We start from the raw sequence: 288,358 nt of genomic DNA, 5'->3' as shown, positions 1-288,358 counted from the left end.
GGTTTTCAAATTTTTTTGCTGGCGACCCAGTTGAAGAAAATTGATGCCTGTGACCCAACGGAGCTGGAGGATGAGGGGTTTGGGAGGGGCTCAGGGCTGGGGCAGGAGTGCAGGCTGTGGGATGGGGCCAGGAACGAAGGGTTTGGGATGCAGGAGCGGGCTCTGGGTGTGTGGGAGGGCCTCAGGACTGGGGAAGGGGGTTGGGGTGTGGGAAGGGGTCAGGGCTCTGGGATGGGGGGTTTGGGTGGGGGCTCAGGGCTGGGGGCATGGGGTTGGAGCATGGGCTTACCTTGGGCAGCTCCCAGTCAGTGGCATGGTGGGAGGGAGGGGGTTAAGGCAGGCTGGTCCCTACCTGTCCTTGCACTGCGGACCATGCTGCACCCTGAAAGTGTTCAGCAGCAGGTCCAGCTCCTAGGTGGAGTCGTGCAAGCAGCTCCATGTGGCTCTCACCGTAGGCATCACCCCCCAAGCTCCCACCTGGTGGTTCCCGGCCAATGGGAGCGTGGAGCTGGTGCTCGGGGTAGGGGCTGGACCTGCTGCTGGCCACTTCCGGTGGTCAGAACAGGTAGGGACTAGCCTGCCTTAGTCGGGCAGCACCGCCAACAGGACTTTTAATGGCCCAGTCAGTGGTGCTGACCAGAGCCACCGTGACCCATTATTGGGTCGCGACCCGCAGTCTGAAAACTACTGCTCTCGAGAGTAGTGTCCTTACTCATGAGTTTCTGTATAATGTTATTTTAATTCAAGCTTAAGTTTCTAGCACTTGTGTCTGAAAAGATACCCTTCCAACGGGAACTGGCGAGTTTTGTTTTTCAATATCTATAGAAAGATGCAGCTTGGAACAAAGGCTGTTATTTGCCCAAGGCCTAGATCACAGCAACATCTTGGACTGGAAGGGAAGGAATCACTCACTAGCAACTTGCTTTGCATCTGGTAATACAGTCTTAGGGATGGGATATGCTCTCCATTGCCTGTGCCCTCACTAGGGGCTTGTCTCCAGTACAAAATTTGTCATTTACTGATAGGTGCCATCATACCAGTGAAGAACATGGATTAGCTGCAATGGTAACCATGGCCAAAACAGTCAGCACCACTGGATTTTAACCAAAGTTTCTGAACCCCCACTGCCAAATCCCTAGTACACAAGAATCTCCCTGCTGGGTTAGGTTCGGCGTGAATCCCCTTATGTGGGCTCCCAAATTCCTATCCAGACCCAGAGTAGGACTACACTGGATCTGCTACACAGAGTGTCTGTTGCAGAGAAGGGAGCAGGACTGATCACCAAAAAAGTTGTGAGCCAGTAGCTTTTTAAAACTGGCATTATCGTCTCCTCTTAGAACCTAGAATACACAAGTTTCCTGACTAGTTTTAGCATTTTCCTACATCAGCAATAGTGCTGCATTTCTAGCCCTGCAAGAGGCTGACTGACATGCTTCTGTTTGATGCTTGATACAGAAAGGTGACTCCTCAAGATTACACACACCTCAACAGGTGCCACATACAAAGCAAGCTCACCTCTTGAAGTTACCATCAAGTCACTGAGAATTTTAGTTAGAAACTGGAAGACTTCACACTAGACGATACCAATTTTAAACAGACAACTCCATTCAAGAATGGAGTTACATAGAGATGTGTAGTCTTAGTTCTTCTAAAGATAAGGAACAGAGATATAATGCCTACTTCCAGTTCAAAGATAGGAGGGTTTTGCTTTACCTTTGCTTCTTGTACATGTCTGGGTATGTTTTAAGCCACTTTATATCAGAGATACAGAAGTTAATACAGAACGTATTAAGCTGTAAGTCATGCCTCCTGTATATGCAAAACATTTACGTAGAATCCTTTACCAAAGAATCATTTAACCACAGATATATGAACAGATAATGGAATCTTATTAACTTTTCTGCTAATCGAATCACCTGTACAGAGAAACTGAATGACTATAAACATAATATACTGCAGGAAAGGGAACAGAAGGGCAACCAACAACTCAAGTTACAACAGGGCTAAACTCTAGCCTAGACATACCTTAAGTATCAACCAAAGTTATATTTCTGGAAGATTTGAGTAGAACCTGGATGTAGGGCCAGGTCCATCATCCACCCTAACACCACACTCCACTCATTTCACAAGGCCAGAAACATCAAAAAGTAACTGTATTAGATGAAGACTGGTGAATTAAGTGCAGGAACCCCAGTCTGGTCTCATTACACCTCTGACCACACACTTTTGCACACAAAAAGAAAAGGAGTACTTGTGGCACCTTAGAGACTAACCAATTTATTTGAGCAAGAGCTTTCGTGAGCTACAGCTCACTTCATCAGATGTATACCGTGGAAACTGCAGCAGACTTTATATATACACAGAGAATATGAAACAATACCTCCTCCCACCCCACTGTCCTGCTGATGAAGTGAGCTGTAGCTCACGAAAGCTCATGCTCAATTAATTGGTTAGTCTCTAAGGTGCCACAAGAACTCCTTTTCTTTTTGCGAATACAGACTAACACGGCTGTTCCTCTGAAACCTGTCATTTTGCACACAAGTAATTGTATCAGCATACTCTTCCTGCTCCGTCTGTGTTCGTAGCTGGCAATTTCTGGCACCCAATTCCCAAAGTCAACCACAGTTCCCAAAGTCAACCAATTTCTTCTGTTATGCCACATTCATCTAGCTTCAAAGTCTGCACACATTCTTCCAGGGCTGAGCTATTTAGTTGTTTTTTTTTGTTTTTTAATTTTAATATGGGCATCTATTTTGCAATGGATACTCATCACATAAATGTGTTTTCTAGATGAACAATGAAAAAAAGTATGTATATCGAGCCATTACTATGTTCTACCCCTACCCCCACCTCCTCCTCAAGAAATAATCCTATAATCCATACAAGCATTAACACAGACCTCAGATTAAGGCTTTTAATTCCACAAAAATGAAAACGGAGAAAGCCTCAAGTAACATATATTCTTAATATTTGCAACAGCCTACAAGGTTGCAGTCAAGGAGTACATCCTGAAAACCTTCATCTCCCAATATAAAATGCATTCTTGTTTTGAGGAGGGCTACATGCTTCACATCACTTTTACCCTATTTCTACAAAAATAAGACTTTCCCTACAAACTGTATAATAGACAAGCAAAACTTCTATAGTTCCTTCCAATATACACCACATCAAAGCTCTTTACCATACTACTTAATAGGGATTCTTAACTTTTATCCACTGATGACCCCCCAAACCAACCACTTCTCCTTCTGTAATGCCACATCCCAGAACCTTTTGTGCTGTTTCAGCAATGAAAAGAGCTAGCAGTTTGCTTTTGCAAGTTCTTTCACCTATGGTAGAGAGGGGAGGGCACCCAGAGCCACAGGGGCAGGGGAACACACTCAGAACCCCCAGTTTGAGGGTGGGTTGCAGAGACTAAAATAGAGGGGGATGTGAGGGTGGCATTCAGGGAACTTGTGGGGGAGAAAGAGGGATACAATCAGCTGCAGGTGCATGTTATGAGCTGGACATTCAGAAGCAACAAATTCTATGACCCTCTAGTTATGTTATGGATGACTGAAATCAGTTATTACAGTCAATGCATGTGAACTCAATCATTTAATATTTAAAAATACATCAAGCAAAAACTGTTCATAACATTTTCCATAAGAAAGTACAACCTTCCCCTACAAGATAGATTCAGTTCAGAAGGTTCTTCACAACCATAACAAATGTAAACAGTTTTTACATTAAGCCTTAGAGTCTGTAGAAAATGATAGCAGTTCCATGACCCTATGGTTGAGAATCCTTGCCATACCTGCACAGCATTGAACAGGCTGCCACCTTGGGGAAGAAAGGGAGCAATACAGTGGCCAGCTATCACAGTGCACAGTTGAGGATGGGTCTTGATAAGTGAGATTTTCTCCACTGATCAAGGTGAACCCCTTATATTTAGACACAAAAGTGTCAAGCAAAGCAGGAGTTACAAACCCAATTATACTATTAATTTGTCCAAATTGCACACATTGTATTGGAAGGTAACGTTCTGAACATTCCACATACAATTGAGTAGACCAGAATAAGGCAAATTTCATAGCTAGATTAATAGTCTTTTAGCAGTACAGTATTATTGAATCTGAGCTCTAAGGTTAGTATTTTCCCTGTCTCCCCCCACAACCTCTCTCATTTTATTTAATGCAAAACGTGTAACCCAGCACCCAAAGGCAGTTAATTGCAACCACACTGAGGAAGAAAAAAAATCTCAAACCTGTAGCAAAAAGCAGCAAAGCTGCAAATTCTGGGCTACCAGCCGAATACCTGAGACTCTCAAAGGACAACTTCAACTACCCTTTCCTTTGTTTCAACAGAGGGTAGGAAAAGCAGGGATTGATGCCCCCTCTCATATGCAGAATCCCACATGCCTTGTCACCCTAGCTGGGTATAAATCTCAATTTCTCTCTCCCGAGCTCATCAGATGCAGGGGGAAGGGAAGAATCTGTGCCAGCTTTATCCTGCTTATTCCCCCACCCTCCCCGAGCTCATCAGCCAGGGATATTGGTGCCAACTTCTTCTTCTTGCTTATTACATGCCCTCCAAAGCCCATGCAATGGTGTGAGGGAGAAAGGAGAGAAGATATCACCATCACCTTCTCCACCCTTATTATACCCCATTCCTTCAAGCAATGGTGAGTGTATGTGAGGAAGCAGTGTAAATTCCTTCCCTCATCCATCATTGCCAAGTGACAGTAAGGTAAGGGTATAATCAATTCCACCTTTACCCTCACAGTCTCCAAAACTAACAACTGACAGAATATTACCAGTGCAGGTTTTCCCCTCCCTCATTATTTATTACACACATACTCACACCAATGCAATGCTGCATACAAGGGGAAACAATGTCAGCTTCTACTCTAATTATACCCCCATCACCAGAGGCCCATTCAATGTTGCGTATGTATGCGTGTGTGTGTGTCAGTGCCAGACACACACCCACCCCAAACTCCATAACACACTGCGTGGTGGAGATAATGCGTGTATGGGGAGTATCAGGCCCCCTGTAATGCTGTGTGGTAGGGGGAGGGGATCAGTGCCCCACTAGGCCCCACGCTGTGCAATAGGGGGACAGGGTCAGAACCAACACCCCACCGGGCCCCGCACCAGCCCCCCACCAGGCCCCACACGGTGCCATGCGCCAGAGGGTCAGAGACAGTGCTGATCTCCGTGCTGTGCCATGCCATGCCATGCAGCAGGGGGTCAGGACCAGTGCTAGCCCTCCTCCCCCTTGGAGCCCGTGCTAACCCCCATACCATGCCATGCAGCGGGGGGGTCAGGGCCAGTGCCACCCGCATGCCATGCCGTGCAACAGGGGATCGGGATCAGGATCAGGGCCAGCCCCACCCCAAGGCCCCAGGCCATGTTTGCGGTAGGCTGTCAGGGTCCGCCAGCTCCAACCCCTTCAGGCCCCGTGCCATGCAGTAGGGGGTCCGGGTCAGTGGCGGCGGCCCCCCCTGCAGATCTAGGACAGCTCTGTGCTAGGGGGCCGGGGTCAGAACCGGCCGGGCCCCCGCAAACCCCATGCTCATGCGGCGGGTGGAAAGCGACGGTCAGGTCCCCACCCGCCGTCCCCCCAGCCCCACGGCGGAGGCGGTGCGCAATAAGGAGCGAGCTCCTGGGCCAGCCCTTCGCCCGCGTCCAGGCCCGCCCCGGGGCGCCGAGGGCACGGGGAGAGCTCGGAGCAAGGCCCGCAGGCAGGGACGGGGGAGGAGGGGCAGCGCAGAACCCCCCTCACAGACGGGGGCAGCCGGCCCCCTCCCCGAGAGCCCGGCCCCGGCAGCCTCTCACCTGAGTAGCTCATGACAGCAGCTCCACGTCCCACGCTCACCTCACACGCTCACCCCGGCCCGCGGCTGCCTCCTGCGACAGACGGTAACGGCAGCTGTCCAGCCCCGCCTCCCGACCGCATTGGACGCGCTGCTCCGCCCACCTGCAAGTCATTGGTGGCCGGGCCTGCCACGCACCGCCTCCCTCCCTGTCCACCAGAGAAGTTTCCCGCTGTGCTCTGTTGCCATTAGAATAAAAAAGCCGTCAATCAAAATCACTCTTACTTTCCATAGGGTGGACAAATGTCAATCAAGAACCTCTTCAAATACGAAAGGCGGACATTAACGTCAATCGAAATGATTTTAACAGCTCATTGGTCACGCTATTTGTCAGTCATTGCACGGCAAAGCAGAGCAGTGACGCCCGTCTGGGCTCCAGGCAGACGAGAAGGAGGGAGTGGTTGACACCCGGCGCTGTGGCACGCCCTAGAAACCAGATGAGTCCTGAAGAGAGAAGTCACAAAATCCCAGAAGCTACAGGATAAATACCACGAGCCGTATAGCAGGGCACACCGGAGAGATGGCAAACTGAATTAAATATAATGATAATCTGGCAACACAGGCAGAGGATGCAGCTGCTCCTGGTGAACAAGGAGCCATCTGCAAAATGACCCGGCTTAACAGCAGTAAACGACAGACACCAACAAACACTCTCATCAAAAACAAACAAGGACACCTCCTAACAACTGAAAAAGAACAAGAAATGCGCTGGACAGAGCATTTCAAAGAACTCCTGACCGGAGAGCCACCTAAAGAGGAAGCAAACATCAAGGAGGCAAAGAAGATCTAGATATCAACACAGACATCCCAACTAAGGAAGAGATCATTCAAGCCATCAAATCCTTAAAAAATGGGCAAGCTCCTGGCAAGGAAAACTTGAATGCAGAATTGTTCAAGGTAAATCCTAAATTAGCAACATCTATCCTGGCCCCTCAATTTACATCAGTCTGGGAAAGGGAAAAAGTGCCAGATGTGTGGACCAATGGGGTTACAGTGCAGATACCAAAGAAAGGAACTCTCAGTGATTGTAATAATATCACACTTTTATCTGTGCTAAGCAAAGTATTGCGTAAGATCATAGTCCAGCGTATATCAGAGGCAGTTGATAGCATTCTCAGAAAAGAGCAAACTGGTTTTTGGAAAGGACATGGATGTACAGACCAGATCTTCACTCTACAAAACATAATAGAAGAGTGCTTAGAATGGCAACGGCAACTCTACATAAAGTTCATAGAATTTGAGAAGGTTTTTGATAGCATTCACAGAACCAGCCTATGGCACATTCTGCAGGCATTTGGAATTCCTTTCCATATAATCAACGTCATCAAAAGCTTCTATTTCAACTTTACATGCAGTGTTGATCACAGTGTGCTCAGTGTTGAATTCAAAACAGGAGTACGTCAGGGTGTGTCATGTCTGCAATCCTCTTTAACATTGCCATCGACTGGGTAATGCGATGTACAACAGAAGACATGCCAAGAGGCATTAAATGGACACTCTTCTCATCCCTTGAAGACGTGGACTTCACAGATGATGTCACTCTCCTATCACATACCCAACACCATATACAAGAGAAAACAACTCAACTCAACATATTCAGCCAGAAAATCGGACTGAAAATCAACTGCAATAAGGCAATCATGATCTTTAATATTGCCTCACCATCACCCATACGGATAGAGGATTATGTTCTCACCAATATAGAAACATTCACATACTTGAGCAACACCATCAGCCAGGATGGTGGAACAAGCCAGGACATCCGGAACAAAATCAATCAACTCAGGAACACCTTCAGGAGCTTAAATACAGTCTGGAAATCATCAAAATACAACACCAAAACCAAACTCAAGATTTATCAGAGCTGCGTACTTTCAACACTACTTTATAGTGCAGAATGCTGGGGAATGAGAAAGTATGACATGTCCAAACTGTCTTCATTCCACACAACTTACCTCAGAAAAATCCTCTGCATCTTTTGGCCCAGAACAATCTCCAACCAAGATCTTCTGACACAGTGCAACCAAGAGGATCTGAGTATCATCGTTGCCTGGAGGCATTGGAGATGATCGGTCATGAGCTTCGGATGGAAATTGATTCCATCACCAGAGTAGCAATAAGATGGACACCTGAAGACAAGCGAAAACAAGTCCACCAAAAACAATATGGCAAAGAGCTGTGGAAGCTGCGCTGAAAAACCTGGGGCACAGCTGGGAAAGCATTGAAAGACTTTCCAGAAACAGACAGGAGTGGGGGAGCTTCGTCACTGCCCTAAACGTAGCAGGCGTAATAGGAACATGATGATGATTGATGATGATGAAATGCCAAAGCAAGGAGGGGGGATTGGCTGAGATAACTGTCAATCAGGAGGCAGGGTCACAGGCAGTATCCTGCTCTCTGGTTGGTCAGAAGGAGGCAGGCTAGGCTGGCCTTAGCTGTACACAGACCCGCTTCACCTTAGGTACAATGGCAGCTCAGTGAGGTTGTGATGCTGCGGGCCCGTGTTAGGGCGGGGACCCAACCCAGGCTGGCTAGGCTACGGTGCCTCTGCAGGGATATGGGGCAGTGCAGCTGTCAAAGCCTCCCTGCCGGGCAGCCCGAGGCCCGAGCCAGGCTTCCAAGCTGTGGCACGCAGCTGGCTGGCCGGCCCATGAGGGTGGTGGCACCTTGCCCCTTGGGCGGGACACAGCGGAGTTAGCGCAACCTGTAGCTGCTGCACACTGAGGCATCTGCCCTGGAGCGGGGGCGGGATCCCCAGCGTGGCAGCCGCATCTGCACGATCAGGGACTGGGGCTGTGCTTGGGAGGGCACCACAGCAGCCGGGGGAGGCTTGGTGCCGCTCGCTGCGCTCCCCACGCGGCTTCCAATATACTGAGGAGTGGCCTGCATCAAGAGCAGGCCTGTCCTCCCTTCCTCTGCAGAGAGCCCCCCATAACCGGGCCTGGCCCTGCGTTCCCTTGCTGAACCAGCCGTGGGCCCCCCAGTCCTGCAGAGCCAACCATGGGCGTCCCGGTCCCACCTTCGCTGCTAAGCCACTGCTGGGCCCTGCAGACCTGTCTAAGCCCCACTGTCCGCCATCGATGGGCCCTGTGGACCTGGTCCCAGTCCCATCTTCCCCAATTGAGCCAGCTGTGGGCTGAACATACCCAGGCTACGGCCCCATCTTCCCCCACTTAGCCGTCAATGGGCCTTGCAGAGTGGGGTCCAGCCACCTGTTTCCCCGCCAAGCCAGAGATGGGTCCTGCAGACCAGGCCCTGACCCCACTTTCATCCACGAAGCCATCAATGGGCCCCACATACCCAGACCCAGTCCTGCCTTCCCCCACCATACTATTGATGAGCCCCATGTACCCAGGCCCAGTCCTGCTTTTCCCCACCAAGCCATCAGTGGGCCCTGCAAACCTGGCCCTGGCCGAGCTTTCCCCTGCCGAACCATCCATGGGCCATGCAGACACAGACCTGGCCCTGCTTTCCCCTGCCAAGCGATCGATGGGCCCCAGATACTCACACCCAGTTCCGCCTTCCCCCACCAAGCAATCAATGGGGCCCACATACCCAAACCAAGTCCTACTTTCCCACATCAAGCCATTGATAGGAGTGGTCCTGCTTTGAGCAGGGGGTTGGACTAGATGACCTCCTGAGGTCCCTTCCAACCCTGAGATTCTATGATTCTATGCTCCCTCCCACACGCAGGGCAGAGACCAAACCAAGGGTGGCTCCTTGTTCAGAGGGGTAACCTGAAGGGAAAGACAGGCTGAGAGCTGGAAAAAGAGAGAGACAAAAGCCAGGACTTTCAATGTCTTGGGAAGACTTACAGATTTCCCAGGACAGCTACTTAAAAAAATGGACAGTCCTGGACAGATGGCAACCCTAGCTCTGATTGAGCTAGCATGTAAAAAGAGCAGTATAGCTGTGGCAGGTCAGGTTAGCTGCCCCACGTACATACCCAAGGTTTCGGACGGGATTGTACTTGAGGCGGCTAACCAGACCCCTGCCCATGCAGCTGCAGCTACACTGCTTGGCACACACCTTCCTCTGCAGCCTCCCAGGGATCTGCTATGACTAGCAGCTCTTCTACCTCCATATGAAGGGTCTCCCGCAAGACCTCTATGAACTGCCAGTCTTTTACCACGACCGGGAAGCTAGTCTTGGTGACCAGGTCTGCGGTGACCACCGAGGGGGAGGACCTCCTTACGGAGCCGTTGGTACACAACCCCCATCTCGGTATGCAGGTGGTGGAGTCCCCCTCGGTGCACTGGAGGTTGGTCCTGGCTGGTATCACCAGGATTGGAGATCCAGGAGACTACAACCGGAGGGACTGGGTGGACCTCCGGGTGCCCAGCCGGCACATGGGGCTCTCCACCCCTTGCATCCCCCAGTGTATACTCCAGGAGGTGAGGGCAGCCTTACTACCTGCCTCTCGTGCTTTTCTTGAGCGGGCCCTGCGGGAGGGTGCTCTCTGTCCACCCCTCACCTCTGGCCCTCCAGACCTCACCATCAGGCCCCTGTCCCACGAGGCCTCCCTGCTGCACCACCTGAGCAGGCTATGTGACCTGTGAACTGCGTCCAGGAAACAGCTGCTCCGCACCCATCACTTCCTCACCCTCATGTCTCATCCCCACACCCGGGACCTCCTACCATCCACGGAAGGTGAGGAACACCAGTGGGCCAGTTTGTATTCCATCTTGGTCCCGCTGCCCACCCGGGATATTAGTTGGCAGCTCATTCATAGAGCCCTGAGCACAGGTGTGGTTCACCACCTCCCCTGACACCTGCTCCTTCTGCGTTGAGTGGGAAATCCTGGCGAACATCTACCTTGAGTGTGCCAGATTGCAGCCCCTTTTCTGGCTCCTCCAGAACCTCTTCCTCACATTCTAGCCATACTTTCCCCCTCATTTCCTGATATATGCATGCCCCACCTGTGGCCAGGGCCGTCCTTAGGATTTATGAGGCCCCTATGCAGTATTATTAAACTGGTGCCCCTACGCTCCACTGAAGGCGGTCCCCAGCTGGTGACACTGACCCCAGTGTGTCGAGGGGGCACAGACACCCTGCCTGTGGGCCCCCAGAACCCTCCCCCCCATTGCTGACACACACCGAGCTTTGTACACAGCAGATGCTGTGGCAGTGACTCAAGACAGGCTTTGCGCTGTCACATGGAGGCTGCATCTTGCCAGAGCCCATGGCCTTCCTGCAGCCCCTAGCCACGCCTGGCTCACCACGAGCATTTTGACAGGAAGTACCAAGCAGTAATAACAACAACAATAATACAAGTGTGCACCTGACAGAGTGAGTGTGTGACAGAGAGAGAAACTGTGTGTGTGTGTGTTGGGGTGTGTGTCTCACACACACACAGAGTCTCAATCTGTATTGGGGAACTTGTGTCACTTTAAGTCCCCTCACTTCCTCCTTCCAACCCTGCACCCCCGTTGACTCACATGCAAGTTTCGCTCTGCCTGGCTGCCCCCAGAGACCAAGTGGTGCATGCCGGCAGGGTCCAGGGAGGAACTCCGCTCCGGGCAGCGCTGGGCTAGGGCTGTGATGCTCTGGGCTCCCTGTGGCGCTGGGTTGGATCCAGCCGGAGTCTGGAGCCCTCAGCCGGCCTGGCAGAGGAGTGAGGGCGGGAGGGAGGATTAGGGTCGGGAAGAAGCCCGCCGGCCCAGCGCGGGAGAGGGACCAGAGAAGAGAGGATTCCAGCAAGGGTGGTGCCCCAAATTTTTGGGTGCCCTCTGCTACCGCGTATGCTGCATATGCCTATGGACAGCCCTGCCTGTGGCCCCATGAAGTCGCTAGACCTCCTCACATCAACCTCCTCCTGGCGTTGGCCAAGGTGGCCGTCTGCCATACCAGGAGGAGGAAGCTAGACATGGGAGGTGCTCTGTGACTGTGGGACCTATTTCTGATTGTCCCTCTAGTCACGTGTCCAGGCAGAGTTCCTCTGGTTAGCTGCCCCACGTACATACCCAAGGTTTCGGACGGGATTGTGGGGCTGCATCCACTGGCTCCCTGGATGCCTTTGAGGAGCAGTGGGTGCTGTCCAGCGTTCTCTGCTTGGTGTCCCCCTTTGGACCGCTGCTTTTGACTCTGTGACCCTCACTCCTGTCCCTGTTTTTTCATTTGTTGTCCCCCACATTCGGTTGAGACCTGGGTCTGGTAGCTCCTCCCCTGAGGCTAGGAGGAGGGGCTGTTGATTGTGGGTGGGCTTCCCCCAGAGCCTCAATAGGTGCAGCTGCATTGCTATTTTTACCATGAACTAGGGTGGGTATGTCTACTTCAGCTGGAGATTACACCTCCAGCTCCCATATAGACCTACCCAATCACTCTGTGCAGTAATCCAATCACTCTGCAGCTCCAATTTTATTTCACACTGTAGCTGCTCTCACTCAAACTAGACTAACTCCAGAGGAGCTAGCTCGAGCGAAGGCATAGTTTCAGAGAGCTCAGGTATAAGCAGAGGAATGTTGAGTAGGAGGAGGAAGGTGGAAAGTGAGAGACTGAAGGAGCTCAGTTTATGTAACTTATCAAAGGTAAGGGTGACTGGATCACAGTCTATAAGCACATCCAGGGGGATATTTCTGACAGAGGAGGGCAGACTGAAATGCAATAGCTGGGAGCTAAAGCTATCCAAATTCATGCTAGAAATAAAATGCAAATGTCTAATAGGGAGGTGAATTAACCATTGGAATAACTAACCCCCGGATGGGGTGGATTCTCTATCACTTGGAGTCTTTTAACCAATGACTAGATGTCAAAGCTTAAACAGAAGTGATGGTAAATAACCGCATGGAGTTCACTGGCCTGTGCTAGGTAGGTCAGACTAGATAATCATTATGGTTGCTTTTGGCTTTAAAATTGATGGCTATGAATTGTCAGCCTCAGGGGTTCAAAAATCACAAGTCAGGGTCCCAAAAAACCATGAGATTAAAAAAAAAGAATGTTTGGGAGTTCTCGTGTTTTAGCTTTTTGCATTTTTCAGTTTTTCTCTGCAACCACGAGGGCTAGAAACTGACTTTAAAAAAAAGGCTATAATTTTCACAGAATAACGACTCCAGAAGCTGGTGCTTATAATGGATCACAAATTGATTATGGGTGAAGAATGTGATGCTGTTGCAAAAAAGACCAGTGTCATTCTGGGGTGTATTAGTAGGAGTGTTGGATATAAGACATGGGAGGTAATTGCTCCATTCTGCTTGACCCTTGTGAGGTCTAAGTTGGCGTACTCTGTCCAGTCTTTAAGAAAGAAGTGGACAAATTGAAGAATCCAGAGAGCAAAAAAAATGATCAGAGTGTTAGAAAATACACCGGCCCCTCACTAGAATGTGGGGTTCAGGATCCATGCGCAGCACCATGTTAACGCGAGGACCCCGTTGTAGTGGGGCCGCGTTATAATGGATCCCAATTTAAATATTTAAATTAGGGATCCATCACCGTGGCCGCGCTATACCGAATCCGCGCTATAGCGACGCACGCTCTGGTGAGGGTCCGCCGTATGACCTGTGAGGAAAGGTTGAAAGAATTGGGCATGTTTAGTCTAGAGAGGACTGAGGGGGGACATGACAACAGTCTTCAAATATGTAAAAGTTTATAAAGAGGATAGTGTCATCTGTTCTCCATGAGCTCCAAGGCTAGGACAAGAAGGAAGCGGGTTAATCTGCAGCAAGGGAGATTAAGATTAGCTAGAAGGGAAAACATTCTAGCTTTAATGCCTGTCACCACCCATCATTGCAAAAACTACTGTAATACCATGTTTAGTTCAGGTACTCATAAGTCAAGGATATTGATTAACTGGAAAGGGTTCAAAGAAGAACCACACGAATGATTAAAGGTTTAGAAAACATGCCTTATAGTGATAGACTCAAGGCATGAATTTTTAAGAGAGAGAAAATTAACAGTTTACCAAGGGTTGTGGTGGATTCTCCGTCACTGATGATTTTTAAATCAAGATTGGATGTTTTTATAAAAGCTCTGCTGGAGGAATTATTTCAGGGAAGTTGTATGGCTTGTGTTAAACAGGAGGTCAGACCAGATGATCATAATGGTCCCTTCTGGCCTTAGAATCTATGAAATGTAGGGAATTTTAAGAAAAATATTCTAGCCTTGACAAGGTAGGATGGAAAGAGCTGTAAAGCCAGTCTATGAGCAAATGCCTTCAGACCTTAGACTAAATACTGAAAAGAGCAGCTGCATCTTCAGTGATCACAGGAAAAACTTTTGTGGGAACACAGATGGAGAACCCATAATAAATCCCAGCTGGAGGCTAGACAGACACACAACTATTATAAGACACGGCATCTGAAATGGGACACTAGGATGGAAAATGGGTATGCTGGAGCAGGCTTTATTTCATATGGAGAGACACTGCAATATAACAGGAAATAGAGTATTAGAAGCAAATTTTAAAAAATGGGACTAAAATCTAGGTATCCAACAGGAACTAAAATCCTGGGATGGAGTCTGGCCAGAACAGACAAAAAGAGGGAACAAATGCTAGGGAGCTGCCCATGGGACTGAAATGGCCTGCATTCTGTCTCCCACTGTCTATGTAGACAGCCTGTCCATACGAGGTTGAAAGAATGCATAAGTTAGACCCCCTTAGACTTGCCTTATTACAGGTTCCTTAGCTCTTGTGGCAAGTGGGATCATCTCCTGGATATTGCAACAGGCGAGGCTGGGGCAGGCAGCCGCCGCTGGCAGTGTGAAGAAGTCTAACTCCTGGGGAGGGTTTCTAGTCTTTGGCATTGTACACTCAGTAATTTCTCCCCCTATTAAGTGTCTTGCTGGCCCCATGCTGTTTACTGCAGCGTTGGGCGCTTGCTCAGGAAACAGACACGTTGGCCCGGCCCATGTTCAGGGTTTCTGTGCTAGGTGGGTTCTCTGGTGCTCTATGAGGTTGGAGCTCTGGCTGAAGCTCTTCCCACAGTCACTGCATTGGTAGGGGCGCTCGCCCGTGTGGGTGCCCTGGTGCCGGATGAGGTGGGAGCTCCGGCTGAAGCCCTTGTTGCAGTCAGTGCAGTAGGAGCATTTCTCCTTGGATTGGAGCCCTCTCCCCCAGGGCGGGGATCTGCCCAGCGGCTGCTGCTCTCTGTCATTGCCCCCCAGCAACTCCGACCCGCCAGGACTCTCTGAGCCCACTTCCCGGGGGATGTTCCCTTTGGGTCTACTCCCTTCCTCAGGACATCCCTGCTCTCTGCCTCCTTCTCACTCATGATCATAGGCCGTGAGATAAATGGGCCCATGGTGCCCGGGCTCCAGCAATATTCAGAGGCCGGGGGCCCAGCTCCGCCAATGTTCAGGGCCAGGTCTCTCCCCCAGCCCCGCCTGCCACCCCCCAGCACCTCGCCGGAGTGTCCTTCGGCCTCCCCTTGATGCCCAGGCTCCCAGGGAGTGGTGCATCTCTGTCTCTCCCCTGCAGCTCCATCCTGCCTCCCTGCATCAACTGCCGCCACAGGGTCCTAGTGCCCCCAACTTCACTGCCAGGGCAGGCTGACCCTGAGCCTGCCCTTCCCCCTCAGACACTTTCATTTTCCAAGGGCACCCTCCACTAGCACAGGGGGGCCCCTATGCCCACAGTCACCGCTCCTGCCCCATGCTGGACAAGGGTAAGCCCCCACCCCCACCCCCAGTGAAGCTACAGTGAGGGGCAGCAGCAGGGGAGGAGGAGCACATGTGAGGGCAGCCCCCCCCCCCCACGGCACCCACCGCAGGGGAGGTGAGGGGGCTTCCAGTACCGGAAAGGGGCCCTAGGAGCACGTGCAATGGCAGTGATGCGAGGTGAGTGTGGTGCAAGGGGGAAGTAGGGGGGCCCTCCCCTGGAGCTCACTGCTGCCTGTAGGGAGAGGGCTGGGGGAATCCTCCTCTCTGGCCCTTGCCCCGGAGCAGCCTATCTGCACCCCAAACCCCACATCCCCAGCCCTGTCCCACCCCAGAGCCCTCACCCTCTGCACCCCTACCCTCAACCCTCTACCCCAGCCCTGAGCCCCTCCCACACCCCAAACCCCTCATCCCCAGCCTTCTGCCTGAGCCCCCCGCACACCTCAAACCCCTCATCACGAGCCCCACCCCAGAGCCCTCACATTTTTACATTATTTTAAAAAATATACATTAACTCCTTGCTTAATGTTGTGGTTATGTTCCTGAAAAATGCTAATTTAAGTGAAACGATGTTAAGTGAACCCAAGGAGAGACTCCCCCTCCTTTCCAGCCAGAGCTCAGGGGCTGCTGCAGTAGGGGAGAGAGGGAGAGACCCCCCTTCTTTCCAGTCCCAGCTTGGGGACTGCTGCGGCAGGGAAGAGGGAGAGACCCCCCCTTCCACTCATTCCCAGCCCCAGCTTGGGGGCTGCTGCGGTGGGGGGAGACGGTACATCCATTGCATTAGAAAGATTAAGACCACTGATATTAAAGTATGAGTTGTGTGCTTTTATGTGTAGAACAAAAAAAGTTCATTATTATTTAGGGGTTTTTTAATATAGCACTTTTATCCAAAGTGCTTTACAATAGTTAGCTAACAGTACAAACAACATTTGGAAAGATCATTAAGTGGTCCGCCAAGACCCTCAGCAATTTTCAAGTGGTCCGTGGAAAAAAAAATTTGAGAGCCACTGCTCTAATTAATCAGCAACGTAACAATAAAACAACGTTAATCGGGACGACTTTAAGTGAGGAGTTACTGTATATTGGCTTACAAGGTTGTGGGGAGGAGATTTGGACCTGTTCTGGGCACCACCAAAAATTATACAAACCTGTCGCCCCTGCTCACGATCCCATCTGCTGGAATAAAAGAGAATCCAGACATCACTCACTCACTTGCCCCCTGGGTTGGGAGGAAAGAAGAGCTGCAACACAAGAATTTTTGGGGGCAAAAATTGGAAAGGGGAATGTGCAAAAAAGGTTTGCTGTTGGACCTAACAGAGAGCACTGTCACTTTAAGGGCATGCTTATTACAGGGCCTCTGTCTCTTTAAAGCCAGGCATTCTGGCAATTGTTGGGTCTAGGGCTCAGTCATAGTTGGCTGAAAGCAAGGCCTGCTGGGATTAGACAGATAAAAAGCCAAGCTGCTGTAGTAGTAGAGAAAGGGCTCTTTTCTGGGGTGAGCAGCTATGGGTGTTAGGTCTTTTCTGGCCTGAGCTTGGAGAAGGAACCTGTCTGGAACTATGAGCGTAGGCTGATGAGAAAGCTAAGAATTCCCTGCAGCTCAGCAAAGTGAAAGGGCTGTCATCAGAGTCCAGTGGGAGGGCTAAGGGGAGCCTCTGTAGCTGCGAGGTGGAAGGCCACTGTGATCCAAAGGAGGCAGGACTGTCTGCAGACTGTAGTCTAGAAGCATAAGGATAAAGTGTGGCTGGAATTGGGGGAGGGTGTCCTGTGCCAAGTATTGGAATATTTTGGGCCATTAATAAAACCAAGACCTGTGAAGTCAGGCTACTTTGGAACTACAGCTGAGGGGGTGTGTGTGACACAATGTTGCCAACTCCAGTGAACTCTATTGTGTGATATTTGGTGTCTGCCTTAAAAGCCCTACTGGCTGGAATTAAGAGATTGCATGAGAATTTCTACTTTAATTCTTCAGAGAGGTTTCCTGCATTCCTGGCTGCAAAATACTGCTTGAAAATGTGAGTGCTTGTGTGCATCCTGAAGCTCAAAATCAAGAAGGCAGATAAACCTGGTTTTGTTTTCTTAAATCTCATGTTTTTTAAGTCATTAATGGTATTTTGGGGGAGGGAGAAGAGAGAAGCTGACAGTTTTTGAACACTTGTAGTTGGGGATAACAGTCACTGATGTGGGGGAAACTGAGGCACAACTGTCTTTCTGCCCCCCCCCCCCATGTTGGAGGAGTGAGCTGAACCTCCTACACAAACAGACCAAGCACTGTGTTGCCCAAACATGTCTAGAGGGGAAAGGCAAGGAAAACCGATGAGCAGCTGAAGTAAAACAGAGAGCATAGATGAAGCTAGGGACAACCACCAAAAATCCAGCTGGGATTGATAAAACTAGAGCGTCTCCCCTCCAGCTCGCCCCATAAAAGATCTCCTTCTCCCATTACTACAGTGGCTTGGCTTTTATAGCCTTCTCATCTCAGCAGGCCTTGCTCTCAGCCTGTCAACACATGAGCTATAGGTACTACAAGTCCCAGAACACCTGTAACATGAGTGCTCTTAAAGGCTGAAGAGCAAAACTTTCTTGCAAATTCCTCTCTCCCCCCTCCCCCCCGCCACAAACAGTCTGTTTTGCAGTTCCTCTTTCCTCCCAGTCATCAGTGGGTAGATTAAAAAAATCTAGCATTTCAACAAAGGCATCAAAGAAGAGTTTATGCTTGATCTTGTTTTAATATTACCTCTCCCTGTGCTGCCATGGAGTGAGCTGGCTGGCTTACAAGGCGGAATGTGGAGAGAGGCTGCTGGGCTGTGCATCCCCAGAACTAGTTTGGGATACCCTGCTGGGCTGTGCATGCTTCTCCCCATGTGGCCCTGGAGTTGGCTGGGTTGTGCATTTACTGCCCCCCCACTCCCAGCATTCTCCCATACAGCTAGCTGATTGATTGGGTTCAGGGGAGAACCCTGTTGGACTATGTATTTTCCCCACCCTTCCCCCATGCTGCCCTGGAGTTGGCTGAGTTGCAGGCGGAGGGACCAGCTAGGCTGTGCATCTCTGCATCACCCCTGGTGCTGCAGGGCAGTGCACCGCCCCCCACTCCCATGCTGCTGTGGAGCTGGCTGGGTTGGGGGTCTCTGTAGGGTGGTGTAACCCCCGTGCTGCCCTTTCAGCTGGCTGCGTTGCGGTCCCTGAATGGCAGTGCAATCCCCGTGCTGCCATGGGGCTAGCTGGGTTGGAGGGCGTGTCAAGGCTGATTCCCCACTCTGGCACTTTGATTGCAGAAGGTGAGGGCCCGCAAAGATTTGTATTAATCTCACAAAGTGACAGCTTTTTTCTGACCTTGGATTGGTAGATGCTGCCACCACCCAAGTGCAGAACCCCTTTAAGAATCCAGGAAGGTGCACTTGGGAATTCCTTCCTGTGGGGTACCCTCAAGCCCTTTCACCTCACCTTCGGGGAAGAGCTGAGGGGAAAAAAAGGGAAATCAGCTGTTGCCACCAGCTAATTAAACAACATGCACAAACCTCTTAATATACAAGCAACCAATTCTGTTCTTAAAAAAGGTAAATTTTATTTAAAATAAAAAAAAGAAGAAAATACATCTGGAAATTTAGGCTTTTGCTAGATTTAAAAACAACAACAACAAAGATTAAGCATCAGATTGGAGGATTTGATGCTCAAAGCAGGACCAATCCCCAACTAAATCATCCCAGCCAGGACTTTGTCAAGTCTGACCTTAAAAACCTCTAAGAAAGGAGATTCCACCACCTCCCTAGGTAATGCATTCCAGTGCTTCACCACCCTCCTAGTGAAAAAGCGTTTCCTAATATCCAACCTAAACCTCCCCCACTGCAACTTGAGACCATTACTCCTCGTTCTGTCATCTGCTACCACTGAGAACGGTCTAGATCCATCCTCTTTGGAACCCCCTTTCATGTTGTTGAAAGCAGCTATCAAATCCCCCCTCAGTCTTCTCTTCCGCAGACTAAACAATCCCAGTTCCCTCAGCCTCTCCTCATAAGTCATGTGTTCCAGACCCCTAATCATTTTTGTTGCCCTCTGCTGAACGTTTTCCAATTTTTCTACATCTTTTTTGTAGTGTGAGGCCCAAAACTGGATGCAGTACTCCAGATGAGGCCTCACCAATGTCAAATAGAGGGGAATGATCACGTCCCTCGATCTGCTGGCAAAGCTCCTACTAATTGGCCTTCTTGGCAACATGGGCACACTGTTGACTCATATCCAGCTTCTCACCCACTGTAATCCCCAGGTCCTTTTCTGCAGAACTGCTGCCTACTTGCTCAGTCCCTAGTCTGTAGCAGTGCATGGGACTCTTCTGTCCTAAGTGCAGGACTCTGCACTTGTCCTTGTTGAACCTCATCAAATTTCTTTTGGCCCAATCCTCTAATTCGTCTAAGTCCCCCTGTATCCTATCCCTACCCTCCAGCGTATCTACCACTCCTCCCAGTTTGGTGTCATCCGCAAACTTGCTGAGGGTGCAGTCCATGTCATCCTCCAGATCATTAATGAAGATATTGAACAAAACAGGCCCCAGGACCGACCCTTGGGGCACTCCGCTAGATACCGGCTGCCAACTAGACATGGAGCCTTTGATCACTACCCGTTGAGCCCGAAAATCTAGCCAACTTTCTACCCACCTTGTAGTGCATCCATCCAGCCCATACTTCTTTAACTTGCTGACAAGAATACTGTGGGAGACTGTGTCAAAAGCTTTGCTAAAGTCGAGGAATAACATGTCCACTGCTTTCCCTTCATCCACAGAACCAGTTATCTCATCATAGAAGGCAATTAGATTAGTCAGGCATGACTTTCCCTTGATAAATCCATGCTGACTGTTCCTGATCACTTTCCTCTCCTCTAAGTGCTTCAGAATAAATTCCTTGAGGACATGCTCCATGATTTTTCCGGGGACTGAGGTGAGGCTGACCAGCCTGTAGTTCCCAGGATCATCCTTCTTCCCTTTTTTAAAGATTGGCACTACATTAGCATTTTTCCAATCTTCCGGGACTTCCCCCGATCGCCATGAGTTTTCAAAGATAATGGCCAATGGCTCTGCAATCACATCCGCCAATTCCTTTAGCACTCTCGGATGCAACGCATCCGGCCCCATGGACTTGTGCACGTCCAGTTTTTCTAAATAGTCCCAAACCACTTCTTCCTTCACAGAGGGCTGGCCACCTCCTCCCCATGCTGTGCTGCCCAGTGCAGTAGTCTGGGAGCTGACCTTGTTCGTGAAGACAGAGGCAAAAAAAGCATTGAGTACATTAGCTTTTTCCACATCCTCTATCACTAGGTTGCCTCCCTCATTTAGCAAGGGGCCCATACTTCCCTTGGCTTTCTTCTTATTGCCAACATACCTGAAGAAACCCTTCTTGTTACTCTTAACATCCCTTGCTAGCTGCAACTCCAAGTGTGATTTGGCTTTCCCAGCCTCTGGCACACCTCACAAGACTGGACATAGGTAGAAAGATCCTTGCCCATTCCCTCCCAGTGGAATGACTTCCCCAAACGGTCTTTGGTCCTGTTCACCCCAGCATGGCCACTAGGGTGATCTTGGGCTAAGCACAAGAGCTTTTCCCTATACTTAGTGGGAACTAAGGTCCTTTCATGGATTGAGAACTGGTTAAAAGACAGGGAACAAAGGGTAGGAATAAATGGTAAATTTTCAGAATGGAGAGGGGTAAATAGTGGTGTTCCCCAAGGGTCAGTCCTAGGACCAATCCTATTCAAGTTAGTCATAAATGAGCTGGAGAAAGGGGTAAACAGTGAGGTGGCAAAGTTTGCAGATGATACTAAACTGCTCAAGATAGTTGAGACCAAAGCAGACTGTGAAGAACTTCAAAAAGATCTCACAAAACTAAGTGATTGGGCAACAAAATGGCAAATGAAATTTAATGTGGATAGATGTAAAGTAATGCACATTGGAAAAAATAACCCCAACCATACTTACAATATGATGGGGGCTAATTTAGCTACAACTAATCAGGAAAGAGACTTTGGAGTCATTGTGGATAGTTCTCTGAAGACGTCCACGCAGTGTGCAGCGGCAGTCAAAAAAGCAAACGGGATGTTAGGAATCATTAAAAAAGGGATAGAGAATAAGACGGAGAATATCTTACTGCCATTATATAAATCCATGGTATGGCCACATCTTGAATACTGTGTACAGATGTGGTCCCCTCATATCAAAAAAGATGGGTAAGGAATGGTGTCCCTAGCCTCTGTTTGTCAGAGGGTAGAGATGGATGGCAGGAGAGAGATAACCTAACAGGTAATGATCAAGTGTACTCCCTCTGGGGCACCTGGCATTGGCTCCTGTCAGTAGACAGGATACTGGGCTCGATGGACCTTTGGTCTGACCCAGTGTGGCTGTTCCTTATGTAACTGTCCCTGAGAATGCCAGTCCTCCTTGTCCCCACCAGAAAGAGTTTCCTTGTATAAGAGTTCTTCTTCTATAACAAACCTGGACCTATTAGAAGAGCTGAGAGGTGGTAGGTCATTCCGTGCCACTGTCCAAGCTCCCTTGAGGCTTTCATCTGCTTCCTGCTCTGCCTGGAACTGCTCCCTTGATGCTGGAGACATTAGTTCCTCACTGGGTTGTGGACTTGGGCTTGGTCCCACTAGAAGTGATGCAGGTGATGGGGGGTGTCTCCATCGATTGTGAACCACTCTCCGCTGGTGAACTAGTTTGTATTTCAGGCTCTGGTTGAACTTTTTGCACCGGTTTAGCTGCTGCTGCAGGTGCAGGCTCTCTGGCACCGTATGGTACTGGCTCCCCTGACTCTTGTGGGGTTGCAAGCACGGGCTCTGGTGCTGACTGCTCCACCAATTCTGATCCTTGGGTTGGTTCTGGCTGGGTCCCAGGAGCTGGATCTACAACTGCTGCCATAGACTTTTGTCTGGGATCTGGTTCCACCACTTCTGGCTGGGTCCCTGGGCCTGTGGTATCAGGGGACACAGACTGGGTCCTTGTAGGAGGCTCAGGAATGGAGTTAGGTGTGGAGGCCTGTTTAGCCTGGCTGCGGGTGATCATCCCCACCCTTTTTGTTAGCCTCCATGATTGGCTAAGTCTTCTCCCAGCAGCATGGGAATGGGAATGGGATTATTGTCATAGACTTCAGAAGTCCGTATTCCTGACTAGCCCTTGTACTGGACAGGCAACTTGGCCGTAGGCAAGTTAAAAGAGTTGGCCTTCCTAGACATTTCCTGATCTACTTACATATCTGGGGTTTTAGATGAGTAGTTTCTAGGCCTTAAAGGGTTGCACCGTCACTTGGGCCTCTGGGTTGATGAATTTTGGGTCCACCAGGGATTGGTGAATAGCTGACACCAGTGCTCCAGTGTCTTTCCACGCAGTAATCTTCCTCCCACCCACACTCACAGTTTCCCTTCGCTCTGGGGGTGTTTGTGAGGCATCTGGGCCTGAAGGCTCTCGGTGGGATGGCTGGAGAGTAGGGTGGTAGGACGAGAGGGCATCTGGGGTTTCCCTGGCTGTGTGGAGGGCTCCTCTTTGCGAGATGGGGCCTTGGGCTGACTCCAATGGAGGGGTGTTGTCTCGGGTTGCCCCTTCTGGTATCTGTTCCAACTGCTACAAGCTTTCTTCTTCTCTGCCACCTACACCCATTTACAGTTTTGGGCTTCCCATATAGGATGTACCTTTCTATTTCCTCAGGGACACCCTCTGAGAACGGCTCCATTTGCAGTAGGAGAGACCGATCTTCCCGAGACTCAACATGTGCTCCGGATAGCCAGGCGTCCCAATTTTTTACAGTGTGATGGGCGTGCTGGGAAAATGCCATGTCTGGTTTCCACCATCGGGCTCTGAGCCACTGATGGGCCTGCTTGGGGCTTAGTCCCATCCGAATTCTGGCCTTGTGCTTAAAACGTTTGTACTTGTTCATGTGTTCTTTAGGCATTTCAGCTGCCACCTCTGCTAAGGGTCCATTGAGTTGTGGCTTCAGCTCCACAATATACTGGTCTGGAGGGATGTTGTACCCATGGCAGGCCCTTTCAGAATTTTCTAAGAAGGCCTTTGTATCATCATCTACCCTGTATGTGAGGAATTTCTTGGAATGGGGAGTGGTACCTGGAGAAGGATTGTTAGGGCTACCTGGTTGACCCACCTTAGCCATTTCCAGCTCTAAGCACTTCAGCTCCATTTCTACCACCAAGTGCTTTGCCTCTCTCTTCTCTGCTTCCAAGCACTTCATCTCTCTCCTCTCCTCCGCCTCCAAGTGCTTTATCTCTAGGAAGAAATTCCTGTCTTCCGCAGTTAGAACACAGTCTGGGTTAAGGGCATCCCTCCATCCTGGCACCGGGATCTTGGGTTGGGGAGGGCTAACCCTTCCCTCCTGAGAAATCCCCAGTCCCCCATCCCCTCCCTGCATTTCTATCATGGAGCTGGATGTCTGGGCTTGATCTTGGTCTGTCTTCTCCGTGGCATGCTGATTTGGGAAGACTGGTTGCTCTAGGATTTCAGTGCCCGACTGCAACCTCATGCACAGGGCTGCCCTGCTCTAGCCTAGCTATTTCATTGCCATGAAGCTAGAAAAATATAAACTGCTTGTTGGACTCCCTGGCTTTGCAGGCCAAACCCTTTGCGGGCCTGTTCCCCCTCAGGCAGCAAAGAAAAGAAAAAAACCAAACTACCTGGCTTTGCAGGCTGCCAAAAGGAAAAAGGTGTCCTTTTAAAATCCTGAGGTCTGTGCCTCTGGTTCAAAGTGGTCCCACCTCTCTGCCACCAAGTCAAGGCTGATTCCCTACTCTGGCACTTCAAGTGCAGAAGGTGGGGGCCAACAAAAAATTAATATTTGCCACTCCAGGCTTGTATTAAACTCACAAGGTTACAGCTTTTTTTTTACCTTGGATGGGTAGATGCTGCCACCACCCAAGTGCAGAACCCCTTTGAGAACCCAGGAAGGCGCACTTGGGAATTCCTTCCTGTGGGGTGCCCTCAAGCCCTTTAACCCCCTCTCCGCCGGGGAAGAGCTGAGAAAGGGTGAGGGGGAATGGAAATCAGCTGTTGTCACCAACTAATTAAACAACATGTGCACAAACCTCTTAAGACACAAAAATCCAATCCTGTTCTTAAAAAAGGTAAATGTTATTAATTAAAAAAAAAGAAGAAAATACATCTGGGAATTTAGGTTTTTGCTAGATTAAAAAAAAAACATCTACAAGGATTGAGCATCAAGAATAGCTTTCTTGAGGTCCAGCTTAAAGGTTACAAGCAAAACAAAAGCACCTGGGGTTAGCACAGAGGAATCCACAGCCATAAAGAAATAAAAGGGATAAACCTAATTGCATCTTCCTAGACATTTCCTGATCTACTTACATATCTGTGGTTTTAGATGAGTAGTTTCTAGGTATGATACTGACGATTTTTCAAACCTGGCCCAAGCTTCTCACAGTATAACTGCTCCGTCTGCCTCTCCCCAAGAACAACCACAGACAGACAAAAGGGGAGCCTTGTTTTAATTTTAAAAAGTTCTAGCCTTCCCACTGGCCCTTTTGGCCAGATGCTTACTCACTTTCTTTTACCTATGCATAGCAGTAAGACTTTTTAACCCTCTACAGGTAGAGCAATTAGCGAACAGCTACTAAGGGGGATTTTATAGCTATTGGCTGGTTGGGTGTCCATAAGGGAGCTCCCCCCCTTCATTTATCACAGGGGGGTTCCCTGTAGGGTGGTGCACACCCCCTCCCCCAGCACTGCCCTGGAGCTGCCTGGGTTGGGGTCCCTGTGGGCAGTGCAGCCCCCCTCATTGCCCTGGGGCTGGTTGGGTTGGTTGCCCTGGGGCTGGCTGGTTTGGGGGTCCCTGCAGGGCTGTGCACCCCCCACGTTGTTCTGGGGCTGGCTGGGTTGGGGCAGGGATCTCTGCAGGGCTATGCACCCCCACACTGCCCAAGGACTGGCTGGGTTGGGGTTCCTGCAGAGCAGTGCACCCCGCTGTGTTGACCCGGGGCTGGCTGGGTTGGGGTCCCTGCAGGGCGGTGTACCCCCTGACTCACCCTGTGCAGGCAGTGTAGGGAGCCCCTCAGCCTGGCCCCAGTTCGGGGTAAGTCCCTCGATAACACGGTACCCCCTGTAGGGCACTTCTGAGCTTCTTTAGCTGCTGGAGGACTCAACATCTCTGTGGTTGTATCACTCCTGTTCCCAGCTGTGTGCAGGGCCGGACCGATCCACACACCCCATTCCTGCAGGACAACCTGGGGTGCTCACCCGTCATGGCGCTGGCCAGCAATCCTCCCCGCTTTATTACAGTAGCAATACTGGGGGTTTCCCTTGCTGCCTGAGCTTTTAGGGTGCACATGGAGCTGATTCTCTAGTGCTTCTCAGTGAACGCCAGGCCAGACACTGGCTGTGGTTAAAGTAAAAGCTGAGACTTCTCTATGTTCACTGGACTCCAGGAGCTGGGGCTTGAAGAAGAGCAACAGAAGTCACCAGTGTCAAAACATGACCCCCCCTAAAGGCTTAGGGAGGCAAATAAAAGAACCCCAGGATGATTAGTTTATTTTTAAAAACTCTTTATTCTTAATCTCTTGATTTTGGAATGTGTGGCTGACTTTTGAAAAAGATGGCTTTAGGTAGTATTTAGAGTTCAGGGCTGTTGTTGGGTGTCTGTCCGCCCCCCCACCCCCCCCAAAAAAACCAAAAACTGTTTAGTTATGGCTTCCCTGCTGCAGCATTTCTCAGTCCATAAAGGGGGAAGGGAATCCAGCTTTTGTCCCAACCACAAAGAGTAGAAATGTTTAAAAAAATAAAAGCTGATTGTGATGTTGTTTTATGGAAATATGCTTATGAGTGTGAATATGATGTAACTGGAATATGCTTTATGCAAAAGGTCTCTTGTAAGGTATCATTGCAAAGCTTGTGATCTATTGAGTGTGTTCATCCCATTTGTTTGCATGTATTATTTCTATGGCTGGAGTTAGGAGAATAAGATATAAACTTGTATTACTGATGTAAGCATATTAAGTGGAAGCCATTAAAGGTGCTTCAGAATCAATGACCTGTAAATGGCTCTGTTTACTTGCAAACCTTCCTGGGTATGTGCAGGCCAGCCCTGGAAGAATGGAGGCTGGGGTCTCACAGGACATGTGAACATGTCACCTGATACTGGAATCCATCTTAAACCTGGTGCTTTACCATTTAGAAGGAGGGGTGGGGACCCAGAGAGACAAAAGATTCCTACCTTGTGCCAAAGCTATAAAAGGGGGTGGAACAGAACAAAGGTGGCTGCCAGTCATGAGAAAACCGCTAGTTTCCACCTAAGATGTCTGCTGAAACTAACAAGAACTGTACCAGGGGAAAGGATTGAGCCCAGACTAGGAAGGCGTCTAGTCTGTGAAAGAAGCTTATTGGAACAGCTCTGAGGGTGAGATATTACCTGTAATCAGTTTCTTAATGTATTAGGCTTAGACTTGTGTGTTTTTTCTTTATTTTGCTTGGTCACTTACTTTGTTCTGTCTGTTATTACTTGAAACCACTTAAATCCTACATTTTATACTGAATAAAATCACTTTTGTTCATTATTAATGAACCCAAAGTAAGTGATTAATACCTGGGGAAGCAAACAGCTGTGCATATCTCTCTATCAGTGTTATAGAGGGTGGATAATTTATGAGTTTACCCTGTATAAGCTTTACAGAGAGTAAAACTGATTTATTTGGGGTTTTGATCGCATTGGAAACTGGGTGTCTGGGTGCTGGAGATTGGTAACCTGCTGAGCAGTTTTTGGTTAAAATCTGCAGCTTTGGGGGCTTGGAGCAGACCTGGGTCTGTGTTGTAGCAGGTTAGCATGTCTGGCTCAACAAGGCAGGGTTCTGGAGTCCCAAGCTTTGGCACGGAAAACGGGCTCAGAGGTATAATCTCAGCACATCAGGTGACAGTCCCAAGGGTGTCTCTGTAATCGAACCCATCACACTGATTTTGCTGTCAGGAAATTTGTGTCTTTTTTTAACTATGTATTTGTCATGTAAGATAGGACAAATACATAGTTAAAAATTGTAGGTATTTAGCATTAAGGTGGAATTTATGATTGCATGCAAAATAACCAGTGACATAACTTTTATAACATGTCACACATGGAGCGGTACCAAATTTGGCAGCTGTTGAGATAGTCTACAAGTGAAGACCCTGATCCTGCCAAAACTTCCCACACTGTGTAGGCCCAAAAATGAGCATGTTCATAAATCTTGGTAGAATCAGAGCCTAAACAATCAACAGAAAGCTCATTAAGGGAAGGGATGTTGCATAAAATCAGGGTGATAGCTTGCAAATGTCATGTTAGTACCATGATGTTTTGTGTCATGCTTAGAGACCCCAGACTGAGACTGGATCACCTAGCACAATGGTTCCCTAAATAGCTTGGAGAATAAATAGGGTTGGTTTGGTTATAATGCAGTATTGGGTATTTTTTGCTCTACTTTTATTTATCTACTTTAAATGTATGACAGGGTGGGGGTGGCTGGCTGTGGGAGGTGCTAAGGCAGGCAGGGGTGAACTAAGGGGGAAGGAGCATTGAGGGGAGCAGGTAGAGTGAGAGCATGAGGGAAGAGTCTAGAGCGAGCAGCCAATCAGCAGAGGGATGAGAATGTCTAGAACTGGACCAGCCCCTGTGATGACATAAGTTCTTGAAATTCCCTGCTGCTGCAGCTGCTCCTGCTGGCTGGAGGCTTGGAAGGAATTCTCCCTTATGCAGATCTATCTGGGTGCTGGATGCCTCACACCTGTCCCTGCCTGCAATGTCCTAGCCTCTGGGCAAGAGATGGGAACAAGTTGTGGTGTCTGGGCTACTTGCATGGTGGCTAGGGACAAAGGAGATGGGGGTGGGCTGTGCATTAACTGCCCCAATAACAGCTATGTGGGTGAAACCAGACAGACACTACACATTACACTCTCAAATGAACTTCCACAGACAAATGATAAAACACCCTCTCTCCCATGGGTGAGCACTTTTCACAAAGCGACCACTCTGTATCTGACCTCTCAGTCCTCATCCTCAAGGGAAACCTGCACGCACGTCTCTCAGGGGTGGATTTTTCACACCCTTGAGAGAGAGAGAGAGCGAGCTATGCCGACGTAAGTTTTCAGTGTAGACCAGCCCTGAGCACCTTTCCCAGATCTGAACAAGAGCTCTGTGAAAGCTCCAAAGCTCGTCTGTTTCATCTACAGAAGTTGGTCCAATAAAAGATATTACCTCATCCACCTTCTCTCGCTCTTGTTAGGATTGGGGAGAGAAAGACACAAGACTGAGTGTGGGAGCACTGATCTAGGGAGCAGGGGACACATGTAATGTATCCAGTGATTTGAGTTTGGGGAAGGGGAGATTGCGGTGTTGACAACCCCACATGTTCAAAAATTATGAGTCAGACCTCAAAAAAAACACATGCTTCTGGCTGAAAAATCATGATTAAGAAATACATTTTTGGCTTCATTTTCATAGAATCATAGAATATCAGGGTTGGAAGAGACCTCAGGAGGTTATCTAGTCCAACCCCCTGCTCAAAGCAGGACCAATCCCCAACTAAATCATCCCAGCCAGGGCTTTGTCAAGCCTGACCTTAAAAACTTCTAAGGAAGGAGATTCCACCACCTCCCTAGGTAACGCATTCCAGTGTTTCACCACTCTCCTAGTGAAAAAGTTTTTCCTAATATTCAGCCTAAACCTCCCCCACTGCAACTTGAGACCATTAGTCCTTGTTCTGTCATTTGCTACCACTGAGAACAGTCTAGATCCCTCCTCTTTGGAACCCCCTTTCAGGTAGCTGAAAGCAGCTATCAAATCCCCCCTCATTCTTCTCTTCCACAGACTAAACAATCCCAGTTCCCTCAGCCTCTCCTCATCCCCTAATCATTTTTGTTGCCCTCCGCTGGACATTTTCCAATTTTTCCACTCTTCTTGTAGTGTGGGGCCCAAAACTGGACACAGTTCTCCAGATGAGGCCTCACCAGTGTCGAATAGAGGGGAACGATCATGTCCCTTGATCTGCTGGCAATGCCCCGACTTATACATCCCAAAATGCCATTGGCCTTCTTGGCAACAAGGGCACACTGTTGACTCATATTCAGCTTCTCATCCACTGTAACCTCCGGGTCCTTTTCTGCCGAGCTGCTGCCTAGCCACTCGGTCCCTAGTCTGTAGCCATGCATGGGATTCTTCCGTCCTAAGTGCAGGACTCTGCACTTGTCCTTATTGAACCTCATCAGATTTCTTTTGGCCCAATCCTCTAATTTTCTCTCCTTTCTGCTTTCTGAGCCTTTAAGGTTACACTTGGGTCACATTTTTAAGCATTACTCCTCAACATGGGGAGCTGGAGACTTAGGGTGTGTCTATACTACAAGCACTGCGCCCCTGCTGCTGTAATGTCGACATTACAACAACGGAAGGTGTTTCTCCGTCACTGTAGTAAATCCACACCCTTAAGAGCCAGTAGCAAGGTCAGTGGCAGAATTCTTCCATCGACCTACCTGAGTACACAGTGGCGGTTAGGTTGATCTAACTATGTCGTACAGGGCGCAAAATTTTTCACAGCTCTGAGCGACGTAGCTAGGTTGACCTAAGTTCTAGGTGTAGACCAGGCCTCATTTTTTTTTTAAAGTAAAGGGTGCTGCTGTTCTCACTCAGTCTTGTGACTCCAGAAGCTGGGGCTTTGGGGGAAAAAACACCAAATATTGCAAGACTTGTGAGAACTGGTGTCACTGAGACAGCCCTATGGGAGGGGAAGACAGAACTGATCATGGAGATCATTGGCTATTGGGAAGGAGGGGCTATTCTGTTGCGGGGGTGGGAGTGTGGGAACTGATTTTTGGAGTCTATTGTGTGGTGGAAGGAATTGGTTTTCCAGAGGGAAAGAGAATTGGGGGAACTATTTTTGGGGTGGGTGGTTCTTTGAACAGGGAGAGAACAGATTGTGGGATGGGATGGGAGGGAAGAGCGTTGTGTAGTGAGGAGACTAGCCTGTGGGGTACCATTCACAAATCACCTCTTACCCTTTGACTCAGCCCCAGGGTTGTGGTGGGGGAAATAATCATAACTGGTTGCGGCTGGGGGCCCTGAGGAAGGCTGGGTGGTGGAGATGGGCTCATTAGCCCTCTGAGTTTTTCAGTGGGCCTGCAAGACCCATTGGTAGCAGGATTGATAGGGGGAGGGGTCATGCATGAACTTGAAGATGCTGGGAAGTTGCTTCAGTGGGAAGCTCCAGGGCATGATGCAGGCATGTTTATTTTGTTTGGGCTTCTGTTGCAGTGTAGGGAACAAAACAAGAACCATGCTGCAGGTGACACACTGCTGGGGACAGCAGCTGGCTTAGTGGAACTTCCCTGCTAACACTTCCACATAGCACTTGGTTTTATTGATAAAGGGTAGCCCCCTGGCTCCCAGCCCAGCCACAGCTCCACCGCCAGCCATGGCTCCGCTCGTGGCCCTGTGTCCAGCCCCAGCCCTGGCCCCACTCCCAGTCCCAGATTTTGGGGTGGGGGAGGAAAGGAGGATGTGGACGGGGTAAGAGGGGAGTATGAGGTAAAAAGTTTGGGGACCACTCATCTAGGTTGTATTTCCCTAGTTTGTTTATGAGATAGTCATGCGAGACAGTATCAGAAACCTTACTAAAGTCAAGATATACCACATCTACCACTTCCCCCCCATCCACAAGGCTTGTTACCCTGTCAAAGAAAACTCTTAGTTTGGCTTGACATGATTTGTTCTTGACAAAACCATGTTGACTGTTACTTATTAGCTTATTGTCTTCTAGGTGTTTGCAAATGATTGCTTATTTACTCCATTATCTTTCCAGGTACTGAAGTTAAGCTGACTGGTCTGTAATTCCCCAGGTTGTCCCTATTTCCCTTTTTATGGATTGGGACTAGATTTGCCCTTTTCCAGTCCTCTGGAATCTCATTCGTCTTCCATGACTTTTTGAAGATAATCATTAGTGGCTCCGATATCTCTGCAGTCAGCTCCTTGAGTATTCTAGGATGTATTTCATCAGGCCCTGGTGACTTGAAGACATCTAACTTGAGTAAGTAATTTTTAACTTGTTCTTTCCATAATTTAGCCTCTGCTCCTACCTCATTTTCACTGGCATTCACTATGTTAGATGTCCAATCACCACCAACCTTCTTGGTGAAAAGTGAAACAAAAAAGTCATTTAGTACTTCTGCCATTTCCACATTTTCAGTTATTGTTTCCCCCCATCCTCTCATTGAGAAACAGGCCTACCCTGTCCCTGATCTTCCTCTTGCTTTTAATGTATTTGTAGAATGTTTTCTTGTTACCCTTTGTTATTAGCTAGTTGAATCTCATTTTGTGCCTTGGCCTACATACTTGTGTTATTTGTTTATATTCATCCTTTGTAATTGGACCTAGTTTCCACTTTTTGTAGGACTCTCTTCTGAGTTTCAGGTCATTGAAGATCTCCTGGTTAAGCCAGCGTGGTCTCTTGCCATACTTCCTATCTTTCCTACACAGTGGGATAGTTTGCTCTTGTGCCCTTAATAAGGTCTCTTTGAAAATCTGCCAACTCTCTTGAACTGTTTTTTCCCCTTAGACTTGTGTCTCATGGGATCTTACCTATCAATTCCCTGAGTTTGCCAAAGTCTGCCTTCTTGAAATCCATTATCTTTATTCGCAAAAAGAAAAGGAGTACTTGTGGCACCTTAGAGACTAACCAATTTATAAGTACTCCTTTTCTTTTTGCGAATACAGACTAACACGGCTGTTCCTCTGAAACCTGTCATTATCTTTATTGTGCTGTTTTCTCTCCTACCATTCCTTAGAATCACGAACTCTGCCATTTCATGATCACTTTCACCCAAGCTGCCTTCCACTTACAAATTCTCAACCAGTTCCTCTCTATGTGTCAAAATCAAATCTAGAACAGCCTCTCCCCGGTAGGTCCCTCACCAAAGGCTCTTACGTAAATTAAGTTGTCATGTGGAAACGTAATGGGAACGGAGTATTCAAATCAGGCTGCTTTGAAAATCTCAGCCTTATTTTGCTGTTGTATAGGGTGACCTTCTGTCCCGTTGTTAAAGAGACAGTCCCATTTTTTGGGATTTTTTCTCATATAGGTGCCTATTACCCCCCACCCCCGTCCCGTTTTTTTCACAGTTGCTGTCTGGTAACCCTACTGTTGTACTAAACTAACTAAAGCTGACCCCTGGGCGGGGGGTCAGGGCGAGTATGGGCGCTACTTGTTGCCTGGGGGCATCTGCTGCTTGTGGCTCCTTTGCATGACACCTCCCGTAAAGTGACTCCTCCCCTGGGTGCATACAGGGCTTGGGCAGGCCGTACCTGCTGCAGGGAGCCTCACATCAGAGCAAAACCAGACTCAACAGCTTCCTGCCAGAGATATGAAGAATACGAGAAAGGAGTGAGAAACCACAGCCATCCCCCTATGACTTGTCCCCAGCACTGAACGGGCTGTGATTGCTCTTAAGAAAGCATTGTGCCTTGCCAGGAACCACCACCCCGGCTCAGTGGGTGCCCCCCAAGCAGTGCACTTGGGACTGACTAGCAGAAGCAGGACAGGAAACCTCTTTGGGACTGGCGCCCCTGCTCTTGCCACTGCCTGAATGGCAGGGGCTCTGGCGCGGGGAGGAAATGGACCACACAGCAGGGACAGACAAATTGGAGCCCGTTCCTCTTCTATCGATCCAGTTTCTTACATGAGCACCTGTTACCCGGGGGGCATCTGAGCGCCTCCCAGAGAGGAGAGTGCAAGGAAGAGACTGTGGGAGGGATAGCTCAGTGGTTTGAGCATTGGCCTGCTAAACCCAAAGTTGTGAGTTCAATCCTTGAGGGGGCCTTTTAGGGATTGGTCCTGCTTTGAGCAGGGGGTTGGACTAGATGATCTCCTGAGGTCCCTTCCAACCCTGATATTCTATGAGTCAAGAAGGAAGATCCTCTCATGGATTGAGAACTTGTTAAAAGACAGGGAACAAAAGGTAGGAATAAATGGTAAATTTTCAGAATGGAGGGGGTAACTAGTGGTGTTCCCCAAGGGTCAGTCCTAGGACCAATCCTATTCAAGTTAATCATAAATGAGCTGTAGAAAGGGGTAAACAGTGAGGTGGCAAAGTTTGCAAGATGATACCAAACTGCTCAAGATAGTTAAGACCAAAACAGACTGTGAAGAACTTCAAAAAGATCTCACAAAACTAAGTGATTGGGCAACAAAATGGCAAATGAAATTTAATGTGGATAGATGTAAAGTAATGCACATTGGAAAAAATAACCCCAACTATACATACAATATGATGGGGGCTAATTTATCTACAACTAATCAGGAAAAAGATCTTGGAGTCATCGTGGATAGTTCTCTGAAGACGTCCACGCAGTGTGCAGTGGCAGTCAAAAAAGCAAACTATGTTAGAAATCCTTAAAAAAGGGATAGAGAATAAGACGGAGAATATCTTATTGCCCTTATATGAATCCATGGTATGCCCACATCTTGAATACTGTGTAGAGATGTGGTCTCCTCATCTCAAAAAAGATATACTGGCATTGGAAAAGTTGTTGATATGACGAAATAACTCTGCCCTTCAGAGTCAGGTGAGCATTACTTAGTCTCCCCAAGCAAGGTTGAGCAATTCCCCAGGTGGGGCCTCATGCAGTTGAGTTATTGCATTGTAGCTCCTTTGCTGGACAATGGCTGTTGATGGGTCGTTTGACATCCCACTCGGGTGTTGATTACTTTCCTTGCTGTTGCCTCTGGGCAGCTAATATCTGGCTGATTCCCGCAACTTACAGCATGTTTTAATGACAACCATACAATACAATTCTCATAACTTCATGTGCATTAATGATAGACATATATGGATAGAGAAATGACTTTCAGCAGATCATAACCTTTCCCCTGATACCTTACAAGGCCTGCTTTATATGTAAGATCACGATTATATGAAAAAGAAGAATATGGGTGTTACAGCACACTCCCACAAGGTGTAGAATGTCACATCCTCCCTGAATGCACCTCACACTCTTTAATGTTCTTATCATCTCCTCACCCCTGGGAGGCAGGGTAGGGCTATGGACTATGGAAAAGTCCCCTTTGTACAGATGGGGAAACTGAGGCATAGACAGACATGACTTGTCTGAGGTCACACAGGAAACTCATAGCAGAGGCGGGAATTGAACCCAGGTCTCCCAAGTCCTTAGCTCATGCCTCAATCATTGGCCCATCTTGCCTCCTACCAGGGCCTTAGCTGGAGACACTTGGGCTTGTTACACCAGCTCCTGGAACTTGTCCTAGTTTTGAGTCAGTGCTGTTGGCTGACTCTTCTAGATGCCAGAAGAGCAGAAATAGACTTGCCTGGATATTCTTCAGTCCTTTGTCTCCTTCCAAATGCCAGACAGCTCAACTTTGCCTTTCTGGATTGTCCTAGTGAGCTGGTTCTTGCAATAATGGAACCTCTCTGTGAAGAAGGAAGACAGGAGGGCCTGATGCAGGGTTGATCAAGCCAGAGAAATCCTGTCTCCTTGGTCAATAAAGAGCACCCAGACTTACCCTTGCTCTCCCCTCCCTGATCTTCTGGAGGATCTGGGACAGCATAAACACTGGATGGAAGGGATACCAATAACTCTGGCTGTACCTGAGACAGAACAGGAGCAGTGGATGCTGTGAGATCTCACCTCCTGGAGATGAATATCTCATGGACGCAAATGGATACATTTAGCCAAAGCACTGGGCAAAGGAGCTCGAGCCCACTGACTGATTGCTCAAGCCAATCTGCTTTGGTACTCAGCTTCCCTTTTAGGGTGCAGAGAAGTATGGATGATGATCTCTGCCTGAACAGGGGGGAGAGGATATTTCGTTCCTCCTTGCTCACTGATCTGTGGCATGGCCAATGTGTTGTGCAGTAACGATGTGAGGACTCAGATGCCGTTCTGTATCACCCTTAGCTCCAGGTAGCCAACACTGAGTCTCCTCTCCTCCCTCATTCAGGTGCTTTGCACTGTTTGTTTCTGCCTGCAGAAGTTCTGCAGTTCTCCAGTTTTGTATATAACCCATGCTGCTGCAATCTTGTCAGAACCTCACAGATGTGGTGGTCCTGGCTTGCTTGGTCACTGGAGTAGATCAAGATATCATCTAGATTTGTGACCACATAGTAGTCTAGGATGTCTCAAAGTATGTTGTTAATTAGGAACTGAAAGGTGGCAGGGGCTGAAGCTCATTTCTAGATATTCAAAATACCCAGGCCTATTTCTAAAGGCTGTCTTCCACTCAGTATTCTTGTCAGCAAGTTAAGGAAGTATGGGCTGGATGAATGCACTATAAGGTGGGTAGAAAGCTGGCTAGATTGTCAGGCTCAACGGGTAGTGATCAATGGCTCCATGTCTAGTTGGCAGCCGGTATCAAGTGGAGTGCCCCAAGGGTCGGTCCTGGGGCCGGTTTTGTTCAATATCTTCATAAATGATCTGGAGGATGGTGTGGATTGCACTCTCAGCAAATTTGCGGATGATACTAAACTGGGAGGAGTGGTAGATACGCTGGAGGGGAGGGATAGGATACAGAAGGACCTAGACAAATTGGAGGATTGGGCCAAAAGAAATCTGATGAGGTTCAATAAGGATAAGTGCAGGGTCCTGCACTTAGGATGGAAGAATCCAATGCACCGCTACAGACTAGGGACCGAATGGCTAGGCAGCAGTTCTGCGGAAAAGGACCTAGGGGTGACAGTGGACGAGAAGCTGGATATGAGTCAGCAGTGTGCCCTTGTTGCCAAGAAGGCCAATGGCATTTTGAGATGTATAAGTAGGGGCATAGCGAGCAGATCGAGGGACGTGATCGTCCCCCTCTATTCGACATTGGTGAGGCCTCATCTGGAGAACTGTGTCCAGTTTTGGGCCCCACACTACAAGAAGGATGTGGATAAATTGGAGAGAGTCCAGCGAAGGGCAACAAAAATGATTAGGGGTCTAGAACACATGAGTTATGAGGAGAGGCTGAGGGAGCTGGGATTGTTTAGCCTGCAGAAGAGAAGAATGAGGGGGGATTTGATAGCTGCTTTCAACTACCTGAAAGGGGGTTCCAAAGAGGAGGGCTCTAGACTGTTCTCAATTGTAGCAGATGACAGAACGAGGAGTAATGGTCTCAAGTTGCAGTGGGGGAGGTTTAGATTGGATATTAGGAAAAACTTTTTCACTAAGAGGGTGGTGAAACACTGGAATGCGTTACCTAGGGAGGTGGTAGAATCTCCTTCCTTAGAGGTTTTTAAGGTCAGGCTTGACAAAGCCCTGGCTGGGATGATTTAACTGGGAATTGGTCCTGCTTCGAGCAGGGGGTTGGACTAGATGACCTTCTGGGGTCCCTTCCAACCCTGATATTCTATGATTCTGTGATTCTATGATTCATACCTCACCCAAGTGGAAACTAGGTTACATGGTCCCCTGCAATCCAATTGGGTGAATATCTTGGCCAACCATTCTCTATCCAAATGCTCTGGAATTAATAGCAATGGGTAACAATTGTATAGTTATTTAGTTAAGTGCCCTGTGATCCATACAAAGTCTCAGGGAACTGTCTTTCTTTTTAATGAAAAGTACCAGCACACCTGTGGTGGAAGTAGAGTGGCAGATAAAGTCTTTGTCTAGGTTCCCTGGATGTACTCTCTTAAGGCTGCTAACTCTAGCTCAGACATAGAATATATAGTTCTGAATGGAATTTTAGCTCCAGGTTGAAGGTCTATGGAACATTTGTAATCATGATGCAGGGGTAATGCGTCTGCATTTCATTTTTTGAAAACATCTGGTACTGTTGGTATTTTATGGGAAGGCATGGTTCATCATGGAGAATTGGCATTTCTGGATCCAATAAAGTGGCCACCGTGTGGGGGGGGCTCTGTGTTCTTAGATCAGGGTTCTCCAGCTTGGGTTCTAGGATACCAGATTCTTAAACTGGAAGATGGTTCTCCCTACAGAAGCTAGATGGGAAAGAGAACCTGGGCTATGAAAAAGGCCATGAAATTATCCCCTGCTCTTGAGTCAATCAAGGCTCTTTGCACTGCAAAGGTCTGCTTGTCCTGCAGGATCCACAATTGCAGGGCTGGCAGAGATTTTGACATGGCATATGGATGCTGGAAGTCCTGCTCTTCCACAGTAGAAACAGAGATTTCCTGTCTAGGGTGCTCCAGGAGGGGCTGCCCCTCGTTTATCTGCATGAGCTCTGACAAAGTGTGGAATGTAGATGGGGGCTTCATGCATTCCAGTTGTCGTTCATGAAATATGGTGTCTGACCTGATAAAGGCCTTGAACCTGGCAGGAGGGTCTGCCCATGCCAGCTTGTCCTTTCATTCATTGCAGAGACTGAGCCAAAACTGATGGAGGAGTGTGACATCATTCTGTGTGGCAAGCATCTAAATTGTGTGGCATAGGAAGGGGCTGACACCAGAGTTTGCTGAAGCTTACGTAAGTTGGTCTCTGCTGTGTGAGCTTTACACGGGTCATCAAAAATGGTGGCAAATGCATGCAGGAAAGAATCCCAATTGGTCAGCACTGAGTGGCTCTGCGCTAGAAGGGGAGAGGCCCGTTCTAGGGCTTCCCCCATAAACAAGCTAAGTACCTGCCCCATCTTGACCTGGTCCATGGCATATTCCTGGGGCCTAAACAGGAGTCTTCACTGGGTAATAAACCCATGAAACTTGCTGCAGGTGCCATCCTATCTCCCTGGTAATGAAGCTCTGGGGCTGGTCACCCAAGCTGGTGTTGTAATGGGAGATATGTGGGTACCCGCAGCTGTCCCAAGTGTTGCAACTTGGGAGCAATTTTCGGTTTGCAGATGCTGTACTTGATTCCTCTGCTTCTGGTTCTCAGCCTAGAGGACAGTGACCTGTTCCTGTGGATGTACAGGTCCTGGGGCATCAGTGAAGTGGGAGCCTCAGCAATGTCTGTACTCAGTCCAGGGGTTCAGCAAAAAGTCCCAGAAGAGTCCAAGAATGGTCTGAGCAAACTGTCAGGGCCTGTAACCTGGGTGGTCTGACCTAGTGGTCAGAGCCCGGAGTAGCATTGGGGTCGTGGTAAGAAGCCATGCCAAGGGTAAAACTGGAGTTGGAGGCAGGAGCCATGCCAAGGTCTAGCCAGAGTCAGCAACTGGAGTTAGGGTGAGGAAGCAGGAACCGGAAACAAGAACCAGGCGAGGGAACAAGAACAAGGAGCGGGAACCAGGCGAGGAGGCAGAAACGTGGTCTCAGGGATCTGGTCAGCAGCAGGCCCAGTAACTAGTGTGGCAGGAGCAAGAAGCTTTATGCTAAATGGTGTCCAATCAGTGGTCTGCTGCTAAACAGCTGATCCTGCTGAGTCACCACGCACAGCCTCTGTTTGTGGGTTATCAGCTGTAGTTTCCTTATCAGCTCTCAAGTGCAGCAGCACAGGGGGCAAGGTTCTCTCTCGGTGACCCCACGGGCCTGGTCTCGAAACCAGAGGTACCTGACATCCCATCCCCGTGCTGCTTAATGGCTACAAAAATCTCCTTGCCTCTCTCATTGGTGGTTCTGCCTGTGGGCTCCCCAAACATTAGCCTCCAGCACATTCTATGGCACCAGCAGCTGTTCTGGAATCACAAACCCATGTGCTGGATGGAGGAGGTGGTATATATCCCATTGCCCCAGCTGGGAACTAGAGGGGCTCTAATGTGATACCAGTGCTGCTGCCAGGGATGTTCTTCATGGGGATACACCCCAGCCATGCATTCCCTTTAACCTTCATTGGTGAGAGGGCTGGGAAGGGGTCACTCTGGGCTAACATCACCATGTGGGCACCAATGATACTGCCAAGAATGACCTTGAGCAGGTCACTGCAGATTATGTGGCTCAGGGAAGAAGGATAAAGGAGTTTGAGGTGCAAGTCGTGTTCTCGTCCATCCTCCCGGTTGAAGGAAAAGGCCCAGGTCGGGACCATCGAATTGTGGAAGTAAATGCATGATTACACTGGTGGTGTTGGAGAGAGGGCTTTGGATTCTTTGACCATGGGATGTTGTTCCAGGAAGAAGGATTGCTAGGAAGAGATGGAATCCACCTAACGAAGAGAGAGAAGAGCGTCTTCGCAGGCAGGCTTGTTAACCTAGTGAGGAGGGTTTTAAATTAGGTTCGCCGGGGGATGGAGACATAAACCCTGAGGTAAGTGGGATACTGGGAGGAAACACAAGGAGGAGGGTGCAACAGGGGAAGCCTCCTGATTCATACTGAGAAAGTAGGGCAATTTGTTAGTTATCTTAGGTGCCTGTACATGAACGCAAGAAGCCTGGGAAACAAGCAGGAAGAATTGGAAATCCTGGCACAGTCAAGGAACTATGGTGTGATTGGAATAACAGAGACTTGGTGGGGTAACTCACATGACTCAAGCACTGTTATGGAGGGATATAAACTGTGCAGGAAGGACAGGTGGGGGAGAAAAGGTGGAGGAGTTGCACTGTATGTAAAAGAGCAGTATGCTGGCTCAGAACACCAGTATGAAACTGGAGAAAAGCCTGTTGAGAGTCTTTGTGTTAAGTTTAGAGGTGAGAACAACAGGGGTAGTGTCGTGGTGGGCATCTGCTATAGACCACCAGACCAGGAGGATGAAGTGGATGAGGCTTTCTTTGGACAACTAACAGAAGTTTCCAGATCACAGACCCTGGTTCTAATGGGGGATTTCAATCACCCTGACATCTGCTGGGAGAGCAATACAGCAATGCACAAACAATCCAGGAAGTTTTTGGAGAGTGTTGGGGACAACTTCCTGGTGCAAGTGCTGGAGGAACCAACTAGAGGCTGTGCTCCTCTTGACCAGCTGCTCACAAACAAGGAAGAATTTGGTAGGGGAAGTAGAAGTGGGTGGCAACCTGGGCAGCAATGACCATGAGATGGTCGAGTTCAGGATCCTGACAAAAGGCAGAAAGGAGAGCAGCAGAATACAGATCCTGGACTTCAGAAAAGGAGACTTTGACTCCCTCAGGGAACTGATGGGCAGGATTCTCTGGGAGGCTAAAGGGGGAAAGGAGTCCAGGAGAGCTGGCTATATTTTAAAGAAGCCTTATTGAGTGCTCAGGAAAAAACCATCATGATGTGCAGAAAGAATAGCAAATATGGCAGGTGACCAGCTTGGCTTAACAGAGAAATATTCTGTGAGCTTAAACACAAAAAGGAATCTTACAAGAAGTGGAAACTTGGACAGATGACTAGGGAGGAGTATAAAAATATTGCTTGAGCATGCAGGGGTGCAATCGGGAAGGCCAAATCACAACTGGAGTTGCAGCTAGCAAGGGACGTTAAGAGTAACAAGAAGGGTTTCTACAGGTATGTTAGCAACAGGAAGAAGGTCAAGGAAAGTGTGGGACCCTTACTGAATGGGGGAAGCAACCTAGTGACAGATGATGTGGAAAAAGCTGAAGTACTCTGTGACATTGCACTCCATATGTTTTATGGAAATATGCTTATGAATGTGAATATGATGTAACTGGAATATGCTTTATGCAAAAGGTCTCTTATAAGGTATGTGATGGGGCAAGGTAAGATGGCTACAGGAAAGTAGTGAGGAACAGGTATGTTAGTCCCAGGCTAAATAAATCCCTGGTACCATGGTGTGACATTATTGACATAAGCTGGGACCGTATAGATCATTGTTGCAACCAAAGTCCTGTAGTGGCACCAAATCTTGTATAAAGGGGGTCAAATGAGGTGTCTAAGACAAGGTTATGGTTTGCTGGTTATGATTATGCTGTCTATATGTGTGTATCATTTTTATAGTTAAAGTTATGAATATTAGCGCTCTACTGTATGTATTTCAAACTTGTGCTATGCTTCTGGGGAACACTCCAGACAAGTTGGTGTCAGTTCTTCCTAGCCTACTGGATAGCCCATTAAGGACCATCAGCTATACAACTGACCCATTGAGAGAAGGCATACTCGCCTTATGACTCAGCAAGGTATGCAGGGACATGCCTATGGACAGAACTCTGAGGTTTTTCCATGCCATGTGATGGACAGCTTGTCTTTGGGACAAAGAAAGAAAGAGAACATGGCAAGAGACTATAAAAAGCTGCTGCAGCTCCTCCATCTTGTCTTCAAGTCTGCTTCTGACCTCTGGAGGAACTTTGCTACACTGAAGCTTTGAACGAAGGACTGAATGACCCATCCCAACTGTGGATGTACTCCAGAGACTTGATTTGAACCTGCAGTTTATTCTATCACTGCTGCAAGCCTGAACCAAAACTTTGCCATTACTGTATGTAATTAATTCCATTTAACCAATTCTAGCTCTCATCTATATTTCTTTCCTTTTATGAATAAACCTTTAGATTTTAGATTCTAAAGGATTGGCAACAGCGTGATTTGTGGGTAAGATCAGATTTGTATATTGACCTGGGTCTGGGGCTTGATCCTTTGAGATCGAGAGAACCTTTTTTCTTTTACTGGGGTATTGGTTTTCATAACCATTTATCCCCGTAACGAGTGGCACTGGTGGAGATACTGGGAAACTGGAGTGTCTAAGGGAATTGCTTGTGTGACTTGTGATTAGCCAGTGTGGTGAGACCAAAGTATGCTCTGTTTGGCTGGTTTGGTTTGCCTTAGAGGTGGAAAAACCCCAGCCTTGGGCTGTAACTGCCCTGCTTTAAGCAATTTGTCCTGAATTAGCACTCTCAGTTGGTTCCCACCATGGGGGAAGCAGCCTAGTGACAGATGATATGGAAAAAGCTGAAGTACTCTGGACGTTGTACTCTATGTGTTTTATGGAAATATGCTTATGAGTGTGAATATGATGTAACTGGAATATGCTTTTATGCAAAAGGTCTCTTGTAAGGTATGTGACGGGGCAAGGCCAGATGGTTACAGGAAAGTAGTGAGGAACAGGTATGTTAGCCCCAAGCTAAATAAATCCCTGGTACCATGGTAACCAAATGGCAGTTGCTCCAGGTTAATCAAGACACCTGGGGCCAATTAAGATCCTTCTAGAAAGCAGTGGAGATAGCTAGGTTGATTGAGACACCTGAAGCCAATCAAGGGCTGGCTGGAACTAGTTAATAGCCTCCAAGTTAGTCAGTGAGGCATGTGTGGCAGGAGCTGTAGGAGGAAGCTGCACTGCTGGAGAAACTGGGCAGTTCAAACCCTATCAGGCACAAGGAAGGAGGCCCTGAGGTAAGGGTGAAGTACATATTGAGGAAGTGGGGGCTGCTGTGGGGAAGTGACTCAGGGAATTGTACTCGTCCTGTTTCAAAAGGTCAGCTACCAATAGCTGCTACTATTAGGGTCCCTGCGCTGGATCCCGGAGTAGAGGGTGGGCCTGGGTTCTCTCCCCCACTCTCCACAATTAATCACAGAGACTGTGGGACAACAGAGACTGTGCGAGGGCGGGTTGCTTCTTCCCACCTCCCTTGCTGGCTTATGATGAAAATGGCTCAGTAAGCTGTGACCCTTGCCTTTAGAGAGAGAAGGGCTACATGGAGGGTCACAGTGAGACTCTGAGGCTAGTGTAAATCATCTTGGAAGTGCAGGACCCACTGAGACAAGGTCGGAGCTTTGTCACAGGTATCATAACAAAGGTTATAACCTACTGAATATATTTCTCCTATTTGTATGTCTGCATCATTCTTGTATCTGAAGCTAGAAATATGAAGTATAACTCTGAGGTCCTATTGTAATTATGCAAAGTGTGGGCTATTAATGCTGGTTTAGAATCTTGATGGCTCCCATTGACTAGGACAATTGGTTGTAAATGGCTCTATTTACTTGCAAACCTTTCTGTGTATGTGTGGGCCAGCCCAGGAAGAATGGAGGCTGGGGGTCTCACAGGACATGTGATCATGTCATATCACCTGATACTGGAATCCATCTTAAATCAAATAAATTAAATCAAATAAAAATTAAATCAAAATAAAATAAAAAAGGAGGGGGAGGGACCCAGAAAGACAAAAGATTCCCACCTTGTGCCAAAGCTATAAAAGGGGGTGGAACAGAACAAAGGTGGCTGCCAGTCATGAGAAAACCCCTAGTTTCCACCTAAGATGTCTGCTGAAACTAACAAGGACTGTACCAGGGGAAAGGATTGGGCCCAGACTAGGAAGGAGTCTAGTCTGTGAAAGAAGCTTATTGGAACAGCTCTGAGGGTGAGATATTACCTGTAATCAGTTTCTTAATGTGTTAGGCTTAGACTTGCATGTTTTTTCTTTATTTTGCTTGGTCACTTACTTTGTTCTGTCTGTTATTACTTGAAACCACTTAAATCCTACTTTTTATACTTAATAATATCACTTTTGTTCTTTATTAATGAACCCAGAGTAAGTGATTAATACCTGGGGGAGCAAACAGCTGTGCATATCTCGCTATTGGTGTTATAGAGGGTGGACAATTTATGAGTTTACCCTGTATAAGCTTTACAGAGAGTAAAACGGATTTATTTGGGGTTTTGATCCCATTGGGAGCTGGGTGTCTGGGTGCTGGAGATTGGAAACCTGCTGAGCAGTTTTTGATTAAAGTCTGCAGCTCTGGGGACTTGGCCCAGACCCTGGGTCTGTGTTGCAGCAGGCTAGTGTGTCTGGCTCAACAAGGCAGGATTCTGGAGTCCCAAGCTGGCAGGGAAAATGGGCTCAGAAGTAATTTCAGCACATCAGGTGACAGTCCCAAGGGGGTCTCTGTGACCGAACCCGTCACATAATCAATGCTTTTTTTGCCTTGGTTTTCACAGACAAGACCAGCTCCCAGACTGCTACACTGGGCAGCACAGTATGGGGAGGAAGTGAGCAGCCTCAGTGGTGAAAGAACAGGTTAAGGACTATTTAGAAAAGCTGGACATGCACAAGTCTATGGGTCCGGATGCAATGCATCCAAGGGTGCTGAGGGAGTTGGCTGATGTGATTGCAGAGCCATTGGCCATTATCTCTGAAAATGTGTGGCAATCGGGATAGCTCCTGGACGATTGGAAAAAGGCAAATATACTGTCTATCTTTAAAAAAGAGAAGAAGGAGAATCCAGGGACCGACAGACAGGTCAGTCTGCACCTCAGTCCCTGGAAAAATTATGGAGCGGGTCCTCAAGGAATCCATTTTGAAGCACCTGGAGGAGAGGAAGGGAATCAGGAACAGTCAACATGGATTCACCAAGGGCAAGTCATGCCTGACCAACCTGATTGCCTTCTATGATGAGATAACTGGCTCTGTGGATATGGGGAAAGCCGTGGATGTGATATACTTTGACTTTAGCAAAGCTTTTGATATGGTCTCCCACAGTATAATTGCCAGCAAATTGTAGAAGTATGGATTGGATGAATGGACCATAAGGTGGATACAAAGCTGGCTAGATTGTCAGGCTCAATGGGTAATGATCAACGGCTCGATGTCTAGCTGGCAGTCGGTATCAAGTGGAGTGTCCCAGGGGTGGGTCCTGGGGCTTGTTTTGTTTAACATCTTCATTAATGATCTGGATGATGGGATGGATTGCACCCGCAGGAAGTTTGCAGATGACACTAAGCTGTGGGGAGAGGTAGATACGCTGGAGTGTAGGGATAGGGTCCAGAGTGACCTAGACAAAATGGAGGATTGAGCCAAAAGAAATCTGATGAGGTTCAACAAGGACAAGTGCAGAGTCCTGCACTTAGGAAGGAAGAATCCCATCCAATGCTACAGATTAGGGACCGGCTGGCTAAGCAGCAGTTCTGCAGAAAAGGACTTTGGGATTATAGAGGACGAGAAGCTGGATATGAGTCAACAGTGTGCCCTTGTTGTCAAGAAGGCTAATGTCATATTGGGCTGTATTAGTAGGAGCACTGCCAGCAGATCGAGAGAAGTGATTATTACCTTCTATTCGGCACTGGTGAGGCCACATCTGGAGTATTGCGTCCAGTTTTGGGCCCTCCACTACAGAAAGGATGTGGACAAATTGGAGCAAGTCCAGCGGAGGGCAACGAAAATGATTAGGGGGCTGGGGAACATGACTTACAAGGAGCGGCTGAGGGAACTGGTCTTATTTAGTCTGCACAAAAGAAGAGTGAGGGGGGATTTGATAGCAGTCTTCAACTACCTGAAGAGGGTTTCCAAAGAGGATGGAGCTAGGCTGTTCTCAGTGGTGGCAGATGACAGAGCAAGAAGCAATGGTCTCAAATTGCAGTGGGGGAGGTCTAGGTTGGATATTAAGAAACACTATTTTACTAGGAGGGTGGTGAAGCATTGGAATGGGTTACCTAGGGAGGTGGTGGAATTTACATCCTTAGAGGTTTTTAAGGCCTGGCTTGACAAAGCCCTGGCTGGGATGGTTTAATTGGTGTTGGTCCTGCTTTGAGCAGGGGATTGGATTAGATAATCTCCTGAGGTCCCTTCCAACCCTAATCTTCTATGATTCTAAACTCTACAGTGGGAGCCCTGGTCATGCAAGTGTGCAGGGCCATTAATTGCCTTCTGCTATATAGGACTGTGACTACCAGCAATGTGCAGGATTATAGTAGATGGATCTGCAGCAATGGGGTTTCCGAACTGCAGGGGGTGTGATAGATGGCATGCATATCTCTCTTTTGGCACCCACCCACCTTGCCACAGAGTACATCAACAGAAATTGTCACTTTTCTCTGGTTATGCATGTGTTAGTGGATCAGTGGGGACACTTCCCTGGCATCAACGTTGGCTGGTCAGGGAAAGTGCATGACACTCACCTCTTTAAGAATGCAGGACTGATCAGAAAACTACAAGCAGGGACATTCCTACCCAACTGACAGCTTACCATTGGTGAGACTGAAATGCCAACAGCAATTGTGGGGGACCCAGCCTATTCCTTACTACCCTGGCCACCTGGACAGCATCAAGGAAAGATACAACTACCAGCTCAGCAGGTGCAGAATGACCGTTGAATGTGCGTTTGGTAGATTGAAGGAATGTTGGGGGTGTTTACTCACAAGGTTAGATCTCAGTGAGAAAAAATCCCAATGGTTATAGCTGCCTGTTGTGTCCTGCAAAGGGGGAAAAGTTGCCAACTGGGTGGAGGTGCAGGAACTGTCTGCTGAGTTTGAGCAGCCAGACACAAAGGCCGTTACAAGAGCTCAACGTGGAGCTGTGTGGTTGAGGGAGGCTTTGAAAGAGCGCTGTCAAGTCACAGTAGTGGTCTATGCTGGACTATTCTCTGGCGCTGGAGCTTTGGGTTCTGACAGGGCTTGTGTAGTGCTTGCTGTACATTTATAAATATTAGATGTGTTTTACTGAAGCTATGAATTATATGGTGCTTGCTTTACATTTATACATATGACTGGGTGTTTTCTTGAACCCATGAGTTCTGTAGTGCTACACATTTACAAGTACTGGGTGCATTGGGTATTGCTATGCATTCTGCAATATGTGTTGTGAACTAATAAAGAGAATCATATTTTTTAAAAATCGAAATTTAAGTGGCAAATACAGTCTAGAAAAACAATGTGCAAAAAAAAAAAAAAGAGCAGTTCAACTCCAACTTTCAACATAAATGAACAGAACTTTAAACCTGAAAGGGCAGTGATCAGTGCCAGTCTCTTTAGTGCATTACTGTAGTCTGGTCTGGCTACGCATACCCTGACCTGTGAGAACCACAGCTGGTGTATGTGAAGCTGTGGCTTTCCTTGCTGTCTCCTGGCATGGAGTGGTAGGGTAAGGATGTGGCCGATGATGTACGTGTAATGTTAAGGGGGTGGAGGGAGCTGCTATCATGGGGTTACCCAAAGAGTGGAGAGTCTGGGATTTTTAGACCTGTAAATCAACCAGGGTCTGCAACATTTGTGTTTGATTTCTGAGAAGCCCCATTGTGTCCTAGTGAATCTCCCTCTCCTTTTCCTGCTGGGACTCTGGGCCTTTCTCCTGTCTGCTCTGTCCTTCCCCATGTCGACTCTCTGGGCCCTGTATTCTCAGTCAGATGCAGCACTGGCTTGTAGGATCTCACTGAACATCTCCTCCTGAGTTCTCTTCTTTCTCCTCCTCCTCAAGGTCAGGCGTTCTGCGGGTGTGGAGAGGTCACCGCTCAAGGCCACCAAGGCAGCAACTGCTGATAAAAACAGATCGATATATCATGAATTTACAATCACAACAGAAAGGGAAAGATATGTTTCAAAACGCCCTTCCCTTATTGCCATAAAACTTTTAATAAGAGATGTTTATTGACATTTCAGCTTTGCAATGCCTCTGCCCAGCACACTCTTGAGCCTCAGTAAGACTGAGTGTGGCCCATGGGGATGGGGGGAATTTTCTGTTGCATGGAACAATAACATTTCGCTCCTTAGTCCATGGGTACAATCAGTGGCACTATCTTCCAGAGGTGATGGAGATTTTAAATGATATCATGAGGGTGAGAAAGGCAGAGCTGCTGTTGGTGTCCCAAAGCTGCTGGGGCATGTATGCTGCTAGCCTGTTTACCATAATGGTACCAGAGTGGTGTGGGAAAGCGACCTACTGCCGAGAAAGAACTAAGGCAGCCATCCCTAGAAACTTTGGGAGAAAATTGCAGAATATCTCTGTGAAAGTTTCACTGAGATCTCTCCGGAGGATAAAAGGAACAACTCTATGTGCGTAAACAAACTGCTCTGCCTGGAGCCCCCTCCACATCTAACCCAACAGGGTAATGAAAAGCAGGTAACTCTACCTCTGATTGTTGCCCCGCTGCCTCTTCTCGTACAACAATGAAAAGTCGATACCAGTGTCTTGTTAATTTGTGGCTGGGCTGGGCATCGGCTTTAAACATGGTAAGGAAAAATGCATGCATGTACTTATTTATAAATGTCAAGGCTAGAAGGGGCCATGGTGATCATCTAGTTTGACCTCCTGTATGACACAGGCCAGAGACCTGCCCCAAAATAATTCCTAGAGCAGATTTTTTAGAAAAACATCCAATCCTGATTTAAAAATTGTCAGTGAGGGAGAATCCACCACAACCCACAGTAAATGGTTCCAATGGTTAACTACCCTCACTGTCAAAAATGAAAGTGTAATTTCCACGTCTGAATTTGTCTAGCTTCAGCTTCCAGCCATTGGATGGTGTTAGACCTTCCTCGGCAAGACTGAACAGCCTATTATTAAATATTTATATTTATATCCATATCCCCTTCATCAGGCTCTTCTATGCTGGGTTGGCAGCACTGGCTAAGAGTCGCAAACTGGTCCTGGGTCGTGGAATAGCTGGATCCCCTGCTGCCTGTCCCCCCTCCTTCTTATCTGTCTCACTGTTAACAGCAGGGTCTTGGTTCTGGGCTCCTCTGAGGTATCCATGGCACTCTGCAAGGTGCTGGTGGGGTCTCTGGCTAAATTCCCTCTAAGCTGCATGGCCGCGCAGCTGCCTATTAAGCCCCGCGCAAGGGCTCAGGGCTGCGGCAGGGAGAGATGCCTCTCCCACAGTGCTGACCTGCCGCAGCAGGGAGAGGCACCCCTTCCTGCCAGTCATAGCACGGACCTGTGGCAGCGGGGAGAGGCACCCCTTCCCACAAGTCCCGCCATGGCGGGGAAAGGTGCCCCTTCCCGCCAGTCCCAGCACAGACCTGCCACAATGAGCAGAGGCGGCAGGTTTGGATAATTTTTGGTGGTGCCCAGAACCGGTCCAAGTCCCCCCGGCCTAAGGCTCTGGGAGGGAGTTGGGGTGTGGGAGGGGGGTTGGGCTCTGGGAGGGCGTTTGCGTGTGGGAGGGGTGAGGTGTCGGGCTCTGGGAGGGAGTTTGGGTGCAGGCTCTGGGCTGGGGCTGGCGCAAGGGGTGGGGACGCAGGAGGGGTGAGGTGTCGGGCTCTGGGAGGGAGTTTCGGTGTGGGGTGTGGGCTTTGGGATGGGGCAGGGGGTTGGAGTGCAGGAGGGGGTCAGGGGGTTGTTGCTTACCTCAGGTGGTGCCAGCCCCCCGAAAGCGACCCGCACACCCCTCTGGCAGTGGCTCGGTGCAGGGGCAGCGTGTGGAGACTGCCCCCGCGGGGCCGCAGGGATGTGCCAGCCGCTTCCCAGAATGGTGTGGAGTGGGCAGGCAGGAAGCTGCCTTAGGCTGAGTCTACACTACCACTTTCAGTGCTAAAACTTTAGTCATTCAGAGGTGTCAAAAAACACCCACCTGAGAGACAAAAGTTTTAGTGCTGAAAAAAGCCAGTATAGACGGAGCTTTATAGCCAAGAGTGTGGCTCCCGGCAATAAAGCTACCACCCGTCATTCGGGGTGGTTATTTTAAGTGTGGGTGGAGGGGTCCTTCTGTTCTCTGTGACCCTTGGGCGGTGGGCTCACAACACAACAGTCATTGTTGGACATTGGGGGACAGCTGCGGCAGGACCGTTAGGGCAACATTCGCCGTGCAGTGCCTACGTTTGCGCTGCATCAACCTCAGTGGGTTGTCCATGGCTCGGTGCCATTTGGGGAGCTTTTTTTTTTTTTTTCACTGAATCACCATCATGGGACGCTCACGTTAGCCAAAGAGAAATCTGAGTGTAGACACAAGTACAAATCAGTCAATGCACAGTGACTTACGTCAGCGTCACTTTGTAGCATGGACTAAGCTTCTCAGGCTCTCCTGGGCTCTGCTGAGGGCGTACAGCAGTTTCGTCTCCTGAGGGCTGCAACACTTCAGCCTAACCCAAGCTATGTAGCTAGGGGCTCAATGGGTGAAAATGAATGGCCTGTGCTAGGCAGGGGGTCAGAGACTAGATGGTCTGCGGGTTCCTTTGGGCCTGAAACTCTGTGGAACGATGGCAAACAGTTGACTCCAGTGCAAGGGAGAGAGAATGTTGGACTCCAAGCAAGTGTCCAAGCCGCTCTCTGCCAGCTGCACTGAGGTCGCACATCACAACCACCCTGTGTGCCTGCCTTGCCGGAGGTAGAGAAGACATGGAACAGGCCCAGGGATGAGCCTGACGACCTGCTTCTTGAGGACACCCAGAATGCTGCAGCCAGCATGACACTCACCTCCCCAGTCACTGGCAGCAGTTGCAGCAAACGCAGGCTCCAGCGGGCAGCTCCATCCCAGCAGCAGGTCTCCAGGGACAGAGAGTGAATCATCATGCGTTCGAGCCGACTCCTGGCTGTCTCTGCTGGGCCAGGCGTGTCAGTGGCTGCTGGGTGTTTGTATTACACTTTATTTAACGAGGAGGGTGTGACAACATCCCCTGCTGATGGGGTGGAGGTTGCCCTGCCATGGCACCGGATGAGTGAACAAATGCATTGGCAGCCTCTAAGTTGCTTCCTGGTGGTGCCACTACCCAGAGGCTGGTATGGGCAACTCTCACTGGCTGCAGTCTGGAGAGCCCCTCGTGTCCCTGGTTTTGCTGGGAAGGAAGCTGGTACCTGGCTCCTCAAGCACTAGCCATTGACCATTGCAGAATGGTGGGGCTGGCAGGGAGCCATCAAAGACTGTCCAGGACTCTTGGGGCCAGCAAAGAGTGTAGGCGAATGACCAGAAGGTGAAGGCGTTGACCCGAAGGGTGGCACACCAGGGGGTGAGAGGGATGACTCCACTGGCCAGGCCAGTGGTTAGATGGTAGCCTGGGTGTGGGGAGATCTGAGTTCAGTTCTGTCTACCAGACACCCTGTGCCCATCGTTAGGTCTCTCTGTGATACTAGCCCTGCCCCCCAGAGCATTGTGACTCTACAGTAACGGGGCTGTCTAAGCACCATCAATCGCTCCAGCCCCTTGTTACTATTGTGATGAAACAGGGCTTGGAGCTGGGGCCTGTGCTGTTAGGAGAGCAAAGGGTCAGCATCGCTGCAGTACCTGGGGAGAGCTGTGCACTGCTGCCTGGGGTACATCACTGGCCAGTGCTTGGCTTCACACTACAGAAGGGGAGAAGCTCTTGGCCCCTGGGCTGTAGCTGATGGCTCATCATGAAAGTCCCAAACCAACTGACTGCTACTAAGTAGGTTGTGTCCATGGGGCCAGAGGGTCTATCCTGCTCCAGAGCTGCGGCTCAACAGAGGGAGTGCAGCAATGTCTTGTATGCAGATGAGTAATGGGAAATTCCCCACCCTCTGCTACTGGGCCAGGATTCCCTGGCGACCAGATCAGGAACAGACCAGTCCCCTTTTGAGCTGCGCCCGGATCTCTCTCAGGAACTGAGGCAAACAGAGAAGGGAGGCAGGGTTTGGGGGGTGGGCAACTCAAAGGCTGCAGGGGCAGGGGGTTGTGGAATCTACCACTGACCATGGGGCCCCTCCACTCCACCGATTCCCTCCTGCCCACTCCTGGGAATGGTGAACAACACTGGGGGACCCACAGAGAGTGTAATAACTACCTGAGATGGACCCAAATGAAAGCTGAAGCTAGAGGAGGACTCGCTCTGTAGGGGGAGGGGGGACACAGAGGCACTAATTCCAAAGGGCTAAAGGGAAGGATCTGAGCACAGGCTCCATGCTCCTTGGGGGCAGCAGATAGTTCCCTCAGCCTCTCCTCGTAAGTCAGGTGCCCCAGACCCCTAATCATTTTTTTTTGCCCTCTGCTGGACTCTCCAATTTGTCCACATCCCTTCAGTAGTGGGGGGACCAAAACTGGACACAGTACTCCAGATGAGGCCTCACCAGTGCCGAATAGAGGGGAATAATCACGTCCCTCGATCTGCTGGCAATGCTCCTACTAATACAGCCCAATATGCCATTGGCCGTCTTGGAAACACTGTTGACTCATATCCAGGGCACACTGCCATATTCAAGGGCACACTGTTGACTCATATCTAGCGTCTCGTCCACTGTAATCCCCAGGTCCTTTTCTGCAGAACTGCTGCTTAGCTAGTCGGTCTCAAGCCTGTAGTGGTGCATAGGATTCTTCCTTACTCGAGGGCAGGGACTGTCACATACGGTGTAGGGCTTATGATGGAGCCTTGATCAAACTGCTGCTGCAATAGAAATGAATGAGTCCATTGGAGCGAAATCACTTTGAAAGTCACTGTAGTTGGAGAGGGAACAACTGTGCTTTTCTGCCGGCTTTTCTCTGTGAGAATAGCAGTACTGGAAGGTGTTAATGGCTGCCATCAGTCACTGTGCTGCGTTAAGTCAATGCGTGTACCAAGCACCCTTCATTCAGGCTAAATGAAGGAGCAATTAAATGCCCCTTTGTGTAGCGATAGCTGGAAACAGAAGCCATTGCCCAAGGCACTGGCCAGTCATGTGGGTCTGAGGACTTATTGCAAATGCAGGAGCTGGGCAGTGACTGGTCGCAACTGTGCATAAGGCAAAAAGGGTCGGGAAAGTGGGAGAAGCAGAGGTGAGGGCTGCCCTGAGAGGAAGCAGAGCCAGAGCTCTTTAGGCACAGGACTGGCTGGTGGAGCCAGCTAGGAAATCATGAGCAAGAAAACTGCCTGTTGCTGTTTGTTCCTGCTGCATCTATAGAGACAGGGTTTGTTGCAATCCTGTTTATTGCCAGACAAAGAAATATAGGACGTGGAGCAGCCATTTCTTCTCCTCATGGAAACAGTGTTGCAAGGCACTGAATACTGGGAAACTGCTTGGGCCAAAGAGATGGGTAGAAAAAGCCACCGGGTGCTTTGGGCCAGCCCATCTCCAGGGCAGGGGCACCCAAGCAAAGTGTAACTGATGGCTTACGTTTACAAGGTGATGCTCTGGTCATATCAGAGTTAAATTTCTTAAGCCTGTCACCCATTAACGCCTAGTCTGGGCTAACGATTCAGCTGGACTCTGAAACCCATGTCTTGAAAACGTAACCCATGGGAAACAAACAGCTTCCATCTCCATTCTTGCCTCAAACAAGGGGCCTCAACCCCACCCCCGGGGGGGGGAGGGGTCTTGCTGGTTGAACTTCTTTATGACCGCGTGGTCATGGTCGTGGTCGTGGTCGTGGTGGTGGGGGGGCGGGGCTTAGCTAGAAAGATGCCTGTAGTGGTGGAGGGATGTGCCTGTTACACACTGCAAGGGAGACACCAGTTGGCAGACAGGAGAGAACCGTCCCAGTAGCCGAGTGATATAGCATGGTGCACAGGCATGGGAGTTGATCCCAGAGCCACCTATGCTGCTGCCACCCAAAAGACAAGGCCCTAGTGAGGTCCTGAGGAGGGAACGGTGCCCAACAGGATTGTCCTGTGTGAACATGGTCAGAGCAGGGGGGGCCTGAGACAGAAGACCAGCCTGGTGCTGCATGAGGTTCCTGGGGCTGAGGCTGTGGCCCAGCCTGGCTCATGGAGGGAGGAGCAGCCTTACCCCAAAACATGCCCCTTTGGGATGGTGGAGGGCAGCCTTGTAGGTTTATTTCGTTGTTTTCAGGTAGGACTATGGCATGATTCATCATCCTGCTCAGCCTACCCTGATCCCTTGGTGAGCTACTCATTGACCCTGGGAAATGGACACAGCCTCTGGAGAGGCAGGACAGCTGTGATCTTGTGTGTGTGTGTATGTGTGCATAAGAGAACACCCTCCTGGGAAGACGAACAGCTGCTGTGAGCTTGTGTGTGTTTGTACACATGTAAACAACCTGCTAACTTGGCCCCCCCCCGAGGAGGACGGCATGATGCGATTCTGTGCAGATTTCTGAAAGCCTGATGTGCACCCAGGCGAGCCTCACAACGCCCAGCTAGGCCATGCCTACACTTCACATGTTGGGTGACACAATTTACGTTGGTGTACCGCTGCCAGAGTTTTCATATGGCTTGTGTGTGTACCTAGTGGGCTGCTTGTGCCCACACTGCATATTCTCACTGTGTGTGCTTGTGTGACTGCACAGCGTGGTGCACCACAGTGGGGTATCCCAGTGTGCCATGCGCCACCAGCCAGCGCAATGACGTTTGGGAAATTTTCATGTGTTGAGGGGTAGAAATGAGTGACACAGGAATCTAGGGGTCAAGTTCCCAGCATGCAACTTTTGCCATCCCATTAGGACATCCAGAGCCCATCATTTTTGCACATTTTTTAAAAAAGATCCCACAAACCCGCATAGCACTTTTTAGCCGCCGTCATCTCGGACAGAAGCTGGTAGCCTGAACGGCTCTACACTGTTCTCATGAGCATTGAAAATGCAGGCTGAGTGAGCCTGTGGCATTTACAGACCCGCAGGAAGAACTGCCACAACATGGGCCTTGACGATGTCGTCCAAGGCTGATTGCCAAGGGACATAGTGAAACCCGTTCAAGGCTGGTGGTGATAGAGCAGCTGCAGCCAATGGAACACTGCCTCTGCCCCTGTGAAATGAGCCCTGCCTGGTGGGAGCGCATCGTGATACGGGGTTGGGATGATGAAAACTGGCTGCAGAACGCTTGGCTGCGAAAGGCCACATCCCTAGAACTGTGGGCTGAGCTCACCCCAACCCACCAGAATGCGCTGCACTGACAGTGAGGAAGCGAGCCGTGATCACACTCTGGAAGCTTGCAATGCCGGATTGATAGCGGGCAGCGGGAAATAATTGTGAACTTGGAAAATCCACTGTGGAGCTGCTGTGATGCAAGTGTGGAGGGCCTTTAATTGTCTCCTGCTATGTAGGACAAAGTGCAGGGCAACGTGGATGGATTTGCAGCAGTGGGGTGCCCGGACTACAGTGGGGGTGATCGCTCATATATTCCTCATTTGGCCCCAACCCACCTTACCACAGAGTACATCAACACAGAGGGCTGGTTTTCTATAGTTATGCAATCAGTGGTGATGCTTCATCAACATCAGTGTGAGCTGGTCAGGGAAGGTGCATGATGCTCACGTCTTTAAGAACACAGGCCTGTTCAGAAAGCTGCAAGCAGGGGCATTCTCCCCCCACCGCCCCCAATGGGTTATCCTTGGAAATATTGAAATGCCAGGAGTGATCCTGAGGCCCGGCCTACCCCTGGCTCATGAAGCCACATACCAGCCATCTTGATAGCACCTAAGAAAAGATACAACTACCAGCTCAGTGGGGGCAGAATGGGATTTGAATGCACTTTCGGCAGATTGATCAGATACTGGTGGTGTTTACTCAGCAGACTGGATTGACATGAGAAAATCATCCCAATGGTTATGGCTGCCTGTTGTCTCCTGTGTAATATTGGTGAGGGAAGGCAGAAAAAGTCGCTGCGAGGTGGAGGGCGGAGGCGAAGGCAGCTGTCCGCTGAGTTTGAACAGCCAGACACAGGGGCCATTATCAGAGCACAGCATGAAGTTAGGTCGTTGAGTGAGGCTTTGAAAGAACACTTAAACAGCCAGCCCTATCAATGTGCTGTGCTAGACTGTTCTCTAGGCATGAAGCTTTGGGTGCTGGAAGGATTTGGGAGGTGTTTGCTGAAGATTTATAAACATTACATTGTTTTACTGAACTAGGCGGTTCTTACAGTACATTTACACATGTGCCTGGGTGTTTTCTTACTAATTTGTATTCTGAGGTGCTGTACACTTACCCGTATTGGGTGCTTTGAGTATCGCTATGCATTCTACAGTATGTAGTGTAGAAACTAATAAAGCAGATTTTACCACTCAAATTTCTATTATTTGAAAAAAAAACCCCATCAAAACAAACATCTACCATAAATTAGCAGAACTTCAAAATTGGAAAGGCACCAAACATTTCTGTCCATTTCAGTGCACAAACATAGTCCCTTTTGGCTACACATACACCAACCATGGTTCTCCCAGGTCATTGTACATGAAGCTGTACTGTCCCCTAGTATGGAGGGGTAGGGATAGGGATGGGGGATGTTGGATGGGGTAGGGAACTGCTAAACTGGAGTTCTCCAAGGACTGTAACGGGTGGCGAGTCTGTGAATGTTGGATCTGTAGGTCAAGCAGAGTCTGTAGCATGTGTGTTTGCTGCCTGAGAAGCTCCTTTATATCCTGGTGCGTCTCCCTCTCCTTTTCCTGCTGGGGCTTCTGGGTCTTTCTCCATTGTCTCCTGATCACTCTGTCCCACACCATGCCATTGCCATGTTGGCCCATCAGGCATTTTATTCGCAGTCCAATGCAACACTAGCTTGCAGGATCTTGCTGAATATGTCGCCCCAGTCCTTGTTTTTCTCCTCATCAGGATCAGGCATTCCAAGGCTGTGGAGGGGGCACCCCCAAGGCTGCAACGGATAAAACAAACAGATGTATCTTTGGATTCACACTCAATGGAAATTGGGAGTTTCAGAAGTCCCTTCCCTTATTCCCATTTAAAAAAAATAAGACATGCTTATTGACACTTTGCCTCTGCACAGCACAGGCTCCAGGCCCAGCCATGGTGAGTATGGCCCATGAAGGGTGGGGGGGGGGGGAAAGGAGAAAGGCACTAAGAGTTTTGATTGTATTAAACAATACAATGTTGGGTCCTCTTTCCATGGGTATGAGCATAGGACACTGGCACTGAATATTGGCACTGTTGTCCACAGGCGATGGTGATGTTAGCTGCTCTCTCACTCCCGAAGGTATCAGCGGCACAAGAAAGCAAGGCGGCTGCTGGCATCTTGAAGCTGCCGAGGCCCATATGTCACTAGCCTGTTTACTGCAACGGAGCCAGCTGAACTCATGTCTGAGTGGCATGGGACAGAATCCTACTAGGGAGGAGGAAATAAGGCTGCCATCCCATGAAACCTTCAGGAGAAGATTGCAAGAGCATTGCAGAGTACCTCCATGGCCATTTCATTGAGATCTCTCAGGAGGATGAGACGAACATCCCTAAGTATATAAACAAACTGCTCCGCCTCCCCGCCTAACCCTACAGAAGAATGAACTGCACATGCCAGCTACTCCGCAGTTTGTTGCACTGCCATCACTCTTGTACAAGTAAAACAATGAAAAGTCGATACCTATGTCTTGTTAACGTGGGGCTGGACTGGGGGCCACCTTTACATTTAAACGCTGCAAGAGAACATGCATGCACACACTTACCTGAGGTTCTTCCCCCCTCATAGGGATTGTCCATGCTCAGCTGGAGGGACAGGCTAGACTGCAGTGGAGTCTTGAACAGGTCCTGGCTCATGGCATAGCTGAACCCCCGGCTGCCATGTCTCCCTGCTCACAGGAATGGTTTCTGTCGTGGTGTCCTTGGAGGTGGCCACTGTGGTCTGTGGGGTGCTGGCAGGAGCTCTGCCAAGTATGGCATGCAGCTTTTTGTAAAGCTGGCAGCTCTGGGGCTCAGCGCCAGATGGATCGTTGGCCGCCCTGGCTCTGATATGCCTGCTGCTGTTCCTTTGCTTTCATGGGGCACTGCTGCTGATCCCTGTCATGTGCTGTCCCCTGCATTTCTGTGCACTCTGGTCAGAGATGGCCCCATTTCTACAGCTGTTCTGTAGCTGTGCTGGCACAGCCTCTGCTTCCTGGAAGCCCAGGTGATCCCGTCTCTCCGGGCTCCTGCAGGCAGGAAGGTCTAGTGCATGGAGCTGGCCTGGTCCGTTGGGCAGTTGCACACAAGGGAGTGGTGCTAGGCATGTACACCGTGCTGGGCCATCAAGAAAAGGCATTTCAAAAACATGCAGGAGGCATTAAAGGTGTGCGTGGGGCTGCCAGTCTCCATGACTTGAGGTCCTGAGGTCCCTTCCAACCCTGATATTCTATGATTTGTGACAAAGTTCCTCCTCTACCTTGGTGGGTCTTGCGCTTATTGGCGGATTTGCTCGCCTTGGAGCTTCACGGCAGCCCTCAGCTTGGCCGTTTTTCTGAACCCACAGTCCAGGTCGACTCCTCCTGTGTCTGACCAGGAGTTGGGAGGATTTGGGGGGAACCCGGGCCCGCCCTCTACTCTGGTTTCCAGCCCAGGGCCCTGTGGAGTGCAGCTGTCTAGAGTGCCTCCTGGAACAGCTGGGCGACAGTTACAACTCCCTGGGCTACGTCCCCATGGCCTCCTCCCAACACCTTCTTTAGCCTCACCATAGGACCTTCCTCCTGGTGTCTGATAATGCTGTACACCTCAGTCCTCCAGTAGCCGCTGCCGAACCACTTGCCACCGGGGTAACCTCCGCTGCTGCCACGTCCCTCCCCCGCTCAGATTCTGGGGGAGCCCCCCCCCAGCTGGCAGGAAGGGCCAGAGTAAGAAGAAGGGGAAGGCCCTGCTAAAAAGACCAGGCCCTCCATGGCAGGGGCTGCCCCCACTGCCGCGGCCCCACAACTGGCCGTGGCATCCCTCCCCACTGCTCCCTCCACCAGCTCTGCGGGTGTCCCTCCCCCAGCCCCCACGGCATACGCCCAGGTAGCGGCGGCCCCCCCACCTGCCGCTACATCATCTCTCCCGCCCACCGCCTCCGTTACCATCTATAGCGGCCAGAGCCCCTTTCCCACCATGACCAGGAAGCATGGCATCCGTTGCCTCCTGGTGCACGCCTCACCCCACGTGTGGGCGTTGGTGAGGGTGGTGGGGCCCACGGCTATTATGGCAGCCTCCAAAATGTACGGCAAGGTCGTCTTCTTCTTAACATCGGAGGCCGCCGCCCAGGAGGCGGTGGAGAAGGACCTGGCAGTGGGGGGGCATGTTCGTCCCCCTGGAGCCACTAGGGGACCTGGGCATCTACCTGGTCCTGACCTCCGTCCCTCCCTTCCTTCCTAATGCCGCCCTGTTACCCGCCCTCTCTACCCTGGGGAGCCCATCTCTGTCCTGAGCCCTCTCCCGTTGGGCTGCAAGGACCCCGCCCTCCGTCATGTCCTCTCGTTCCGCCAGCAAGTGCAGCTTCAACTGCTGCCGGCGGCGTGGGACAGAGAAGCGCTCGAGGGGTCCTTCCTGGTCCCCTACCAGGGAGCCCATTACCGGGTGCACTATTCCACAAGGGAGGCCTGGTGCTACCTCTGCCGGGAGATGGGGCACGTCCAGAGGGACCGCCCCCTGGCCCGGCAAGGGAGGGCATCCAGGACCCCTGAGCCCTGGCAGGGTGCCAGCCCTGTCATCGCCAGTGCTCCCTGGTTGCCCGGCACCCGGAGCCACCCCTCCTCCTCCTCAGTCCATCAGTGCTCCCGCTCAGGCCCAAGGGTACTTCCCCGCAGCAGGCCCAGACGAGCGGGAGAGCCCCACCTCTGCTGCCTGCAATCCGGTGGGGCCCGTAGAGGAGGGTGAGGCAGGGATACCGCCAGGCATGGGAGAGGGCCCACCCCAGGGGGAATCTTCCCTCCCTCATGCTGCCCCACCGCTGCCTCCCACGGTTCCTGAGCCATTGCCCCTTCCCCCGCGACCCGACCCGACCCCCGTTAGCTGGCCCCCATATGATGCCATGGAGGGCTGGGCCCTAGTTCAGGGGAAGCGGGGCAAGCGGAAGGCTCGAGTTCAGCTCCTTTCCACCAATGTGGAAGCCCCCCGGAAGACAAGAATGGGGGGCACTGATGCCGAGCCTTCTGCCTTGCCCGCTGGAGTGTGCCATCCCCTGGTACCGGCTGGGGAAAACGTGGCAGCACGGGAGGGCAGTACCGTCCCTCCATTGGAGTCATAGAATCATAGAATATCAGGGTTGGAAGGGACCCCAGAAGGTCATCTAGTCCAACTCCCTGCTCAAAGCAGGACCAATTCCCAGTTAAATCATCCCAGCCAGGGCTTTGTCAAGCCTGACCTTAAAAACCTCTAAGGAAGGAGATTCTACCACCTCCCTAGGTAACGCATTCCAGTGTTTCACCACCCTCCTAGTGAAAAAGTTTTTCCTAATATCCAATCTAAACCTCCCCCACTGCAACTTGAGACCATTACTCCTCGTTCTGTCATCTGCTACAATTGAGAACAGTCTAGAGCCCTCCTCTTTGGAACCCCCTTTCAGGTAGTTGAAAGCAGCTATCAAATCCCCCCTCATTCTTCTCTTCTGCAGGCTAAACAATCCCAGCTCCCTCAGCCTCTCCTCATAACTCATGTGTTCCAGTCCCCTAATAATTTTTGTTGCCCTTCGCTGGACTCTCTCCAATTTATCCACATCCTTCTTGAAGTGTGGGGCCCAAAACTGGACACAGTACTCCAGATGAGGCCTCACCAATGTCGAATAGAGGGGAATGATCACGCTTCCCTCCAAGGCCCCCGATGGAGCCTCTCCTGCCCCATTACCATCCGAAGCCCCTGTGAGCCCCGGGGGGAGCGTCGCTTCTGGCACTGGCGGGGAGACCTCCGGGGTGGTGGAAGGAGAGCTCCCCTCCATCTACGAGGAGATTGAGGCCCTGGGTCTGACCCCAGTCACCCAGGGGGAGGACGACCCTCTGCCAGTGGGCCTCGATCTGAGCGACCTCACCCCGGGCCCCCCTTCTCCATGCTCCCTCCCCCTAACCACTGTTTCCGCTCCCACCTCCGAGGGTTCCCTGGGCTCCTCCATCTGCCTGGCCGCGGGTGGCACCCTGCTGTGTGCCGCCGAGCCCATTGAGGCGACGGCCGGTGCCATGGGGCTGGGACCCGAGCCCCATGGGATGTCCCTCGTGGGTATGGGGCAACCAACCTCCTTCCTGGACAGGGACCCCACTGAAGGCTGTTTACCTTTCGATGCCGTGGCTGCCATGGAGCCAGAGTCTGGCATCATGGAGGGCGCTCCCTTCCCACCCCCCAGATTCCTGAGCTTGACCGAGAGGGGCCATTTCCCAGCAGCCTGGCTACTGGGGCCCAGGATCCTGCCTTTGCCCCTCTCCCTGATTCTGCTCCCAATCCCTGCCCTGCTCCTACTCTAGATCCCTGCCCTGCCCCTGATGCCAACCCCATCCCTGTCCCCTCCACTTCCTGTGATACCATTGCCGCCCCTGGGGCCGTCATCGCCTCACTCCCAGAGGACAGCCCCCAGGAAGCGGCCTCCATATTTCCCAGTCCCGACTCACCAGGGGCTGCTATCTTCCCTCCGCCGCCCCCAGTCGAGCCGGGGTTTGAGGCAGACTGCGTGGCGCCAGCCCATCGGGTGCCACGTCGGGGGTCCGCCCCTTGTCTGCCTGTCTCGGTGGGCCACGGGGCTGTGTTGGGGGTCCCTCCGGAGGAAAGCCGGGGGCTAGTGACCCCGGGCCCCCATACGCCGCAAGAGGAGCTGCGGGAGTTCCTTGAAGATGTCCATGGCTCCCGTAACAAGGTGCAGCTCGCTCTCCAGCAATGGGGGGATTTCCGTCAAATCCTCCGGGCCGCGAGGGCCCTCAGGGGGAGGGTAAAAGGACCGGGAAGCAGGCTGCCGCGGCCTACCAGCGGGTCCACCTCTTACGTGACTCCTTACTCGCCTACAGGGTAGGTCAAGGACTGTTGCGTGGCCCGTTGGGAGCCACGAGCGTCCCTGCCGGCAAGGATCCCCCCCCAGCCCTCCTCATGACACCTCTCACCATCACAACGTTGAACACCCGAGGCTGTAGGATGGGTCTCCACAGGTGCCAGGTACTCTCCTTCCTTCGGGAGGGGGGTACTCTCTGGTTTTCCTGCAGGAGACCCCTATGGATCCGGCCACCGAAGACAGATGGTGGCTGGACTGGGGGGACAGGGTCTACTTAGCCATCTCACAGTTTGTACGGCTGGAGTGGCGATCCTGTTCTCCCCCGACCTAGGGCCCGAGGTGCTGGGGGTTGCCGAGCCTGTGCCGGGCCATCTGCTACACCTCCAGGTCCGTATGGAGGGGCTCGTGGACAACCTCGTTAACGTCTATGCCCCGACATCGGGCCTGGAGCGGCTGCAATTCTATCACCTTGGATCCTCATGAGTGCCTGGTCCTGGGTGGGGACTTTAACACCACCCTCGAGGAGTGGGACCGCTCGGGGACCGAGCAGTGCCCGGCTGCCATGGACATCCTCCGGGAGATAGTCAAACACCATTCCCTTGTGGACGTCTGGTGTGACCACTACCCGGATGACATTTCCACGTTCACCTTTGTCCGGGTGGAGGCCCATCGGTCGTGTCACTCCCGGTTGGACCGCATTTATTTATCACGCTTCCACCTTTCACGAGCCCACTCCTCCAGCATCCGGCCGGCCCCATTTTCTGACCACCATTTAGCCACCATGACGGCCTCCCTCTGCGTGGAGAGGCCGGGGCCGGCCTATTGACATTTCAACAACAGTTTGTTCGAGGATGTGGGCTTCGTGTCATCCTTCCGGGAGTTCTGGATGGCCTGGTGAGGGCAGCGGCATGCCTTTCCCTCGGCGTGGCGGTGGTGGGTCCTGGAGAAGGTGCGCGCCCGGCTCTTCTGCCGTGACTACACCCGGGGCGCCAGCCGACAGAGGGATGCGGCGATAGAGCAGTTGGAACGGGAGGTCTTAGAGCTGGAGAGGCGTCTGGCCACCAGCCCCGAGGATCCGCCCCTCTGCGGAGCGTGCCGGGAGAAGTGGGAGGAGCTCCAGGTCCTTGAGGACCATCGGGTCCGGGGTGCCTTTGTTCGATCCCACATCTGTCTCCTTCAGGAGATGGATCGCGGCTCCCACTTCTTCTACGCCCTGGAGAAAAGGAAGGGGGCCAAGAAACACGTCACCTGCCTTCTGGCAGAAGATGGCACCCCCCTCACGGATCCGGTGGAGATGTGCAGGAGGGCGAGAGCCTTCTACACAAGCCTTTTCTCCCTGGATCTGACCGATCCTAACGCTTGCAGAGTGCTCTGGGAGGAGCTCCCTATGGTCAGCGTGGGCGACCAAGACTGGCTAGAGCTGCCTCTCAATGGCCAAGTTCTTGGAAGCCCTCCGTCGCATGCCCACCAATAAATCTCTGGGCATGGGTGGGCTGACCGTGGAGTTCTACTGCGTGTTCTGGGATGTCCCCAGCCCAGACCTAGTCACCGCCTGGGCCGAGTCTTTGCAGATGTCTTTTTTGTGCAGGCGAGCCGTGCTCGCCTTATTGCTGAAGAAGGGGGACCTCCGCGATTTACAAAATTGGCGTCCCGTCTTGCTCCTCAGCACGGACTACAAAGTCGTAGCAAAAGCAATCTCGCTGCAGCTAGGATCCATGCTGGTGGACATGATCCACCCAGACCAGACCTACACCATCCCGGGCAGCAGCATCTTTAACAACCTATATCTGGTCTGGGACTTTTTGGAACTCGGGTGTAGGGATGGTCTGTCGTTTGCCCTCCTGAGCACTCTGTGAGCGTTTGGCTTCGGACCCCAGTTTGTGGGTTTTCTCTGGGTGCTGTACGCCTCTGCAGAGTATCTGGTCAGGCTCAACTGGACCCTGACCAAACCGGTCAGCTTCGGACAAGGAGTACGGCGGGGTGCCCCCTCTCGGGCCAGCTGTACGCTCTGGCGATCGAGCCCTTCCTCTGTCTCCTCCGTAGGAGGTTGATGGGGTTGGCGCTGCGGGAGCCGGAGCTGCGGCTGGTCCTGTCGGCATACGCTGATGACGTGCTAATCGTAGTCCAGGATCCGGGTGACTTGGCACGGGTGGAGGCTTGCCAGGCCATCTATTCGGCAGCCTTCTCCGCCTGGGTCAACTGGGTCAAGAGCTCTGGCCTGGTGGTCAGGGATGGCTGCCAGGCGAGTTCCCTCCCACCCACGCTTCAGGCCATCCGGTGGAGCGCGGGTCTGCTGTTCTATCTCAGCGTTTACCTTTCTGCCACACATCCCTCTCCGCCAGAGAACTGGCACAATTTAGAGGGCCGGGTGATAGAGTGGCTCTGGAAATGGACAGGACTACTCCGGTGCCTCTCTCTTTGAGGAAGAGTGCTGGTGCTTAATCAACTAGTCCTGTCCATGCTCTGGTACCGGTTCTACACCCTGGTCATAGAATCGTAGAATCATAGAATAACAGAGTTGGAAGGGACCTCTGGAGGTCATCTAGTCCAACCCCTTGCTCAAAGCAGGACCAATCTCAACTAAATCATCCCAGCCAGGGCTTTGTCAAGCCTGACCCTAAAAACTTCTAAGGAAGGGGATTCCACCACCTCCTTAGGTAACGCATGTTTCACCACCCTCCTAGTGAAAAAGTTTTTCCTAATATCCAACCTAAACCTCCCCCATTGCAACTTGAGACCATTACTCCTTGTCCTGTTATCTGCTATCACTGAGAATAGTCTAGATCCATCCTCTTTGGATCCACCTTTCAGGTAGTTAAAAGCAGCTATCAAATCCCCCGTCATTCTTCTCTTCATCAGACTAAACAATCCCAGTTCCCTCAGCCTCTCCTCATAACTCATGTGTTCCAGTCCCCTAATCATTTTTGTTGCCCTTCGCTGGACTCTCTCCAATTTCTCCACATCCTCCTTGTAGTGTGGGGCCCAAAACTGGACACAGTACTCCAGATGAGGCCTCACCAATGTCGAATAGAGGGGAACGATCACGTCCCTCGATCTGCTGGCAATGCCCCTACTTATACACCCCAAAATGCCATTGGCCTTCTTGGCAACAAGGGCACACTGTTGACTCATATCCAGCTTCTCGTCCACTGTCACCCCTAGGTCCTTCTCTGCAGAACTGCTGCCTAGCCATTCGGTCCCTAGTCTGTAGCGGTGCATTGGATTCTTCCGTCCTAAGTGCAGGACTCTGCACTTGTCCTTGTTGAACCTCATCAGATTTCTTTTGGCCCAATCCTCCAATTTGTCTAGGTCCCTCTGTATCCTATCCCTACCCTCCAACGTACCTACCACTCCTCCCAGTTTAGTGTCATCCGCAAACTTGCTGAGGGTGCAATCCACACCATCCTCCAAATCATTAATGAAGATATTGAACAAAACCGGCCCCAGAACCGACCCTTGGGGCACTCCGCTAGATACCGGCTGCCAACTAGACATGGAGCCTTTGATCACTACCCGTTGAGCCCGAAAATCTAGCCAACTTTCTACCCACCTTGTAGTGCATCCATCCAGCCCATACTTCTTTAACTTGCTGACAAGAATACTGTGGGAGACTGTGTCAAAAGCTTTGCTAAAGTCGAGGAATAACATGTCCACTGCTTTCCCTTCATCCACAGAATCAGTTATCTCATCATAGAAGGCAATTAGATTAGTCAGGCATGACTTTCCCTTGATGAATCCATGCTGACTGCTCCTGATCACTTTCCTCTCCTCTAAGTGCTTCAGAATAAATTCCTTGAGGACATGCTCCATGATTTTTCCAGGGACTGAGGTGAGGCTGACCAGCCTGTAGTTCCCAGGATCATCCTTCTTCCCTTTTTTAAAGATGGGCACTACATTAGCATTTTTCCAATCTTCCGGGACTTCCCCCGATCGCCATGAGTTTTCAAAGATAATGGCCAATGGCTCTGCAATCACATCCACCAATTCCTTTAGCACTCTCGGATGCAACGCATCCGGCCCCATGGACTTGTGCACGTCCAGTTTTTCTAAATAGTCCCAAACCACTTCTTCCTTCACAGAGGGCTGGCCACCTCCTCCCCATGCTGTGCTGCCCAGTGCAGTAGTCTGGGAGCTGACCTTGTTCGTGAAGACAGAGGCAAAAAAAGCATTGAGTACATTAGCTTTTTCCACATCCTCTGTCACTAGGTTGCCTCCCTCATTTAGCAAGGGGCCCATACTTCCCTTGGCTTTCTTCTTATTGCCAACATACCTGAAGAAACCCTTCTTGTTACTCTTAACATCTCTTGCTAGCTGCAACTCCAAGTGTGATTTAGCCTTCCTGATTCCATTCCTACATGCCCGAGCAATATTTATATACTCATCCCTGGTCATTAGGTCCCGGCCCCGTGTTTCCTGGCCAAGCTCCGGACATCGATTCTGGAGTTCTTTTGGTCAGGATTGCACTGGGTCCCTGCAGGGGTTCTCCATCTACCCCTGGAGGAGGGAGGGCAGGGCCTGAAGTGTCTTCAGGTCCATATCTTCCACCTCCAGGCCCTGCAGAGGCTCCTTTATGGTGCAGGTAGTCTGGCCTGGAGCGTACTGGCGCACGCCTTCCTGTGCCGCCTCTGAGGGCTCTGATACGACCGGCAGCTCCTTTATCTTCATCCGAGAGGTCTTCCGCGAGTCCTCTCTGGGCTGCCGGTCTTCTACCAGGACCTCCTCTGGACCTGGAAACTGCTTTCAACGACCAGGTCCGTGGCGGCCACCAAGGGGGCAGATCTCCTTGCGGAGCCCCTGCTACACAACCCCCAGCTTTGCATGCAGGTGGCGGAGGCCCCCTCTGTGCACCAGAGGTTGGTTCTGGCAGAAGTCACGAGAGTCGGAGACCTCTTGGAGTACGACTGGGGAGACTGATGCTCACTCAGCTCATGGGGCTCTCCAGACCTCGTACTCCCCGGAGTGTACTTCAGGAGGTGGGGGCCACTTTGCCACCCGCTGCTCGGGTTTACCTCGACCGGGTCCTGCACGAGGGCGTGCCCCACCCACCCTCCACCCCAGGCCCACCAGACCTTTTAATTGGGCCCCTGCCCCATGGACCCAACCAACCCTTCCCCCCCCGCTTCACCGTGAGCCGGCTGCATGAGCTGCAGCCGGTCTGCTTCCAGACCGCGCCAAGGAAACATCTATACACGCTCATGCTCCACACCCTTCATGGCCTCACCCTCGTGTCCTGCCCCGATACAAAATGGTGGGACCTCCTGCCACCTTTGGAGGGTGAGGAGCTCCAGTGGACCAGCCTATATTCCACCTTGGTCCCGAGGCCCTCTGGGGATATCAGTTGGTGGCTCCTTCACGGAGCTGTGAGCACGGGTGTGTACTTGGCGTGGTTCACCCCTATCCCAGACACCTGCCCCTCTTGCGGCGCGAGGGAAACCGTGACACACATACATTTGGAGTGTGCCAGGCTGCAGCCCCTATTCCGGCTCCTCAGAAATATTTTATTACATTTTTGGTTGCACTTTTTCCCTCACCTTCTTATTTATGCACTCCCTATCCGCGGCCCCACAAAGTCATGGGATCTCCTGGTCAACCTCCTCCTGGCCCTAGCTAAAATGGCCATCTATAAAACCAGAGTGAGGAGGTTGGCCAATGGAGTCTCCTGTGACTGTGGGACCTATTTCCGATCCTCTGTCCTTTCACGTATCCGGGCTGAGTTCCTATGGACAGCGTGCACTGACTTCCTTGACGCTGTTGAGGAGCAGTGGGCACTGTCTGGGGTTCTCTGCTCGGTGTCCCTGTCCAGTTCCCTTCGTTTGACCCTTTGACCACACTCCTGTCCCTGTTATTTCGTTAGTTGTCCCCCGTATTTATTTGGTGTCCAGGTTCTGTGGATCCCCCTCTTAGGCTGCGGGGGGGGATCCTTTAGCAGTGAGCGGGCTTTGCCTACTCACTTCCCGGATCCCAATAGGATTACTCTCCTATAGCCATCTGGCCTGACCCTGTCACAGATTGTATGATTCTATGACCCAGGTAGTGAAGTTTGCAATTGTGATCAAAGCAGTCACTGTCGCTGGAAATGGGGCATTGTGGGACAGCTACTGGAGGACTGTTGGGGCCATGCAGTGTCTAGATTTGCAAAGCTTCACACTCGGTATGTTGATCATGGCGGTTCAGGCAGGTGGTTTTACTGTGTGGCTGCAGACACATACACAAATAGAGTGACACAAGGCGCTTAAGATGACCTAACAGTGTAGTGTAGCCCACACCTCAGACTGAGGGCGAAGAGGCAGTGCTATATCTTCACGTGCCTGGGGCAGTGAATCAGATACTACCTCTTCCCCAGGAGCTGGAGAAGCACTGTGCACTGGCCACCCTGCATTGCCTGTAGCTGTTAGCTTGCCTGCTGTTTGGTCTCTGGCAGGCTGGCCGCACTCCAGAGCCGAACACACACATGGTCCATGAGGAGATGTAAATCCTGTGGATGAGGCCTTTAGTGCCTCCTGGAGGGACCAGCTGGAAAACCTCCCAGGCAGATAGTGCCAACAGGTCCAGAAACCAGGTTAGCAAGAAACTCCAGGCTGCGTGTGGACCAGGAGGAGGTTAGGGAGCCAGGGGGCATGCGCAGTGCAGGTCTTGTGGGGCCTCCAGTGGCAAAAGGGGCCACAAGGACAGAAACAAAAGACACAGGTGCTTAAGCCACACCTTGGCATTTAGCTTGGAGGAACAAGTGCCTTGTTGGTCACATTCCAGTGCTGGCAGTACCCCTGCCTGATAACAAATATGCTAAGGGTGGTAGAGGGACTGCATATCACCTGGCCCTTGGACACCCTGTGCATCAGCCGAAACCCATGGCTCCAGTTGGCCATCTCTGCAGTCGGCTGGGGAGAAGCTTCACTGCAGAAGAAGGAAAGACTGTGCTACCCAGCCAGCTCCAGGAACAGAGGGATGCAGCTGGAAGAAGGAGCAGGCTATGGAGGCTTCAGAGTGACATATACAGGAGATGCTGTATTCTTGAGTCCCCCACAAAGCATCATGGTGGCTTCAGAGCCTGAAGGTCCCAGCCCTTGGATACAGAGGTGGAGCTGTGGCCATGTGACTTGGGGAGCAGGGGAAAGGCTCATGACAAGGACAAGCCAATTCTGAAGAACAAGATTGACTTGTCCTCTCTATTAGTGCCCAACGAGTGGAGCAGTGAGAGAACAGTACGTCAGAGCCTCCCATTTATCCCCAGCAACTGCAGCCTGGGCTTTGAGAGGAAACATCAATATTTTGCCCTGGAGGACTGTTGGCCCCAGTACAGAGCGAGCATTTACCTGCCTGAGCCTCTCCTCTTGGCAAAGCATGCTGGGAAAGAGTAGGATGGGCTGGGCTGAGGATGGCTTTGAAAGCCAAAGCTGTGGGCGTGCAGGGCAGGACTTACGCACCTCTAACTCTCATAGAAAGCCCTGGCACTCTCCAGCCCTTGGAACCTGCTGCCCTGCTCTGTGGGTTAGGGTACAGTACTCACAGCTGGGATTTTAGGGGTGGGTGAGATGTGGGGCCATGTGCTCCCTGTGCTGGATGGTGATGGGGGATATTGGTCAGATGGGTGGACGAGGAAATAAGAGGAAGTTACTCACCTTGTGCAGTAATGATGGTTCTTCAAGATGTGTGTCCCTGTGGGTGCTCCACTTTAGGTGTCTGCGTGCCCCTGCATTTGTAATTGGAGATTTTTGGTAGCAGTGTCCCGTTGAGCCCGCGCATGTGCTCTCCTTCCCTCGTGGTCTGCCTCGAGGCTATTTAGCACTGCATGGGTGAACCCCCCTCACTTCCTTCTCTACCACAGAGCCCTATAGAGAACTCCAAAGTAGAGGAGGGTGGGTTGTGGAGCACCCACAAGGACGCACATCTCGAAGAACCATCGTTACTGCACAAGGTGAGTAACTTCCTCTTCTTCTTCTTCGAGTAGTGTCCCTATGGGTGCTCCACTTTAGGTGACTCCGGAGCAGTACCCACCACTGGAGGCTGGGACTTCGGAGCAGAGATTTTTACTACAGATGTTATACCAATAAAATAAAAACCAGCAGGATCTTATTAAAGGGGAAAAGGCAAAATGCCACATTTATTGTGAATACAGAAAGAATCATAGTAAGCAGTTAGTTATAGCTATAACATTCCATTCAATTTCATATTTATTCACACATTCATTCATACACACACACACACACACACACAGGTTCTGCAAGGTTGTTATCATAGTTACCAGCCTTAGAGTTGCTCATGCCAAGCCACTGGCCAGGTGGCCTGGACACGGGGAGGGAGCAGGGCCTTGTCAGATGCTCATCTGATGCTCCTGGAAGTTGGTTTGCAGAATCAGACCCCAAAGTTCTCACTTTCTAGAGTCCATTTTTATAGGAATTTCTTCTTAGGCCAGTCTGTGGGAATTGCTTCATCATGCTGTTGCTGAATCAATCAGCAGATGGCACATTCCTGACGGCTCCGTGCTGCCAGATGTTATCTTGTTCTTCAGTTCTCCCATTCTTGAGGCTGTTGGGTGGATTCCAGTCTGCCCTCCAGGGGTCCTCTGGTTATTTCCACTTGACGCCTTCTTCAGCCAATGGACACTGGATTCTTAGGCTGGTACCTCCCTGTTCATTCAGTTATTATCCACACCAAGCATCCATCCACATACATCCTCTATCTCTATTTTAATCACAATTGTTAACAAAGCGAGATGAATACAACAAAAGGGGCGGGGGGAGTCTCTGGGTGATGTTTCTGTTGTTACAGAGTATTGCTTTGAGTCTCTCTCTGTGTGAGTAGTTGTTGTTACAAAAAATTGCTTTGAGAACAGACTGTCTTAGAATGTACTAACACAATTAGCAGCTTGCAAGTTTCACATAGAGAGGGAGAGAAACAGTACCCAAAACCAAGAAGCCCTCTTAATTAGTAATACCCTGGAATTTAAACTATGGGGAATCAAACTCATTTGTGATTTTAATACAGAACTTCTTTAATATGATCCAACACAGAGAGTACTGTGGAGTCGAAGATGGTGTCAGCGGCCAAATCTTCAGTGATTGCATAATGTTTTGTGAAAGTATGGACAGAGGCCCCAGTCATTGCTCTATAGATTGGGGAGATAGGGGTATCCCTATGGAATGGGATTGAGATAGGAACTGATCTCATGGAGTGCGTATGGACGGAAGCAAGTTGCGCCTTTGCTAAGTGATTAAAGCAACTAGAGACCCATTTGGATAGTCTTTGAGGAGAGCTTTTGGATCTTTCTGTGGATGAAAGGAAGAGTTTAGGGGATTTCCTGAAGTCCTTAGTCCTGTCCAAGTAGAATGCTAATGTCCTTCTCATATCTAGCATATGCACAATTGTCTCCCAGTTGTCACAATGTGGTTTTGGGAAAAAACAGGGAGATGGATCTGTTGATTCATATGGAAAGTGCAGAAAAAGTAGGGAGAAACTTGGATATGGCCTTAGAGTCAGTTTTTTTTTTTTTTTTTTTTAAAGAGAAAGGCCGTGAAAGATGGGTGTGCCATCAGGGCCGCTATTTCTCCTATGTGCCTAGCTGAGGTGATGGCAATTAGAAATGCTGTCTTTATGGACAGGTGTAAGAGAGAACAAGTTGCCCTGGGCTCAGAGGGAGGTCTAGTCCAAGTCCTGAGAACTAGATTAAAGTCCCAGGCTGGAGCGGGTGGTGTCACATGGGGGAAGAGAGTCCCAATGCCCTTAAAGAGTCTACACATTAGAGGTTGATCAAGCTCCAAGTGGGAAGCCATTTTTGCCATGAGATGTACCTTAAGGGAGCTGAGTGAGAGTTTAAAATGTAGTGCAAAATCAGAGGGAGGAAAGGAGAGTTGTTTCCATCCAACAAACTTGGAGTTGTTTCCATTCTGTAGATAGGTATGTGGAGGGGTCAACTTGTGGTTGTGTTGCAAAATGTGTTTCAGCTTGCCAGAGCAGTCTGCTTCTTAGTCTTGGAACAAAGAAAGATCCACGCCTGGAGGTGGAGGACCCAGGGGCTGCGGTGAAGGGTCAGCCCATTGTTTCGAGAGAGAGCGGGTGAGGAATGGGCTGACGTCAGAGGAACAGGAGGGCATATTGCCATCTGTGTCAGGTAAGGGAGCCAGACTTGTCATAGTCAAGAGGGGCAATCACAATAACTCTTGCTTTGTTTCGTTGAATTTTCAACAGAATCTTGGATAGGGTAGGAAACTGGGAAAAGACGTACAAGTGGGCCCTGTCCGCTGGGAAGATGAGGGCAGCTTCCAGTGAATGTTTCCCCAGAGGGTGGCTATATCTTGAAGCACCTGTGAATTCAGTATACACTCATTGTCGTGAGAAAATTCCCACTGAGACTGTTGGTTATTCCATTCTGTATCACTTGTAGACAGACAGCTAAGATGAGCACATTGTGACGGGTGCATCAATTCCAATGTGAGTGCTGTCTTGTAGAGGGAGGGAGATTTGGCAGCTCCTTGGCAGTTTATACAAAACATACAGGTCACATTAAGTCCAGCATAACCTTTGTGTGTTGTTTTTGATGAAAGGCAGAGTTTGTGCACAGGCATTCCTGACAGCCCCTAGCCCCAAAAGAGTGATATGGAAGGTCATTTCTGTGGAAGGCCATTTGTCCTGAATCTTGTTGTTGTGTAGGTGAGCTACCCAGCATATTAGGGAGACATGTGTCGCAGGGTGGTGAATGTGGGCAGTGAGAGGAGCGCTCTCGCTTGTACTGCATCAGGTCAGTGCTGATAAAGTCCAGTCACTGTACTGGGGTTAGTATGCCACTACAATGAAGTGAACCTTGGAGTCTACCCTGCGTGGAGCAGTCTGTACCTATAATGATCCTGCCCCAGAGATAAGCAGTAGGAAATCTCCTGTACGATGGTTATATTGAGATATGGAAGTAGGCACCCTGTAAGTTCAGGGCTAGAGATCAGTCTCTTTGCTCTAGAGCTGGTCCTAACTGCTGTGAAGTAAGGCAAGGTGACTTCTGAGTGGCGTGACAGGTGTATAGATGGCAGCTGATGCTGTAAGGTACCATTGTTCAGGCCCCCAACCAGCTCATCAAAGTGCTTATAAGAGGCAGTTTGAGAGATCATGGACTGGGATGCAGACTGTTCTCACTTTTGAGCCCTAGGCCTCTTACACTATGGCTCATAACAGCACAGAGATGGTGAGTACTGAGAAGATTGTGATCTGTGGTGTGGTTGAGAAGTATATCTTCTCTTCTGTTCCACAGTGTAGATTCCTAAGGAGTGTAGTGCGGTCCGAGAATCCTTCAGGATGTGAAGAGAAAATCTGTCTTCTCCGCAAAGAGTTTGGCCCTTCAAATTGGAAGTCTGTAGCTCTTTGGGCAATCTAGAGAGGTGTAGCAAACAAAAAAAAAAACAAACCCACAACCCACCTCAGTACCACTGTCATGGAGACTGGGTGGGCAGCTCTAACAGCTACATCCAGTGGTGTCTCTAGGACTGGTCTGGCTATTAACTGACCTTCTCTAAGACTGAATGGTCTGAATCTGTTCTTTTTGCGTTTCCAGTAACGTTTCAGAAACATCCTGGGTTTCCCAAGATTAACAAAATTGTTTTGGCCATGACAGTTTGGTAATTTATGACTCTAAACAGTAAAGTTGTCGATGAATATGCCATCTTGCAAAGCCTGATCACATGGAGTTGACTAGGCATTATGTTGCTTGCTTCATGCATTCACCGCATCCACTATGATGGAGTTGGGTTGCGGATGTTAAAAACAAAGTCTGCCTCTTTGGGGTTGTAGAGTTGTTTTTGTTTACACTCTGCTGCTGGTTGGTGCGATGGAGGCTGGCTCTGCCAGATGATTTTGGTAGGATCTAGAATCAGCTCATTAATTGGGAAGACAGTTCTAGATGAGAAGGTAGCGTGCAGAATTTCCACCAACCTGTGATGTGTATCCGCCACCTCCTGTAAGGGAATCTGCAGCTTGTCTGCCACTCTCTTGGTAAGAGCCAGAAAGTTCTTAAATCTTCACCTTTTGATGAGGGGTGGGCAGCAAAGTCTCATCTGGGAGAGATGAGGAGAAGTGTGCTGAAGAGGTAGCTTCCTCTTCAGGTGTGGTCCCCCCCTCTTTCCCCTTCTTTCCTGTTCTGAAAAAGCTTTCTCCTGTCCTCGCTCAGGTGCTCTCCAGCCCTGGCTCAGGTTCCAGGCTGTAGCAAACCATCTGGTGGACTCTCCCTGAGAGACACCGGAGACGGTCGCGCCATGTGTGTGTATATACCTGAAGAGTTACAATATGGCCTTGGGAGGGAGAGGCAGGAAGGCAGGCATGGGCGATTGGCATGATGGAATTGGGGATGACCTTTGTAGTGTGGTGGTGGGCCACCTTGAGGGACCAGGGAATGATCTCCTCCTGGCCAGTGTCAGATTCATCAGTGGGTAAGGGTGCCGCTGACTGGGGTATTGGGAGTATACAGCCCAGTGCTAAGAGCGATTCTGGGTGCCGGGATGTGCTCGATACCGGGGTCCTGGTACCAAGTAATGGGGATTGTGGTTCTTCCCCAAACATCAGGTCTCCAGGGTACCAGAGCTCATGCAGTACCATGGGTTCATTTGGTACCACAGAGGAGGGTCCGTGGTACATTGTCAGTACTGATAGTTGGGCAGAGCACGCCCTAAATGAGAGTTTTGCCCAGTACAAAAAGTTTGTTGGTGCCACTTTTTTAGAGACGGTATGGTAATTTTCAGAGTAGCAGCCCTGTTAGTCTGTATTCACAAAAAGAAAAGGAGTACTTGTGGCACCTTAGAGACTAACCAATTTATTTGAGCATAAGCTTTCGTGAGCTACAGCTCCCTGGGTACTGCGGCCACAGGTCTCCAGAGTATCAGAGCACCTGTGCTACCATGGGCTCATCCGGAACCCCAGAGGAGTGTCTGTAATCGGTATCAATGGTGGGAAGGTGCAGAACACTTCCTAGATGGGAGTTTTGTTGCATCTGGTACCAAAGGGTTTCTCTCTGCTGCTCTTTTAGAGCTGGTACGGTAACTGTGCCCTGGCGGTGCAGTAGCTGCCCAGAGTAGAGCTCAGAGCTCACAGAAGCCCCTTGTCCCAGCCGAGGGCAGAGCTCAGAGCAGGGCCAGCTCACAGCAGGGCGCCCCTTCTCAGCTTCCAGAGCTTCCCTGCGGAACTGTGAACTGTGCAGCAGCTGAGCTCACAGCAGGAGGTTCCTCTGCTGCTATTGTCCTACCGAGAGGGCCGCACTGGGGAACACCCCCTGGCTGGCCAGTTGCTCGGGGATCGGTGCCCAGACGGCCGCACTGGGGAACACCCCCTGGCTGGCCAGTTGCTCCGGGATCGGTGCCCAGACGGCCGCACTGGGGAACACCCCCTGGCTGGCCAGTTGCTCGGGGATTGGTGCCCAGACGGCCGCACTGGGGAACACCCCCTGGCTGGCCAGTTGCTCGGGGATCGGTGCCCAGACGGCCGCACTGGGGAACACCTCCTGGCTGGCCAGTTGCTCCGGGATCGGTGCCCAGACGGCCGCATTGGGGAACACCCCCTGGCTGGCCAGTTGCTCGGGGATCGGTGCCCAGACGGCCGCACTGGGGAACACCCCCTGGCTAGCCAGTTGCTCGGGGATCGGTGCCCAGACGGCCGCACTGGGGAACACCTCCTGGCTGGCCAGTTGCTAGGAGGAGCCTTTCCAGGGGGATTCTGCTGGTGGCTGCTTCTTCTTTTCTCTCTCTCTCTCCTCCTCTTCACCACTTGACCCCTTTTGAAGTGAAGGCTCCGGGGACAAGCCGGGGTCACCACCCACCCGAGTCCTCTGCAGACTGAAGTGTTTTCTCTATAGGGAGGATTTTTTACTTCAGCTCCCAGCTCCTGTGAGGCTGCCGTTTTAGATGTGGCAGGTAAAGCAGTTCTGTGAGGGTCTCCCAGGCACAGTGAGCGTCTGGCCTGGCAGGAGAGGCACGGCTTGGAGCAGAGAGAGCCAGGCAAGCCCCTGGGCAGGGGTCTCATCCTCTAGCAGGGAGGAATATGCAGAAGAACGTCGTCTTTACTTTTTTTTTTAACTGAAAAAGAAAATAATTCTGAGTCTACCAGATGCCTGGGGGGGGAAGCCCCCAGCCAGGGAAGGAAAGTGAAGTTCTTTTCCTTTTTCTCTTTTCTTTTTCAACCAAAGGAATAAAATAAAATAAAACAAAACACTAGCCTGAGTACTTTTAGGGAGAACAAAGGTAACAAAACCACCACAACTTTTGCTAATGACACAGATAAGGAAGGGACAACTGCTCCTTCTGTCCCAGGCCCAAGCCGGCAGAGAAGGAAGTGAGGGGGGTTCGCCCCTGCACCTCAGCAGGACACTGCTACCAAAAATCTCTGATTAGAGGTGCAGGGGCACACAGACACCTAGCGTGGAGCACCCATAGGGACACTACTCGAAGAAGAACATGGAGTTCCCTGAGAAAGTCTGTCGGTTGCTCTTTTAATGATATTTCCTCGGATACTTTTTTGCACCTCCCCCTCTTGTCCATCCACCCACTCAGTTTGCACAAGCCCCAACTGCCCCTTTGCAACCCTGCCTTACACCCAGAGGTGACACTTGGTGGAGGGAGTCACCCTCCCCCCCCCAGATTTCTGCCAGGGTGAGAGTTGAGCTGAGCGTGCTTGAGGAAAGGCACTAGTCTCTAGGGCTCCCCCTGAGCCCTGCTAGGAGGCACCTGGAGAAGGAAGAGAGATGGGGAGGGAGTGCAGCACGGCCAGGGGGGTGCAGGGAAGCCCTCTGAGTCCCGTCCCTTCCTCACCCGCAGCTGCAGCTATCTGCTCGGCGGGAGGTGTCTGGAACCCACCCCAGCCTGCGCTGTGTCCGCAACAGGGAGGCAATGGGAGAAATGGGGCAGGAGCTGTGAAAGGATTGGGGGCAAGGTGGTGCCAGCATGGAGAGCGTGTGGGAGGCAGTGGGGGATTGGGAAAAGACCAGAGGCAACATGTGGGGCCATCCCCCAACCTTTAAATTGTGACACCCCTCATCAAGAGTTACAGGTCATCTCTGCTTGCACCATTCACCCCCTGCCACAGCTGCTCCCTTCAGCCTTTGCACCTACCCCCCCCCTTCCCAGACTGAGGGCTGTCTTGGGCTTCTCCTGCCAAACTCCAGGGGATTTGCTGTGGCCCCTGTTGGTCCCCTATGCCCTGACTGCAGCAGTGCAGTGAGATGCAAACTCTTCTCTGGTTTTTGATCATCTCCACCCCTACAGCAGCTGCACAGCCAGCGGCGCTGGAGTCTGTCACGTACTCCAGCCAGGGTGTGCAGCTGCACACTGGGTTTTGTTGTGCAAGAGGCCTGGATTTTAATTGTTGAAAGCAAGCGAAGGGTACCCAGAGCACAGCTTGGTCTCGAACACTAAGCAGAAGCTAGCGATACAGACCCCTTCATCAGCTGGCTGCGTTTAAAGGCAAAACACCCCCACCCCACAGTTTGGGACTGCTAACACCTGTCCCCCCCACGCCTGAGGACACAGGTGGCACAATGGTGTGCTGAGGGATTCTAGAAAGGGGCTCCGGCTGGACTCCCTGGAGAAGTGTTTTGTTGGGTAGCTCGGAGGAGATTAGGCTATTTCCTCGGTGACTGGAGGTTGCAAACTGAACAGCTCAGCTCTACCAAAAAAGTGAACACGGTGGTATCAGGCTGCAGCTCTGCAACCTCAACCTATCACACGGCCGGGCCTCTCTTCTGCTCCCAAAAGATCCCCTGATTTGCCTGGGCCAGCACAAGCACTAGCTCCCCTCCTATCTGATTTGGCAGGTCCTGCCCACCAGCTGGGCTCTGAATTCCTAGTTCCTGTGGCCACACGCTCCCTAATGTAAAAAGAAACGGAGTACTTGTGGCACCTTAGAGACTAACCAATTTATTTGAGCAAATAAATTGGTTAGTCTCTAAGGTGCCACAAGTACTCCTTTTCTTTTTGCGAATACAGACTAACACGGCTGTTACTCTGAAACCTAATGTGTCATTCTCCTCCCCTCCTTGTCACCTGAAGAGAGGCTCAGCCACCACATCAACTCCATCTTCAGCCTGCCTTTATCATAGCAGCATGGGGGTGGAGGGTGTGCTTCAAAGAGCCCAATGCTGGTAACAGCTGGCCAGCTCTCAGGGGCGCTACTAAGGCTGCTTACCACACTGGTAACCTCCCAGCAAGAAGAGATGCTGCCTTGTCCAGCCTTACGACTTTTCTCTGTGTTTTGTCAAAGGGAAAAGGAGGCGATTTGGACAAGACCTCAAAATACAATCAATGCCATAAAATCCTTTCCTTGGACAGCTACAGGGAATAAGAAAAACTCAAAGCTCACAGTTTCAAAGGCTTTCACTGTATTTCCTGGTGTGTTTAACAAAAGTCCAGGGGGGTTCTGAGAATGGGGCTCAGCAGGGAGAATTATGCAACCCCCCAAAACATAACTGACTGGTCAATGTAACGGTAACCAAAGGATTTATTCAAATCCAACTCCTGCTGGGCCCAAAGTCAGCCCTCTCCAAACAAAGCAGCTGGACAGGCCTGTGGAACACGGGGAGCAGGGAGGGAGGTAAGCTGCAAAGCTTTCTGGAGTTAAGTGCTCAAGGGCTCTGGCACAGCTCAAGGGTTCACTTTGACCAGCTGTTCCCAGGTAACACTCCACCTTGGCCCTGCCTCTGCGAGGATTTTACACCTTTTTTCCAAGCATACACATGGCCTGAAGGTGGGAAATGCCTCAGTTCACTTCCACTCAGGGCTTCCATAGGGGATCAGAGAAATCAGACCTGACTTTTTCTCTACCCAACTCATTCACACGGAGGGGGAGGCAGCAGCAGAGAAAACAGACATGGTTTCCTATAGCAGGTGAGATGAATCGACAATCCCAACTCTCAGCAGAATACAAGCTCCAGCTCAACTACAAAATACAGGAGACACTGGCTGAAATTCTCTGGTCTGTTCTGCATGGCTGGAGGGAGGCCTTGACCTTGATGAAATGCACAGAGGCTGAAGCCAGCATTCCTAGGGAGTCCTATCAGTTTCTGAGCTCCTTGCAACGTGAATATGCCTTAGCTTTGTGTTGCATGAACTCGTGGAGAGTCTCCATGGATGGACCCTCATTGCTGGCTGCCTTCCGACACCTGCAGTAGGCAGAGGCAATGCTACCCCTTCCCTTCTGGGCAGCTCAGTTACCGTGTGAGTGGAAAGATTCAGTTTTAATCTGGTGTTTAATGATTGATTTTTATGAGATTAGCTCTGTCTAGAAGACATGCTTTTATCTAGCCCCTGTGAAAAATTCTACAGCCTCTGGCTACAGCTGGTCAGATCAGTCGTAGCCATTACTTCTAGCATCAGAGTCTGTGAATTGAAATTGGTGCCCATCGCTGTAGTGAAGAAATGTGAATTACAATTACATGGTTTTGCTGACTCTGGTTTGAATGTTGCCTTCTGCAGCTATTCCATTCTGAACCAGTAACGGGGGGTAAGGGGGAGGGCGATTTCCTGCTAGTACAAAAATCTAAGATACTTGGAAAAACATCTGCAGAAATTCCTAAAAACGAATCTTCCCAAGTCGATTTATTGTGGTCAGTAAATTAAGAGGTAACAATTCATAGAAAACGCCCAACTGGGTTTATCTATCAAAGCATCACAGAAGGAATTTTGCCTCTTAAATTGTGATGGTCCTCTGTGCAAACAACATCCGATTCCCACTCCTTTCTGTCTGGATAATATAAATGCACACACTGTAGGATGCTTGGCTTGGTTTCCAGAAGAGAAGTTTAATCTAATTTACATATTCCTAGGTACATTAATAACCAGAATATGCCCAATGAAAAAAGTTAAAAGGTAAATTCCTTCCAAGCTCTGCTCAGCTTGGGATTCCAAATAAAAATGAATGCTCGTTATTTCTACACAAAACTAGAGTTAAAAAAGTCGAGGTTCTATGCAGCTAGACATAAAAAGCAACAGCGAGCAGGGCTGTGTGGAGAGAGTCCAGGTTCTCCTGGAGAGCGCTGGCGACCGCCCCTGCTGCTGTTTTGGAGTCTGAATTGGCAGGAAAAGTGTTAGTAGCACTCAGCACTTCCCCAAAGAACCCTGGAAGCCCATGCCCGCCATTGCGCCTCCTGGGATAGGCTTGGCTGGTATTTACACACCTGAACTCAGGCAGGAGTTTACACACCCACCCTTCAGACAGGTGGGGTAGGAGGTCGCACTGCGGAGACCTTAAGACATTCTACAATTGAAGGCTAAGAAAGGAAAGGAAGGCAGCGTGCAGCCTAAAGCTACCCCTTCCGCTCGTGGTGGGTCACCGCCACGGGAAGCTAACAGCAACAGGAACCCGCGGGGCACTGCACAATCTCAAGTGAAATGGTTAGGATGACAACTGGACAGCGAGAAGTTGGGGGGAGGGAAAGAATGAATGTAGACATTACGAGATGGGTGGAGGATCAGTAAATCCATGACTTGCCATTTAATGTGTGGGATAAAGTTGACCAATGATGTATTGTCTGGTGGAGAGGGATGGATAACATGCAGCGCAACCCAATAAGAATGGATTCTGACATCTACGTGAACTAAATTCATCATCGTCTAAGGAATCGAATATAATTAACTCTAGGGCCATATACATAATTAACAACATTCACCATCACAGACAGAGTTGCTTTCTCCTCTCTCCCTCTCTTGTTACAGATGGCCTGATGGACCGTCACGTTTGCAATTCTCATCGAAACCTGAATTGCAACAGAGCAAACACGCACTCCCCTCCCTGGGACCAGAATCTCTGGACTAATCTGCATTCATTAGAGGGATCCCCACAATCATCCCCCTTCTGCAGGGAGCTCCCCTTCCTGGATGGGAAAACGAGTCTCATTTCACACTCTCCCTTCGTGACAGGAGCGTGTCCAAAGTGTGTCAAGATTCTGTGCAGCAGCCTCCTCGCCGGCTTCATGGGACCCCCATGGGGTCCCGTCTCCAGTCTGTATGGGTTGTCTCCCCCAAGAGAATGTCTTACGTCACGTAGTGCTCAACGCTGGCACTCCCATGCTATGCGAGTCAGCACAGGAGAAGCTGGGCTCCGGGAGGCTGCAGAGCCCAGCTGTAAGAATTTAGCTACCTCCCCTTGGTAACCGTCTGCAGCAGAGTCCTTCAGCATGCTCCTTTGGAAATGTGCTCGTACAAGAGAGGGGCAGAGGGATGCCGGCCAGCGGGCTCCGTTACTGAGCCTCAGCTACGGCCTGCACCTCGGGGGCCTCTGGCTCGCTGCGCAGGGGGTCGGCTTTGGAGAAATTCATTTCCAGGATGTGTCGCTGGAGATGTCGCACCCACTCCTCCTGGATGGAGAGAGGACCCTGGAACTCCACCTCACAGAACCTGCACGCAAGGGAGGGCAAGGGGGAACAATGTCAGACCCTGGATGAGACGCTCATTGAATATTCTATTATGGCTCCAGTTGGGACCAGTCCTGTTGTTCTGGGCACTGCAGCCCAACCCTAAGGAGCAAACTCTAAGGAAAGGGGATGCAGATGTGCGCAGTGCGTCAGAGGAGGTTGTTTAATTAACTGTCAGGACTTTGCATTGACTGTCAGGCATCCAGAGAAACCAGTCTTGGGGGAAGCAGCTACCACTGACCTCAGCACCAGACAAAGACAAACATGGCCCTTTCTGGAAACCAAACGTTACCTTAAACTCCACACATGGCAAATGCTAGGAAGGACCTTAAAGGAAGAGGGGTCCCATAGCCAGGACTGGCTGTAGTTACACAGCATGAAGGGGCTCGAAGACTAAAGGCACTAACGGCAGGCTGAGGGAAGCTGCTGGCATTAGGAATCACTGTGAAATGCTACACGTAGGTGGGGTCTCTCTACATGTACTGCACAGTCACTGCCAGGAGTCCATGCCCCCAAGGAGAGAGTGCTGTGGACTGGGTGCCACCCAGTACTCCGGATGGGGAAGCATGGATCCCTCTCTGCAGACATACCTGCACTTCAGGGTGTAGATGTTACCCACAAATTTCACCAAGGATGTCTGCGGAGGCCTGGGGACCAGCGAGGGCACTGGTCTCATCCTGGGTGGGGGCTGGCGAGCTTCCTCCATTTTCTGCTGGAAGTCGCTGGCCTCCTCCTCTCGGGAGAGGGGGGTCTCTGGGGGTTTGGCTTGTCTTCGTTCAAACTCTAGGGCAGAAGAAGCATCTTCAGAACACAGCACCATTGGCAGACACATGCCGCCCAGGCTACAAGCTTGATGCTGAGCTGCAAGGGCCTACGATGGCCCCCCCTGCTTCCCATCCGAGGGGACTGGCCGTATGATCCCACCATGGGCAGTACGTAATGGCTGGGGGAGAGGAAAGGCAGTGGCAGATTATTGCACTGGCCCATGGGGCCTGTGCCCAGGGGCCTCTGGCAATTTGGAGCCCCTGGAAAAATCTTCCCCCACCACGGCCTCAGGGGTGGAGGAGTTTTCACTCCCAGCGGTGGGGGCTCAGGGCCACGGGGGGCAAAAAGGAGCGAGTGGGGGCGTGGCCTCAGGGGGAAGAGGTGGAGTGGGGGTGGAATGGGGATGGGACTACAGGGCGGAACAGCATGGCGCCATAGGCGGGCCCATGGGCAGAACGGGGGAGGGGCTCCAAGCTTGGAATTCTGGCCAGGGCTGAGAACTTCATCGTGGTCCTGGCCGGGGCCAAGCTCTCAGCCCCCCCCGCCTCAGGCCATGCAGGGAGAGGCCAAGCTCCCAGCCCCCTCCCGCCTGGGGTCCACAGGGGGGCTGAGAGAAGCAAGTGGGGGCATGGCCTCAGCCGGAAGAGGCGGGGCAGGGGGCTAGCCTTCCCAAGGGGGAGCTTCACCTGCTGCGCATGGATCCCACCAGCCCTCACCAACAGGAACTGTGTCATCACGCAGTGGATTGGCTGGGGAGGGAGGACCAGGAAACACAGGATGCCGACTGCCTGCCTGTGGGCTCATCCTTCCCTCCCTGGGGGTGGTGCTCTGGACAAGGGTCTCCCAAGCTTTGCCAACCCACAACACCCCCAGAGAGTCCCCAGGGTAAAGGTGTTTGCATGCTCCTGCTTGGCAGTGAGTTCAGGGGCAATAAGAGGTGGCTCCCAACTCACTGTTGATGTTCTGGCGATGCTCCTCCACCTTCACCAGTGACAGCGGAGAGGTGACCATGGGTCGCTCGCCACCCCCACCACTGCCCCTATCCAGGAGTTTGCTGGGCTCACTGTGCCCCATTTCGCCCACCAGGCTCTTGCTCATCAGGGGTATGGTGCCTGGCTGCAGGCCCAGGGGCAGCCTCTTTCCTGTGCTGTCCTGCTCCCGTGAGTGGGATGAGTTGCGGAACTTCTTGGTAAAGGGCCGACCCCCCTGGATGTAGCTGCGATAGGCTCCGGCCTTCTGGGGCCTGTGCTTGATCCACTCACTCAGCGTCTCGATGGGTGAGCCGTTCACACACCACTCAGTCACACCAAACTGCCGCAGATGAGCCCGGGCATGGCTGGCCAGTGCCTTGCGGTTCTCGAAGTAGAGGCCGCAGAGCTCGCAGCAGGCTTCACTGGCTGGAGACAGAGAAAGCAGGGAGTAAAAGCTTGCAGAGAGCCTGGGAAGCAGATGGCAGCCAGCAGGGCACCACCCAGCAGCTGGAAGGCAGAAAAACACTGGGGTGCTACGATGCAGCAGGAAGGAGTTGCTTGCTCCCTGGCTCTCCCCCCAGTCCTTCTCCTCCTCCGTGGTGCCTGTTTGGGGCGGGGCGATAGCATTTCCACAGGCTGTGGAATCTACTTTGGAGCTTACCCTTTACCATCTGTAACCTACAAAATGGCTGGATCTGTCACGTGACCCAACTCCCCACAATCCTTTGCATCTGCAGAGGGCTGTGGGATGAAGTGGGCTGCATGATGATCGTTGGCCATTCTGTGGGTCACAGACCACTAGCCCAGGCTGCCCAGTAGTGAATTGCGCTACTTTGGTTACACGGTGTCCAGAGACCACCGTCAAAGCCCACTGAGAGCTGCAGGGGGTTTTCAGGCCCGTCTGGGTAGGGAGGCAGCTAAACTAATCCTGCGGCCTGTGCCCTGAGGTGGTCTCACTGCTTGATCAGCCAGCTCCCTCTGGGTGTTGGTCTGCTCTGCAGCTGGGAGGCTACTTCCCAGGGCAGGTAGACAGACAGGGGCTAGCTTTGCTCAGGCTAGTTCTTACAGCAGTGTAGCTGGGAATAGCACAGGTGGGCATCTCTGACTAGCCATCCGGACACATACCAGGTGGTCTGGGCAGGTCTGTATCCAAGTGACTAGTGTGAGCCATTGCCCGTGCTTCCCCAGCTACACTGCTATGGTTAGCCGCTCGCTCCAGCAGAGCTAGTGCAATGACCTGTGCTGGGCAGGGCTGCAGTATAGATGTACCCAGGGTAAGGGCTCAGAATATCCTCTGGTACCAGACAAGCTGCTCTTGTGACATGACAGGTTTGTGGCACCAGATCAGAGGCCCAGAGCAGCGGACTCCTCAGTCCTTTTATGCTCCCTTGGTTTCTGGGCATGGGGTAGCAATGGAGGAGACAACAAAGCAGGAAGTCTCTCTGCTGGGAAGTGGGAAGGAAAGCATTAACATCCCAGCAGGGTGCTACCTGTCCCCCTCTCCATGGGATACAGCTCAGCAGGGCTCTCCACCCGCCCATCCCTCCCTATAGGATGGAGCCCTGGCATGGCACTCCACTGGGCCCTCTGTGAAGGGACACAGCCCCTGCAGGGCCGGTCTCCCCCGCCATGATGGAGCCCTGGCACAGCTCTCTGCCTGCCCCTGCCCCCACTTACATGTGTGCGAGGGCTTGTCATGAGCCGCCTTGGCTTTGAAGGGCAGCTCAGTCTGGATGTAGGTCTTCTGCTTCACTTCACCATGGCCCCCAAGCCGCTCCTCCTGCAGTGGCCGCTTGGCGGAGAGTGGAGTCAGGAAGCCCCCGTGGGGTTTGCTGGTGAGTGGTGAGAGCGAGATCTCCCGGCTCATGCTGGAACCACTGGGGCTGGGCTTCCCCGTCCTTCCACCCAGCGGGGAGAGGGACATGGCCTGCAGGATTTTCCCAGGGGACTTGAGGGCTGCACCTTCCTCTGACATCGGCTTGGGGAGCTCAATGCTGGAAGCATGGGGCTCCTTCTTGATCATACAGGGCTTGGACTTCTTTTTGAGGATCTCCCGCAACGTGTCGATGGGTGAGCCATTGACAGACCACTCGGTCACCCCCATCTGGCGCAGGTGGGACCGGGCATGGCTGGACAGTCCCTTCCGGTTCTCAAAGAACTCGCCACAGAACTCGCACCGGATGTCCCTCACAGGGTCAGCACGGGAGGCTGCAGGGGGCAGAGACAGAGAAGGGAGTGCCTAGGGTCCCCAGGCAGCATCCAGCCAGACCCCTTCACACCACTGGAAGGCTCACCAGGCAGTGCAGACTGGCATCCCCCCGGCAACCTGCACACCACAGAAGATCTAACAGCAAAGGCTGGCGAGCCACACCTCTGCTATTGCAGCCCTCTATCCCCGTAGCAAGGAGGCACTGGGACAACATGTAGATTAAACAGCTGCTAATATTCTGCCACACCTATAATGGGGCACCTGAGGATCTCAAACCACGCTACCAACACTGTCACCCCCCATGAGAGATAAGTGTGATCCCCAGTTAACGGATCGGGAAACAACGTGCCCAAAGTGGCCAGTGGCAGAGCTGGGAACAGAACCCAGAAGTCCTGACTCCCAGTCCCCTGCTGTGCCCAAACACTGATTTGTTTACCCCCAAGCTCTTGCCTACTATGGCAGGTGATCACTGAAGTCAAAGTCACCCCATCATGCTAGCAGGAGTGCTGCTGCTCACACTTACAGAGGTTCAGGGGGGACATCTCCTCCCGTGGAGACCAGGTCCTGTCAGATGGATGGGGCTCACCATGGAGGCTCCCAGATATCATCTCTCGCTTGATCTCCATTCTCATTTGGTCTTGTTTCAGTTTCTTCTGAAAAGAGGGAGGGGCCATCCCTGGAAACATCTTTCTGGCTGTTGGGGGAGGGGAGGAGGTAGGCGAGTGTCCCATGGGATTTCCTGGCTGCTGGACCTTTTTGGGCATGGAGGGCACGTGAATCTCTCCTGGGCTGCGAGGCTCCAGCGATCCCATGCTGCCGATGACGGTCTTGGTCATGGCTTTCTGCCCTGGGGCTGGTGGGTTTGTGGTGCCACCCCGGGGCTGAGCTCTGCGCTTGAGGATCTCCCGCAACGTGTCGATTGGGGAGCCGTTGACATACCACTCGGTCACCCCCATCTGGCGCAGGTGGGACCTGGCGTGGCTGGACAGCCCTTTCCGGTTCTCGAAGTACTCTCCACAGAACTCGCACCTGATATCCCTCACAGGCTCCGATCCAGAGGCTGAAACAAGGAGGGGAGACGTGCATTTACTGTAGTACCTGGCAGGCGCAGCCCTATGCCATCGGGGCACTGGGACACTAGCAAGATCATCCCCCCCAACAGGACAGGACAAAGCAAACACGCCACACGCCAGAAGTCAAGACAATGGCAAAGCTGATCCCGGAACAAACTCAATGAAAGGAATCAAACCATCAAACAAACCCTGGGAAATGCAACAGGCAAGGGCAGTGCAGGGAGGACAGAGCACAGGGCAGGCTTCGATGGCGGGGCAGAGAGCAGGCACTCTCGGTGAGCCTAGACACAGCAATCGCTATGGCTAGAGGCCTTGCTAGGAGCTGTGGTCCAGGAGGCCTGGGAGAATACAGTCACTTCAGTGTCTTCCTTTGTGTGAATGTCCTGCTTGCCCAAGGCTTTAGAAGTGGGTGTCTATGTGTGCTGAATGCTGAGGGAAGGAAGGGGACCTGCAGGCATGCTAGAGCCCGGATGAAGACATACATTCCACGTTTGTTTGAATCTCCTTCCCACAGACACTGGAATGATCTGTCCAGTAAGCCTGGCAACCCAGGTTTGTATCACGCACTGGCTTGTTGTCCACCAAGCAGCTAAACCAAATGTGTCCTTGTCACTTTTGGCTAATCAAAGTGCTGAGCACTCTTCCTTCAAATGCAATGTATCCTTAACCCCATCCCCTCTTGGCTTCTGCAGATCTCCTGCCTGCAGCGTGATCCGGGAAACCCTGATTTCTCAGTGTGTGCTTGGACGGACCAAGAGGAGTAACACGACGCAGTATATATTTTTTGCCACCATAAGCAAGCTGCAGTCTGAGCCATGCAATCTCCAGGAGGTAAATGCTTAGCGATGAGCGGGTGCAACTTACACATCGTCTTACAGGCTGCTTGAAAGGGGGAAAGCTTAGCAGCCAGTCAGCATTAAATCACCAGTTTATGGAGAAGAGAGTTCACAAACTTGCCACAGTCCCTGATCACCCCTCCCCATCTGAAGGGGAAAGCAGAACCTGCCCCCTTCTCTGCACCAAGGTAAGGGGAGAACAGAAACAGATACCCTTCCCCCCGGCCCAGAACGGGGACCAGACTCAGGCCAAAGGCCTGATGAATGCTGGCCTGAAATGAAAGGACAAGAGAGGTTGATTCCCCCTCTGCCAAGGACAGACAGGGCAATTTCAACCCAAGATGAAAACACCCAGCAGTGGGCTTTCTAGCAGGGTCCAGGCACTGAGTCACCATGACATACTGTACAGGTTAGGCCACCAAGTACCCTAGAAAATGCAGCAGTCTCTGTGTATCAAGCAGCACTGAGAGAGCTCAGCCCGCACAAGGCGACAGGCGTTCTGCAACATGAGAGCACCAAACAGCCTGGCCTCCCCTCCCTGATCCGGGTGGTCAAGCAGTCAGAACCTGTTTGACTCAAGGATTCCTGAATGGATGGTGCCCAAGTGGGTGCCTGGTGTTACCTGGGAAGGGAAGGGGCTGGGCTCTTTAGCTACTCAGGACTGAGGTAGGAACGTGGTGTGTGTGCCTGGCTGAGGATGGACACAGAAGCTGTCTCAAAAAGTGGTGTGAGAGCACTTTATGGGGAAAAGGAAAATTAAAGGGCGTGCGACCAAGAGCCCAGTTTATTCTGTTATTGCCCTGACACAGAACCCAGGAGTCCTGACTCCCAGTCCCCTGGGCCACACTCCATCCCAGCACTGGGAACAAAACCCAGGAGTCTCGATGCCCAGTTCCCTGCGTTAGCCAAACAATGGTGAAGGCTCGATAGAGAGTGGCATCAGGCCTTGCTTAATGTAAACAAGGGGGAGAGGAGGAGGGAAGAGGAGGCAGTGATGAGAGAGAACCTACAGAGGTTGAGTGGAGACATCCCAGCATCTGAAGCCCAGTACGCGCTGGAGGAAAGGCCCTGTTTTCTTTGCAGATTGGCCTCAGCTGACAACCTGTGGGTTTGTGGCTTCAGTTTCTTGGAAGGTGGAAGGGAGTGAGGTGAGAGGATGGCTGGCTGTTTGCCCAAAGGCCTTGGTGGAGGTGGTTGTTTCATGTCTGTTGCAGGTACTGCTGCTGTGCTCTTTGGGCTGGGTCTGTCCGAGCTCCCAGCCTCCACTAATGATTTTCTCTCACTAGGGAGGAGAGAGGAAAGACGGCTTTTGAAGTCTTCATTTTGGATGAGGTCATTTAAAACATCAATTGGAGAGCCTTTAGCATCTGGATCATTCACTCCCAGGTGTCTCAGGTGGGCTCTAGCATGACTCGATAACCCCTTTCTGGTTTCAAACCAGGCACCACATAACTGGCAGTCAATTTCTTTGCCCGAGTCACTATCTACAGCTGCGGAAAAAAAACACATTGATCATAATACATACGGTCACTGAGGAGAATGTCTTTCAAGCACCAGTTACAACCCAAAAGGGACTTGGTTCAAGTGGCCTGGGTTGTCTCTCCAATGAGAAGTTATATGCTGCGTCGTCTAGAGATTTTAAACAGGCAGACCTAAAGGAAAGGTAAATCATCATACTGGCCCACGCAGCATTGCTGCTGCTCCCTGATGGTTATGCTGAAATTCCATCAGAAACCTTGACTTTCAGGGCTTCTCCATCACTTCTGTGTCTCCATTTACAACATGTGCCAAACAGCTTTAGAAGGTGGTAGCCAAAGGCTGTGCCCAGTAATCAGGGATCAACATTTTATTTTCTGTTTGCTGGCCCAGGTGCAGCCTCTGGAGAATGTTACTGCTCCTGAAAACCTGTGTGTTGCTTCTCCAGCTAAGCAGTCCTTCCCATATTACTTCAATAGCCAATATCCCATGAATTGCTACATTTAGAGATTAGCGCTTTACACCATTTGAAAGCTGGAACTCCAAAGTGTCAGATGGCATAAGGCTCTAGTTTCAGCTCTAGCGGACCTCAGCGGTACCAGCTCCTACAATCAGGTCAGATTTAAAGTTGGAAAAAACAAGAAGATAATCAGAATGGAGTGATTTTAAATTCCAATATTTTGCGACAGGATGGGACTAAAAACAAAGCTTTAGTGTAAGTGCTAAATGTCTGGTGTTCCCTAGCCCCAGTTCTTTGCAATACCAAACCTTAAACCTATACTGGGCACACAGGCTCCTCACACTACCTGTGCTCCTTTGACACTGGTACAGAACTGAATACAACCAGCTCCAGAGCATTTTCTCTCCCCATCCCTGCTGAGTAGCAAGGAACATCTCAGACCACATTTTAAACATGATCTGATTTTTAAAAGGGATTTCATTTTAAGAAGTTGGTGACTTCCACAAGGCCATGCATGGCAAGGCTATCCCACAGGTGGTACCAAGAGATTAACGAGGGCTGGGATTTTCTGAGGGAAAGAGCCCTCACTTGAACAGCTAAGAGTGAAGACTGGAACACTGTTACTGAGCACGTGCAGAATTGGTGCGTTGATCATTACAAGCTCACAAAGTTCATGCAAATTTCTGCAGCAAAACTGCCATATGCGCTTACAGTGGCAGTCTCTTCCATGCAAGTCTATGAATGTCAAGCAAGCACATAAGATGTCAAGGTAATGACAAACCTCTTGATTTGAAATCTGCACTCTGGTATATGGCTGGCTACTCTCCAAATTGCCCAGCCAGACCCCAGCAGCCTAGGTGAAGGTTAACACGTGGGCCCTAATATCAATGGGAGCACTGACCACTGCTGTCTCAGTGACTTGGATAACTGAGAAGTCTAGGCCTGGTCGTCATAACTGAGATAATGAAGATTGGTACACGAGGATGCTAAGGCATGAGACAGTCACTTTCCCAACTGTTTCTTTCAGCAGAATAAGAGCAGCAGAATCACCCACATCTAATCAGACTGGATTCAGGGCTTTAGTGCTCAGGTAAACTAGGCTGTGGAAGAGTTCTCTAAGTGATACATGAAGGTCAGTCACCCATTTGGAATGACACAAACCTTGATGAACAATAGAAAGGGGGACTGGGACATGGAACTGTTCGTCTGCAGGGGCCTGGATAGGATGGCTGGTCTGTGAAAGTCCAGATCCAAACAGATGATAGACAAGACACATCAGCACAAGTAGGACTGATTGCCGCCTTGCTGCAGAGGGTGGGGACTGGATGTGCCACAGAGGCCAAATTCCCTTTAGTGCTAGAGGAGGTTGCTCCAGGTCATACCCGGGACCCTGGGGAAAGGGGAGTATGCAACAGCTTGTGCTGCTGCAGCCTACTTCCACGGAGAGAGGAATTCAGTCTAGTCCTGTCAGATCAAAACTAATGTTATGTGAAAAGTAACAGAAGTTAGGCTCCAAACCATACTCTGCTGAGCTTAGCTATGGCAGCATTTACAGTGTGTAAATCCATGGGCTGCCTGACACAGGAGATCTAGCAAGGAGTGGAGTGCATGTGCGTGGGCTAGAGGAGAGTGGGTAATTTGTTGTGTGTATTTAGGACTATTTCCAGTTGCCAATTCCACAAGCAGTCAGCACCCGATGCCTCACTTCTTGCTCAGGGTTAACAGACACTGAACTGCTGCAGCCCAGTTTGGACAAGAGCTGCTGAGAAAATCCACCTGTGCTTTCTATGCAGAACTGAAGAGTCTTCTCAGAACTCAACCACGCCGCGTTGCACAGTCGCTGCACTGACTCAGTCTGGCTTACGGGGTGTCTCAGCTCAGATTTTGTAGAAAAGGAAAGCTAGTTGGTTGGCAAACTAGTTCAGACTAGGATTCCTCCCGGCTGGCTGTTGTATCCCCACAGGGCACTGCAGGGAACAGTTATACAGAGTCTAGGAACAAAGCTGGAAGGCAGCAAGTGGCATCTTACAGGAGGGTGCCCTCTGGGAACTCCCCTAGGACTCCCCTCCAGGAGTAAGTGGGGTCAGGCGCACGGCTGATAGACTTGCTTAGCCCTCAGAACAGAGCTGGGGGGATGCCTGCTGCACGCATGGAGAGAAACAGCAAGATGGACGACCAATTTGGCTGCCCTGGTACAAACACACAGCAAAAGCAGCAAGAACAGGGGTCTTTGAGGAGGTGGCCTGCTCCACTTCTCTGGCTTGAGAGAAATGTGGTAGGAGCTGGGGGGGCAGTGGAAAGCTGCAGGTGTAGCAGGGGCACTTACTTTACCCAGAACTGTTTGGGCGGGGGAGGAGAGAAGGAACGAGGAAACCCTCACCAGCTAAATCAGAAACAGATGACAATCACCTCCCACAATGAACTATTAGCACTCATCCTCCAGAGACAGGAAAGGAGCCGCACGCTTGTCAGCAAGACACACGGAATGCAGTCCAGGACCAAGTTGGGACTCACTGCCCTGTGGATGTTTGCAAGGCATATCCAGATTAGATGGCAGCAGCCCCTATGGGACCTTGCTGGAAAGCTGCTGACAGCTACACTGAGTCCCACCCACGGCTGAAAGACAGGAGAGCCCTGCACCCATTCTCCTCACAGGGCAGCGAAGGGATGCCTTGTAGCAAGTTACCCAACAAGCCAGCAGCATTGAGTTTTGGTCAGCAAGTTCCCAGACACTCAGCTCTCCTGCCACATATATAGTGGGAAACATCAAAGGTAAAGAGACTCACTTAGATTTAAGGGCCCTTCCTCCTCCGGCTGCGGCCACGGTGCTTTCGGAGAGCTCTGCAGGGGGCTCAGGGGCAGCTTGGGGGTCTTGTCCTCGGGGTGTTTCGGAGGGGGGGATCCCGAGAGCGTGGATGGCACTTTCTTGAGGAGGGGGGATCCTGGCTGCGAAAGGCTCTTTGAGGAGAAGCCTGGTGGGGACTTGATCGCTTTGTTCACCGGGGGATCTGGCAAGCGATCGCCTGTCTTGCTGAGCGACAGCAGTGTTGGCCGTGGGGAGCTGCCTGTCCCTTCTTTGGGGGAGCTGGATTTTTTGCTGAGTGTTGGGGACAATGGGCTGCTGTCAGGTTTGCCTTTCTGCTTCATCAGTTCATAGAGCAAGTCGATGGGAGCTCCACTGCTCTCGGACTCTGCCACGCCAAGCTGCCGCAGGTGAGAGCGAGCGTGGCTGGACAGGCCTTTGCGGGTCTCAAAGCAGGCGCCACAGACCTCGCATGTTGTGAGGTTTTGAGCTGAAAAAGAAGAGCAGCTGTTAGCGAGTCACAGAGCTCCACAAGATGCAGCGCACAATCCCTGCACGTTTCATGCCGGGTGCCCTGGGCCTCAGTGCCTGGAAGCAGCCCCCGCATCCTAAAGTGCTACTCTAAACTACTTTAACTCCCAAGACTACTTAAGCAAATGTAGCTATCTTTCTTCTTGCCTTGTCGCCACCTATCAGACCCCTGCACTGTGAGCACTCAGGGGCAAGGACTGCCTTCGGTCCACTTGTCTCTAGAGCACCTAGCACATTAAGGCGCTGACCAAGGCCTCTGGGTATCAGTGCAACCACCAGCAATAAACTGGAAGAAGCTGGGGATGAGGGGGAAGCAGACAACACGTCAGGCATGAGTCTGCAGTGTGATACGGCAGAAAAAGGACAACAGATCTGGGCCATCCCCCTACAGACGTTAACTTTGCTGCTCCCCTTGCAGTCCCTTTCCCCTCACAGTTTATTATTCTTTATTGTATTGCTTCTTAGGTTATAGTGTAATTCTCAGGCCAGGGACCATGGGTGACGTTTTCAGAAGCACCCATGTTCCTTTTCAAAATGGTACCCGAGGGGTTTCTGCTGTCTGTACAGTGCCTGGCCCACTCTGGGACCTACAATAAGGGATATGGTGCAAACTGAGCTGGCACGTTGTATACATTTCTAGGCATCTCATTATCAGCAAACCCACAAACTGGAAGAAACCAAGGGGCTGGAGGGACTCAGTTATGAGGTCAGACTAAGACTGTTTAAGTGAGTCCTAACAAGGACAGAGAAGGGACATACCTGCCTAAAGACATCTGAAAGGTGCAAACACCCAGGACAGAGAGGAATCATTTACAAAGTTATAAGAGTGTAACTAAACCAATCTCTTTCACTAAGGGCAGAATTCAAGACAGACACCAGGAAAAGCTTCCTGATCATGCAACCTTCTACTTGCGCTGAATCACCTGCTATGGGAGGTACTGGACAAACCCACGTTTGGAGTACTGAAGGTATCATGGGAACTGTCTTGGTTGGCAGTAGAGTGGAGCAGATAGCCTAAGAGGCCATGCAATGCTCCATCACAATGTGTGTTGTTTGGCAAATTGCCTATGACAGCTCTGATCACAATAAGGTGCTGTAGTCTGGGACCTCTAGCCTCCAGGGCCACACTAGAGTACTAAGAACAAAGATGGCAGCAGTCCCCTCCAATTTATTCATATTAGAGCCAGCCCTTCAGTTCATGGCAAATTGCCAACATGACTCCTCACCACAGCAATGTGTGAGCACTGCCCTGCTCCAACAGGACCATCTTTCATTCTATCATCCCATGCACTGAATAGGCGCAGAGGCCCAGCCTGCCTGCCAGCTCCATTCCTTTCTCAGAGAGGGCACATTTGATGTTGTTTTGAATGAAGAGGGATTGCAACAGAAGAGCCCAATGGTGCTAATCCAGTGATTTTAAGAGAGACTACTTGAAAACTCCACCTGTTGCCCAAGGCAGACTAAAACCCCAGAGTCTCTTTCTGCCAAGTTATGATGAGGATGGAAGAAGTCTGAACTGCAAGTACATCAATGACCTTCCCACATCAATGACAATTCCCCATAATTCCGGGCAACAGGGAAACAGCCAAGGGCAAGGAGTTTTCATTTATTTTTAACATGACTTGCTGTCTATTAAATCACAAACAGGAATGTGGGGTCTGGGTAATCAGGAACAGGAGCCAATAAAGGCCTTGTCCTGTTCTTATATCCTTGGAGCAGAGACCATCCTCTTAAAGTTTTGGAAAGTGACTGGCACACAGTAGGTGCGATCACCAATAAATCATCATCATCGAGCTCTTTCTTTACGGACATCTTCCCATTTTGTCATGCCCACTAGTTTGCTATTGTAGGGCCTCTCTTGTGTGCTGGTTCATGACTGCAAGATGCCTTGTAAGTGATGGAATTGGGCAATAATTTGTTCATGTAAGGAAAAAAAAGCTTAATTTTTTTTCCAATGAAAATTACATGCAATAAAGAACAACAAAACAAGGCTCCCAGGGTTCCTCTGAAATAGCTGAGAAAAGTGCCTCTCCCTCAGTACGAGAGGCCAGCTGCTACGGAGATGAATTACAGAATGAAGTTGAGCCATAATCTGAAAAGCACTCACTTTTGGAATCCTGGGAGTCTGGCTTGTTTCCAGGAGGCTCAGGAGACAGTTTGGTCCCTATTCTGTTTGGAGTTTGATCCAATTGCCCGGCGGAAGTGCTCTTCTTTGGGATGGGTGGTGACCCCACTTCCATGGCAACCATTTCTTCTTCCTCAGAGGCCATAACTGCCAGGGAGAGAAGGAAACATTCAGTCTGAGCTGTAAACAGTAAAGCATTAATGAAACTCACTCAAGGGGAACAGTGAATAAAGGTTAAACCATTCCACATTTGATTAAAATAACCTACAAGTTACTCATTAGCTCAATGTTATCAGCCAGGCACCAAGAATGGAAGTGAAAAAATATCCCAGTTAATACTATATATTAATGGAAAAACAAGTTTTTGATAGGTAGGTTTACAGTAAACAGATGCTTTTGGAGCTGGATCATTAAGAGAATAGGGACTATAGCTCACGGATGCAAATGCAGGGGTCAAGTCATCACTGCATTGGAATATACAGAAATCCACAGTGTAAGCTTAGAATCATAGAATATTAGGGTTGGAAGAGACCTCAGGAAGCCATCTAGTCCAATCCCCTGCTCAAATCAGGGCCAACACCAACTAAATCATCCCAGCCAAGGCTTTGTCAAGCCGGGCCTTAAAAACCTCTAAGAAAGGAGATTCCACCACCTCCCTAGGTATCCCATTCCAGTGCTTCATCACCCTCCTAGTGAAACAGTGTTTCCTAATATCCAACCTAAACCTCCCCCACGGCAACTTGAGACAATTGCTTCTTGTTCTGTCATCTGCCACCACTGAGAACAGCATAGCTCCATCCTCTTTGGAACCCCACTTCAGGTAGCTGAAGGCTGCTATCAAATCCCACATCACCCTTCTCTTCTCCAGACTAAATAACCCCAGTTCTCTCAGCCTCTCCTCATAAGTCATATGTCCCAGCCCCCTAATCATTTTTGTTGCCCTCCGCTGGACTCTCTCCAATTTGTCCACATCCCTTCTGTACTGGGGGGGACCAAATGTGGACAAAACATTCCAGGTGTGGCCTCACCAGTGCCAAATAGATGGGAATAATCACTTCCCCCGATCTGCTGGCAATGCTCCTACTAATACAGCCCAATATGCCATTGGCCTTCTTGGCAATGAGGGCACACTGCTGACTCATATCCAGCTTCTCCTCCACTGTAATCCCCATGCTTCCATGCTATCAGCAGTGACTCAGGGAACAAAGAGTGTTATGAAATGATGGTATTCGCCACAGAGTGTGAAACACATTCCATATCTTCTTGTCTCTAGACTGATAGGACCGATAAGCCTCAGCCATGAATCAGGACACCACTGAGCCTGGCATTGTACAAGTACAAAACAAAAAGAGGGTCCCTGACCACTTCTTTGTAGCTAGTGAGTTGTTAGTTTACATAGCATCACTGATATCCATAGCGTTTTACAGTCAAGCCAACAGGTCCCGGCCTTGAGGAAATTACAATGCTGCCAACAATTCCTACTGTGTGTAGCACTTACTATCAGGACATCAGTAAGACAGTTCATAGCACAAGGACTATGCTGAGTAGTGTTTACATTACAAGGTTAGATGGCTGAAGGCACAAGAAGTGACAACCACAGGGAAGAGAGAACACAACTGGATTGGTACATTGCTTCGGGGAGAACATTAATTACGGACAGTTGGACTGTTTATGTTGTGTTTGTAATATTTGCTTTATTTTCATTGAGAGCCAGCAGGATAGGGGAAGCACCTAGTGGCACAGCTGAGCTTACTGAGAGCAAACTGGATAAAAAAAGTTTTGAAGGGGTATTTGAACGGAAGGATGCCTGGAACAGTAGGACAGGGACACTGTACCAGGCACAGAGATCAGTTGAATCCCAAAGAGGAACAGACAGAAAATATTAAAGATGACATGAACAGAGAGGACAACGGGAAATCTCCAAAATAAAATGTGGGAAGTTTATAAAAATCACGTATTTTACCTACTTCTAGAAGCCATAAAACAAAACAAAAACTTAACGGTTGTTTAGAGAAAAACTGCACTGTAACACAAAAAGGAATTCATAGCAATGTGCCCAACTACAGGGGAGTAAGCCACTGCTCTTTAAAGGGCCTTAAATATTAAATGTGGTGTTTGGAGTGTTGTAGCCCAGGATATCAGAGAGACATGGTGGGTGAGGTAATGTTTTTACTGGAGCAATTTCTGTTGGTGAAAGAGACAAGCTTTTGAGCTGAAGAAACGCCCTGTGTATGCTCAAAAGCTGGTCTTGTTCATCAACAAAAGTTGGTCCAATAAAAGTTATTCCCTTTAGTTAAAACAATCAAACAGGAAGCTGTCATTTTGACAGTTTGGAAATGCAAGGTAGGGCTTTAGCTGCTTTATTATATAACAGGAAAAGGCTGATTCTTTCAGTTATGCTAAGGTAAACTGCTGCATAGATTTGGTTTTTATGGTTAGTTTTACAGATTAAAGTGACTCAAGCCTTTTCTTTTGGTTAAATTTAACTACAGAGCTGTACTCTGAAAATTTCTGAGGGTGACATCAATTTCCTCTGTTCTGTTTCATATCCTCAAACTGAGACTAGTCACTTTCTGCAGAAACACTTCAGCCTCATTCACTAGCCAGAAACACAAAACAGGACAAGAGTTTTTAAAAATGATTCAAAAACAGTGTCTTTTAACAGGCTCTTGGTAAATATTGATGTTGCTTCCTGAGATTAGTGCTTGGGCATCATGATGATGCATAAAATCCTACAACATGAAGGGATGCGTCTGCTTATATGGCGAGGGCACCCAAAATTTATATCAGCAATGACTGACATCCCCCCCCATTCCTGTCAAGAGTTTGGAAGAGTTAAAAACCCTCTTGCTTCAAGATAACAGGCAACTGCTACCTTTGGGGTTTAGGAAGTAGCTTCCCCCATAGGCAGGTTATTCCACAGCTCTCCATTACAGGGTTTCTTGCACCTTCCTTTTAACAGCTGGCACTGGCTGCTGTCAGGAACAAGAGACAGGGCTAGAGGGCCCCATATCTGGACTAGCAAATCCTCTGCTCCTAGATTCATGGTGTTAGAACTACTCCTCACTGGGAGGGCACAATCAAGGAAAAAGAGACCATGAGAAAGGGCTCAGACCTGGGAACAGCTACCCCCGACCCCAGAGGGGAGCCAAGTTTGTGGTCAGGGTAGGGGGCAGTAAGCCCAACCTGTCAATGTGGAGGAGCAAAGAGCTGAATTGAGGGTGGGAGAAGGCAATAAGCCCAAACTGTCACTATATTTGGGGGAAGAGGCACACTGGGCACAGCTCCCCAGGGACCAGGGTGAGCCAGGTGTACTGGTAGAGAAGTAGTCAGCGCAGCCTATTAGTGCAGAGGAGCACAGCAGAAAGCACAGCCCCATGACACCAGGAAACCAGTGAGCCTGGCCTGTCAGTGTGTGAGAAGCAAAGAAATAGGCAGAGCCCTGCCATAGTGGGGGCGATCTGGAAGGAGGAGTGAGAACAGTGCTCCAGGCATCCTGTCAGTATGTGTTTTGTACGTGGGAGGAGCTGAGCACGGCCTCCTAGGAGTGAGAGAGGAGGCAGAGAGGGGGGCAATGAGCCTGGCCTATCAATGCAAAAGGGGGGGCAGGGGAACGGAACTAGGTGCAGCCCCTAGGGAGTGAGCCCAGCATGTCAGTATCGGGGGAAGCTGGACACAGCCCCCAGGATGAAGACAGGGAGTGCACTGAGCCTGGTCTAATAGCGTGTGTACTAGGCACAGCTGGGGGGAGTGAACCCAGCCTGTCAGTGCGGGGGGACCCAGAAGCAAGCCCAGGCTGTCAGTCTAGGGCAGGGGGAACAAGCTAGGCACAGCCCGCCAGGACACCGGGGATCACACTGAGCCCGGGCTGTCAGTGCAGAAGGTGATCTGGGCAGAGCCCCCGGGGTGGGGGCAGGGCAGCGAGCCGAGCCCGGGCTGCCCGTGCGGGGGGAGGGGAGGCGCTGGGCAGAGCCCGGGGGTTGGGTGGGGGAGCAGGGAGCGCGCTAAACCCGGGCTGTCAGTGCAGGGAGGGGGGTGCTACCTGGAGCCACGGGGGCGGGGAGCGCGCTAAACCCGGGCTGCCTGGGCAGAGCCCCCGGGGGAGGCCGGGGAACGCTGAGCCCGGCCTGGCGGGGGGACGGGGGCGGGGACAGACTACAGCGAACTGCGTCTTCTCCCCCAGACCACTCGTCCATCGACGGGAAGGGCCAAGGAGCGGGCTCAGACACCTGGTGAGACCCGGACCCTCCACCGCCGGGGAGGGGGGAGTCCGGCCTGCTCCCTCCAGCTCCCTCTCCCGTCTGGCTGCGGGCTGGGTGGGGCCGCTCCCGCCGCCCAGGCCCGCGGGTGGAGCGGGGGGTCCTCACCGGTCTCGGGCGCCGCCTCCAGCTCAGGCTCCCCGTCCCCGCCCTGCTCCTGGGGCCGCGGCGGCGCCGCCGCTTTTGTCACTTTCAGCGGCGAGGCGGTGGAGGCCGCCATCTTGGGTCCGGCACATGCAGGGCAGCCACAAGGCGGGGCAGCCGAGCGCCGAGCCACGGGCCGCGCCAGGTCAGGCGGGGCAGCCGAACACCGAGCCAGCCGCCTCCGAACCAGGCCCCACAAAGCCAGACAGGAACAGTCACCTGCCGAGCAATCGATACCCAGCCCTCGAGGCGGGAGCGCAGACACTTGCCACGCACGTAGGCAGGCCGGAGCAGAGGAGAGCCGAGCTCGCGTAGGGCCCACAGGCCCAGGCGAAGAGCCAGGCTGTGGAGGGCCCCAGGGGGCTGGCAGGGGCTTTGAGGCCGAGTCTGGCTGGTGCTGCCTAGGGCAGTGTCAGGTGGAGTTGCCCCCACCATGACCCCCTTGCCTTCTGCCGGCAGGACGGCACTCCAGCCTTGGCAAAAAGAAAAGGAGGACTGGTAGCACCTTAGAGACTAACCCATTTACTTGAGCATAAGCTTTCGTGAGCTACAGCTCACTTCATGGCAGCTGTAGCTCACAAAAGCTTATGCTCAAATAAATGGGTTAGTCTCTAAGGTGCCACCAGTCCTCCTTTTCTTTTTGCGAATACAGACTAACACGGCGGTTACTCTGAAATTCCAGCCTTTGGCCAACCGGTGCTTGGGCATCTCTCCCGTGAGGGGCAGCCCTGCTGAGCCCAGAAAAGGGGCCCCCTTTCCCCCACTCTTGGCTCATGCTATAGGTTCCTGCATCTTCACCTCCCCGGTTACTGAAATCCTAGTTCTCCCTCCTGCCCCTGGTCCCTTACACCACTCGACTTTTCCCCACATGGCCCGGTATGCTGCTAGAGCTGGCTGCACCTGTCCCTTTCCCCTGAAGCAGGCTCTCAATGGAGGCAGACTGTCCTGCTTGGCTCGTCGCAAAGCCTGGCAGCAGGAGGTTGATAGATGGCTAATGTCTCTCCCCCTTTTCCTGCCTGCAGTGCCAAGAAAGGCTCAAGAAGGGAAAAGGGCAGGACAGGCCCCCTCACAGCAGCCCCAGGGGACAGGCAGTCAGAACTGATTTTAAATCCCATGCCAGTCTGCTAACATAGTACAGCAGGGACAGCCAACACATCCCTACTTACTGCAGCTCCTAGAATGCACTTCAGCATTAATTGCTCCATGACATGTCAAGAAGTGGCTCATTTTGGACCTGCATAAATACAAGGAAAAGAAAGTGCCCCACCCCTCTACTTCCCCTTTTTAAGAGCCAGAGAATGGCCTGAACGTAAGGGATGCTTTGCTGGATTCGGAACCACAAGGCAGCTAACAAGCCTTAATTCCAAATCACTCATTGTGCAATGTAAAGAGGAAATGATTTGCCTTCACCAGGAGAAGAAATACAGGTGACTTTGACATCATTCTTAAAGAGGAAGTTACTCACCTTGTGCAGTAACAATGGTTCTTCAAGATGTGTCCCGCTTGCGTCCCTGTGCTGCTGCTCAGAGAACTTCGGTAGCAGTATCCCTTCGGCCCGCACATGTGCTATCCGCCCCTTGTGTTCTGCCACAAGGCTAACCAGCGCTGCGCAGGCAAACCCCCCTCAGTTTCTTCTCTACCATAGAGTCCTTGACAAGAACGCCAAAGCAAAGGGGAGGAGGGTGGGTCATGGAGCACCCATACAGACACACATCTTGAAGAATCGTCGTTACTGCAGAAGGTGAGTAACCTCCTCTACTTCTTCAAGTAGTGTCCCTATGGGTGCTCCACTGTAGTTGACTCCCGAGCAGTATCCCTAATGGGAGGCTGAAGCTTCGGAGTCGAGTCAGTTATGGATGACAATACTGCGGAATCGAAGATAGTGTCGGAAGCAGTCCCCGGTAATTGCATAGTATTCTGCGAAGATATGTGCAGATGCCCAGGTTGCTGCTCTGCAGATTTCAGAGATAACTACATTCTTGAGGAAGGTGACAGAAGAGGAAACTGACTTCATGGATCATGTGCATATTCTGGATGGAGGTACGATGATGTGACCTGATTGCTTTGTCTGATACTCTCCAAATGGGTCTCAAACTGTGTCTGGGATGATAGTACTGGGCCTTTAGACCTTTCTGCAGTGGAGAGGAAAAGTTTAGGAGATTTCCTAAAGGCCTTCATCCTGTCCAGGTAAAAGGCCAGGGCTCTTCTACGTCTAGTGTGTGCAGAATAGTCTCCCTGTTATCACAGTGAGGCTTAGGGTAAAAGGTCTGGAAGTAAATCAGCTGGTTTATGTGAAAAGACAAGGTCACCTTGCAGATTAACTTTGGGTGCGGTTTGAGAGTAACCTTATCCCCAAAAAATAATGTATGAGTGGGAAGTGACATAAATGCTCTCTCCCTTATTCTCCTTGCTGAGGTGAGTACCACCAAGAATACTGTCGTCACAGACAGGTTTTTGACCGAACAAGGCGCAATGGGTTCAAAGGATGGCCCACTCAGGCTCTTTAGTATTAAGTTCAGATTTTATGTTAGGGTGGGCTGTCTGGGTTGAGGAAAAAGGTTTACTGTACCCTTGAGGAATCATATGTAGTTGGGTGTGAGAGCACTGAGTATCCCTCTATTTGTTGATGGAAGGGTGCTAAGGTCACTAGGTGAACTTTGAGTGAGCTAAGAGAGAGTCCTGATTTCTTGAAAAAAGAAAAGGAGTACTTGTGAGCTGTAGCTCACGAAAGCTTATGCTCAAATAAATTTGTTAGTCTCTAAGGTGCCACAAGTCCTCCTTTTCTTTTTGCGAATACAGACTAACACAGCTGCTACTCTGAAACCTGATTTCTTGAGAGTCAGTATATAATCTAGGACCATTGGGAAAGTAGCAGATGTTGGGGAAATTTGTCTTGAATTACACCAAGTCTGACACCTGGTCCACTTTTTCAGGAAAGTACAACAGGTAGCCAATTTCCTACTATATAGGAACACTTCCTGTACCTCCTCAGAGCAGAATCTTTCTATGTGCTGGAACCACGAAGGACCCAACCTTGAGTCAGAGTATCCGCAGGTTGGTGTGGAGAGTGCGTCCTTCGTTCTACAAGAGGAGACATGGAGTGGGTTGAAGGGAGACAGGTGGACACATTGCCAGTTGTGACAGCTAAGGGTACCATGTTTGTCTCAGGCAGGAGGGAGCAATCAATAAGACATTTGCTCTCTTTTTTATTTTTAAAAACAGATCTTTTGATAATAGAGGGAACTGGAGAAAGGTATATACAAGGTCCTTGTCCCATAAAAGGAGAGCATCCCCTAAGGAGTGCTGTCCGAGGTCTGTTCTGGAGCAGTAGCATGGACATTTTTTGGTCAGGTAAGTGGCTAAAAGGTCTATAGTTGCTTTCCACCACTGTCAGAAGTAGTACTGTTGAGTTCATTTCACATTTGTGGTCGTGTGGGAACTTGCAGCTGTGACTGTCCGCTATCGTGTTTAGTACTCCTGGAAGGTATGCTGCTGCTATTGTGACACTGTGGGAAATGAACCAGTTCCATAGCTTTAGTGCTTCTGTGCAAAGGGAGGGTGATCTGACAATTTATGTAGTACATGTATGCTATATTGTCTGTCAAGACTCTTGGGTGTGTATCTCTGATTATCGGAAAGAAGTGGGTGCAGGCATTCCTGACGGCTCTTGAGTTCAAGGAGGTTGATGTGAAGAGACATGTCTGTGGATGACCACTTGCCCTGTGTCGTAACATTGTTGAGATGTGTGCCCTACTCTATGAGGGATCTGTTGGTGGTGAGAAGTAGTGATGGGGAAGGCTGTGAGAAGGGGATCCCTGTGCAGACATTTGCTGGGTCTTTCCACTAGTCCAGGGAGTGTTTAACTTTGGTGGGCAGTGATAGAGGTTTGTCCAGTCTGTCACTGTTCGGCCTGTAGACCAAGCTGAACCACGTTTGGAGGCACCTCATGTGAAGTCTGGCATGAGATATCACAGACATGCCTCCAGCAGTATGCCCAAGGAGTTGGAGGTAGTGTCTAGCTGATATTTGAGAGTTGGTTTGTACTGCCCCGATGAGCGTGGACAAGCTTTGGAACCTGTGCTGTGGTAGGAGTTTCATTGCCTGTAATGAGTCTAGATTGGCTCCTATGAACTCTAGGAGCTCTACAGGGGTGCACGTCGATTTTTGGATGTTCATCTGTAGGCCCAGATCCATGACCAAGTCTACAGCTGTTTGGTTGGCCCGAAAGGCCTCAAAGGAGCAGGCTCTGAGGAGGCAATTATCCAGGTAGAGGCAGATCATAATTCCCTGGGAGTGTAGGTGAGCTGTCACCATGGAGAGGACTTTGGTGAATACTCTCAGAGCTGATGAGAGGCCAAAGGGGAGTATTCTGTACTGGTAATGGTCCTGACCCAGGATAAATCTGAGGAATCATCTGTGGGAAGGTAAGATCAGTATGTGAAAACAGGCATCCTATATGTCAAGGGCAGAGAACCGATCTCCGTGTTCCAAAGATGGAATAATCGCTGCTAGTGTGACCATCCTGAATTTTTGAGCCTTTACAAATTTGTTCAGTGCTCTGAGGTCCAGTATGGGTCTCCAACTTCCCTCCTTCTTGGGTATCGGGAAATAAGACGTGTCTTGTAGGTGCTGAGATACAGGTTCTATGGCTCATAGACAGAGGAGGTGATCTATTTCTTGTGTTTCCTCAACAAACTCATGAGAAGTGTCTCTGAAGAGGGACAGGGAAGGGTATTGGGGGAGAGGGGCGGAACAGTTATTGTGGAACGAAGCAAGGGGCACCCACATGGATGTGATGGGTTGGTCAGCTGCAGTTGGTGTTGAAGGGAGTGGTCTGTCAGTGCTCTGACGAGGATGTCAAAACCAATGTTTTGAGGCAGATGGTTGTGAAGAGGAAGATTGAGGGCCTGATGTTTATGTTTGGAAATATGGATTTTTTTCCTTTGAGGCTCATAATAGCGTTGAGTTAGAGAATGGGGTGTGGGGGATTTATGCTGAAGTTGACGACTAAATTTTCTTTTTTGTCCAGGTGTATAAATTCCTAATGACTGGAGAGTGGCCCTGGAATTTTTGAGCACATGAAGGGACGTGTCAGTCTACATTGCTGCTCTACAGATGTCCTGGATAGGGACCTGTACCATGAATGCAGCTGAAGATGCTTGTGCCCTAGTGAAATGTGCCATCAGGGCCAGAACAGCCAGGTTGTAACGTGTGAATACAAGAGGTGATCCACAGTGAAATTCTCTGGGCTGAGACTGGAAAGTCTTTCTTCCTATCTGCAATTGCCACAAACAATTGAGTAGTTTTCCAAAATGATTTAATCCTTTCTATGTAGAAAGCCAGCGAATGTCTGACATCTAATGAGTGAAGTCTCTGCTGCTGGCTCTTGGCATGGGGTTTTGGATAGAAGACCAGAAGGCACATGTCCTGGTTACTATGGAATTGTGAAACCACCCTCGGGAGGAAGGCTGGATAAGGACGCAGGTGAGGTGAGAGCCCTAATCTCCAAGACCCTTCTAACTGAAGTAATGGACCCCAGGAAGGTCTAGGACAACTAGGGAAGAGAACACGTTGCCAAGGGCTCGAATGAAGGACCCATGAACCTTGACAACACCAGGTTAAGATCCCAAGGTGGAATTGGTCATTGTACCTGGGGGTATAGTCTGTCCAGCCCCTTCAGAAAATGACTACAAATCGAGATTGCAAAGACAGACTGGCCATTCACTCATGGGTGAAATGCTGAAATAGCAGCTAGGTGGACTCTAATTGATAGCCCTTGCTGCTTCAGGTGCAGCAAGTAATCCAGAATGAATGCTACTGATGACTGTGTGGGTGAGACACCTTTCTGCGTTGACCAGATGGAGAACCTTTTCCACTTTGCCAGACATGTAGGTCTAGTGGATGGCTTTCTGCTCCCTAGAAGAACTTCTCAAACCAGACTGGAGCATGCTAGCTCTGAGGGGTTCAGCCATGGAGCTTCCAGGCCGTGAGGTAAAGTGACTTGAGATTCAGGTGACGCAGGTGGCTGTGGTCTTGGGATATCAAATCTGGAACCTCAGGTAGCCAAATTGGCATTTCCACTGACAGGTTCATGAGTGTAGTGAACCAGTGCTATCGTGGCCAGGCTGGGGTTATCAGGATGACTTGCGCTCTGTCCCATCTGATCCTTAGCAAAACCTCACATATGAGAGGAATGGGTGGAAATGAATAGAACAGATGACCCATCCAGGCAAGAGGAAGGCATCTGTCAAATATCCTAGACTGTCGCCCAGGAGGGAGCAGAATTCGAGACACTTCCTGTTGTGTTTGGTTGCAAATAGATCTATTTGGGGAGTTCCCCACTTCCACAAGACGGCCTGTAGGACCTCTGGATGAATAGACCATTCATAGTGGTTGGAGAAGACCCTACTGAGATGATCTGCTAGCTCGTGCTGAGAGCCTAGCAGATAGGAGGCCCTGAGGTGAATCGAGTGGGCTATGCAAATTCCCATAAATGAAGTGCCTCCTGGCACAGGTGAGAAGAGTGTGTTACACCCTGCCTGTTGATATAGGACATGGCTGTTGTGTTGTCTGCGAAGACTGACATGCACCTGCCCAACAGGCCAGGCGAACTGCCCTGAGCTCTCTGATATTGATGTGTAACAAGAGTTTTTCCAGATACCAGAGGCCCTGAGTTTTGAGGGACCCCAAGTGAACTCCCCATCCCATTATGGATGCGCCTGTGATGAGGGACTCTGATAGTTTGTTCTCGAGAAAGGGACTCCTGTGCAAACTGCTAGTGGGTCCAGCCACTATAAGCCTTTTTAATGCTTGGAAGTGTGCTTCTGGGAGAGAACCCCTGGCCTGTACTGAGTCCAGAATTGCCCCAATTAATTCTATCCTCTGGACCAGGGAGAAGGTGGATTTCTGTGCATTTATGAGCAGACCCAAGTCCTGGAAGATTGACTGAATTAGACTCACATCTGCCTCTACCTGACATCTGGACTGACCTTTTACCAGCCAATTGTCGAGGTATAGATAGATCTGGACCCCCTGCTTCTTGAGAAAGACCGCGACCACCAAGCATTTTGTGAACATATGAGGGGCCACAGAGACCGAACGGGAGCACCATAAATTGGTAGTGCACCTGGTTAACAACAAATCTGAAAAATCTGTGTTTCTGAAAGATGGCAATGTGGAAATAAGCATCCTTGAAGTCAAGGGTGGCATACCAGTACCCTGGATCCAAGGAGGGAATGATGGAGGACAAGGAGACCATGCAGAACTTCAGCTTCATGAATTTGTTGAAGTTTCGCAGATCCAGAATCGGTCTGAGACCACTGTTGGCTTTCTAGATTAGGAAATAGCAGGAGTAGAACCCTTGGCCCCTTAGCTCTGGTGGAATCTCCTCCACTGCTCCTACCCTTAGGGGCGACTGCACTTCCTGGGCTAGAAGCTGCTCGTGAGAAGGGCCCCTGAAGAGGGATGGGGAGGGAAGGTGGAAAAGAGGGGTACAACAAAACTGAAGGGTGTATCCTAGTGCTATCATGCGTAGCACCCATTGATCCCAGGTGTTATGGGCCCACACCTGATAGACGTGGGATAAACGGTCTACAAAAATTGGGGAACTTGGATCCAAGCATTGTCCCGGCATGTCATCCCTGAGCGTACCATCAAAATGCCTGCTTTGACCCTGCCAAGTGTCTGGGGGTTGCAGATACAGATGAAGACTATGTCAGAGGTCTCCTCCTGTAGCCCCTACTCCTTCTCCGACTATAGTCTTGTCAAACAGGTGGGGGGAAGAAGCGAACCACCAACTGTGGCGTATAATGCTTCCTCACTGGGGATAGAGTGGGAAGGCCCAAGGATTTAAATGTATCATAGAATCATAGAATATCAGGGTTGGAAGGGACCTCGGGAGGTCATCTAGTCCAACCCCCTGCTCAAAGCAGGACCAATCCCCAACTAAATCATCCCAGCCAGGGCTTTGTCAAGCCTGACCTTAAAAATATCTAAAGAAGGAGATTCCACCACCTCCCTAGGTAACGCATTCCAGTGTTTCACCACCCTCCTAGTGAAAAAGTTTTTCCTAATATCCAACCTAAACCTCCCCCACTGCAACTTGAGACCATTACTCCTTGTTCTGTCATCAGCTACCACTGAGAACAGTCTAGATCCATCCTCTCTGGAACCCCCTTTCAGGCAGTTGAAAGCAGCTATCAAATCCCCCCTCATTCTTCTCTTCCGCAGACTAAACAATCCCAGTTCCCTCAGCCTCTCCTCATAAGTCATGTGTTCCAGTCCCCTAATCATTTTTGTTGCCCTCCGCTGGACTCTTTCCAATTTCTCCACATCCTTCTTGTAGTGTGGGGCCCAAAACTGGACACAGTACTCCAGAAGAGGCCTCACCAATGTCGAGTAGCTTGAGTCCTTCAAGCTGTGTAATTTAGAGTCTGTCTGCTCAGAAAAGAGCAATGTACCGTCAAAGGGGAGGTCCTGCAGAGTTTATTGGACCTCATGTGGCAAGCCCGAGGATTGAAGCCATGAGCTCCTGCACAGTGACTGTTGAAGCCATGGGGTGGGCTGCCGAGTCCGACGCAACAAGAGCTGCAAACTCTGGTCTTGCTTCCTGAGGTAGCAACTCCTTAAACTTTTGCATAGAGTTCCAGGAGTTGAAATTGTGTCTGCTCAGGAGTGCCTGGCTGGTTGGCAATCCTGAGCTGGTGACCCCCTGTCGAATAGACCTTCCTCCCAAAAAGGTCTAACTTTTTGGCATCTTTGGCCTTAGGTGTTGGTTCCTGTTGGCCCTGCCTTTCCCACTCAGCCGACACCTCCAGTGAACCCAGTGGCGTCTGTGTGGAACACAAACCCTTTCGCTGGGACAAAATATTTCCTCCTCTGTCCTTTTTGCCATGGGCAGCAGGGATGCCGGGGTCTGCCACTACACCTTGAAAGGGTCCATGATGGCATCATTCAGGGGCAGTGCCACACTTGCAGGGCTCGTTGCTGTCAATATGTCCACAAGAGAGCGGGAGGATTCCCTAATTTCCTCCACCTGGATCCCCAGGTTTTGAGCTACCCTCCTTAGGAGCTCTTGATGCACCTTATAATCCTCCTGTGGGGGCACAACATCAGTTCCTACGACTGCCTCATCTGGGAAAGAGGAGAAGGATGCTTGGACCGGCACTGAGCCCTGCTCTTTGCCTTCAGTACCCACCAGTGCTGTTTCCTGATACACAACAGTGGCCTCGGTACCGGAGTCTGGATCATGTTCTGGTGGTGGAGGTAGTCTGGGCTCCGAAGCCACCAAATATGATTTCCTGGCATGGGACCCAGTTTGCACTGGGAATGCCCAGGGCTTCCAGAAAAGCCATTGCATGGGGAACTGCCACTGCCCTGGTGGCCACACCGCTGGTCAGACCCCTTGACTCGAGTCCATAGCCGGATAGTGTCTAGACTGGTGATGCTGGCTTCTTTGTGAGATGTAAGACTCCACCTCCGAGTCCATCTCTGAGGATCCTTCTGGATACCAGGGTAGAGTGGTGCTGACCGGTGCCTCTGACCGGTGCCAGGAGTGGGAGGGGACTGGGACTGCACCATAATGGCTGGTTTCCCCTTCGAAACTATCTGTGGCCTCGAGCCTGCAGTGGTCTGTCCTGTCGGTGCCTCCCCTGACAGTTCCCAGAAGGCCGGAGATGACAGTACTGGTAGCACCCGTAAGTCTCTCGCTGCCGCGAAGGCCTCCTGTGTCAATGCCACGGGTAGGATTGTGGGGTTCTGGTGCCTCTCTCTCTCAGTGGTGAGTCTATCGGTGCTGGACTCAATGGCTCCCTTTCCGGACTAGAGTCAACAGCACGGCATGGAATGCCGGTGCCACAGGATGGCCCTAGCCAGGTTTCACTCTGGCAGTATCCCCCTGTCTTGCTGATCTGTGTTGGTGATTGGCCTCTGTTGATCTTTGTTGCTTCATAGACACCGACGATGGTGAACCATGCCTAGTGTCTCTCACCGGAGCATCTCTCTTTGTCCCTGGAGATGCAATCGGAGTGTCTCTCCTTGGTGCTGGAGATGGGGAATGGTGCTGGGTGTCTCGAAGTAAGGCCGGGGTGCTCCTCACCGAGGCAATCGGTAGTTGGTGATGGGTCTGAGTGTGCTGGCTCCGATGGAGGTCAGAGCATTGCCTCCATGAGGACAGAGCAAAGTTTAGCATCCCTATCCTTCTTAGTGCAGGGCTTAAATTCCCTACAGATGTTGCACCGCTCTCGCACCAGAGCTTCCCCCAGGCACTTAAGGCAGCTGGATCGGGGGTCACTCACAGATATAGGCTTGTGACAGGAATCACAAGGCTTAAAGCCTGAAGATCGAGGCATGTCCCAATGCCAGGGAGGGAGGGGGGTTAATCCCGGTTAGTGAACCCTGCTAAGTAACTAAACTAATAAACTTACTTCTAAACTGCAATAAACTATATATAAACAAGAGTAGAGAGATTCCAGTGGGGAATACTTGCAGAAACAAGAACGAAAAGCAGTTCCAGCAACCATCATGAGTGGTAAGAAAGAACTAAGGGGGTGATGGGTCGGCAGGGACCTTTATATCGGTGCTATGAGAGCACAAGTCCAAGGGGCACCAGAGCTGACCTGACGGATATCGCTGAGGGAAAAACACTTTCCAGCAGCGGTGCTCGGAGTGAGCACACACCTATATTGGAATGGACATGAGCAAGCACTCTAGGAGGAACCACAGCTGTAGAGATGAACCAAGCTGCTGTGTTGGCTGCATCAAGTGCAGTGTGACTCCGGGAGCTGATCAATAAATGCGTAGAACTTGACTTAATTGATGTAGTTGTATTTTGCGGTCAGAGCTTGATAGTTTGCAATTCTGTATTGTAGCATGGTGGATAAATAGGCCTTTCTCCCAAATAGGGATTGGAGTGGTGATTCAGACCCCCCTGCTCTTGTGAACAGAAGAGAGGGCACTTCCATCTTTTCACCACCTTTGAGAACAGGATTTCTGGCAGTCCCCATTTCTGGAATATGCTTTGGAGAACCTGAGTGTCTAGCTCCCTTTCACAGACTGTGGAAGAAGCGTCTGCTGAGGGCATCAGCTCTGGCGTTCTGGATGCCTGAAAGGCAGAGTGCTGAAATCTGGATCTGGTGGGCAACACACCAGTTCCAGAGCTTTGTGGCTTTGGCACACAAGGAGGGGGATCTTGCTTCTTCCTGCTTGTTGATTTAGGGCATGCAGGACATATCCATAATTGTCCTGCTCCTGATGAGGGGCAGGAAATGGAGGCAAGTGATCCTGACCGCCCTGAGCTCCAACAGGTTGATGTGGAGACTGGCTTTGTGGGCTGCCCATCTGCCTTGAACTTTGAGGGTGCTGAGGTGGGCTCTCCATCCTAACAGGGATGCATCGGTTGTTAGAGTCACTGATGGGGTTGGGTGACAGAAAGGGAAGCCCACATAAACATTGAGTTGCTCCTTCCACCAATTTAGGGACTTCTTTATGTGCAAGGACACCATCACCTGACTGTCCAAGGTGTCGTTGCTCGGAGAGTATGTTGTTCTGAGCCAACCTGAAAGCAGTGAAGGTGTAGCCTTGTGTGACTGGCCACAAAGGTGCAAGCTGCCATATTGGAGACAGCTGAAGACAGTTCCTTACTGTGGTCTGAGGGCTTCCCTGAATTGTCCCTACCAGACCTGACAAGGTCACAAATCTGTGCAAAGGTAGGTAAACTCTGGTTGTCAGTAAGTCTAAGTATGCCTTTGTAAAGAAATCCACGCTGGTACCAGTTGAAGGGATACAGTTTATATTCAGCTGTAGGTCCAACTCCTGGAACAGAGCAAGGCCTGTCTGGGTGGAAGATAGCACTGCCTCGAAGGAGCATCTCTTGAGTCATCGAGGTACAGAAAGACCAGGATTGCTTCCTGCTGAACGTAAGCTGCCACTATTAGAACTTTTGAAAACACCCTTGGGATGGAGGATAGGCCGAAGGGGAGCACTTGGTACTGGAAATTATCTTGGCCTACAGTGAACTGTAATGGCATTGACACCTGCCTTTTGTGAGCACCCCCCCCTCTGGCCAATACGTGCCTGCAAATCACTCAGTTTTGAATGGGACAGCGCCCACCTCTTGCGGGTCCCTCCTTTCTGGTCGTGTGTGAGCCTGCTTTTCTTTCAGTTCTTACAACAGGGTGGCACCACCTCTCATGGATGTCCCTGGGCTGATGGTTTGTCAGCGGGTCTTCAGTGACGCATCCCTTCGGCCAAGTCACACACACTGTCCCTCTTTTGGGGTATACAGTGTCTAGTTCTCTCTCACAGCCTTGGTATGGGGCCATAACATGAAGGCTTCCTCTGCAGAGACACTGCCTTCTTTAACAACCCAACGGGCTCATCTTGGTACCCTCAATTGGTGTTCTTTCAGCAGCCCTCCCTGGGCTCAGTCTTCAACCAGATTAATGGGCCCATCACGGTACTCTTGCCTGGTCTGGCTATGTTCTGGGTTCAGTCCACTGTACTCAGTCTGCCTGCACTGACTTGTTCATGGTCCTGCTGCTCTTCCAGCCAGCCAGGCACCCAGCCTTCGGCAGCCTTCCCTGGGCTCAGTCCTGTCTGCAGTAGCTGTCCGCAGTCTTCCTTCTTCGAATTCCAGGCAGCAACTGCGTGCTCTGCCTCTGCTGCTTCCTTTTATATGGTCCTCCTGACCCCTCATTGGTTGCTACAGTAGCCCCTCTATGCTGCCTGGAGGGGTTCTCTGATCTTTTCTGGGGCGGGGTGAGGAAGGGCTGCGAGGCCTTCAGCAAGGGGCCTCCAGGCCTAGTCCACCCAATCACACAAATCATATGTATTTCTTGTGCAGCGGGTATAGTTACATGGAAGTAGGTGTTTTGTAGATTGAGGGCTGAAACAAATCCCATTCCTCCAGTAAAGGAATTATAGTTGCTAGAGTCACCATTCTGCTTTTGAGGCTTTACAAAAACTTGCTCAACAGTCTTAAATCTCAGATCAGCCTCCACCCTTCTTTGGTACTAGGAATTATTTTGAGTAGCACTCCTTGCCCCCGTGAGGGGAAGGGACTGGTTCTATAGACTCTCCTGCAATCAGGAGCGTCTATCTCTTGCCTCAGTAGAAGCTCGTGAGAGGGTTCCCTAGAGAGGGATATGAAAGGGGGGTGGAAGGGAGGTAGTGACATAAAATGGATAATATAGCCCACTGTTATGACCTCCAAGACCCATTGGTCTGTGGTAACCTGCTCCCAAACCTGGGTGAAATGGGCTAAAAGGCCCAACTGTAAATCCAGAGGAGTGGGAGAGTTTGAACCTTTCGCCAACACATCAAGACTGCTGTTTATTTGACACATGGGTGGTTGTGGAGGGTGTTTGGGCAGCCCTCTTCCTCTAAAACGTCTCTCTCTTTCTGGGGGAGTTCCATGGGTCTAGGATATCCCGAGAATTGTGCAAGGTCAGTCTGTATAAAATGTTTCTTGTTTATAGGTGTGTAAATGCCCAGGGAACGTAGGATAGCCCTGGAGTCCTTCAACGTGTGAAGGGAATTGTTCAAGGTCTCTGAGAAAAACGTATGACCATCAAAGGGGAGGTCCTCTACTGTGTTCTGAACTTCTCTCGGAAACCTCCAAAGTTGGAACCATGACGCCCTATAACTACCACCATGGAGATGGATCTGGTAGCAGGATCCACAGCATCTAGGGACACTTGGAGAGTTGTACTGGCGAATAGCTGATTCGCTGCGACTATGGAATTGAATTGCTCCCTGCAGTCACACGGCAGCTGTTCAATACAGGCCGTGGACTTCTTGTTATTAGTAAAGTTGTATTTGGCCATGACCACCTGATAGTTTGTGATCTGGAACTGGAGGGTTGCAGATGAATATGACTTTTGCCCAGAGAGATCCAGTCACTTTTGGTCCTTGTCATAGGGGGTAGATCTTGAAAAGTGCTGCCTATTGCTGCATCCACTACTAAGGAGTTAGGTGGGGGATAGGAAAATAAAAAGAGACTCCTTAAGAGGCTCATAGTATTTCTTATTTCCCCCTTTTGCATGTTGGTGGGAATAGTGGCAGGCGTTGGCCACACTATCTTAGCTGGGTCCAGGAGAGCCTCAATAATAGGTAGCATCACTGTGACCTGCAAGATATCCAGCTTGTGTTGTGAATCCTTGACCTCCTCCAGAGGGATTTGCAGAGTGTCTGTTACCCTTCTAATGAGATCTTGAAACTGCCTGAAGTTGTTGGCTATGGAAGGTGGTGGACGCATAACCACCTCATCCAGAGACGATGATGAGATGGGAGTCTCAGGGGTGGCTTCTTTATCTACTCTAGGCTCGTGCTCCTCAAATGTCTCTTCCCGTGGAGGGTAGGGGTGGATGGGGATGGGGAGGATGTGAAACCCTGGTCTGTCTCCCTGAGGGATGGTACTGGTGGTCTGGAATATTGCTACCAATAGGCAGCCCATGGGTCCCTATATGGCTATTGCAGGAGTCCATAATGAAGCAGGGGTGGCATACAATGCTGGTTCCACCATCCTTAGTGATCTGAATGGTCCTCCCTGTGACTGGCCAAAAGCAAATTCCCAAAGGAACGTAGGAGAACCCCCTCACTGAAATCAAGGAGACCAATTAGGAGTCTTCTTTCTCCACATCCTCCTATGGTGAGGCAGGTATTGAAGACGGAGGAGAATCCTGTGCCACAGGATGGCCGCTTGGACACTGATGGCTCAGTATCAGGAGATGCTTGGTACCAGTCAACAACGGGGACTGGTTCATCTGATGCTGAGAGGCCCTCGAGTATTGGAATTCCTGTGGTACCAGGGTCCTACACAATGCTGTAGCCTAGGTCACAATAGCTGAAGCCGATGGTATTGACAATGATGAGCATACTACTGGCATTGTAGATGTCTGACACTGTGTCTTGATCAGTACTGAGGATACTGCTTGCATTGGTACCGATAGCTGGGTTAAGGTACACGATGGCACCAACGGGCTGGCATGGTGCTGATGGCAAGGCTGAACTTGACGGTGCCCTGTGCTTGCCTTCCTTACTGGTGGAGGGTAGAAGTGCCCTATTGCAGTGGTTCTCAAACTTATTTGATTGCACCCCTCTTCTTTGTGTCTGTAGTAGTTTATGCCCTCCTTCCCCTGGTGCCTGGCCAGCAGCCACCTCTCTCCAGCTGTCCAGCTCTTAAGGCAGAGCGGAGAGCACCCAGCTCTGAAGGCAGTGCCACTGCAATGCAGAAGGGTGGCAATACCATACCATGCCTCCCTTACTTCTCCGTTGCTGGTACTGGTGATGCTGCCTTCAGAGCTGGGCACCCAGCCAGTATGTGGTGCTCTCTGGTCACTCAGCTCTGAATGTGTACAGTAAGTTTTCCCCCCCCCCAAAGTGTCTCACGCCTCCCCAGAATATATTCCGCACTCCCCCACCCCCAATTTGAGAACCTCTGCTTTATCGGAGCTGCGATTCTTGTGCTTGGAGCTCAGGAGTTCACAAGCCTGCCAGGACTGGTGGAAGAGTCCTTGGCCTCAACAATATCCTCTGAGCCTGAGGACCTTGACGGGAACCTGGTCTTTTTTGAAGTTGGCTCCTTAGAGTGAGAGTGTGCGTTCTTCTTTCTGAGATCCTTCCCAGTGGGCTCCAAAGACTTCCTTTCCTTAGGAGAAGCATGCTCCGAGGTTGAGGCAGACAGGTCAGGAGACCCCTGCCCCATCCAATTATATAATTTGTTGAGGTCATTTGTTGAGTTCTGTCCTTCAAAGTGCTTGCAACCTCTCCCAGCTTCGTGTCATCTGCAAATTTTATAAACATACTCTTCACTCTATTATCCAAGTCATTAATGAAAATATTGATTAGTACCAAATGCACAATTGACCCCTGTGGGATACTGGTACTATTCAATATTTCCAGTGTTTACAAAGCCAGAGCCATCTCAGTGGCCAACAGCTATAGTCTCAGAGGGTGCTATTCCAGCTACACAGAAATGACTGGACACCCAGGACAAATTGCTCCAGATGGTTTTCAGGTATGTCCAAATAAATAAAAAATACATCTGGTGAACAGCACATAGGTTTGCAAGACATTTGGAGATCGTAATTTCAGCCTTATGACTGACCAAGAGCCACTCATAACATTAAGAAATGGCAAAGATATGGAGAAGATATCCCTTAGATGCCAGAGACTACTCACATATTTGAGATTTAAATTTACATCAGAATAGGCACCAGCAAAGTCCCTAGTGGTGGCCAATATCTACAAGCCCCTAAAAACCTGGAAAGCCTAGAAGCGCACATTGGGGTCAGTTTGAATGGCCTACCAGCTTCAGCCCAGAAATTAGAACTGATTAATGGAGCCACTAGTGCTATTTCATGGTTGTAAACATTATCCAAGTTTACAAGACATGGTTGACCCCGTTACTTATCAGGGTCCCGCATCCAACTAACACGTCTATGCAATGAGAAAGGAACTCTCGGAACCTGAAGCATGACCTATGGTGGTCATACTGTTGTCCCATTATCCCCCCAGGAAAACACGGGGCACAGGTACCAGCTTCCTCCAGGCCCTGGGGGTGCTCAACCCCCCACTCTGCCCTAGGCCCTGCCCCCACCCCACCTCTTCCTGCCCCACCCCTGCCCTGCCTCTTCCTGCCCAGTTCCACCCCCTCCCCTGAGTGTGCCCCGTCCCCACTCCTCTTCCTAACCCCAGTGCCTCCTGCATGCTGCAGTACAGCTGATTGTGGCAGGCGGGAGGTGCTGGGAGGGAGGAGGGGGAGCTGGCTGCTGGAGGGTGCTAAGCACCCACTAATTTTTTTCCATGGGTGCTCCAGACCTAGAGCACCCATGGAGTCGGCACCTTTGACACTGGGACGGATATGTGAGGGGACATCAAGTTATCAAAAAGTGCTGGCTGTGAGCTGAATGTCTACATTGGCTCAGAATAGGGCTGGGTCTAAAACCCAAGGTGGCATCCTAGGATTTATTCCAAAAGGCCACACCCACAACTCATGCAACCTCACATACCAGAGCATTACAGTCTCGGCCCTGAAGGAGAAACGCTGCCTCTGTGGTGAACAGAAGACACATACCTATTTGGCAGCCAGTGACTATTTTTCTAGATTTGTAGAACTACCTCTCACTGCACTCACAAGGTAAAAAGACATCTCTCTCTCTCATTTTGGCATCCGGAAGAAACACAGTCACTGACTGTGGAACACCATTTCCCATCTCAGAATGCTAAGCTTTTGGGATACAGTAAGATGTCAAGCATATTGCTTCTAACCATCACCTCCCACAAGAGATGGGCTGGCAGAGAGATTTGCTGTAGAATTCGCCTAGCAAAGACCTCCTATTAGCTCTGCTGAGCTCTAGGGCAACCCAAATCGTAACCACTGCAGTAAGCCCAGCTCAGTCAACAGATCAGAATGGTGCTACCAACTTAGAGTTAACACCTTTGTCCTATGTGGCCCTGCTTAAAATGTGAAACGGAACACCAAATCTAAGAGACCTCAGGCTTTAATTTGTATGAATACAGCCAGAAGCTCACCCACATTTAAGTCAGGAATCCCAGTCCTAACAAAATTAGATGAGGAAAAATATTGGACACCAGCTAATGTCATTGGACACAGCTGCATCCCAACATCCTGTGTGTCAGAGTGATCAAGTTATTTGATACAGGAGAAACAGGTGGTACCTTCCACTGGTTCCAAACTGAGCTGAATTTTGCGTGATCCAAGTGGAAACTACACCCTTATTGCCAGGACACTGTCCTGCTAAGAAGAGTTCTAAACCAAAAAGAATCTACTCTAGTAATGCAAACCCCTGTAGCATTCAAAAATCAGGAGTCAAACCTCAAAACCACCCTCAAAATTGGCTTAAAAATTATGAGATTATTACAGTAACATCTATTGTTTTTGTCTGCCGCCTTTTGTAGGTTTTAGGGCCAGAAGGGACCATGAGATTCATCTAGTCTGACTTCCAGATAACCTCATCAGTGATTCCTACATCAAGCCCATAACTGCTGGTTGAGCTACAGCAGATCTTTTAGAAAGCCCTCCCATTCGGAGATAGAGTCTGCAAGTGATGGAGAATCCACCACGGTCCTAGATAAGCTGTTCCAATGATTAATCACACTCACTATTAATAATGTATACCTTATTTGTAATCTGAAATTGTCTAGCTTCAGCATCCAATCATTAGAGCTCATTATGCATTTGTTTGCTAGATTAGCGTAACATGAAAGTATTTAGAGACTGATAAAGTCAACCCTTAACCTTCCCCTGGATAAATTAAATACATTCTATTTAAGGTACTTGTCTGGCTCCATTATCACAGTATCCCAGCACATCACAATCTTTAATGTATTTATCCTCACAACATGCCAGGGAGACAGAGCAGGGCAGTTATCCCATTGTACAGAAGGGGGAACTGAGGCAAAGATAGACTAAGTGACTCTCCCAAAGTCACACACGGAGTTTTGTGCCAGAGTAGGGAATTGAAGCCAGGCCTCCTAATCCCAGTCTAGCACCTTAACCCTTGACACCCTCTCTTCCTCTCAAAGGGCATAAACGTAATAGAAGGCAGGGGAAGCCACCTTCCCACAAGTTTTGTGTGAGACCATTTCAGGTGTAAATTCACCCTAAAAGCATCCCAGGATGCATCCTTACTGCTGGCCTCTTGGAAGGGACTTCCCTCTGCTAGCTCCTGGGGTAGGGGAGCTGCCCTCATATCCCTCCCACATCCTTCCCTGGCATTCTCCTGTCATCTTCCCTATCCACCTAGCCTTTCTCCATCTCCCTGCTCCCCATTCATTAGCCCCCCCAGTCTACCGCCTCTGCTCCCTCCCCCCCCCCCATCTCCCACCAGTTCCCTGTTTCATTCCTTAAATATAGAGTCCAGCTGGCAGCCATCTTCTGAGGTCAGCCTGTCTTCAATCTCATTAAAAATAATGGGAGGAGGCAGCCATGGTGACTTGGGGCAGCCTCACCTCCACCTAAAGTTACCACTTTTGAAATGCAAAAAACCCAGCACACCCCTTCCCCCCCCACCTGACAAGGCAAGTCTACCCCAACCACAAGGCAACTCCGCAACCCCCCCTTCAACAGCCACTGAAAGTATCTAGAGAGAGAACACAGAGATAAGATTTATAACAGTGCACACCTCCTCGCTCTCGTGTGACTCTCTCACACACACAAGGGGCACTTCTGTGTTGGTGGGCAGGCAGCGGCTGTATTTTCAACCATTTTGATCTGTTATTGCTTAAACTGTGGAAGTGGGAACACTGCAGTATCTTTAGCTGGACACAAACGTTTAACATTAGATATCCCAGTGTATTGTGATAATAATGCAAATCTTTAGACCCACATAAAAAAACATGGCACAACAAGCCACCCAAGCCGGTCAGATACCCGCCAGATGGTAACCCTATCTTCTAGACCTGCAAAGGCTATATGTAAATGGCAACCAATTTGACAGTGGGGAGCCTGTAGCTTCGGTCCCATTGAAAGAAATGGGGTGGTGGCTATTTTGAGCAAGGGCAAAAATTCATAAGATTCCTGCCAGATACCAGGAGATCTGGAGGAAGCTTTAAAAATGCACAATATTGCAAGAGCTGGCCACTGTTATACCTTTGAGACTCGATAACACAAGGGAATCAGCTCAGGGCTAGGAGATGAGGAAACTGTAACTCAACTGGCCTCTACAATTTGTTGATAAACAAAATCTTTTAAAAGATGTTTTTGTATAGGAAAAAAAAGTGAGTGGCTATGAGGACATGTGCACTGTTTCTTTAAACTGGTAGCAGTCGGCCAAGCAGGAGGGATCCGGGGAAGGTACCAGGCAGAACCTCAAGAGTGAAACAGAGGGAGAGAGAGAGCAGCTTTAAAGGATAGTCTTATTTTCCTTACTCTAACAAAGCTCCTTGTTCAGTTTCAGAAGCAAGTGAATTCTTTGCTGTTGTAACATGACCAGCAAGGGGTAGCAGCGCTTGTCAAGACCCGTAGTCTCTGGGGCTAAATTGCTCATGTAATGGAACATAGCTCACTAGATCCTGTCACTCCAATGGCTGGCCATTCTGTTCAAGATGAAGCACTGCTCACTGAGACATTGTATTCTCCATATAGGCTGCATGGATCAAGGACTATTGAATGTTGGGAGCTGTGGTCTCCATGGGCCCAGATGCTTAGTTCAAGATGAAGCATTGCATGCTGGGATCTGTAGTCTTTATGAGTAGCAATACAGAATATTCAGAAATAGAGGGCAGCTGCATTCTGGTCTTGTCTGCAAGTCAGATGTGGCTCTTGGGTAACTGGCAAGTTGCCAACATGACCCACGCCTAGGTGAGATGTGGATGTTCCTGCATAGAGCAGGAGTGGGATGTGTATTTGTGGAAAAAGAATTAATTTCTAAAAATTATAGAAAAGTTTCTAACAAAAATGTATTGGAATATATCGAATATGAGAAATAACTGGGAATTGTCTTACAACGCTTTATTAGATGCCCCCCAAAACCACAATTTTGCAATCATGATAGGCTTCTTTCACTAAAAAAAATCCTGTTTAAGAGGGGAGATGAAAGAATCATTAAAATACAACATCTGATATAACATTTGATATATTTATATATAGTACTCCTGGGGGAAATCTGCATGTGCGCATAATTCATGTGCTGTGCATACTTTTAACATTTTTATGCAGAAAATAGTTTCTGCCAGAAAGTTCTGCCTTTTGCCCCCCAGAGGGCGCTGTGGCACTAGAACAGAGCAGCTGCTCCTGGCCAGCCCCAGATACCATAGGGAAGAGAAAGACCCTGCATTGCCTTCTTCACAGCACCTGTCGGGCCAGGTCAGGAGATGGGACATGGGAGACTGACAGCGTGGAGCACATTGGGCTGCTGGGGGTAACACACAGGGTATCATAAGGGATAGTGGGGGAGGACAGACTGGGGCAGGGGCTGAATGGGAAAGGAGGCGCAGGGCCACATGAGGAAAGGGGGCTGAGTGAGGGCATAGACACATGGGGACGGGGAGGGGGTGCAGCGCTACGTGGGGGAAGGGGGATGAATGAGTGAGGGCATGGAGACACATGGGGATGGGTGGGGGAGGAGGTGCAGGGCTGCAGAAAATATGGAAGTGGCAGAGGTGCTTAATGACTTCTTTGTTTCGGTTTTCACCAAGAAGGTTGTTAGCAATTGGATGTCTACCATAGTGAATGCCAGTGAATATGAGGTAGAATCAGAGTCTAAAATAGGGAAAGAACAAGTCAAAAATTACTTAGACAAGTTAGATGTCTTCAAATCACAAGGGCCTGATGAAATGCATCCTAGAATACTCAAGGAGCTGACTGAGGAGATATCTGAGCCATTAGCAATTATCTTTGAAAAGTCATGGAAGACGGGAGATTGGAAAAGGGCAAATATAGTGCCCATCTATAAAAAGGGAAATAATGACAACCCGGGGAATTACAGACCACTCAGCTTAACTTCTGTACCTAGAAAGATAATGGAGCAAATAATTAAAAAATCAATTTGCAAACACCTAGAAGATAATGTGGTGATAACTAACAGTCAGGATGGATTTGTCAAGGACAAATCGCGTCAAACCAACCTGATAGCGTTCTTTGACAGGGTATCAAGCCTTGTGGATGGGGGGGAAGTGGTAGATGTAGTATATCTTGACTTTAGTAAGGCTTTTGATACGGTCTCGCATGACCTTCTCATAAACAAACTAAGGAAATACAACCTAGATGGAGCTACTATAAGGTGTGTGCATAATGGCATAGAGAGTACACTTATAAAGTTTGTGGATGATACCAAGCTGGGAGGGGTTGCAAGTGCTTTGGAGGATAGGATTAAAATTCAAAATGATCAGGACAAACTGGAGTAATGATCTGATGTAAATAGGATGAAATTCAATAAGGACAAATGCAAAGTAGTCCACTTAGGAAGAAACAAATCAATTGCACACATACGGAATGGGAAATGATGCCTATGAAGGAGTACTGCGGAAAGGGATCTGGGGGTCATAGTGGACCACAAGCTAAATATGAGTCAAGAGTGCAACACTGTTGCAAAAAAAAGCAAACATCATTCTGGGATGTATTAGCAGGAGTATTGTAAGCAAGACACGAGAAGTAATTCTTCTGCTCTACTCCACGCTGATTAGGCCTCAGCTGGAGTATTGTGTCCAGTTCTGGGTGCCACATTTCAGGAAAGATGTGGACAAAATGGAGGAAGTCCAGAAAACAGCAACAAAGATGATTAAAGGTCTAGAAAACATGAGCTATGAGGGAAGATTGAAAAATTGGGTTTGTTTAGTTTGGAGAAGAGAAGACTGAGAAGGGACATGATAACAGTTTTCAAGTTCATAAAAGGATATTACAAGGAGGAGGGAGAAAAATTGTTCTTCTTAACCTCTGAGGATAGGACAAGAAGCAATGGGCTTAAATTGCAGCAAGAGCAGTTTAGGTTGGACATTACAAAAAACTTCCAAACTGTCAGAGTGGCTAAGCACTGGAATAAATTGCCTAGGAAAGTTGTGGAATCTCCATCATTGGAGATTTTTAAGAGCAGTTTAGACAGACACCTGTCAGGGATGGTCTAGATAATACTTAGTCCTGCCTTGAGTGCAGGGAACTGGACTAGATGACCTCTTGAGGTCCCTTCCAGTTCTATTATTCTATGATTCTATGGGAATGGGGGGAGGAGGTGCAGGGGGATGGCTGAGTGGGGGAACAGAGACACATGGGGATTGGGGGAGGGGGTGCAGGGACACATTGGGACAGGGGCAGATGTGCCTGACTGAATGGGAGAGACTAGGGGTCAGCCAGGGTCTGCATGGGGGAAGCTCGCTAACAGTCCCCCCCGCCCCAAAAAACAAAAACCAGTTCCATACTTTTTCCACCAATATCCAACAACCTTCCAAGTTCACACCCAGACTCCTTCCCTGCAATTACTTCCTCTCTCTCAGCTCCTCCTTATCCCTGGCTCCCCCAAGCCTTTGCATTGCCTCTGAGGGGTGTGGGAAATACAGTTCTGTATTGTAGTTTAAATGAATTATTACTCAGAGTTCTGTATTAATATGCCTAGAAAGGAATCTATTTGTCAAAAAACATTTCCCGAATCTTTTTTGTTGTCTGTATTGTTACAGACAAACTTGCTAACAGGTATTTTGAAATAAATTACCAAAATAATTGAAACTGGTATGATTATATTGTGTTATTTTGACAAATAAAATGCAGAATTTTGCAGAATTTTCAAATGTTGTGCATACAGTTTTAAATTTTGGTGCAGCATTCCCCCAGGAGTAATACAGGAAGCTGAAATCAATGAATGCAAATCAGCAGTTAGGCAATGCAGATAGTTGATAAGGGAAGCTAAAGGAATTTATGGCTAGTGGTGTTTTTCAAATATATCAGGAATGAATGAAATCCTAGCAGTAATATAAGTCTGATACTAGACAAGAAGGGTAAAATTATCAGCATGATGCAGAAAAGGCCAAAGAATGCAATAAACATTTCTGTTCTGAATTCAGAAAGAAGCTGGATTATGTATCTGATAGTGATAATGAAATACTTTCTGTTCCATTAATAACTAAGGAGGACATTAAAACAAAAACTTTCAAAGTAAAACATTTTTAAATCTGCAGGAGTGGATAACTTGCTCCCAAGAGTATTAAAAGAATTGGCTGAGGAGCTATCTGAACCATTGATGTTGATTTTTTAACAGGTCATGGAACGTAAAGGGAGTTCCAAAGGCCTGGAAAAAAACTAATGTGTAAAAAGGGTAAAAACGTGGATGGGTCTAGAAAACTTGAGGCTGGGCAGTTGGACTTCAGTCTTTGACAAAATCATGATGCGGCACACACGAGATGCAGGTCAGTGAAGGGTTAAAAGATGCTGGCATAAATAATGCCAGTCAACCCCCCCCCCCCTTTTTTTTTTTTTTTTAAACAGAACAATCACAATTTTTGTTGATAAAAGGTAACTGCACTGACACAATAAACTGTGACATCTGTAAGTCCTGGTAAAAATTAGCACAGTATCTATTAAAAAAAAAAAAATCAATGCCACCTACATAAAAAGGATTAAAACTGGTGAAGTGATAGGTTGCAAAAAGTAATTCTAAATGGGAAATCAAAATCCAGTAATCTCTAGTGGGGGGCCTACATGGATTGGTGATTGGCCCAGTACTATTCAATATTTATATCAATGATGTAAAAAATGACATAAAAATTAGTGGAGTGGTAAAGAATGATGGGGACAGGTCAGTTGTACAGACTGAGCTAGATAACTTGGTAGGATGGGTTCATTTGAGCAACATGCATTTAAAAACAGCCACATCTAAGAACAAAGAACATAAATCATACTTGTAGGATGGGTTACGGTATTCTGGAAAGCAGTGACTCTGAAAGACTCTGGAGTCTTGATCGAAACCAACTGAACATGAGCTCCCAGTGTGATGCTGTAGCTCAAAGGGTGAGCATCATCCTCAGATGATTAAAACAGGGAAATATCAAAGCAGGACTAGGGGTAGTATTATATTGCTATAAAACATTATGAGACCATTACTGAACCCTTTGCACACATCTAGTGTCCAAACTTGAGAAGAATTTGAAAAATGGAAAGAGAATTAAGAATGATTTGTGATGTATGAAAAGACTGCCTTGCAGCGAGATACCGAAGATGCTCAATCTATTTACAAAAAGAAAAGGAGGACTTGTGGCACCTTAGAGACTCCAAGTTAGAGACTAACCTTAGAGACTAACTTGGAGTCTCTAAGGTGCCACAAGTCCTCCTTTTCTTTTTGCGGATACAGACTAACACGGCTGCTACTCTGAAACCTGTCAATATATTTAGTCTATTGAATAGAAAGTTAAGAGAGGACCCGAACATGGTCTACAAGTACCTACACAGATGGGAGATTTCTGATAAGCAGAGGGCTCTTTGATCTAGCAGAAAAAAGGCATAACGAGACCCAAGGGCTGGGAGCTGAAGCTAGACGAATTCAAACTGGAAAAAAGGTTCCAGTTTTTAACCATGTGGGGAATTAACCAGTGGAATAACTCACCTAGGGGTGTGGATAATTCTCCATCACTTGCAGTCTTGAAGTCAAGACTGAATGTCTTTCTAAAAGATCTACTCTAGCTCAACCAGAAGTTATGGACTGAACGCAAAAAAATGATTAGGTGAAGCTCTCTGGCCTGTGCTACGCAGGAGGTCAGACTAGATGATTAAAATGGCCTCTTCTGGCCTTAACACCTATGAATCTATGGGGAGGGAAAAAGTTGCAGTTTAGTCAGATCTTGAGACCACAATGTTGTCGTGCCAGTGGTGCGCAGACTAAGTCGAACAACTGGGGCTCCTTCAAGTTCATGAGATTTTTTTAGTGCATTATGCACAATTAAAAACATCATATCCACTTTTGTTGAAGCTGCAGCCCATTCACTCCATGCCCCCCTCTCCCCCGCAAACAGATTGAGATGTTCATGGAGTGCTACTAAGCTAAGGGCCTTCTACTTGGGGCTATAAGGAGTTGAGGCCTCACCTCTGAGACATACAGCCAGCGCCAGGAGAGTGTACTTCACTACAAGACTAAGTGAACTGGGAGATATGGAGCCAGGAAGAAGTTCTGTTACATTAGATTAGATTTCTTAATTTTGTGGGGGCTTTGGAGGAAGCGAATTGTCTGGGATATATGGACCATAAATTCACAGGGTCCTCTTAGTCTGAGTCAAGTTCACAGGATTGTAGGCTATATTTGATACTTATCTGGAAATCCAAATCAGTGGAAGTTGTAAATTTCTGAGGGAAGGAGCCCAGATCAGCAGAGGTAGCAGCTTCTCACAGTTGCCAGCTGGGTTTTCATGTGCACACACTTGCTGTGAAAGGTCGCTGCACACACTGTTAAACAAAACCTGGGCAGGCAAAGCAGCTCAGGTCACTCCTTGCTCTCATGAGTAACTTTCCATTCCTCACACTGAGCAGGAGACTATCACAGAGAGAAACAGCAGGAAGCTAGACTCCTCCCACTGGCGTAATGGAAACCGTGGTGGAAGAGCATGAAATACTAACAGAAATAGCTGTGCAAGAGTTAGCACTGGGCCAGTCCTAAGTCATGAGCTACCCTCCTGTGGATGTATTGCAGATCTCATGAATGACTACAATCCAGTATGAGTGAAACAACTAAAAAAGGATCCCTCCTGATCTCACTCTGTTAGGGACAGACTACACTGCTGGATGCCTAACAGAACAGGCTTTGTAAGGCTAGCACAGTAACCGAGGACAAGCTTTCCACTGCTTTAGATTGTGGCAGCTGTGGCGCACGCACGCATGCACAAGCAGCAGGATAGAAGAGCTTAAAATTAAGCCGGCAGGTGGAGCTTGAGAGGTGGCAAGGCTTTCAAAAAGGGAGAAAAAGACCTTCGGATAAACAAGCTGGGGCTAGGCCAAAGGGAGAGTCATAATGGAAGGTGGTGGAGCCCTCCTGGTTGAGGCAGTTCAGCATGAAACCTGCAGGGGGAGTTTGGAGAAGGGAGGTGAAAGGAGCCCTGTGCATGTGCACACAGAAGTGCTGAGACTTTCTTTTCTCAGGGGGTACCTCATAGCATGCAAGTATGACAGGCAGACATATCCTCCTTGGAATACGTAGCCTCCAAACAGATATACTGGTCTCAGGCATAGACAGACATGAGTGTGAGACTTTCCCTTGTCACTACAAGCAGGTAGCCACCAACAAGTCACACCTAGAAGGCTCCTTCTTAGAGCAGCTGGTTGCAAGAAAGGTGAGCACTCTGCACAAAATTAAAACCACAGACGCAGTGATCCATGAAAACATCAAAGAAAACCTCCAGGAAAAGCACAGCACGACCGATATCCTTTCCAAAGGGATACACGTGTAGGGGCTGGCTTTGTTTAAGTGTCATTCCACTTTCAACAGTGATGCTAAATCACAGAGGACCACTGCTGTGCACATGAATGGGAAGCCTGGGACCATGGTCAGCTCTAAGCACCTGCTGATATTTGCACGCTCTCTTATTAACCATCCAATCAGTCTTTGAAAAACTTTAGTTCACCAATGCTTGGGCTGCAAATGGACATTACAAAAACAACAGGGCTGCCTCTGAGTTTAGCTATGAAGAAGCTCTCTCTGCTGCACAAGACCTTCAGGTTCACTCACATTAGCTAAGTAGTGATGGGTTTATTTATCTCTGAGCACAATGGGGGCAGCTCCCTTTTAAACACTGGTTTGGGTTCTCTTTGAACAATCCAGCAGCCAGCTGAGATTAGGAACTGCTGGATTAGTTCAGACCATCAGTCCCTCTGAGCTGGGATAATCTCCCTGTTCTCTTCCATCATGCATCTCCTCTTTAACACCCACTTCTTCCAGCTGCTTTCCAGCCATAGGGGCAAAAGTCCACCTTGTTGGCGCTGTGTTGAATGTCCACAGGGCAGCAGGTAAACAAATTATACAAATGCACATTTGCTCCTTACATACTACTGCAGTTCAGTGTTGTGCCTATGGAAAACGACACATGGGTTTGGGTAAAGCAGCATAACGTCCGTTTTCTGTTTCTTCAAGATTAACATTCTGCTCTTTTAAATTAAGGTGCAGATCAGTCAAACAGGCAGGCACCATTGCTACTGCGTCAGCTGTCCCAGAACAGGAAGAGGTGAAAAGGTACAAGAAGTCTCTAGATCTATATCTAATATGTTTCTTGCATTTAGGGTCGATAAAGAAGGCACGGGAATGGCTGCTAGATATGAGAGCAATCCCCAGGACAGAGAAAGGCAACAACAGCTTAGGGGAGGAGAGCTATAGTATGTACTTGGAAGGATATAGATCATGAAGAACACTGAACAAGTGGAGAGGATAAACCATGGGCAACAAAACTACATCCTAGCTAAGTTTACGTCTAGTGAGGAGGAGCTTACATTTGCCTAGCACCTTCCATAGCAGAAAAACCTCAAAGTGCTTTACAAGCAATCAGCAAAGATCGCTTTGCCTGCCACTTAAGCATAGCCTCCTGTCAGGTGATACTGGCAGCAGTTTAACAGAGCACAATAGGCTAAGGCAGGAAGTGAAGAATACAATAACCACTTGAAAGTGGAGTGGGGGAAATTCAGGGAAGCAGAATAATTCCCCAGTTGGAATTTGACCAAGACACTCCGGTTAACGTCCTGACTCAGAAAAGGCATTGTGGGGTTTTCAGTTACTACCAGGGCCAAGACCTCTTTACATTTCACACAAACATGACAGCTCGAACAGCACAATTCTCCCTTTGAGCCATTGGTTCAGTCCTGACTCAGAACGCAATTTTCTTTGCGCAACTCTATTTATACCTTGTGTTTTTCCATCCAAATACATGTCCCTAGTTCTTATCGTCTATCGGATCCAACTTAAAACTCTTGCCATGGGCTTGAGCATCAGATATTTCCATTCCCCCCACCCCACTTTTATTTTCATTTGTTCAGATGCTTTTAAAAGCAATCAGATTTTAAGGTCAGAAGGGACAATTATGATCAACTGGTTCGACCTCCTACATAACCTAGGCCAGAAACCACCACCCAATAATTCCTGCATCCAGCCCATAACTTCTGGTTGAGCTAGAGCAGATCTTTCAGCAAGACAGCTCTTTTCCACTGATACTCTCTAGTTAGTTTTTATTTGTGTATCATGCAAATGGTGAAGTTTACAGGAAAAAGACAGTAGGAAGACTAAATTCTGGTCTACATCTAAAACTTAGGTTGACCTAGCTATGTCTCTCTGCGGTATGAAAAATTGACACCTCTGAGATGTAGTAAAGCCAGCCTAACACCCAGTATAGTCACTGCTAAGATGGAAGAATTCTAGCTACCACCTCTGGAGGGGTAGATTTACTATAGCAATGGGAATAGGCCCTCCATCACTGTAGCAACTGACTACACTACAGTGCTACTGTGGCATACCTGAGGTGCTGCTTTTTAGGGCTTTATCTGGCTAATTCCTGTAACACCAGACAATTGACATAACCTAGAGGACAATTAATAAAATGCTAAAAGAAATTAGCGTCTTTCTATCTTCTGCTGAAGCTGAGCTGCAGGTCCTGACAAACAAAGTGTATCTTGACAACCGGGGCCCTGCCACCAGAAATTTATGGTTTAAATGTAGTCCCTGCCTGGAGAGAGGCTTCTCAGATAACCAGAGCCAACACCAGTCAGCTTTTTTCATGATCCACATGTGGAAGGGGACAGGAAAGAAACAGGAATTCTGTTCTGAGAGATGTTATACATTCACCATTCACAATGGTCCAGGGACAGGTTTAATTCATCTCAGCTAAGCTTTATGATTCCCACAGCAACTGTAACTCCCAAGAGGCAGTGTGAGTTAGTAGTTAAAATCAGAGGAGTGGCAGATAGGAAACCTGGGTTCTATTCCTGACCTGCCACTGCTCCTTTTAGTAACCTTTGACAAGTCAGCTTGCCTCCCTGTGCTCTTAATTACTCACCTGTAAAATGGAGATTGGATGCGGGGTTGGTGTATAATACCCACCTTCATAAGGGGCTTTGAGATGAAGAGTGCTATGCAGTGCAAAGTCATCTACTTTACAAGCATAAATTCAACATAAAATACTATCTCTGCCCAAAGGAGCAGCTGTATGAAACTCTTCACGTGCTGGCTTTTGGGGTTATCAATTGCAAACTACAGTGTCCCATTAACTTTTTTTGCAGTGACAAAAATTTATATATTATGGAATGAGTGTAAAAAAAACCCCCTCAGAAGTCTCTCACGAGAGAGATTTGTTAGGTAATTCCTTCTCCTGACACTGAGTGCTAGAGGTCTTGAAGGAGCCATTTTAAAATTCAGTTGGACTCAAACTAATTAAAAGATTTACTCAAAATTTTCAGAAAGTAGATTTCTGTACTCAGGGACAAAGAGTCCTGTGGCACCTTATAGACAGACGTATTGGAGCATGAGCTTTTGTGGGTGAATACCCACTTCGTCGGACACATGACATGCATCTGACGAAGTGGGTATTCACCCACGAAAGCTCATGCTCCAATACGTCTGTTAGTCTACAAGGTGCCACAGGACTCTCCGCCGCTTTTACAGATCCAGACTAACACGGCTACCCCTCTGAAGCTTGTACTCAGGGAGCGAGTGCTGTAAATTGGGGTGGATATGCTGTGTTCTCTATGCATAATCAAGAGGCTTTGTTCCCTATTTAAATGCAACACTCAAATCACTCTTAACTCTGAAGTTGTGACTAGCACCGACATAATGCTGGGTGTGTGTTAGTTACACTTCAAGTTTTTCAAGCTCTAAATATAGGCCTTTAGCTTTCCAGATTAATCCCCTTTTCTGAGATCCCACTGCCCCAGCACACTAGTAATGAGACTATAAAACAGAAAAAAGTAAGCAATATTTAAATCCAAGAGATAGCTTTTAAAGGATTTGCCATACTCTTGCCCGGGTTTCAGAGCAACAAGGCTTATCGCTGGATTTTCCCCACAACCATATAACATAACACACACACTTTGGAGTAAACAAGCTGATCGGGGTTTAAATAAGAAATGGAAGTGCAGGAAACTATTCCATTCAGGCTCCAGTACGGTACTAATCACTGGGGGACCTCAGTGCTTTCCGAGATGGCAAGATATTTCTTTACTGTTTCTTTGACCAAACACAGGAGTCCCATTTTATTTCTGTACTTCATGGGACAGGTTTTGGATAGTTTTTGACACTGTAGCAGCATCAGATGGATGAATCCGACTGGAAGGATTCCGTGCAGTAGCTTCAGTGTTCACATGATTGTAGCAGTAGTTTTCCTTAAGTAAAGCTTAAATGTTATGCCCTAAATGGAGTACACTTTGGAGGGCCCAGAGCATGACAGTCAGGTTGGCTTTGTATTGGGAAGTCAATAGAATGCTATTTTTATGGAGAAAGATTCACACTGGATCACACAGTTACACAGTTCAACTATCATGGCACAAAGTGACAGGTAGATTGGGGTAGGTAATTTTTTCCTGGACTTTGATAAAAGCCAGACAGTTGGCAATGCTCTGAGGCTGACAGGGTGTGATGTGTGCAGTGGTCAAAATTTAGCATGAAACGTTTTCAATTTAGGTACTGGGTCTACATTTCTTCCTAAAGGTAACTGTAATGGCATAACAATTGAGATAGGAATTAACACTAATATTAGCACTACTGGCCCTAATTAATATGCCTGAACTTAGAACATTGGATCAATCACCCTCATTTCTTGTTTGCATTTACAGTACACTCCTGTTTATTGGAATGGCCTGGGGACAGCTGGATTTTGGATAACGGGGTGTTTGAATAAGCAGAAGTGCTATTAACTAACATTGGGCTACTTGAGGGATACTTTTCAGAGTGGTAGCCATGTTAGTCGGTATCAGCAGAAAGAACGAGGAGTACTTGTGGCACCTTAGAGACTAACAAATTTATTTGAGCATAAGCTTTCGTGGGCTAAAGCCCACTTCATCAGAAGCATGCAGTAGAAAATACAGTAGGAATACACACTCACACACACACCATGAAAAAATGGGGGTTGCCATACCAACTCTTAATGAGACCAATCGATTAAGGTGGGCTATTATCAGCAGGAGAAAAAAAAAAAAAAACTTTTGTAGGGATAATCAGGATGGCCCATTTCAAACAGTTGACAAGAAGGTGTGAGTAACAGTAGGGGGAAAATTAGCATGGGGAAATAGGTTTTTAGTTAGTGTAATGACTCATCCACTCCCAGTCTTTATTCAAGCCTAATTTAATGGTGTCCAGTTTGCAGATTAATTCCAGTTCTGCTGTTTCTCATTGGAGTCTGTTTTTGAAGTTTTTTTGTTGAATAATTGCAACTTTTAGGTCTGTAATTGAGTGTCCAGGGAGGGTGAAGTGTTCTCCGACTGGTTTTTGAATGTTATAATTCTTGATGTCTGATTTGTGTCCATTTATTCCTTTACTTAGAGACTGTCCGGTTTGGCCAATGTACATGGCAGAGGGGCATTGCTGGCACATGATGGCATATATCACATTGGTAGATGTGCAGGTGAACAAGCCTCTGATAGTGTGGCTGATGAGATTAGGTCTCATGATGGCGTCCCTTGAATAGATATGTGCACAGAGTTGGCAATGGGCTTTGTTGCAAGGATAGGTTCCTGGGTTAGTGTTTTTGTTTTGTGGTTGCTGGTGAGTATTTGCTTCAGGCTGGGGGGCTATCCGTAAGCGAGGACTGGCCTGTCTCCCAAGATCTGTGAGAGTGAGGGCTCATCCTTCAGGATGGGTTGTAGATCCTTGATGATGCGCTGGAGAGGTTTTAGTTGGGGGCTGAAGGTGACGGCTAGTGGTGTTCTATTACTTTCTTTGTTGGGCCTGTCCTGAAGATGTCATCAATGTAGCGCAAGTAGAGTAGGGGCGTTAGGCTGACTCAGGGGACGAGAGCTGAGGAAGTGTTGTTCTAATGCCCCATCTCTACTTGCGCTACATTGATGACATCATCATCATCTGGACCCATGGAAAAGAAGCCCTTGAGGAATTCCACCATGATTTCGACAATTTCCATCCCACCAACAACCTCAGCCTGGACCAGTCCACACAAGAGATCCACTTCCTGGACACTACAGTGCTAATAAGCAATGGTCACATAAACACCACCCTATACCGGAAACCTATTGACTGCTATATTTACCTACATGCCTCCAGCTTTCATCCAGACCACACCACAGGATCCATTGTCTACAACCAAGCTCTAAGACACAACTGCATTTGCTCCAACCCCTCAGACAGAGACAAACACCTACAAGATCTCTATCAAGCGTTCTTACAATTACAGTACCCACCTGCTGAAGTGAAGAAACAGATTGACCGAGCCAGAAGAGTACCCAGAAGTCACCTAGTACAGGACAGGTCCAACAAAGAAAGTAATAGAATGCCACTAGCTGTCACCTTCAGCCCCCCAACTAAAACCTCTCCAGCGCATCATCAAAGATCTACAACCTATCCTGAAGGACGATCCCTCACTCTCACAGATCTTGGGAGACAGGCCAATCCTCGCTTATGGATAGCCCCCCAGCCTGAAGCAAATACTCACCAGCAACCACACAATAAAAACACTAACCCAGGAACCTATCCTTGCAACAAAGCCCGTTGCCAACTCTGTGTCCACATATCTATTCAAGGGACACCATCATAGGACCTAATCACATCAGCCACACTATCAGAGGCTTGTTCACCTGCACATCTACCAATGTGATATATGCCATCATGTGCCAGCAATGCCCTTCTACCATGTACATTGGCCAAACCGGACAGTCTCTAAGCAAAAGAATAAATGGACACAAATCAGACGTCAAGAATTATAACATTCAAAAACCAGTCGGAGAACACTTCACCCTCCCTGGACACTCAATTACAGACCTAAAAGTTGCAATTATTCAACAAAAAAACTTCAAAAACAGACTCCAATGAGAAACAGCAGAACTGGAATTAATCTGCAAACTGGACACCATTAAATTAGGCTTGAATAAAGACTGGGAGTGGATGAGTCATTACACTAACTAAAAACCTATTTCCCTATGCTAATTTTCCCCCTACTGTTACTCACACCTTCTTGTCAACTGTTTGAAATGGGCCATCCTGATTATCCCTACAAAAATTTTATTTTTTTTCCTCCTGCTGATAATAGCCCACCTTAATCGATTGGCCTCATTAAGAGTTGGTATGGTAACCCCCGCTTTGTTCATGTTCTCTCTCTCTCTCTCTCTCTGTATATATCTATATAATCTATATAGCTTCCTACTGTATTTTCCACTGCATGCATCTGATGAAGTGGGCTTTGTCCCACAAAAGCTTATGCTCAAATAAATTTGTTAGTCTCTAAGGTGCCACAAGTACTCCTTGTTCTTTTTGAGGGACACTGTTTTGGATAACTAGGACTTTTGGATAAGAGGAATTTGTATAATTAGAATTACACTGAAAATCCAAAGTGAAGGTCAGGGTCTCCCATTTTTTAAAATCTCTCTTCATTGAGAGCGATTTGCTACTGAAAGGCTTTTGGAGCGACTTAGCTGACCGAGGCACCTTCCCTTTCCATTCATTTAATTTATTAACAAGAACACTTGTACATTCTGGGAGTAGGGCTAACTTTTAACAAGCTCAACACAGCATTCTAAGTAAACAAACTGCACGTATTAGAAAAGCATCTTCTGCAGTCTTTCATGGAACGTGTGGCTTGAAGCTGCTGAAGTGCCAGCCAAAGACAGTAACATTTCTAAGACACTAAAACTGCTTATGAGCGTATGTAAGAGTTGCACCTAAGCAGTGCATCATAGCACTGTGTCTATGACAAGCCCATGGCTCACATCTTACTAGCAGCCAGTCACAGTCACAAGGCTATATGTATCTATTGTGATTTGACTTGCCAAGCAGAGCTGTGTTTTTCAGATAAATTATCTATATTCATCTTCAAGAATCCTTTTAGACACAGCTAGGGTACGAGGAGCATGCCAGCACACCCTACATTGCATGCTCCTTATTTTAACTAGAGACAGCTAAGGTGACTGCTAAGTTTGGAATTCCAGTGACTGTCCTTTTTTCATCTGTTTCAAGGACTTTGAGAAAGTTGACAGGATATTATTGCAATGGTAGGAGTCAGCAGAGAGTGCTGTCATACACAGCCTTAGAAGTTCCTTTTATCGAGCTTTTAGTCTTTGAAGAAATGTTGTATTATTGTTAGTTTTGTCCTTGGAGAGAAGCTGTGGCAGATAGGAGCGCTTCTCGGTTTTATTCTCTGCAGTTGGAGTGAATTCTTGGGACAGAGAAGCTTCCTGGGAACTGGGCTGGGATTTCTGGAAGAGGGGATTGCCTGCATGCTGTATGTGACTGCCTCTGCTCCAGAACTGGTGTGCATGGGTAGATAAAGCAAGGCACACCTAGGACAGACCCAGACTCTGCATCAGTAGTTTCTCTTCCACTGGGAAGCAGTCTTGCAAGGTCCAGAGTTCTGTCACCATTCAGCAGAAGGGCTACCCACAGATGGGTGTTGGAAGACTCAGACTCTCAAACTTTAAGGCCAGAAAGGACCATCACGATCATCTAGTCCAGTGTTTAGTTTTTTTTCATTTGTAGACCCCTAAAAAATTTCAAATGGAGGTGCAGACCCCTTTGGAAATCTTAGACAGTCTGTGGACCCCCCCGAGGTCCATGGATCACAGGTTGAAAACTACTGATCTAGTCTGACTTGCACGTTGCAGGCCACAGAACCTCCTCCATCCACTCCTGTAATAGACCCGTAACCTCTGGTTGAGTTACTGAAGTCCTCAATTCTTGATTTAAAGATTTCAAGTTCAAATCCACCATTTACTCTAGTTCAAACCAGCAAGTAACCTGTGCCCCAAGCAGAGGAAGGAGAAAACCTCACTGGGCAACAGCACTGATATACTCTGCTTCTGTATCCAGGAACCCGACAGAAGTAGCCAGGCAGGCTACCCTGGTCTCTGTTTAAGGCACTGGATGGAGATTTGGGAGGTTTTGGGTTCCATTCCAGGCTTTGCTATAGACTCCATGCAAGCCCTTGGAGGAGTCACTTATAGGGTGACCAGACAGCAAATGTGAAAAGTCAGGATGGGAAGTGGGGGGTAATAGGAGCCTATATAAGACAAAGCCCCAAATATCGGGACTGTCCCTATAAAATCGGGACATCTGGTCACCCTCGTCACTTAGCGCCTCTGCACCTCAATTTCCCTAACTGTAAAACAGGCATACTAATCCTTCCCAATATGAAAGGTATGTCACAAGGATAAATTAATGTTTGCAAGGTGCTCAGACGCTGCAGCAGTGGGAGCCATTTTGCTACAGGGAGACACAGACAGATCCTGCCACTTTTTGGACTGCACTTCGGAACAGGAGATTATATGTGTTGAGATTTGTAGGGCAGCCAGTGGTTCCCTACAGCCAGAATTCTGGAATTAAGATCGGAATAGACTGCTCTGGTGAATGTTCTCTAGCCCTTTCTGATGTTAAAGGGAGCTGTAGTTCTAGATTAATGCACCCACAGTTTCAGACAGACATTTTTTAAAAACAGGACATTGGGTTTCTGTCACTTGCATCCACTAATCTGGGTCAGTTTACCAGCAACCAGTTTTGTTTGGGGTGGCTGATAGTTACTTTGAACACTTACCTGTCCCTCAGAGTTATGTTAGACTCCGGGAGAGTACAGCAGATGGGGCAAATGCACATCTTCTCAGGCCACGGACTCTACTCACACCTGAGTGCTAGTAGAATTAATAAATAACTGGAAGCCACTGAACTGGTCCCAGTGGCGTCAACTTTGCCATTTCTCCCTCCTACCCAAGTTCTGCAGAGTGAGGAAAAAACTGGGCCAACTCTCATTCCAGGTTTCTAGGTTTAGTGACAGAAACCTAATTCCATGCAGGAGATTAGTCCTTCTAATAATAATAAAAAAAAAATCCTTCCCTTTCAAATACAGGTGACCGCTCCTAAGTGGTAAGACGTGGGTCTCTCCACAGGAGCTTTCAAGGTTGTGCTGTGTGAGAAGAGAAAGGCAGGTTCTTTTGTCTATTGCTCCACCACCACAGATCTATTTGCCTGCTCAAAAGCCAGTGTTAGGTTTCATTGGCACAGCTCAAGCTTCAGTTTGTCGCAAGACACAGGGATAACAATGTATGGATGGAGATTAATAACAAGGGGCCCAATTCTGCCACCTTTATTCATGCTGAGTAGAACCTTGCTCTGCAAATTGTCCCCTCCTTCGAATTCTACTCAGTGTAAGGATGGCAGGATCTGGCCTTAGATTAGCAGTAAATACACTTTCCAGCTTGCAAGGTAAGTTCAGGACTTGCTTACCGTCTCGGAAGGACTGCATGGACTCGTCTCCCCACGCAGGTGGGAACGGGGATAAAGGAGACCTTGGAATGCTGCATTCGGACATGGGGGTCATGCTTTTTCGGTATCCAAACCCGTGCATCTCCCTCTCTCGGTTTGGGGATGAAGGCTCTGTTCCTACTGCAGACTGCAGCATAGGGTGTTGGGATGAATTGGCCAGCAGCTCCTTTAAGATGTTAATTGGGGAGATGGTGAGCTCCCAGTTGGTGATACCGAAGTCCCTCAGGTGGGCTCTGGCATGGCTGGACAGACCGGCACGTGTATCAAAACCAGCCCCACAGAACTCGCATCGCATTAAACTGAAAGTACTTGGGTCAAAGTTGGCAACTGCGAAAAGAAGGACAATTTGTCAGCATCATCCAGGAGCAGCTAACCAATATTAAAAGCACCTAACAAATATTTCCAGACGTGGGAAGCCCGAGGGAGGACTTTACTGCACATAACATGGTAAAAGCCACAGGCAGGTGGTAATGCCAAAAGAGAAAAGCTTAACCAGATGAAAAAGCCATGAATGGATGTTGTATTGTGACAAGACACTCCAAGATTCAGGCCAGCTACCATAATATACATACCCATCCTCAGTGGGAGGAATTAAAAAAAAAAAAAGTTAAAAAAAGTTAAAAAAAAAAAGTAAATAACAATAAATTGAGTACATACTACCTTTTTTCTTCTTCTTTTGGAAGGAAAATTTTTGCTCAATAGCTTTCACTTCTTCTGCTGAGATGAAATGACGGACATTGTAGCTCACACCCACCCTGTTCAGGTGTCCCCGCACATGGTTGGCTAGGCCAATTCCATTGTGAAACCTGTCAGGACAATATGGACATTTCCTCTCTTCGTTCTTCAGCATGGGCGAGTCTGTATCCAAGAGGTCATCTAGCTCTAGGGAACCCTCTAGAGGGGAGTCCAGCAAGAGAATATCTAAGGGGAGGGATTCGTCCATCATGAACTCCCTGGAAGGAGCTGCTATTTTCTTCTTGTACAGCTTCCCCTTTGGCCGCTTTGTCTTCTGGGGATGAAGGTTCATCTCCTCTAGAAGGACAACAGGGACCATCTTCCGTAACTGATGCTGCTGTTCTTCCGATGCTATAGAAGAGTCTGTTGCTTTCAATGTGTCTCTGAAAGTTCTCTTGAGGGCCAAAGCAGACTGAGGAATAGCAAAGGGTTTGAAGCGTCTATTCTCAGTCAAATCTATTTCGGTGGTTAAAGAAATTTCCTCTTCCATGCTCCCAACATCATTTGCCAATGCCCATTTGTGCCTGAGCTCCTCCAGCTCCCCCGGGTGACTCCTGAAATTGTCCCCGTCACTCTCATGGTGGTGTACTGTGCTTTTTTTTTTCATTTGCTGTAGGGCAAACTGAGAATAAACTTTTGCTGAGGTAAGGGTGGACAGCCCTAAGTTTTTGTGCAGGGCACCATACGGGGCTGCTTTCCTGGTGTGAAACCCTGATGTCTGGAAGTCCTTTTTATTAGTCCCATTGCTTTTATTGAGTCTCTGGTGACCCATGGCAAAGTTCTGGACAGATTCATAATGGGATGTGCTTTCTCGGTGAGGCTGGGGAAACAGTCTCTCGGCTTTGCCAAAATAATCCGTCTCTGAAAATCGGCCTGGCCTAGCGGGGCTGTAGGCATCCCTGCTAGTTCCGGGCTGATTAGAGTCCTCTTCAAAAGTCTCTGTGTCCCAGGGAAGATGGGAATGGGCATATTTCATGTGTTCCTTTAGGATATTTTCATTGGGAGCGGGGAAGCTGCAGAGCATGCAGGTGCTGAGTCCTTTACTGCTGCTGTGTGGCTGCACCTGCAGAGGGGTGTGTTTGTTTGGTTTGAAGTGTTTGTAGATGTTGTGTACTGGGCTGTCATGCATTTCTCCACTGCCAACTCTGCCAAAGAGATTCACATTCTTCATGCCTTGGTCCTTCCTCTCCTTGACATGCATCTTGGCATGCTGGACGAAGATCTTAGAGGAGTTGGTTCCAAAAACACACTTGGGGCACTGCAGCCGGGCTTCTCGACCTTCGTCTGCAAACTCATTGAGCTTCTGGATTTCTTCAATGATTTTCTCCCTGGACTCCTGATGAAGCCTCTTGTGCTGCTCCAGAGAGCCAAGGTCCCCAAATGCCCATCCGCATTCATTACAGGAGAACTGACACTGACCCCCAACTGCATCTCTGTCTTGGTCCTGCCCTGGTCCCCGGTTATGCTGAAGCATATGATCCATCAAGTGTTCCTTTTTCTTAAAGTAAATGCTGCATTCAATGCATGTGTACACGGTGGGATCCTCCTCCTGGCCAAGCTCGTCCTTTCCATGCTCCTCTAGCAAGACACTGCACACATATGGCCTCATCTCTATGTCATAGGAGCTGCAGGGAGTCGGTTCTAGAGACATCAGTGGGATTCGTTCCACAGAGTCTTCAGCGTTTACGGTCCAGGACTGTTTGCTGACAGCAAGATCTGCATTTATCTGGAGGCTTGGCTTTTGCAATGTCCACTCTGCAGCATTAAGAGAACTCAAGTCACTCAAACTGGCCTCCATTGCCAGCCCTGTCCTGTGGGAGGATACGCTCTCCACAGTTTTTGACTTGCTCAAGACAGGGTTTAGCGTTTTTCTGAATACCGGCAGAGTCAATGGACAAGGCACTTCATGCACGGCCTGTCCCCTGGTGGATAAGTTAGTTGCTACATCTGTTGGCTTGTTTATGTCTTTATAGTGAGGACTCAGACTCTCATTGTGCCCAGAAATCCAGTCAAACCTCTGAATGCTCTTCTTTTTTTGATTTAAGTGCTCTTTGCTGAAGGCGTCAAGTTGCTTTGGTTCATTTTTATGATATTTTTCCTCTCCACTAACAGACCGTACTCCAGGACAAGGGATGGAAGTTTCTGCTGTAGCATTGTGAGTGTTCAAGTCCTCAGAGTTGCTCTCCAGTTGATCAGTGTCCATCTGCACAGTATTTACAATCTTGGACTCCACTGTAAACGTGGACTCCATTGAGCATGAAGGATTTACACACTGCATTTCCTTTAAGCCTGCTGAGTCCTTCAAACCAGAGAGTCTTTCTAAAGTGCTTTCTTCTCTCAAGTCACCTCCTCTTGTCTCCAGAGTGGAACAATCCCATGATGTGCTGCCAGACACAGTCATGCTTCTTAGCTCTGCTGAACCCCTGGAATCTGCTCTGTAAAACCCTTTCTTGAGTTCTACATGTTCTTCATTCCTGGTGCTGCAAATAATTTTTGACATTTATTAGCTGGTTAAAGGACATGAACCAACACTTCTGTTTACATAAAACACATCACTTCATTTTCATAGTTTTTAAAGTCAGAAGGGACTATTAGATCATCTAGTCTGAGCTCCTGCATAATAAATGCCAGAGAACGTCACCAGGCTTCCTCAGTATGTAGCCCATTTAAAATTAACAAGGCTGATCTGTTAATCATAGAATCATAGAATATCAGGGTTGGAAGGGACCCCAGAAGGTCATCTAGTCCAACCCCCTGCTCAAAGCAGGACCAATCCCCAACTAAATCATCCCAGCCAGGGCTTTGTCAAGCCTGACCTTAAAAACTTCAAAGGAAGGAGATTCCACCACCTCCCTAGGTAACGCATTCCAGTGTTTCACCACCCTCCTAGTGAAAAAGGTTTTCCTAATATCCAACCTAAACCACCCCCACTGCAACTTGAGACCATTACTCCTCGTTCTGTCATCTGCTACCACAGAGAACGGTCTAGATCCCTCCTCTTTGGAACCCCCTTTCAGGCAGTTGAAAGCAGCTATCAAATCCCCCCCTCACTCTTCTCTTCCGTAGACTAAACAACCCCAGTTCCCTCAGCCTCTCCTCATAAGTCATGTGTTCCAGTCCCCTAATCATTTTTGTTGCCCTCCGCTGGACGTTTTCCAGTTTTTCCACATCCTTCTTGTAGTGTGGGGCCCAAAACTGGACATAGTACTCCAGATGAGGCCTCACCAATGTCAAATAGAGGGAAACGATCACGTCCCTCGATCTGCTGGCAATGTCCCTACTTATACATCCCAAAATGCCATTGGCCATCTTGGCAACAACGGCACACTGTTGACTCATATCCAGCTTCTCGTCCACTGTAACCCCTAGGTCCTTTTCTGCAGAACTGCTGCCTAGCCATTCGGTCCCCAGTCTGTAGCGGTGCATGGGATTCTTCCGTCCTAACTGCAGGACTCTGATATATACTCAAATATACGAAGGATGGAAAGGACCTATTAGGCTGCCTATTCCACTTTCTCCTTCCCCCTCCCAATGCCATGTGCAAGATGAATCTCTTTTGCATATCCTCAAGAACTTGGTCCAGTTTTGTTTCAAAGACTCCTATAGTGTTAGCAGCTTCCCTAGAGAGGCTGACCCACATATTAGAAGTGACCCTGTTAGAAAGGGTTTCCTGAAGTCCAGCTGAACGTTTCCATCATCACTTCCTGGATTCCTGCCTCAACCCACTGAAACAAAATATTTCCTTTCGCCTCTCAAAAATCCACCCCATCCTCTGCAGAGACCTTTGGGACAGAGTCTCCTAGACAGTTCTATCCCTCTTTCTACCAAGCTGACCATGGATATTTGCTGCTGTGGGAAGACGGATATTTTATTGTGAGGCCAAACAGGAACCAGTGAGGCTTTCATAGAGCTTAATGGACAGTGCAGACATGGCCCCTAGCACTCTGCCTTTTGGATCCATAAATTCCTTGGTTAGAAGGGACCATTATGATCATCTTGTCTGACAGCCTGTGTAACACAGGCCAGATAACTGCCCCGCAATAATTCCTAGAACAGAGCTTTTAGAAAAACATCCAATCTTGATTTCAAAATGGTCAATGATGGAGAATCCACCAAGATCCTTGGTAAGTTGTTCCAGTCATTAATTACTCTCCCTGTTAAAAATTTACATCTTATTTCCAGTCTAAAGTAGTCTAGCTTCAACTGCCAGCCATTGGATCATGCTTCAACCTTTCTCTGCTAGATTGAAGGGCCCATTATTGTTCCCTATGTAGGTACTTACAGACTAATAAAATCACCCTTTAACCTTCTCTGAGTCCAGAGATAGGAGCCTGGGGGCTCCTCACCAGTGGCTTGTTCAGAGGAAAGTTCTACTAGCTGGCAGCTCTCTAGAGGAAGTGTGAGAAATTAGGATCCATTTTGCTCCTCTTTATTATTTTTTGTTTCTCCAGCTTCAATATTCTGTACAGGGGCCACAAGCCAAGGGGGGCAGGAGCAGCAGGCCAGCTTACAGAGAAGTCCTTGGCTAATTCCATCCTCTCACACCTTGGCGGGGCCTCAAAGTAGAGAGAATACGCCCTAAAAAGGTTCCTCCCCACACCTACTCTTTCTACACTGGGGCACAGAATAGGACAGTGCTAACCGCCTGCAAGGATCCTGAGGGCTGCATCTCATCTGCAGTAAGTGGAGCAGGGCACTGCTGCTAAGGCAATTGCAGTCTTGTGGGGAGCCATTACAATCTCCATCATTCACAGACGATCCCTATGGATCCAGTTTTGAAAGGGTCGAAGGCTTTTTATTGCCAACGTGGCTGCTGGTAGGAAGGGGAAGGAGAGGGGCAGATGCCCAAAGGGACTAGGATTCGAGAAGCAGTGCCTATAGGTCAGCTATGGCTAAAATTTCAACCCTTGGGGCAGAGGTAGTGCAGAAATCTAAAAAGAGGTGCCTGTGGACACCACATGAGGGCAGCTGCGGATCAGATTGGACTCCTTTTCCCCTCTCTGCCAGTGACCAGCTGCTGAACTGCTCTGAGCCACTCCTACTCCCTCTGCAAATACAAGAATAATTATTCTACCCACTTTACAAAGTGCTTGGAGATCTATGGATGAAAAAAAGCTAGGCAAGCGTCTTTATTAAAATGGAGGTGCAGATGGTGGACACCAAGGTCCCAGCAGGTTTTGACTGAGAAAGAGCATTGCATGCTGAGAGTGATATTTCTGATGGCAGCTATCAGAGGTACCGCTTCACAGACCATTGGGTTTAGCACAGACAGTGCAAAAGGCAGCACACTGACAGCCATACAGACTCCAGGCCTCTGTATAGCCAGCGAGCAAGGTAAGATTCCGCCACACACCGGCTTCTGCCAATATACCTTATTCCTGGATTACAAGGACTACACTTGAATCTCCATGGCCTACTCAGTCCTCGGCTTCTCTGTTGTCAGTGACAAACATGGCAGTGATTGTGTGAGGTGGACGCTTGTCAAATAACATCTGGGTTGAGATCCCCCTTTGTTCAGTTCATATCAGCCACCAAATACTAATAGCTTTGGCTCATTACAAACCTGGTTCAGTGGAAACCCCCTGAATATCTTATCAAATCAACCGAGTCATCCAATATACCACCTCTCTCTCATTCCAAACCTTCCTCATAGAAAAGCACCGACTAAGACTTCCACTTGCCCCTTATGATGTGCACTGGGCCAGAGAATCTAACAAACAGGGGACTCAAATGCCTCCAAATGCAGAGGTGACCAGAGGTGATAAAAACCACAACAGTCTCAAGTCTATGAGACAGGATAGCATTATCTAACAGGTCAAGTTCTATTGAAGTGAGAACAAAGCACCTTTGTTGGCTAAGACAGAACAGCTGCCAAGCCCACAAAATTCCCACACAGCACTGCCGTTTTCTGTTTTAAGAAACCTCCTCTCCCCACAAATTCACATCCATTTTTCCAGTTCAGTAAAATCCCTTATTTTACCCAAGCAAAATAACTGCTGGTTGGAAGAGAGTTCCTCTATGGTCACCAAGGATTACCATATACACTGCAAATCCCATGTGTATTATTAAGAATAACTCAATAAGGAAACTCCTAGCCCAGGAAGGATCAGAACACTGAGCAACACTGGATACAAAAATAAACCCATTAAAATGTGCTGGGCACCAGTTATGTTGCATAAGCAAGATAAAAGAGGGGGATTCTGAGCAGGTCAGTGGTCCATACTGCCCTGCAGAATTATCACTCAGTGCCACAATGTGGGACACACAATATCTGACATGCTTTCTCCATCGTGTTCCACAGCTACTCCCTGAACATCGCTCAATCAACCTTAAATCTCTGTTACAACTGCCAGCCTCCTGGAAGATAATGGCTGTAGGCGGGCCCCCAGTGGCCATCATAGTGGCACTGGAAGAGGAATGGTACACTACCTCGCCTCAGACACCCCTGCAGGAGGTGATGTGCATGCAGGCAGCTGGAGGATATGAGGGAAGAGCAAAACAAGAAAAAGCAAAAGACTGAATGGCAGGTCATGCACCCCATTCCCTCCCAAAAGCCACTTGGTAGCATGTTATCATGGGAAACACAGGTTACTTGAGAGGTGCAATCAGGCGAACTGGGTTTGATTCCTCATCCTAGTCTTATACTTTAAGACTGAAAATGTTGCACGGGTTGGGCTTGGAGGCCCAATGATGTCATCAAGCAGGACACCTAGGCTGGACTGCATTTAGCCCTGGCCTGGCAAGCGTGAGTCAGAGTAAGATGCCCACCGTTGCTCAACAGCAAGGATGATGGCAAGGGGAGGGGGCATCCTTAGGGCTTTACTACCTACAAGCTCAGTTAAAAGTGAAAGTCCTCGGGATCGGTTCCGTGGCAGTGACACAAATGTGTGATTTATCCCAGGAGTATCAGCACTTACCAGAGTTCGTTCCTGTGAGGCGTGGTCGGGACAGCACCACAGAGGGCAGGATCGGGCTCATCTGCAACAGAGAAAAGGAAAGCTTCAGTCGATCAGGGCCGAATCTTGGCTTCTTTACTGCCATTTGGAATAATGTAATTTTGTGTTAAAAAGCTTTCCTGGCAGATAATCGCCCCCTCCTCTGCTTCCGCTGTGCCTCCTCCCCTTCTGCAGCCGGGTTGAGATTACTGCCGCATTTCTAACCCACACTTAAGAGGGTTTAATCCTGTGCACCAATGATTTGATGTATAATCATTCTTGCAGTAAGCAGTTTAAAATAAAAATGCACATGCTTCAATGCCTGGCTCCCACCCACCCTCTTCTGAGAGGAGCAGCCAGTCCATTTGAAGTCAAGCCACTGGGTGGTGGTGGATTTTTTGCGAAGAACCCCTGCAAAGGGAACCTTGTGAAAATGATGGAACCTGTGCAGGATGTCACACAGTAACACAGTGACGTGCCCTCTGCTGCCCTTGAGCTGGAGTGACCTGCCCTTAGGCTAGAGGTATCCATTCAAAATGCTTATGCAAAGGATCATTGTCCTAGCCCAGTGGTTCGCAACCTATTTATTTTATTGTGGGCCACATGTTATGTGGGCCGAATCAAATACTACCTCTATGGCCCTGAGGATGTCACATGGGCCGCAGCTCTGTGCTGATTGGGCCGCAGGCCGAGAACCACTATCCTAGCCTATTGCTTTGACCACATCATCCCTCTCTAAGCTGCTTGACTTCACTTCCATGGCCCTTTGTGGACTATCCCCACACCCTACTTATCTCCCATTCAGTATCAAAAGGTCTACCCTTGCCTCTGATCAACCCACGATCCTAGCCTCCATTGCCCACTTGTTAAATTTTCAGATAGCACCTTTGTGCTTTCTCCCATGCTGCCCCACATGCTCCCCATAAACACCCACAAAACGAACTCATTATACTCCTTCAAATCTCTCCTTTGCCATGATGCCTACAAAAACATTACAACAGTTAGGCCGCTGGTGTGCTGAGAGCCCTGCCCATCAAGCTGATCACAACTGTTTCATTGTTTCCTTATGCCGCCCCATCTGTCTGTATCCACCTGTTATCTCTTCTCTTACACTTGGACTGTAAACTCATTAGGGCAGGGACCATCTTTTTGTTCTGCATTTGCACAGTACAGCGGGGTCCTGGACTGTGACTGGGGTTCCAATGTGGTCCCGTAACCCAAATAATAAGAACAATTTCTGTGTTCCAGTGAAAGCCTGTTCGCACCCTACACAGCCTTCGAGCTTGACTTCCAGGCACAGCCTGTGGGATGAATGTTTATCCCAAGAACACAAAAGCCAGCAGCGGGGCGGAGCTGTTCAGACTGTACGATGGGTATCCACATTAAGTCACAGGAGTGTCAGGCCAGGGAGGCTGCACTTGTTGGAGATATGGACAATGTGAGCAGCCATTAAGGCTGGGATTTCCAAGAGCCCAAGGGAATTAGGTGCTCAAATGTCTAATTTCAATGGGTGTTGGATACTGAACTCCCATAGGCTGCTTTGCCAATTCCGTATTGCCATGATCTGGAGTGTCCTCAGCGCAGTGGTCTGCTACACTGCACTGTCAACTCAATACAGGGATCACCTTTTTCCAAACATGCCTTCTGCAAGCAGGGATCGAAGTGCTGTCAGTTCAGGAGAACTCCAAAATGAGCAAAAGTAACTCAGGGAAAACCACAGTAAGACAGGCCTCTCAACATGCCCTATCAATCTTTGGTACTTACCTGCCCCTCCCGCCTCCATTACCATCATATCTGGACGTCTCACAATCACCTCACAAACCCCCTGGGAGGCAGGGTAGCACCGCCATCCCTATTTCAAAGAGGGGAACTGGGCACAGAGAATGAATGACCTGCCCCAGGACACGCTGGAAGTCTGTGACAGAGCAGAGAATTGAACCTGTCTCTCCCAAGCCCCAGACTAGTGTCCTAATCACTGGAAAATCCTTCCCTCCAGTCAAAAAGGCTAAGAGAATGTTAGGAACGAGTAGGAAAGGGATAGAAAACAAGAAAAAAAAATAATCTCATGCCACAATATAAATCCATGATGCACCCACACCTTGAATACTATGTGCAGTCCTGGTCCACCCGCCGTCTCAAAAAGGATATAATGGAACTGGAAAAGGGTCAGAGAAGGGCAATAAGGATTTCTGAGGTGTTCATACCAGGAGAGACTACAAATATTAGGGCTGTTCAGCTTAGAAAAAAAAAAAGAGACAACTAAAGGGATGGGGGGAATATGACTGAGGTCTATAAAATCATAAATGGTGTGGAGAAAGTGAGTAGAGAAGTTTTATTTACAATACACAAACCAAGGGTCAACCAATGAAATTATTAGGCAGTAGGTTTAATACAAACAAGAGGAAGTACTTTTTCCACAATACATGATTAACCTCTGGTACTCATTGCCATGGGACATTGTGAAGGCCAAAAGTATAACTGGGTTCAAAATGAACTGGACGAGTTCATGGAGGATAGATCCATCAGTGGCTATTTGCCAAGATAGTCAGGGATGCAACCCTAAACCTCTGACTGCTAGAAGGTAGGAGGGGAAGACAGGGTGGATCATTCCAACTGTCCTGTTCTGTGCACTCCCCCCCGAAGCTCTGGCACTGGCCACTGGTCAGAGACACAATACAGGGCTAGATGGACCATTGGTCTCACCCAGTCCGGTAGGTCTTAGGATCTTAACAATGGCACCGGCACCCTGTCCACATTAGGACACGCAACGTGGCTCCACTGGCGATAGAGCTAGTATCGGCAATAGTGGGATGTTTTAAACCATTTCCCTAGAACAGACAGGGTCTTAGACAGTGCAGACCTACACTACTGTAGATCCCAGCTAGCAGCTAGTACACTCTATGGAGCATAGGCGTGATATGCTCCATGCCTGAATCATCTCTAAAGCAAATGACAGCTGAAGCTTTCAGGAAGCACAGGCTGTGTTACATAGAGACTGCAGCGCACAATTCCAGGGCCTGCTTCTCCATGGTCCTGCTGCCACTTTACCCGCTTTGCGGTAGTGTAATTGCCACCATTGTGAGCCGACAGCGTTTGACAGCCACTTTGCTCTGGACTATCCAAGATGCAGGGCAAGGGAGATTCAAGGTGCCAGTGTCCATGTCACTCCAGTCTCTGTTCTGCCAGAATAGGCCTGCCATGCGGATGGCTCAGGTTGTCAGAACAGTAGTCAGTTAAACCCGCCTTGCTTCCCGTTTAGTTTTAGAATCTCAGCCTGGTACCCATGTTTGATTTCTGTCACCAAATGGAAAAATTTCTATATCCTTGTCATGGTAAATCAACATCTCATGACCCTGCTTCGGTCATCATCATCTCGGGTCACAGTTCTCCTAGCAGCTACAATGCTGCCTTCCTCTCCATCCCAGTATCCTGTAGCTACCTGGCTGTAACCCAGGAAGCCAGCTATGCCTTAGGATTACCCAGTTAAACAAAAAGAGATGCAGCCTGCAGAGACCACAGGTCCAGTCTCATAGTGCTCCTGCACCCTGACAGATCGGGTGAAGGGGTAGTCAACACACAGGATTCTTACACAGTAACCAGAGAATTTACTGAGCATTTCACACTACAAGCAGAGATGAGGTTCAAAATGCACCAATTAACTTGTGCAACAACCACCAACATAGACCGTACAAGGGAGCTGGGCCATTACTAATGAGAGATCCGTTAATATTTAGCCTTAAGACAAGTTACGGAGAGAGAGGAAATGGGAAGCTGCCAACACTGACAGAGGCACGAGGCACGATGGGCTCTCAGGGAACGTGGCACTGCAGGGGATGTAGGCTCAGACCTCGGAGAGCTACTTTAGACATTTAATAGGGTGCAGCCCCCTTCCTCCTCTTCCATGGAAGAGAACAGTTTGGATCTTTCCAATCCTGACCTTCTCATGGGTGTTGCCTCTGTGCTTTTTAGCGTCTGGGGTTTGCTTTCCTCTGTTAGGAGGACAGCAAATTCCAAGGCAGTGACCTCGTAATTTTCAAGGATCTTGCATTTGTTTCATGAAGCGCCAGTTACATTTACTGTGCGATAAAAATGACTGAATAATAGGATACCCCAAGCAAATGCAGAGTCCAGAATGTTGTCGTAGCTATGAAGGGAAGTGAGGAGCACAGACACCGTGGTAATTCAAAGAAAAGAACTTTTACTTAAAGACTCAGGCTGAGATTTAAAATCATGGAGTGGACGTGTAAACCCCATTAATCCAGAGTCCCAAATCCTCTAGTCCACTTGGAAAATCTCAGGCTTAAACATTCTGCCTGTGATTCAAAAATATCTCCCAGAGTGAGTGCTGAATTCTGATCTCATTTACACCAGTCTACAACCAGAGTGACTCCAGTGAAGTCTCTGGGCTTACTCTGGATTTACACTGTTTGGTGATCATGTCTGGCCTGAAAATGCAGCACCAAAGGACAATGTTCCTAGGATCCAGAGAGAATGTTTCAGACACTTTTCTTTTAAAGGGGAATGGTAAGAGAGCCCGGTAACAAACGGCAGGATCATGTTAAATGGGCAGTGTTCAGGAAGCTGAGTCACACCAGTCTGGAATGCCAAGGGGGAGGGGACAGAAGCTGCGATCTTTAAAATCTCATGCTCCAAAAAATGGCAGATTTTAAAGACTTCCAAAATATACGGCGCATAGATGGCATTTGGGAGACAGGCATGTAGCTATCTGTGGAGTGGCAGAGAGCACAGATATGGAGAGGAGGACAATGGCAGAGGTGGTTCCCAAGTGTTCTTTTGTTCTCGGTAGCTCCAGCATGGCTCCTATTTTTAGAAACTGTCTCCTTTAGAGGAAAACATGCAGTGATTTATCTTCCTCTGGATGAGCATGTAGCTGCACTCCCTGCAAACCCTGGTATCTTGGAAACAGTAAGAGACAAGGGAGTTTAATGTCTTGGACTTGGTGGGTTCAATTTTACTCTCTATGGTAATCCAAGGACAACTTCTCCTCTAAGTCGCAAGAGTAGGGACTGTATATTTTTCCAGGAGAGAATGAATGCAGACTTTACATGCTGCTCTCAACAGCAGCATCAGCTGCTCTCAAGTTTATGCTCTTTCCATGAATTACAGAACATTCAAGAGGTAAAATGCCACCATTACCCAGACACAGGCCTTCACTACTCTGCCATATTGCACTAGGGAAATTCAGTCCAACAGTCTGGGACATTAAGACATTTTCAAAAGCGAAAACACCACAAGAGCGCATAGCGAAGAGGTGGCCAAAACATGCAGCCAAACAAAAAAATAAGCTTTACATTATGGGGTTTTTTCATAGGAGGCACCACACGCTAGAGAAAGTGGTAAGAGTCCTTCTCTACACGATGGACTTAATTCTAGATCACGGGTGGGCAAACTACGGCCCGTGGGCTGGATCTGGCCTGTCAGGGCTTTGGATCCGTCCCACGGGATTGCCAGCCCTGTGGCACAGCAGGGCTAAGCCAGGCTCCCTGCCTGCCCTGGCCCTGCTCCCGGAAGCAGCCAGCACCACGTACCTGTGGCCCCTGGGGGGAGGTGAGGGCAGAAGGGTCTGTGTGCTGGCCTCGCCTGCAGGCACCACCCCCCTGCACCTCCCATTGGCTGGGAATGGGGAACCGCAGCCAATGGGAGCTTCAGGGGAGGTACCTGCAGGCGAGGGCAGCATGTGGAGTCCTCTGCCGTCCCGTCCCCCCCAGGACATGGTGGTGGCCACTTCTGGGAGCGGAGTGGCGTGGGGCCAGGGCAGGCAGAGAGTCTGTCTTAATCCCGCTGTGTGCCGCTGTCACCCCAGAGCCACTCAAGGGAAGTGGTGCCAGGCCAGAACCGGCACCGCAAATCCCATCTGCACCCCACACCTCCACTCCCTGCCCTGAGCCCCCTAACCCTCTGCCACACCCCTCCTGCACCCCAACCCCCTACCCTGAGCCCCCTCCCACACCCCACAGTCCCTCCCGCACCCCAACTCCCTGCCCCAGCCCTACATTTATGGCCCTGCATGCAATTTCCCCACCCAGATGAAAAAGTTTGCCCACCTCTGCTCTAGATAAACTCTTTGCTGAGGGCTATTTACATGCCATGTTTTAAAGTTCAGGTAATTGTGAAATACCAACTTTTCAAGAACACCACTAAAAAAAAAAAATAATCTGTGGCTCATTTAGAACAACTAATGCAACTTGAACCATGGTAAAGAGGTGAATTGCATATTGAAGGGGCATCCATTGCCCATCAAGAGCGTGAAGATTTTGCTTAGTCACTAATCTATTATCAAAAGGAATACCCTTGCTCACACGGGATAGCAGATGTGGAATAATTCAGACATGCTTTGTGTAGGTGATAAAGCTTGTAAAGCACAGAACCATCTTTCATTGCACACACTGAACTCCCAAGGAAAACCGCTAATAGAGACTCATATAATAAATAGCCCCCAGTCTGGACTGGGAAGTGACGTACAACTCTATAGATGTGGATGGGATATACCATCCACAGCAACAGAACTCCTCTGTAATATCTGAATGCAGAGAAACGTTCTGCAAAATAACACCAGCTTCATCATAAATGAAGGTCCCAAGAAGGACTATGCTAATTTCAGAGGCATCTCTAGAGAGAGCTACAGGGAGCATGGCCTAGAATAGAGGTTCCCAAATTGTGGGGGGCAAAGAGGAACTTTGGGGGGGAGGGCACAGCAGGGCCCAGGTCAGCCTCCATGGGAGGGGAGAGTACCACTTAGCCCCTCCCAGCCCTCATCCGCGTCCCTGGCTCCCGTCCCCAGCCTCGGTGTGGCTCTGCTCTTGCCCCACCCCTAGTCTTGGCCACAGCTCCGTTCCCTGCTCGGGACTGAGGCTGGAGGCAGGGCTGGAAGCGGAGCTGCACCTGGACCCAGACCCAGTAGCTGCCCCCCACTGCAGCCTGGTTGCGGCTCCGCTTCCACTCCTGGCCCCAGACCCACCCCCAGCTGCGTCCTTTCACCTCTCTGTAACTCAGTTTCCCCATCTATAAACTGGGGATAATGATACTGTCCTCCTTTGTAAAGCGCTTTGATACCAGCTGATGGAAGGTGCTATACAGGGAATGGGGATTATTATTAATAAAATGTTTCAGACAGATTTCTGGACAAAAAAGCATGGTGCCCACAAATAGTAAATCAACATGAAGACTGTTAGAGTGGGCTTTTCAAAGGCATTTAGCATTGGCCTGACTCCCACATCAAAGTCAATCTTAGTGTTACTTAATGAGAGCAGAATTAGGCCGAAGCGGAAGGCTTTGAAAATCCCACTCTTAATATGTGATTTGTACAATGCAGCAATGACTAAGGGAGGCAACATGCACGCAGGAATTGGTTAGGATGATCTAAGGCAGTATAACTAGGAGGAATGGGATAAAATACAGAGATGGAAAATTTAAGCTGGATGTTAGGAAAATATTTCCTTAGTTGCAGAGATCTACTCAGTTTCGCAAAGGTCTCTTCAAGGGATACAGTGAAAGACCGATTTTTTGAGACATTCAAAACTAGACAGGGCAAAGTCCTGGAGAATACTTCGTAGCATTCACTAGCCAAGGACAGACAAATAGGACTTTTCCATCTCTAGCATCTATGGTCTTATAGACACCATATACTCAGGTAGTGTGGTGGTGGAAAATGCACTCCTGTCAAGGAGTTTGTTGCTGTCTCACAGCTATAGAAAAATGTCCAGTGACCAAACAATCACCTCAACAAAGTCTTTATGCTCAGGTGTCTCAGTCTTCAGAGGCTTCTGAGATAAATTTTGGCACAGGCAAGACAAACACATTTCTGCATCTCCACAGTAGCATTGTTAGAGAAGTCTGTACAGACAGACAATGTCCAGCCATGGCATTAAGCAATGGGTGACAGTCATTGCCTGATCTTCATAGTAACAGAAGATGAAGCAAATCATGGTTTAGCTCTATAATACTAAATTCCACTTGAGCAGTTTCTTTGAATCTATGGTATTTCATGTAAGAGCACAGGGACTGGAAGAGCCACTGCTCTACTGGTGACCTTGCACGAGCAGGTAACGACATTATCACTGTCTTGTCCCTAGCTTGGAAAGCAGGGATTCTACAGTCCGCTATTCTAAGGCAATGCTTCTAAGGCAGAGTAACCATCAGTGCCAAAAATATAATAGATTAACCCAAACAGCAGGGTCTGTGCTAAGCAAAGGGTAATGTGCTGACTGAGACAACCTTGGCAGTGTCTGCTTGGACTATGAGGAACATATCAAGTCAGGCACCAGAATATCAACTACTGAGCTGGCCTTTTACATGGCTGCTTGTGGAAGTAACATAGTGTTTGCCCGTGCTGCCCTACTGTACGGTGTACAGATACTAACCTCTTTACCAATGCAGCAATAAAGCAGCTCCCATACCAGATATGCTCGGCAGCTTTCGGTTACAAGAAAACCAAGATAAAATCATACTCTCTCCTGGGTATTTATTTGGCCCCAGCACCTTAGTATCTGGGCACCTCACAAACTTTAATGTATTTGCCCTTGTAAACCTATGTGATACAGAGCACTGCCATTATCCCCACTGTACAGAAGGGGGACCTGAAGGGCAGAGAGGCTAAGAGACACCCCAGATCATACAGGGAGTCTGTGAAAGAGCAGGGACTTGAACCTAGGTCCCCCAAGTTCTAGGCTGCTTTTCAGTGGGGCTGAGCACTTCCACTGAGAACAAGTAGAATCAGCATATCTGGAAAAAATTCAGATGGTAGGTCCCCTCCCAGCTTGGTATCGCCTGCAAACTTTATGTGTCCTTTCTCTGCCACTGTCTAAATCATTGATGAAGATATTAAACAGAACCGATCCCTGTGGGACCCCACTCAATATACCCATCCAGCTTGACTGAATCATTGATAACTACTCTCTGGGAATGGTTTTCCAACCAGTTATGCACCCACTTTATAGTAGCTTCATCTAGGTTGTAGTTCCCCAAGTTGTTTATGAGAAGACAGTTCAAAAGCCTTACTAGAGTCAAGATATATCACATCATCTACTGCTTCCCCCCATCCACAAGGCTTGTTACTCTGTCAAAGAAAGCTATTAGGTTAGTTTGACATGATTTGTTCTTGACAAGTCCACGCTGAGTGTTACTTATCACCTTATCTTCTAGGTGTTTGCAAATTCATTGCTTAATTATTTGCTCCATTGTCTTCTTGGATACTGAAGTTAAGCTGACTGGTCTGTAATTCCCCTGGTTGTCCTTATTTCTCTTTTTATAGATGTGCACTACATTTGCCCTTTTCCAGTCCTCTGGAATTTCTCCCATCTTCCATGACTTTTCAAAGATAATGGCTAATGGCTCAGATATCTCCTCTGTCAGCTCTTTGAGTAGTCAAGGATGTATTTCATCAGGTCCTGGTGACTTAAAAATTTCTTACACAAGTTAGATGTCTTCAACTTGTTCTTTCCCTATTTTAACCTCTGATCCTACCCCAGCTTCACTGGCATTGACTATGTTAGATGTCCAATCGTTACTCACCTTTTTGGTGAACATTTTTTCTTTGAGCTTGATGTGGATGTAAAGTGCAGATCATCATGGCCAGACCAAAATTGTGCGATACCTTCTGGCCACCTGCAGGTGAAAGAGGAGGTGTTTTGCAGCTGTGGCTATTCAGGGCAGAGCTGAAGGGAGCTCCCAAGGGTGTAAATTGTTAAATCCATTTAGATACAGATGCCCCTAAAAGTGGGAGTTGTTATGCAGGAAGGGTGCTCCCCCTGGCTTCACCTTCACCTTATTTGGATTTTGCTTCACTGAGATGACAATTCTAGGCACTGTGCAAGCAGGAAATGGAGTCATTTATGTTTGGCATTCAGGTTTTGCAGAACTGGGTGCTGTCTGCATACTGCTGGGGCACCAGCCTGCACCGCCTCACTAGCTCTCCCAAAGGCACTGTATGAATACTGAATAGGAGGATAGTAGTTTGGGTTTTGTGCAAGAGGAACGTCCTGAGCCATTTCAGGACATTTCCATCAACCTCTGCTGAAGAGTCAGAGCAGGACAGGAGAGCTGGGTGATCAACAACATGAAATGTTGCAGAGATGTTAGGCAGCAAGAGCATGGACATGCTTTCCCTTTAGCCTGGAGATGACCTCATATTTCTCCTTGCCACGGCAGACACACAGATTGAGCAATACATTCAGCAGGTGTGGGGAGATGGTGGAGTGTATGCTCAGGAGACTGAAAGCTAGATGGATGTGTCTGCTGAGCTGGAACGACTGTTCAGCCACTAATGTATCTGTCGGCTGCACTTTGCATAACATATGTGAAAGCAAGTGAACAGTAGAGCGCTAAGACAGCCAGACTGACAGCAACCCACGAATAGCCAGACAGACAAGCAGTTCCACCGGAGTTTGTCAGTATGATGCACAAATAAGGAATGATCTGTCCACACACTAGAGAATTAGATCCTGATCAAGTGAAATGAATATAACTTCTGTTTTAAAACCAGCCTCTCTTAATCATAGACTATCAGGGTTGGAAGGGACCTTAGGAGGTCATTGGTTCAAAGCAGGACCAATCCCCAACTAAATCATCCCAGCCAGGGCTTTGTCAAGCCTGACCTTAAAAACTTCAAAGGAAGGAGATTCCACCACCTCCCTAGGTAACACATTCCAGTGCTTTACCACCCTCCTAGTGAAAAAGTTCTTCTTAATATCCAACCTAAACCTCCCCAACTGCAACTTGAAACCATTACTCCTTGTTCTGTCATCTGCTATCACTGAGAACAGTCTAGATCCCTCCTCTTTGGAACCCCCTTTCAGGCAGTTGAAAGCAGCTATCAAATCCCCCCACATTCTTCTCTTCCGCAGGCTAAACAATCCCAGTTCCCTCAGCCTCTCCTCACAAGTCATGTGTTCCAGTCCCATATTCATTTTTGTTGCCCTCCACTGGACGTTTTCCAATTTTTTCACATCCTTCTTGTAGTGTGGGGCCCAAAACTGGGCACAGTACTCCAGATGAGGCCTCACCAATGTCGAATAGAGGGGAACGATCACGTCCCTCGATCTGCTGGCAATGCCCCTACTTATACATCCCAAAATGCCATTTGCCTTCTTGGCAACAAGGGCACACTGTTGACTCACATCCAGCTTCTCGTCTACTGTAACCCCTAGGTCCTTTTCTGCAGAACTGCTGCCTAGCCACTCGGTCCCTAGTCTGTAGTGGTGCATGGGATTCTTCCGTCCTAAGTGCAGGGTTCTGCATTTGTCCTTGTTGAACCTCAGATTTCTTTAGGCCCAATCCTCCAATTTGTCTAGGTCCCTCTGTATCCTATCCCTACCGTCCACCAAATCTACTTTTCCTCCAAGTTTAGTGTCATCTGCAAACTTCCTGACGGTGCAATCCATGCCATCCTCCAGATCATTAATGAAGATATTGAACAAAACCAGCCCCAGGACCGACCCTTGGGGCACTCCACTTGATACTGGCTGCCAACTAGACATGGAGCCATTGATCACTACCCGTTGAGCCCGACAATCTAGCCAGCTTTCTATCCACCTTATAGTCCATTCATCCAGCCCATACTTCTTTAACTTGCTGGGAAGAATACTGTGGGAGACCGTGCCAAAAGCTTTGCTAAAGTCAAGAAACAACACGTCCACTGCTTTCCCCTCATCCACAGAGGGAGTTCTCGTCATAGAAGGCAATTAGATTAGTCAGGCATGACTTGCCCTTGGTGAATCCATGCTGACTGTTCCTGATCACTTTCCTCTCCTTTAAGTGCTTCAGAATTGATTCCTTGAGGACCTGCTCCATGATTTTTCCAGGGACTGAGGGGAGGCTGACTGGCCTGTAGTTCCCAGGATCCTCCTCCTTCCCTTGTTTAAAGATGGGCACTATATTAGCCTTTTTCCAGTCATCCAGGACCTCCCCCGATCGCCGTGATTTTTCGAAGATAATGGCCAACGGCTCTGCAATCACATCCACCAACTCCGTTAGCACTCTCGGATGCAGCGCATCCGGCCCCATGGACTTGTGCTTGTCCAGCTTTTCTAAATAGTCCCAAACCCCTTCTTTCTCCACAGAGGGCTGGTCACCTCCTCCCCATGCTGTACTGCCCAGTGCAGTAGTCTGGGAGTGGACCTTGTTCATGAAGACAGAGGCAAAAAAAGCATTGAGTACATTAGCTTTTTCCACATCCTCTGTCACTAGGTTGCCTCGCTCATTCTGTAAGGGGCCCACAAGTTCCTTGACTTTCTTCTTGATGCTAACATACCTGAAGAAACCCTTCTTGTTACTCTTAACATCCCTTGCTAGCTGCAACTCCAAGTGTGATAACAGGCTAACAGAGGGAGTTTGCCTGGGATCTGTCTGAGAGGAGGTACGCTAAGTGTTGCACTAGTGGGGCGGTGTTGGTGAGTATCTGAGTGTCTGTTGCAGGGACAGTTTGACCATGTGCTTGATTGTTTGAAAAGTGTGAATTGGGAGTGCTTTGTTCCAGGTGAGCCTTGAGTGGGCCTGACTGTTATAAAAAGCCAGTCAACTGCAAACCAGCTGAGCGGCGAACAGCGGGAGTTCGCCTGGTGAGAGCCCACTGAGGCTTACATCTTGCAGGCTTCTCTGAATAGTTACTACAAGTCCTGAGGAAGCTCATAGAAGGAAGGTAATATGGATGGTGAGCGTTCAGCTGTTGTGACCTGCACAGGATGTGCCATGTTTGTCTTTCTTCCACAGGACAGAAGCGACTTTGTACAAAGTGCAAGCTCGTCTCCATATTGGAAGAGAAGGTTCAAGGTCTGGAGAAACAAGTATCGACCCTGCGTTGCATAAGAGAAACTGAAGATTTCCTGGACAGCCGTCAGGATATGCTTCTACAGGCACAACTTTCTGAAGATTCAGAGCAGGCTGCGCAGCAGGGACAGAAGGATGGTGAGGAAATTTGGCAGCATGTGACTCCAGAAGAAGAAAGGGAAGTGTCCACGTACCAGCAATGCAGATACAGGTAAGCAACCATTTTCTTGTTCTCTCCACAGGTACTAATGCGGAGAGTGGACTAGATGATACATCTGAGGGAAGGGAACAGAAGGAGACTCTGCTGATTGGAAGGCATGAGATGCACTGTCCTAGGGTTGGGGATTCCATGACCACCGCTCCCAAGAGAAGGAGGCGGGTGGTGGTGGTCAGGAACTCTCTCCTCAGGGGGACTGAGTCATCTATCTGCCGCCCCGACTGGGAAAACCGAGAAGTCTGCTGCTTGCCAGGAGCTAGGATTCACGATGTGATGGAGAGACTGCCAAGATTCATCAAGCCCTCCGATCACTACCACTTCCTGCTCCTCCACGTGTGCACCAATGATACTGCCAAGAATGACCTTGAGCGGATCACTGCAGACTACATGGCTCTGGGAAGAAGGATAAAGAAGACAATAAATTAGACAATTCCATTTATTGGCTCAGAAAAGAAGTTTCTGAAGAAATGGATTACTGTGGGATCAGAGCTATATTCTGGATGAGGTTATGTCCACAGCGAGTGAGTTCATGGAGGTGTGAACTGCTATTGTACTGATGTTGAAAGGCAGTATTGCTGTTGTGCAAAGCACTCAAAGAATAAACTTTGTGTGGCAAATTGCCAGTATGATTATGATGGGTCCCACGCTTCCTCTTCTTGGGGAGGGAGGGAATAGCACTGGGGCTACTCTCTTGCGAGTGCCTCATTTGCACACATTTTCCTTCCCATATTCTTGCAGAGAAGTAAGATGCCTGAGAAAAGGTTAGGAAGAAGTGAGGGCTTTGGTCTTCTAGCCAGCCATGGCACTTCTCCAGACTCTCCTCTACTTCAATTCCTCCAAACTGCACTCTGCTCCAACTCCTCCTGGTCTGATTGAAGCAGGGGTTTTTTATCATGTGACTGGCTTCAGGTGCTCTAATTAGTCTATAGCAAACTTTCTTCCCTCTACAGGGAATAAGGCTCCCTTCTAGTACTCTCCTACTGCCCTCTGGCCATGCTGTATCACATATCCCCCCTCCCTGCTCAACAACATGGGGCTGGGCTACTTGGGACGAGAGGCAGTGCTGTCGTGATAGGCGATCAGCGTTGCCGTGTTGGCTTCTGGCCCTATGCTGTACCCGGAAATGGAAGGGCTGCAGGGACAGGAACCACCTAGTCACTCTTGAGTTCTTCTCCTTGCTTCTGTGCATTCACTGGAGTGGGGCGTGGTCTGTCACAAGGGTAAACCGCTGCCCCAGTAGGTAGTAGTGGAGAGTCTCCATAGCCCATTTTACCGCCAGACATTCCTTTTCAATGATGGCGTCCTTTTGTTCCCTGGGGAGGAGTTTCCGGCCGAGGTATAAGATCAGGTGTTCCTCATCCCCTACCATCTGTGAAAGGACGGCTCCTAGCCCTACCTCCGAGGCATCTGTTTGTAGGATGAATTCCTTCTCGAAGTCTGGGGCTATGAGTACTGGATGGCAGCAAAGGGCTGTCCTTAAATCTGCAAATGCTCCTTCTGCTGCATCAGTCCACTTTACTATCTTGGGGCCCCGAGCCTTTATCAAATCCGCCAATGGCCCTGCTCTTGTGGCGAAATGAGGGATGAATCTCAGATAGTGAGACCCCTAAAAATGCTCTGACCTGCTTTCTGTGGACTGGTCGAGGCCAACCTTGTATTGCCTCCACTTTGTTCCATTGGGGTTTCACCAAACCTCTCCCTACTACATACCCGAGGTATCTGGCCTCAGCTAGCCCCATCGTGCACTTGAGAGGGTTGGCAGTGAGGCCGGCCTTCCAAAGGGCGTCTAGCACCGCTTCTACTTTTCCGAGGTGCGTTTCCCAGTCAGGGCTATGGATGACTATGTCGTCTAGACAGGCGGCAGCATACTTGACATGGGGTCACAGCAATTTGTCCATAAGTCATTGGAATGTTGCAGGGGCCCCATGGAGTCTGAAAGGGAGGACAGTGTATTGGAACAGACCATCAGGTGTAGAGAAGGCAGTCTTTTCCTTGGCATTCTCGGCCAGGGGAATTTGCCAATATCCTTTGGTCAGGTCCAGAGTGGTTAGCTATCGGGCCTTGCCTAACTGATCAAGTAGCTCATCAATTCGTGGTATCGGATAGGCATTGAATTGGGATACTTCATTCAACTTCCAGAAGTCATTGCAAAACCTCAGGGTGCAGTCAAGCTTGGGGACTAGGATGATAGGGCTGGACCACTGGCTGTGGGATTCTTTAATAACCCTGAGTTGCAGCATCTTCTTCACTTCTGTCCTAATTTCTTCCCTTTTAGCTTCCAGTATTTGGTACGGGTCTTATCGTCACCCTTACTCCGGGACTGGTGACAATATGATGTTGGACCAGTGTCGTATGGCCCGGCTGTGTACAGAATGTGTCCTGGTTCCTTTGGATCATATCAATGACCTCTGTTCATTGTTCTGGAGTTAACTCAGGAGATATCTTCACCTGCCTCTGTGGGTCATCTGTCAGGGGTGGAGCTCCCCGAATGACCAGGCATATCTCTCAGTCACACCAGGGCTTCAGTAAATTGATGTGGTAGATTTGCTTTGGTCTTCGGTGGTCTGGTTATCTGACCTTATAGTCCACCTCCCCAATGGCTTCCACTATCTCATATGGTCCATGCCAGCTGGCTAGGATTTTGCTTTCTGCTGTCGGCACTAGCACCATCATCCGTTCCCCAAGCTGAAATCTCTGTACTTTCACCCGACGGTTGTAATATGTCCACTGGGCCTCTTGTACTTTTTCCAAATGTTCTCGTACTATAGGGGTTACTTGAGTTATTCGCTCTCTCATCTGTCACGTGCTCAATGACATTCTTTCCTGGGTTGGGTTGTTCTTCCCAATCTTCCTGGGCAATATTTAATATTCCACGTGGGTGGTGTCCATATAGTAGTTCAAAGGGAGAGAAACCTGTGGACGCCTGGGGGACTTCCCGTATAGCAAACATTAGATACGGTAGAAGGGTATCCCAGTCTTTTCCATCCTTCCGGATCATACTTTTAAAGGTACGATTAAACCGCTCAACCAGTCCATCTGTTTGTGGATGGTAGACTGAGGTCCTTATGGCCTGGATGCGGAGTAGGGTACATAAGTCTTTCATTAATTTTGACATGAAAGGGGTTCCTTGGTCTGTCAGGATCTTCTTAGGGATGCCCACTCTTGCAAAAACCTGGAGTAGTTCTTTTGCTATTGCCTTGGATGTGGGGTTTCTTAAAGGAATGGCTTCTGGATACCACGTGGCATAGTCAAGGATGACTAGTATGTTTCGGTGGCCCCATGCTGATCTTTCCAGTGGGCCCACTATGTCCATGGCTATCCTCTCGAAAGGGACTTCAATAATAGGCAAAGGTACTAATGGGGCCCGCAAGTGAGGTTGGGGGCTATGCAACTGGCATTCAGGGCAAGAGGCACAATAGCGCTGGACCTCTGCACATATTCCTGGCCAATAAAACCTTCTTAGGACTTTATCCAGTGTCTTGACTACTCCTAGATGTCCCCCAAATAGATGACTGTGAGCTAACTCTAGTACTGCCCTTGTGTGTTTCCGTGGGACTAAGAGTTGCTCTACTTCTTCCCCTCGTATTTGCTCTATCCTGTACAACAGATCATGTCTGAGCACATAATATGGCCTTGGGCCTTTGGTCTTTCCTTCCACAGGTACGCCATTTACTTCCACTACCTCCTCCCTCACATTCGCATATAGTGAGCGGGTCATTGGCTTGATCCTGCCCGAAATTCTCCCGTGTGGTACCAATCTGACCTAATTCCAGGGGGCCTGTTTCTACTCCGCCCCCTGGATTGCCCCTACTTGGGCTAGGAACCGCCTCTGAGTCCTCACTGGCCTGAATTATCTCCTGGCCTCCTGAACGGGTTCACCTACCAACAAGGGAGGTTTTCTGGTTCTCTGCTAGAATCCTGGTCCCTAATCTTTTATCTGCTCTCCTTTCCCGCCTAGACTTTCAGGGTTTTCCGGGGGATGAGAAGAACTCTGGGGCAAATTCGGCAAATGCTGGGGTGAGGCTATCTGTAGGTGCCCCCATCTCAGCCTGGGGGTTGCTACCCTCCCCTGGCTCTATTGGGGGGAGTAAACTCTCAAACCCGGGGAAGTCCCTACCAATTAAGACAGGGTAGGGGAGCCTGGGGACCACCCCTGCAGTCACCCTGGTAGTATTCCCCTGGATCTCAATCCGTACTGGGATTGTGGGGCAGAAATTTACGGTGCCATGAACTGTGTTTTTGGCCTGGGGAAGTTGGTCTTGCCTCACCAACTTCCCCATGACCAGCGTGACAGCACTCCTGGAATCTACTAATGCTATGGTCTCAATACCATTCATTTTTACTGATCTTATATACCCATGCGAGGTCATTGCGACCCCTACCAGGCCAATTAGGCCACATTGCTCCCTGTGATCCCCCAGATTACATTGCATAGGCTCTTCTCTGTTGGGGCACTGGGCTGCTATATGCCCCAATTCCCCACACACATAACATTTCCCCCTTATTCTGGTTGCCACCGTCTGCCTGGGGCTATTTGGCCGGCCCTCACATCCCTTCTTGGCCTCGGGCCATTCCTCGGTGTCTTTCCACCCAGTTACGGTTCTCCTGGAGTTCTCGATAGTCCAGGGCCTTGGGTTTGGGACTGGCTTCCTGGTTTGCCGTGTCTCACCCCCTTGGGTCTGGAACAGTTCGCGGGCTGCCAGCTGTCCTTCCACGAGGGCAACCAACTCATCATAGGTGGAGGGGTCATTCTGGCCAACCCAAGCCCGGAGGCCTGGTGGTAGCCCCCTCATATACCGGTCCAGTACCAGGAGTTCCGTCATCTTCTCAGAGCTGAGGACCTCAGGGTGCAGCCATTTCCCGGTCAGGTGGATCAGGTCAAACAATTGCGATCGGGGTGTCTTGTCCTCTGTATACTGCCACTCATGGAACCTCTGGGCTCGCAATGCCATCGTTACTCTGGATCTGGCCAAGATCTCTGTCTTCAGCTGGGGGTAATCTGCTGCAGTCGCCGCGGCCATATCGTAGTAGACCTTCTGGGCCTCCCCCACACAGGAACGGGGCGAGGATGCCTAGCCTCCCGCAGGGCTGCTCTTTCAAAAGCCAGGAAGTATGCCTCCACATCATCCTCCCATGTCATTTTCTGTAAGTAGTGGCTGGCCCATATGGTCTGGGTCCAGTTGCAGTTCAGCTCCATAAGGGCCTTCATCTGGTTCACCAGCTCTTGAAGCAGGGCTCAGTCCTGGGCAGCCTGACTCATCAACAGACAATTCGTCTCCTGCTGCATCCGAGTCGCCTCCTTTTGGGCGATTGCTTGGACCCGGGTAGCCTCCTGCTGTGCGGCGGTGGCTTGTATTAGGGCCTTGACCACATCGTCCATCTTAGGGATGGGAAGGTTTTGGCTAACCCTGGTTTAAGTCCCCAGCGTGTAGATCCCACACCTGACACCACGTGTGGCAAATTGCCGGTACGATTACGATGGGTGCCGCGCTTCCTCTTCTGGGGGTTCAGGGCGCAGTTTCCTACCCTTGAACTAGAGTATCTACTGTCCTACTAGTAACCCAGAGAAGGATAGTGGAGAGGAAGGGACCCGGGCCTGCCCTCTACTCCGGGTCCCAGCCCAGGGGCCCTAGGGATCGTGGTAAACCACTTGAACTAGTGCTCCTTCCCCTGGGCTACTTCCCTCTCTTGCTCTTCAGTTTGTGGGGCTTCCTGCCTTCCCTCTCTGCACAAGCTGGGTGTCTCTTTACCTAGGGTCTTGGTCGTCTAGCCAGCCATGGCACTTCTCCAAACTCTCTTCTACTTCAACTCCTTCATACTGCTCTCTACTCCAACTCCTCCTGGTCTGATTGAAGCAGAGGTTTTTTATCATGTGACTGGCTTCAGGTGCTCTAATTAGTCTATAGCAAACTTTCTTCCCTCTACAGGGAATAAGGCTCCCTTCTAGTAATCTCCTGCTGCCCTCTGGCCATGCTGTATCACATTTGTTACACACAAACAAGCTGCACTAAGTTTGAACATACAAACCAGAGAAGGGCACTGGGGCTATTCTCTTGCGAGTGCCTCTCATTTGCACACATTTTCCTTCCCACATTCTTGCAGAGAAGTAAGATACCAGAGAAAAGGTTAGGAAGAAGTGCGGGCCTAGTAGGACAGTCCCATAACTGCTGTTGCCCTGAATTATTGCACTATCTGCCAGTATCAGGGCATGAAGGATGCAGGTGCAGGGTCAAAGAAGCAGACATTTTCATATTCCTTTAAATAATTCCTACTGGATCTGTCATAGAATCATAGAATATAAGGGTTGGAAGGGACCCCAAAAGGTCATCTAGTCCAACCCCCTGCTCGAAGCAGGACCAATTCCCAGTTAAATCATCCCAGCCAGGGCTTTGTCAAGCCTGACCTTAAAAACCTCTAAGGAAGGAGATTCTACCACCTCCCTAGGTAACGCATTCCAGTGTTTCACCACCCTCTTAGTGAAAAAGTTTTTCCTAATATTCAATCTAAACCTCCCCCACTGCAGCTTGAGACCATTACTCCTCGTTCTGTCATCTGCTACCATTGAGAACAGTCTAGAGCCATCCTCTTTGGAACCCCCTTTCAGGTAGTTGAAAGCAGCTATCAAATCCCCCCTCATTCTTCTCTTCTGCAGACTAAACAATCCCAGCTCCCTCAGCCTCTCCTCATAAGTCATGTGTTCCAGACCCCTAATCATTTTTGTTGCCCTTCGCTGGACTCTCTCCAATTTATCCACATCCTTCTTGAAGTGTGGGGCCCAAAACTGGACACAGTACTCCAGATGAGGCCTCACCAATGTCGAATAGAGGGGAACGATCACGTCCCTCGATCTGCTCGCTATGCCCCTACTTATACATCCCAAAATGCCATTGGCCTTCTTGGCAACAAGGGCACACTGCTGACTCATATCCAGCTTCTCGTCCACTATCACCCCTAGGTCCTTTTCCGCAGAACTGTTCTCCCTGCACATCTCCCTCTCATTCTTAACGCATTCCTGCATCAGTGCCTTAGCCTATCTTTTCATAGCGACTCTCATTTGCGTTTCTACAACTGGCACATCTACTCAGAGTCCCTATTTGGGTCTCTGTGCATTTCCAGGAATAGATCCTCTCTCCTCTTCCCTCTCCCTGGACCTCACTATGCAAGGTTCCACCTCTGCAGATATAGGTCCACCTACCTCCCTGCTGGCTCTGGGTCACCTGTTCTGCAGGAGTGGACGCTACAACGTAAAGCAAATGGTAGAGTTAATAACAGACTCCCAGCCACTCTTTGCAATACCAAAAATGCCAGGAAAGCAGAGATTCCAAGCCAGGTTTGCATTCCAGTGCCTACTTGGAAGCCCCTCTCTCCTTGAACTACAAAGGCTAAGGACACATTAGAAGTCAGATACAACACTTAAAAAGGTGGGGTAGAGGTTACACCATGATATGAGAATCAAGATCCACCCTTCTGGAACATTACTCAGTGAAGAGCTGCATGCCTGCTGTAGAGAGCCCCTCCTCCACCTCCAAACTGGCTCAGCTGCTACCTCTGCAGCCATGCCAAAGGTGCTAGGTCTGCCCAAGAAATCTTGACATCCCAGCAATGTACCAGGCACCACCTGCTTTGCTCCCCTTTGCTCTAGTTTATGTAGTTCTCAGAGTCTGTTTAGCACCTCCTCTAATGACCAATGTTCCCTCTAATTTTTGACAGGCCGTGTGCACAAAAAATTTCTTCTGTGCAAATTTGTGTGTGCCCGGCGTTTCGCTGTGTGCGCGGGGTTTAGGATCTGTGTGCACGCGCATGTGCGCAGCTTAGAGGGAACGGTGCTAATGACTAAGCTGCAAGGTGCTCCTGTGCCAGGCTGGGTGGCGTCCCTAGGATTCGGATGTGCACTCTGTAAACAGGTACATTTCCTGTCTGAGTAGGACGAACTGCTGCCATCCTGGGCCTCATTATACTGGACCTGCAGCCTCTATCTTCTCATGGCACTGCTTTTGGCAATGCCCCAGTTGCTCTGCTACCCCAGTCGTACGCTAGGGCATGCATGCGACAGTCATACAGCCACGATCTCTCCTCTCCCCAGATGGAGGCCTGAATCCACAAGGCAGCCTCAGGCCAACAGGAAGCACACTCGCAGGATGGTCTCCTCGGAGCCAGGCCAGCCACAGTCTCAGGTGCAAGAGCCTTTCAGTGCTGACACCAGCACGGTGCCGTCCAGTGACCGGAGACCATGGGAGCAACACGTTTATAAAATAAACCATTTTTCAGAATGGTATAATTTCAGGCAGAGTGTTATTAAATGGCTAGAGCAGGGGTCAGGATTCCCCTTTCTGCCCTGTTCTACTTTCTGCCTTTCCATTTGCACATCTATTACAGGGGCATAGTTCCCACCTCCCAAGAGTGCGGGGAGGCTAATTATGTGCAAAATGCATTGGGGTCTTTGCATGAATGGCACCAGGAGCGTGTATTTGCATTACCATAGAGTCTAGGAGCTCCAGTCACGGACCAGGGGTCTCAAAACACCAGCAGCCTAACTGTTGTCAAGTTTGTTATAAAGCATCATTATTTGCCTCAGCTTTATAAAAGCTTTGATCTGTCCTATGACCCCGCTGTTATGGCCACTGGACCATTCAGAATATTCCTTGTGACATGAATGAGTCATTCCACTAAATTATTTTACAACAAGCATTGTTTCACCAAACCTTCGACCCACTTCAGCTTCCAGATTGTTACTTAGAGGAAAGCTTGGTTACAGAAGAGTCAAGCTCACACCCATCTCACAACTGTTTACATTAGCATGATCTCATATTTCAACCACTCTCAGCCATCTCGCCTCCCAGGAAACTGGTTCGTGGGTCACTTTGCTTAATCTACAAGCCATTACTAAGATGCCAACATGCCACAGGTATTGAGCTTGGCTCCTCTGCATCCAGGGACCAGCAATATATCAGACCAGCAATATAACCTTGACTTTTACAAGCCACCACAGCACACAAATAAAAAACATTGAGTTTCCCCTCCCAAAGCCTGCTGCATGCCATGCCTGGCTCGTAGGCTTTCTGCAGCAGGTTGGAAGGGTAGCAAGACAGTAGACTCCTCACTGCTAGCTCTGGAGCCTGGGTAACTAGTTCCATTTGGCCTGTGGAACACCACCTCCTCCTGCACTCGGGCTGGGTGAGTGCTTGGAGACAGTTTCTGGAGCAGTATGTCAAGGCAGAGGGAGAGGGAATTAAATAAAAGGTCCTTCTCACTGTTCATAGCTCCCAGATGTCCCTCATATTTAAGATATTTCTCAGATCTAAGCTCAGAAGCATGTCTAAAGAGCTTCACCAGGGGAAGCTGCCAAAGCAAGAGCTGAAGATTTATGAAGTTGACCCTTGTGTGCTGGCAGTCAAAGTCTTTAAGGTGCTGGCAGATGTGAAGCAGGCTCAGTGTGACATCAGAGCAAAGGCTGGTGAGTTCTCTCAGTCAGCAGCGCTTGTTTCATCAGTCCTCTCTTCTAGCTCCAGCAGCTGTCCTGGATACCTCCCTCTCCATCAGTCAGAAGCTAGGGCCGCCTCCCTCCCCAGCAATCGCTTTGGGAAGGCAGGAGATTAGCTGTTGCTGTCTTCAGCTCCACAATAGCTTTATAAATGGTTTAAAATCTGGTTTTTGATGGCAATCCTGATGGACCAGGGATCATCTCTCAGTGTCTGTACAGCACCCAGCACCAGGGGGCCCCAGTCCCTCCACGGCAGAGATTCTCTTTCTGGGTCCGTACAGCACCATGGGGTCCCAATGGGGTAGCCAACCCTCCAGGATTAGCCTGGAGTCTCCCAGAATCGACACGGATTTCCCAGTGACTACTGAAAGCATTCTGGGATTTTAATAATGTCATTTTCTCAAAATATCCTATGTCATGTTGTGGGGGAAAAAAAATATCTCCCGAAATACCTTTAGTCAGAATTGGCAACTCTAGGTCCCAATGAGGACTTTGGGCTCTACTCTGATCTGTTTAAATCAGGGGTGGGCAAACTTTGTGGCCCAAGGACCACATCAGGGAATAGAAATTGTATGGTGGACCATGAATGCTCACAAAATTGGGGTTGGGGTGTCGGCTCTTGGGTGGGACTGGGGATGAGGAGTTTGGGGTATGGAGGGTGCTCTGGGCTGGGACCGAGGGGCTCGGAGGGTGGGAGTGGAATCAGGGCTGGGGCAGGGGTGCGGGTTCTGGCTGGGAGTGCGGGCTCTGGGGTGGGGGTGGGGGTGGGGATGAGAGGTTTGGGGTGCAGGAGGGTGCTCCGGGGTGGTATCGAGGGGTTTGGAGAGGGGGATCAGGGCTGGGGCAGGGGTGTGGGGAGAGGCTCAGGGGTGCAGGCTCTAAGCGGTGCTTACCTCAAGCAGCTCCCAGAAGCAGTGGCATGTCCCTTCTCCAGCTCCTATGTGGAGGTACGGCCAGGCGGCTCTGCACCCTGCCCCATCCGCAGGCACTGCCCCTGCAGCTCCCATTGGAGCATTGGAGGGGGCCACTGGAGCGCGTAGGAAGTGAAGTAGGGCCTTGCTGTGGCTTCCAGGAGCTGCATGCAGCCCCTGACCCAGTGCCTTGGCTGGAGCGGGGCTGAGCGGCGTGGTGCAGCCCCCGACCCAGCGCCCCGGCCGGAGCGGGGCTGAGTCGTGTGGTGCGGCTTCCGGGCTAGCTTAAAATAGCTTGCGGGCCGTAGTTTGCCCACTCCTGGTTTAAATATTATTGTATGAAAGCATCAAACAAATTGATAAAGGACAATAACAAAGGCACTATTAAAAAACCAGAATAATGGAGCCTAAGTCCTACAGCGCTGTGAAACTCTGTTTCCTTGCTGAACCTCAGCTGGCAGGGATTGAGAAGCACATTCCATGGGCTCTTTGTCCTGCTTTTTATTCCAGTTTGTACCGATCAAAGGGGAAAAACTCTGAATGAAAGTCATCTTCTAGTGGGGTTCTTCTGGGGGAAATAAATTGCTCTTTTGTGTCTGTACAGCACAGTGTGCAAAAGGGTAACAGTCTGACTGGGGCTCCCAGATCCTATTGCAGTAGAAAAACACACCTTTCCCCAGGAGCACACACTAAGGTCTCACTGGGTTTAATCAAGCCTGGTGGTAACCCTTGACTTAACTGTTCAGCACTTAGGAAGTCTGAGTTCAGTAGCCAGACTGGGCTCTTGCAAATGGCTTGATACAATCAGATAGTAGCTTGCCCTGTTCTCTGCTTCCCCTAGAAATCACAGGACTCCAGCCCACAGCCTTTCTCCCCATACAGCACACAGTATTATTGCTCAGCCAGCTATACACACAGCCCATGGCAAGAGGAACCCTTCTCAGTGCAATCCCCAAGTTACTATTCCTCTCCTCAACTGCCATCCTGGAACAGACCATCAGCCTGGTGCCTACCCCCTGCCTTGCCAGGGGAGACCATCAGTTCAGTATCCCACTTTCTACTATACTGTAAATGATGCGTGTGCCCATCTAACCCTATATTTCACTTCAGCAACCCAGCTGCTGTGGGATCCTGCCTCTGACAGAGGCCTGAGCCATTCACATATTCCACATTTGTTCTCCTTTGACACCTCTGAGCAGTTACAGAGGTAGAGACCTCTCATGAAGTGGTTTTGGCAACAGATGGCAGGAAGAGATGGAGAATATCTACGCTGAAAGAAGAGAGGAGGTGGTGTTGGATGTGCTAACTTGGCAGCAAAATAAGCACTTACTTGTCCAAGCACCCGGAGGACTCCAGTGTTTGAATATAAATTTTATTGTTAATCAGTGTTTGTGTAACTCAGACTCACAATGGGTGGATCTGTCCCCCTCTTGTGTCCACACTTCATACTGGGGTTAATGAGTCTGCTACTGCCTCTGGGGCTAACAGAGCTGAACCTTTAGCTCATGCAGCAAGGACTCCTACTTTTCAGCCATGAGGTGCAAGGTTCAAATCCTTGCAGACAATGAGCACGGGGGAAGTGGTTTTAGTGGCTCATGATCATTTAGCTACCACTTATACTACTCCCAGCATTCACAGCTTCTCCCAAGCACATAGATTTCTATGCAGGTTAGCAGTACTGGCTGGTCTAGACTGATCATTGTCTTCTATCACACATCTGGGGGAATACTCAGTTATAACCATCTAGCTAGCAGAGTAGTGTTAATACCCAGCAGACTCCAACAGCAGCCACAGCAAAAAGACAATTACCTTTTCCATAACTGATGTGTTGCTCAAATGTGTTGCTCATATCCATTCAACTTAGGTGTGTGCGCTCGCCACATGCACCGGTGCCGGAAGTTTTTCCCTCAGCAGTATCCATAGGGGACCGGCTCTGGTGCCCCCTGGAATGGCGCGCACATGCTGCGGTATATAGGGCGCCGCCGGTTCCCCCCACTCTCAGTTCCTTCTTGCCAGAAACTCCGACAGTGGGGAAGGAGGGCAGGTTGTGGAATGGACATGAGCAACACATCTCGAAGAACACTAGTTACAGAAAAGATAACAGTCTTTTCTTCTTTGAGTGATTGCTCATGTCCATTCAACTTAGGTGACTCCCAGGCAGTACCCTTCGGAGGTGGGTAGGAGTTCATGGACGTGTAGATTGCAACACAGCTCTGTCAAACCCAGCGTCGTCCCTGGCTTGCTGAGTAATGGCATAGTGGTCCGTGAACATGTGCAACGAGGACCACGTCACAGCTCAACAGGTGTCCTGGATCAGGAAGTGTGCAAGGAAGGCTGCCGAAGATGCCTGCACTCTAGTCAAGTGGGCTCTGATGATTGGTAGTGGAGGGACTCCTGCCAACACGTAACAGGTCCTAATACAAGAAATGATCCAGTTAGAAATCCTTTGCGTGGACATTGGGAAGCCCTTCATGCTATCAGCTGTAGAGATGAAAAGCTGAGTCGACTTACGGAAAGGTTTTGTCTGATCTAGGTAGAAAGCCAGAGCCCTTCTTATGTCCAAAGCGTGAAGGCGCCTCTCTTCACTAGTCTCATGGGGCTTAGGGCAGAAGACCAGAAGGACGATGTCTGGGCTCATGTGGAAAGCAGACACCACCTTGGGAAGGAAGGCAGGGTGGGGCCAGAGCTCACAGCTCGGAGACTTGCCAATGTCACTGCCACCAGGAAAGCTACCTTCCACGATAGGTGAGCTAGGGAGCACGAGGCCAAAGGCTCAAAGGGTGGGCCCATGAGCCTGGACAGAACCAAGCTGAGATCCCACTGAGGGGCCAGGGACCGGACGAAAGAGTCTCTTGAGGCCTCTAAGGAACCTGACAGTCATGTCATGAGAGAACATCATCTGCCCCTGGATTGGCAGATGAAAGGGCGAAATGGCCACCAGATGCACCCTGATAGAGGAGTGCACCAGGCCCTGGTTCCTTAAATGAAGCAGGTAGTCCAAGATTGACTGCACTGAAGAACGCAAAGGAGATGCCCCGTTTGGCTGCCAGTGGGAGAACGTCGTCCACTTTGCCAGGTAGGTCTGCCAAGTCGAGAGTTTTCTACTCACAAGGAGGACCTTCTGGACCCTTCCGAACAGGCCCATTCATCTGGGTTCAGCCATGCAACATCCACACCATGAGGTGGAAGGACACAAGGTTGGGGTACAAGAGTCGGCCGTGATCCTGTGACAGCAGGTCCGGTCAGTTCTGCAGGGGCCAGGGAGGGATTGCTGACAAGCTTGATAGCATCCCAAACCACTGCTAGTGAGGCCACACCAGGCGATCATGATGAGAGACAAGGCGCAGGTTCATTTTCACTAGGACCTTGCTGATGAGCAGAACTGGAGGGAACGCATACATACAACGCCCATGGCAGGAGGAAGGTGTGGGAGTGGGAGCCCTTGCCCAGATCCTGTCTGGAGCAAAACCTGTGGCACCTCCTGTTCTGCCTGGTGGCGAACCAATCCACTTGGGGAGTTCCCCACCTCTGGAGGATCATGCCAGCTACCTCTGGGTGGAGCATCCATTCGTGGTGAGAGGAGAATCCCCGATTAGGTGATCTGCTAGCGTGTTCCTGGCACCCAGAAAGTGACACGCTTCTAGATGGATTCCATGGTTGATACAGAAGTCCCAAAGATGGAGTGCCTCTTGGCAGAGGGCCAAGGATTATGCTCTGCCTTGCCTGTTCATGTAGAACATCGAGACAGGTGAGGAAGGAAGACTGCTCATGCTCTGCACACCGCCATGAGCTCTTTGATGTTTATGTGTGGCGTCGATTCCTCTGGGGACCACATTCCTTGCATCTGGAGGGTGCCGAGGTGCGCCCGCCAGCCACAGTCTGATGCGTCTGAAACCAACTCGACTGAGTGAGGAGTGCTGATGAAGAGAACTCCTTCCGGGACTTTCCTGGGGTTGGTCCACCATAGCAGCGAGGTAAGCACAGTCGCGGGAATGGGGACGACCTTCTCCAGGTGGTCCCTGGACTGGGGGTAGACCATCGCCAGCCATTGCTGCAGGGGTCACATCCAGAGCCTGGCGTGGCGCACCACATATGTACACGCTGCCATGTGACCTAGTCGGCACAGGCACTTCGTGGAGACTTCCGCGATGAGGTCCGTCAGTACCCTGAATCCCTCCAGTGGCAGGAATGCCCTGGCACAGGTCGAGTCGAGCTCCGCTGAAATGAACGCAATCCTCTGTACCAATCCTCAGAACCAACATGGATTTTTTGTTATTCACCAACAGGCCAAGGCGACAGCAGGTGGCTAACATCGCAACATCCCTTTGGACCTGGGACCTGGCTCTGCCCCTGACTAGCCAGTCATCGAGGTATAGGTAGATCTGTATACCCCGAAGTCTGAGGTAGGCAGCCACCACCGACATGCACTTGGTAAATGCCCACGGTGCTGTCGCTAGGCCAAACGGGAGGACTGCAAACTGATAGTGGTTGGGACCTACCGTAAACCAGAGGAAGCATCTGTGACCCTTAAAGATGGCGATGTGAAAGTATGCATCTTTCAGATCGAGGGCAGCTTACCAGTCTCCCGGATCCAGGGAGGGGATGATGGAGACCAGGGAGACCATGCGGAACTTCAGCTTTGCTAGGAAGCGGTTCAGGTCTTGCAGGTCCAGGATAGGTCATAGACTGCCCTTGGCCTTTGGGATTAAAAAGTAGCGGGAATAGAACCCTTTGTTCCTGAACTCTGGAGGAACGATCTCCACCGCACCTAGCTGCAGTGACCCCTCTACCTCCTGCGTGAGGAGACTCATGAGAGGGGTCCCTGGAGAGGGACCTGGGGGGTTGATGGGGAGGAGGGGTAGAAAGAAACTAAAGGGTAACCCTGCACCACCATACTGAGAACCCATTGGTCCGATGTTATAGATGCTCACGCAGGGAGGAAAGGAGAAAGGCAGTTGGCAAAAATAAGGGAGGAAGGATCCTAGAAACAGTTTGGTATGTCACTTTCGGGCATACCCTCAAAATGAGCGCTTGCCCACCTGCTTATTGCGGGTCAAGCTTGACTGAGAGGCCTCTTGTAGCCTCTGGATTTCTTATGGGGAAGCTCCTGGCGAGGGTGGCTGGAGGGCGCCGCCTGCAGGGCCTCCAGTATGGACGGCACCGGGAGCTGACGGAGGTCTCTGCCACTATCCGGGGTAGCCTATGGGGAGTGGGTTGGGCTACGTTGCTCCCTTGGAGCTTGGGCCTAAGATCCTGACGTGGGGGAAGAGTTGCCCAGCATGGGACTTTGATCACACCCAGTCTTATCCTTTCCCTTGTGGGAGGTTGGAGACCATCCTTGTCCCGTCTTCTTGGTCGGAGCCACGGATAGGGACTGGTGCCGGCTAGTGGACGTTTCCAGTGGGGCACTGTGCACCGAGATCACGGTACTCGGCGCCGAGTACCGTGTTCTGCTCCAGCGCCGGGGTGAGGGCCAACTCCATAAGGAGCGCTCTTAAACGAATATCGCGCCTCCTTCTTAGTTCTTGGCTTTAAGGACTTGCAAATTTTGCACTTCTCACTAATATGTCCTTCGCCCAAGCAACGCAGACAACTGCTATGTGGATCACTAATGGGCATGGGCCTCTTTCAGCAATCACAGGGCTTAAAGCCTGGGAATTGGGGCATGCCCCGACCCAAGGTAAGTTCCCATTCGGGACCTACGAAGTCTCTAACTATAGCTAAGGGATTTATAAACACTAATAGAAAACTATAATACACAGTATAATAAAAAGGATAACTAGTTTGTGCGAACAAGCAGCTTCAGCATTAACTGAAGAAGCAACAGTTCCAGCACCGTCACAAGAAGGAACTGAGGGTGGGGGGAACTGGCGGCGCCCTATATACCCGAGGCATTCGCGCACCACTCCAGAAGGCGCCGAAGCTGGTCCCCTATGGATACTGCTGAGACAAAAACTTCCAGCAATGGTGCCTGTGGCGAGCACACACACCTAAGTTGAATGGACATAAGCAATTACTCGAAGAAGAACAGTCCCATACTATTTGGTTCCCTGAAGAGCAGATGTAGGCCATCCCCATTCATCTAATGGGACCCGCCCCTCAATTCATACAGCAAGCCATGTTGCTGCTCCATTTCGGTTCCACCAGGACTGGAGGATTTTACTTCTCATTCAACACAGCCCTTGGAGGTTTGGCATCTTATAGCCCACTCAAGGGGTGTCTTTCTAAAGCATCTCTTTCCTTCCATTGCCAGCAACTCAGGTAACGTGACAGAATAACCCTTATAAATGGCCCTGCTGAAATCCTGAGGTGCCTAAGCACGAGTTTGTGTCTTCCCACAGGGATTCTGTTGTGTTTTTCCTCACTGGAGAGTGATGTCCATCTTCCTCAACTCTTTATTCTTGAGAAACTGCCCAAGTTTTACGGAGATTCTGGCCAGAGACCTCCTACACGACAGTGTTAGGGGTAGAGCTGGAGTTTTAGCATGCTGCCTGTAGTAGAGCAAAATCCTAAGAAAACACTGTGCCTGCTGGCTCCCTCACATGGACTACTGTTTGGCTGTCCCAGTTAGCAGAGATCAGGAAGCCCTGTTTACAACTGGAAGACAGACACGTAGGAAGCGTGACACATCTCTGGATACTAGCCGAACTCCCCTGTAAAGTTTCTGGTCACTGAAATCTGCCATGATTTCATAGAATTTGAACATCTGGATGAAAGATTCTACTGAGGCTAAATGGAATGCAGTCCGCTTCAGGATACTGAAACTTACTGCTACAGATGTGTGCGTATCACATACAGCAGGGGTGCCCACATGAGGCTCTTCAGAAGTTAATATGCAGCGCCTTGTATAGGCGCCAATTCCGGGTCTGGAGCTACAGGCGCCAACTTTCCAATGTGCCGGGGGGGTGCTCACTGCTCAACCCCTGACTCTGTCACAGGCCCTGCCCCCACTCCACCTCTTCCCACCCACTCCCCTAAGCCTGCCATGCCCTTGCTTCCCCCCCCCCCCAAAGAACCTCCTGCAAGCCACGAAACAGCTGATCGGGAGGTGCGGGAGGGAGGAGGCAGCACTGATCGGTGGGGCTGCAGGTGGCCGGGAGGTGCTGGGAGCAGGGTTGGGGGAGATAATGGGGGGGGGGGGGCTGCTGACGTGTTACTGTGGCTCTTTGGCAATGTACATTGGTAAATTCTGGCTCCTTCTCAGGCTTAGGCTGGCCACCCCTGACATACAGTAAAGAACACCATAGCCTCCTATGTTAGAGACAGACACAGGTACAATAGCACGAGAACAGATGATTCTCAGCATCACAGAGTGCCTTTTGGCAGCCAGAGCCAAAGAAGTGGAGGAGCAGGCAGAGGGAGGGGAATAAATAAAACCAGAGCTTTCTCTCTGTGAGCCACACCTAGCACCAGAACCTTCCTGGCAGGAGGAGGTATTGTGTTGTATGGATTTGCTACAACCTCAAAGGCCAGGCTGTAGAGGATGCTGTCCTTTAGTGGTGTATAAACCTTGTCATAAACATAAAGGGAAGGGTAAACACCTTTAAAATCCCTCCTGGCCAGAGGAAAAGCCCTTTCACCTGTAAAGGGTTAAGAAGCTAGGATAACCTCACTGGCACCTGACCATAATGACCAATGAGGAGACAAGATACTTTCAAAGCTGGAGGGGGGAGAAACAAAGGGTCTGGGTCTGTATGTATGATGCTTTTACTGGGGACAGAACAGGAATGGAGTCTTAGAACTTAGTAAGTAATCTAGGTAGATATGTGTTAGATTATGATTTCTTTAAATGGCTGAGTAAATAAGCTGTGCTGAATAGAATGGATATTCCTGTTTTTGTGTCTTTTTGTAACTTAAGGTTTTGCTGAGAGGGATTCTCTGTGTTTTGAATCTAATTACCCTGTAAGGTATTTACCATCCTGATTTTACAGAGGTGATTCTTTTTACTTTTTCTTCTATTAAAATTCTTCTTTTAAGAAACTGAATGCTTTTTCATTGTTCTTAAGACCCAAGAGCTTTGGGTCTGTGGTCACCTATGCAAATTGGTGAGGATTTTTATCCAGGAAGGGGGGTACAAGGTTTTGGTGAGGATTTTGGGGGAAAGATATTTCCAAACAACTCTTTCCCAGTAACCAGTTAAACGTTTGGTGGAGGCAGCAAAAGTCCAAGGGCAAAGGGTAAAATAGTTTGTACCTTGGGGAAGTTTTAACCAAAGCTGGTAAAAGTACACTTAGGAGGTTTATCATGCAGGTCCCCACATCTGTACCCTAGAGTTCAGAGTGGGGAGGGAACCTTGACAAACCTTAAACCAGAAATTAAAACTAACATGAGGAGGTGATACATAGACAGCAATATTTCAGCAGTTAGAAGAGATATATGCCAGTGGGGGCTGGGGACATCCAGAGTGAGATGATAAGGGGTCATGATTACACTACAATGCTCAGTTTCCCCACCTAAGGGATGGGGAGAGAGGGACACTACACAAGAGAGCTGACAGGTTCCTCTGCTGACCAGTAGCACAAGAAGAGGATCCGCTCACTGCATGCGGAAAAGCACCCGGTTCCCCACTCTCTATAGTCTCAGAGCTCAAAGGATGAGGAGAATCTTCTCTGTGGTACTTTCCAGGGCCAGTGCAGTGCCATAGAGCCACCACAGGCACACACCCAAACTTGTGCAGATGATCTCAAGACACCCAGTCCACACATCCATTCGCTCTTGCTTTGCACCAGGAGCCAACCTGCCCCAGCAGTCATTTAAAAAATGATCTCCTTTCAGAGGATCATCTGAATTTGATTATTTTTACTTAAGATGCTCTACATTTTCTAAGAAATATGGGACAAAAGCACTTGACCCTGAAGACAGAGCAACACATCCTGTTGGTTTTCCTACCACTTGCCAAGGAAGGATCTCAGCCAATGACATAACTGTCTGTGTTCCCATAGCTTTCTTCCTAAGATTCTTGGGACCAAATTTTCAGCCAAGGCTTTAATCAGGTCTCCAATTCTGTGGGTAGAAAATTACAGCACCATTTCCCACCTCCAATTTAGGTCACCAAGAAATCTAAATAACCCCCTTTTTGCTGCAAATTGGGACAGACAGCTAAATGCTCTAAACTGGGAGCATAAAATGGTTTCCAGAAAAATGGGGAATGACATCTGAAAGTCCCTTTATTTAAAAGTCACATAAAGCAATCCTCTTTGAAGAGGAATATCACTATAGCTAGAGAAAAAAGGTCATGCAGATTAGCATGAAAGAGCTGTAGAGTATTCAGACATAGCCTGAATATGCAGGCCATCTGAAAACCAAACCACAGGGTTAAGGAATCAAGTATTCAAGAGTCAAGAAGCATAGCTAAGGCTGAAAGTTTAAACCTTAACTCTGCCCTCTTGTGCTTCTGCCTTAAATTATGGGGCCAGATTTTCAACTGGTCTAAAGCAGCATAGCTCTATTGATGTCAATAGAGCAGTGTAAACTCATGATTTTATCATGAGTCTCTCAATATGTGGTGTTTCATTTAAGCCCAACTCCTAGGATCAAAAGTTTAGGAGAATCTCAACTTTTAAAACTAAAGTTTCTCACCCTGATGGTTGCAGAGAAAAGCTCAAAAGCATGCCCTGAGTGCAGCCTAAGGGCTCAGAGATAAGACAAAGATAAAGGACCCAAAATGTACTGTTTTAATCTCTCATGATTTGGGTGGGGAGGGGAGACAAGATTTCTGGCTGCTTGCAGTTAGGGATACCAATGAAGCTACACAGATGTAGAATCCAACTGGCAATTTCTTATACAACCCTGTTTACAGCAAGTTACAGCACATACAGCCTCCAGATTTGGCTTGCTTCCCCTCCCCCCCTTCAAATTTCACTAAGGGTACAGGCAGTTCCAGACTCAGTGCAGCTGGGCAGAAACTCAGCAGGAGCCCAGGTTTTGAGCAGGGGATTGGACTAGATGACCTCCTGAGGTCCCTTTCAACCCTGATATTCTATGACTAACAGACTCACCACGGCCTCTTGCGGGAGTCAGGTGCATGTATAGGTTCTTTTGGCACAACAGATTAGCTAAATCCCTCGCCCGCATTCACCATGTGCATACGGACCTGGGCAGGAAGGTTTAAATAGCAGGATAACTACCTTGGTTCTCCAGGGTTTCTCACCAACAAGATTTTGATGATGCTGGGTGGTGAAAGGAAGCACAAAACAGCTTGCTGAAACGGTGGCCTTTTCACCTACCAAAGACACACATCTGCAGACCAGATTGGAGTGCTTCATGGCTCCTCACTAAGCTGGAGTGTGTCCATAAAAAGCTTGCTCATGCCTTCCCGAATGGCCAGAAACCCCATGACCTATTCCACCTGATGACAAGTTGGTCACAATCCTACCCTGCACCTTCTACCCCTGGGCACACAATGGCTCCCCGACCTCACCACATACAGATCCTCCCAGAGACCAACTTCTTCTGCAAAGCCTCCCCACCTGTAATTCTAAGTTATCTAAGGTAGCTTCTTTCTCTGGCTCTCCCAGAAGAACTTACTTCTCTAGTTCCATCTTCTAGAGAGCATGGCCCTTTGGAGACAGGACTGGCTCATCTGTGTATTGTATAGCACCAAGCACATTGTCAACACATTACATAGAAATGGTGTGTACCAACTCTCACACTATGGTTTTCAAAAGCCTCAAGGAGTTTGGTATTCAAACCGCGTTGAAATCCAGGACAAAGTTAGATGACTCATTCCCTTCAGCTCCTTTGAAACCAAATCCCTAGCCTTAGCTTACATCTTTTAATGAATTTGGATTGGTGCCACTTCCAAATATCAGGATGCTCTAACCAAAGTTAAATATGCTAATTTCATGGGTATTCTTGCTAGAGGGAGGAATCAATGTGCAAACCTACTGCAGAGTCAAGACAAGCAGAACGATCAGTTAATACTTCAGCAGCTCCTTCCACTGGCATCTGTAATGAGGTCTGCAGTTACTTCATGCACACACTCAATCTTGATTTTAGAGTGCATAGCCACTCAGTCTTCTGCTTACGCTCTCTCCCACTGCAAATTTTTGTTTCCTTCACCATACCTCACAGGTCCTCTGAATCCATTCTTTGGTATTAATATCTGATAATACAATACAGAGTGCAGCAACAGGTTGTTTTGATATTATTCCTAGCTCGCTGTTTTCCAGGAGCCACATTCTAAGGTATCACAAATTCATCCTTGGAATCCTGAATTGTTCCATCCAACTTTAAACAAGGATTTAAAATGACATGTGGCAGAAACTTCCCTTGTCCTTTCAGCAGATGCTGACATTTTCTTCCGAAGGTGTTGAAAGGCATGCAGACTCAGTCACAAGCTCTTGTTCGGTTTCATCTCTGAAATTATCAGTTTTCACAGCACGGTTGTTGCTCTGATTCTACTGGCGCTGAATGCAGCCAATTCAGACTCCTATTCCCCTTCCCTCCAAATTTCATCAAACTCTCTTAGCAGCCTCATCAGGTACAGGATCCTGTCAGCACAAGGCCTGACTGCAAACCCTCCTGTCTTGCCAATAACTGCAGTGGAAGCAGGACTGGGACCTTGGAGGCAGTGGTAGGCTGCTGGGCACCGACTTGCCTTGAATTGTTCAAAACCATCCACTGGTGACAGACTCCATGGTTCAGTTGAGATCTCACCAGAGGTGAAAGTAAGCTGGTATGCCCCGGTATGGCGTACCGGCAAGAGCCGGTGCACTGTACTGGGGCAGCCCGGCTTCCCCAGGCAGGGCTGGCTCTAGGCACCAGCAAAACAAGCAGGTGTTTGGGGTGGCACATTTCTAGGGGTGGCATTCTGGCGCTGGCCATGCGCCCCTAGAAATGTGCCTCCGCTGCCCCAGATCGCCTCTGCCTGCTCCCCTGAGCACGCTGCTGCCGCTCCGCTTCTCCCCCCTCCCTTGCCATGCGTGAAACAGCTGTTTGGCACGGCAAGCCTGGGAGGGAGGGAGCAGCCGAGCGGCGGTGTACTCGGGGAAGGCGGCGGAGCGGAGGTGAGCTGGGATGGGGAGCGGTTCCTCTACCCCCCCCCCGTTACTTCCTGCACTCCCCCACCACCACCCTCGCTCACCTCTGCTCCGCCTGCTCCCCTGAACGCGCTGCCTCTCCCTCGCCTGGGAGGGAGGGGGAGAGAAGAGGAGCAGTGGTGCGTTCAGGGGAGCAGGCAGAGCAGAGGTGAGCTAGGGTGGGGGATTGTGCAGGGGGGAGCTGCTGGAAGCAATGGGGGGGGAAATGCAGCACACCTGGGGGAGGAGGAGGCGGGGCCGGGGATTTGGGGCGCGGCCGGGGGCGGGGTGGCCAAAAAAAGTTTTTTGCTTGGGGTGGCAAATATCCTAAAGCCAGCCCTGTCCTCAGGGGGGCAATTTAAAGGGCCTGGGGCTCCCAGCAGTGGCTGGAGCCCCAGGCCCTTTAAATTGCTTCCAGAGCCCCGCTGCTAGAGCCCTGGGGTAGCTGCTGCGGGGCTCCGGTGGTTATTTAAAGGGCCTGGGGCTCCCCTGCTTCTATCGCCCGGGCCCTTTAAATAGCCGCCGGAGCCCCGCCACCGCTGCTACTCCAGGGCTAAGAGCCTCTGGGGCTATTTAAAGGACCGGGGCAGTAGAACCAGGGGAGCCACAGGCCCTTTAAATAGCCCCCAGAGCCCTGGGCTGCTGCTGCTACCCTGGTGGGGGAGGAGAAGGAGGGGGAGCACTTACCTTACAGGGTGGGCTGGGGCCGTCTCTGACCGCCTCAGCCCCGCCCCTTTCGGGGGCCAGAGCTGGCCCTAGCGTACCGGTAAGTCACTCGACGTACTTTCACCCCTGGATCTCACCATGCCTGCTTGATGTGGTGTGCCTGAGGGATCCTTCTCAGGTTCCTCTTCTTGGTATAGCTGGCGGCTGTCAGGGCTTATAAAGCTGTCCTCTCTGCCACTGAATAATCAAGCAGTGATATGTAACTGCTTACAAGCCACCCAGAAGTGGAGTTTACATGCATGCCATGGCACGCAAGTCAAACAAACTGAGATCTCATTAGTTCCAAGTTCTTGCTGAGCAAGGATCCAAATCTACAGATTTCATTTGACTGAACCTGTGTACTAACTACACAGGATTACTTCCTTGATTCTACTCTGGCCTCTTTCTGGCTCCTCTGCACTGCTGGGGTGGTACAAAGCTAGTGCAGCCATCCAGCCGTGGATTTAGCTGGCATGGGGGAATCCCTGAGTGACACAGTTTGCACCGCTAGGTCTTACTCATGGTGTGCCAGGGGTGTGACCAGAGAATGTTATGCAGGAGCAATCCCCTGCTGTGTAATGGCCTGTTGGGGGCTGTTACTAGCTAGCATAGTTTACAGCAGATCTAGGACTACTCCAGGGACAGGGACAGGAACACTGTAGAACTAATCCCAAGATTGCATTGCTGCAAATGGCTCCTTTGTGATGAGAATTCAGCCCCAAAGAGTCTGAGGCTGTTCCTCTGACATTATATTATCTTTTGAAATGGCAGCTCTGTTCCATTTCAAGACCATTTTCAAATACTGTAGGAAATGGACCAAGCAACAAGAGTCAGTGCCATTGAAATGTGCTTCTGATGGTCTAAAAACTCAATTAATGCAGCTTGTTAACTGTTGGAGTACCATGTATTATCAATGTTCCTGGAGTTCTTAGGACCCTACACCAGACTTGCACTTTTGAGCACTCTCACCAGATGGGGAAGAAGGAACCCATATCTCCATAAACTCTCAAATTTATCTCACTGATATTTGATTCCAGTGGAGATATTAAGGTGCCAGTTATTGCTCCACAGTTAAGGCTGAGCTGAGTTTAAAAGCAGAGATTCAACCTCTTATTTTATGTACGAAAAAATCATAGAAGATTAGGGTTGGAAGAGACCTCAGGAAGTCATCTAGTCCAACCCCCTGCTCAAAGCAGGGCCAACTAAATCATCCCAGCCAGGGCTTTGTCAAGCAGGGCCTTAAAAACCTCGAAGGATGGAGATTCCACCACCTCCCTAGGAAATCCATTCCAGTGCTTCACCGCCCTCCCAGTGAAATAGTGTTTCCTAATATCCAAACTAGACTTCCCTGTTGCGGGGTCTTATTGGAAACCTGGGAGGTGCCCACCCACTTCTAAAGGCCCCTCCCCCAGTTTAGGGGGAGGGACCACTGGACCAAGTACATGCGGGGGACAACTAATGAAAAACAGGGATTGGAGTGAAGGTCAGAGGTTCAAAACAAGGACACCGGATGGGGACACCGAACAGAGAACCCCGGACAGCACCCTCTGCTCCTCAAAGCTGTCAAGGGAGCCAGCGGATGCTGCCCAGTGGAACTCTGCCCAGATACATGAAACTAGGGAGGCTTCAAATATAGGAGTGAACTGCGCCAGGTGCACTCCCTGAAGGAGCTGCCAACCGATGTCCCCGGCGGACCGTGGGACCAAGGTGGAATAAAGGCTGGCCCACCAGGGCTTGAGATGGAAGATATCTTCAGATGGAAGATAGTCCCCGCCATTTGGTGTCAGGGCGGGACACGAGGGTGAGGAAGTGCAGTGTATGGAGCACGAGTGTGTACTGATGGTTTCTAGGCGCGGTTCGAAACCGGGACTGGCTGCAGGGTATGCAGCCAGCTTGGAGTGTGGGAGCGGGGAGGGGCTCACGGAATCACAGAATCCTAGAATATCAGGGTTGGAAGGGACCTCAGGATTCCTAGTCCAACCCCCTGCTCAAAGCAGGGCCAATCCCCAACTAAAATCATCCCAGCCAGGGCTTTGTCAAGCCTGACCTTAAAAACTTCAAAGGAAGGAGATTCCACCACCTCCCTAGGTAACACATTCCAGTGCTTCACCACCCCCCTAGTGAAAAAGTTTTTCCTAATATCCAACCTCGACCTCCCCCACTGCAACTTGAGACCATTACTCCTTGTTCTGTCATCAGCTACCACCGAGAACAGTCTAGCTCCATTCTCTTTGGAACCCCCTTTCAGGTAGTTGAAAGCAGCTATCAAATCTCTCCTCACTCTTCTCTTCCGCAGACTAAACAACCCCAGTTCCCTCAGCCTCTCCTCATAAGTCATGTGTTCCAGTTCCCTAATCATTTTTGTTGCCCTCCACTGGACTCTTTCCAATTTTTCCACATCCTTCTTGTAGTGTGGGGCCCAAAACTGGACCCAGTACTCCAGATGAGGCCTCACCAATGTTGAATAGAGGGGAACAATCACGTCCCTCGATCTGCTGGCAATGCCCCTACATATACATCCCAAAATGCCATTGGCCTTCTTGGCAACAAGGGCACACTGACTCATATCCAGCATCTCATCCACTGTAACCCCTAGGTCCTTTTCTGCAGAACTGCTGCCGAGCCATTCGGTCCCTAGTCTGTAGCGGTGCATTGGATTCTTCCGTCCTAAGTGCAGGACTCTGCACTTGTCCTTGTTGAACCTCAGATTTCTTTTGGCCCAATCCTCGAATTTGTCTAGGTCCCTCTGTATCCTGTCCCTACCCTCCAGCATATCTACCTCTCCTCCCAGTTTAGTGTCATCTGCAAACTGGCTGAGGGTGCAATCCACACCATCCTCCAGATCATTTATGAAGATATTGAAGAAAACCGGCCCCAGGACCGACCTTTGGGGCACTCCCACTTGATACTGGCTGCCAACTAGACATGGAGCCATTGATCACTACCCGTTGAGCCCGACGATCTAGCCAACTTTCTATCCACCTTGTAGTGGATCCATCCAGCCCATACTTCTTTAACTTTCTGGCAAGAATACTGTGGGAGACCGTGTCAAAAGCTTTGCTAAAGTCAAGGAACAACACGTCCACTGCTTTCCCCTCATCCACAGAGCCAATTATCTCGTCACAGAAGGCAATTAGATTAGTTAGGCATGACTTGCCCTTGGTGAATCCATGCTGACTGTTCCTGATCACTTTCCTCTCCTTTAAGTGCTTCAGAATTGATTCCTTGAGGACCTGCTCCATGATTTTTCCAGGGACTGAGGGGAGGCTGACTGGCCTGTAGTTCCCAGGATCCTCCTTCTTCCCTTTTTTAAAGATGGGCACTACATTAGCCTTTTTCCAGTCCTCCGGGACTTCCCCCGATTGCCATGAGTTTTTGAAGATAATGGCCAACGGCTCTGCAATCACATTCGCCAACTCCTTTAGCACTCTCGGATGCAGCGCATCCGGCCCTATGGACTTGTGCTTGTCCAGCTTTTCTAAATAGTCCCGAACCACTTCTTTCTCCACAGAGGGCTGGCCACCTCCTCCCCATGCTGTGCTGCCCAGTGCAGTAGTCTGGGAGCTGACCTTGTTCATGAAGACAGAGGCAAAAAAGGCATTGAGTACATTAGCTTTTTCCACATCTTCTGTCACTAGGTTGCCTCCCTCATTCAGTAAGGGGCCCACACTTTCCTTGACTTTCTTCTTGTTGCTAACATACCTGAAGAAACCCTTCTTGTTACTCTTAACATCTCTTGCTAGCTGCAACTCCAGGTGTGATTTGGCCTTCCCGATTTCACTCCTGCATGCCCGAGTAATATTTTTATACTTCTCCCTGGTCATTTGTCCAATCCTCCACTTCTTGTAAGCTTCTTTTTTGTGTTTAAGATCAGCAAGGATTTCACTGTTAAGCCAAGCTGGTCGCCTGCCATATTTACTATTCTTTCTACACATCGGGATGGTTGTCCCTGTAACCTCAATAAGGATTCTTTAAAATACAGCCAGCTCTCCTGGACTCCTTTCCCCCTCATGTTATTCTCCCAGGGGATCCTGCCCATCAGTTCCCTGAGGGCGTCAAAGTCTGCTTTCCTGAAGTCCAGGGTCCGTATTCTGCTGCTCTCCTTTCTTCCCGTGTCAGGATCCTGAACTCGACCATCTCATGGTTACTGCCTCCCAGGTTCCCATCCACTTTCGCTTCCCCTACTAACTCTTCCCGGTTTGTGAGCAGCAGGTCAAGAAGAGCTCTGCCCCTAGTTGGTTCCTCCAGGAAATTCCTTCCTAGTTGCACCAGGAAATTGTCCTCTACACTTTCCAAAAACTTCCTGGATTGTCTGTGTACCGCTGTATTGCTCTCCCAGCAGATATCAGGGTGATTGAAGTCTCCCATGAGAACCAGGGCCTGCAATCTAGTAACTTCCATTAGTTGTCGGAAGAAAGCCTTGTCCACCTCATCCCCCTGGTCCAGTGGTCTATAGCAGACTCCCACCACGACATCACCCTTGTTGCTCACACTTCTAAACTTAATCCAGAGACTCAGATTTTTCTGCAGTTTCATATTTGAGCTCTGAGCAGTCATACTGCTCCCTTACATACAGTGCAACTCCCCCACCTTTTCTGCCCTGCCTGTCCTTCCTGAACAGTTTATATCCATCCATGACAGTACTCCAGTCATGCGAGTTATCCTACCAAGTCTCTGTTATTCCAATCACATCATCATTCCTTGACTGTGCCAGGACTTCCAGTTCTTCCAGGCTTCTTGCATTTGTGTATAGGCACTTGAGGTAATTCACTGATTGTCCCTCTTTCTCAGTATGAGGCAGGAGCCCTCCCCTCTCGCGCTCTCCTGCTCGTGCTTCCTCCTGGTATCCCACTTACCTCAGGGCTTTGGTCTCCTTCCCCCGGTGAACCTAGTTTAAAGCCCTCCTCACTAGGTTAGCCAGCCTGCTTGCGAAGATGCTCTTCCCCCTCTTCGTTAGGTGGAGCCTGTCTCTGCATAGCACTACTTCTTCTTGGAACACCATCCCATGGTCAAAGAATCCAAAGCCTTCTCTCCAACACCACCTGCGTAGCCATTCGACGGTCTCTACCCAGGCCTTTTCCTTCCATGGGGAGGATGGACGAGAAGACCACTTGCGCCTCAAACTCCTTTATCCTTCTTCCCAGAGCCACGTAGTCTGCAGTGATCCGCTCAAGGTCATTCTTGGCAGTATCATTGGTGCCCATGTGGAGAAGCAGGAAGGGATAGCGATCCGAGGGCTTGATGAGTTTCGGCAGTCTGTCCGTCACATCGTGAATCCTAGCTCCTGGCAAGCAGCAGACTTCTTGGTTTTCCCGGTCGGGGTGGCAGATAGATGACTCAGTCCCCCTGAGGAGAGAGTCCCTGACCACCACCACCCGCCTCCTTCTCTTGGGAGAGGTGGCTGTGGAACCCCCAACCCTAGGACAGTGCATCTCATGCCTTCCAATCGGCAGAGTCTCCTTCTGTTCCCTTCCCTCAGATGTATCATCTAGTCCACTCTCCACATTAGTACCTATGGAGAGAACATGAAAACGGTTACTTACCTGTATCTGCGTTGCTGGTACATGGATGCTCCCCTTTTCTTCTTCTGGGAGGTCACATGCTGCCAAATTTCTTCACGGAACAGGGGCTGAAGAAAAATGTCCGGAGGGCCAGGGGTGACCAGGGAGCGCCATCTCACAGGGCTCGCCACAGGAAAGCGAGAGAATCAGGTGAGAAGGCAGCCTTCACCTCCTGGAGTACGCGCCTAGGAGTTGGAAGGGTGGAAAGCCCCATGCGTTGACCAAGCACGCAGGGCATCACCCAGTCCCCCCCGGTTACCCAGTCCTGCCTTGAAGGGCTTAAAACAGCCCTGGGAGAGGGCTGGGGCAGGGGAAAAGCTGGGCTGATTGGGAAGCAGCCTCAGTTCTGGCCACGCCCCAGTGAGGGCCCAGCTGGCCCTTGTAAGAGGGCAGTGGGCCAGGAGCAGGCAGTCTCTCTCTAGCTTGCTGATGGAGAGGGGCCTGGCTGCTGGGAAGCTGAATAGAGTACCTGAGGGGAGCAGGGCTGGAGTGCTCCTCCTAGTAAACCCCAGGCCGTGGCCTTGTCAAAGGCCAAAGGTACAAGGGTGCAGCCCAGGGTAGGCCAAGGCACCAGGTCCAAACTCCTCTTGTCTAGGATGAGTGGTGTTTATACTGCAGTCTGCCCCAGAGAATGGGGGCTAGTTGATGATTGGAAGTGGTCATAGACTGAAGTGAGGTGGGGGTAGAGGGTTGGGGTTCCCCAGGGTGGGGAGACCCATATGTGGGGGGTACTGCCAGGGGCAGCACCCTGGCATGAAAGGGGGCACTGGGGTCTGGGAGGGACATGGGGGCCAGCGGGACACTGGCCTGCAGAGGGTGCTCCAAGGCTGGAAAAGAGCTAATTCCCAGAAGGACACCAGGAGGCGCTGCAGGGGTGAGTCTCGCAATGCTACACTCCCCCATGCAACTTGAGACCATTGCTCCTTGTTCTGTCATTTGCCACCACTGAGAACAGCCGAGCTCCATCCTCTTTGGAACCCCCCTTCAGGTAGTTGAAGGCTGCTACCAAATCCCCCCTCGTTCTTCTCTTCCGCAGACTAAAACAAGCCCAGTTCCCTCAGCCTCTCCTTGTAAGTCATGTGCCCCAGCCCCATGATCATTTTTGTTGCCCTCCGCTGGACTCTCTCCAATTTGCCCACATCCTTTCTGTAGTGGGGGGCCCAAAACTGGATGCAATACTCGAGATATGGCATCACCAGTGCTGAATAGGAGGGGAATAATCACTTCCCTCAATCTGCTGGCAATACTCCTACTAATGCAGCCCAATATGCCGTTAGCCTTCTTGGCAACAAGGGCTCACTGCTGACTCATATCCAGCTTCTCATCCACTGTAATCCCCAGGTCCTTTTCTGCAGAACTACTGCTTAGCCCAGCCTGTAGCGGTGCATGGGATTCTTCCATCCTAAATACATGGTAATCTCCCCAGAATTACTGTGCTGCTTTTCTGAGCACAGAAATTATGCTCTAATGGATTCAGTTATGAATTCTCAATTAGTTTACAGATTCATAGATTCTAAGGCCAGAAGGGAGCATTGTGACCATCTAGTCTGACCTTCTGTATAATACAGGCTGGAGAATGTTGCCACAATCATTCCTAGAGCAGATCTTTTAGAAAAACATCCAGCCTTCATTTAAAAATGGTCAATGATGGAGAATCTACCATGACACTTGGTAAATTGTTCCAATGATTGATTACTCTCACCATTAAAAATGTATACCTTATTTCCAGTCTTGATTTGTCTAGCTTCAACTTCCACCCATTGGATCATGTTAGACCTTTCTCTGCTAGGTTGAAGAGCCCATTATTAAATAGTCGTTCCACATGTAGGTATTTATAGACTAATCAGGTAGGTATTTATAGACTGAATCTCCTCCGAGTCTCACTGTAAGGCATGTTTTCTAATCCTTTAACCGTTCTTGTGCTCTTCTCTGAATCTTCTCCAATTTATCAATCATTCTTCTTGAATTGGGACACCAGAACAGGACAAAGGATTGCAGCAGCAGTCACATCAGTGCCAAATACAGAGGTAAAATAACTGCTCTACTCCTACTAAACGTTCCCCTATTTATGCATCCCAGGATCAGATTAGTTCTTTTGGCCACAGCATCATAGAGGGTGCTCCCATTCAGCAGGTTATCCACCACAACCCCAAATCTTTTCAGAGTCACTGCTTCCCAGGATAGAGTCTCCCATCGTGTCAGCATGGCCTACATTCTTTGTTCCTAGATTTATACATTTATCTGTATTAAAACACATTGTTTGCTTGCACACAGTTTACCAAGCAATCCAAATCGTTCTGAATGAGTGACCTGTCCTCTTCATTAGGTGACAAAAATTGGAGGAGTGGTATCTGCAAACTTTATCAATGATGATTTTATATTTTCTTCCTGGTCACTGATAAAAATGTTAAATAGTGAAGGGCCAAGAACCAATAAGTGTGGGAAACCCTGGAAACACACCCAATCAATGACTATTCCCTGTTTACACTTACATTTTGAGACCTACCTACCCACCCATTAGCCAATTTTTAAACCACTTAAGATATGCAGCATTAACTTTACATCATTCTATTTTTTTTTAATTAAAATGTTGTGTGGTACCAAGTCGACCACCTTACAGAAATCTAAGTTATTATCTTCAGCAACAAAACTTGCGATTGTATCAAAAGAGATAAAGTTAGACAGGATTTATTTTCCATAAACCCACGTTGATTTGCATTAATTACATTACCCTCCTTTAACTCTTTATTGATAGAGTCCTGTATAAGTTGCTCCATTATCATTGTAGGCTGAGAGGCTCACAATTACCCGGTTGCTCCTGTTTATTCTTTTAAAAAACTGGCACAACATGAGCTTTCTTCCAGTCTTCTGGAACTTCCCCAGTGCTCTAGAACTTATTTTAAAAAACACACAAAAAAACAAAATAAAAATACCATTAAAGGTCCAGTGAGCTTTTCTCAGACAACTCTTAACTCTTGGGTGCAAGTCATCTGGACTTGCGACTAAAGTAACACATTTTTAAATCAGCTTTTGTTTAACATCCTCCAGAGATATAGTGGAATAGAAATGAGACTATATAATTTTTCCCCAAATATAGAACAGAAATTTATCGAACACTTCTACCTTTCTATTGAAAATTCTACCATTTCCATCTGGTAATTGACCAGTACCATTGTCAGGATTCTTTTTGGTCCTAATATATTTTAAAAAACACTCATTGTCCTTAATTCTACCTGCCATAGATTTCTCCTTGTGTTCCTTTGCTCTCCTCATCAATTTTCTACAATTCCTAACTTCTGATTTATATTCATTACGTTTTATATTATAGTTGCCTTCACTTTCCCTTAACAGTTTGGTTTTTTTAACCAATATAGCCTTCTTCCTCTGCTGTAGGATTGTGGCTTTTTTGGCATCGGGGGTGGGTGAACTTTTTGGCCTGAGGGCTGCATTGGGTTTCAGAAATAGTATGGAGGGCCAGTTAGGGAGGCTGTGCCTCCTCAAACAGCCAGGTGTGGCCTGGCCCCTCTGGGACTCCTGCCCCATCCAATCCCTCTGTTCCCTGAGGGGGCCCCCTGCCCCATCTACCCCCCCCCCGTTCTGTCCCCTGACCGGTCCCTAATGGCCCCCTGCTGCCTGATCCAACGCCTCCTCTCCTTCCTGACTGCCCCCCCCCCCGGGAACCCTGCCCCATCCAATCACCCCTTCTCCCTGTCTGCCCCTGGAACCCCCACCCCTGACTGCCCCCCACCGCCCCATCCAACCCCTCCTCTCCTTCCTGACTGCGCCCCCCCCTCCCCCCGGAACCCTGCCCCATCCAACTGCCCCTTCTCCCTGACAGCCCCTGGAACCCCTGCCCTCATTCAACCTCCCTGTTCTCCACTCTGACTGCCCCCTTAACGTGCTGCCTGGAGCACTGGTGGCTGGCAGCGCGGCTGCACCAGGACAGGCAGCTGCGCCACCCACCTGGAGCCAGCCACACCCCACGCAGCAGGGGCCAGGCAGAATGGTCCTGCGGGCCAGACGTGGCCCATGGGCTGTAGTTTGCCCACCTCTGTCTTAAAATGATTCTAATTGAGTTAAAATTAACTAAGAACAGGTTTTTCAAGAAATTTAAGACTCAGGTCAGACTTTTTGTCCCTTTTGGCCTGGAGGGACAATTTAGGCGACTAGGTAAGAGACAGAAGTCCAGGCATCCATGGTAGCATTCTCTGAAGTGCTTCCAGTTCCACACGCAGGGTCAGTTAGACGAGCAGAAGTGCAGGGTCCCACTGCGTGGAAGAGACAATGGTGTAGGGAGGAGGGGGTTAGATTTATTAGGGACAGGGGAAACTTTTGGGAAAGGGGGAGCCTATACAGGAAGGATGGGCTCCACCTAAACCAAAAGGGAACTGGACTGCTGGCACAGTTTAAAAACTGTTCTAATACCCTTTTTTAATTTTAAAGGGCTGGGGGAAAGCTGACCGGTGTGGAGGTTTAGATCCTTAGGGGAGGATCTATTAATAGAGATTCTCTATATCCTAGTAAGGAGGAGAGGATGGAACATGATAAAGTACAGGTAGGATCTCATGAGAAACAGTTAAATGAAAGAGACCCATTCAATTATATCACATAATGGCAGACAGCTAAAAAGTGAAAAGTAAAGGAATACTTGTGGCACCTTAGAGACTAACCAATTTATTTGAGCATGAGCTTTCGTGAGCTACAGCTCACTTCATCGGATGCATACTGTGGAAACTGCAGAAGACATTATATACACAGAGACCATGAAACAATACCTCCTCCCACCCCACTCTCCTGCTGGTAATAGCTTATCTAAAGTGATCACTCTCCTTACAATGTGTATGATAATCAAGTGGGCCATTTCCAGCACAAATCCAGGTTCTCTCACCCCCTCCTCCCCCCCCAAACCCCCCCCCCCCACACACACACACAAACTCACTCTCCTGCTGGTCACTTTGGATAAACTATTACCAGCAGGAGAGTGAGTTTGTGTGTGTGTGTGTTTTTTGGGTGGGGTGGGGTGGTGAGAACCTGGATTTGTGCTGGAAATGGCCCACCTTGATTATCATACACATTGTAAGGAGAGTGATCACTTTAGATAAGCTATTACCAGCAGGAGAGTGGGGTGGGAGGAGGTATTGTTTCATGGTCTCTGTGTATATAATGTCTTCTGCAGTTTCCACAGTATGCATCCGATGAAGTGAGCTGTAGCTCACGAAAGCTCATGCTCAAATAAATTGGTTAGTCTCTAAGGTGCCACAAAGTACTCCTTTTCTTTTTTGTGAATACAGACTAACACGGCTGTTACTCTGAAACCAGCTAAAAAGTGACAACTTAAGTGCTTATATTCAAATGCTAGGTATCTAAATACTAAGATGGGTGAACTAGAGTGCCTCATATTAAATGAGGATATTGATATAATGGGCATCACAGAAACTTGGTGGAATGAGGATAATCAGTGGTACAAAATAAATATATATTTGTCCTTCCTATGTATCTATATATAGAGAGAATGAATAGGTTGTGCTGGCTGGGGAGTGACACTAGATGTGAAAAAAGGTGAATCATAGAATATTAGGGTTGGAAGAGACCTCAGGAGGTCATCTAGTCCAACCCCCTGCTCATACAGGGCCAACCCCAACTAAATCATCCCAGCCAGGGCTTTGTCAAGCCAGGCCTTAAAAACCTCTAAGGATGGAGATTCCACCACGTTCCTATGTAACCCATTCCAGTGCTTCACCACCCTCCTAGTGAAATAGTATTTCCTAATATCCAACCTAGACCTCTCCCACTGCAACTTGAGACCATTACTCCTTGTTCTGTCATCTGCCACCACTGAGAACAGCCTAGCTCCATCCTCTATGGAACCCCCTTTCAGGTAGTTGAAGGCTGCTATCAAATCCCCCCTCACTCTTCTCTTCTGAACACTAAACAAGCCCAGTTCCGTCAGCCTCTCCTTGTAAGTCATGTGCCCCAGCCCCCTAATAATTTTTGTTGCCCACCGCTGGACTCTCTCCAATTTGTCCACATCCCTTCCATAGTGGGGGGGACCAAAACTGGACACAATACTCCAGGTGTGGCCTCACCAGTGCCAAATGGAGGGGAATAATCACTTCCCTTGATCTGCTGGCAATGCTCCTACTCATACAGCCCAATATGCTGTTGGCCTTCTTGGCAACGAGGGCAAATGAAGTAAAAATCTTAAATGAACCAAACTGTACCACAGAATCTCTATGGATAGTAATTCCATGCTTGAAGAAGAAGAATATAGCAGTAGGGATATACTTCTGTAAACCTGACCAGGATGGTGTTAGTGACTGAAATGCTCAGGGAGATTAGAGAGGATAAACCAATAAAAAACCCAATAATAAAGGAGGATTTCAACTGTACCCAGTCAACACGGGGATATGTCACCTCAGAACAGGATGCAGAGATAAAGTTTCTTGACACCTTAAATGACTGCTTCTTGGAGCAGCTAGTCCTGGAATCCAGAAGAGGGGAGGCAATTCTTGTTTTAGTCCTAAGTGGAGCACGGGATCTAGTCCAAGCAGTGAATATACCTGAAGAACTTGGTAACAGTGACCAGAACATTTAACATCCCTGTGCGGGTGGAACCACCACAGCAGCCTTTAGCATTTAATTTCAGAAAGGGAAATGACACAAAAATGAGGAAGTTTTAAAATTCCTGTTTAACAAGGTACAATGCCAAAAGTGAAACCCCTGCAAGCTGCATGGAAACTTTTTAAAGACACCATAATAGAAGCTCAATTTAAATATATACCCTCAAATTAAAAAAACTAGGTTCACAAGCCTCAGAGGCATTTGCTCCCCTGGCTACATGGCATCTCCCTTCTGTTTCCAAAATCCTGCACCAGACCTGACAGGGAAAGAGGTACTTTTGACCTTGGCTCTGCATGGGCAGCCCCAGCTCCATAGCTCAGAGCTCCTTGGGACCCAGGGGGTAGCATACACAGTGTGACTAGAGGACATAGCGATTGAAGACAACCTATACTGGAAACAAAGGACAGCAGATTTTGGTTATAGTATCAGGAAGGAGAATCTGAACAGCTATTATGCCTTCCATGGTACTAATAAAAAAAACAACACACTTTATGCTGAAAAGCAAATAGAAAATGGTCTATTACTTGAGGTGAAATGAAAGAGGTGGCAGAAATAGCATGGGATATATTGCACCTTGCTCTAGTTTAGATATGTTACATTGTTAATTAATTAGAATTAACTTAAACGTTGCAAAAGCAGCTCTTTTTCATCAGCTGCTATTTGTTCCACACAGGCCCAGCTAACTTTGTGCAGCTTGTCATGACAAAGTTATTTGAATAACTTTTCCCAGAATGCAACATTCCAGGATCTCAGGGAGCAATGCTGCAGCTGAATTTTAAGAGGAGGTTAAATATTATGGCCAAGAACTGCTTGCAAACCTACAAATACAGGATTAATCTGATCTTGTACTTCAGGCATTAAGGCTTCACTGCTGGGGTCAGAAGGAAGTTACTTCATGTCCCCCACTACTACCACCCCCCTCCCCCAACCCTACACAGTCACTAGGCTTGGATTGGGGAATTGTTTGCCCTTCTGGGAAGCATTTCGTGTGGGTCATTATCAGAGGCAAAAATGAGCTTGCATAGGCCAATGATCTGATTTAGTATGGGTAATACCACATTCTAGCCTCACACTTTATGCCCAGCTGTAAGTGACAGGCATAGCCCCTTTCCGGCCCTCAAGCATTTCCCTGAAATGGCTTTCGGAGAGGAATGGCGTGATTGTGTAACATCGCTGAGTAGCCTTGTAACATGGTGCCGCTGGGGGAGAGAGCTGGGAACGTCCTAGTTTGAAAGGCTCTTGAGAGGGAAAGGCGGCAAGAGGATCCAGAGCCTCTGCCCGGATTGCCCCCAGCAGCTTATTTTTAAAATGCGCCCTGGTTAGCGTGAGTGACAGCATGGGGCATGCACCTGCTCTTGGGTGCTGTGGGTGGGAGGCTATTTATAGAGGTTGAAAGACTGGCATGGCAGGTGCTTAGTGAGCTCGGACAATCGCTACCAATAGCAAGATTAAAACCCTTTCCTCCACATCAGGGACCATCCTGGCTGCTAATCAACAGGGAGAGAAGAGTTTGGGAACGGATCCCCCATGAGCAAGGTCAGCTGACAAACCCCCAAGCACTCACCTCCCTTCCAAATTACTTTGCCAGAGACTAGCACTGCAATGAATAAGCGTTTTATCAACTGTGGCATGGTCCTGCTGGTGGCATGTTCAAGGACCACGTTGCATGCCTCCTTCCCACCAGCCCCCACAGGGAGCCAGTTTGCCTAAATACAGATTTGTTTTAATGAGGGGCAATCAGGGAGCTCTGGGTCAGTAATCAGTTCTAGGGTACAGTCAGTTAAACCAGCAAAACTCTTGGATGAGACTTAAAATTGAGGCCCTGATCAGTCCATCATCAGAGAACCTTTTGCACTTTTAGCAACAGATTAATTCCACTGTGCATCCTGGCCAAAGCTCTATTAGTGATTACCTCATACCTAAATCCTGCCCTCCTGGATCTTCTACTGGACACTGTATTCTTCACTTTTTGTCTAAAACTGATTGTGTAAGTGTTGCCATTAAACCAGCAAATTATGTATGAAGCAAAATTATACACAGGTCTGTAAAATGCTTTAGGATATTCCATATGAAAGACCCTATATGAACATTCTTACTGGATTACAGATATTAAAAAAATAAAAGGATTATATTCTCATTTATACAAAAGCCAAAAATACCTTTGTTCAAACAAGATGGCTCAACATAAAAAGTTACACAAATTCAATGTTAGGATAAGAGAAATGTTAATGAACATTTTATATTTACAAGATTACCTTATTATTCATAAGGAATTGGGAACTGGAGTGTTGCTATTAGAAAATTAAGATCAAGGCACTAAAACATATTAAAATACTACTGTAAAGTTAATAATCAGTGTACGTGAAACAAAGAATATAAAGTTTCCCAAAGCACTTGTCAGTCATGCAGGGATAAGTCATGCAGCCACCTTTGGGGTGGCACATCGCAGCCATTCTGTGGCAGCTACACTACAAAGTTTTGTGGGTTGTTTTTTCCTCCAAATATCTGTTACATGCAAAACACTTCATTAATGCAACAGTGATCTGAACACAGTCAGAACAAAGGGACAGTGGTTACATTGCACACACCTGGCCAGAACCTCAGCAGGTGCAAACAGATGAGGCTCCATGGGTTTCAGTGAAGCTATACTGATTTACACTAGCTGAAGACCTGGCCTAGGGTATATTAAATATATTCACAGATTATCACAGAGCTCATCTCTGGTGTTAGTCTAGTCCAGGGGTTCTCAAACTTCACTGCACCGCGACCAATGTTCCCTCTAATTTTTGACAGGCCATGTGCGCAAAAAATTTCTTCTGTGCAAATTGTTGTTTCCATGCAATTTTTTGTGCGTGCAGGGTTTAGGATCGGTGTGTGCGCACACACATGTGCGGCTTAGAGGGAACAGTGACTGCAACCCCCTTCTGCCAACAAAAATTACTACACAAACCCAGGAGGGGGGAACTGAAACTTGAGTCCACCTGAGCCCTGCTGCCCAGGCCGGCAGGGGCCAAATCCCAAGGGCTTCAGTCAGAGGTGGAGGGCCTATAACATGAGCCCCGCCACCCAGGGCGGAAGCCTTGGTCTTCGGCTTTGGACCCAGATGGTGGGGCTCGGGCTTCAGCTTCGGCCCTGGGCCACAGCAAGTCTACCAGCCCTGGTGACCCCACTAAAATGGGGTTGTGATCCACTATGGTGTCCTGCCCCACAGTTTGAGAACTGTTGGTCTAGTCTGATCACCTGTATATCACAGGACTTTCCTGAATAGATTTCTGTTTGAACTGCAGCATGCCTTTTAAAAAATAATAAAATAATAAATAATAAATCAGCTTTGATTTAAAGATTTCTAGGGACAGAATTCACCACAGCCCTTGGTAAGTTGTTCCAAAGCTTAATTACCCTCACTGTTGAAAATTTGCAAATTTAGACTAGAAATAACATGTCTAGCTTCACCTTCCAGCCACTGGATCATGTTAGACCTCTCTCTGCTAGACTGAAGAGCACTCTTATCAAATATTTGTTCTCCATGTAGGTACTTATAAACCACCATCAAGTCACCCCTTAACCTTATTTTTGTTAAGCTAAATGAGAAAAACTTGTTTTTGTTAAGAAAAACTCTAAAGGATTAGAGAACCTGTTTTACAGTGAGACTCAATCATTCTTGACAGGTTTCAGAGGAACAGCCGTGTTAGTCTGTATTCGCAAAAAGAAAAGGAGTACTTGTGGCACCTTAGAGACTAACCAATTTATTTGAGCATGAGCTTTCATGAGCTACAGCTCACTTCATCAGATGCATACCGTGGAAACTGCAGCAGACACAATCATTCTTGTGGCTATTCTCTAACTCTTCTCCAATTTATCAACATCCTTCTTCAATTGTGGACACCAGAACTGGTCACAGGATTGCAGCAGCAGTCTCACCAGTGCCAAATACAGAGGTAATATAACCTCTCTACTTCTACTTGGAATTTTCCAGTTTATGCATCTAAGGATCTCATTTGTTCCCACTAGGAGATGATTATCCACCATGACCACCAAATCCTTTTCAGAGTCCCTGCTTCCCATGATACAGCCCCCCATCCTGCAAGTATGGCCTACATTCTTTGTTCCAAGATGCATATATTTACATTTGGCCATATTAAAAGCTACATGGAGTTGATATTCTAAGCAGCTAAGAATTGGAGCCATCACCATGACATAGATACACTAAAAACATTAGGGCTTGTCTACATACAGAGGTGGTATCGGTTTAACTAAAGGTGCAATGTTGCAGGTGTTTCATTAGTAATCAGATACACACCAGGCAGGCAGAGCTCTAGGAAAGATCTTTATTATGCAAGTTGAGTTGCCAGCATTACTTGCTGATGCTCTCGTGTTTGAGTACCAACAGACTGTGCCCTGACTTGCATTCTTGAGCCCTGATGCTACAAACTGGTTCCCTCCTGAAACTTGACCTTTTCTCCAGTTCCCCTTATCATACTACAGCATCAATTTAGTTAAACATGTCCAACTTTGCATGTGGACACATTACACTGATTTAAGCCCAGCTAACAGGGAACAAGTAAACCAATACAAGCCAAGTTTAAACTGATGAACGTGTGTCCATATTAGGGTTGCCAAGCCTCCCGCCTTGGCCAGGAGTCTCTCGGAATTGGGCTTGATCTCCCAGAGGTGACTGAAACCAATCCAGGAGATGTTAGGCCACTAAAAGTCCAGCGGCGCAGCAGGGCTAAGACAGGTTCCCTACCTGCCCTGGCTCCCAGAAGAGGCCGGCATGTCCGCAGCACTTAAGCGGAGCCACAGCCAAGGGCTCTCTGCGCACTGCCCCCACCATGAGCACCGACTCCACAGCTCCCATTAGCCAGGAACAGAGAACTGCAGCCAATGGGAGCTGCTGGTGTGGTGCCTGTGTAACCCACATACCTCCTGGGTGTGGTGTTCTGTGCCATCTAGTGGCACTAAGACCACTTAGAGAGGGATATAAAATGAGTGTGTTCTACAGCCTTAGCTAAGAGCCAATTGGCTTTTAGCTCATGCACTAAGCTCCAGAGGTCCCAGGTTTGATCCCGCCTGCTGACGACCAGGGTCTGTCGGTGTTACACCTGCAGGCAGGGGTAGTGTGCACAACTGCCTGGCTGCCCCTGAGCCTAGGAGCCGCTGCTGGACATGCCGCCACTTCCAGGAGCCACCCAAGGTAAGTGCCACCCGACTGGAGCCTGCACCCCAACCCCCTCCTGCACCCAAAACTCCCTCCCAGAGCCCACACCCAGCATCCCCACCCACCTGCCCTAGTCCAGTGAGAGTGAGTGAGGGTTGGGGAAAGCTAGCGATGGAGGGAGGGGGGCTGGACTGAACAGGGGATGGAGCAAGAGCGTTTGGGTTTGTGCGATTAGACAGTTGGCAACCCTAGTCCACATACAAAGTTGTGGCAATTTTACAAAAATCACTGCAGCATCACACCTTTACATAAACTGGACCAACTATGTGTCTGGAACTCTGCACTAAACTGTTACAGGTTTTTACAAATTCACAATGCCAAGGGCAATTATGAAACAAAAGCCCCAAGTAATTGCTCATGCATAAAAGTGGATTTTTAAAATCACTGCAACATGCTATACAAGACCTAGGTAGAATTGTAAAAAAATTATTAAATAACTTTTCAGGGAGGAATAGAAGTTTGAAAACTAGCTCCATGTGATGGGCAGCTTGTAATTCTGTGCAATGTTTAATTAACAAACCAAAAAACCCTCAAGGTCTCTCTCACCCTGCCCCCCCTCCAAAAAAAAAAACCACAACAAAAAACCCACCTTCTTTAAGGATTATATGCTCAAACATTCTATAGAGGAAAAATAAATTAAAAAAGGAAAAACCACCACCAGGTCAAGACCAAGAACAAAAAGATAAAATTGTCACATTATTACCAAGGGATGATGAGGTTTTTAATGGAAACAAAGATGCAACCTTTAAAATAAAGCTGTCACCACTGCAGAAATCATCATCCATTTTCCTCTGGCTCATTAGGGAAAATGAAGAGGAACTCTGACACAAGGCAAACAGAAATATTTCCATGTTAAGAGACACTATACTATGCCATGAATGTCGGTCTTCTAGCAGACCAGAGAATGAGAGACCTGATTAAAATGTTCCATTTGGTGAGCGGGAGGGAGGGAAAGATGCTTTACTTAGGGAAGAAAGAAGTCACAAGTGGCCTGTGTCCAATATAAGAGAATTAGGCAGCTCAGTAAATTATGCAGATGATCCATTTAGGATTATGCACATAGAAGCAAATTTACCTGCTTTTGGTGCTCCAAAGAGCAATGCAGGTTTTAAAAGGCCGGAAGGCCCCGTTAGGCTCTAGCCAGACCTCCTGCAATACACAGGCCATAGAATTCCACCTAAAGATTCTGGCACCCAGGCCAATAATTTAAGATGAAACTAGAGCTGATTTGATCCATGTTTTGAACAATTGAGAATGTTCCTTATCACAAGGCTTGGTTGAAGGGAGCCACGTGACAAGACTTCAGATGTGTCTGTAACAGGGTCTTTTTCTGAAGCCTGAAAGCTGGAGCGGTCCTTGAATATATATGTGTGTGTATATGTTTGTTTTTTTGGGGGGGAAGGGGGTTGTGGGGGGGGGGGGGGAACGACACGGGGACACGATGACACTTTAAGGGGCAATACTAAGGTTATTCACCTGTGACTGTAGTTCAGGCATGCTGCTTCACGTATTTAGGCTTGTGGGATATAGGGCTTTGGCAAGGTACAGGCGCACAACATGGCTTCAGACTTCCCTAAAGCAGAGGTCCTGGGAGCCAGATTCCTGGATCCACCTGTAGCGTACAGACCCTATTCTCCCTTCGCTATTATGCCTTCTAATTAGGGGAAACAGGAACCTAGTGTGCCGGGACCTACAGTTGGACCCAATCAGTGAGCAGTTCAGAGATTGTGCTGCTTCCAAAGGCTTCAGTGATTTGAAAGGAGCTAGCTGGTGCAGACAATCTCTTCTTGGCACAGGAAAAGCCTCTGGCTAAATGGCCTGTCTGTGCGGAGCTGCTCACAGTCCAGTAAAGGGCAACGAGAGAGCTTCCACATTAGCAACCTCACTAAGTGAAAAGAGAAAAGTCACTATGGCTCCAGGGATGGCACCCCAAACAGTAGCTTGAGTCCCCAAGGACTATTCTAGTAGGACAGGAAGGTGAGTCCAGCAGTCTGGGCACTAGCCTACGATTTGGGAGACTCCAATTCAATTCCCTGCACTATCACAGACTCCCGGTGGCACCTTGGGCAAGTCACTATCTCTCTCAGCCTCAGTTTTCCATCTGTGCAATGGGAATAATAGCCCCACCTCACTCCACAGGTACCACTCCAAGGGCAAGACTCATCCATGCAGGAGACGGAACTTTCTCAGGGCTGCGTGAGACTGTGGAACAAACTCCAACGAGATCTAGGAACCTTGCCTCCAAGTGCGAGGCGCATGTCTTTGACCTGCCCTTGCTAGTTAAAAAGTACAGAGTACAGCAGATGTTAAAAATCCACAAGCAATTTCCCCACCCCGAGGAGAGGAAGACTTCAACATGAGAGATGCTATCCTGTCACTTCTCATGCTGGGACGGAAGGAATTCGGAAACAGTGAGGTACAGCATAAGACACTGGAAAGAACTGTAGGAGCAGAGAGAATATTTTCTTCATTTGGAAACTGCGTGGGTAAAGCGAGACAGGAATTTCCATATTCCTGTTCCAAGTAACAAGGAGAGAAGTCACAGGTGACGATACTACAGCAGAAAACCTGAAAATTAAACAGAGATCTGTTCTGTTCTGCCAGTAATTAAGAAATTATTGCAAATCAGAGAGTGTAATGCAAGCACCAGGCGAGCAAAGGCTGTAGAACTCCTCTATCACAATTTATTTATAAGCAGTTTTCTGACACTGCACTGCAGTGCTGTCCACAGCAGGTGTCCTGGGTCCCACTGCAATGACTACTACGGGACTTCCCCCCTCTGCCCTTTCCTCCCCAAAAAATGTCTTCACAAGATATGGGGCCTTAGCTCTTGAGACAGAGGACTTAAATACAGGCTTTCCGGGGGGGCTTTTTTTTTTTTTTTTTAACACATTGATTTTTTAAAAGCCATTTACTCAGGTTAACCTCACATTGCAAAGCAAAAATCCCTCATGTCCTAACTGTAAGGATGATGGTTCTCTAGGGAGGTGGTGGAATCTCCTTCCTTTGAGGTTTTTAAGGTCAGACTTGACAAAGTCCTGGCTGGGATGATTTAGTTGGGGATTGGTCCTGCTTTGAGCAGGGGGTTGGACTCCTGAGGTCCCTTCCAACCCTGATAGTCTATAATTCAATGGTACAGAGCAATCCAGATCACCTCACTCCCACTGCACAACCAAACCTGCAGGAACCTGGCCTATAGTGGTCCTGACCCCATCACTGCACTGACTTGGCTGGCTCAGAGAGGCCTAGGGGAGCTAGCGAGTGAGCTGGGTATAAGTGAATCCGGTCGAGGGAGCCATTTTGGCAATCTGTTGGGCTTTGGCTTCCACTAGCAACATCTTCAGCCCTGGAAAGCTGAGGAGTGAGAATTCCTGTGAGAATTCCTGTGGGTAGCAGAGAGCCCAAGCAAATGGCTCCGGCTCAGGAGACGATGCAGCACTGGAGAGTGGCCTGGCTGGACAGATGGAGGCGACTGCATTCCCTCAAATTTTCAACAGCTGCCTACACATGCAGCATTACAGGGGACATACCAGGAGTGGGTCTCCTTCCTTCTCCACTGATGGAATGCAAGGTTCTGCCACTTGACTTTGTAGCCACACAGTCAAACAAAGAGGAAAGTGGCCCTAAGCAGCTTCTTTCATTCTCTAGTGTGTGGCTGCAGGCTCAAGTGGAGCTCTTGAGTTTTGCTCTATTGGCAAAGGAAAACCAGTTTATATATTCAAGAGAGACTACAGGCAGGAGTCTCCCTATCGGGTAAGTGATCTCTCCAGAGCCACAGGAGAAGGGATAAGCCCGCCCTAGAGAGCGCTCTTAGCTACAAGGACAAGCCCCTGATGAACTCAGGAGAGACACTTGGATGAATCATGAGATCCTCTCCCACCACGGGCAGCTCCACTTACAAATCAGAAGAGAGAGTCAGGGGGACAAAAGGACAGAGAGGGAAAACAGACTGAGAGGGAAGAAAAAAGAAAACAAAGACATGGAATACAGGCCGAATCTAATCCCTAGCTCCGTGCAGTGCATCCTGGGTACTGCCTGTGGAAGAGGGGCTATAAAAATTAGACTGAGATGCAAACTTTAAAGCAACTTATTCACCTTTGTGAATGGGAGCAGGAGAGTTTTATAACCAGTTTTTATGTATAAGTTTCCAAATATATAAGGTGTCTGACCCTGTGCTAGCCTGAATGTGTGTCATCTACAAAGACTGCTGGATTCTACTGGGGTAGCAATGAGGAATGGTTATTTTTTTTATTAGGTGTATTACGGTAGCGCCTAGCAGCACCAGTCATAGAACAGGGCCCCACTGTGCTAGGCACCGTATATTATTTATTAGCAAAAAGAAAAGGAGTACTAGTCTCTAAGGTGCCACAAGTCCTCCTTTTCTTTTTGCGGATACAGACTAACACGGCTGCTACTCTGAAACCTGTCATTATTTATTAGGTGTATTACAGTGATGCTTAGGAGACACAGCCATGGCCCAGGACCCTGTTGCGCTAGATGCTGTACAAATAGGGTGACCATATAGCAAGTGGAAAAAATCGGGATGGGGTAGGGGGGTAATAGGTGCCTATATAAGAAAGAGCCCCCAAAATTGGGACTGTCCCTATAAAAATCGGGACATCTGGTCACCCTATGTACAAACATGCAACAAAAAGATGGTCCCTGCTGCATAAAGAGCTTATGTGCATACAAGCTACATGCTTGGCATCCAATACTCTATCAATTTAATATTTTAGGTTGGCTGCCAATAAGATACATAACGTTTCAGGAGAGCCAGTCACCCTGTTTTCTTTAATATTCTGCAGAAACTTTTATCTGCTCTTCCCAAATGAGCCAGGTAATAGGACCAGAGATCAGAGGCAGAATCTAAAGAAGTTTAATAATTAATAGTAGGAGTACTACTATGTGGTATCCCCTATGACCCCCAGTCATGGACCAGGAACCCATTGTGCGAGGTGCTGTACAAACCTGGGACAAAAAGACAGTCCCTACCACAAAGAACTCACAATTTTAACAGGTACAAAAATAAGCAAAATATCTCATGTTCCCAACCATCTCAAGACCCAACAGAACAGATCGTTCTTCGAAGTTAAGAAATCCAGTGCCCTCAGGACAGATATGAATGATAGAATGTTCCAGCCTCCCCAAAAATGGATGTTGGCTAAAGTTATAAGCATCTGAAAAATAGACATAATAAATTTAATATACTCATCTGCTCGGACAACTACATTCACGTAGATAAGGGGTGTCATACTCAGCCTGTGGGGAGGGCCAGATTACACTAGCAATTATGGCTGAAGTTACACTGAGGCTCTCCTACCAATAACAGCAAACACTTGCACAGATTGAGGGCACAATATGGCCCTGAGGTAATAATTAAACCTTTAGTTATTGAAGTCACATCTGTATTTGGCACCACTCTAGACAAAAGTGACCCCAAGCACTTTAAGTCCAGTGCTATTTCTGCCCTTGGCTAATCTGGCCATTTGTCTATGTAGTAACCCAATTAGCACACAGCATTGCTATAATGACACACAAATTGGTTGCAAAATTGTGTACCTATATTATAGAAAAATCTGGCTGAGTGACATCAAGCTTAAGAGTTAACACCTTACTAAAACAGACAATAGCCATTCACAATACCGGTGCCATGTTTCAATCTGTCAGACAACACAGGAAGAGAACTCTGCACACTTGGAATGTTTTATTCACAATCTTAAACTAGAAAAATCAGTCTTGCCCATTACAACATGCATACAGAGCCCTACTGAAGTCAAATGGGGCTCCCTGCAGCCACAGCAGTCCATCTGTTTGATGTGAATTGCAGGATCAGGGCCTCATTTGCAGAATCTGAATCTGTTGTGGTGTTAGATAAATCTCTCAAGTGAGTGAGGTGCTTGACACCGAGAGCATCAAGACAGAATGAACACTGCAAGATGACTAAAGCTGGAGGAAAAAGCCTGTTGCTATCGTATTGTAGTATTTGTGAAATTGTGTACTGTTCATGTAATTAAAGAGACTATCATAAGGCATAAGCTAAAAAGGAGACAAGATTAAGCTTTTGCAGGCAACTTAAGTATTAGGAAACAAAGCACAATTCTTAGCTATGTAACTATCTCTTGACAGAGAAGCATTATTATTAAGGTTTTCCAACACTTCCCATTATAAGATCCTGTTTTCAGTTGCTTATAATTTTGCATACTAACTCTTTGGGTTGAAATTTTCCATGCCCGTTGTCTACCTCAGGCTGAATTGTTTTGGAAAGTTTCAGCCAAAACAGTTTAAGTTGTTTCTTAGCCTAGGGAAGATACGTTGTTTTGCCACATTAAAAAATTCTTACAATCATCTCATTGAGACTCTAGTGCCCGGATGCTTTGGAGCAGGAACTTGAAATTTGGCAGAGTAGGGCGATGAATAATCACTTCAAAAAAGGCTATTAGATGTAAGCAGAGAGCCTACAAGGAATGGAAGAAGGAACTGACTGCAAAGAAAACTATGTCTTGGAGGTCATAAAGTATAAAGAATTGCAAAAGCTGAGTTAAATCTTGTAAAGGAAATTAAAAGCAAAATAGGAAGCGGTATTTTAGACACAGTATATGTAAATAAAAAGATCAAGAAGAGAGAAAGTGGGGCTGCTATGGAGCAAGGATGGGTAGAGATTAAAGATAAACTAGGTATGACCCAAAAACCAAATGAATACTTTGCTTCAGTTTTCAATAAGGATGATAATGTAGAACATGGGGGCAGAGGCAGAATGGCTGATGGGAGGGAGTGTACAGAAATGGAAGTTTCCACATCCGAGATGGAAGCAAAACTCAGTTTAATGTGTCAAAATGTCCATCTCCAAATACTGAAAGATTTGGCACATGAAAGTGCAAGTCCAGTAGCAGGGATTTTTAATTAATTCATCTATGAAATTGGGGGTGGTGCAGTATCACTCGATAATACCAAAAGTCAGACCTATATTTAAGAAATGGAAAAAAGTGACGTTGGCAACTGTAGACCCGTTAATCTGACCTCAAGGCTTTAGAACAAATTTTGAAGGAAAGAAAAAATAAAGCTATGGCAAATGAGAGAAATGCAAGATGGGTTTACCAAAGGTAGACCACATCAAACTAACGTGATTTTTTTTGGCAGTTGCTTTGTTGACAAGGGAAATGTGGTAGATCTACTTTGATTTCAATAAAGCATTTGATATCATACCACATGGGGAATTAGTTAAACTAGAGAAGATGGGGATCAATACAAGAATTGTAAGATTAGTAAAGAACAGGCTAAAGTAGCGAAGACAACAAGTTGTGTTGAAAGAGGAACTATCGGGCTGGAAGGAGGTGTTTAGGGATTAGTTTTGGGACCGATTTAATATTTCCATTAAGGAGTTCTGCATAAAAAGGAGCTTGCTAATGAAATTTCCTGATGACAAAATCAGAAGCACTGGCAAAATAAAGACGACTGGAATACTATACAGGAAGAATTGGGCGACCTTGATGACTGGAGCAATAGAAATAGGATGAAATTTCATCGTACAAAGGGCAAAGCCCATTTCTCCCCCTAATCTGTTTCCGCATATCCAGTGGTTCCCAGTCCCAGTCTCCATCTCCTCTCCACACCTCCTATGCCCTAGCTCCTCTTTGCCCAGCCAGTCCCAGTTCTCATTGCAAATTCGAGCCTCAAGCAAATAGGGTGCCGTAAGCACAGAGAACAAGAAACAGCTGAGCAAGAGCTTATACATGGGGGTGTGGCATGACCAGGACACCAACCGCCCCAGTCTCCACCTGTTGATACAGGAAAGATACCCTACCTGTTTGGGGTGATATGGAAGCACTGTGTATAGGGAAGAATTACCATGGCCTGCTAGAATGCAGTGGAGGGCAGTTTTGAGACAAACTTCTACAGATTCATACGCGATAGACTAATCACAAAGCTGGGACTACCTCATCTGAATCTGTCTATGGTTCACTGTGCTAGTGATTTGACCTTGTATTCTTGACAGAGAAATGGACCCAAAAATGAAGAAAAAGCAAGGGATGGGGGTGTGTGTGTGAAAACAAGCAAGAGCCCAGTGGCACAGGGAGAAGAGGAGGGAGAGGTAAAAGGGTTAAATGTAGACACCCCCCCCCCCCCCCCACACACACACACTTCCCCTATAAGTGTTATTAGATTAGTCTCCATAATAGCAAAGCTACCGTCATCCATGACAGGGAGGCTAGGTTGCTTGAACTATTTTCAATTTCTGGGTCCATCTCCCTAAACCATTTTTAAGCTCCAGGCCTCTCAAACTACTTTTCAGACGGCCCCTCCAGGAGAGGGCAGACACAGCATGGCCCTTGGGGGAGCACCCTGAATAACATCCCAAGAAGTGCCACATGACCCACAGACAAGCCAGATGCCACTAGTTAAACTGGAGACATTTTCATGGATATGGCAGGGGGTGAAATGAGTGAGCAGGAAAAACAAGGAGCTGAAAGATGAAATTAAAGCTGGTATCTAACCAGTCCTGATTCCACACTCCAGGCCCTCTCTCACGTTCCCAGTCCCTGATGGAGCCCTGTGGATGCTGGTCTGTAGGACTGTTTGCCGCACACACCACTGTGCAAACCCAGGATCTTATACAGATTACTTTCCACATAAAATATTGACAGTGCAGCCACAAAGGGTCACCGATCACTTAGGAACTCCTCATATACCCGAGAGCAGGTGACAAGCCATGTCTGGGTTCAGAGGGCCAGGAATTCCCTCAGTGGCAGCCTGACAACCAACCTTCATTCCAGGATTCCCTGCTTGTGCTGCTCAGAGCCAGAGCCAAGCAGCAGCAGCTTAATTCAGAGATCTGCATAGCACTCCTATGGCAACAAGCCCATTCACAGGATCTGCACTGAGCCTCATACAGTAAAGAGCCAGATCATGGCTCATCAGGCATGTGCAGTCACACACTGAATCATTCTTTTGTTAGCACTCTCATGGGGCAGCATGCAGCATAATATTCCACAGCATTCTTCCATTCTCCTCCTTACAGTGCCACCCCCCAAAGTTCCATATTGCAGCCACCATTTTTCTTGCCAAGGATTTATGAATGGCATTGGCAAGTTCCATCCAGATTATCCAAAGGAGTTGCTGTAAGCAGTGGCCAGGGGAGAGAAGGGGGAGGAGGACAACCCAACTATCCATCCCCAGTGCTCCTGCCACACATAGGACTGCCAACTTTGCACAAACAAATTGACAGAGCAAGAACCTTTTCAAACTTTTTCCAGCCCAGATCCACATACCTGTCCCATTCCTAGAACAAGAACTCAACATATGTCTACACTGTAAACAAGACCTGTGGTAGCAAGTCTGAGAGCCCAGGTAAACGGACTTGAGCTCACAGGGCTCATGCTAGGGGGCTAAAAAGGGCAGTTTAGGTGGTCAGGCTTGGGCTCGAGCCCCTGCTCTGAAACCCATCAAGGGGGATGGGTCTCAGAGTCTGGGCTTCCACCCGAGCCCAACAACTCCACTGTTATTTTTAGTCCTGCGCATGAACCTCATGAGCCTGGAGTCAGTTGACCCAGGCTCTGAAACTTGCTGCCACAGGTGGTTTATTTTTGCAGCGTCAATGTATCCTCAGAGCGATCCATCTCACCTGGAGAGGCGAAAACTGCCCGGACACCACAACTGTACCCTGCTCTCACCAGAGCAAAACGTCTAATGCCCCGGCACCTTCGGCATGGATTGCCTAGAACATGCAGGCTTCCAGGAAGGCACTTGGCAGTAGGGCAGGCCAAGCCATTTGGAGAAGCTCTATCTAGGCCTGACCCGACACCTTTGCTGAAGGTTTGTCCTTTCAAGCACGCTGAGTGGATCTATGGGAAGCCACAGGAGGCTGGCCAGGATACATGTGATTAGACAGCATGGGACACCAAGCAAGGGGAGTAAATTTGCTCTGTCACTTCCCTCTTCTACACTGCATGGTGGCCAGGAAGGGGAAGAGATATTCCAGTCTATTGTTACACACTCCCTTTCCATAGAGCAGTTCAGAGCTATGATATGCATGGCTTGGCAAAGTTTAACACAACCTTTGGATTGCTGCAGGTGGAGGGTCATCTTTCATTTCTGGCTCTTTGGACCTTTCACAGCAGTATTTGATTCAGCTGACCATGACCTTCTGTTGACTTGTCTGCAGCATTGGCTGGAGCAGCATGGACTTGGTTTTGTGCTGATCTCTCCCAGGAATTTCTGAAATTGCCTATGGAAGGGAATTTACAAGTCTGTGCTTTCAAATCTGTTTTGGGTCCTTTAACCTATGTGCATTTGTATGGTAACCACTGGGATTTCCTTTTTCATAGATATGGGCTATATTACGCCCCTGCTAAAATGATTCAGTTTTTACCACTTGATTCTACACACTCTAGTGCTAGCCAGCTGCCAGCATGCTATTGAAGGTAGCTAGCAGGGAATCCTATTAAATTAAGTCACTACAGGCTGAAATGTTGTTAACTGTACAAGAACGCTCATTAAATCTGGTTTCTTTAGCGAGCAGTTTTGATAACGCAATTATACCACCAACTAATGTAAGAGGCCTGCATGAGACACATTAGCCACTGATAAATGTTCTGCTTCTCTTACTAAACTGCCTTAACTGTCTTCATACTAAAAGAAGTGGAAGTTCATTGCACAGAGAATGGATATGGTGGAGATGCTAAATAGTGACTTATTATCCCTGAAGTTAACTGTTATTGGACAGGTTTCAGAGGAACAGCCGTGTTAGTCTGTATTCGCAAAAAGAAAAGGAGTACTTGTGGCACCTTAGAGACTAACCAATTTATTTGAGCATGAGCTTTCGTGAGCTACAGCTCACTTCATCAGATGTTTACCGTGGAAACTGCAGCAGACTTTATATACACACAGAGAATATGAAACAATACCTCCTCCCACCCCACTGTCCTGCTGGTAATAGCTTATCTAAAGTGATCAACAGGTGGGCCATTTCCAGCACAAATCCAGGTTTTCTCACCCTCCACCCCCCCACAGAACGCCACTAGCGGTCACCTTCAGCCCCCAACTAAAACCCCTCCAACGCATTATTAAGGATCTACAACCTATCCTAAAGGATGACCCAACACTCTCACAAGTCTTGGAGACAGGCCAGTCCTTGCCTACAGACAGCCCCGCAACCTGAAGCAAATACTCACCAACAACCACATACCACACAACAGAACCACTAACCCAGGAACTTATCCTTGCAACAAAGCCCGTTGCCAATTGTGCCCACATATCTATTCAGGGGACACCATCACAGGGCCTAATAACATCAGCCACACTATCAGAGGCTCGTTCACCTGCACATCCACCAATGTGATATATGCCATCATGTGCCAGCAATGCCCCTCTGCCATGTACATTGGTCAAACTGGACAGTCTCTACGTAAAAGAATAAATGGACACAAATCAGATGTCAAGAATTATAACATTCATAAACCAGTCGGAGAACACTTCAATCTCTCTGGTCACGCAATCACAGACATGAAGGTCGCTATCTTAAAACAAAAAAACTTCAAATCCAGACTCCAGCGAGAAACTGCTGAATTGGAATTCATTTGCAAATTGGATACTATTAATTTAGGCTTAAATAGAGACTGGGAGTGGCTAAGTCATTATGCAAGGTAGCCTGTTTCCTCTTGTTTTTTCCTACCCCCCCCCAGATGTTCTGGTTTAACTTGGATTTAAACCTGGAGAGTGGTCAGTTTAGATGAGCTATTACCAGCAGGAGAGTGAGTTTGTGTGTGTATGGGGGTGGGGGGGATGTGAGAAAACCTTGATCTATGCAGGAAATAGCCCGACTTGATTATGCAAAGAGTTGTCACTTTGGATGGGCTAGCACCAGCAGGAGAGTGAATTTGTGTGGGGGGGTGGAGGGTGAGAAAACCTGGATTTGTGCTGGAAATGGCCCACCTGTTGATCTCTTTAGATAAGCTATTACCAGCAGGACAGTGGGGTGGGAGGAGGTATTGTTTCATATTCTCTGTGTGTATATAAAGTCTGCTGCAGTTTCCACGGTAAACATCTGATGAAGTGAGCTGTAGCTCACGAAAGCTCATGCTCAAATAAATTGGTTAGTCTCTAAGGTGCCACAAGTACTCCTTTTCTTTTTGTTATTGGACACAAAGTTACCTGGGTCCCAGAGACGAAGATTTAATTACCAGGATTCAGTGACCGAACATAGGCTGAATCCCAGGTTGTCACCAGAAAGAGAAAGAAGCTCAAGCACTCCAACACTGGCTGGCTGGACAACCTTGGGCAAGTCACTTCACTGCTCTGTGCCTCAGTTTCCCCTTCTGTAAAATGTGGGATTCCCAGACTGCCTTGCTGTAAAAGGGACAGCATCTTATCACACAATGGTTGTTTCAAACATGACAGATACGACCAGGCTTTTAACTAGACTCAGATTATCCACCCAGATTACTCAAATGCTACCAATACAGTTTCACGCTGATCAGAAAGGCATTATCAACTTATACTTTAAGATGGGTACCTTGCAGATTCTCCATCTGATAGTATCTGAGCACCTCAACGTTTACTGCATTTATCTTTGCAACCACTCACCTGTGAGCCAAACCAGGTCTATCCCCATTTCACAAATAGGGAAATGAAACAGAGTAAGTCACTCACCGAAGGTCACAGGAAGTCTGACACAACAGGGACTTGAACCCAGCTCTCCTAAGTTTTAAAGTAGCTCCCAAACCACTGCACCTCACTAGAAAGGGCTGTTTTCTTTCTGTGACAGGCTGCGAAGGTATGTCTGGTCAACCTGTTAACTCCATTTTTGTTCTGTGAGCACCCACCTATGAGGATTTGGCTTTGCCCATTCATTCTGGAGCAGCAGCCTGACACCTACTGCATAGACTATGTCTGGGAAGCTGACACAGAGCAACCAAGGGTCATCAATATTTCCTAGCTCTCCCCTGCTGGAATGGTGGGGTTGCTATGGGCAGGCCACTGACTTGAACAACTCTCTGCCCAGAAGCCAGTGTGGGGGTCAGAGCATGGAAATTGCCCAGCAGAAGAGCAGGGGCGGAACAGGTGTCAGAGCCTGCTTTAAAAAGAGACATGCTCTCTAAGCAACTGTGTAGTTTCATTGCCAGAAACAGAAGACACAGCTGGAGAGTGTGCAGCCAGGTAGAACTTTGCCTCCCCTTTGGCTCAGGCCAAAACCAGGACTCTCAGAAGGTGGCAAGATCAGACTGAGGAGGCTGCATTCAGGAATGTTTTCCCCATAGATCTGTAACTCCCCTGTGCTTTTTAAGAGTAAAGCATGTGTGAATGGGAAATCCCTTAGCATAGCCCATTCATTGCTTTACTGCCACAGTGTCCCTGAAGGGCATAACTAGGAAACCAGAACTTTCTCAGCCAGGTAGACTCTGGGGGAACATGTCTAAGTAATTGGGGGCTTGGCAGGGCTGGTTCTGGGGTCCAGACAGCCAGACTGCCCAAGAAGAGTGTCAGATCCAGGAGGGTGCAAGACAGAACCAGAGTTAGGATCAAAAGACTAGTCACTGCCCAGACCTAGGGTGCTGAGCAGCATGTGGGACCCCATCACAACAAACTGGTAACCATTCAGAAAGAGGGACTAGACCAGGTTGTGCCACAAATTTTATCCATCAGGGCTAGAGCCTGCCAGTTGCCAAGCACCCTCAGTTCTCACTGATGTGGGTGGACCTTCACACTCCCCCAGATCTGGCCCTGAGGTCATGGTGTGATGGGAGGTGATTAGATGCCAATAACTGAAATTAAACAAAATCAAGGCCTGAAAATCTTTTAAGTATTAGAGTGCCTTGACTATAGAAAATACAACTGCAAAAAATCTCCCAAAAATGGAGTCTATTGAAGCATTTAACACAGATGTGACACTGCATTTGATTGTATTTATGAAGAGGCACTAAGAAGAGTTCAATATTACTCATTGCCTCTATGGAGCATTTTCCTTTCCCAGCACTCCACTAGTTATGATACCCAGTTCCTTCTGGCCAGCTACAAGATGTGCCTTTGTGAGCCATTCAACTTCCTTTGGGTGCTCTCTCTGCTCCACCAAGGTCCATTGTATCTAGTGAGGAACCCAGATGTGGACACTGGACCCTGACTGCAGCTTTACTAAGAGGGAATGTCTCGCACGTGCATGTCCCAAGGCAGCACGCAGGAGGCCTACACACAGGTTTTGTGCCAGTATAACTATGTTGGTTAGGGGTGTGATTTTTCTTTTCTTATAAACCAGTGGTGTTATACCAATACAGCCCCTAGTGTGAACACTTATACTGGTATAAAAGGGCCTTATACCACATAACTTATTACCCTCCTCATATGGGAACAGTTATACCAATAAAACCTCTTGAGCTTTACTAATCAGATTATCATTATTTGTATTACCATCATGCCTAGGAACCCTGGTTGCTGTCCAGGGTCCCATTGTGCTAGATGCTGTACAAAAAACAAACAAAATGGACAGTCCTTTTGCCTACAATCTAAGTAGTTAAATTGTACTATACTATACCAGTTATGTGCACACAATGCCTTTAAATTTGGGGCTTTTCCAAGAGATCACCACATACACATCTGATTTCTCTACTCTCCACCTGGCTCCTGCTCTACATTGCTTGTTAGAAAGCTATATTCTACCAGCTTTGTTTCCAGTCATTCCTTGTCCCCAGCACATAATCTGGATTTAACCACGTTCCATTTCATGCTGACCCTGAAACACTTCTTCAAACTTCCCTAGTCCTTGTGCCATTTCATGCTCCCCCACCCCCCAAATTGGGAATAGGCAGTTTGGGTTATTTTACCAGTTCCTCCAGATCCCTGGCCCAGAGTGCCTAGAGAATCTCACCCCAACATGGTACAGCAGTACTCCTGGTTACTCTGAGCAGTTCATGAGACAGCTTGTCCTCCTGCTAGGCTGCAAGGCAGATGACGTCTTTCCGATAACCAGCAGATACTCTCATGGGACTGGATTAAATATCTAGAAATATTATACTCATTAAGTTTCCCATTGCTATTAAACATGGGATTTTTCAAGCCAGGACGAGGTTAAGAGAAGGGTTTCACTCCAACCATGCAACTGTACACTCCAGTCTCAGCCCAGCTGACTTCACAGAACCCTTTGCTCTAACCAGAGGGTGACACAGCCCACTAACACACTCGGTGGAGAGAGACGGTCCATGCTTTTGTGTGTGCCACTGCACGAACGGGATACAACGTTTTCCTTCCATCCTATACACAGAGACAGAGGGCTTGGCTACATACAAATTTGTCCTGGTTTAATTAAACAAATGTAAACTGATGTGGTGTAAACATATGTGGATATGCTTACATCAGTTTAGACTGTCCATACCTAACTTACCACAGTTTAACAAAAAAAAAAAAAAATCACATCACAGTTACCCAGGTTTAACTATTGTGTTTAGCCCACATCCTGGTGACTTTTCCCAGTCCCCTTTAGAGCACCAGGCTGCCAGCCCAGCCTATTGCTTGTGGCTTTATCAAAAAACGTATTTAGGTTGGATTGGAATCATCTAGCCCTGCATCCTCCAAGCCATTAAACTGTCATTTAAATGCTTAAAGCTTCCTCATCATCATAGAAGCTCAGCTCATGCTTTCTTTGTTCCCCAATGGCTCCTCTTGAAGGATCAGCTCACTGCTCCATGTTCTCCACCCTTCTGGCAAGTCCCCTGGGTTAGTGATTTATTACAAATGATTGCTAATGAGCCCGCCATTTCCACTTGTATGGCCTTCAAAACTTTGGCGTGGAAATGGTCAGGGCCAGCCCATTGAAAGGGTTTATCCTATCTGATCTATGTTGTGACCAGTCTCATCTGTCATGACCTGCAGCCACGTCACCTCCTTTTAAAACCCTGTAGGCTCCCAAACACTGGATGGCTTGGCATGGCCAGTACTTGGATGTGGGTGACCCAGCAGGACACACTCTCCCCCAAATCAGTACTGACCCAGATGTCCCAACACAGTGCTAGGGGCTGCTGTGCTGCAGAGAGAGGTGCTACTCACTCAAATCATCAGAAAGGAGTGAACAGCTCAGCACAGGGGGCTACCAGAGGTGCCCCAATCGAGGGGAAAGAGGGCTGAGGGCCTGACCACTTGTACTCATTAGAGACCTCACGGCAGTTTTTGTTAGTGAAGAAATGTTACCCATGATATCCCCAGACACAATCCAAACTGGGTTATGTTTTGCCTCATAAAATTGCCCTTGCTCTTTCATTTGGATATGGCATTCCTCTTCACTTCCTGTCCTGAACAGACGTGCAGTGCTGATGTGTACATTTAAGCCTTGGACTTTTACATTTCACTGGCAATCAAAGACAATCCCAATACATAAAGGGAACGATTCCGCCACCCTTACTCACGTGAGTAATCTCATGAATTACAAACTTGGGGTCTAAAGCACTTGGGGTAAGAGACACTATGTAAATGTAAATCGTTCAGGCTTATGCCAGTATTTTGCCAATTCAGTTCACTGCAGTGATGGTCTTTGAATGACAGTATTTTGGGTTCCACCTTTGGCCTTTAACACATTAGGTGATTAACACAGTAAAAGCTGCCTTGGAAATTACTAGAGATGATGCATCAGTAATGAGACACATTTTAAAGGAGGTTTTTCCTTTCTCCTTCTCACCCCCTTCCTCCAAAGAGTAAACAAAATTTCAAGCATGGAAGTCATTGGGGACTCAACAAATCCACCACACCCTCCCAACGGTGCATCTTACTCATGTGGGGCACTGTCTGCTCCAACAGATAAGATTCTAATGCAACATGTGTTATGATGGTAAGACAAGCACACATCATGGAAAATAAGCTTTAATAGACAGTCATAACTCAAGCCAGAGATAAATAAATTCAATAGATTCAATAAATACTACAGATTTTTAAACTGTGCACTAAGCTGCCTATTCATGGAGGTCATTAATAATGCAAATAACCCACCCTTGTTAGGCAGGAGAGTCCTGGTAGTCTACTTGGACTTCACCATGAGTTCTGGCCAACAGGAAAAGACCTAGTTTTAGCAAACCTAGGGGTGGGGGGGAGCAGAAGAGTCCCAAACACACTCCCCCCAAATAATTCCTAGAGCAGATCTTTTAGAAAACCATCTAATCCTGATTTAAAAATTGCCAGTGAGGGAGAATCCACCATGACCCTTGGTAAATTGTTCCAGTAGTTAATTACTCTCACTGTTGAAAATTTATGTCTTATTTCCAGTCTGAATTTGTCCAGCTTCAACTTGTTGAGCTAGCAACATTGGGGTGGAGCGTGTTTTCTCCGGCAACCCTAGGTTTGCTAAAATTAGATCTGCTCCTGTTGGACAGACTTCATGGTGAAGACCAAGGAGACTACACCAGGACTCTCTTGCCACTGGATCATGTTATACTTTTCTCTGCTAGACTGAAGAGCCGGTTATTAAATATTTGTTCCCTATGCAGATACTTTTAGACTGGAACCAAGTCACCCCTTGACTTTCTTGTTAAGCTAAACAGATAGAACCCATTGATTCTTTAACTATTTTCATGGCTCTTTTCTGAATCCTCTCCAATTTATCAATGTCAATCTTGAATTGTGGACCCCAGAATTGGGCACAGATCGATGCCAAATACAGTGGTAAAATAACCTCTATACTCCAACTCGAGAGTCCCATTTGTGCATCCCAGGATTGCTTTAGCTCTCTTGGCCACAGCATCACATTTACAGCTTACATTCAGCTGATTGTCCACCTCAACCCCCAAATCTTTTTCAGAGCCCCTGCTTCCCAGGATAGAGTCCCCTATCCTGTGAGTATGGCCTACAGTCTTTGTTCCTAGATGCAGATATTTAAATTTATCCATATTAAATATTAAAATGCATACTGTTTGCTTTTACCCAGTTTATAAAGTGATCCAGATCACTCTGAATTGTGACCTGTTCCCTACTTCTCCCCCAATTTTTGTCATCTGCAAACTTTACCAGTGATGATTTCATGTTTTCTTCCAGTTAATGGATATTGAAAAGAAAAAAAAGTTATAGTGTAGGGCCAATAACGATCCCTGCAGGACACCACTAGAAATATCAACGATGAGTCCCCATTTACGATTACATTTTGAGACCTATCAGGTGCTGAGAACCTTCAGGTTTAATGCTATTTGTTCCAAGTGGTTGGCAGTTCTTGGGTTGGTTAGACACAGTCAGGGTCAGGAGGCCCCTAATCTGACACCTTGCACTTTCCCCTCTCCTCCAGCACCAGGTTTGCAATAATAATAAATTCTTTATATGTCACACATACCCTTCCCTAAATACATGGTTCATACTTTTCTGAAATAAAAGCCAGTGCCAGCAGTTATGAGTAAGGCTAAGATTATGTCACGGAGGTCACGGATTCTGTGACTTCCAGAGACGACCTTGATGTTTTCTGCTTCAGCCCCAGGGTGGTGAGTCTAGAGCTGTCAGCTGGTGGGGACCCCAGAGCTCCCAGCTGCTGTGGGTGGCAAGGAGAACCCTGGAGCTCTCAGCTACTGCAGGCAGGATCCTCCTCCCCACCTGCAGCAGGGCTTGGGCTCTCATCCCCTATCAGCCCCATTTTGTAACAATTTTTACTAAAAAAGTCAGACAGGTCACAAGCAATAAACAAAAATTCACAGAAGCCCATGACCTGTCTGTGACTTTTCCTAAAAATAATTGTTACAAAATCAATTTATTTGAGCATGAGCTTTCGTGAGCCACAGCTCACTTCATCAGATGATGAAGTGAGCTGTGGCTCACGAAAGCTCATGCTCAAATAAATTGGTTAGTCTCTAAGGTGCCACAAGTACTCCTTTTCTTTTTGCGAATACAGACTAACACGGCTGTTCCTCTGAAACCTGTTACAAAATCTTAACTTATTTACAAGCAACCCTATAACAAAGCAAAGTGTACTCTTCCCTAGCTCCTTCCAAAGATCTCAGAACACTTTATGGACACTAACCAAGCCCCACAACCCATCTGAGATATAGGGAAGGATTATATTGCATAAACCAATCAGAAGGTAGGGATGCTGAACAATGATTGACCCACAACTGTACAGTTTTCCAGCAAATTTTTACACCAGATTATGCAAATCCCTTCCCACCAACAGGCTATTGCACTCACAACTCCCTGTCCCCAAACAGCACACAGCCACCTCCACTCCAGACCCCACCCCACCCAATACCAGTTATTAAAAGGAATTCCTCACCGGGGGAGGAAGTGGGCTGAGCTTTATGGGAACAGAGCCAAAACTGGGGAAAGCCCGGGGTGAGAGGAGTTCAGGTGGCCATGTCTGGGTGGGGATTTCTGAGGACATCTGTCTATCAGGTCAGAGGAGCTGGCTCCTGTCATTCAGAGTGCAGAGGATGCACAGCAAGAATCACTACAACTCCCCGGTGTTAACTCTGCAACAGCCACGGGGACCACGGTCAACCCGGGAGGTTATGTACCCTCAGTGGTTCCTATCTCCAAGCGTGACACTGGATGAGACTCAGAGGACAGTGGGTTTTGCCTGCAAGCTATCAGACATTTACATGCAGGAGCACTGAGAGGCCTCTGCTCAGTCAGGCCAGGCCCCATTGTGCCCAGTACTCACAACACCAGTGCATGACAGCCCCAGCCAGCACACAATCTAAAAGACAAGGCCTCTAGGTGAATTTAAACGAGCTGTGTCACAGGGTGGCTGGCCCCATTAAATGAAGCAGGTCCACCCCCTGTGTACTAGGGCAGGTGCTCCCAGTCTGGCCAATTAAGAGGGTGGGGCAGTAAGTGGGGTCATAAGGAGGCAACTTGTTGGGAAGAAAGTGGGAGGAGCAGCAACAGGGAGTTCCTGGAAGAGGCTGCCAGAGTCCCCTGGCAGGGGAGATAGAGGGAACCTGCTTGGGGGAAAGGGCCTCCAGGGAGAAAGCCCTGTGAGGTGGGGCTCAGCTAAAGAGCACAGAAGAATCCTACAGTAGTCCCTGAAGCAGGAGGGGCCGAGAGAAGCAAAGAGGAAATTCCCCTGGAAGCTGTAGCCCCGGGTGGGCTGAGAAACTGTGTGTTTGTAAAATAAACCAGTGCCTGGAGAGGTACTCTGGGTATGAAAGTGGGTCCTGCGCAGGCTGCAGACAAGCCAAACACCTGACAGACCATCTTTTTGTTCTGTGTTGTACAGCACCTAACACCATGGCTCCTAGGTACTACTGTAGCACACCTAATAAATAACATACAGTGCTAGTGCAATGGGGTCCTGGGCCACATGTGGGGCTCCTAGGCACTGCCACAGCACATGTAATTGATGGTAATAATAACGAGAATTAAACAAACCAGCTGGAGGAGGACCAGGTAATAAAAAAAGGTTGGTTCGGCATAAACTAGCTGTGCACACAGTTGATGGTTTTCCCAACCAGCCAGAATGGATTCTAATTTGCAAAGCATGAGGCACATAATTCACAGTGGGGAGAGGTGAAAATGTTGGACCAGGCCACCCACTACTTGGAAAAAAAAATGTCCCTGGTCTGGGGAGAGAAAAAAGCAGTTTTTCCTCCATCACATCAAGGCAAGAGACAGCAAGAAATTTATGATGGGGGAGTCACATGCCCTGGAGCCTCCTGTCTAGGCACATCGTTTAAAGCTCAGAACTTTACCCATCACACATGGACTACAAAGTCGCCATGGTGTAGGTGCAATGTATGGAGAAGAGAAGAGACACTGTCAATCTAGCACAATGGGGTCCTGGGTTTTTAAGTGCTACCACAATACAATGATAGAGGACAAGAGGATCTGTGGCCCAACAGCTGAATGCTTTTCCTAAGGGAATTCCAAAAAGTCACTGGTCTAGGCAGATCGATGAACTAGGATCCTGTTCTTGGAGGTGTGAATAAAAGGATTAACCCAGTTTACCCCTTTTAGCATGTGCTTGGAAAGGAATGGTTCAATGCTGTTTTATTTACAATGTATTGATTCCAATTGTCTTCTGCACTTTCTATCTATCCATCCCTTCATGGTTTTTTCCTCTATTCAGCTACTTCTGAAAAGTTATAAAACAAAAACAGATTGGTCTCCAATGCTATGCCCGACTTGACACTTGAAGGAGATTGTCTGCCCAGGACAGAATACAACGATCTGGGAGTGAGGGCAGAAATTCCATGTCTGACATCTTTACAGGGGTATCATTCAGCACAGGCAAGTGCAATGCCAGGCCAGACAAGAATTCAGTCATTTCAAGTGGCCACAGGACTGTCTATGCACCAGCACCAATCTGACCCTGATCACACACTTGGATACAAAAATCAAACCCTGGGCACCTGCTGTAGCCAGGCCAGATAGAATCAGCACAGCTCCACCCCTTTCCCAGCCTCATGAGGCACATTTTGCACCAAGTATCCATCAGGAGAAAGCTGGACAGAAATTTCTGATGCAGCAGAGGCAAATAAAGACTATGTGAGATTTGAACCTTCACCAGGGCCAGGATCCTGCTCTCATTGACATCAGTGAGACCTGGCCTTAAATTACGAGACATTAAAGAAATTGGGCTCCTCTCCCAGGAGAGAGAGACATACACACACACAAATCAACAGAGTGACATTTTTCACACTAATAAGGGCTTCAATCCATAGATGAGGAAGCTGCTTATTAACAACGGAACTTAGGCGGAACTTCTCTGCAGAGTCAAGAATAAACATATGAAATAAGCGGCTAGGGAAGGTAATAGGACACAGCATTTGAGAGAGAACTGGAAAGGGCTGCGGCAGGATTGTATAGCAAGGGCTAATGCAGGGGAGAATAGCAAGAAAGTGGTGGGGAGTAAAGGTCCCTTCTCTGTTGTTTCTATAGTAGGAGCTCTAGATTTTTTAAATGGAGAGAATGGATTTAGGCATGAGCTTTCCAGGCCTCCCCTCAGCCAGCACAGAGATTGCATTCATAATCTAATTATACAGAGCAACACAAATCCATGTCCAACTAACAGTCATGTGAGCTCATACACCCATCTCACCTGGAGAGGCCACTGTTACTGGAGATAATACATCACAGCCTCCTTCCCCCAAAACTACCTCCCAGCCAGGATTCCTGGGTGCAGTGGGTGGGGAATGAAGCCACTTAGATAACGCACATCCAGGCCAGATGATTACCTGGGAACAGCTGCATAGCTAGAGAACTTCTCTCCCTAGTTCTTAGTATAGGAACACGCATTTGGAGAGACACCACTAAATAGCAGGAGGGCATCACACAGAGCCCAAAGAGATAACTGGCAAGCCATAGGTTCCTGGGAGATACAGCTTTTCACAGCGACAAGGAAACTGTAACCAACAGCATGCTTTGTGCCTATGAACTCCACTTAGCAAAGGAAGAAATCACTCCAAGTTCTCCAGGATTCCTGTTTCCACCTGCTGGCAGAGGAGTCTATCTCCAAAGCTCTGGACTGGTACAAGGAGAACAAGTGGGAGGTAATGCAAGCCACAGATGTGCAAAGGGCCTAATTAGGTCTCCCAATGCAATTGTTAGTATGTGTTTTAATACATAGAGGCACTGCACTTGAAGATACAACATACCCAGAGAGTTACTATGCTAAGCAAATAGTAACTCCCCCCCAATTTACATGCATGGGTCACTAAATTACCAAGTGCCACTGGCATTTCAGCATCTGACCGGCACCATTTAATGGGTCTGACAAGTCTAAGATTCATGAATTGAACAGGCAGTTTTGATGTGGCAAGCAGAACTCCCAAGAGCTATTAGCTCATGACAGGTTTCAGAGTAGCAGCCGGGTTAGTCTGTATCCACAGAAAGAAAAGGAGGACTTGTGGCACCTTAGAGACTAACCAATTTATTTGAGCATAAGCTTTCGTGAGCTACACTCACTTCATCAGATGCATTCAGTGGAAAATCATGACTGTGCCACTGAATTTTACATCCCTATCTGTGGTGCTGAACTTTAAGATCGTTACCATGTTGCTAAATTACCAATTGGCACATTACATTTGGATTCTCTTCTGGTTGCCTCAACATATGTATGAGCTCAAACAAACTAGAACAGGCACTGTTCAGCATGGCTGTGTCATTATCATGCTCCCTCCCCCTCCAAAACTCTCAACGTCACAAGGGGAAAGATCTTGGAGCTATTCACCTAGGAAGGAAGCCCAGTATGCACTCATATCCACAGCCTATCGGCAAACAGGGAGATCTCCATGTGGAATACCATTAATTCCCCGACCTCTGAGAAAGTGAAGCCAGGAGAGATGGGGAGGAGGAGGGGAAACAGCTGTGAAAGGCCCAATGCCCAGGAGCTTTCATCAACTGAGCGCTACCAGGAGCTGCACACCAAGGCAGAGGCTGCATGGCTGGCCACGGCAGGCGGGATGATCACCAGGGACAGTCCACTGCCAAGAAAGCTCAAAAAACCAAAAAACCCCAACCAACCAACCAAAAAAAAACAAAAAAAACCACACAACCCACAACCCCAGCAAACCCATTATCTGCTAGCCAGAGGCCAAAACAAAAGACGAGGGGGTCCCTCCCCACAGCCCCAGCCTGGAGCTGGTGAGACGCCTGGATATACACCCCTTCCCACTACCATCAGATGCTGGGAAAGGCTGCAGATGGAGGAAGGAAAAGGGTGCTGTTCATGGACTTTGCTTCTTTTCTAGGCACGTCTGGCTCATAGATACTGGATACATTTGAATGCCTCCCCCCGCCATCCCATCCTCTGGTTGCTAGAAGCATCTCTTGACTTTGCCCACAGCCTCCTGAAGGACTCCTCCCTTCTCTCCTGCAAAGATCTCCAGTGTCTGCCTTTCTCACTGCTTAGAGCAGCAGCAAAGGAAAACTGGCAGGGATTCTAATCAGTTTCACAGCAGCCTGCAGGGTCCTGAATAGCAGCAGCTGCACTAAGCCGTGTCTCCTTAACTCACTCTGCAAATGAGCGGAAGCAGGGTGCCAAAGCAGTCTGCAGACTCAGGAAGACTCGCTGCTCTGCTGTTCCTTTTAGAAGGTTTCCAGCACCACCACAAATGCCAGGTATATTTTTAAATGAAAATTAAACTCTGCAGCAATCTAGGCTTTTGACCTCCCTTCTGTTCACCAGGAAAGAGGCTCTGACTTGCCATTAGCCAATGGTATTGGAGTCCCACCTATTGATTTACGGTGTGGAACTTACCTGCCACGTTGTGTGCTTCCAAAGCAACGTCTGGCTCCTGACGGGCTAGAGGCAAGAAAAAAGTGGGATCCTTCTTACGGCTGCACATGTCATCAGCACCCGAATTCCCTTTCCCGTCTCTGCTCATGGCTGCCACATTGTCGGCAGCATAGAAGGCAGCCTCCTTAAGATCAGTCCCCCCTTCCACTGATGTCCCTGATAGAGCTGCACTCTCCAGAGGCATTTTTGCATCTTTAACAAAAGCAGTTATTCTCTGTTCACCTTGGGAGCACTCAAGGGCAGCAAAATCTTCTTTGTTTGGCTCCAATGTCATTAACACGCTTTTGCCTCCATCACACTGATGCGCTCTCTGCTGCTCTGATGAAGAAGTAGAGACAGCTTTCTCCATTCCTCACAGATTCTGTTGTGTCACTCAGGAAAAACAAACATCAGGACTTCATAGGATTCACAGGCAGCTGTAGCCAGAAAATCTAAAAAGGGGAAAAAATGATGAGGATTTTTCTCAACTGCAGAGACACTCCCCAACCTTCCCTGGTCACACCTGCTCTCTTTAGGCCCAAGGGCATGACCTGGAGTAACAGATAGTAACAAAAGAATCTTACTGTGCCTTTCAGCCCAACATCTTTACAGTGTCACTACATGACTGGCTTCAAGTGGGGCAGAGCAGCAGCTGTTTCAGCCGTGAAGTGAAAAATATCGATACCCAGTTACATCCCATACTGGGATTTAACCAGGACACCCAAGTCCATGCCCTTGGTGCTATGGGATTCCAGGAGGCAATTGGTCAGGACTTTTGTTTTTCATTTCCATATGTTAACATAGCATCTCTGGCAGCACAGTGCTCTCTAGCACCATGCTAGAGCATTGAAGCTTCTACCGCAAGAGCTTGTTGAGCCTAGGAGCATTTCAAGGTGATGCAGAAAGGCTTGGGGAATGAGAAAGAACAGTACAGTGCCCAAGGCACCACATGACCCTGTAGGAGACTGACCTGCTTAGCAAGATTCTGCATCACTCCCTGGCCGCAGGGTTAGCATGGAACAAGGACGAAAAAGGCTAAACGAGGTTATACAGGTGAGAAGGGCAGAAGGTGGAAGAAGCTGCTAAATGGCCAATACAGAGACTGGAAAATCGTTTAATATCTGTGCCTTGAGAGCAGTGTATCCTGCCGACACCTTGGTTCCCTCCTTGCTGGAGGAGTCAATGGGGAAAGATACAAGATGTCTGGAGCTACCCACTGGTGACGTAAGACCTTAGTGACATGCCAGGACATGTATGTGTACATAAAGACTGGTCGTGTGTCTATGTGTATCATGAGCTGTTCTGCAGAAGGGCAGGATTATTCCACTGGTCCCTACCATACAGCATCTCTCCTCATTCACAGGCTAACACTGCACATTTCCATCACACATTGTTGCTTTTCATTTGCACCATGCTTCCTGTTACTACAGAGCTCCGTTATCCTAGGTGCATTTTCTGTCTCCAAGTTTTGTGTTTAGTGTTGACCTAACACATGTAAACGCTCCTAAAAAGGTAAAACACACAACTTTCAATATCCCATATAATTACACGTATCCACCCTCTGTGACAGGTTCAGGTATTTTCATGGCCTACATGCTCTCCCTTTATATCACCAGAGGCTACTAATAGCTGCAGTTACATTTTTTAAATGGCATTTCATGCTGGTGAAAGGTACCATGTTAACAGACTATTTCTCCCCAAGCAGGTACAGCAGCAGAAGTGCCAGCATATCTCCCACTACCTCCCCAGGGGTAAGAGGTTTGCTACACAACAACTTGTTGGGGCCACCAACAAGGAGGCTGTAGTTCTGCAAAATGGACACCTACCTAAGCAGGATCTGGACTGAAGCTAGCCACTCACTTCATGTAATCCAAAGAGAAACAGATTTCAGTTACCACTCTCCTGGGATGCACTTGAACCAGCCAACTAGAAGCTGAAGACTTGGTACAGCCCCTTCCCATCTCCCCAGGGATTTATACTGCTACTTACAGCGTTCGCGCGCCTCACAAGCCACAGACACCCTATACACACACACAAGTTTGGGTCTCTTCCTGCCCCCCACCCACCCATCTCAACCCCTCTGCCTGTTGAGGGGTTTTGGGAGACAGGAAGGAGAAAGGGAAAATGCTCAGCTAGTTATTCTTCCTGGGAGGTGGGCTTTATTGTAGGGCAAAATCTTGTCTCCATTCGCTTCACCAAAGGCAATGAGATGTAGGACTGTTCTAGTCTCTCATGGAAGAAGAGTTCCCCAGCTATGGGCCAGCAACTGAGAATGCTCATGTCCCCCGGTTCCCATGAGCAACACCTGTCCTGTTGACAGTTCTACTGTTCCTGAGGGCCACAGCTTCATGGTAGGTCCTGACTGCAGAGTCAGCTCCAGCCCACTGAGGGCTTTGGGACCTTGAACTTGTTCTAGTATTAAGTAGACAGCCAGTGTAGTGTCTGGGGCACAGGATGATTAGCTCATGTCAATGTGCATTACTTTGCAGGATGGGCACTACATCTTGAAGCTCACACTGGTTCAACATCTTTCCTTAAATTCATAGCTACCATGCATTGCATTAGCCATGCCTAGAGGTTGCTGCTGCTAGGTTTGCATCTGTCCCAATGAGACTCACCATCCTAATCGGTCACAGGTGTAAGAAAGCAATTCTAGCACCACTTGCTCTTGGGGCATGGACCCAATAAAGGGTCCCTGGGTGGTTTACCACTGTGATGATCAGAGTGCAGACACAGTAAACAATATGACGAGGACTACTTCAACATGGATGTCAAGATGATTATTGATCCCAACCAATCCAGTCACACTGGGGATGAAGTTACTGTATAACCAACTTCAAATCACTGGTAAAAGTGAACAAAACAACATTTCATAGTGGGTCTGAACAGAGCATGAGCTATACTCAGGGAAAAGCAGTGACAACCATAGCTCCCAGAATCATAGCCACCATCTCTCATGGTGTGCTGCAAGGCAAAGTTATTATTGCATGTAGGAGGGTAAATCACATACATGAGCTGGAGAGGAGATAAGGCTGCCCTACATAACCCCAATATGGCCATGTTTCAAATAAGCATGAATGGCTCCAGACTCTACAATCCAGAAAGAATGCTAGCGAAAGCACAAGTGACAGCAAGCAAATGTACCAGAGAGCTAGAGAATAAAGGCACATGAGTAGAGGGAGCAAGAGAGCTAAGTTTATGTAGTAAAGGAAAGAGAAGGCCAGAGGAGAGACATGAGTCTATAAATACCTTCAAGGTAACAATATAAATGAAGGGAGGGAATTATTCACTGTCTCCTAAGAGGCTATTACCATACAAGGAGCAATAGCCTGGAGCCATTTACATAAACTGTTCTTAACCATGAAAGCAAAGGATCCCTAGAAGAGATGATAGGAGATGGAGTCTCCATCACTGCAGAGAGCCAGGAATGAGCAGAGACCAAGCATTTCTGGGAATGATGTAGAGGAGAGTCCTATGAGCTCTGCAAGTGGGGAGGTGAGGAAATCAAACTGAATACCTGTTGTGATGGGCTTGATTCCCTACGATTCTCTGCCACCCCACCACAATTGTGCCAGCTACTCTACAGGAGCTACAAAAGGGGAGGAAAAAACCTGAACCAAACAACCACACGTTACCATGTCAGCAACACAATGAATTTGATCTTCATGCTTGTCTCTTTCAGAGCTTTCTGGAGAGGACTCGCACCGAGGAACGCTTGGCTCTCCCCCCAGTGTTGGGGAGGAGGGGACACAGCCACTGCACAACAAACAGAGATGCCTTATGCTTATTTAAGTCTCACTCTTCCTGTCCCTGCAGCCTTGGCTCTCACACACAGTCCCCACAGAACCAGGCATTACAAAACAGAGGGCATCCCAGCAAGAAAGCCCAGCCAGTGCCAGTCACTGAGCCAAGGCTGCAGGCCTGGGTAACCTGCTACCCCTACCTAGTCTAGTTTCACCCTCAGCAAGACACACACAAAAAATTGCTTCATATGTATTTGCTCTTTTTCTAGCCAGCAAGGGTAGGACCTACCAGCTGGCTTTGATTGCCAAGAGCTTCCTTTAGCAACAAGCACCATTCCACGTGGAGCCAAGACACCTGGAGAGGGCTGGCTGACTCCATCAGGAGCCCATGCATGGCATGCCTGTGCAGCACTAAGTCCAAAACACGGACAGTGAGGATCTGCTGAAATCTATTCCCTAGGTTTTTTAGGATTCCATTGGGCTCTTTCCAGTCAAGCCTACAGCTGCACATTTTCAGTGCTTCAGACTCTGTACAAGTCCCTCAGGAACATATATAATCACCACACAAAAAAACCCACACTGACCTCCCACTGGGATTCCCAGCATGTACCCAATACTTTAAAGACTGATACATGGCTCTCCTCAAGGGACCCTTTGTGCTCACTAAAACTGTGAAGGGTCCCCTCACCCGGCCCTTAGGGCACGGGTGGGCAAGCTACGGCCCGGGGCCGCATCCAGCCCTCCAGACGTTTTAATCCACCCCTCAAGCTCCTGCTGGGGAGTGGGGTCCAGGGCTTGCCCAACTCCACGCAGCTTCCAGAAGCAGCGGCAGGTTCTCCCTCCGGCTCCTATGTGTAGAGGCAGCCCCAAGCCCCAGGAACTACAGCCAACGGGAGCTGCAGGGGCAGTGCCTGCAGACAGGGCAGCACGTAAAGCTGCCTGGCTGCACCTCTGCTTAGGAGCCATAGGGGGGAAATGTTACTTCTGGGAGCTGCTTGAGGTAAGCGCTACCCGAAGCCTGCACCCCGACCCCGTCCAGCGCCCCAGCCCCGATCCCACTCCCACCTTCCGAACTGCTTGGTCCCAGCCCAAAGCACCCGAAGCCCTCACCCCCGCCCCTTGCACCCCAGCCCAGAGCCCCCTCCCACACCCTGAACGCCTCATTTCTGGCCTCACCCCAGAGCCCACACCCCCAGCTGGAACCCTCACCCTCACCCCCTCCCGCACCCCAACCCACAATTTCATTAGCATTCATGACCCGCCATACAATTTCCATACCCAGATGTGGCCCTTGGGACAAAAAGTTTGCCCCCCGCTGCCTTAGGGTCTCACATTGCAGTGCCCATACTCTGCCCCAGAAGAGCTGGACATGAACACTAAGGATTCTCTCTAATGGCAGGAAGATGTCACTGCCATGTGGCACAAGATACCCACTCCCTCTGCCAAGGAACCAAGTGTTCCCTCTCTAGAGTGTGCCAGCCCGAGAGAGAGAGAAAACAGGCTTCAGACGCTGTGATGCCACATGAAGACCAGAGTGCTAATTTCTTTGCTGCCAGCACAGCACTTGTCACCTATTTTTAAAAGGCGCAGTAGCGAGAAGAGGGTGACTCATGCTTCTCAAGTGCTTTCTGCCCAAGGATCCCAGAGCACTTCAGACATTAGTTATCCCAGTTTCACAAATAAGGAAACTGGGATTAAGACAAAATTTCTTTGCTTAAATAAATACAGAATACCCACTAGTTTGGGGCATCTGAAATGAGCCACTTAATACAGAGCACCTGCAGCTCCCATTGATTTCACCTGGAGTGGAGGATGCTCAATGCCTCTGAAAAGAGTAGCAAAAGAAAACCCCTGTCTAGAGAGCTGAATAACCGACCCGTTGTGTCCACTCACGCTCCACATTAGGAAGCGATCCAGGCCTGCGGGCAGTCAGAGGTTTCGCTTCATGTAGTGTACATGGTACCACAGACCCGCAAAAAGCCAGAGCCTAAACAAGAGTCAAGATTTTCAAATTCTAATTTCTAGCACTCATTTCAAACACGTCTCTTCAGAGCTCTAGAGAGACAAGGTGGTTGAGGGAATAGCTTTTATTGGACCTACACTGGATCCTCGCGAGAGCATGGGATTTGGGATGCATGCGCGGGACCGTGTTACCATGACTACTAATGAAAGTTACTAAATTTGGAATCCATGGCTGTGACTGCGTTATAAGCGAATTCACGCTATATAGATGCACATTCTAGCAAGGATCCACTGTTCTTCTATTTATGCAAGAAATCCAGAACTATCAAAGAAAGAAGCTAGTCCAATAAAAAGGTATTGTGTCACCCAACTGGTCTCTCTAATATCCGGGGACCAACATGGCTACAACTACACTGCATATATTCAGAACTCTTACAGTTCTGACCACAGAGGAGGTTTTCTAGAGACTGGTTGTACGAAGCATATGAAAGTTTCATTACCTAGACTCCAGGTAACCCTAAAAATATTCTCCATGGTGATGTCAACCCTAGAAGAGCACAATAAAAAACAGCATTTCTAATCTTCAAAGCACTTTACAAACTAACTCACTCCAGTGGCATTGACTAAAAGGAGTCAACATCAACTCTATATGATGGATGTCATGGTGCACACACACCTCATCAGGAGACAATATTTGTTAGGGGCAATTTTAATTACAGTTTACAACTAGAATCTGTGGGAGTTCTCATGGGTTCCCTCCTTCTTGGAAAGGGCTAGTTTGTTTCTGTGCGAGGAATCACATATAACCCTTTGTCAATGCCATGCATTACAGAGGGAAAGTGGCTGGGAGTGGGGTGAGCAGGAAAGACTCACCAGCAGGAGAGGGAAAGTTTGAGAACCCAAGTAGTGCTATTTGGAGCATGGGGGAAAAGCAGGAGATGGGGTTCCAGATACCAAATTAACCTTGTACAGCTGCATTTCCAGACCCATCCAGCTCCAGAGACCAAGGGGAGAAGCAGAGAATAGGGTCTCTGGAGCTGCTACCAAGACTTTGTGAGATTGTGAATGGGCTTGTGGGAGGTACTTCCCCAGGACACTCTTGTTAAGGGATGACCATGCTACAGAAAGCCTGTGAATTCCTGAGCTCACACAAACAGTATGCTGAGAAAGTGAAAAAACCCAGAACAAGGAAGTGGTTATACAAACAACTAACAGGCCAGCAAATCTCGGGAATTCACTCAGGACACTAGATTTGTGGCCAACTGAAGATTAAGAGGTAGCTTGAGCATAGTCTATAGATACCCACGGGGGAGATTTCGGCTAGTAGGGGGGCTCTTTAATTTATCAGACAAAGACAGAAAAGCTGAAGTTAGACTGAAAATAAGGCACTTAAAAAAAAAGGTCAATTAACCCTTGGCATAACTGATCTAGGACCTGTGATGCATTATCCATCACTTGAAGTCTTTAAATCAAGACTAGATGTCTCTTTCTAACACATACACTCTAAGTCAACAAGAAATTATGTGCTTGATGCAGAAATTAGGTGGGGTTCTCTGGCATGTGTTATGCAAGAAGTCAGACTGGATGGTCATAGTGGTTCCTAGCCTTAAAATCTATTAATCAATTTCTGCTGCCCTGCTCTTTCTGGAGTTCCGGCCAACATAAGAATTTCTCTTTACTGGTACCCTCCTGCTCCTTTATCCCTGAATCTTTATCTGACCCCACCAAGAACTCTCTTAACAGCCACAGTTCTAGGTTATGCAGCAGGATCACAGGCAGTGAACACTTCTCTGCTGAACCTGCAGGCAATACCTGGCCACTTCAAGTGCATCCAGAGTCACCAGCTATCGTGACCCTAAGCAGCCCAGCAGAGTAGTTGCCTGGTTTCTGTAGCAGCCCAGTGGTAGATTAGCTCCTAGAAGAACATTCAGGTCATGAGCACCAATGTCATTAGCCTATAAAGCAAGCAGAGGATTTGGCATCCCTGTACTGGCCCCAATATAGTGTTTTTGAATTAGAAATAATGGACAGCACCAGAGCATAGTAACATGTAGGAGGTTTTCCCAAGTGTCTTACAATGAAGTAGCCATAGAAGAGTAGATTGTCTGACTTGGATGATAAATAGGCAGAATGAAGAGCATTATAAAAGAGAGGAGTCTTAAATTATATATCAGGAGTCAAGGTCATGCATCTGAGCAGGAGAACAAACAATGGCCCATAGACTCTCCCAGTTTCATTGACAGCCACTCCCAATGTACATTGGATTCTTCCCAGAGTGAGCCACTGTGCAGTGGAGCCTGACAATGCTGCCATGCCTAGCACAACCCACAGATCACTTTCTCTCTGCTTTCAGCTTGCTGAAGGGAAAGACCGGCAGAACTTCTGCCAAGCCCGAGGCATCGGAAGGAAGACAGTCTCCACTCCGTGGAGGCTCTAAGGGATAGAGACAACAGCAGTGGCTTGCTGGTACGTTGGAGATTAGAGTGTGCAATTTGGTGAAGATCATAGAGGCTTTTGACAAGCTAGGAGTCTGACATTCAATTCCGCAGTGGCTAGGAGGAAGGCTAGTCACTGGAAACCTGCTGTTGACCACTCAACACCATCTCAGACTTTGGGTAACTGTATCTGGGGTGCTTTAGACTACTGTTATTTTAGATGTGTGTTTGAGAAAATTAAAAAAAACAAGGATTTTTGGGTGAAAGCACTTGTGCGTACCAATCATTTATCAGACAGAGGAGCTGTGTCCACATTGATTTATGTCCTGAAAACAAAGATTAGTTACCATAGTTTCGGGTTCAGAAAATCCCAGGTAACAGAAAGACTCTCCAAAATGTTCTAGCTCTGTGTCCAATCAGCAGTGGGAATGACACTTTCTTCCTCTCTTCCCAAACTGAGAGCCCCTATTCCCTCAGAATCACAGGCTGCTTCCTGTGGGTAATGATGCACACAGACAAGGACCTTCGCCACCGGTGACCCACCACCACCCAAACTGTTCTTTATGTAGCTTTTTGGATATTTTGCACAATTAATTCTTTTCACTTTTCTAATACAATCATGTTCTCTGGTAGCATTTCCCCAAAGGGTAGAGGGACACACTTGTAAGTAGTTAATTCATTTTATTACATAGAAATGATTGACTGACATCACATCAGTCAGCTCAAGAGAATGCAAGTTAATAGAGGGCATGTGACAGTGTCACATGCCCAAGTCCCTCTTCTTCCCCCTTCCCAAGTAACCCAATGAACCCAAAGCACCTTGACACAGCACAAGCCCCAGCTGTGTAGCTCTCTTAGGGTGATCAGATGTCCCGATTTTATAAGGACAGTCCCAATATTTGGGGCTTTTTTTTTTTTTTTTAATATGGGCTCCTATTACCCTTCACCCCCATCCCAATTTTTCACACTTGCTATCTGGTCACCCTAAGCTCTCCTATCATTTTAGCTTAAGTCAATTAAAAGAGATTTAAGCTAACCCAATAGCATCCACACATATACAGCAGCTACACCTGTTTAAAGTCACACCTTTAGTTAAACTGCTGCAACTATGTGTTTAGACTGAGCTGTCGGCTGGTGTTATCGCTCCAGGTAAACGTTCAAATCTACATGGTGCAGTACCATGGGACATATTTAGCTGGGGTGCCACCACTGAGGTCCATTCGATACTCCGCATCTTGTCTTGTGTTTCACCTACTCAAGTGACACAAAAGCAAAGCCTCCCTCCCCCCCACACCCACCCTCAAAGAGCCAAACAAAATCCTGAATGTGGACATGGCCTTGGTTTTCTCCTTCTGTCCCAGGATGCAACCAAGGCCATGTCTACATTCAGGATTTTCCATGAGCGTAGCTACTTGGAGGGAGCTGTGCTGGTGCAAACCTCCGTGCAGACGAACTACACCAGTGCAACTTACCTTCCGGGTTTGCTCAATCAGTGCAAACCCCCTTGACACCAGCACATCTACCTCTAGTTTAGCTAGACCAGTGCAAAAAATCATGGACACAGGCAAGCCCCAACCCACTCTATTCCAGTGGCTACACAAAATCAATGGGGTTATCTTGGCAACAAGCAACAGAATCTGGGCCTGGGTTTCTAGACAGGGAACTACAGGCCAGTCAGCCTCACCTCAGTCCCTGGAAAAGTCATGGAGCAGGTCCTCAAGGAATCAATTCTGAAGCACTAAGGGAGAGGAAAGTGATCAGGAACAGTCAGCATGGATTCACCAAGGGCAAGTCATACCTGAGTAATCTAATTGCCTTCTATGACAAGATAACTGGCTCTGTGGATGAGGGGAAAGCAGTGGACGTGTTGTTCCTTGACTTTAGCAAAGCTTTTGACATGGTCTCCCGCAGTATTCTTGCCAGCAAGTTAAAGTATAGGCTGGATGAATGGACTGAAAGCTGGATAGATCGTCGGGCTCAACAGGTAGTGATCAATGGCTCCATGTCTAGTTGGCAGCTGGCATCAAGTGGAGTGCCCCAAGGGTCGGTCCTGGGGCCAGTTTTGCTCAATATCTTCATTAATGATCTGGAGGATGGCGTGGATTGCACCCCCAGCAAGTTTGCAGAGGACACTAAACTTGCAGGAGTGGTAGATACGCTGGGGGGTAGGGATATGATACAGAGGGACCTAGAGAAATTAGAGGATTGTGCCAAAAGAAATCTGATGAGGTTCAACAAGGACAAGTGCAGAGTCCTGCACTTAGGAAGGAAGAATCCCATGCACTGCTACAGACTAGGGAACGAACGGCCAGGCAGCTGTTCTGCAGAGAAGGACCTAGGGGTTACAGTGGATGAGAAGCTGGATATGCGTCAATAGTGTGCCCTTGTTGCCAAGAAGGCTAATGGCATTTTTGGCTGTATAAGTAGGAACAGCAGATCAAGGGATGTGATCATTCCCCTCTAGTCAGCATTGGTGAGGCCTCATCTGGAGTACTGTGTCAAGTTCTGGGCCCCACACTACGAGAAGGATGTGGAAAAATTGGAAGATGTCCAGCGGAGGGCAACAACAATTTTTAGGGGGCTGGAGCACAATGACTTATGAGGAGAGGCTGAGGGAACTGGGATTATTTAGTCTGCAGAAGAGAAGAATGAGGGGGGATTTGATAGCCGCTTTCAACTACCTGAAAGGGGGTTCCAAAGAGAAGGGATCTAGACTGTTCTCAGTGGTAGCTGATGACAGAACGAGGAGTAATGGTCTCAAGTTGCAGTGGGGGAGGTTTAGGTTGGATATTAGGAAAAACTTTTTCACTAGGGGGGTGGTGAAGCACTGGAATGGGTTACCTAGAGAGGTGGTGGAATCTCCTTCCTTTGAAGTTTTTAAGGTCAGGCTTGAGACTTCTATGAAATTTGCTGGAATGGGAAGACTCATCACACTCGCAATCTCATAACCCTTTCCGGTGAATTCCTGCTACTGGAATGGTTGCAAAACAATTTCATATGTGACCTACTGATTTCATTCAACTATCACTTGGCACAAATGTGTGTTTGGCCTGAAGTTTTCCATACTTGGTCTCAGGAGAACATGAAAACTGGCCTCAAGTTAGGAAAGACCATTCTTATTTCATTAGCAAAATACATATTTTCCACCCCAATTGATCCTGTCAAAAATCTCTCCTTGTAAACCAGTTTCTACGGAGTGTCACTATTTCTCCCCTTCTCAAACACCTGTTCAGTTGTTTTTAAATTGCACGATGATGGGTCGCGAGGTGATATGATGATCTCCACACCTCTTTTTAACGTTCAGTATCTCACCAGGCTCCTCAGAAAATCTGCATGAGAAAGATCATAAACACAACACAATCCTCTGAGCTCACATTTGCCTCTCCAGGAATCTAGGAGGTCTAATAAAAGTTGCAGATCCCTCAATTGTGGGGCTACCACACAATTTTTATAGCATTTTGAAAATTCAATGGGTGTCATTTAAAAAAATGTTTCTATCTTTCCTCTTTGCCAAGACAGCATCCCCCACCCATGTAAACAGATGCACATTTGTCCTGTTAACCCAGACTTGCAGCAAAATGCCTCTTGCCAAATGGAAGCATCATAAACTCTTTCCGGCTCCATTCACCTCCTTGAGATGCAAGCTTCAAAGCTGAACCAGGGAATTTTAATGCTAAAGTGGTTAAGTATGGGCAATCACCTCCTTTCCTAACAATCAAAAACAAAGCTCTTCCATGCCAGAGCTCTGCAAGTGGAATGTTGCACGTACACAGTTATGCATCTTAAAAAAAAAAAAAACAAAACAACTTACTTCACCCAAGCTGCCCACACTGTATACTTTGTGGACCAGAAACACATGCCCAGCAGACCCCACCATAGAGAGTCAACAGGCTACATGGACTTAGGTTCTTCCCAGTTGTTTCTTCAGGCACCCAGGTTCTTCTCCAAGGGCCTAGGCACCTAAGCATGGGGGATGCTGCTGCTATCTAAGGCCTGGTTTACTCTTAAAACTTATACTGGGATAGTTATGTTGCTAAAAGCGGGAGTGGGGGGAAGAAATCATACCCTTAACAACATAGCTGTGCCAATAAAACCTGCAGCGCTGCAGACAGAACAGTGCTCCTGTCGGCGTAGCTAATGTTATTCGAAGTAGTAGTATTCCTGTACCAGCAGAAGGACTCCTATCAGCTTATGCTGGGTCTACACTAGGGCTATGTAAACATAGCTATGCCCACATAGGCTCTGTAGTGTGGACATGGCCTACAAGCAGGATGAGGGGCAACATGATCTGCTCCCAGGGGCCAGGGCCAACAGCAGGACTGAAGTGCTAGTCACCCCGAAGAGCCATCAACAGTATCATAGCCACCAGTTGGAAAGGAAAGTCTAGGGGAGAAAGAGGCAGCGACTGGGCAACAGGTCAGACTGCATGGGGAGAAAGAACAGCAGGACAGAGGAAAGGGGAGCAGGAGATAGTGTGATTAACTTCTTTTTAAATGGGAAGGACAAACAGACACAAAACACTTCCCTGATGTTACTCTTCCATGAAGGATTTCCTGTAGTTGCTATAGAGATACTGCATGATCAGCCAGGGGATCATGAATTTGTCTTAGACACTTCTTCCCAAAGACACACTCCACCTTATGAACAAGTCTGAGAACCCCATTTCATGGTACAGACTTAACAGCATAAAAAACAGTTTAAAATAGCCTTTCACAAGAGAGGTGCGCACAGACCCATGCCGTGTCATTGAACCCTAACTTTTGCATCAGATAGATTATTTAATCTGTAAAATTTAATCTTCCATGCAAAACAACTATTGGTGAGTCAATGAAGATAGATGAAAATAAGAACAATTGTTCTGGAATCAAATCAAATGGGAATTCAGGGAACTTGGGAAGCTCCCAAAGCAATCCCCCCCCCCCCATTATGGCAAAGCCACATCAGGGGCTGAAGTCAGGTTAGACAGGATCCCATAAGATTTCCTTCCTCAGAGAAACCTCAAAAGATCAGCAAGACATCTCCCAAACGCCTGAATGGCATGGATCTTTCTCTGAAGTCACACTAATGAGAGCATTTAGCAGAGAAAGAGGGGCTTTTCTTCTCCCAGAGCTGGAACTGGAGAGGGATGTATCCCCAAAGGAGATCTTCCTTCTCTTCTGCTTACACAGTCGTAGTGCTGAGGCTAGGCAGGCTGGCAAATCTAGCAACAAGCATTTAGCTATATGGGGCTTTGCTGGTATTTGGATTATCTGAACTTTGTTGGTGCTAGGATCTTTGGGGAATTTGGCTCCAGGGTCTTCCATGACAATGACCTTACTGAAGAATCTGACAGGGAGAGATTTCATGCTGCAGTAGGATAAGCAGAGATATAAGCATTCAGGGACTTCAGCAACGTTATCTGGAAAAGCTATCCCTGGGGCACCTCTCTCCCCCCAGGATGCCAACATTCCCTTCCCACTACCAGTAGGGTCCCATGGCCATGTACATTTCTGCACAATTGTAGGGTTTTTTTTAGTTGCTATCTAATTATACTCCGTTTCTCCCCCACCACCAATTAAAAAAATATTCCAGCCTTTCTGGTTGCAAAACAAGCCTTCAAAACACATCCCATGTTTAAGCAATGCCCGAGTCTGCAGACAGCCTGAAACAATTGCTCTAGAGGGGGACAGGGGAGATGAACTGGCCTATTCACTGTATTGGGCTGTACTCTGCTATTTAAATGCCTACATTGTTAAATTATTTCACTGCTGATCACCTTTTATGCCAAAACCTGCAAATGTATCATACCTGCTGCCAAAGCCTCCAGCTTCTCCCTCCCTGCCTGCCTGCCCGCATGCCCTCCAGCTCCCTCCAAGGCAGTTGCTGACTCTCAACACAGAAATCCAAGCCTTGAAAAAAACTGACAGTTCAGAGGCTGCATAAAATAAACTATAATGAAGGTTCCTGTACTTGTGAGGGGGAGAGGGCTACATAGAACACAATAATTCAGGTATGATGAACCTCATGGGATGATACCTTACCCATTAGCATGAATCATAGAATATCAGGGTTGGAAGGGACCTCAGGAGGTCATCTAGTCCAACCCCCTACTCCAAGCAGGGCCACTCCCCAATTTTTGCCCCAGATCCCTAAATGGCCCCCTCAAGGATTGAACTCACAACCCTGGGTTTAGCAGGCCAATACTCAAACCACTGAGCTATCCCTCCCCCCATGCCCATTAACTCCCTGCCCCAGGCAACACCAGGGAGAATACCTCCCTTCAGGGGCCACCAATAGCATCACTTCCTTGAAGTACCGTCAATTGCCCTATTGCCTTCTTTGCCCATGCCTGTAAGGATCCCCCATCACCTCCCATGCCTAGATCACCAGCAGCCTTCAATCCTTGGGCATTACCAGCCTCCCTGTTGCATCATCTCCTACATCATCAGCATCCCTACTCCATCAACTCCACATAACCCACTCAGGCACCATCAGTATCCCTGACAGCTCCTTTAGAGAGGGCTGTATCAGCCACCCTGACATAATCCAACCACAGTCACTGGCTAGGAAGAAGCTTGCAACAGATGAGTCAGGTCACTTAGTGGCCTTCTGGAAGATGCTCGGACAGCACAGTGATAGGCATGAGAACCTTGAATAGAAAGGTTCCCTATCTCTCCTCCCGCCACTGGTGTGTTACTTTATGGGGTTTTACATCTAACTCCAAAAGATTTGGCACTGTGTCTGGTCTCTACAGTAGGATTTCTTCATCTTTAAATTCTCACCGTTGCTATCCATAGCTGTGCTCCATCTACGGGAGCAGTGCTGGGAGCACTAGTGGCCACATGGTCTAACCAGCCCCCAGCGTTTTAAGCACCCTACTGTCTCACTCTGCTCAATGCAGCTCTAGATTACACTGTGGTTAGAAGTGCCAACAGCTGCTGGCACAGTATCCACACTCCCACTGGTGAAGCTGAACCAGCAACAGCAATGGAAGAAAACTTTAGGGAGAAAATCCTAGCATGGCACATCCCAGAGCCCTCCCCATGCCAAGCATTATGCCTTATGCACTAGCTGCCTGGTAGGATGATCCTCATTGTTATTGGCATTATGTTAACACCTAAGAACCCCAATCAAGGGGCATGTTCCCACTGTGCTGGGAGTTGTACGGACAAGTAAGAAGTCAGACAGTCCCTGCCTCAGAGAGCTCACAACCTAAATGTCAGGCAGCTCAAAAGAGGTGGACACCATACCTGATGCCCCCTTTCCTCATGAAAAGACAGCGTCCCTCCTGCCTCGCCTCCCCTCCCCAGGCCCCATCAGCTTCCCTCTCATTTCCTTCCTGGAGCAGCATCAGCCCACTGCCCTCCACCCCCAGCACCTGTCTTTCAACACCGCAGCATCCACCTGAGCTCATCTCCAGGCACCAGCCTCCCTGCTCCTTCGCTCACCATCATTTCCCCAGCTACAGAGCACCATCAACTCCTGCTGACACCTGCTGACCCCCAGTTCTATCAGCCTCTCTGCAGGACACCTGGCTCCCAGCCACCCCAACGACCCCTAGCACCAGGCTCCCAGCCCTTGATCAGCCCCCTGCCCCCTCCCCTGACACCAGCCTTCCATCCGCAGGCACCTGGGACTCAGTTCCCTCCGCCATCCCTCCCAGACAGCTGGGTTGCCCTTCCGCACCCCCAACCCCCTTACGCCCTTCCCGGAATAGCTACGTCCCTTCCCCAGCTCGGGCACCGGGGGCCCCACCCCCAGAATCCCCCCCTTGCTCCCCTCATCTGCCGCACTGCATGCCCCCACAACCCAGACACCTCGGGCCCTGCCCCAGCAGGTCCCCGCCCCACTCCAGACACCTGGCGCCCTGCCCCCAGGATTCCCCCCGTGCCCCACACCTGGGCCCCCCAGCATCCCTCCGGGCGCCCCGCCCCGGACACCTAGGTCTCTGCCCCCAGCATCCCCCGCTCCCCGCCCCGGGCACCTGGATCCCTGCCCCCACCCCCAGGGCTCCCCGCGCCGCGCCCGGACACCTGGGGCTCTGCCCCCGCCCCACCCTGCCCAGCTTTCAGCACCCCGGACGGGGCCGCTCCCCAGGCTCCGCGCCGCCCCCCCGCAGGGCCGGGCCGGGCGCCGAGTCCCCGGGGGCGGCTCCGCTTTGTCCCCGGCCGGCCGGGCTCCCAGCGGACACTCACCCGGTCACGCGCCGTCCCCGCCTCCCGGGCGCCCAGGGGGCCGGGCCCGCAGGGCTCCTCAGCGGCCCCGCAGCCGCCGCCGCCTCCTGCCCGGCTCCGGCCTCCGCAGCAGCACCAGCGCTGGGGACATGGTCCCTTTAAATCCCCCCCCTCCAGGGGCCCGGCCAGTCCCGCGGCTGCCGCTGCCTGCGCCGCTCCGGCCGCTCCCCCGCCCCCCTTCCCGCGGCGGCGCCGCCAGAGCGCGTCACTGAGCGCGCGACATTGCCGCCGACGACATCTTGGAAGAGGCAGGGGAGGTAAGTGCCAGGGCCGAGGCCGGACCTCTCGCGCCTCGCGGCCGCCATGTTAGGAGAGGCTAAGGAGTCCTTTGCCAAGACCATGGCTTCCCTCCCAGCGGCACGGTTGGATTACGTCACTCGTAGCGTGACGGTCAGAGCCCCCCCCCCTTGGGAGAGACAAGCTACACGCCCCATTGTCGTGGCTCAGGTGTATTGCGTCACCCACTAGCGACGGCTATTCGCTACCGCCATCTTAAAAGAGGCAGGGGAGGCAGAGGCGCGACCCAGGGTCTCGTTCCTCCGCGCGTGGGTAGGCAGCTCCACGCAGAGGGAGGCGGGCGCCCCTCCCTCCCAGGTAGGGTGACCAGGTGTCCCGATTTTATAGGGACAGTCCCGATTTTTGCATCTTTTTCTTATATAGGCCCCTATTTACCCCCCCCTCCTGATTTTTCACACTTGCTGTCTGGTCACCCTACTCCCAGGGGATAACAGGCTTGGGGTCAGCCTCCCCCCGGCCCCCAATGGATGACCGGCTTGGAGGAGACTGGCAGGCTCTCCCCACCTCCCGCAGGGTGACAGGCGGGGGGAAGGCTCTTCTCCCTCACATTGGGCGACCTACGTGGGGGGGTTGCCCCGTGCCCCTCATCGGGTGGGAGCCTCTCTGTGGGCAGCAGGCGTGGAGCCGTGCTGCAGGTGGCTGCGTGTCCTTCAGGAGGCTCGGGGTAAAAGTAACCCCTAGAGCAGGCGTTCTCAAACTTCATTGCACCGTGACCTTCTGACCAAAAAAAAAAAAAAAAAGACTACACCACTCCAGGAGTAAAAAGAAAAGGAGGACTTGTGGCACCTTAGAGACTAACCAATTTATTTGAGCATAAGCTTATGGTGCCACAAGTACTCCTTTTCTTTTTGCGACTACAGACTAACACGGCTGTTGCTCTGAAACCTGTCACTCCAGGAGTGGGGACCAAGGCCTGAGCTCCGCCACCCCAGGTGGGGAGGCCAAAGCCGGAGCCCCACTGTTCTGGGTATGGGGACCAAAGACCAAGGGCTTCAGCCCCAAGTGGGAGGCCTGTAACCTGAGCCCCACTACCCAGGACTGAAGCCCTCATGCTTTGGCCCCAGGCCCCAGCAAGTCAAACGCTAGCCCTGGCAACCCCATTCAAATGGGGTCGCGACCCACAGTTTGAGAACCGCTGCCCTAGAGCAGTGGTCTCCAAAGTGGGGTGCGTGCACCTCAGGGGGTGCACCAGAGGATCCCAGGGGGTGCGCGGCAGGAGGAACGCCGCCGGATGGCACTCCGCCGTGTTTTTTTTCTTCAGCGGCAGCTCTGCACCCCTGCGGCAGGTCTTCCCTCCTTCTTTTTTCGGCGGCATGCCTGCGGTAAGTCTTCCCCTCTCTTTTCTTCGGCGGCACCGTGGGGGTGCGCCATCCAAAAACTTTGGAGACCACTGCCCTAGAGTGATATCAGTGGATATTAACCCCAACCATGTGACACGGATAGTCACTGTATTTTCTGCTCATCGCATGATCAGTCCCCACTGACTCAAGAAACTGGAGCAAAAAAATTCTAGGCTAAGACAATGCCAGGTGCTGTCGTTCGTTTTGGGAGAGCAATAGTTTCCAAAGAGCGTGTGCCTGGCAACCCGCAAAAGAAGTGGCTACACCACAATCTGCGCCAGTACCACTAACGCCACTAAAGGTCAGCCTAAAAGGAGGGCAGACAACATCAAGCAGAGCAAGGAGAATGCTGGCATTTCTTGCTAAAGACCCAGAATTCTGCTGACAAAAGGAACACTCCTCCAGCCTGACAATGGGAAGGTAGTGGAGCTGTAGTGGTGGTCATGTGATCAAAACCCCACTGATGTCCAGATAGAATTATTGCCAGGTGTGCAATAAGATTCATAGACTCCAAGGCCAAAGGGGACCATTATGATCATCTAGTGTGACCTCCAGTACAACACAGAAGTTCCCCAAAACAATTCCTACAGCATAGCTTTTAGAAAAGTGAACAATTTTGATTAACGACGAGAATAATTTTGCAGTTACCCTCACTGTTAAATTCAGGCAAAGTAAGGTGTAAATTTTTATCTAACTTCAACTTCCAGCCATTGGATTGTGTTATTTCTTTCTCTGCTATATTGAAGAGCCCATTATTAAATAGTGGTTCCCCCTGTAGATACTTAAGTCATCCGTTAACCTTCTCTTTGTTAAGCTAAATAAATTGGGCTCTTTAAGTCTATCACTCTAAGGCATGTTTTCTAATCTTTTAAATCATTCTTGTGGGTCTTCTCTGAGCCCTCTCCAATTTATCCACATCCTTCTTGAATTTTAGGCATCAGAACTGGACACAGGATTCCAGCAATGGTCACACCAATACCAACCATAGAGGTAAAATAACCTCTCTACTCCTACTTGAGATTCTCCTGTTTATGTATCCCAGGATTGCATTAGCTCATTTGGGCACTAGGTCATATTGTGAGCTCAAGTTCAGCTGATTATCCACCACAACCCCCAAATCTTTTCCAGAGTCACTACTTCCTAAGATAGAGCCCCCCATCTTCTAAGAAGGGCCTATGTTCTTTGTTCCTAGATGTATACGTTTACAGTTAGCCATATTAGAACACACTGTTTGCTTGTCCCAATTTATCAAGTGATCCAGATCACTTTGAATCAGTGACCTGTCCTGTTCATTATTTACCACTCCCCAAATTTTTATGTCATCTGCAAACTTTCAGTGGTGATTTTATGTTTTCTTCCAGGTAATTGATAAAAATGATAAATAGCATAGGGCCAAGAACCAGTCCCTGTACGACCCCTGCCAATAACACACCCAATCAACGATTCGCCATTTACAATTACATTTTGAGACCTATCCATTAGTCAATTTAATATGTGCCATGTTAATTTTTTTATTGTTCTAGTTTTTTTAATCAAAATGCTGTGTGGCACCCAAACTTCTGTAAGGCATTTGATTAAGTATATTACATCAACACTATTACCTTTATCACCAAACTTGTAATCTCATCAATAAAGATATCAAGTTAGTTTGACAGGATCTATTTTCCATAAAGCCATATTGAGTTGTATTCATTACATTACCCTCCTTTAATTCTTTATTAATCAAGTCGCATATCAGCTGCTCCATTATGTTAGTCCAGGATTAGTGTCAGGCTGTCAGGTTATCCCATTTATGATTTAAAAAAATTGGCACAATGTTAGCTTTATTCCAGTCTTCTGGAACTTCTCCAGTGTTATAAGACATTGAAAATTAACATTAAATGGCTGGCAAGCTCCTCCGGCAACTCTTTTAATACTCTTGGATGCAAGTTATCTGGACCCGCTGATTTAAAAATATCTGACTTAAGGAGATTCTGTTTAACATCTTCCAGCGATACTAGTGGAATGGAAAGAGTCTTATCACCAAATGATGAGACTATGTCATCTGTTTTTCCCCAACTATGGAACAGAAATACTTATTGAACATTACTGCCTTTTCTGCATTATTACTGAGAGTTCTACCATTTTCACCTAGTAATGCAGCAATATCGTTGTCAGGATTCTTTTTGTTCCTAATATATCTTTTAAAACTCCTTATTGTTCTTAACTCTGCAGGTGATAGATTTCTCCTTGTGCCCCCTTGCTTCCCTTATCAGTTTTCTATAATTTCTAATTTTTGATTTAAGAAATTTCAAGGATGTTTTAGTGCTGGCAGGGTAAGACCTCCAGGATATGTCACTCAGATTGAAGTCCCCCCCGATCATTCAGCTTTTTTTCCTACACATTGCAGACAGGCACATAAGGAAATGGTCATCCTTTTCCCTAGTGTGATTTGGTGGTCTGTAGCTGACACCAACTGATACCCCATCTTGTGCTTTATTGGTTAGGACATTGATCCATAAACATTCAAGAGGCAGAATAATCCTCTCAGCACTTGGGGCTTCAGGTCATGCATCCTAACTTCCATCCTAGACATCTCCATTTCCATGTTCTATTAATTAGCTGTATTATTTTAATTTTGATTGGTATTATGATTTGCATGTGATGTCATAGTACCCAGGGATATTGACCCCTTCATATGACAAGGGTGTAGACTTCATAAACAAGACAAGTCAGCTGTCTCTTACCAGCTCTCCTGTGTCACAAGTTTACGGTATTGGGACCTGGCAATCACAAGTGGTTTGGGAGTCTGACATCCATAGTTACTGAAAGGTGCATGTGACAATGGTGAAACTAATATCTATCGCGTCTCTTCCTAAAGTGTTTTTCATACTCTGGAAACTCTGTATAATCAAACAAGCGTGCTAAGAGGGTATTAGCAGTCCACAATCCATCATCAGGACAGTCCCACAGTTAAGCACCCACAAGTCAGGCAGTGTCAAAATTAATGTTAATGAGAGCAGATCTAGGAAATTTCAGCCTAAAAAGTTAGTCTGGGAAAGTTATTTGTGACTGAAAATAGGAAGTTGGAGTGGAAACTGTTGTGGAACCTTAATTTTAGCTATTGCTAGTCTTGCAGCTACAGTACACTGCTGCCATCACTCTCCACTAAAATGCAGCCACATCTGGGGCAATGCAGCTGTTTAGCACCACACAACAGCACACATCAAATTAGTTCAGAAAGTGAGGAAGGGAATTTAGTGCATATCATTATCCAAGCTGGAATTGGGTCAGGACGCCAGGGTTAATTCCCTTAATTTCCTAAAGAGAGTCTGGGATTTTTAGTAGCCAAAAGTGGTTTTTCATCCCCTCCCCAAGATGGCATCCCAACAACAGAGCCCCTCCTAATGCCATAATGGGGTTTAGTACCAACTCAGAGGTAAAGGGAAGCACACTGTATACCTCTGCATTAGCGCACTTTCTGTCACACAGCCCAAGATTGAGGGAACCCAGGCTCAGAAGTGATTCAAGAGAAAAAGCTCCTCTACTGAATCACTAACACTTCCTGAAGCCTCCCCCAGCAACGCGCTAGGGCACTGGTGTGAGTGCTGGCCCTTGCTATTTTCCCCACACCGCTCCCCATACAGATCTCCCTAGTACCACAATGAAGCATTGGGGGCAGTGCTGGCCCAGAGGCCCCCGATGAATGACCCACAACATTCCCTCTAGCACAGCTCCCTCTAGCACCATGCTGGGATCTTGGGGTCAGCATTCATCCTGAGAGGAGAGCACTCCCTACTAAATGATCCTCCCCTACTGCAGCACAGTGATCCCCACAGCTCACTATTGCCAACCTAAGCATTCAAAAGTCATGAATTGGATACCAAAATAAATAAATAAAATCACAAGCCTGGCTCCAAAATTACTCTCTTTCCCCCATCAGCTTTCTGATTTCAGTGATGCACCCCATGCATGAGCCAGACCGCAAAAATCATGAGACTGATTTAAAAATTAATAAGGTGTGTGGAGAGGAGACCAGCTAGGCACTCCAGCCAGTCAGGACAGAAGCAGCCAATGCAGGGACTTTTGGACATTCAGAAAACTTCCTTCAGTTTTGACTGGACTTTCTCTGCCATGTGCTGACTGGCTGTTTGCTCCAACCCTCCCCTTTCTCACATTGTCTCTCCACTTCAGCATTACTCCATACCTGCCTCTCCTCCTCTGCCCTGTCCACCTTACCTTCCTTCCCTTATCTTTCCATTTAGCTGATCCCCTCCTAACTAACCCCCTCCTCCCCTAAATCAATCAGTCATGGAACTACATGCCATCTGCTGCTGTCCTGTTGTTCACTCTGCTGGGGTGTTCTACCCCTTCCCCACCTTGTGTTTGTCTGGTCTGTTTAGATTGGCAGGTCTTCAGGGCAGGGCTCATCTACCAGTCTGGGTTTGTACAGCACCTAGTACAATGGGGGCCCTGATCTCAGCAGGCCCTTAGGCCCTGCTGCAATCAGCCTGTTTAATAAATACAGGTTTTGATCTGGCTTCTGATTCTTTACCCCTCGGGGAAGCTGCCTGCCCTACAATCACTGCAGAGTGAAAATTCAACCTGAAATGCGCACACACTGCCTGTGGCTGCTCCCACTCTCCCATCCCTAGCCCTCAGGTTGGGAAGCTGTCATTGTCTCTCTCTCCAGTCCTGTCCTGCCTCACTATTCCAGCCTATCCCTTCTGTCTCTTGGTCCTATATCCCCCTCACTCCACCCACTCCATTCTCCCTGTCTCTACAGTTGCCTTGTCTGCTCCCAGGTTCCCTTCCGTGCCACCATGTTCTCCTAGCCCCAGTCTCCTGCCCTGCGATCACCCGTGGTCTTTTATCCCCCACATATTCTATCACTCCCCTCTTTCCATCCCCATATTCACCTGCTCTTATCTCCGCTGAAGGCAGCCTGGCTTCCATCCCACTGGCAATGAATAGCGGATAGCAGTGTCCATGTTCACTGGGGATGTCCTCGTCACCTCCTGCAAAGGGGAATGGTGGCCATCTTAGCTGAAAGCAGCCTGCCACTAGTCCCATGGCAGTGAGAGGTGGTGGCCATTTTGAAAAGAAACAGAGCAAAGCTTTGGAAGCTAGGCTCAGGTTCCCCCTTGGGGACACCCTGCATTGCTCCCCAGGGCTGGCTTGGTGACAGCAGGCAGTGCTGAGCCTGCAGCGGGACCCACCTGCTCCAATGTATCTATGATAACCCTGGGTTCACAATGCACCCTGAAAACACAACTGGCTGTACAGGGGAGGCTCCTTCAGCCCCAGGGTGCGGGAGCTGCCATCCCACCCCTCCCTGAGCACTAGCCTGCTTCCATGTACATCCACCCTGCCCCTCTCCATCTCCCCACCTGCCCTGCCCACACTCCCATGTGCCCCCCATATTTCTCTCTTCTTCATCCCCTCTTTACCCTCTCTGCCTTCTACAGGCCCCTGCACTCCTAGCACCCACACCCATCTGCACATCTTCCCACCCAGCACCTTGCGGGGGAGGGGGTCAGCCCCTATACACCTTACTGAAGAAAGATAAAGTTTGGATATGGGAAAAGCCTCAAGAGGAAGCCTTCTGCCAGTTGAAACAAGCTTTGATTAAAGCACCTGTGTTAGCCTACCCTCAACCTGACAGGCCTTTTCATCCGCAATTGGCCACTACGGAAAAAGAACTGAGTGCAGTACTGCTACAGGATGCCGGAACAGAAGCTTGCAGCATTTGGCTCAAGGATACTCAGCAAGGTAGGAAGAAGGTTTTCAGCTTGTGAAAAGGAAGAATTGGCACTTGTGTGGGTTCTCCAACACTGGGAGTATATTGTGGGGGTGTCTCCAGTCATCCTGAAGACCACACACACACCTATCAAATATGTGTTGTCTGGAAAGATCAAAGGGAGAGTATCTATCCTGAGACTTGCAGAATGGACTTTGAACCTGCTGAATAAGAATGTGGAAGTAAAGGTCAAAGATCTATCTACCATGCTGTATGCACTACTAGTCCAAGGGGAGGAACATGAGTACCCCATTCCGCATGAAGATCCAGAGCCACTGGAATCCCCATTCAAAACGGGGATTTCGTTTGAACAGGCCAGAGACTTTGAGTTAAAAATATGGTTTGTGGACGGAAGCTGCTTCTGTCATGAAGGAAAGCTCTGCCCCGGGTACACTGTCCGGCAGGTTGATACCGAAAGAATCCACACTCTGCTCTGGCAGCCAAGGTAGTAGCTATCACAGCGGTTCTTGGAGAGGCAGATCCAGAAGATGATCTTCTGATATGCTCAGACTCTGATTGGGCTGTTCAAGCTGTCTTGACCTGGATGTCTATATGGGTGAAGAGAGGCATGACTTCCGCAGACGGGAAAGTCATTGCCCATTCCAAGTACCTGCTGTATGCTTGGAAGAAGGCAGTATCCAGAGAGGGAAAGGTCTTTGTGTTGAAAGTGAGAGCACACCAAAAAACTCAAGATGAAATAGCCGAATTGAACAATAGGGTGACTCTCTGGCAAAGAAGGCAGCACTATTAGGTCCTGATACTCTCTGGATGAAGACAGTGGACCTAATCAGCAAAGTGCAACCTGCTCACCCAATGCTACAGCAATCAGACCTTGTGGTACTCCAAAACCAAGATCCAGAGATTTGGGATTTGGTTAAACAGGGGGAGTCTAAGAACTTTAGGATCTTTAAAACTAAAGATGACCTTGTTATGGCTGTCAGAAAAAGTAACAGGGAGGGAACTACAATGTGTGTCTAAGGAAAGAATTTGTTGCTTTGGCTCATGGCCAGCAGCATTTGGGCATAGTGAAGACAGTCAATAAGATCTTGACTGTGGAGTGATGGCCTGGTTATGTGAGGGATATAGATCATCACATGCACAACTGCCTACCCCGTCCAGAGAACAACCCTGACAGCAAGGTAGTGAAGGGACCCTTCCTGCACCAGCCCATAGTAGATCCATGGTCTAGGTTGCTGTGACATTATCTGATTAAAATATGACCAGCAAATCATTGTTGCTACCACTGTTCTATATAATTGCAACAAATCTTATACAAAGTGTGATGCATGGCCAGAAAAGGGTTAAGCATCCTGAAGGATAATTGACCCAGATTCAACCTTTAGAGACATGTTAGAAAAGTATCTGCAAAAAGAACAGAAGTACTTGTGGCACCTTAGAGACTAACAAATTTATTAGAGCATAAGCTTTCGTGGGCTACAGCCCACTTCATCGGATGCATAGAATGGAACATATAGTAAGAAGAGATACAGACTAACACGGCTGCTACTCTGAAACCTGTTAGAAAAGTATGTGAATGGTAATTAGGGCCATTCCATGGTAGATAGGCAAGAAATTCAAAATGCAAACCGATATTACTCATATCTTGCTAAATGTTAGCCATATAAACAGTTCCTGTCTGGCACTATAGCTGTTGATTTAAAGATTAAAAGGGAATATTAATATTTAGATGAATCTTGGGTGAAATAATGTCATTGTTTATATGTCTCTTTAAAGATTGTGATTGACTGCCTAATGGATAAATTGCCTTATGTTAATCTGTGTAGCTAATTACTGGTGAGGCTTAGGAAACAGGGCTACTTCAAAGTATCCATGATTGCCTATTGTTCGCTTAAGGACTCCAACCTGTCAAAGAAGGCTAAAAAACTGTATAAAAGACCCTTGGGTCTTGATTCTTTTTATCTCAGATCTGCTTAAGCTTCATCAGGGGAAGTGTGAGTCGCAAGATTGAGATCTCCAGTCCTAATCTGGATTCACCCTGAATATGAATATTGGACTGTAGCTTATGAACTAATTCTGAAAGAACTCTTTGCAACTACAAAGCTCACCATCTCTACTATGAATCTGATCTCAAACTGTACTCATGTCTGTATGTATACTGATCTTTTAACCAATACTCACTCTCTTTTCTTTAATAAATTTTTGTTTAGTTAATAAGAATTGGCTGTAAGCGTGGATTTGGGTAAGATCTGGAATATTCATTAACCTGATCCTTTGGGATTGGTAGAACTTTCTTATATGATGAATAAGATTTTCAGTAATCGTCATATTTGACTTGGGTGTCTGGGTGGAGGCCTGAGGCTGGGTTGCTTTAAGGGAACTGTGCTGTTGGCTTCTGGGTAACCAGTGAGGTATTATAGAAGCTGTTTTGTGCTGGTTTGGTAAATCTAAGTATTGGATTGTCTGCCCCATTCTTTGCAGTTCACCCTAATTGAGTAACTCCAGTGTGACACCCTAGGACCCTGGTCACAGTTGCAAATCGATTTTATAAACCCATTGCCTCAGACTGGGCGAGGTAACAAGCACTGTCTGGTAGTGATAGATGCTTTCTTGAAGTAGGTGGAAGCCCACCCAATGAGAAACACATCCAGTACTACAGCTAAGGTGCTGCCAAAGCAGATCTTTTCCAGGTTCAGACTACCTGATGTAATCTATTCTGACCAGGGCCCTCACTTTGTAGGTGATATGGTTAGGTGCATGTGTCAGGCATTTGGGGTAAAGCAGAGGTTGCATATTGCAGGTCACCGTCAAAGTTCAGGTTTAGTAGAACGAACCAATAGAATCCTAAATACTGCATTGAGAAAGATAGTGAAACAGTCAGGTAAAGATTGGGATAGGAAGCCCCGACTGGATCTCATGACACTAAGATCAACAGTAGCTTCACATAGGCTTACTCCTCACGAGGTCCTGACAGGCAGACTCATGAGATCCCAGAGCAGTAGTGGCAGGGTGGAATGCCATTGGATGATTATCAGCCATGGGTTCTGACAGATAAATTCATGAGTGAGTTGTTAGATTCCATCAGTAAGATCCAGAAACAGGTTGTGGTCAACCTGAAGGCAAATAGAAAGCTAATGGACAAACGTCTGGGGGACACCTCAAAGGTAACCAAGTGGAACATCGGGGACAGAATGCTGTACAGGTTTTATATGGAAAAGAGCCATGAATTGAGCCCCAGGTGTCTGGATCCTGTTACTGTTAACAAATCAAGTCCCACCGTTTACCAGGTTGAAATTAAAGGGAAAAAGAAGCAGGTTTTAAAGTGGTTCCACTCTTCCCAATTGAAGAGCTGGAAGGGCCAATAAACATGTAGAGGAAGGCACAGGTGAGCTCTGACAGTACTAAATGCTTAGAGGAAAATGGAGGTTCCAGTGAGCTCTGTCAGTACTAAGCGCCCAGAGGAACACAGAGGCTCCACTAAGCTCTGTCAGTACTACTTGCCCAGGAGGAAAGCAGAGGCTTTCATGGTGTAAGTCCTAGTAAAGGTTTGTCAGTGCTAAATGTAGTAACCTGTCCCTTCTCTTCCTTTGCTTTCCAGGTGCTACGGAAAAATGCTCTGGTGTATTTGTTTATGTGTATGGGCCCTGCATTTTGGAAATGCAGTGACTGTTAACACTGGTGACCATTTTAGTTGTGAGGCTAATAACAGTTACGTAATCCAAGGAATGCCTCTTCAACTTAATGGCACCATAGCAATATACGCAAATGAACGATTGACCAATTGTTACGTGGTCTGGGAAGACAAGTCCAGTGGAAAGACTATGACTGCCTTCATGGTAGACAACAGTGAGTCAAATGTAACCCTAGAAAATGCTAATGGAGACACGCTTGTATCCGTGTTCAGATTGGATGTTGGATGCATGTGGATAATTAGTGATACTTTTCTCACTGGCTGCACTCTTCAAGTGGCAGTAAACAATGGTTCACTTTGTTCATATGTGGAAACAAAACTGAATAGTTGGATGAAAGTTGGGGTAAACACTATTGATATTGTAATCAGTGTTAAATAAGAGCTGAAAAAATTAATTTGTATACCCCTATTCAAATGTTTACTGGACACATGCAGTGTATCAACTTCACAAATGTCAGACATTTTGGTTCACAGAATAAGAACAAGTTTTGTGAATATGGAAATGTTACATTCAGTGTTAGGTGCATAAGTAGCATTGATGTAGACGTAAATGTAAACGGTACCGGTAAATGGATTCACTGGCCTGTATGGTCTCAGGAAGGTCAAGGAAGTTACTGTTGTTCGTAGACCATATAAAAGTTATATCGGAGCTGTGGTGGTGAAGAGGGACATAAAAAAAAACTACTGCTGATCGACCCTCGTTACTCTCTGAAAAATAATGTCACTTCAGTTAGATATCTCTGCGTACAGTATAAGTATGCACTGTATGTAATGCCACTCAGGGTGGGATGGTACTTCTGGCTGGAAAGCATCACAATAAGGAACTCTAGACGGAGCAAAAGAGACACCCTAGCTATGATCCTTGGAGGGGTGGGCACTGGCTAGCAAATCTTGTCGAGCAAGATAGGGGCTATAGGTGCAGATATAGCTTCCCTTTTGCATGCACAGACAACATCCCTAAACCAACTGAGTGGGATGCAATGTAGAATTGCTAGTGTACTGCCAGGGTGGTTAAGGATCCAGGAGCAGGATCATCTGAATATTATAACTGGTTTAGATGTCCTACAGACCAGTGTGTCCCTGGCCCTGTCCTGTATGCTGTCTCGGGACTAGATATTCACAGTAGCAAAAGATCTAATCAGAGATGGGTTTAGTGGAGTTCTGCCAATAGAGTTGAGGGGAGTCATCTGGAGAAACTTCATCTCCTTTGAACAAGATCACCAACAATGGTGGAGGTTAGTGAATTTCTCTTACACAAATGAGATTATAATTATTGCATTTGTCTTCACTATTGAGCAGGCCCAGAAGAAACGGATTTACTCTTTGGTTCCACTAGGACTTAATGTCAGTTAGTCTGTCTTTATGCCGGTAGAGTTGAATAGGTGGGTGTACGAGAAAGAGGGTACCTACAGGAGTGTTAACTTGAACTCCTGTGTAGAGGAGTATGGTATAGGTTATACCTGTGGCTCAGGGGTAATTGAGACATCCCATATCTGTTTAGATCCTAAAGAGGGTAAATGCCATCACAGAGTAAGTGCCAGTGATTATAACTGATCTGTTATTGTATTTGTGGATTCAAAATGCATCTGCATTAGAAGTTGGTATCCAAAGTTTGTGGTAAATTATTTCCATGAGGTATTTCACAATCCCTACGTTAACCCGTGCCTGTGCTCTGTACCATCTGTGTGATGAGATGTGGTATTGATTTTGTTCTGACCAATGTGTCAGTGCAAACCAAGAGCATGCATTATGTGCTCTATGATCATGTAACACCAGTATACATGGGTGCAAATCTTTCTCTGCTCAGAGAGATTGTACATCGTCCAGAGCTTAGGCAGCAGTTGAGGCAGCTGGAGAAAGATGGAGAGGAGGTGATGCTGACAGTCCATCACTCCTCTAGGCAGATAAGGACGATTCTGAAGTGGGTGGCTTAAGAGTCTAGGTTCAGCCACTGGTGGGAAGGATTATTCAGTGGGTCGACTAATCTGAATGAGATATGGAGTATCTTCTTGCACCCAAGAGTAATGGTATTGATTGTTCAGATTCTAATGATAATAGGAATGGTCATATTGGTTTGTTGGGTCAGAAAAAGAGTTAAAAGGGTTACCAGTATTAACCAAAGGTTAATATCAGGGTAGTACTTGGAGGTAATGGTTCCTTTCACTCAACAGCTGTGAAAGAAATTAACCAAGGGTTTAAATCTAGGTAACATTTGGGGTTACTTGGACAATGGACAGACTACCTTATTCAGATATAGTAATGTGGGGGCTCAACATTTGTATTACTGCACATGGCCACGAAAGAGGGGAAATGTAAACAGTGAATTGCCATTTTGGTTATTCTCACACTCCTGTGTCCTCCATCTTAGATGGGCTTCTTGTTGTCTCAGTCGTAATTTGGCACCCTTTTTCCAAGTACTTGTCCCTGATTGGACAGTCACAACTTTGTTGGTGTTTGAAATCTTTTAGGCGGTCCGTGTAAGTAACGGATACTGCAGCTGCCTGGATACTGCTGGCAAGTCTGCCCAGTAACCAGAAAGAGCGGGAAAGGATATGTGATCAATGTGAAAATCTATATAAGGACTTGACACACAGCGACTGGTTGCAATCTGTCCTAGTGGCAGCCTGTGTCCACGTCTGGTCAGGGGAAAGCAAGAGCTCCAGCTTTGTTAGTACTATATAGACTGGTTCATAGAATCTCAGGATTGGAAGGGACCTCAGGAGATCATCTAGTCCAACATCCTGCTCAAAGCAGGGCCAATCCCCAATTTTTGCCCCAGATCCCTAAATGGCCCCCTCAAGGATTGAACTCACAACCCTGGGTTTAGCAGGCCAATGCTCAAACCACTGAGCTATCCCTCCCCCACCTATGAACCAGGTTGTACTATAGACTTGGGGAAAACAGAGGTTAGCTCTGCTAGTAGCGGAGATGAAGAAAAGACGACGAGGAGACATGCAAGCTTACCATTGCTCCTGGCCCTTTCCTTGGCAGAGGTAGTCCTGACGGCAAGTTCCTGAGCAGTGTCTCCTGGGTTCCAGAGGCTGGTTCCTGATTGAAGACTTCGGGGTTCTAGATCCGTTACCCTCATCCTTGTTTCCTGTGTGGATACGGTATTAGAGACTTTTTATACACCTGTTTTCCACTTTTGTTTTGGGTTTGGGTTCAGGCTTCATGCCACAGTTATGTTAAACCTACTGTGTGATTTGTTAATAAAATCCTTTTTGTTTAAGTATATCACTGATAGTTTTCACTGTCGGGGAAGGTTGGTGGAGGTCTGAGGATGACAGTTGATAGATGCTGTTGTGGGTATTCTTAAGCTGGGAGGGGTCATGTTATTTTGGATTCCTAATTGCTCAGGCAGTTCAGGAGGAGTAAATTGTGTGACCTCTCATTGAATTGTGTAACATCACTGTTAAAAATGCACCACTTATTTCTAGCCTGAATTTGTCTTGCTTTAGCTTCCAGCCGTTGGATCCTGTTCTGCTTTTGTCTGCTAGATTGAAGAGCCCTCTCTTAGCAGAAATCTTCACAAAGCATGAGCTCATGTGGGATTGTTTTCTCACATGCTAACTGTGAATCACACCCTAAACCAATAAACCAAACCTAGCCTAACAAACTGACACAGGAAGCAGCTGTTGTGCTTGTCCTGACTAGGAAAAGTGGCTGGACTTAGCCCACATGTGTTTTAGCTGTAGATATCTGCCACATTGGAGCTAAAGGCCTTGCCTCTACTCCTGAGCTAGGTCACCAGCTCAAGTTAGCTAAGCTCAAGCCAAACTAGACCACTTGTCCTAGCACATGCTTCCCATAGCGCTTCCTTTAATGCCAGCAGGGCAAGGCCAGCTCCACAAAGTTTGTCCTTCTTTTGGATTTACGGAGGGACCCAGATCCTCAAAGGTATTTAGCTTCTAACTCTCATTGATTTAAATGGGACTTAGGCACCTACATGCATTTGATGCTCTGGGCCTTAGTGCCTAGAAATGGAGAGAAGTGAATGATGCCCCCTCTCACTGTGTCCTATCTGTAAGCGCTTGGGGGCAGGGGGCATGTCTGTGTAGCAGAGCACCTGACATAACTTGGGTGCTGTAAAATTAACAAAGAGTGAGGGCCTTCACAACCTTCATGGAAATCCCACCAAAACATCCTTAACCTTGCTGCGAGCTGTCAAGTGTTCTAAGATAATTCCCAAACTAGGTCACCCAGCCCAAGGTCTGCTGTGTGGAGTTCTCCCTGGTGGAGAGTTCGGCAAAGGTCCCCAAGCATCACATTTGCGGTCAGTTTCATTTTTCAATCATTACATTTCTCTCCCTCAGGGATGGGATTCCAAGAGCATCCCTTCTGGGGAGGGGAGTTATAGTGGGGGATCTGGGACACAGATGCCCAAACATGTCCTAGAAGGGAGATTAAATCTGTGTCCATCCATTTTCTGGATATTAACCCAAGGGGGTCATATATGGCCTTAAAAGCTAAGAACTAGCTGATTGCCTGGGTTATTGCAAGATGTTTGCATGCAAAATTATAGAGTTATGGTCCATGTATGATATTGTGTTCCAAATTCTGTTTGGAAGAAAATCACAGGCCTGACCCACTCAACATGAGAACAGTGGACTCCTTTGACTGAGCCAGTTTTTGTTTACTGGGTGGGGAAGAGGCAGCCTTGAGCCTACTCAAACGATTCCCAGGTGAGCTCTCAGAAGGGGAGCCCCCTGGGGTAAGAGACAGTGATCTATGATGGTACAAAATTGAAGAACGGGCACATGTGGGGACTCTGCCAGTGTGGGACTCTCATGAAACTTGATCCCAGTTTCTGGAACTGGACAAGCACTGCAAGGAATGAATTTTGGGTGAGAGAGACCTTAATTAGATAGGAAGGCGACTTGTTAAGAAATGTAGGCTATAGATTGCATGTTATGGGTTTTCTTTTCTTTTTTTAACCTGTAACTTTGTTTCCTAACCCTTACACTTCCTTCTAATTGAATTGTTCTCTCAAGCCCTGGTAGATACACTTCAGTTTGTTTTTACTATAATGCTGTCTCAGTGCCTTGTGCTAAGGAGAGCATTGAACTGAGGTGAAGCTAGTGAATGGGGTGTACTGCTTTCTCAGAGGCAGCAGTGTGGTCCAAAGACCCCTTGATACCAACTGGCAGAGGACACACAAGTACACATGAGTTACAGGAATTCCCTGAGTCTGGGATCTACGTACCAGACCCAGTCTGCCAAAAAATATAATGTAAGGTCACTAATGAAAGTCTGTGTCACACTGGTCATCATAATCATTGTGATACATATGGACAGAAAATATGCAAAGAGTTGTGTATATACTAAAAATTATGTTCTCTACGTCTGTGCATTAAGGCAGGTCACCAAAAGGTGAACCACAGACCCGTCAGACAGAGGGGAAGAGACGCTATCTCACTTGGGCTGGTCGTGTGAAAATTGAGTATTGTCTGGTTCACAATGGTACAAAGGGACAGTCTGAGCAAAATGCTAATGGACAGATTAAGGGGGCTGCAGGAAAAAACAAACAGCTGGGGTTCTCCTCCTTAGGAGTAAGACAATAAACTTCTGAAACTGGATCTGGACTGCAGATGAACCCCCAGTTATTCCTTCAATCTGTGAGGACAAGCAGCCAGCTGGCTTGAAATCTGCCACTAGAAATAAGGTGTAAATTTTTCACAGTGAGGGGAAGTTATCCTTGGTAAGTTAAGTTTCAATGGTTGTGATGGATTCTCCATCATTGGCAAATTTTAAATCCAGGTTGGATGTTTTCCTGACAGGTCTGCTGTTGTTCAAACACGAATTATTTTGGGGAAGAAGAATGAGGCGGGATTTGATAGCTGCTTTCAACTACCTGAAAGGGGGTTCCAAAGAGGATGGATCTAGACTGTTCTCAGTGGTAGCAGATGACAGAACAAGGAGTAATGGTCTCAAGTTGCAATGGGGGAGGTTTAGGTTGGATATTAGGAAAAACTTTTTCACTAGGAGGGTGGTGAAACACTGGAATGCGTTACCTAGGGAGGTGGTGAAATCTCCTTCCTTTGAAGTTTAAGATCAGGCTTGACAAAGCCCTGGCTGGGATGATTTAGATGGGGATTGGTCCTGCTTTGAGCAGGGGGTTGGACTAGATGACCTCCTGAGGTCCCTTCCAACCCTGATATTCTATGATTCTAAGGTCTCTGGCCTGTGCTATGCGGGAGGTCAGACTAGCTGATCACAGTGGTCCTTTATGGCCTTGCACTCAATGAACACATCTTTGTCTGGGAGAGAGTTCTGGCTCTGGTGATACCACCTGTTACTGGTTATTGATTTTCAGCAGTCTCCCCAATATGCTAGGTGCTTTGCAGACACAAAGGAAGGGATGGTCCTTTCCCCAAAGGTTTTACAGCCTCCAGTGTCTCATTTCCCACACCTGCCTGGCTGATTGTGGGGCATTTTTGCTCCTCCAGGAGCAGGCATTTTCACCCTTATGCACCAATGTTCCTGGGCCAGGATTAGCAGAGTGGTGCTGAGGTCCTGCGAGTGGATGGTGCATAGGCCGTAGGCTTTCCTCCCCTCCTGGCATGCTTCCATTTGCTTCAGGGGCAGAGAAATCTTTGGAAGCACCTGCTAGGACTGAATGAACAGAAGAGAAACATGCATGGATGTGTCACCTCCTTTCTTGGTTTGGCTCCTCGCTGTGCAAGGGAATGTGTCTCCTTCCTGTCGTGTGCTGTTCCTGCTTTTTCCCATGAAGGGTTTTGGCAACCTGCACTGTTGGGACTTTTACTCTTTGTAAAATAATTTTGCTGAATATCCTCAACATGCCAGCCCTGGCTACACATTGTTGCACTGGGGGCTGGGCAATCACACCTTGCTGAAGGTGTTGGGTATGACAGCTGCCTTCCATTGAAGCTAAAGGAGGGGGCAATTAAATGCTTCTTTGCTTTATGATAGCTGAAACAATGGAAAACCACTGCCCAACAACCACATCCTATGCAAGCTTGGGTAGTGGCTGGGTCTTGCAGTCTAAGAAGTTCCACGGGGGTGGGGAAGTGATTGGACTGAGGTTGTGCATCTGTACTGTAGCAGAAACACCAAAGAAGCACATGGAGAAAGCAGCAAGGAAGCCAAGATGGTGCAAAAAAAAAAAAAATCAGTTTGATCTTGAGAAAAGCTAGGAGAAAGCGAGCTTTTGGGCTGAGTGCTGGCTGGAAAGTGGTGGTGGTATATTGAAAACTGATCTATCATTTTAAATTCTCAGGGGGTTTCCTGGCCCTGCTTGCAGGCTAGGAGCTCTGTAGGGAAGTGTATGATCTGAATCCGTCTGGAAACAGCCTGCAGCAAGAAGGGGTGTGTTGTGCTTCTCTGCCAGAGGGAGGAGCCTGCTTGGTCTCTATTTCGTATTCTTGTATGTTATCATTCTGAACTCTAAAAAGTAAACCACATTGGATTGGAAGGGGTTAAGGAGCTGCTCTGGACCCAGGATGCTCTGCACCACCACACCTGCAATGCACGCACAGGCTGCAGGAGCTGAAAATGGGATCAGAGTAGCTCACTTTTAGGTAGCAGACCTGCCAACTCTTGTGAATTTATCACGAGTGATGCAATTCCTAAGTAAAATTAAACCTCACTCGTGAGCGAACTATCAAATCTCAGGATTTTTTCAGCCCCAGCAGTGGGGCTCTGGCCTCTAGTACCTTTTTGTACTAGAAAGGTAAGTTTCTAGCCTGCGTGGTGGCAGAGGAAAATGGGACCTGAGAGCACCTTTTAAAGGGCCAGAAGGGAAATAGAGAACCCACTTTTTTAAAAAAAAAAAAAAAGCCCTCAATTTTTAAGGCAAATCTCCTGATTTTGTGGGGTCTGACTCATGATTTTCCAAATGACGAGGGTTGGCAACACGAAGGTGGCCAGTGGAGGTGAGCAGACCTGCACTCTGAGGCTCTGCAGAAGGAACCCTGAGGGGGAGGCCCAGCAGTGGGGGGCCCTGACTGTGGATGGTCTACCCAGCCTGCTGTGGGAAAAGGCTTCTGGAATTTTGTGAGGTTGGAGAAATATTCTTTGTTTTGTTTGCATGTCTTTGCTGTGCCCTCTTGCTTGGGGAGGCTGGTAGGAAGTGACTCGGGAGGCAGCTGCACAACAGTGCAGGGAGCGGGAATCCTTTGGGTGCTGGACTGGAACCTGGTGGAGGGATGGGCCTGGGTTTTCCTACCTGCCCTGAAGGAGCTGGAGGCACAAAGCCTATCCCGGATACTGAGACTCAGGACGAGGAAGACCCCATATCCCAGAGAGTCTTGGCTCTGGGACTTCGGCCAGGTGAAACCTGAAGCTCCTTGCTGGCCAGTAGATTTAGTCTCTGTTGGAGTCTTTACTCACCCTCACACAGTTTGTGACCTGGCTGGCTGAATCACAGAAAGGGACAGAGCACTGCAGGGCTGGTGTGTCTATCAACAGAAAGTGCCAAGACAGAAGAGTGCCTGTCATGCCCTTGCCTGACCGCTAGGTGGTGCCTGTGGGGAGCGGACCCACCTGCCTGGAGAGAGCGAAGATAATGAAAAAGAGGAAGATTTGGCAAATCTGCACTCAGACTTGAGCAGCATTTTTATGCCAGGGCTATAGCAGCTACTGAGACACCAAAGGCTCTGTTCCCAACATTGGCGGGAAAACCACATTTACAGTGCTGAAAGGCTTCTCTTTTCCATGAGAGCCTGGTGAGCTGGACATGAGCCTCTAGAGACATATTACGTGTTCCTCCCCGCAATTTTTTAAAAGAGCGAGATAAGTTTTATTGAAGAAACCAAAGAGAAGGGGAAAGTATCTTTGAATTTTTGGCAAGCCGGAAAAAACTGTCGGTTTGGTAAGTTTCTGACAGAGGCTCTCAGAGATCAGTTTGGTTTTGGTATAAAACACTCCGATGAAGTGAGCTGTAGCTCACGAAAGCTCATGCTCAGATAAATTGGTTAGTCTCTAAGGTGCCACAAGTCCTCCTTTTCTTTATCCTGAATTAAGAGGCTGTTGAATATTGTGTATAACAAGAAACTGCCACTAGAGGGAGCCATGAAGATTGCACTCTTTGAATCCAAAGGAAAAATGCACAAACATTTGAAAATAGCCTGGCCCCATGGAGCTAGGAAGAAGGGCCTCCACAGGGGGTGAGGATGATAATGACACAGGCTTGGACATATCATCCCCCGTGTTATCTTAATGCAAAGGGAAATTATGTGACCCTGGAACTAGATACAGAAGAGTCAATGCCCGAGGTCGCTCAGGGGGTTACAAATCACCCGGGGGACGATTGATACACTCAGGTGCTTTACAGAATTACACAGAATGGGCAGAAGGAGTATTAGGCAGTCTCCCAGTCACTGCAATATATAAAGGTAGCTGTTCCCCATTAGAGTTAATTGTAATGGAAGGAAATGGTCCCCCGTTGATGAGCAGAAAGTGGGTATCCAACGTTTGACTGGATTGGAGTGTGGTGCACCACATGCCAGACAGGGAGGGGAACTGCAAGAAAACTACAAAGCTGTATGTAATACAGACATGGGATTGTTAAAAGGCCCAGCAGCAAGGCTGGTTGGGTCTGACAAGGCCATTTCTAAACCCCTGAAGGCTAGACTGTGACAAAATGGGAATTTTCTGTAATATTTTTAATGAAGCCTATGAGCTTCAGGGTTACCCTAGGGGGTAAAAAGGCTTGTTTGCTCTCTTCAGAGGCTCAGAGACTCTGGTGTGAATGGCTCCTAGCTGTCTGTGGCTTGGACCCCATATCAATGGAGTTTTCAAGAAGACCATGGCAAACCCAATCACCGAAACTTTGATACCAATGACCATGGATGGCCCACCTCTCGGCCGGAAGCAAACAGTGTTTGCCCAGCTGGAGAACAAAGAACTGGGGAGGTGCCAGGGTGTGATTAAGTGTTGGCCGCTGAGGGCTTCTGGGCACACACCTGAACTGGGACAGAGTGATCAGAAAGACCGAGCTCTGGGCTCTGTACTGACCAGAATGGACTCTGCTGTAACTTCCTTTTCTCTGTGCTTGCCAAGGACTTCCTTTGCTGTGTTCCAGCCAACTAATAAACTTTTCTGTGTGACAGCACTGGCTGGGTGTCCCTGTGGATGCTGGTGGAGGAGGAGCATTGCTCCCTGCAATCGTACAAGTCTCCCTCAGAGACTTGCTGAGTGGTGCACACGGGGTGCTGAAGGCCCAGAGGTCCAGCCTAAGGAGGTGATGAAGCCATGTGCTTTCCCTGGAAGAAAAGTGAGGCCACTAGGGGGGTCTGGCTCACTGAAGGAGTTCTCCCAGAGAAAGTTGCAAAGCCGGGCTCATAGCACCAGTCCTGTGACAGAGCACTGGATTGGTGGCAGAGACCTGTGCCATATGCTCTGCGATAGACAGCAGAAAACCAAATGGAGGAATTGCAAAATGGTGTAAGTTCAAGTTCATTGAATGGGCTGCCCCAGTTGTGTGTACCCCAAAGAGTGATGGCAGCAGAAGAATTTGTGGGGACTAACATCACCATAAACCCCGGGCTGAAAGTGGACCAGTATCCAATTGCTAAACTATAAGATTTATTTGCAGAACTGGCTGGTGGAGTGATGTGTCCCAAACTAGACTTGTCTCAAGCCTACCAGCAGGGGGTGCTGGAACCAGATTAAAAATATCTGACCTTGAAGCCACATAAGGGGCCATTGGGTGTGAAAGCTGACCTTATGACCCCCTTGCGGGGAGCTAGTGCACCTGCTGTGTATCAAAGAGTAACGGTCAGGCACGGCAGGGGGTGAATGGTGAGGACGGTTATTTTGATGACCTATTGATAACAGAGGAATTCAGAAGAACTTTTAGAGAGGCTAGAGGAGGTTCTACAGAGATTGTTAACTCTAACGCTATATTTTTGCGAAGATAAGTGTACGTGTTTCAAAATCAGGTTACTCGCTTGGAGCATTGTGGCGGTGGAGAAGGGTAAACCCGTTAAAAGAAGCCACTGAGAATGCACCAGTAACACAGAATGTCTTGGAGTTTAGATTGTTTCTGGCCCCGTTAAACTGCTATGGAAGGCTACTTCCAAATGGAGCCACATTAAGCAGTCCGATGTCCGCGCTGTTATGGACAAATACAAAGCCAGTTTGGACAGAAAAGGAAAACAAGGGTTTTGAGGCTGCAAAAAAGAATCGGAGTCATTCCAGGCTCCTGGAACATTTCAGTCTGGGATCCCCTAGCACTGGTCTGTGAGTGAGGCCTCTCCTGTAGGCACTGGGGCTGTCACTGCACACACTGGTAAAGATGGGAGTGAGAACCCCAGAGAATTCACTCCAGAATGTTCTCAAAGGCTGAGAGAAACTATTCACAGATAGAAAAAGAGGCTTTCGGCACCATTTTGGGGGTAATTAAACTCCATGAGGAACTGTTTAGACAAATGTTTGCCCTCATCACTGATCATAAACTCTAGGCCCAAAGGCAGGGGTTCCACTGAACTGAGCTGAGCTTCAGAGATGGGCTGTGATCTCAGCTGCCTACCAGTAGGTGTGCATCATACCCCATCAGAGGCGCTGTCCCATTTGGGTCTTTACACAGGGAAGCAGAGAGGAAAACCCTGTGTGTACAGTCTCTTTCCAAGATCACCTCTCTATTACAGCTAAGGAAATTGCTCTGGAAACAAGCAAAGACCCCTCTTTAGTTAAGGTGATGCACTAAGCACTTTCAGGGTGGCCAAATCACACAATCAAAGAGCAAGTGGGCCCTTGCTATTTCAGGAAAGTGGAGTTATCCATGGACAATGGTCATTTGCCATGGCACCTGTAGCAAAGTGACAACTCACCAGTGCAGTGCCTCCTGCTGGTCATCCAGGGAATTAGCTCTCCAGCATATGCAGCTCCTTCTGCAGGCTGGTGTCTCACCTGCCGCTGGCCCTGTGTCCCTCTTGGACCCCAGTGCCCTTTACCTCAGGGCTCTGCCCTAGGAATACCCCCTCACTGTGGGTCTCCCCTCCCAGGGGAACCTCTAAACCCACCTTGCCTCAGTGGCTACTACCAGTCATCAGCTAGCCCCCCCCCACTCACTGGGGCAGACTGCAGTCTGTAAACCACTCATCATTGGCAAGGAGGGTTTGGACCAGCTGCCTCTGCCTAACCCCAGGCTACACCTCTGTAGCCTCAGTACCTGCTTTGGGCCTTATCCAAGGCCTCAGCCTGGGTAGCTGCCAGGCTGGATGGAGCTCCCCAGCGCCTCTTGCCTTTCCCCAGCATGGCTCTACCTCAGGTACCCTGCTCAGCTCTCAAACAGCCAGGTCCATCTCTCTCCACAGCTAGAGAGAGAGACTGCCTGAGCTCCTGGCTAGCAGCCCTTTTATAGGGCCAACTGCGGCTAGCCTATTGGCTCCCTGGGGCAGCCCTTTCCCAGGGCTGTTTTACCCCTTCAGGGCCGGAGCGGGTCGCCACCCCACTGTAGCGCCTATTAGTAATAATACCAGAAAGCTTACAGAAAAGGCTGCTAGTGGAATTACATGAGCAGCACCAAGGGGTGGTAATAACAAAAGGGGAGGTGTGACATAGAGATTCCTTGGCAAAGGGACCCCTGTTCTTTGCACACATCTCTCACCTCTGACCTGACAAACTGTCTACACCAACCTACAGTATACAGGATATTGCTCCATAAACAGTAACGTATAAGGTATCTACAGAAAGCTCAGAACTTGTCAAGATTCGTACTCATTATAAGACATGCGTATGTACAGGTAATATTTAAGGAATAATGTATTAATATTGACAGCATGCTTTATAAACTTGGAGTAAAAGTCAGTCACCAGGGGATAATATGTCTCAGTGATGGCCTGTTTAAGCAGGAGAGAGTTGTACCTGACCTGGTTGGCCAGTGATGTAATGCAAGGCTCAGTTGTCCAGCCTTGCTCCATCCCAAGACTATCCATGGAAAACCATCAGAGAGAACTACAAGTAATCAAAACCTCTTGGAGGTAAAGAAAGGAACATTACAACAGAGAGGGGATCACCCAGTCTAGGAATAGAGACTATGATGCTGGCAGACCAGGTGGCAGCTCATGTCAAAGCCCCTAGGCCTCAACCTTGACAAAGACATAGCTGGAACCAGTCTGGCTCGCCTGGGTGTTAGTGTTGTTAAGCTAGGTATTAGGTTTGTGATACAGGGCCAGAAAGGGTTACACAACTAGCAGGCTGGTTGACCCAGATTCAACCTTTAAAGACATAGTGGATTATGACTGTGGTTTTTGTGTGTTTACATATATATTGTTAGAGTTTGACAATGTAACCAAATGGTTCCTGTGTATCGCTGGATTCTGTTAATTCAGAGATCAAAAGGCAATGTTAACGTTTAGATGAATTGTGAATGTAGTAATATCATCGTCCTTATTTCTCTTTGAAGTTTGTAGTAAACTAGCTGTAAATGGCTGAAGATGGGCAGTTGCCTTATGTTAATCCATGTAGCTAATTATCGGTGATGCTTAGGAAATAGGAGGTCTACTTCAAAGCTAGGATAATTGCCTATTGTTCACCCAAGGACGGCACGCTGTCAAGAGGCTGCTAGAAAACTATAAAAAGAACTCTAGGGCCCTGATCCTATCATCTCAGTTCTGCTTAAGCTTCATTAGGGGAAGTTTGAGTCACAAGAATGAGGTCTCCAGTCCCATCTGGATCACCGTGATATAGGACATTGGACTGCTACGCATGGACTAATTCTGAAAGTACTTTTTTCAACTCTAAAGCTCACCATCTCTACTATGAAACTGATCTAAGAACTCTATTCATATCTGTATGTATAATGATCTCTACCCAATACTCTCTCTTTTCTTTTTTAATAAATTTTAGTTTAGTTGATAAGAATTGGCTGTAAGCGTGGATTTGGGTAAGATCTGAAATATTCATTAACTTGGTGGGTAATGTGTCCAATCCTTTGGGATTGGTAGGACTTTTTATATGATGAATAAGATTTTCAGTAATCCTCATCATATTTGACTTGGCTGTCTGGGTGGGAGCTCAAGGCTGGGTTGCTCTAAGGGAACTGTATTTCTGGCTTCTGGGTAACCAGTAAGGTATTGGGGAAGCTATTTTGTTGCTGGCTTGGTGAATCTAAGAATTAGAATAACTGCCAGTTTTGGGGATTGTCTGCCCCATTCTTTGCAGTCTGCCCTAATTGAGCAGCTGCAGCATGGCCCCCCTGGGACCTCAGTCACATGGTTATAAAAATGTGCTTTGTGTTTAGACTTTATGGAAAGCTTGTAAGTTGCTGTATGTGTTAACCTCGCTTATAGTTATAGCCCATGTTGTAAGGTAGTATTTAAGTGTTTGCTCTGTAACTGTAAATCTCCAGTCAGGAGAGAAGCATTATTGAGTATGAAATACTCGTTTGCCTCAGGAGGTGTTATGTCCTACCCAACACAAGAAGGCCCATCGACACCAGACAAACCATTGTGGAACATCAGAGGACAAAAGACTTTGTTGATTGCTCCCCTGTCTTCCATGAAGAGGAGACTGAATTCCTTGCAACAGCTGAACTTGCATCTTGCAGCAGAAGGGGAGAAGGTATAAAAGGCCTTAACAAGGAGAAATTGGATCTTTAATGTTATTTGCACTCTGAGGGGCACGGATTATTAAGAAAAAGTAAAAAATCCCCAGTGCTTGGCCTGGGGTACCCCTAAAGGACATATAGTGCTTGCTTATTATAGATGCTTGTATTACTACTTGAGACTTAAGAGTGGAAGCATTTGTGTATATATGTTTACTTGCATTAAGCTTATTTCCTTTTCCTAGTTAATAAATCTTTAGAGTTTATTATGAGATTGACTACAGGTGTTGTCTGTGGTGTGAGATCTAAGGTGCAATGGACATGGGGTAAGTGACTGGTCTTTTGGGACTGGAAGTAACCTGAATATTGCTGTGATCATTGGTGTAAAGGACTATCTATCACGAAGGTAAGCTTACCTCCATGGCTCGTATCCAAGGGGACTGTTTGTGATTCCATGTTAAGGCCACTACAGTGCTTGTGGAGTTCACACTTGATGATTGATCGGTGAAATCTAAATATAGAAGTCCCCGCCCAGTTGGGGTTTGTACCCTAGGGGTAGTACTCAGGCTCTCGAGCCACTGCAGAGACAAAAGACTGTTTGCAGTATAATGGAGGGGAGAGGCATTCTGTATCCTTGAACTGAAGAGACATCCTGAGCAGCTGGGGTGATCTCATGAAAAGTTGGTTCCTGGTTCCTGTGAAGTCAGCTAGCTCTGCAAGAGATTGAAGTTTGTGGGTGGGAGAAACTTTGTTAGCTAGAAAAGGTAGCTTTTAGTAAGTGTAGATTCAGGTTTGTGTTTTATCGTTTTGTATTGTAACCTTTTGTTTCCATCACTCTCTCTGTTGTTTCTAGTTGAATACATAAATAAACTGTTTGTTTTTATTACAAGTGTTGTACAGGAAGGGGGGAGGTTAAGGTAAAACTAGTAAACTGGGGTGCACTGCTCCTATGGGGGCAGAGGATCTGGGATTTCTGTGAGTAGCTAGTGTCAGGGGCTGGATATCACAAGGTAATGTTTCAAAGGGACTCGGGCTGGGGTGCACCTCTTGTTAACCTGCAAGGTGAAGTCAGGACTGGCACACCCAAGAGGAGAGTGCTTGGGTGGCTGACAGGCTGGTCATGTTAGGGAGCTGACCCCCAGTTACCAAGACTCCCTCACCCTAGAAGCAGGGCTAACGAGTTGACTCAGTCCGGGATACCCCAGGAACCAGCCCAGTGGTGTAGTCAGTAGGATCTTTACCCTGCTTGCTAGCTAACCACATCCCATGCTCACAGTGCTTATAAACCAGTGACCAAGAGCCTAGAGAATGTGAAGGTTGGAAAGAAGGGAAGAAAGGGTTACTCTTTGTTGTCTGTGTGTTTGTTTCAGGTAAGGGACTAGAGTGGCAGAAGAGGCTGGATGAGCAGAGAAATACATGCTAATCACACCAAGAAGCAATAGGAGGAGCTGTGTGCTGAGTGCTGGCTATTTGCTGCAGGAAAAGATACGGCTGGGTTAAGACCCTCCTCATGGAATATGCCAAGCCGCATGAAGGGCAGCCGAGCTCCAAGTGAGCGTGAAGACTCTGGGAACCCACGTGGTGCCACCACCACCAGCGTGACAGCTCTGGACCTGGACAAGACCAGGGCAGAGCTCTGTAAAATGGACCTAGCAGAAAAAGAGAAGGAGGGTGAGCATCAACAGCGAATGGTGGAAATTGCAGCCAAAGAGAATGAAGCAGCACATCAGAGACAGCTGGAGCTGGAAGAAGCTGTATGCCAGCAATCCATGGAGTTGGAGGAGCAAAAGCGTGAACCAAAAGATCATGAGCAAGATGCTGGAGAGGTATATACCGAACCCCCAGACAGCAGGCAATCCTCCAAAAGGGGCACCAGCTGAGACAGACTTTGCCTTACTCTCTGATACAATCCGTCTCTCTCTCTCCACTCTTGAAAGAATATATGAACTGTACAAGATTCCAGAGGAAAAGAGTGTACCCACGCTGATCTCCAAGCTGACTGGTAGAGCATTGGGAGTGGTTAATGAGATGGACAAGGGGCAGGCACTGAAAGGACGAGTTGAAACAAGCTGTGTTTCAAAGGTTTCAGATCACCCCAGAGCTGTATCGTTTTAAGGTTCAGAACTCTCAAAAGCATGACAAGGTGAGTCCGAGAGAACATGTGTGCACAACATGTGATTAATGAAAAATGGGCAAAGGGAAGAGGGGTAGAAGATTCTGACCAGTTATTTGACCTCTTTCCACAGGAACGTTTCCTGAGTAGATGTACTGAAGGAGTCAGAGCGCCGATCTTTGATAACCCCCCTGCCACTGTATGGAGTATAGCTGATATCAAGACTCCTACATACAGGCCAGACTGTTCAGTGAGCACAGACCCCAGAAGGAGGGGCAGAAGCCCAGTACAAAAGGGGGACCCTGTTTTATGTCTGGGAAAAGGGAGGGTGTGGTGGTGAGTCCAAGCACCCACCACCACAGAACTGATCACCTCCCAGTAGTCAAAATTACAGGCCTCTAGCACAGCAGGATGGCCCAAAAAGTGCTACTTATCTGACTCCACTGAGCACATGAAAAGAAATTATCCTAAGCAATGGGTATCCGAATATAAACCCTGTTCAGCCCAGGTTAATGTGGCTACTTTGGACTGAGGGGACCCTAGTGAATGCTGTAAGGTCTGACCTATTGGTGGTTGATAAAGAGTTTATTAAAGATTCCAAGGTGAATGCTAAGGTTTGCCAAGGTTGGAGGGTCACTTACACCCAAATTTCTCTGGTCAGAAAAGACCTGGTTGTGGAATCTGATCTACTCCCCGAGGAAAATTAAAACTCCTTCCATTGGGAAACTCTGAAATCACTGTACCCTTAGTTCGTTGGAGTGGGAAGGTTTAAAAGGTACTTTAACAGCTGCTATACTGGATAGACAAGGTGGATGAGGTAATGTCTTTTAATGGACCAATGTCTGTAGATGAAAGAGACAAACTTTTGAGCTGTACAGAGCTCTTCTGCGGGGCTGGGAAAGGTGCTCAGGGTGTCTCAGCTGTCACTGCTGTATAGTAGAACCTCCCATTTATGAACATTGACTTAATAAAGCTTTGAAATTTTACTATTCAGAAAAAATGCTGCTTTTGACCATCTTAATTTAAATGAAACAAGCACAGAATCAGTTTTCCTTTATTTTTTGTAGTATACGTTTAACACAATACTGTACTGTGTTGGCTTTTTTTGGTCTCTGCTGCTGCCTGATTGCGTACTTCCAGTTCCAAATGAGGTGTGCGGTTTACTGGTCCGTTCGTAACTCTGGTGTTTGTAGCTCTCAGGTTCTACTATATTTGTGTTCACACCCAAAGCAGGCTCAGCAAAAGAAGCTGATTTCTCAACTTCCTGCTCTGCAGACGAGCTGCTCCTGCCTGCTGCTAATGGTGCAGAGCTCTCAGCTCCCTGTGTTTGGGGACTAAGGGTCTGCCTACACTGGTAGAGTTACAGTGCTGGCCGTTACAACGCCGCTCAGAGAGCACTGAAGGGAAACCGCTGTTGTGTGTTCACGTTGTTAGCTGCCTGCACGATAGCATGTTGCAGTGGTATTCGGAGTGGTGCACTCTGGGCAGCTATCCCACAGAGCATCTCTTCCTCCCCTGCTGCTAAGAGTTGTGGGAAGGCAGAGGGGGTTGCTGGACATCCTGGGTCCTGTCCCAATGCCCCATGATGCATTGCTTTGAATTCCAGCAATCCCTGTGCTTCCGTCTGCATTTGGCGCCATCTGCCAACCGTTTGTGTACAGCGCACTCTGCCTCTTCGGTCTGCAGGAATGGCTCCTGAACTGTGAGCTGTTTCCCTGCGACCATGACCTGATCTCATAGGAGCAAGCTCAGTTTATATTGTATGTGCACGATTGTGTTTAGCAATATAAGCTGGCTGAAATGCAAGCAGGAGGACACAGAATCGCAGCATTTAGGCTTGGCAACAGGCCAAACCCTAAGCAAGGCCTAATAAGGCACTGAGTCCAAGTGCTTGACATGAGGTCATAAGATTTGGTAACACATAGCTTGTAACACGCATGTACACCCACCACATAAACTTTACGTAGTGGATTTCTAGGGGATTTTGGGATATATGTAACCACGGAGAAACCACACTGATGTGTCAAAACTACTTGCCAGTTAGGTATTAACTCTTGGAAGTTTAACTGTGGTTAGCCGGAATACCATGCATGGGCAGGGGCTGAAACATTATCAGATGTGGTCATGTACATGTGGGGATGGAACAGGAAAACGGCTGGATATTAGGAGAAACTTTTTCACTAGGAGGGTGGTGAAACACTGGAATGCGTTACTTAGGGAGGTGGTGGAATCTCCTTCCTTTGAAGTTTTTAAGGTCAGGCTTGACAAAGCCCTGGCTGGGCTGATTTAGTTGGGGATTGGTCTTGCTTTGAGCAGAGGGTTGGACTAGATGACCTCCCGAGGTCCCTTCCAACCCTGATATTCAATGAAGTCCATAGTAGTATTTGCATGCTTGTGAATGAGACTACTGTATCTTGCAGTTGTGACAAGGAACTTAACTTATTCTTAATTATCTTTAGGTTTATAGTATTTGTAATTTTTGCTCCAAAACCAACTCCTCCTAATATGGTGTCTACTACATTTCGTTTTGCTCAGCCATTGGAGTGTTGATGTGTTTTTATCCAGGATGTTGTAATAGGAAGGGAGTAGGGTAAACATTTGAGTTCCAATATAGACACTTTTAGCTAAGTCCAATTCATACCAATTTTTATTTTTTACTAATAGTGGATTTAACAAGACTTTTACTGGATCACTTTGAGTCACAAACACTTTTGGTTTCTTTATTTTAATTGGGGTACCTTTCTTGAATGCATAGTCTCTGGTCCAGGTTCTGGTGCACGTGTCTGGGAACGATAGGTTCAATTCACCATGGGGTATTGGACAGTACCCCACAATAACTGTTAGTATTGTTCCTGTCTTAACAGGCTCGTCCCACGGATGTGATAGTTGTGGGTAGCTGGAACTCCAGGTGGTATCCCCATAGGGACCCTCTATTTTAACCCCTATTTCCCAGTGGTTTGGTATTTTTGTTGTGTTTATAAGGTACACTTTAAGTCCCACTTCCCCTTCCCAGGCATACACATTGGTATTTCCTAAGGGTCTTAAGGGTTGGCTAGTGTTTTTATTATACTATTTCATGAGGATCACCGGATCACAGGTAGGAATCCATGATTGGTTGGCGGGGAGTGAATTATTCCTTAAATATTGGTTCTAATTATCGGGGCACTAAAAGTTCCCAGAAGCAGGTAAAGCCAGGCCTTACACTGGAGGAGAAGAAGGCACACTGCCAGCTCCCAAGGAGGGACAGCCAACGATCCAGGGTCCAGCCAAGCCGGGAGGCACCCTGCGTCCCTGACCGAGGTCTCGACAGGAGGGGATGGACCGGAGGACCTCCCCCGCCCATTTGGAGAACACGACGTTGAGGGTAGGAAGTGACCCAGGGGAACTTTAGAGACAAGCAGCGTTAAAGCCGCATGGACACTCGACGTGTTGCGGGCGGATCCCCGCCAAGCTAAGCGCAAGGGGGAACCCCGCCAATAGGCGAGCCCTGGGTCGGGACCCGGTGGAGAGGGTGGGCCCAGGTCCCCCTACCACTCCGGCCATTAGGATACTTCCCCGCCTGAGAGGGGGAAGGCTATGGACTCTGGCCGTTGGGTCACACTGCCCTGATTCATGGGGAGAGTTATATGGACTTTGGCTGTTGGGCTATGCTGCCCTAATACTTGGGGCGAGTTGTATGGATTCTGACTGTTAGGGCCCACTACCCCGACCAAGGGGCGAGCACAGGGAAACTGGCCATTGGGTCACATCATGACTCCCTTAAAGGGATGGGCGTGGGAATTTAAGAGTGGTGAGGCCCCGACACCACATCCACCCCTCCCACAAAGAGGTGCAGCAGTGCCGGACCCATCACACTCCCCCATTGTCAGAATTTATTATTTTGGGGGTGCCATATTTACATACTACCTTATTAAAGAACTTTTTGGCCACCACCCTGGTGCTGTTATTTTTTAGTGGGAAATGCCTCCACCCATCCTGAAAAGGAATCAATTTATCACCAATAAGTACTGGAATCCTTCCTTACTCCTTGGCAGTTTATTAATAAAACTAATTTGAACCCTGTGCCATGGCCCAAGCCTTCATTGGTGCATCATGAGTTGCCAGTGCAGAGGATGAACCTTGTCCTGAGCGCACCGCACACAATTCTACACCAATGTTTTAACATCATCCTCCATACACTCCCATTTGGCTACTTGCTTTAGCGTTCTTAAAGTTCCTTCTACTCCTTCATGCATAAACTGATGGGCTACATACATTAAGTAACTCTTGTCTTTCTAATTTTTTTGGAAAAAAGAAAAGGAGTACTTGTGGCACCTTAGAGAATAACAAATTTATTTGAGCATAAAGCTTTCGTGAGCTACAGCTCACTTCATCGGATGCATGTTAGTCTCTAAGGTGCCACAAGTCCTCTTCTTTTTGCGAATACAGACTAACACGGCTGATACTCTGAAACCTCAAAAAGAAAAGGAGTACTTGTGGCACCTTAGAGACTAACCAATTTATTTGAGCATGAGCTTTCGTGAGCTACAGCTCACTTCATCGGATGCATACTGTGGAAACTGCAGAAGACATTATAATGTAGCTCACGAAAGCTGTCTTCTGCAGTTTCCACAGTATGCATCCGATGAAGTGAGCTGTAGCTCACGAAAGCTCATGCTCAAATAAATTGGTTAGTCTCTAAGGTGCCACAAGTCCTCCTTTTCTTTTTGCGAATACAGACTAACACGGCTGTTACTCTGAACTCTGAAACCTGTGTTTTTTTGGAACTCGGTTAGGATGGTCTGTAGTGCCATCTGTTGACTCAGATGTGTCAGCACAGGCATTCCTTTTCTGACCTTTGGTTACAACTGCTATGTCATGCTGTCCGGCTATTGTATCTACCTTAGGCGCTATCCGGGGTTCTCTGCTCGGTGTCCCCATCCGGTTCCCTTCGTTTGACCCTTTGACCGCACTCCTGTCCCTGTTGTTCATTAGTTGTCCCCCGTAATTATTTTGTGGACCCCCCCCTTAGGCTGTGGGGGGATCCTTTAGCAGTGGGCGGGCAAAGCCCACACACTTCCTGGATTCCAATATGGCTTGAATAGAGACTGGGAGTGGATGGGTCATTACACAAAGTAAAACTATTCTTCCCCCCCCCCCCCCCCGTTCCTCAGATGTTCTTTTTAACGGCTGGAAATGGCCCACCTTGATTATCACTACAAAAGGTTTTCTTCTCACACACACACACCCCGCCCCCACTCTCCTGCTGGTAATAGCTCATCTTAAGTGATCACTCTCCTTACGGTGTGTATGATAACACCCATTTTTTCATGTTCTGTGTGTATATAAATCTCCTCACTGTATTTTCCACTGAATGCATCTGATGAAGTGAGCTGTAGCTCACGAAAGTTTATGCTCAAATAAATTGGTTAGTCTCTAAGGTGCCACAAGTACTCCTTTTCTTTTTGCGAATACAGACTAACACGGCTGCTACTCTGAAACCTGTATCTACCTCATTGGTCCAGGGGCCTCCATACCTGTTCCTTTACTGTGTGCCTTTACGTATTGCACCTTTAACTGTTTAGGGTTCTTTGTTACCCACTGGTAAATCCATTTCCATTCCTCTGAATATGCAATATCCTTTCCATCTACTGCTTTCCACCCATTCCTATACCAATCTTGTATCCAAAACTGTATCCCCTTTAAACAAAAATCATTGTCAGCAAAAATCACTGTCAGATACATGGGCCATGGGGAATTTTCATACAGTCTTAAAACCTGATAAATTGCTTGGAGTTCAGCATGCTGAGCCGATCCATGGTCTAGAAGTCCCTGAATGACTTCCTCTTCTAAGTTAATGTATTTTACACTTTTTTCTTTTTTTTTTTTTTACTATTATTGCACTTCTGTTAGTAAAACAGATGTGCTTTTTTTGACCCACGGTATTAATTTTTTTTAGTGGGGGTGCCTCTACCAAGGCAATTCTTTGCTCCAGAGTGACCTCTGGACATTCATCTTGATTCTCTTTTTTAATTAGGCCATATGTTAGCATGTCTGGCTTGGACACTGTTTCTGTGGTCACCCCTCTGTTAACTAAAATAAGCGTCCATTGAGCCATCCGGGTGTTTGAGACTTTACCTTCCATTAATTTTCCTGACAAAATGTACTTCAGAGGAGTGCGGGTGCTTTGGATAGTAATAGGGGCCGTTCCTGTGAGTGTCTCAAAAGATTGTACTACCCAGATGGCTGCTAGACACTCACGTTCACAGGGATTAAAATTTATTTTTGCTTCTTGTAATTTTCTGGATTTATATGCTACCGGCCCTAGCTTTCCCTTTATATTGTTTTGTAATAGTGTGGCAGCCAAGGCCATGTTATTAGCCGCCAAACGAATAGCAAAAGGCTGTGAGTCATCAGGGAAATGCAGGACTGGGGCTGTGAGAGCCTTCGGTTTTAGCAGGGTTAAAGCAGAGTTCTGCTCTTTTCCCCTTTTTATTGTGTTTCTTTTTTTAGCAGTTTTTACAATGGGTGAGTTATTTTAGCATATTTATAAATGTGTGGCTTAAGAAAATGGAATCGTCCTAGCAGTAATTTTAAAGAGTGGGCGTCGGTAGGAGCCGGCATGTCTACTAGTGCCCTTACCTTCCTTTGATTTACCTGTTTTCCTTCTTGTCCAACGACTATGCTCAGGTATGTAACCTGAGGTATCACCAGCTGAGCCTTGTCTAAGGCTACTTTGAACCCCATTTCCTGAATTAGTGCCAAAACTTTTTTTGTTAGTGTTTGAGTTTGTCTCAGTTTCCCCAAATATCAAAATGTCATTTACCTATGAAAACACACAAGTCCTTTCTTGTGGACTCAACTGGTCTAGTATATCCACAATATGCCGATGGGCAATAGCCGGGCTGTTGTGATATCCCAGGGCAACCGACAAAAGGCCCATTGTTGCTCCTTTATTGCAAAGGCAAACCAATCTTGTGAGTCTGGATGTAGGGGTATGGCAAAGAAACGGCCAGATCAATAACTGAGAAATATTTAGGCATGAAAGACCCTCTAATCTTATATTCCAACTTGCACTTTTTGTATGACCTGTGTCATATCAGCCACAATAGGGGCCATATGGTCAAATCACACACCAATACATTTAATGCATGCTACATTATTATTCTTTATTCTTCATTCTAAATTATACAAAATACAAACATAAAATCCTACTACTACATGACAGGTTTCAGAGGAACAGCCGTGTTAGTCTGTATTCGCAAAAAGAAAAGGAGTACTTGTGGCACCTTAGAGACTAACGAATTTATTTGAGCATGAGCTTTCGTGAGCTACAGCTCACTTCATCAGATGTTTACCGTGGAAACTGCAGCAGACTTTATATACACACAGAGAATATGAAACAATACCTCCTCCCACCCCACTGTCCTGCTGGTAATAGCTTATCTAAAGTGATCAACAGGTGGGCCATTTCCAGCACAAATCCAGGTTTTCTCACCCTCCACCCCCCACACAAATTCACTCTCCTGCTGGTGCTAGCCCATCCAAAGTGACAACTCTTTGCATAATCAAGTCGGGCTATTTCCTGCATAGATCAAGGTTTTCTCACATCCCCCCCACCCCCATACACACACAAACTCACTCTCCTGCTGGTAATAGCTCATCTAAACTGACCACTCTCCAAGTTTAAATCCAAGTTAAACCAGAACATCTGGGGGGGGGGGGGTAGGAAAAACAAGAAGAAACAGGCTACCTTGCATAATGACTTAGCCACTCCCAGTCTCTATTTAAGCCTAAATTAATAGTATCCAATTTGCAAATGAATTCCAATTCAGCAGTTTCTCGCTGGAGTCTGGATTTGAAGTTTTTTTGTTTTAAGATAGCGACCTTCATGTCTGTGATTGCGTGACCAGAGAGATTGAAGTGTTCTCCGACTGGTTTATGAATGTTATAATTCTTGACATCTGATTTGTGTCCATTTATTCTTTTACGTAGAGACTGTCCAGTTTGACCGATGTACATGGCAGAGGGGCATTGCTGGCACATGATGGCATATATCACATTGGTGGATGTGCAGGTGAACGAGCCTCTGATAGTGTGGCTGATGTTATTAGGCCCTGTGATGGTGTCCCCTGAATAGATATGTGGGCACAATTGGCAACGGGCTTTGTTGCAAGGATAAGTTCCTGGGTTAGTGGTTCTGTTGTGTGGTATGTGGTTGTTGGTGAGTATTTGCTTCAGATTGCGGGGCTGTCTGTAGGCAAGGACTGGCCTGTCTCCCAAGACTTGTGAGAGTGTTGGGTCATCCTTTAGGATAGGTTGTAGATCCTTAATAATGCGTTGGAGGGGTTTTAGTTGGGGGCTGAAGGTGACCGCTAGTGGCGTTCTGTTATTTTCTTTGTTAGGCCTGTCCTGTAGTAGGTAACTTCTGGGAACTCTTCTGGCTCTATCAATCTGTTTCTTTACTTCTGCAGGTGGGTATTGTAGTTGTAAGAAAGCTTGACAGAGATCTTGTAGGTGTTTGTCTCTGTCTGAGGGGTTGGAGCAAATGCGGTTGTATCGCAGAGCTTGGCTGTAGACGATGGATCGTGTGGTGTGGTCAGGGTGAAAGCTGGAGGCATGCAGGTAGGAATAGCGGTCAGTAGGTTTTGCTTCCGCCGACGTGCACGAGCTGAAATTGTGGAAAAGCAGCATCACTTGCCCCATAACCTCAGCCATGCGGAACGCAATGCCATCCACAGCCTCAGAAACAACTCTGACATCATAATCAAAAAGGCTGACAAAGGAGGTGCTGTTGTCATCATGAATAGGTCGGAATATGAACAAGAGGCTGCTCGGCAGCTCTCCAACACGAGTTTCTACAAGCCATTACCCTATGATCCCACTGAGAGTTACCAAAAGCAACTACAGCATTTGCTCAAGAAACTTCCTGAAAAAGCACAAGATCAAATCCGCACAGACACACCCCTGGAACCCCGACCTGGGATATTCTATCTACTACCCAAGATCCATAAACCTGGAAATCCTGGGCGCCCCATCATCTCAGGCATTGGCACCCTGACAGCAGGATTGTCTGGCTATGTAGACTCCCTCCTCAGGCCCTACGCTACCAGCACTCCCAGCTACCTTCGAGACACCACTGACTTCCTGAGGAAACTTCAATCCATCGGTGATCTTCCTGAAAACACCATCCTGGCTACTATGGATGTAGAAGCCCTCTACACCAACATTCCACACAAAGATGGACTACAAGCCGTCAAGAACACTATCCCCGATAATGTCACGGCTAACCTGGTGGCTGAACTTTGTGACTTTGTCCTTACCCATAACTATTTCACATTTGGGGACAATGTATACCTTCAGATCAGCGGCACTGCTATGGGTACCCGCATGGCCCCACAGTATGCCAACATTTTTATGGCTGATTTAGAACAACGCTTCCTCAGCTCTCGTCCCCTAAAGCCCCTACTCTACTTGCGCTATATTGATGACATCTTCATCATCTGGACCCATGGAAAAGAAGCTCTTGAGGAATTCCACCACGATTTCAACAATTTCCATCCCACCACCAACCTCAGCCTGGTCCAGTCCACACAAGAGATCCACTTCCTGGACACTACAGTGCTAATAAACAATGGCCACATAAACACCACCCTATACCGGAAACCTACTGACCGCTATTCCTACCTGCATGCCTCCAGCTTTCACCCTGACCACACCACACGATCCATCGTCTACAGCCAAGCTCTGCGATACAACCGCATTTGCTCCAACCCCTCAGACAGAGACAAACACCTACAAGATCTCTGTCAAGCTTTCTTACAACTACAATACCCACCTGCAGAAGTAAAGAAACAGATTGATAGAGCCAGAAGAGTTCCCAGAAGTTACCTACTACAGGACAGGCCTAACAAAGAAAATAACAGAACGCCACTAGCGGTCACCTTCAGCCCCCAACTAAAACCCCTCCAACGCATTATTAAGGATCTACAACCTATCCTAAAGGATGACCCAACACTCTCACAAGTCTTGGGAGACAGGCCAGTCCTTGCCTACAGACAGCCCCGCAATCTGAAGCAAATACTCACCAACAACCACATACCACACAACAGAACCACTAACCCAGGAACTTATCCTTGCAACAAAGCCCGTTGCCAATTGTGCCCACATATCTATTCAGGGGACACCATCACAGGGCCTAATAACATCAGCCACACTATCAGAGGCTCGTTCACCTGCACATCCACCAATGTGATATATGCCATCATGTGCCAGCAATGCCCCTCTGCCATGTACATCGGTCAAACTGGACAGTCTCTACGTAAAAGAATAAATGGACACAAATCAGATGTCAAGAATTATAACATTCATAAACCAGTCGGAGAACACTTCAATCTCTCTGGTCACGCAATCACAGACATGAAGGTCGCTATCTTAAAACAAAAAAACTTCAAATCCAGACTCCAGCGAGAAACTGCTGAATTGGAATTCATTTGCAAATTGGATACTATTAATTTAGGCTTAAATAGAGACTGGGAGTGGCTAAGTCATTATGCAAGGTAGCCTGTTTCTTCTTGTTTTTCCTACCCCCCCCCCCCCCAGATGTTCTGGTTTAACTTGGATTTAAACTTGGAGAGTGGTCAGTTTAGATGAGCTATTACCAGCAGGAGAGTGAGTTTGTGTGTGTATGGGGGTGGGGGGGATGTGAGAAAACCTTGATCTATGCAGGAAATAGCCCGACTTGATTATGCAAAGAGTTGTCACTTTGGATGGGCTAGCACCAGCAGGAGAGTGAATTTGTGTGGGGGGTGGAGGGTGAGAAAACCTGGATTTGTGCTGGAAATGGCCCACCTGTTGATCACTTTAGATAAGCTATTACCAGCAGGACAGTGGGGTGGGAGGAGGTATTGTTTCATATTCTCTGTGTGTATATAAAGTCTGCTGCAGTTTCCACGGTAAACATCTGATGAAGTGAGCTGTAGCTCACGAAAGCTCATGCTCAAATAAATTCGTTAGTCTCTAAGGTGCCACAAGTACTCCTTTTCTTTTTGCGAATACAGACTAACACGGCTGTTCCTCTGAAACCTGTCATTATGCAAGGCACTGCATTTAGCCGTATGGAGTGGAAATCTATCAACTGCATGAAGAAACTTGTACAGATACAGACAGACATCATCTTCCTTTCCAAATGCAAACAGATGGACATCGTACCAAAAGGACTGAAGGTCAAAAATCCATTACAATCTACATACCACACAGACTATGCTGACAGCTTGTGCCTCACGCTCTCAAAGAAACTGCGGAATCACCTGATCAAGATCCTCTACAGCAAACAGGGAAAGATTAAGAATGAGCTCTCAAAAATGGATACTCTCATAAAGAACCAACCTTCCACACAAACTTCCTCGTGGCTGGATTTTACTAAAACTAGACAAGCCATTTACAACGCACACTTTGCTTCTCTACAAAAGAAAAAAGACACTAAACTTTCTAAACTACTACATGCTACAAGGGGCCACAGCAATGGTTCCCTCACCCCACCTAGCAATATTGTTAACCTATCCAACTATGCTCTCAGCCCAGCAGAAGCAGCTGTTCTATCTCGGGGCCTCTCCTTCTGCCCCTCCACCCCCACGAACATGATACAGTTCTGTGGTGACCTAGAATCCTATTTTCGACGTCTCCGTCTCAAGGAATATTTCCAAAATACCTCTGAACAACATACTAATCCACAGAGGTCTCCCTGCCAACACTACAGAAAGAGGGATTCTAGATGGACTCCTCCTGAAGGTCGAAACAGCAGACTGGACTTCTACATAGAGTGCTTCCGCCGACGTGCACGAGCTGAAATTGTGGAAAAGCAGCATCACTTGCCCCATAACCTCAGCCATGCGGAACGCAATGCCATCCACAGCCTCAGAAACAACTCTGACATCATAATCAAAAAGGCTGACAAAGGAGGTGCTGTTGTCATCATGAATAGGTCGGAATATGAACAAGAGGCTGCTCGGCAGCTCTCCAACACGAGTTTCTACAAGCCATTACCCTATGATCCCACTGAGAGTTACCAAAAGCAACTACAGCATTTGCTCAAGAAACTTCCTGAAAAAGCACAAGATCAAATCCGCACAGACACACCCCTGGAACCCCGACCTGGGATATTCTATCTACTACCCAAGATCCATAAACCTGGAAATCCTGGGCGCCCCATCATCTCAGGCATTGGCACCCTGACAGCAGGATTGTCTGGCTATGTAGACTCCCTCCTCAGGCCCTACGCTACCAGCACTCCCAGCTACCTTCGAGACACCACTGACTTCCTGAGGAAACTTCAATCCATCGGTGATCTTCCTGAAAACACCATCCTGGCTACTATGGATGTAGAAGCCCTCTACACCAACATTCCACACAAAGATGGACTACAAGCCGTCAAGAACACTATCCCCGATAATGTCACGGCTAACCTGGTGGCTGAACTTTGTGACTTTGTCCTTACCCATAACTATTTCACATTTGGGGACAATGTATACCTTCAGATCAGCGGCACTGCTATGGGTACCCGCATGGCCCCACAGTATGCCAACATTTTTATGGCTGATTTAGAACAACGCTTCCTCAGCTCTCGTCCCCTAAAGCCCCTACTCTACTTGCGCTATATTGATGACATCTTCATCATCTGGACCCATGGAAAAGAAGCTCTTGAGGAATTCCACCACGATTTCAACAATTTCCATCCCACCACCAACCTCAGCCTGGTCCAGTCCACACAAGAGATCCACTTCCTGGACACTACAGTGCTAATAAACAATGGCCACATAAACACCACCCTATACCGGAAACCTACTGACCGCTATTCCTACCTGCATGCCTCCAGCTTTCACCCTGACCACACCACACGATCCATCGTCTACAGCCAAGCTCTGCGATACAACCGCATTTGCTCCAACCCCTCAGACAGAGACAAACACCTACAAGATCTCTGTCAAGCTTTCTTACAACTACAATACCCACCTGCAGAAGTAAAGAAACAGATTGATAGAGCCAGAAGAGTTCCCAGAAGTTACCTACTACAGGACAGGCCTAACAAAGAAAATAACAGAACGCCACTAGCGGTCACCTTCAGCCCCCAACTAAAACCCCTCCAACGCATTATTAAGGATCTACAACCTATCCTAAAGGATGACCCAACACTCTCACAAGTCTTGGGAGACAGGCCAGTCCTTGCCTACAGACAGCCCCGCAATCTGAAGCAAATACTCACCAACAACCACATACCACACAACAGAACCACTAACCCAGGAACTTATCCTTGCAACAAAGCCCGTTGCCAATTGTGCCCACATATCTATTCAGGGGACACCATCACAGGGCCTAATAACATCAGCCACACTATCAGAGGCTCGTTCACCTGCACATCCACCAATGTGATATATGCCATCATGTGCCAGCAATGCCCCTCTGCCATGTACATCGGTCAAACTGGACAGTCTCTACGTAAAAGAATAAATGGACACAAATCAGATGTCAAGAATTATAACATTCATAAACCAGTCGGAGAACACTTCAATCTCTCTGGTCACGCAATCACAGACATGAAGGTCGCTATCTTAAAACAAAAAAACTTCAAATCCAGACTCCAGCGAGAAACTGCTGAATTGGAATTCATTTGCAAATTGGATACTATTAATTTAGGCTTAAATAGAGACTGGGAGTGGCTAAGTCATTATGCAAGGTAGCCTGTTTCTTCTTGTTTTTCCTACCCCCCCCCCCCCAGATGTTCTGGTTTAACTTGGATTTAAACTTGGAGAGTGGTCAGTTTAGATGAGCTATTACCAGCAGGAGAGTGAGTTTGTGTGTGTATGGGGGTGGGGGGGATGTGAGAAAACCTTGATCTATGCAGGAAATAGCCCGACTTGATTATGCAAAGAGTTGTCACTTTGGATGGGCTAGCACCAGCAGGAGAGTGAATTTGTGTGGGGGGTGGAGGGTGAGAAAACCTGGATTTGTGCTGGAAATGGCCCACCTGTTGATCACTTTAGATAAGCTATTACCAGCAGGACAGTGGGGTGGGAGGAGGTATTGTTTCATATTCTCTGTGTGTATATAAAGTCTGCTGCAGTTTCCACGGTAAACATCTGATGAAGTGAGCTGTAGCTCACGAAAGCTCATGCTCAAATAAATTCGTTAGTCTCTAAGGTGCCACAAGTACTCCTTTTCTTTTTACTACTACATGAGCGTCCTGCAGTAAGTGACTGGGGAGCAGTAGAAGGAAGGGGGATTAGCAGGTGTGCTGAAGGCTCCAAGAGGTGTGGTTCCAGGAGGCAGAGGAGCCTATGGCTTAACCCCGAGAGAGAGTGGGCTGTTGCACTGAAGGTGTTCCTCCCAGGGACTGTGCGGAGCTGAGAGAGCACATGACCACTTGGGAACAGTAGGGAGATGGCCTATAACCATCGCCTTAAGAAGAACATTGTAGAGCTGTGCAGAGAGAGAGGGCTGCGCAGTGGAAGATTCACCAAGGCACATCTGATTGCTCCGTTGGAAGAGAATGATTCCTCTAAGGAGCCGGTTACTGACCCAGCTGAGGCTGCAAGAGAGGCTGGGAGCAGCCAGGCAGCCCCAGGGGTCACCCCAGCCATCAACCCTGTCAGGGTTCCCTCCCCACTCTGAACTCTGGGGTACAGACGTGGTGACCTGCATGAAGGACCCCCTAATCTTATATTCCACCAGCTTAGGTTAAAAACTTCCCCAAGGCACAAATTCCCTTCCTTGTCCTTGGACGGTATTGCTGCCACCACCAAGTGATTTAAACAAACATTCAGGGAGGGGCCCCTTCACCCCCTTTCCTGGGGAGGCTTGAGAATAATATACCAACCAAATAGGTTCACAAGGTGAGCACAGACCAGATCCTTGGGTTTTTAGGACACTAAAACCAATCAGGTTCTTAAAAGAAGAACTTTATTATAAAAAAAAAAAGTAAAAGAAGCACCTCTGTAAAATCAGAATGGAAGGTAATTTTACATGGTAATAAAAGGATTCAAAACACAGAGGATTCCCCTCTAGGCTCAACTTCAAAGTTACAAAACAGGAATAAACCTCTCTCTTGGCATAGGGAAAATTCACAAGCTAAAACAAAAGATAATCTAACACATTTCTTTTCTATTACTTATAATTTCTGTAATTTTAGATGTATCATTTCAGCAGGAGCTGGATTACCTGCTTGGTCTCTCTCTTTATCTCAAGAGGGAACACACAGAGAGCACAAACAAAACCATCCCCCCCTCCCCCGATTTGAAAGTATCTTCTTTCCCCATTGGTCCTTCTGGTCAGATGCCAGCCTGGTTATTTGAGCTTCTTAACCCCTTACAGGTAAAGGAGGGATTTTATGCTACCCTTAGCTGTATGTTTATGACAGACCCAACCAGGAACGCAGGAGGGGATGAAAACAGCCAGGCAGCCCCAGGATCCACCTACCCGACCAGCAGGGGATCTTCACAACCGAGTTCCCCGTCAGTGGAGCTGAGACGGTTGGAGTTGGAAATGGAACTGAAACTGGAAGAGCTGGAGGGCCAGTGAGAAGGAACAGCAGGACCATGAGAAGGAATGGGACGACCGTGAGAGACAGAGGCAGCATGAACTAGCGATGGTGAAGCTGAGAAGCAGAGAGACCCCTGCTGGGGTGAGTGGGGATGGGCCCAGAGTGGCTAAGCCCGCAGGGAACTCTGATATAAAAGTGCTGCCTCAGTTTAAGGAAGGGGATGATCTAGATGCCTTCCTCGTTGCCTTCGAAAAGGCCTGCAATGTGCACCAGGGTGGCCCTGCAGACAGGCTTCAGCATGTCACCGCCTTACTGAGTCCCAAGGCCATAGAAATGTTCAGCCAGATGGATGGGGTGGAAGCAGGGGACCATGAACTGTTCAAACAAGCCCTGTTGCGCAATTTTGCGCTGACCCCCAAGGTGTAGAAGAAAAGGTTCCAGAGTATGTAGAAGACCCAGGGGATGACCTGTCTGGAACTGGTCACACTGATGGGGGAATACACCCACAAGTCGGTGAATGGGGCTGGGGCCCAGACCAAGGAGGATGTGATTGAACTGATGGGGCTGGAGCGACCATATGAACTCTGTCCCCCTGACCTTAGGATGTGGCTGGTGGACAAGAGGCCGAAGGACCTGCACCACGCAGGGCTGCTGGCTGACGAGTTTGTAGACAGCAGGTCAGGACATGGAATGGAATCCCAGGGGGACAGGCCCACGTCAGTGCAGAAGGGGGTCACCCAGAGGCTTCCCAGAAGAGTGTCTTGGATAAATCCCTCCCAAGAGGCACAGCCAATATCAGAGCTGACCAATCGGCCCCAGGGGACCAACAGGACCTGAGGTGTAATTACTGTCGGCAGAGGGGCCACAGATGGGCCCAGTGCCAAAAGTTCAGGGACAGGATGAGCAAACCACCTCACAGGCTTAACTGGGTGGGAGCCCAGCCGGAGGAGGGGCTGACTCCCCTGGCAGGAGTGGCTGGTAATTTAGCAATGTCCCAAGAGGGAGGAGTCTCCCAGGCCAGCTTCTGTGGGGAGCCTGATGCTGTGGATTCAAAGTTCTCAGTCTACAGGGTGAGCATAGGACGGCCCCTGAGGAGCAAGTGCCTCATTCCCTTGGAGGTGGATGGGAAGCAGGTCACTGGGTACTGGGACACGGGTGCTGAGGTGACGCTGGCCTGGCCTGAGGTGGTGGCCCCAGTCCGGGTGGTGCCCAATACCTACCTGACCCTGCTGGGTGTGTGCAGGCCCCCGCTTAAGGTACCCATGGTGAGGGTACTTGAGGGGAGGGATAGGTCAGTGGTTTGCTAAACCCAAGGTTGTGAATTCAATTCTTGAGGGGGCCATTTAGGGATCTGGGGCAAAAATTGGGGATTGGTTCTGCTTTGAGCAGGGGGTTGGACTAGATGACCTCCTGAGGTCCCTTCCAACCCTGATATTCTATGATTCTATGAAATGGGGGCCAAGGAGGGGCCCAAAGATGTGGGGGTGCACCATTAGTTGCCAACTGAGGTGCTGATGGGGAGGTGACCTGGTAGATTGGCTGGGTGGCCCCTAGAGCGCCCTAGTCATCACCTGGAGCCGGAGCCGGCAAAGGGCACTCTGCCCTGACATTGGGGGTGGTGTCCTGCCGGGGGTACAGGTCCCTACCCTGACGGGACAGGAGCCACTGCGGACAGAACTTGGTGGGGCTGTGGCCTCGGACCCAGCCACTGAGCGGGAACAGTTCCCCATCCCTTCTCCAGGAGCTGAATTCCAGGCCGAGCTGCGGAAGGATCCCTCCTTAGAGAAGCTGAGGGAACTTGCTGGTCACAGCGTGGCGAAACCCCTGGGAGAAGGCTGCCGGGAAAGATTCCTGTGGGAAAAGGGATTCTTGTACCAGGAATAGGGTGACCAGATGTCCCGATTTTATAGGGACAGTCCCGATATTTGGGGCTTTGTCTTATATAGGTACCTATTACCCCCCACCCCATCTCGATTTTTCACCCTTGCTATCTGGTCACCCTAACCGGGAATGGGCTCCCCAAGGGGAAGCGAAACCTTTGGGGATCAGGAGACAGCTAGTGGTCCCCCAGAAGTACCACCGCAGGCTACTGTACCTGGCCCACGATGTCCCTTTCTTGGGACACCAGGGAATCCAGCTCACCAGGCAGAGGCTGCTATGGAACTTTTACTGGCCCGGGGTGTTTGATGCCATCCAGCAGTAGAGCAGGTCCTGTGACCCCTGCAGGAGGGTGGGGAAGACCTGGGACAAGGGAAAGCAGCTTTGAGGCCCCTGCCCATCATAGAGGAACCTTTCCAGAATGTGGCCATGGACATAGTGGGGCCCCTCAGCAAGGCAACTTGGACAGAGAAAAAATACATTCTGGTGGTGGTAGATTTCGCTACTCGCTATCCTGAGGCAGGGGCTCTGTCCTCTATCGAGGCAGACATTCTGGCAGACGTGCTGCTGACCGTTTTTAGCAGAGTGGGGTTCCCCAAGGAGGTCCTTACACACCAGGGCTCCAATTTCATGTCAACTCTGCTCTGGTGCTTGTGGGAGAAGTGTGAGGTCCGACACACCTGGGCCTCAGTGTATCACCCTCAGTCCAACTGGCTGGTGGAGAGATTCAATGGGACTCTAAAGATGATGGTGAAAACCTTCATGAACCAGCACCCGCAGGGCTGGGACAAGTATTTACCCCACCTGTTGTTCGCATACATTGAAGTGCCCCAGGAGTCAACCGGGTTCTCTCCTTTCGAGTTGCTGTGTGGGAGGAGAGTGTGGGGACCCCTGGACTTAATGAGGGACGAATGGGAGGGGAAGGCCTCCCCCGATGGAGAATCAGTGGTGGAGTATGTACTGACTTTCCCGGAAAAGCTCACTGAGACCATGGGCTTGGCCAGGGAGAATCTAGCCAGGGCCCAAAGGAAGCAGAAGGTCTGGTATGACTGCATGGTATGTGCCCACTCCTATGCCACCGGGGACCAGGTGATGGTTCTCATTCCCATGAGAAAGAACAAACTACAAGCTTCCTGGGATGGGCCATTTAAGGTCATCAAGCAGCTGAGTGAGGTGAACTATGTAGTGGAACTGTCTAACCGGGCTCATAGCCACCATGTGCACCATGTCAACATGATGAAGCCATATTTTGACAGGGAGAATTTGGTACTGGCAGTGTGTAGCCAGTGGGAGGAGCAGGGAGATGATTCCCTGGTGGATTTATTCCCTCAGACGGTGACGGCCCTTCGCTGGAATCAGTTCCCCTCTCTGACCAGCTAACCCCTGCCCAGCAGGCAGAGATCTGAGGGGTGCTGCAATCCTACCAGCAGCTGTTCTCCAACCGGCCTGGGCTCATTAACCTAGCTGTTCACCAGGTGGAGACAGGAGACCACCCTCCTGTAAGATGCTCCCCATTCTGGGTCACTGGGAAAACAGCCCAGGACCTGGAGAAAGAGGTCAAGGACATACTGGCTTTAGGGTGTGATTCAGCTGTCCTCCAGCCCTTGGGCCTCTCCCATGGTGTTGGTCACCTATGTGACAGACCCAGACCAATGGGGTACAGGAGTCTGATAGAAGGCAAATATACTGGCCACTGGATAGTTTTTGTTCCCTGAATGACCAGAGCAGGGGCTGCCCTAGAGCAATCAGGAACCTGCTAGAACCAATTAAGACAGGCAAGCTAATTATAAGGTGGGTAGAAAGTTGGCTAGATTGTCGGGCTCAACGGGTAGTGATCAATGGCTCCATGTCTAGTTGGCAGCCGGTGTCAAGTGGAGTGCCCCAGGTCGGTCCTGGGGCCGGTTTTATTCAATATCTTCATAAATGATCTGGAGGATGGTGTGGATTGCACTCTCAGCAAATTTGCGGATGATACTAAACTAGGAGGAGTGGTAGATACGCTGGAGGACAAGGATAGGATACAGCGGGACCTAGACAAATTGGAGGATTGGGCCAAAAGAAATCTGATGAGGTTCAATAAGGATAAGTGCAGGGTCCTGCACTTAGGACGGAAGAACCCAATGCACAGCTACAGACTAGGGACCGAATGGCTAGGCAGCAGTTCTGCGGAAAAGGACCTAGGGGTGACAGTGGACGAGAAGCTGGATATGAGTCAGCAGTGTGCCCTTGTTGCCAAGAAGGCCAATGGCCTTTTGGGATGTATAAGTAGGGTCATAGCGAGCAGATCGAGGGACGTGATCGTTCCCCTCTATTCGACATTGGTGAGGCCTCATCTGGAGTACTGTGTCCAGTTTTGGGCCCCACACTACAAGAAGGATGTGGATAAATTGGAGAGAGTCCAGCAAAGGGCAACAAAAATGATTAGGGGTCTGGAACACATGACTTATGAGGAGAGGCTGAGGGAACTGGGATTGTTTAGTCTGCAGAAGAGAAGAATGAGGGGGGATTTGATAGCTGCTTTCAACTACCTGAGAGGTGGTTCCAGAGAGGATGGTTCTAGACTATTCTCAGTGGTAGCAGATGACAGAACGAGGAGTAATGGTCTCAAGTTGCAGTGGGGGAGGTTTAGGTTGGATATTAGGAAAAACTTTTTCACAGGGAGGGTGGTGAAACACTGGAATGCGTTACCTAGGGAGGTGGTAGAATCTCTTTCCTTAGAAGTTTTTAAGGTCAGGCTTGACAAAGCCCTGGCTGGGATGATTTAATTGGGAATTGATCCTGCTTTGAGCAGGGGGTTGGACTAGATGACCTCCTGAGGTCCCTTCCAACCCTGATATTCTATGATTCTAATTAAGACACCTGGAGCCAATTAAAGAACTTACTAGAATCAATTATGGCAAGCAGGCTAATCAGGACACCTGGCTTAAAAAGGACCTCTCATCAGTTAGTGAGGAGGCATGTAAGGAGCAGGGAGTGAGAAGGTATGCTGCTGGAGGACTGAAGAGTACAAGAAGGTCCCATGCTACAAGAAGGATGTGAAAAAATTGGAAAATGTCCAGCAGAGAGCAACAAAAATGATTAGGGGACTGGAACACATGACTTATGAGGAGAGGCTGAGGGAACTGGGATTGTTTAGTCTGATGAAGAGAAGAATGAGGGGGGATTTGATAGCTACTTTCAACTACCTGAAAGGGGGTTCCAAAGAGGATGGATCTAGACTGTTCTCAGTGGTAGCAGATGACAGAACGAGGAGTAATGGTCTCAAGTTGCAGTGGGGGAGGTTTAGGTTGGATATTAGGAAAAAAAATTTCACTAGGAGGGTGGTGAAGCACTGGAATGCGTTACCTAGGGAGGTGGTGGAATCTCCTTAGAATCAGAGGTTTCAGAATAGCAGCCGTGTTAGTCTGTATTCACAAAAAGAAAAGGAGTACTTGTGGCTGTAGCTCACGAAAGCTTATGCTCAAATAAATTTGTTAGTCTCTAAGGTGCCACAAGTCCTCCTTTTCTTCTTAGAATCATAGAATATCAGGGTTGGAAGGGACCTCAGGAGGTCATCTAGTCCAACCCCCTGCTCGAAGCAGGGCCAATCCCCAACTAAATCATCCCAGCCAGGGCTTTGTCAAGCCTGACCTTAAAAACTTCTAGGGAAGGAGATTCTACCACCTCCCTAGGCAACGCATTCCAGTGCTTCACCACCCTCCTAGTGAAAAAGTTTTTCCTAATATCCAACCTAAACCCTCCCCCACTGCAACTGGAGACCATTACTCCTCGTTCTGTCATCTGCCACCACTGAGAATTTCACCAAATGAAATGAACAGGCAGCAGGTTTGAAAGAAACAAAAGGAAGTATTTCTTCACACAACGCACAGACTATCTGTGGAACTCTTTGCCAGAGGACGTTGTGAAGGCCTCATAGGTCGTGTTTTCTAGACCTTTAATCATTTTTGTTGCTCTTCTCTGGACTTTCTCCAATTTGTCCACATCTTTCCTGAAATGTGGCACCCAGAACTGGACACAGTACTTCAGTTGACACCTCATCAGCGTGGACTAGAGCGGATGAATGACTTCTCATGTCTTGCTTACAACACTCCAAGAGCTAGAATCCAAGAGCTTTTCTACGCCAATGTGCTGTGAGCTTGTGTTTGGGACAAAGGATGTACAGCTGCATGGCAAAGGCTATAAAAGGCAGCTGCATTTTCTCCATTTTGTCTTCAGTCCTGCTTCTCTCCTCTGGAGTAACTTCTCTACAAACTGAAGCTTTGAAGACAGGACTGATAGACTCATATAAGCTTTGGATGTGCTCCAGAGGAACTTTCAAGCCAGCAAACTCACCAGCACTGCTAAGAACCAGATATATGGACTCTGAAGTCATATGGATGTATCTGATTGCTTTAACATTTAATAACTCTCTTCTCATTTTTTCTTTTCTAATAAACCTTTAGTTTTAGATACTAAAGGATTGGCTGTCAGTGTGGTATTTTGGGTAAGATCCAAACTAGTATTGCTCTGGTAATGTGCCTGGCCCTTTTGGGTCAGAAGAACATTTTGTATAGTGGGCAGAGTTTTAAATAACTTCTCACTTTACTGGACCTATTTGCTGATTGGGAGCCAGAGAACTGGAATGCAATAAAGGGGGCTATGTGATTTCTTTTCTTCAGCTTCTTCAACCAGTGTGGGGGATCAGGAGCACAGTTTGTGACTGGTTGGAGAATCTAACTGCCGTGTTAACCACCAGTTTGGGGAGAATCTGCTCCCCCCTTTGTAGCCTACCCTGACCTTGGCATTTTCAGTGTGGGCAATTCTAGGCACCTCGGGTCACACTGGGTAAATACATGTGGACTCTGTGAACACACTCTGTGTACACACATGTAGTAAGGAGCAGGGAACCATCTTTTTGTTCTGTGTTTTTACAGCACCTATCACAATGGGGTCCTGGTCAAAGACTGAGGCTCCAAGGGGCCACCATAATACACCTAATAAATAATAATAGTGTGGTGTGGGTGTATACGCTGTGGGGAGGGGGGAGAGGGAGGGTACTTGTGTGCACTGTGTTTGATATAGTATGTGTGTGTGCACCATGTGAATTTGTACACTGTGTACATGCATGTGGAGTCCGTGTGTAGCATTTCCTGCGGGGCAGCTGAGTCTTGGCGGGAGTTGCGCTTCAGAGCTGCCAGCTAAGCTCTCACAATTTTATCATGTATCTTATGATATTGGGGTGTGTGTTTCTTAACACCCCCCCCACACACACAACACACACACAGCCATCTCCCCTCCAGCTGGACTCATGCGGGAGAAACTCAAATGGCATCTTAAAAAATTTCAGTTTCCAGCCTTGGTGGTTGCAGAGAAATGCTGGGCAAGGTGCCCAAGTGCAGCCCAGTGGCTCAGAGACCCCCAGGGGAGGAACCAGCACCCAGCAAGCAGTTCATTTTAAAACTGTCTGGTGATTCTGGGGTCTGGCTGCTGGTTTCTGATGGCTGGAGGCTGGCAATGCAGGGGTGGCAGTGAGCGCTGAGCGCCATGGGCCCTGGGGGTCTCCTCGGTGTTGTGGGGCCCGATTCCATAGTGCAGCTCCTGTGAAAGTCCAGCCTCTGGCATTGCCACCCCCATCATGGTCAGCAATTCCATTGTCACTGGAACAGAACTGAGGCTGCTTTTGGGCAGCAGGGCCCATCCCATGCAGAACACTGGATATTGACACAGAGGCCTTGAACTAGGCCTTAGACGACTTCGGGAGGGGAGAGGGGAACAGCACCTGGTTCTGCTGAGCAGACGGGCTGCTGCGTCCTAGGGTGTGCATATTGATGACTGTGTTAAATTGATCAGCTATCAATTAAAATTTGCTTGCAGGCAGGGGGCACTGTAAGGAAGGCTGTGATCTGGTCTCCTAACAGTACAGCAGTCAGTCTGCCCCCCAGCCAGGCTGGAGCAAAGGGGGATAAGTTGTGCCTCCCTGCCTTAGGGAGCAGCAGGCTTTGTCTCTCTCTGGTTTGGGGTTCTTTTGTGATATCGTGCTGGAGTCTATGAAATAAAGTTATGTCACAGCACAGCCTTCCAGGCACACAGTACTTTATGTTTTTGTCTCATTTCTCTATGTGTGTGTGTGTGTGTGTGTGCTGTGAACATAGCAGGGCATGGATAATAATTATAGTGAGGTGACAGGGAAACTATGGGGGCTGAGAGCACCCTTCTCCCAGAAGACAGGTAGGGATCCATGGGGAAGAGATGAGACGGAGCCTCTCTCTGGAGGGAGGAATCTCTCCATGG

At 48.5% G+C, this 288,358-nt stretch overlaps 2 protein-coding genes and 2 long non-coding RNA genes across 28 annotated transcripts in view; 2 read left to right on the top strand and 2 right to left on the bottom strand.

Annotated features, from left to right (window-relative positions):
• LOC125628983 (uncharacterized) overlaps positions 1-6,174 on the bottom strand; it is a 21,344-nt gene extending 15,170 nt beyond the window's left edge. For 3 of the 9 annotated variants that reach the window (XM_075121649.1, XM_075121648.1, XM_075121650.1), the window contains exon 1: positions 5,820-6,012. The gene's annotated coding sequence lies outside the window, so the exon portion shown is untranslated. Of the gene's footprint in view, positions 1-5,819 lie in introns of all 9 variants that reach the window. The other 6 variants (XM_075121647.1, XM_075121646.1, XR_012665610.1 and 3 more) reach the window with 5 other exon arrangements.
• A 10,716-nt stretch (positions 6,175-16,890) lies between these two features.
• LOC142069673 (uncharacterized) lies at positions 16,891-26,475 on the top strand. Its single transcript, XR_012665617.1, has 2 exons — positions 16,891-17,463; positions 23,139-26,475. It is a non-coding gene; the product is annotated as an uncharacterized LOC142069673 (long non-coding RNA).
• Positions 26,476-78,945: 52,470 nt separating this feature from the next.
• Positions 78,946-237,095, bottom strand: WIZ (WIZ zinc finger). Of its 12 annotated transcripts, XM_075121641.1 has the most exons (15): positions 236,968-237,095; positions 220,897-221,105; positions 220,636-220,680; positions 152,508-152,600; positions 142,959-143,019; positions 135,964-138,521; positions 135,268-135,633; positions 94,008-94,172; positions 91,353-91,859; positions 87,641-88,120; positions 85,245-85,781; positions 84,190-84,720; positions 82,495-82,938; positions 81,367-81,559; positions 78,946-80,759 (listed from the first exon to the last, which is right to left on the bottom strand). In XM_075121641.1, the coding sequence occupies exons 2-15, from the start codon at positions 221,021-221,023 to the stop codon at positions 80,603-80,605; spliced, it is 6,264 nt and encodes a 2,087-aa protein (XP_074977742.1). In that variant the 5' UTR covers positions 221,024-221,105; positions 236,968-237,095; the 3' UTR covers positions 78,946-80,602. The 12 variants fall into 12 exon arrangements, with proteins under 12 accessions (XP_074977742.1, XP_074977739.1, XP_074977741.1 ...); XM_075121638.1 differs by having other exon boundaries at positions 220,636-221,105; XM_075121640.1 differs by having other exon boundaries at positions 135,967-138,521; positions 220,636-221,105.
• An 80-nt stretch (positions 237,096-237,175) lies between these two features.
• On the top strand, positions 237,176-265,696 carry LOC125628986 (uncharacterized). Of its 6 annotated transcripts, none has more exons than XR_012665614.1 (5): positions 237,237-237,263; positions 247,979-248,226; positions 251,063-251,181; positions 262,434-264,726; positions 264,830-265,696. It is a non-coding gene; the product is annotated as an uncharacterized LOC125628986 (long non-coding RNA). The 6 variants fall into 6 exon arrangements; XR_007354330.2 differs by lacking the exon at positions 237,237-237,263 and adding an exon at positions 237,490-237,600; XR_012665616.1 differs by lacking the exon at positions 247,979-248,226 and having other exon boundaries at positions 237,176-237,263.
• Positions 265,697-288,358: the final 22,662 nt, after the last annotated feature.

Source organism: Caretta caretta, chromosome 20, assembly GCF_965140235.1.
Source record: "Caretta caretta isolate rCarCar2 chromosome 20, rCarCar1.hap1, whole genome shotgun sequence".
NCBI classification, from domain to species: Eukaryota; Metazoa; Chordata; order Testudines; family Cheloniidae; genus Caretta; species Caretta caretta.
Note: the sequence above shows the minus strand (reverse complement) of the source record. Positions and strands in the feature narration are given on the sequence as shown.

What these genes read in the sequence shown, in the direction of transcription:
- WIZ (XM_075121638.1), bottom strand. Translation starts at nt 221,023, where the DNA reads ATGGAGAAAGCTGTCTCTACTTCTTCATCAGAGCAGCAGAGAGCGCAT. An exon ending in CCTCACAGGAACGAACTCTG is followed by an intron (nt 138,522 to 142,958) that starts GTAAGTGCTGAT and finishes AATTATTTGCAG; the next exon opens with CACCAGGAATGAAGAACATG. An exon ending in GATGTCTCCACTCAACCTCT is followed by an intron (nt 85,782 to 87,640) that starts GTAGGTTCTCTC and finishes TCCTTGTTTCAG; the next exon opens with CCTCTGGATCGGAGCCTGTG.